Below are 284,374 nucleotides of genomic sequence, written 5' to 3' on the forward strand. Positions count from 1 at the left end.
GTTGTATACTAGCCACAGTTCAATGTGAATAGAAAGCAACTATGGGCCATTGCGCAGTCTATGAGAGCTTGCATGCATCTATGAATTTTTGATTGCAGTTGACACTTTGCCTATTATCACTCCTGCTTCACAAATCACTAATTTGTGATGATCAGTGTCATGGTCAGGATTGTTTGTGGCCATAATTTGTAATCTACATTGTTAGGCAATGAATGAGGAATGAATGAGGCAATGAATCACATGCAGAATTTTATAATTACTGATGGCTTTAATCTGGAATATCCAAACATCTGCATAATGCAATTGCGTCTTGAAGAGCCTCACATCATACAAAATATACAAAACTTACCCTGCCCTCACTGGGTGCACTGACAGCCATTTTTAATTTCATTATAATTTAGAATCAAATGGAGATGAAATGCTTTACACATTGTATTTGAGAGAGTGAGTTGTCCTCTTGGCACCTTCCGAATCTCTATATTCCTTTCTACATTGCAGTCCCTGTCAGCTCTATCAGATTTGAGCCTTCCCACATTCCCAACCAACCCTCTTCATTTAACTTTAATTTAACTTTTCATCATTCCACTTTACACTCCTGAGCTCCAGGCCTGCTGCTTAGTAATGCTTAATGTAGTCAGGCACTGTTTCACTCACCCTGGTGAAACCAGGTTGGTGGTGACAATCGATGACTACCTCTCTCATGGTACCCATGTTCTATTGTCTTACCCCAGTATGTTGAGATAACTCCCTTCACAGTGATTGTTCCCTCCTCATTCTAGCATGCTGCTCACCATCCCCACACTTGATTTCCTTAACTTCCTTAACACAACAGTGGCCCTCCTTGTGACTTTTAGTGCACAGCCTCGAGGACTGACAATGACTCAATGCTGGTTGACTTAGAATGACAAACCTGACTGATAACTGTCTAGACACCTGATTGATCTCTGTGCCTGACTTACTATTAACTCTTGGACTGATTGGACTTGACCTCCAGGACTGTAAGGAGTGACAGATCCCTGTACCCTGAGCTCACCAAGGGACCAAACTATCTGTGGCCAAATGACAGGATTGAGAATGGATGCTGCTCTGAACTGACAGTGGCAACACCATCTGACTGACCGTAGACCCCCATGACTGCACTACAGATTGTTTGCCTTTTTAGACACGGACATTTGGATGAAGATCATGCAGTGTTTTTGCTGGATAAGCTATTGACACATGCTGCAGATGTGACATTTATGTAGCACAGTGTCATACAGCAGCATATGCAGTGTCTCATCTGATCATGGCTGACAACCATATTAAATTCTAACTGGAGTAAAAGATGATGAAAAACAGGGCTATTGTGAGCCAGTATATTCTGGATAAAGAGGTAACGCAATAAAAGGCAAGGTAAGGTAAAGGTGCTGTGGTGTCTAAGTAAGTACAAAGTGAGTGAGTGCTAAGATTCACCCCAATGTTTTGAGTCCAAAGGATCAGTTCTGAAGAAAAATCATATTGGAGTGAAAACGTTAACTCAGTTCCTCTTCCCACAGATGTTGCCAGATCTGCTAAATTTCTCCAACACTTTCTATTTTAATTTCAGGTCTTCAACATCTGCAGTAATTTACTTTAGATTAGCAAAGGTTGTCCATGATATGTTCTTCAGATTATTTATGTTTCTTTTGCTAATACATATGGAATAAATCTTAATAATGAAGCTCCTTTCCAAGCTGTAGATAATTGAGGCCACTGCCAGAATGCAGTGAAATGTTCTCCAATTGATTCAGACTCCTGAAGAGTTTCAGAGAGTCACAGGAGTTTTATGGTATACAAGGTGGCTAATACAGCCCATTGTGCCTGCACCAGCCAATGCCTCCTTGAATGACTTAAGTGAACCTGCCTCTACCATTCTTCCAAGAAATGTAATCCCTGCCCTAACTACTTGCTGAATAAAAATGTTTTTCCCCACTTCACCCTGGCTTCTTTTGCAGACCACTTTAGTTAAATATGATTTCTCCTTTAGAAATTCATGTTGACTCTTTCTAATGACTCAACTTTTTCCATGTAACTAATAATTCTGTCTCAACTAACTGTGTGTCTAGAAGCTTGCCCAGCACTGAAGTTGACTGGTCTGTAATTGCTGTGCTTATCCTTACAATCATGCTTGAACAAGGCCACAATGTTTGCAATTTTTCTGACATTTCGCACTACCGCCCCCCCCACCAACCCAAGTCTGGGGAAGAACAAAATATTGTGGCTAGTGCACCTGCAATTTCCACTGTCACTTTCTGCAAAATCCTTGGATGCATTTTATCCAGTACTAGTTCTGTAAGCTTTAAGTACCAACACTTCTGTCCTATCAGTTTTGAACACTTGTATCAACTGATCCTTGTATGAACTGGCAACATATTCACTTATCCTCTGAGTCATGCCCCTTGCCTCCAGGTGTAAATCCCCTTTATGGTCTTTAATCAGAACTGCTCCCCCTTATACCACCTTTTTACTATCAACCACATGAAGATAGGAATGCCACTGACCTAAAACCTGGACCATTCTGAGTTCTTTCCCTTCATTTCCTAAGAAGACAGAGGGGAATTCCTAAAGGGACACTAATTAAGCTCTTTTACAAAAATAATGAAGGGGGGGTTAACAACAGCTCAGCCAAAGCTGCAAAAGTAGAGGAAAAAGGATGTGACAATAACCAAATGATAAAAATGATCAAACAAAACAGTCATAAAATATTTACAACGCCAGGAATTAAAGAAACATATTTAAATTTTACCTCTGGAAAAGTATATAAAAGTCATAAATATCAGTAATTTAAAGGAATTATTTTGAATGTCTTCTTCTTAGGCAGTCCCTTTAGATTGAGGATTATTTGCTTTCACTTAGTTCACGGAGTTCTGAGATGTCTGATATGCCCAACGTGCATCTCTATGTGCAGTGTATGTGATGCTTGGAGGGTGGATAGGTGAGTTGTTTGGATGTTTGTGCACTCTCTCCAACATCATCTCTTTATGTGCTCAGCACCTTCCAAAATGGACTATGCCATTTCGGCCAATCACAAACCAGGGATTTCTATAAGTTGGTGGGTCTGGTTGTTCTCTTCAAACATGCTTTGAAGACATCCTTGAAGCATTTCTGCTGTTTTCCAGCTGCATCCAAGTTGAAAACAGAGCAGTTGCTTTGGAATTCTGCTGTCAGGCAGATGAATGATATGTCCTCCCAGAGGAGCTGGTTGTGTGTGATAAGTGCCTCAATACTGGACATGTTGCCTTTGTCAAAACCGAAAGAACTGTAGATGCTGTAAATCAGAAACTAAAACAGAAGTTGCTGGAAAAGCTCAGCAGGTCTGGCAGCATCTGTGAAGAAAAATTCAGAGTTAATATTTTGGGTCCAGTGACCCTTCCTCAGAACCGCTGAGCTTTTCCACAACATTTGTTTATGTTGCCATCATCATTGTTTACCAGGCAGCAGTGATCCCCACATACCTGTGTACTGCAGAGACTTGGTCAACATACAACAGGCACTTCAAAACACTGGAGAGGTTTCACCGGTGATAACTTTGCAAGATCTCACAAATTTGGTTATAAGACACATGGTCCAACTGCAGCAAATGGAAGCAAATGAGATATGATTGATTTAAAAATGCAATATCACATGGCTCATTTTTACTTATTTATACCTCACATACATGGCTGTGCCCAAAATTGATAGGGTGTAGTTACCCACGGCTGGAAAATTAGGCACACGCAAACATCGATGTGTAAACTTGTTTTGCCACTGTCATAACTCACCTACATGTGTGTTCAGAGGAAAATCCTGTCTCCAATATGATATCATACGAAGAGCAAAAAATTTAGCGGGCCCTGTAGCAGTGGAACAGCAATTCAACAGGAAAGAAAAAAACTTGCATTTCTACAGAATTTTCTATCCTCGGCATTTGCTAAAGCATTTTGAGATCAATTAAATATTTTTGAACAGGTCAATGTTATAATGTAGACAAATACCTTCAGGAATCAACCATTTTAGAAGAGGAAACAAGTGAGAAGAATAATGGCAAATGGTCGATTAAACAATTGTTAATTGTGCTCGTTGTGAAATGCACTTTGTGAAAATAAACTCACCCCTTGGGTGACAGGATGAATTTTGTGTTTTTTTACACGGCTGTTACAAGAATTTAGCCTACCCAAAAAGACACCCACTATATTTCCATGATCTCCACAGGAAAAACTAAAGGGCTGTAGTTTGTTTATTTCTTCAGATGAACAATTCCTAAGTTTTGCTGCGAATGATCTGTAAAGATGCAATATTCAAGAATACTTTTTTTTATTCTTCACCTTTTTCTGTAGTGTCTGCTGCAAGGCTTCCCACTCAAATGATCATTCACTATTTTCACAACAATCTCATTTACTAGTTTTCTTACTGAGAATGCTGAAAGGAATTTCTAAGAAATATGGGATAATTAAAAATGTTGGAAAATTGCTCCAATATTACAAGAAAATCTGGGTGATTATTGTGACATGCTGAAATATGTAGGTACCCTGAAGAATGCTGTAAGTTGGCTTGAGGCTACAGACTATACTGACAAATGCCTGATTTGATGGAAAGGTGTGGAGTAAGGCAGGGAAAAGGATATGTGGGTTTAGGGCATCAACTACCTTACACATGTGGAACAAAACAACAAATGTAGTTAAAGTATTGGAAAAGGATGGAAAAGGGGGTCAAAGCAGTTGATAAAAATTAAGGGAAAACTAGATACAAGGGGCATTGTGACATCACAACCAAGGAAGGCAAAAAATCTGGAGAAAAATATTTGTTGAGAATAAAGTCTTGTTAGAAGAGATGGGGCTTATATCGTGAGTTCAAGGGTTTCCTACTAATAAAAGACTGCTTGATAATAAGGGGGTAGAGGTCTGAGGAGATGTTAAGGGTGTTTGAGGCTGTAAAGGTAATTCAGTACTGATGATCAAAACAGTAGTCCAAGGCAGATTAGGTGGTTGGCAATCTGAAATGATAATTGTTTTTAGGAGGCTGTGTGGGGCTTAGTTATTAGGAGGTTGGTGTAGGAAGGCAAAGGATGCCTGGATCACTCACTGTAAGCTTATTTATTTTCCTAGAATGACTGGATCAAAAAAACTTGTCTGAATGGCTTCAAAATCAAGCACTGACAGGGATTTGGGAGTGACTGAGTACACATCCTCTTTGTTAGGGAATGGTCTGGGAAGTTATCCTGGAAAAAAAGGAGAAAGCTAAGAATTAACTATAAAAATCTTCGAATTGTCGCCATATATACACATGTTCAATTGTCATATTGCGCCTGAAAAGTTACTTTACACAGGCGTAAATGTCATACTGAAGATTGCTTCATGTTGTCGTTCTGTAGATGGCACTATAGTGCTGGATAAAGAGACTAATTAGTTTTTGCCTATTAACAGGTTTATGTTTATCCTTTTTGGAATTAATCTGTTTTGTGCCTTAGACTTTTAATTCAAAAAGATATATTTTTAAAAAGCACAATCTTGACAATTATTAATAAATAGTAATAGAGAAATTAAAAACCCACTGGGGGAAAGTTTCCTCTGTGTGCAAGATGCAAGGAAAATATAAATGGGTTTGCTAATGAATGGGTTTATGCTTTTGTTATAGCTGGCATAAAGCAGAAATCTCCCACTGAGAACTAAGAAGTGTTATACTTGTTTAATGTGATGATCTTCATTGTGAGAGTAAATTTACCCTTATGTATTCTGTTTATTGATACACTATAGTACACCAAATGCACATTTTTGACCATTTATTTTAAATGTAATTTATTTTTAATTAGTCCCAGGCTTTTTCAATGGCACAGTTAATAAAATGAGTAGCTTGTCTCAGCTGTGATGCTACAATTGCCCTCAATTTCTCTTGGATGAAGATAAGAAAATCATATAATTCTGATCATCATTCCTGGTGGAAAGATCAGAGAAAGAACAGCTTCTTCCTGCTGTTCTCAGACTTATGAACCTCTCATAATATTAGAATTGCCTTTTCTCTGCATGTTCTTTGTAGCTGTAACACTACACTCTGCACTCTGTTTTATTACTCTGATGTACTTATTGTAAGGTATGATTTGTCTGGCTAGCACACAATACTTTTCACTGCATCTTGGTACATGTGACAATAATAAATCAAATCAAATTATGTATGTGGATGGTTATGTGAGGATAAGTTTGGGTTTACTTCTGATGCCTCATGATTGTTAATTCATCTGGCTTACACACAAATATGAACACTTGATTGAACTACTAGGGGTGGCCAGCATCTGTGAATCACAACCTAGCATCTTCAGATGAGAAGATGGGGAAGTTTAAAAATTGTCCGCAATGCATAATGATTTCACAGAGCATAACAACTGGGACATAACAGCATAAGGGGATATAACTTTTCATACTTAAACAAAATGTAATCAAGATAGAAACATTCTTAGTTTATAACCAGACTTCCATCTCTCAAAATGCATTTCAAAACTGATGTGTCAGTCTCTGTTTAAATGACCCTGATGAGTTTTTCTACAGGGCTGGTAAAGTTCAAACATGGTCATGTTGTCTCATCTTGATTTTAATGTCAGTTTTTCTCTGAACTCCCCCAACTCTTATCATTAACTACTAAGCTATTTTCCTGCTGATCAGCATCCTATCAATGAATTGAATATTTTACAAGTTAGGATCTATATATTCTTTTGTTGGGTAATCATACAGTTAATTGTCTATTGATAACTCGTGACATTGCTCTTTCCAAACTAAATGACAGCTTAAATACAATGTTGATCATTTGAATTTAAAAATTACTGAAAGGTTAGTCCCTGTAAAAATGTTTTGTGTAAAATAAGCAGGAGATTTTATAAGTGAATTAAATACTAATTAAACAAAATAGTATATTTTAATGCAGTATGTATTTTATATTTATACAGGAGTGATGCACCACATACCATTATGTTGTCTATTGGGCACTTGAATTGTACACTTCTGTACCAGACAGTATATTGCCATACAAAGTAGAAGTATATTGTTGTTAAGTTCTTCACCTGCGTGAACAGGGTTCAAATGATCTGGATAAATAAAGTAAAGCTGTATCTCTGAATAAAACATTTGCAACAATCTTTAACCAGAAGCGCCAAGTGGATGGTCCATCTTGGGCTCCTGCAGTGGTCCCCAGCATCACAGATGCCAGTCTTCAGCCAATTCAATTCGTTCCTCATGATATCAAAAATATAGTTGGGGGCACTGGATATTATAAATGGACTCTGACAACATTCCAGCAACAGTATTGGAGACTTGTGCTTAGAACTTGCTGCACCCCAGCCAAGCTGTTCCACTGTAGCTACAACATTGGCATCTGCCTATCAATGTGGAAAATTGCCCAGGTATATCCTATACACAAAAAACAGGACAAATCCAATGTGGCCAATTTACCACCCCATAAATCTACTTTTAATCATAAGTAATGTGATAGAAGATGTCATCAATAATGCTATCAGACATTACCTGCTTAGCACCAAATTGCTCACAGATGCACAGTTTGGATTCCACCAGGGAAGTTCCTGACCTTACAGCCCTGAAAAAGATTTGAATTCCACGGTTGAGATGAGGGTGACAACCTTTGAAATGCAAGGCTGCATTTGACTGAATGTGGCATCAAGGAGCCGTAGCATAACTGGAATCAAAGGGAATTGGGGAAAACTCTTCGTTGGTTAGAGTCATACCAAACACAGAGGAGAGTTGTTGCAGTTGTTGGAGGTCAATCATCTCAGCTTCAGGGTATTTCTGCAGGTGTTCCTTGGGGTAATGTCTTAGGTCCAAATATCTTCAGCTGCTTCAACAATGAACTTCCTCTCATGATAAAGTTAGAAGTGGGGATGCTCACTGATGATTGCAGAATGTCCAGCATCATTCACAACTCCTTCAAATACTAAAACAGTTCACATTCAAAAACAACAGGATCCACACAATATCTAGGCTTAGGCTGAAAAGTGGCAAGCAACATTCTTGCCACCCAAATGTCAAGCAATAAGAGACAATCTAACCACCGCCACTTGACATCACTGAATTCCCCCACTATCAACATCCTGGAGTTACCATTAACAAGAAACTCAACTGGACTTGCCATATTCATGCAGTGTCTGTAAGAACAGGTTAGAGGCTAGTAATACTGCAGCATGTAATTGACGTCCTGAGTTCAAAAGCTTGCCCACCATCTAGATTGTGATGGAATACTTTCCACTTGCCTAGATGAGTGTAGTTCCAACAGCATTCAAGATGTTTGGCACAATTGAGGACAAAGCAGCCCACTTGCTTGGCACCACATCCACAAACATCCTCTCTCTCCATAACTGATGTTCAGTAGCAGCAGTGTACACAATCTATGAGATGCTCTGCAGAGATTTATCAAAGATCCTTAGAAAGTACCTTCCAAACCCATGAACACTAACATCTGAATGGACAACAGCATCAGATACATGGGTACACCAATACCTGCAAGTTCCCCTCCAGGCTTCTCATCATCTTGACTTGGTAGTATTTTGCCATTCCCTCAATGTTGCTGGGATAAAGTATTGGAATTGCTGCCGTAATGGTATTGTGGGTATATCTGCTGCAAATGGACTGCAGCGGTTCAAGAGGGCAGCTCACCACCATCTTCTCAAGGACAATTAGGAACAAGCAATAAATGATGGATCAACCAGCAATGCCCATGCCCCATGAAGTTTCAAGCTGAATTCCAACTGATTGTTCTTACTTAGTGCTTCCCCTCAAATTAAAATCCTTATCCCGTCAAAGACAAAACACCCAATAATTGGTATAATATTGGTTAAAGCAAAAGAAAAAGTATTCACAACTTATCAGATGTTTTCCCTTTTTTCCCAGGTAGTGGGCACTGCTGTCTAGGTCAACATTTATTGCCCGTCTCTAACTGACTTTGAGAAGGTGCTAGTAAGCCGCCATTACAGTCGATGGAAGGGTAGGTACACTCACAGTGCTGCCAGGGAGGGAATTCCAGGATTTTAACCAAATGACAATGAAATAATACAGAATGCTCCCGAGTCAGAATGGTGTGTGCCTGGGCAGGGGGGTTGAGGGGGGGATGTGGGGTGGGGGGCGGTGGGGAGCTTCCCACACATCTGCTGCACTTGTCCTTCAATGTGGTAGAAGTGAGGTATTTATAAAGTGGTTTCAAAGGAGTTTTGATTAGTTGTTCTAGTGCATCTTGTAGATAGCCCCCACAATGCATAGTGATGGAAGGAGTGAATGTTGAAGAGGTGGATGTGATGCTAATCAAGACAACTGTTTTGTCCTGAATGTTACTGAGCTTGTTAAGTGTTGTTGGAACTGCATTCTTCTAGGCAAGAGCAGAGTATTCCGTCACACTCCTCAGCTGTACCCTATAAGTGGTGGATAAGTTCTGGGAAGTTAGGAGGTGAGTTACTCACCACGGAATTTTGAGCTTCTGACCCAATGGTGCGTAGTTACAGTATTTATATGACTGGTCCAATTCAGTTTCTGGTCAATAGCAACCCCCAGGAAGATGATAGTTAGAGAGTCAATGATGATAATAGCATTAAATGTCAAAGGGAGATTGTTTGATTCTCTCTAGTTGGATATGGCCATTGCCTGGCAGTTCAGTGTGGTTTGAATGTAATTTGCAGCTTACCAACTCAAACCTGGATGTTATCCAATTCTTGATCCATATGGACATGGGCTGTTCAGCATCTGAGGAGTCATGGACGGTATTGTGGGTATACCTGCTGCCAATGGACTGCCGTGGTTCAAAAGGGCAGCTCACCACCATCTTCTCAAGGTCAATTAGGAACAGGAAATAAATGCTGAATATTGTACAATCAACAAGAAGCATCTCTCACTCTGACTAGACATTGGAAGAAAGCGAAGTGATGAAGCAGCTGAAAATGTTTGGCCTTAGGTCACTACCCTAAGGAATTTCTTCTGATCTGTGCTGGAACTGAAATATTTAACTTCCAACAATCATAACCTCCTTACTTTTGTACTAGATGTGACTCCAAATAGTATAAAGCTTTCCTGCTGATTCCCATTGACTTCAATTTTGCTAGAGGTCCTTAATGAAATACTTGATCAAATTTTGCCTTGTTGTCGAAGGCTACCATTCTCACCTGACCAAATAGGGCAGTAATTGGCATTGCAGGTCAGTCAGCATCCAAGGAGCAGGTGAGTCAATGTTTCAGGCCAACAAAGGATTTTGGCCCGAAACATTGACTTATCTGCTCCTTTTGGATGCTGTCTGATCTGCTGTGCTTTCCAGCCTCACACCTATAGGCTCTGGCTTCAAGCATCTGCAGCCCTTATTGTCTCTCAGTAATTAGCACTGTTGGATTTGTCCTGCTTTTTGTGGGCAGGAAATGTCTGACTAATTTTCCACATTACTGGGTACATGCTAGCATTGTAGCTATATGGGAATAACTTGTAAAAAGTCATAGCTAATTCTGAACCACACCTCTTCGGTACAGGGGAAGCGATGGCCTAGTGGTGCTATCAAGAGACTGTTAATCCAGAGACCCAGATAATGTTCTGGGGACCCGGGTTCAAATCCTGCCATGGCAGATGGTGGAATTTGAATTCAATAAATATCTGGAATTAGGAGTCTAATGATGACCATGAATCCAGTGTTGATTGTTGGAAAAACCCATCTAGTTCACTAATGTCCTTTAGGGAAGGAAACTGTCATCCTTACCTCGTCTGGCCTACATGTGACTCCACAGCCACAATAATGTGGTTGACTCTTAACTGCCCTCTAGGCAATTAGGGACGGGCAATAAAGTCTGCCTAGCCAGTGACACCTTCATTCCATGAATGAATAAAGGAAAAAAACTATTGCTGGGGTATTGTCAGTGAGTTTGACCTTTTCTTGATTTCACAGACGGGATGAATCAAATTGGTTGAAGACTGTCAGCTGTGATGCTGGCGACCTCAGGAAGAATTGAGGTGGATAATTAACTAGTGCTTATGGCTGAAAATGGTTGCAAACGTTTTAGCCTTGACTTTGAATGATACCTTGTGCTTCCCCATGAATGAGAATGGGGATATTTGTGGAGCCTCCTCCTCCTCTCATTAGTTGTTTATTTGTCTAACACCATTCACGGCTTGTTATGGCAAGACTTCAAACCTTAGGTCTTAGATCTGATGGCGGTGGAGTAGCAGTGCTATATGCATGATTCTCAGCCCAAGAGCCCAAAGCTTGTGCACTCTGTTCACTTTCATTTTGTTTCTATGCTTCTTTAAGAAAGTTTCCATTTATTATTGTACCTTGTCTTCTTTTAAAACTTTGGTGGAGATGTCTTCTTCTAGCCCAGGCCCAGCAATGAGGTGGCTTTCAATGGCCTGGAATAGCAGTACAGGCCTGGCACCAGGGAGAGTGCTTTCCTGGTGTGATAATCTTCTCCAGGAACAGCAGTCTTGGCCTGATGTGGCATTCTTGTCCCGTTGTGGAGGTCTCATCCCATCCTGGAGGTATACTTTGATGGTTTCTGTGTAATCCTGCAGCCCACTGTAAATGTTCAGTCCCAGCGCGGAGGTCTTGATCTTGCTTCAGAGGTGGCTGTGGGTCTTCCAACAACCCAGCTTGGAGGTCTCATATTGGCATGGCGGGGTAGCCTTCGTCCATGCGGCGGTCTCATCCCAGCCCTGTGTAATAGTTTTGATCTGGTTTTCCAGCATACACTGAACCGAAGAGCCATTAATTCAACTGTGATAAACATTTTTTCTTCCTACTTATTACTTCTGTCATTAACTTAGGTGCCATAGTATGGCAACTTATAAAACTTATCACTATTTTTTGTAGAAATACATGCAACAATAAATTGCTATTCTAATCTATTCTATTCTATCTGATCTCTTAGTTGTGTAATTAGTTAGTTCTTCCACTTGCACACTTCTGCTGTTTGGAATATAAGTAGATCTGTGCTGCAGTTCCAAGTTGAACCCTAATTTTCATGTGTGTTTGGTACTGCTCCTGGAATGCCCTTCTGAACTCTTCATTGACCCAGGGTTGATTCTTCTACTTGTTGGTAACAGTAGAGTGGGGGATATGTTGGGCCCTGACACCTGCAAATTATATTCGAATACAATTCTATTCCTGATGGCCCCCAGAGCCTCGTGGGTGCTTAGTTTTAGAACTACTAAAACTCAGTCTAATTTAGCATGTTGACAGTGCCATAACACAATGGAAAGTATCCTCATTGTGAAGATAGGACTTCAGCTCTATGAGGACCATAGGAGTTACCACTACACTGGTACTGCATGGACTTATACATCTGTGACAATTAGATTGGTAAGGTCAAGGTCAAGTAGGTTTTTCCCTCTTGTTGATTCCCTCACTACTTGCCATATTCCAGGTCCATACTTACGTTCTTCAGAGCTTGGCCAGCTCAGTGACTCATGGAGCTATCAAGCCATTCTTGGTGATGGACATTAAATTTCCATGCACAGAGTATATTCTTGTGCTGTTGCCATTCTTCATGCGTCTTCAAATCAATGTTCAATATGGAGTAGAAATTCATTAGTTTTGCAGTGGCAGGGGAGCTAAGTGTTAATCAGCTGAACTTTTCCTTGTCAGTGTTGATCTGGTGCTATTAGACATCTTGGGGTTCAAAGTTAATACTGAGGGCTCCTTAGGAAAATAATCCCTCCTGATTATATATTACTGTGCTGCTACCTCTGGATCTGTCCAGCTAGTGAAACAGCACATAGCCAAGGATAATCGTTGTGTCTGGGACATATTCTGCTATGATTAGACTACATTAGGCTGTTACTTGACCAGCATGTGGAAAAGCTCTCCCAATTTTGGCACAAGCATGCACGTATTAGTAAGGAGGGCTTTGCAATGGCAGAACTATGGTTGCCATTGTTGTTGTCATTATCAATGCCGAGTTCAGTGTTGGGTGATCTATTTGATTTAATTTCTTCTATGCTCTAGTGGTTTGATACAATTGAGGATCTTGCTCAGCTATTTCAGAAGGTATTAAAGAGTCAACCACATTGCTACAAATCTAGAATCACACACATGCCTGACTAAGGTAGGATGGCAGAATTTCTTTCCTAAAGGTTATTAGTTAACCAGATTGTTGTAAAAAATATTCAGCAGTGGTTTTGTGGTCACTAATATTTAATTCTAGATATATTTATTGAATTAAAATTCCACTAGTTGCCTGTGCTGTGATTTAAACCAATGTCCCCAGAGCTTCCAGATTAGCAGTCCTGTGACAGCACCATCACCAACAACAACCATTCCATGCCCTTCCCCCATCATCCCCAGCTGTTCATTAGCCTGTGAGTTCTCTTATTACTTTACACTGTTCCTTATTGAAAATGAGTGAAGGTATAAAACCAGTATAAATTACAACCAGCATACCTTAAGTTATGTTGAAGAGGCCAGAGTTTATCATTCCTGAGGTCCTATGAGGAGCAAACTGTTCATTTCACTCTAATAGTCACACCACACAGTGGGTAGTCTACCAAAATGTTTCGGAAAATATGAATGAATCTGCTTGCAGTCTATTAGGTGGCATCAGCATTCTGCAGCTTTCCTGAGAGATTATGACCTCACAACTGGAATCAACATTCACAGCCTTTATAGCCTTGGTGTAAATGCTGATGTTTTGTGAATGCTCAGAAATCTGCAATATAGGCTTTGTATTCAACCTACTAAAAACAAGTATTAATATTATGGAGAATAGTGAACCAGATGAATAGAAGAATTCAAGAAGCCTCTCCCTTTCCCAATCTACTTATTCACAGATGAGTAGAACAAATAATCCCTATTCCATGGCTGTGATAGAATGTCATCACATCATCTTCAGCACCAATTTCTTAATGGCAAAAGACTAGAAACTATAGAGAAGCAAATGGATTTGGTTGTTTACGTACACAAAATTACTAGCCATGACTTTGCCAACCAGATATCCTAAACTAAGCTTTCCCACTTGCCAGCACTTCGGCCATATCCCTCTAAATGTTTCCTATTCATATACCATCCAGATGCCTTTTAAAAGTTGTTTAAATGTATCCGCCTCCAACACATTCTCCGGCAGCTCTTACAAATATCACCTTCTGTGTGAAAATGGTCCCTTTTAAATCTTTCCCCTCTCACTTTAAGCCTATGCCGTCTAGTTTTGGACTCCTCCACCCTGGGGAACAGACCTTGGCTATTCACCCTATCCATGCCCTTCATGATTTTATAAATCTCTATAAGGTCATCCCCTCAGCCTCCGGCATCATAGGGAAAATAGCTCCAGCCTATTCAGCCTCTCCTTACAGCTCAAACCCTCCAATCCTGGCAACATCCTTGTAAACTTTTTATGGACCCTTTCAAGTATCACAACATCCTTCCTATAGCAGGTGGATCAGAATTGCACACGGTATTCCAAAAGTTGCCTAACCAAAATTTTGTACAGTCGCCACACAACCTCCCAACTTCTACACTCAATGCACTGACCAATAACGGCAAGCATACCAAACACCTTCTTCGCTATCCTGTCTACCCGGGACTCCACTTCAATGGACTATGAACTTGCACTCCAAGATCTCTAGGTTTAGCAACACACCCCAGGACCATATCATTAAGTGTATATGACCTTACCTGATTTGCCTTTCCAAAATACAGCAGTTCACATTTGCCTAAATTAGAGTCCATTTGCTATTCCACAGTTCATTGGCCCATCTGATCAAGGTCCTGTTGTACTCTGAGGTTACCTTCTTCTTTGTCCACTACACCTTCAATTTTGGTGTCATCGGCAAACTTACTAACCATTCCTCCTTTATTTACATCCAAATCGTTTATATAAATGATGAAAAGCAGTGGACCCCGGGTTACAGAGAAAGGGTAGGGGGAGTGGGTCTGGGTGGGATGTCCTTCCAAGGATCAGTGTGGACTCTATGGTTCAAATAGCCTGTTCTCATGCTGTAGGAATTCTACGACTCAGCACTAATCCTTGTGGCATACTGCTTGTCACAGGCCTCCAGTATGAAAAGCAACCCTCAAGCACCACCCTCTGTCTTCTACCTTCGAGCCAGTTCTGTATCCAAATAGCTAGTTTTCCCTGTATTCCAGGTGATCTTGTTGACCAGGCTATCTTGAAGAGCCTTGTCGAATACCTTATGGAGTCCATACAGATCATATCCATCAATCTGCTTTCATCAATCCTCTTTGTGACTTAATCAAAACACACAATCAAGTTAGTGAGACACGATTTCCTATGCATAAAGCCATGCTGACTATCCCAAATCAGCCTTTGCCTTTCTAAATGCATGTACATCCTTTCCTTCAGGATCCCCTCCAACAACTTGCCTACCACTGATGCCAGCCTCACCAGTCTATAATTCCCTGGCTTTTCCTTACCACTTTTCCTAAATAGTAGCAACAGATTAACCAACCACCAGTCTTCTGGCACCTCACCTGTGGCTGTCGGTGATACAAATATCTCAGCAAGGGGTCCAGCAATCACTTCCCTAGTTTCCCAGAGTTCTGAGGTACACCTGATCAGGTCCAGGGGATGTATCCACCTTTATACATTTTAAGCACTCCTCCTCTGCAATATGGACATTTTTCAAGATGTTGCTATTTATTTCACAAAGTTCTGTGTCTTTCTCCACAGTAAATATTGATGCAAAATACTCATTTAGTATCTCCCCCATCTCCTGAGATTCTCCACATAAGGCGGTCTTGCTGATCTTTAAGGGGCCCTATTCTCTCCCTCGTTACTCTTTTGTCCTTAATGAATTTGTTGAACCTCTTTAGATTCTCCTTTACACTTTTTGCCCTCCTGATTTCCCTCTTAAGTATACTTCTACTGCCTTTATATTCTTCTAGGGATTCACTTGATTCTTGCTGTCTATACTTGATATATGCTTCCTTCTTTTTCTCTGACAGTGGAAGAATCATAATGTTAAAATTAGAGGTGGTCATTCAGGAATGAAGTGGGCAAACACTTTTTTTATATAAAAGGTAAAGGAAAATGCTGAAGAGGGAAAATTGGCAGAAACCAATTTTAATCCTTGGTTCCATCTTGCAACCATTTGGGGAAAATACTTACATACAATCCTGTGGTTATGCTGTTTGTCAAGATTTCAAAGTTTTGTCAGAGTTGTTCACACTTGCAATCTGCTCTATAACTCAGTTATACATTCCATCTATCTAAGATTGCAGCATTTTATCTAAGGTGATCATAGTCCAAGTCCAGAATGACCCTATCCAAGTAGAAGCTACATAGAAACATTAACTAGTCAAGGTAGAGAATACTAAAGAAGCAAAAACATTTCATGTGATGGCAGATATGTGTTATTTTATCCCTGTTCTTATAGAAGTCTTTGACCTCCAAGTTTAACTGCCACTCTTACTCAGATATGATTAGGACTGTGAAGCAAATATACGAAAGATACTATAAAAAAAAGTTTCTTCTTCTTGAACCAATGTGCTGAGATTCATTGTAAGTGTTCTTACTGGTGCCCTGCCTGTAATCAGCTAATGAATATAATAACGTACAAACTTCTGTTATGTGGGGCAGAATGTTTTCGCTAAAACAGGGTGAGATTCTACGATAATAATATGAAACAATTCAAAATCTCCTGATTTCCTACATGGCCAATCAGGCCTCACCATTAACTTAGAAAAATCATCCAAGGGAGCTTCAGAATAACTTAATGATGGAAGGTAAAGTCACCTTAGTCCAACTCCCTCATGAGACAGATGACTGGTGGTGGCTTAACTTGAGGTTCACCACATCTCAGGCACGAGAGAGGTTAAGAAGGAAAATCCTTCTTGGTAGCCTCAGTTGGTGTGGGAATTGAACTGACATCACAAACCAGCCATCTGACACAACTGACCCCAATTCAAGATAATGTGCAGATCAAAGAAGAAAACAAAAATAGGTGTAATGACCCAGAGTTTGACCATCAAGATTAGTTTGAAGGAGGGTCATTGAAAAATGTGGTGCAGCTTAAAACTAATAGTGTGGGTTCAATCCCCGTACTGGCTATGTAAGTTCATAGAGGCCTGGGTCCTCATCTTAATCCTTGCTTGAGCTATTGTTACCCTTAAGCTATACATAACCAATTGTTACTTCCTAATGGAGTGTTATGATCCTTTGTGGACTACACTTCCTTATTTTACCTAAGAACAGGGGCCCAGACCTTAGACCTGTGGTAGTAGAATATGCAATTAATGGTCAGCAAAGGGTGTGAATGATGTTCAAACAAAATGACCACTTTGAAAGGGAAGGTGACTGTAGAATGTTACAAAGGTAGGGAGGTATAGAGTGTAGGTTGAACTTGGAGCTTTTGTGGCACAATGGTAATATTCCTACCTCTGAGCCAGGAGACCTGCATTCAAGACCCAGCTGTTTCAGAGGCATGTAAAAACATCTGACATGTTGGTTAGAAAATAATTTGAACTTGGAACCTTTGTAATCTGTGTGCCTCAAATTTATATCATCATTGAAAGTCTGTACCAACTGAAATTATTTCACTTTTTATACAAATATAAGTTTACATTATGTCATTTTGCAGGCCAGCATGATGGCTCAGTGGTTAGCACTCTGCCTCACAGCTCAAGGTTTGATTGCACCCTTGGGCAACCGTTCTGTGTGGAGTTTGCACATTCTCCCTGTGTCTGTGTGGGTTTCCTCCTATAGTCCAAAGATGTGCAGGCCGGGTGGACTGGCTATGCTAAATTGCCTGTAGTATTCACGGATGTAGAGCTTAGGTGGGTTATAGGAAGATGGGTTGGTGTGGACTTGTTGGGCTAAAGGGCCTGTTTCCACACTGTACGGATTCTATGATGTATTAATTATTGCTGCCTGCTCTATTCCACCCTTGGAGAAAACTCAGCCAAGATCAAGAACTCTATAGATTTACTACAGATCAAACTTGTATGTGAACATTCCACTGCAGAAGTAACTCATGTAACTAACTCTACTACATAAGCATTTTCTAAAATTACATTAAGCGATTTAGTGTTGTTATAAATTCCATTGTATTGCCAGATCATTGAGCTGTAAAATTATCGTTCCCAGTCAGATATTAGGTCTCCTTTTGTCTATTTAGCTAACACATTTCATAGGCCCACGTTGCTGGAATGGCACATTTTGCAAGTTATTTTAAGTTAACCAACACAATCCTGTAATGGAAATCTTGTTATTACAGAAGCTGGCCGATTTGCGGTGCATTTCCAACATAATGTGCGTACCATTCAGTGTTTCCTATGTGTATTTTAGAATTATTGCATTTGCTAACTTTTCTTTTTTAATGTGAATGCCAATTACATCTCTTGCTCACCGAACAGAAATGACAGTTCTTCCTCAAACAACAAACATTTCTTCATGAATACAAATCCTTTTTAAAAGCTTCCTGTTTTTCATACATGTGATAATGGCAACTGCAGATGCTGGAGAATCCAAGATAGCAAGATGTGAAGCTGGATGAACACAGCAGGCCAAGCAGCATCTCAGGAGCACAAAAGCTGACGTTTCGGGCCTAGACCCTTCATCAGTTTTTCATAGGCTGATTTAGAAGTTCGTCTCATTTTACAAGCATGAGAAACAAGACATTTGCTTTAAAAATGCTGTAACTTTTTATTTCAGAAATATGCTTTATTCATAAAAATGTCTTTATAAAAAAAGTCACTAAAGCAGCTCAGTTCTGTAAAGTCACATATGCACAAACAAACATTGGAGTTTCAATGTATCCAGCAATCAAACCCAAGACATTTCTTACCTGTACAAAACTATATTTACATACGTTTGGGAAGATCTGATAACTGAATGGACCCCCATTTAACTTCAGAAGAAAGAACTTACATGGTGATCTTTTCCTAATGCACCTTGGTGGCAATTCAGCCAGCTTCTGTAATGGCAAGATTCACAATTTGGGATGGACATGGTCATTCCCCACTGCGCCTTGGTGGCAGCTGCCTTAGAGTTTAGTGCATGCTTCAGCACATCGTCCTGGACCTTGGAATGTGCTAGTCTGTAACAATCAGTCAAGGTCAACTTCTTCCTCTGGAAAACCAATAAGTTTCAGGCAAACCGAAGAGCATTTGGGCGGCACGGTGGCTCAGTGGTTAGCACTGCAGCCTCGACCAGGGACCCAGGTTCAATCCCAGCGTCAGGAACTGTCCGTGTGAAGTTTGCACGTTCTCCCCGTGTCTGCGTGGGTTTCCTCTGGTTTCCTCCCACAGTCCAAAGATGTTCAGGTTAGATGGATGGCCATGCTAAATTGCCTGTAACGTTCAGGGGTGTGTGGGTTATAGGGGAATAGGGTCTGGCTGGGATGCTTCAAGGGGAAGTGTGGACTTGTTGGGCCAAAGGGCCTGTTTCCACACTGTAGGGAATCTATTAAAAAAAATCTTTCACCAAGTTGATGGTCCCCCAGGTGCAGTCATTTGCATCCTGAGGAACAGATGGTAGAGCACAGAGTCTAACATCACGGAGCTTCTCGGGACGAACATCAATTAAAAACCACTGCATCTCTCTTCAGACTTACTTTGCAAAGGCACATTCCAGAAGGAGCTGTGTGTCACTCTGTATCTCCCCACAGCTGGTTTGAGTACAAAAACGATCTAACAGGTGCCCTTCTCACCACCAGCCAAACGATATCTTGGTGCTTGTTAGAAAGTTCTGGTGACGAGGCATTCTGCCAAATGACTTTGACAGTCCGCTCAAGGAACCACCCAACAGTAAACATCCTCTCCTGGTGTTATGGTCAAAGGTGTTTTTCTTCACAAATTTCTCTGTGAAAGACAGGAAATACAGAACAGTCTAACTACTTGAAGCTTTCCATGGCAACAAGGTCAGTCCCATCCTTTGCAACACCCTGAACAGGTAGAACCTCAGTATGTAGTGAAATATTTGTGTTTGTGAGTGGAGGGCTATGCACAGCTTGTCACAGCCACACACAAAAGTGGCCTCAGGACGAGTGTGGCATTATGTAAGTTGTTCGCCCCTTTTAATCAAGAGTTTTATACAGTGTCCCTTGGGACACAGTCGACTGTAGACCTCCAGATGAAGTGGAAGATGGCTCAGGTGATTGCAAAGGCACAGTTTGGAGTACAGGCCAGACTTGCACCACATACAACACAGGCAGTACCCCATTGATGACGAGGTTTTTACCGCAATGGAGAAGGAGCAGTGCTCCCAAAAGTCCAGTTTGTGTCTCACCGTGGCGGCCATGCCTTTATTTTAAATTTCAAAATTTATACTTTATTCACAAAAAACTTTTTATAAACATAGTCACAAACGCAGTTTGGTTATGTACAGTAGCACATTAACACTCCCACAACTTTATTTTAGTACACACATATACCTCCCAAAATGAAAGTTTATGGCTGAATTGGCGGTGGAATCTGGTGTAATCATTAGTACACTTGTTTTGGCTACCAGACTATTTGTTATGCAAAAGTCATCAGATAAATCTCGTTCCACCTACGTTAGCTACTTTTGCAAAATGAATAAAAGTAAACTTGTTTCGTTTGTCGAACTTAACTTGCACAAGTCAAAAAAATGCAAATTGATGAGTTAACGAGTGGGTGGAAGTCGCGAAAGTTCAGCTCTGCAAAAGTCCAAACGTCTGCTTTTTCATTAGGTTCAACAGTTGAGAGGCGTGTCCGTGTTGAAGAGTAGCCTCGAGGCTACGAGAAATATTTGGTTTCTTCTCCACGCCGACTCGATAATTGGGAGGGATGTTCCGTCGGATGCAGTCACTTCCCACATCTCCCCAAAGTATCATAGGACATTTTAGGAACACAAGTATTCATGGAAAACAAAATGACGCTGGACGGATATTGTCTCCTAAATGAGCCAATTTAGAGATCGGTTTATTTGGCAACATTCTCTTAAGCTTCTTATTCTAATTATTAGCTCAGTTTAAATGTTTTCCTACTTTTAAACAAGAAAGCATTGGAAAAAGATAGTTTTGTTTCCTGTGCCTGCCTACTTCTTTTTATTTATTTAAGAATAAGACCGCTAAAGCTAAACTCTTAAAAGTGTTTCAAAACTTTTAAAAAGTGAAAAGATAAACAAAAAGTGTTCGCAATAGCCTCACGATGTCTCAGTGAAAGAGTTTAACATTTGCAGAACACCTATTGAAATAAATAGAGCTTAAATTCAATTACGCGTGTGTAACAACAGAATTAGTAGTACTTTGCTAAAGGAAGACTGCTCAAAATGTTCTGAGGAAGGGCCACCGGACCCGAAACGTTAACTCTGTTTTTACCTTCACAGATGCTGCCAGACCTGCTGAGCTTCTCCAGCAACTTTGTTTTTGTGCCCAAAATGTAGCGTGGCACGCAGCCAAAATGAGTTTAGAAAAACCAACTAACGTTCAATATCTGTTCTTTGCTGAGCTAGCTAATCTCAGCAAGAGCAGTAATAACATATTACAATAATTTGCATTTATATGAAATGTTTAACACTGCAAAACACTCGTTACTTTGTGCAAGGTTAGGAAAAATGATCGACAGTTCAATTGACGTTGATTTTGACAAAGTTTCTGAAATTTTGGGTGAGTTGTCACATGACAAAGGTCTTCAGACTGGACTTCCATTTCTCAGTTGTGATGCAAAAGCGGAAGGAAGCAAGATTGCAGTGCTAAGGTGAGGCAATGGCCTATAAAGGTTCTGTAACAAATAATTTGAAGTCAATCTGTTAAGAGTATGAGGAGCCAGTGAATATCAGTGAGGGTAATACATGAACCGGTATTTAACGCAAGTTACAATGTAGCTAGTGGAATTCAGGATGAATTGAGTTTGTTTAGGGTAGAGCTTTGATAGGTCAGCAAATAGCATTTAGAAGGCATTTTTATTTTCAACATCTACAGGAAATGGAGAATACAGCCTCCAGAATTCCCATTCTTCCTCAGTATTCATTAACCCTGTGGAAATGCATGAGGTGGGATAAGTCCACAGAACATTGTCCAGACGTACACATGAATTGCAAAAGTGTTTCCTCAGTAAATTTGAAGGTTACTGCCTTCAAGAGAAGCAATGTAAAATATTGTTTTAAATTCCTTCTTCCAAACAGAGGCCAAGCACAACAAAACACCATTGGCAAACATTGTTTTTTGCATTTGATATTTTTCAAATGAACACATTTTGTTATTGTATTTCTAATGAACTGAAGCAAAATTATTTTATATTAACAGAGCTAAGAATTACACAAATTTAAAGCACAGAAGAGGACAATTCAGGTCATTGTGCATATGTTTTGAAAGCACAGATGTGTTTAGTCTCATATTCCAATTTTTTGCCTCAACCCTGTAAACATTTCATCAACAACTTGTCAAACTGCCTTATTAAAATTATTTATGGATTCAGCTTCCACCACTTTTACAGTTAGCTTTCTAGATCTTGACCTCCAAGTGTATGGATGATGTCTAAGGTGTGGGTGATGTCTTAAAAAAAAACACCCTCTCAACTCAAACCAATACTTTTAAAACTATGTCCTCTAGTTAAAGAACCCTCTTTCTCAATCTCCTCTTTCAAAGTCTCTAATTGTGAAAATGTCATAACATTTTCTGTTCCATGGAGAACTGTACTAATGTTTAACTCCTCTCCTTAACTGAAATCCCTTATTCTTGGTTAAATCCTGCTGAAACTCCTCTGTATACTTTAGAACATGGAGATTTCAGAGCATAAAGCCTTTACACTTCCTCATCATATAAAGCAACATCTAGACTTGTACAAAATATTGTAGTTGAGGCTTTGCCAGTGATTTCTAACATTTTAGCATGATAATAGGAACAAGAGTACAGTATTTGCCTCCTTGATCCTATTTCACCAGTGAGATCACGGTTGATCTGGATCTTTTGCCCCACATGTTCTCTTCAGATAATATAAAAGCAGCACCTTAAGCAACCCATACATTTTAAACATCATAGCAACTTATTCCACTACCTGAAAATTATGTGTATGTCCCTTTATACCTTTCAAAATTATCATTCTGCATTTGACATCCTGAAGTGCAGCACTGCATATTTCTCCACAATGAAGTCAATTTCTGAGTTTCTGCCCAAAAGTCTACAGCTCATCTACAATCTCCTACATTGCAATTGACTTTTTGTAAACCAATTTTTGTTTGCTGTTTTTCCTGCAAAATTTATCAGATGTTTGTATTTCTGTTCACAAAATGGGACTATCTTTAAAAAAAAGGGGCAAAAACAGGAAATAAAGAGTGATCACATTAAAATTGGAAACATGAATGATGATTGTCTTTTCCTTACTTCAGAACAATACAAATGTTTCTATGCTTATTACCCTCTGTTTTTCCTTTGTTTCCTAGGCCACACAGGATCTATTCCAAGTGGGCACCAGCAAGGCCCGCCTCCCATAGGGCTTGATACCAGTCCAACTCCCAGAGTGAACCAGAATGCTGGCACTCCTATTTATATCTGTAAAGTCAGGGCTCCCTGATTAGACCGAGTTAACAGGCCCAATCAAGGAGCTCTTTTTTTTATGAGGTCCACCTGGCTGACCTCATTACAATCACTGCAATTGGGAAGCAGGAGCAGGGACTGTTCTTGGGTCAGAAACCTGCCTTCAGTGGGGAATTGATGGAAGTTCATATTTTCACAGCGATTAACCTTTAATTGATATGCAGTCAGGATTTCTGTCCATTTAGAATTAGTAGCAATAGGTCAGATAAAGTCTGAGATTGATTCCAACACCTTGCATCACCCAGGAGTGAGGCTGCTGGTTGTTCGGAGTGTGAGGAATACAAACATATGCTGACTGTTTCAAAGCCTGCCACTACACCAGACAGAAGCAAGATATCACAAAAGAGACAAAGATCTTGTTCTCCAAACAGAGTAGATTTGTTATGTTGATACTACCTTGGATCTAATGCTGGAGGCCAGGAATAAGACAAAAGTGGTGCTGTTCCTCATTGTGTAATCTAGGCTCCTCTTTATTCAGCAACATCTTTTTCTACCTTCTCTTCCTCCTCCTCTTTTACCTCCTCCATCCAATAAACTATCTCCTTCTGAGATCGCAACATTCTTAAGACCCACATCTCTGTGGAGGGCCATGTTCTGGACAATGCAGCAAGCTACTCCAGTGAGATGGAACTTGGCACATCTTAAAATGGTGGCAAATGCTTGAGCTTTGTCTTTTACACCAAATCACTGGCCTGGCCCCTTATTGCAGTTGTGCAAGATATTTGTGGCCCGTCATTTTCCTGGTGATTGCTTAGTTATCCACCATCATGATGGAATGGCTCTTCTTATCATGGATTTGAAACACCAACTCTGTTTTTCTGTCTACAGATATTTCCAGATCTGCTGAATTTCTTCTATACTTTCTGTTTTTATTTCAGATTTCCAGGAGCTGCATTATTTTGCTTTTATTTCCTTGCCTATTTTGGCTGAATACCATAAGACTTCATGGGGTTGAAAACAATATTGAAGACTCCCAGGACAATTAGTCATGGTCTTCTCGATTCTTAAATTTTAAAACTGTGATGGTAAAATAAATATATTGAAGACTCCCAGGACAATTATTCATGGTCTTCTCTATTCTTAAATTTTAAAATTGTGATGGTAAAATATATAAAAGACAACATAAGTGAACAGTATTAGAAAATTAAAACTAATTAAGAAAGCAGGTATGCCAAAACTACACCATAGGAAAGCTTATGGATGCCATTGTGATCCAGATGAAACACATTTGCATTAGGTGTTTGAAATTCAAACAGCTTCAGATCAGAGTTTATGAACTGAAGATTGAACTACAGACACTGTAACACATCATAAAGTGGGTTGGCTATCTAGATTTCTTGTTCTAGGAGGCAGTCACACTGTGTAGGACAGGATATTCTGATTTGGAAAGTGGTCAGGGACAGGAGAGTATCACTGTAAGTGAGGCAGGTAAGGGAAGCCATAGATCAGGAGTATCAGCCTCTGCATTAAAATTTATATGAGATTCTTTCAGCCTGTTTAGATGACAGCGAGGCTGCAGGGTGATCGTGCAATGGATCAAGGCATTATGGTGCAAGAAGCCATTCAAATGGGGTGAGCAACAAGGAATATCATAGTAGTAGTAGTTATAGGTGATAGTATCATGAGGAGGATTCGAACTGTTCTCTACAGCAAAGAATGAGAGTTCAGGTAGTTGAATTGCCTACATAGTCCCAGGGTTTGGGACATTGGCTGAAGGCTAACAGAGGAAAGGAGAGGATAGAGTGGTTGTGGTCCCAGATAAATGTTTTGGATAGAACTAGGAAGAAGGTTCTGCATAGAGAGATGAGAAGCTAGACAATCAATTAAAATGCAAAACCTCAAAGGTTATCTCTGAATTATCATCTAAGTCATGTGCAAATTGGAATAAGATTTGTAAAATTAGAGAGATGAATATGTGGCTTAAATACTTGTGAAGAGAAGTGGGTTCCTGTTTGTGGGCCACTGGAACCAGTGTCAGGGATGGTGAGGGCTCAAATAGTGTGAGCTGTGCCATTGGGATGACCTGTACCTGAACCATGCTGGGGCCAGGGTTCTTACAAACTGCAGAATGAGAGAAATAGAGTGAGTTTTAAGTCAAGTAGTGGGGGCAAGGGATCAAATGTAGGAAGATATTGTATAGGATGCCATCCTTTACTGTGAGATAAATTCAATGTAAAAGCTAAATTGCCTATAGTGATCAAGGTTGTGTGGGTTATAGGGGGATGAGTCTGGGTGGGATGCTTTAAGGGGCGGTGTGGACTTGTTGGGCCAAAGGGCCTGTTTCCACACTGTAGGGAATCTGATCTAATCTAAGGATAAATACTGCCACATCTGTAGGAATCCTCGGCCCAACCATCTTCAGTTAACATTTTGGGTCCAGTGACCCTTCCTCAGAATGAGGTGTTCTGGGAAAGGGTCATTGGACCCGAAACATTAACAGATTTTTTTTTCACAGATGCTGCCAGACCTGCAGAGCTTTTCCAGCAACTTCTGTTTTTGATACTGGGAGATATCAGTGACCAGAACCTCAACTGGACTCACCACATAAACATAGTCACTACAAGAGCAGGTCAGAAGCTAGGAATAGGTGAGTAACTCACCTCCCGACTCCTCAAAGCCCATCCACCATCTACAAGGCACAAGTCAGGATGGAATACTCCCCACTTGCCTGGATGAGTGCAACCCCAACAACACTCAAGAAGCTCGACACCGTCCAAGTCAAAGCAGCCCTCTTCATTGGCACTATATTCACAAGCATCCACTCCCTTCACCACTGACGCTCGGTAGCAGCAGTGTGTGATTCTACACATTGCACTGCAGAAATTCACCAATGATCCTCAGACAGCACCTTCCAAACCCATGACCACTTCCATCTAGAAGGACAAGGGCAGCAGATATATGGGAACAACACCACCTTCAAGTTCCCCTCCAAGCCACTCACCATCCTGACTTGGAAATATATCACAGTTACTTCACTGTTACTGGGTCAAAATCCTGGAATTACCTCCGTAATAGCATTGTGGGTCAACCCACAGCAGGTGAACTGTAGCAGTTCAAGAAGGCTGCTCACCACCACCTTCTCAAGGACAACTAGGGATGGGCAAGAAATGCTGGCCAGCCAGCAATGCTTACATCCCACAAATGAATGAAAAAAACCCACCCCAAATTTTCAGTTGCTTGCTATTTCAATAAACTCCCTTCAATAAATTCTCAAGCTAACATATCCGACCTAGCCCTGTTACAATGTTTCAGTGAAGTGCTGCACAAGCTTGAGGAACAACACCTTATTTTCCGCTTAGACACTTTATTCCACAACCTCAAGCCAGATCACATGATCTCTGTCATTTTTTTCTAACCTACTTCTACCCTTACTCCCACAGGTTTGTCTAATTTGTGTTTTGTTTACTTTGGTCTCAGCTGAAAGGACCTATTTTCACCTTTACACACCTTAATTTACATCCATTTTACATCTCTATTTCTCTTTCTCTCCGATTAGCAATCCCTTCATCTTTTGCACTGGGTCTCCACACCATCTGTGTCCTATCTCCTCGAAATGTCGGAAGTACAAAATTACCATCTTCCAACTCCTTTCGGCTCTGAAGAAGTCACATTTTCCTTGAAACATTAACTCTGTTCCTCACTACACAGATGCTGCCAGACTGCTAATTTTTTCCAGCATTTTCTGTGCATGTTATAAAAGTAAGGATGTTATGTTTTAGTTATGCAGGATATTAGTGAGATCACGTTTTAAAAATTGTGTGCAGTTTTGATCTCCCCAGTGATTAATAATAGTTTCACAGTCACCATTATTGAGAGACTACTTTCAATTCCATATATTTTATTAATTTAATATTTAAATGTCACCAAATAGTATGGTTGGATTTGAACATAGGCATTAGCTTGTTGATTACTAGTCGAGTGACATTACAAACACACCACCATGTTCCCTTATCTGTGTTTATGATTCATGGGGTTTATCTGGATTTGCTCTATTTCTGGCGACCTCTAAATATACCGGACTTAAATTAAATATCTCGAAATTAGGAAATTTCAAATTTGGCATAATTTTCAATCTTTGTAGAACTTCTTTAATTTTTATCATTTGGTTATCATGCTGACATCCGCAACCCAAGGATACTGTCCTTAGTTCAATATTTATCTGATAATATTCCTCCTCCACGCAGCCACTTCCACTACATTATAATAGGACAAGATCACTTGAATTGTATAACAATCTTCTAAGATTATGCTTTCACAGAATCTCCTGCCATCAACATCATGGGGGAAATCACCACTAATCAGACACACAAGATGGAATTTTAATAGCAAGGGAGTGTGGAGAATTAAACTGTGGGAGTTAAACATCATCCTGTCAAGTTTCATGTTTCATTGGGTGGATTTGAAGGTGAGAGGGGAGCTCTTGTTCAGTTATCTATTAAGTCATTGGGCAAGGGAGGTGGACACAAATATCCAGCTCCAAATAGTCAAGAGTCAGTGCGAATGTTAGCTTTGTGTATGTAGATGTGAGGTGCCTGGACAATGTGATGAGGGCATTTTCCAGTTGTTGTTTTGAGTCTTTTGTGGGAAAATGCTGGGAGACTCCATTCAAGGCTTAGTACATTTAATTGTTTTGCTTCTCCACTTTTCAATTCGGTGGAGGTCCAGTGTACTTTGTACTGTACTTACGTTGAAGGATCACACCTTTACTGGTTTTCATTGTCACTTCCACCACTTCAGGTTGGTTGGAAAATTGATCTTCTTCTGCATGTGCTTTAGAAAGATCAGCTCACTGATCTCCCAGCAAACATCTAATTAAGAGTGAGAGACCCAGCATTAAGGTCACCAAGTCTCCCTTTTATTATTGAGGTTATTACAGCTCAGAACCTCATGTGCAAATGAGCCATTGTAGCCTCTGCATTCATAGCTTTGATTAGAAATCCCTCTTTTGACAGATTTGGCACAATCCCACCCATTCTATCCTGACTGATTGGAACATTTGAAAATGGGATATTAATAACCCAGGTGAGTTGCTAATACAAAGAACAAAGAAAATTACAGCACAGGAACAGGCCCTTCAGCCCTCCGAGCCTGTGCCGATCCAGACCCTCTATCTAAACCTGTTGCCTATTTTCCAAGGATCTGTATCTCTCTGCTCCTTGCCCATTCATGTATCTGTCCAGATGCATGTTAAATGACGCTATCGTGCCCGCCTCTACCACCTCCGCTGGCAACGTGTTCCAGGCACCCACCACCCTCTGCGTAAAGAACTTTACATGCATATCTCCCTTAAAGTTTTCCTCTCTCACCTTGAAATCGTAACCCCTAGTAATTGAATCCCCCACTCTGGGAAAAAAAACTTCATGCTAACCACCCTGTCTATACCTCTCATGATTTTGTAGACCTCAATCTCCGTCTTTCTAATGTAAATAATCCTAATCTACGGAACCTCTCTTCATAGCTAGCACCCTCCATACCAAGCAACATCCTGGTGAACCGCCTGTGCACCCTCTCCAAATCATCCACATCCTTTTGGTAATGTGGCGACCAGAACTCTACACAGTCTTCCAAATGTGGTGGAACCAATGTCCTCTACAACTGTAACATGACCTGCCAATTATTGTACTCAATACCCCGTCCGCTGAATGAAAGCATGCCGTATGCCTTCTTGACCACTCTATCCTGAGCACCCTGACCTGAACACCCAGATCTCTCTGTGCATCAATTTTTCCCAGGGTTTTTCCATTTACTGTATAGTTTGCTATTGAATTGGATCTTCCAAAATGCATCACCTCGCATTTGCCTGGATTGAAATCCATCTGCCATTTCTCCGTCCAACTCTCCAATCTATCAATATTCTGCTACATTCTCCGACAGTCCTCTTCAATATCTGCTACTCCACCAATCTTAGTGTCATTTTGGGCCTGCATTTTGGCAGGAAGTAAGTTGACAAAAATTCCACCTCTAAATAATTTGGTTAGAAAAGCAGATTAGAGTCTGGGTACTCTGTGGCAAGTGTTGTTAACTAACTTCCTGCATTTTAGCATGTGTACTGTTGCAGTGACACTTCTGCAGGTCCATAAACTTGATGAAAGATGCTCTTTGATCTGTTCAAAAACTTTTGGTCTTCCAGAGCAAGGAGTTGACCTTGATCAAGTATTGCAGACTGGTACATTCCAAGTCCAGGACTACATGCTGAGGGATGCAGGAAAGTTTGGGAGAGCTGCCACCAAGGTGCAGTGAAAAAGACCACCATCCAGAGTCTTTCTGCTGAAGTTAACTGGGGGTTCAGTTATTGAATCCCCTGTTGCTTCAAATATATGTAAACGTAGTCGTATACAAGTAAGAAATGCCTTTCAGTTGTTTGCTGGATAGAGACAAACTCCAACATTTGTTTGCTTTTTCATATGCTACTCTGCAGAACCAAACTACTTTAGGGACTATGTATGTACATAAAAGATAACAAAGTGTGGGGTTGGATGAACACAGCAGGCCAAGCAGCATCTTAGGAGCACAAAAGCTGATGTTTCGGGCCTAGACCCATTTCTGATGAAGGGTCTAAGCCCAAAACATCAGCTTTTGTGCTCCTAAGATGCTGCTTGGCCTGCTGTTTTCATCCAGCCCCACACTTTGTTATCTTGGATTCTCCAGCATCTGCAGTTCCCATTATCTCTGATCACAATATATGTACATAAAGGTATTTTTATGAATAAAGTATATTTTTGAAATTTAAAAAAATTGTTGGATACAAAGGTTGTGGAATTCAGCAGGAAATGCAAGATTATGCACCATAATCCCTACAGCCATTTTTTGGAGCTGTCAAATTTAGTCCTCAGTGTGTGCTAATGAGTAGCTCACATTTCCCATGCTCTTCACAAGAGGATGATGCAAGTAGCATTAGTAGAGTAACAGTAAGGATTTTTTAAAAACTGAATTAATCTTTTAAAGTTCTGGAGCTCTACAATGAAGTGTTTCTGAGATCTTGGCCTCGATTTTCCTGCAGACATCAGGGTCTTGTTATCTGAACCAAATATGGATTCTAACCACACAATTAACAGCAATATGAACATTAGAGCAGTCTTCTGACCTCCTAATTGGCCTTTTTTGCATTTTCCAGCATCATAAGGATGATGGGCGAGTTCCCAATTGAATAAATTCAATTAGATTCGTAGTCAACAGACCCTTCAGTCCAACATACCCATGCTAACCAGATATCCTAAATAGATCTAGTCCCATTTGCTAGCATTTGGCTTATATCCCTGTAAACCTTTCCCATCTAGAAGCCTTTTAAATGTGCTAATTGTACCAGCCTCCACCTCCTCTTGCAACGCATTCCATAGATGCACCGCTCTCTGCGTGAAAAAGTTGCCCCTTGGATCCCTTTTAAATCTTTCCCCTCTCACTTTAAACCTATGCCCTCTAGTTTCGGACTCCCCCAACCTGGGGAAAAGACCTTGCCTGTTTACCCTATCCATGCCTCTCATGATTTTATAAAACTTTACAAGGTCACCCTCAGTCTCTGACACTCCAGAGAAAATATCCCCGGCCGAGTCAGTCTATAGCTCAAATCCTCCAACCTTGGCAACATCCTTGTAAATCTTTTCTGAACCCTTTTAAGTTTCAAACATCCTTCCAATTGCAAGGAGACCAGAATTAAGTGCAGTGTTCCAAATGTGGCTGAAATAATGCCCTGCACAGTTGCAGCTTGACCTCCCAACATCTACACTCAATGCACTGAACAACAAAGGCAAGTAAACCAAATGCCATTTTCACTATCCTGTCTACCCAGGAATCCACTTTCAAGGAACTATGAACCTGCATTAGAAGGTCCAGCTCACCTAGAACCCCACAATTAATTGCATAAGGTCTGACTGATTTGCCTTTCCAGAATGTAGCACCTCACATTTATCTAAATGAAACTCCATCTGCCACTCCTAGGTCCATTGACCCAATGATCAAGGACCTGTTGTACTCTGAGATAACCTTCTTTGCTGTCCACTACACCACCAATTTTGGTGTCATCTGCAAACTTACTAACCATATATCGTATGTTCACATCCAAATCATTGATTAAAAGCAGTGGATGCAGCACTGATCCTTGTGGCATATTGCTGGTCACAGGCTCAAATCTGAAAAAGCAATCATCCATCACTACTCCCTGTCTTCTACCTTTGAGTCAGTTCTGTATCCAAATGGCTAGTTCTTCCTGTATTTCGTATGATCTAACCTTGCTACCCAGTCCACCACGAGGAATTATATCACACGCTTTACTGAAGACTACATACATTACATCCACCAGTCTGCCCTCTTCAATCCTTTGTTACTTCTTCAAACAATGCAATTAAGTTAGTGAGACATGATTTCTCATGCACTAAGCCATATTAACTAGTCCTGATCAGTCCTTGTCTTTCAAAGTACTCTTAAATCCTGTCTCTCAGGATTTCCTCCAACAACTTGCCCACTACTGATGTCAGATTCATCAGTCAATAATTCCCTGGCTTTTCCTTACCACCTTTCTTACATAGTGGCACCCTATTTATCAACTTCCAGTCTTCTGGCCCATCATCTGTAGTTATCGATGATACAAATATCTCAACAAAGGTTGAAAAATTGGTAGCTCAGGACACTATAATGCAACAGGAGAGCTAGGCATAGCTTTGGCAGGTTGAGGTCTTCAAGGGGATTTCAACAGGGTGGCACCTTTGTTGGCAAAGGAAAAGGGCTGCACTGAGTACTGCTGAAGATTGTAGGGACATTGGGTAAAGGAAAAACCTCTTTTCAGTCTTATTCAGATGGCTATAGACCCTTTATCTCCAGTGATGGAGATAATTGGCCTCCTAATTGGCCTTTTTTGCATTTTCCAGCATCGTAAGGATGATGGGCGAGTTCCCAATTGAATAAATTCAATTAGATTCGTAGTCAACAGACCCTTCAGTCCAACTTACCCATGCTAACCAGATATCCTAAATAGATCTAGATCTTGCCTTTGTTGTTCAGTGCATTGAGTGTCGATGTTGGGAGGTCAAGCTGCACCTGTGCAGGACATTATTTCAGCCACATTTGGAACACTGCACTTAATTCTGGTCTCCTTGCAATTGGAAGGATGTTTGAAACTTAAAAGGGTTCAGAAAAGATTTACAAGATTGACCTCCATGAAGGTCCAAAGTTGCAAGGAAGCAACCCACCACCATCTACACATGTGTGCACAAACACACACAAACAAACAAACAATCAATGGGACCAGGAAGAGTCATTATATTTTTTGTTTCAAAAGGATGTTGAATTATTTGTGTTTGCCAGGTTTTTAAGAGACAGTAACTTATTATTACACTATTAAGCTTTATCAGAGTACCTAGTAGCTAAAGTTAAAACATCCACTAAAATATCTAAATATGAAGTCACATTGACATAATGCAAGAGTGGAAAGCAAAATGAAAAGTAAAATTTGCTCAAGGTAGAATAACTTCCTATGTCTGTTTATCCTTTGCTTTTCTCGAGTTATTTGAAATATATAAGATTGTATCCATGAAAGCTGAAGAAGAAATACTTTGAAGGAAACACAACAATCCCTCTAATGTCATCTGTGTTCAAATGAAATTTACTAAAGTAAGCAATGACAGCTCCTTTCTGGTCAAAATGTGGTACTGACCATGTCCATTTAGATGTCTGAAGAGTGACGATCCTTCTGGATGTAAGAAATTTCCACAAAGAACTGAGTATGGACAATAATTTTTTTAAAAAAATAGCCTCAGTAAAACTGATGAATCCCTTTTTCTTTTGTGTTAGACTTCAGACAGTCCTTTTTTGCATTATAGAATTTCTCCATAAAATGGAAGATGACAATTACAATAAAAACATTTATGATCAACATTTGGTAGTCAAGTTGTGTTTGTGTGAACAACTGGTCTGAGTCAGAAAAGAAACAGAAATTTTAGTGACCTCAAGGTCAATTTTATCATAAACACACCTCAATTGTAAAGACAAAATGAAAATTTGGCAAGTGAGATGAGTCATAAAGTAAAAAACTGCTTACTAAAGATGAAAACTAATCCTCCCACAAAGGTCTATTTAACAGGATATATAATTCATTACTTATGTATATAAATTGGTGATTTGATCAGCTTGTACTATCTTTATACAAGTAAATGAGTTACAATCAGGTCATAGAGGAATTTAGCTATTGTCTTTAGGCAAGAAATTCTTGTTAAAAATATATTCTCTCACAAATGCATTTTTTTGAATTTAAGTTTTACCTCATTATTTGTGAACTACAGGCATTAGGTTTTACTGTGTGTTTCCATGTGCTTTAGTTACTTCCTGAGTGGCCATTGCTCATTGTAAGCTGAGACAATGAATGTTGCAGACTATTTGACACTGGGGGAATTATAGCTCAGCGAAGTCCAATTCTCATTGCTTCATCAGCACTCTGATGAAGGGTCTAGGCCCGAAACGTCAGTTTTTGTGCTCCTGAGATGCTGCTTGGCCAGCCGTGTTCATCCAGCTTCACACTTTGTTATCTTATCTTCAATTCTCATTTGATAGGTACACACCTAGTCTTTACAATATAGGTTGTTAGTCAGTCAGTATCCAAGACTGCAATGACTAACTGTGTCATTTAAACCAATACTTTGACTTTGCAGTGACCAAGGGACCTCTGTGATTTATATCATGCACTGCATTTACCTTCTGGGTCATCAAAGAAACAATTATAGTATTTGATGGCTTTAACCTGAAACAGGAAGGGGCAGAATATTGGGATACTCCCATCAAGATTGTTTGATCAACTCATAGGTGAGGTTACATGATGTCCATTACAATGTTTAAGTAGGGTCACGTCCTGGGGTGTTATTTATATTGATATTATATGAAGGTCAGATCAGGGTCAGTTGTAATGCCCCCATACGTTTAAATAAACTAGTGTCACTCATCATCAACTCTTGAATGAGTACTTAGGTGAAATACTGCAGAATAACAGATGGCTGTGGAAAGCATGATCAAGCAAGTAACCTGTGTCCACTAGAGGAGGCCCAGACAATTAGGCAGAGAAGAAGTAATTATATATGGTCATCAAAACAATCAGATGCAAATATAAATCTGCGGACTAACTACCCTGTATTGTTGTTTACATGGTGAAAGGAGATTTTCTGCAGTTCTGCTATTTCTGACATTAACTTGATGTGTCTATATCATCAGCTGGAGATGTGGAAAGTCACCCAAAAGAGGAGAAATCGGAAGGAGTTACATCAGGCTATTTTGGCTTACCTCCTATTGATCAACTGAAAAGTGATCATGATAAAGACATGCATCCTGGTAATCAGCTCAAGTCCTCAATCTGGGGAGTGAGGGGTAATTGACTTAATGTGACAGATAATTTTTAAAATATTTATTTTAAAATATTCTGAATTAATATTGACATGAGGTATATGCAGAAAATAGTTTATTTTATGCTGGGACTAACTTGGATTCTGAATTTGGCTGGGTTTGCTCTAAGAATGGAGGCTAGTACTAGGCAGATGTCCATCCTCTTTAAGCTTTGAGTGCCAAAGCAAACAATTTATAATTCTTCCCTTGTTCCAAAGTTGCATCCGTTTTAAATCAGTTGTAACCTGGGAATGGACATTCATAAGTTTTCCCTGCAGTGACATCATTAAGTTCCACACCAATGATATCATGAATGGGGTAATTCTTCATAAATTGTCTGTTGCAATGAAGTCTCTGACCAGTAATTTTGAAATACAGGACTAAGTGGCACCAGTGGGTTTAGAGATATTTTTATCCAAAATATTTAAGACTGGGGGGCAATTTGGGTGAGTACACTTCCCTTTTTAACACTTTATTACACCATAAAACAAAACTGAATATCAGTGATCAATTAGAGGTGGATAACATCTAAAACTGACATGTTTAATGATAGATTACATGATGAGCACATACACTTCCAAAGACAGGCATCCTTTTAAACTGTCTTTCCTCACATCAACATTTTATACCAGTTATTACTACCGCATTTTTACTTCGGTGCTCATTTTTGACAATATAATTTGTATGCTATTTTTGATACTTCCTTTATCTGTACACCAGCCAGCCTGTTCTTCCAGATTGGAATTAACAACTACTATGTAACTACATCAATAGACAGCAAATTCAACAGCAATTAACTGAGCGGCCTTCCATAATAATATCTCAATATAACACTTCATATAGTTTTAATGTTGTTCTTCCTATGATTTCTTCCTCTACTTCTTTCTTCCTGAGCTGTATTGAGAAAGAGTTCTAGCATTAAGAAGATAAGAAATAGGAGCCATTTGATGCCTCAAGTCTCCCACATTATTCAACTAGAACATGATTGATCTGTCTCAGGTCTTAACTCCTCTTTTAGGCCAAATCCTCGGAGTTCTAAACTCTCCAATTTTTCAAAGAACTATATACTCCTCTCCAAATATTTTCAATGATCTGGCCTCCACAAGTCTCTGGAGTAGAGAATTCTGTGCATTACCCTCAACAAGACGAAATTCCTTCACATCTCCATTTTAAATGAGTGTCCCATAATTCTGCAACTAGGTCCACTCATTCAAAAATCCCTACCAATGGAAACATTTTATCAACATCTACATTGTCAAGGTCCCTCAGAATATTGTATGTTTCAATAAGATCATCTCTCACACTTCTAAACTTTAATGAATTATCCATTCCTGATAAGTCAAACCCTCATCAGGAAATAGTCTAGTGAATCTCTTTTCAACTGTTTCTTGTACCAGTACAAGATTTCTTAGATATGGACACAAAGAATGTACTCAGTACTCCAGGTTTGGCCTTAACAACATGCGGTGCAGTTGTAACAAGAATTCTCTATTTTCAACTCCAATCCCTGAGCAATAAAGACCAAAATTCCGTATGTCTTCTTAACTATCTGATGCACCAGCACACTTTTTTATGTTTCATGCACAAGAGGATCTCTCTCCATTTAAGTATTAGGCTGCCTTTTGATTCTTCCTACTAACGTGCATGACCTCACACTCTCCTATATTAAGCTCCACCTGCCATGTGTTTGCCTACTCTCTCTTCTTCTCATTCAGCCGTTGTAATTTATTGATGGTTATTGTTCTTTCACATTTGAGACCAAACAATGTTTGGGAAAATAGTAAACATACGATTAGCAGAAGAAGCCAGGAGGAAGAATTCATGGAGGGTGTTCAGGACAGTTTCCCAGAACAATATGTTGTGGATCCAAACAGGGATAAGGCTACTTTGCATCTAATGATGTGTAATGAGGCAAGTTTAATAAATGATATCAGAGTAAAAGATCCCCTTTGAAACTGTGACCATAGAATTTAAATACCTCAAATATAAATATCTCAACAAGGGGCCCAGCTTCCACCTCCTAGCTTCCCACAGAGTTCTCGGGTACACATGATCAGGTCCCGGAGATTTACTCACCTTTATGCATTTTAAGCTGTCAAGCACCTCCTCCTCTGTAATACAGGCATTGGCTCCATCTCACTGACTGGCTCACAGGTAGCAATGGATACCCACAGATGGCTGATGAAACATTAGTATGGAACCTGCAAAATATTGCCGAGGAGAACTGCAATGCTTTACATGTCTCAAAAAGGTCAATTATACAGCAAATGACATGATCGTTAAAAATTTATTCTGCTACACTTAGGGTGGAGAGCACTTCAATACTTGTCGGAGTGTCCAGCATAGTTGTAGTTTTCTGCATCCCGCACAACCGTACTCAGGAAATGGGAGGTGATTTTGCAGAGGAGAATGGTAGTGCCAGCTGTCAACTCCAGCCAGGTTAAATTGGAAGATTATGTTGCCGTGGATGATACAGATGCAGCAGTAGAGGCGAGAGCAATGGTACTTCACCACAAATGGATCCATTATGATGGCTGTATTAATGTTTGGAATTTCACAGTGAAACTGCTGGTTTTGTGAACTTTTGTATGGGCAGAATTGAAATTAACCACAAACCCCTTGCAAAAACATGCTGATCATTGTGGCATCAGCAGAAATGCTACACAACTTGCATCACACTATATCCTGTGGACCTTTGGCATTTTTAAGGAAAAGTGCTACAGGCTCTTAGTACAAGAAAGCTCATGTGCTGTCAACATTGGAAGCATTGTGTACTCTTAATGTGGTGGTATTGTACTCATGTCTCACTGATACATTCTCCAAATAGAGGTAGTGCCGTGCATAGAGCTCTGCTTACAAATACCAGCAAGGCATGCAATGATTCAGTTGCAGACACTGCTCAGACACCAACATCAAAGGGATGATTATCGGAGACCACTACCTGATGAGTTGCCATTTGCAATCCCAGGCTATAACTTCACAACTGATTCTCAAGGCTCAATCATACATGCTGATATACTCAGAGATACCACTACTGACAATGTGACAAAATAAACGGTATATCCTTCAGCCTACATCATTTAAGATTGGTCAGGAATAAAGTGCAACATCCTTAAATTAATACAACCACTGAAATAAAAGGTAAACAAAAAATTGAAATTAAATGTAGATACAATAATTAGACACCATTGTACCTTAATAATTTTTAAATTTATTTTTGTCAATACAATAACATTTGTGTTATCTGGCATGGTAAATTGCAGTTTGTGGAGATAGTGGAAACTAAATGAAAGCATGCATTTATGTATGCTGCAACTTGCAGAGGCTAAGAGCTTTTCCATCATTGGCTCTTTTTATTGTAAACTGTGAAGGGCAAAATATTTCAACTCTCAGCTTGTTCTTTTATGGTCACTTCACAAAGACAGTGTCAATATATTATACCTGTGATGGTTGGGGAAAGCAGAGATTCTGGTTGATGAGGTGCTGAATGATAGGTGCTATGCTTAGGTGAAGCCCTGACAAGCACAGCTGAGATGGAGGCAACACTTACTCATGCTCAGTTGCTTGAGATGGCCATTGTGGTTGTCCTCTGGTGGTCTGAGGTCTAGAGGCCTCCAGCTTGCTAAGGATCTCCTGCACAGATGCAGATGCATCCTCCTGGAATTGACCTGCTGGAGGTGATGAGGAAACTGAGAGGGAAGATAGAGTGGCAGGCACCCTTGGAGTTTTGTGGGGTGAAGTCTGCCTTGCTGGTGTTCCTCATTCAATTTGGTCTACAATGCCATTTCACTGACTCTGAGGCAGACAGGGACCTGGATAGAGGTCATTGTATGTGTTTTGTACTTTTCATGGGCTCAGAGTGAGGACCCATGCTTTTCCTGATAGAGCTGTTCTCAGGTTGCAAATGGGTTCCATTCTGCAGCCTGTTCATTAGTCGATTTGTATGCATGCCAGAGCACAATGCAAGACAATATAAAAGATTCATTTGTAAGTACAGGAAATATTCGTCGGCTGGGTTTTTAAAATTACATCCCTATATGAGATTGTGCTTGCAAGTATGAACATTCGTAAATCAGAGACCCCTTTACATATAAGTGATCTAAATATTGGTGTACAGGTGACAATTCCTACGTTTGCAGATGTTCCAAAACTTGGAAGCCTTATAAACTGAGGGGGATAGCATTTAAGTTTAAAAAGAAATCAACTATTTGGTAGAATGGGCAGATAAATTTCAATGTGGATACATATGAGGTGATAAATTTTAGTAAAAAGATCAAGGAGATACAGAATAAAACAAAGGATGTACAGGATTGAAGCACCTACATATGTATATGCATAAGTGGCTAAAATTGGCAAGTATGATGTAAGGTACCTGGTTTATACATATTTTAATATAATTTAGTTTTGTATTTTTTAATTTTGAATTTGTGATACATGGGTTTTAAATTCTGTAGGGATTTATTCATAAATTTGTATGTATTTCTTTAGCCATGGTGACTCATTTTTATAAACTATCAGAGAGAGAAACTCCCTAGAGAATAATAGAAATTTGTTTACATTCACTAGAGTTCACGAGTGAGAAAAATCAATAGTATATTGCGTTAGGCTTTCAGATAGAAGATTCTGGAGTTTTGAGGGGCTTGAGGAAAACCTGTAGCTTGGAAAATAATGTTTTTAAATTTCAGTTTGGGGCAGTATTTCAGATGTCTTGGTTGAAGCTGGATAATAAAACAGTTACTCCTCAAGAAGAGAGATAGTTTAAAACAGTTATAAAATAGATTGCCTCAGTGTAACAAATATTGTTTAAAAATTCTAGACCAGAAATGTTTGGCTACAATCCTGAAAGAGTTATTTTAAGCTGAGAAAGTCTAAACTCTGTTACATGCAGTCACCAGGTAGAGGCGAGCAGGTTCTCAATTGTATTGATTTGAAGCCATGGTTAAATTAAGCTCTTTAAATGTGAATACTGTAAAGGAATGTTTTTTGGATTAATGAGATTATATTTTATGTATGTTTTCTTTAATCTTTAAATTTGTGTTATATGTAAATAGTTCTGTTTATTCTATTTGATTTTTTTTTCCTTTACTCATTCATGGAATGAGGTTGTTGCTACCTGGGCCAGAATTTATTGCCCATTCCTAATTGCCCACCGTGCAGTCATGAGTCAAACACATTGCTGTGGGTCTGGAATCACATGTAAGCCAGACCAGGTGAGAATGACAGTTTCCTTCCTAGGGGACATTAATGAACAAGATGGGTTTTCCCCCAAACAATCAGCAGTGGATTCATGGTCAATATTAGACTCCTAATTACAGAGATATCACTTGAATTCAGACTCCACCAGCTGCCTTGAACGGATTTGGACCCAGGTCCCCAGAACATTACCTGCCTCTCTGGGTTAACAATCCAGCGATAATACCATTAAGCCGTCGCTTCCTCTTTTATTGCTTTATTGTTAAACCAGAAACAGCAGCACTACGTGTTTATGTTTTGGTGAAAGACTACCTCATTAAACCAAAAAAAACCTATCAACCCAGATTTCAGTCTGGGATCTGACTTTTCCATTAATAACATCAGCTAGCATCAAACGGAGGACAGCACAGCATGTAGCAAATAAAGCATGCTGTGCATCTTTAATACTGGCTTTATTAATAAGACTACAGGAGCAACATGAGCGTGCTGAACTTGGTTAAGACACTCTTTGAACTCAGCTCGCATATTTTTTAAAGTTCTGGGTGCTGCACTTAAGGAAAGATGAGAATGTATTGGAGACAGATTCACGAGAATGGTCCCAGGGATAAGAATCTTCAGTTACAAAAGGAGAAGCTGGGACTGTTTTCCTTGGAGAGAAGAACATAAGAAGAGATTTGATGGAAGTATTCAAAATCATGAAGGGGCTGGCCAGACAGGATAGATTGAAACTGTTTCCTCTTATAATAGGTTCAAGAACAAAAGTCCACAATAATAATGTGATTTGCAAAAGGATTAAATGTGAAATGAGATTTCTTTTCACATGGTGCCTTTCTGTGTGTTGGCGGTGGTTCAAATGAGGCATTCAAAAAGACATTAGATGATTATTTAAATAGAAACAAGTTCAAAATTATGGGGAAAAGACAAGAGGATGGCACTAAGTTCTAATGTTCATACAGAGAGCCAGTGATCCTCCTGGCCTCTTTCTGCACAGTAAGAATTCTGGGGATCTATACTCATGTTCCAACTGCTACAGGCAGAAATCAGAAGGCTGGAAAGCGAAGGAATCATCAAACCAGGACAGTTTGTGGAAAGGGCAGCACTAGTCATGCCCATTGTGAAGCCCCATGGCTCACATTTGTGTGGATCTTAAACAAATGGTAAATTACTACTCACGACTAGATAAATACCCAATCCCTCCTGTAGAGGACTTACATGCAAAACTGGCAGAGGTGGCTGTCCTTCACAAAGCCAGACATGAGCCATGTCTACCCACAATTATGATTAGATGAGGATTCCTAGAAGAATGGTACAATTAACACCCATAAGAGTTTGTACCAATATATGAGACTGCCGTTTGCAGTATCATGCAGAACTTAGACAAGTAGGTCACAACCTGTGGGCTACAGAATCAACAAGACCGGGTTAAACCCATTGGAAGATAAAGTGAGTTGCCCTGGCTCACGTGTCTGTACCAGAACTTAGGTCTTTCCTTGGACTGGTGAATTAGTACAGAAAGTTCATACATAACTGCCCCCCACCCTAGGACCCTTACATCTGCTATTGAAAAAGGGTCAACCTTGGAAATGGTCTTGTAGCCAAGACATAGCATGTGGGAAGTGAAGATGCAGCTATCATTGTCTAGGGTGCTGGCACATTATGATCCCAAACAAGATCTGTTGCTGATATGCAATGCCTCCCCTTATAATATTGAGGTAGTGTTGATTCACAAATGGCCCTGTGGAGAGAAGTGCCCGATAATGTATGATTCTGGGACCTTGGCTGATGCAAATACGCCCAGATAGAGAAGGAAGGTTTGGCAGTCATCTTTGGTGTGAAAAAGTTCCACTAATACTTTTATGGATGTAAATTTGTAATAATAACAGACCACAAACCCCTGATAGGGCTATTCAAAGAGGACAAACCTGACGAACCCATAGCTTCAGGCCAAATTCAATGGTGGGCTAAGGCAAACAATTGCAAATTGGAACACAGTCCAGGAAGCCAAGTAGCAAATACAGATGCCTTGAGCTGCCTCCCACTGGCAGATACACTACTGGTGGTGCCACCACTGGAAGAATCATTCTGGTTTTAAACTTTCTGGTCACCATCCAGGTCACCACTGACAATATCAGACTGTGATATCTGAGTTTCAAACTCTGCGGCACATCTGGGAGGGGTAGAGTTACCTGGACACTTTGTTTCAGGAGGTAGTCACACCCGGTAGATTAAATAACTCAAATTCAGAAAGTGTTCAGGGACAAGGTGTGACTGTAGATGAGGCAGGTAGGGGGATTCAGAGTTTAGGAGTGCAGGATCCTCAGCCCTTGACCTTGACCAACAGGTATGAGAATCTTGCTCCCTGTACGGATGAGGAAAAGGACTGTGGACAGGATGAGCCAGCTGACCACGGCACCGTGGTGCAGAAGGCCATTCAAGAGGGGTGAGCAAAAAGACAGGTAGTTGTTATAGGGGATTCTATTATTAGGGGGACAGATAGTATCCTATGCAAGCCGGATCAGGAGTCCTGCATGATGTGTTGCCTGCCCCGGTGCCAGGGTGCGGGACAGCTCCGACCGGGTTGAAAGGATATTGGAGCGGGAGGGGGAGGATCCAGTTGTTGTGGTCCACATTGGGACTAACAACATCGGCAAAGCTCGGGTAGAGGACCTGCTCAGGGATTATCAAGCACTAGGAAAGAAATTGAAGTACAGGTCCTCAAGGGTCATAATCTCCAGATTACTGCCTGAGCCACGTGCTAATTGGTATAGGGAAGAGAAAGTTAGCACAAGGGATTGGTGTGGGAAAGAGGGATTCCATTTCATGGGGCATTGGCATCAGTTTTGGAACTGGGGGGACCTGTACCGTTGGGACAGTCTCCATCTGAACCGATATGGAACTAGTGTTCTAGCGAAAAGGATAAATAGGGTGGTCAGTAGGACTTTAAACTTCTGAGTCGGGGGGGGGAGGGAAAGTGAAAGAGATAGAGAGTATGGAGTTAAATGGTAAGATAAGCAACAGGATAGCATGTGTACAGGTGGATTTAAGCTCGAGGCAGACTAGGAATACAGCAAAAAGGAAGGATAGCTTAAGACATCTTGGGATTTCCAACCTCTCTAATAATGATAAGAAAGTTAGCATTAAGGCACCTTGAGGTGTACAAGGTAATGAGAGGCAAGGATAGAGTTGATAGCCAGAGACTTTTCCCCAGGGCAGGATTGACTGCCACGAGGGGTCATAGTTTTAAGGTGTTAGGAGGAAGGAATAGAGGAGACATCAGAGGGAGGTTCTTCACGCAGAGAGTTGTGAGCACATGGAATAGTTTACCAGTGGTAGTCGTGGAAGCGGAGTCACTAGTGACATTTAAGCGACTGCTGGACATGCACATGGACAGCAGTGAATTGAGGGGAATGTAGGTTAGGTTATTTTATTTTTGGATTAGGATTATTCCACGGCACAACATCGTGGGCCGAAGGGCCTGTACTGTGCTGTACTTTTCTATGTTCTATGTTCTAAGGCACTTTATCTAAATGCTCGTAGTATTCGCAACAAAGTAGATGAATTAACAGCACAAATCCTCTTGAATGATTATGATGTGGTAGGCATCACAGAGACATGGTTGCAGGGAGTTCAGGACTGGCAGTTAAACATCCAAGGATTCACAACATATCGAAAAGACAGGGAGGTGGGCAGAAGGGGTGGGGTTGCCTTGTTAGTTAAGAATGGAATTAAATCTACGGCACTGAATGACATAGGGTCAGAAGATATGCAGTCTGTGTGGGTGGAATTGAGGAACCACAAAGGCAAAAAAACTATAATGGGAGTTATGTACAGACCTCCTAACAGTGATCAGGGCCAGGGGCGCAAGATGCACCGAGAAATAGATAGGGCATGTCAGAAAGGCAAGGTCACGGTGATCATGGGGGACTTCAGTATGCAGGTGGATTGGGTGAATACTGTTGCCGGTGGATCCAAAGAAAGGGAATTCATGAAATGTTTGCAGGATGGCTTTTTGGAACAACTTGTGATGGAGCCCACAAGGGAGCAGGCTATTCTGGACTTACTGCTATGTAATGAGCCAGACTTTATAAAAGACCTTAAAGTAAGGGAACACCTAGGAGGCAGCGATCATAATATGGTAGAGTTCAGTCTGCAGTTTGAAAGAGAGAAGGCAAAATCAGATGTAATGGTGCAATGGTGCTACAGTTAAAGGTAATTACAGGGGCATGAGAGAGGAATTGACGAAAATCGACTGGAAGCAGAGCCTAGTGGGGAAGACAATAGACCAACAATGGCAGGAGTTTCTGGGTGTAATTGAGGACACAGTACAGAAGTTCATCCCAAAGAAAAGAAAGATTATCTGGGGTGGGATTAGACAACCAGGTCTGACAAAGGAAGTCAGGAAATATTTCAAGGAATAAGGAACAGCGTATAAAGTGGCCAAGAACACTGGGAAATCAGAAGATTGGGAAGGCTACAAAAACAAACAGAGGATAACAAAGAGAGCAATAAGGAAGGAGAGGATCAAATATGAAGGTAGGCTAGCTAGTAATATTAGAAATGATAGTAAAAGTTTCTTTCAATACATAAGAAACAAATGAGAGGCAAAAGTAGATATTGGGCCGCTCCAAATTGATGCTGGAAGACTAGTGATGGAGATAAGGAAATAGCTGAAGAACTTAATAAGTACTTTGCGTCAGTCTTCACAGTGGAAGACATGAGTAGTATGCCAACAATTAGGGAGACCCAGGGGGCAGAGTTGAGTATGGTAGGCATTACAAAAGAGAAAGTGCTAGAAAAGCTAAAAGGTCTAAAAAGTGATAAATCTCCTGGCCCTGATGGGCTATATCCTAGAGTTCTGAGGGAGGTGGCTGAGGAAATAGCGGAGACATTGGTTGTGATCTTTCAAAAGTCACTGGAGTCAGGGAAAGTCCCAGATGATTGGAAAATTGCTGTTGTAACCCCCTTGTTTAAGAAAGGATCAAGGCAAAAGATGGAAAATTATAGGCCGATTAGCCTAACCTCGGTAGTTGGTAAAATTCTAGAATCCATTGTCAAGGATGAGATTTCTAAATTCCTGGAAGTGCAGGGTCAGATTAGAACAAGTCAGCATGGATTTAGTAAGGGGAGGTTGTGCCTGACAAACCTGTTGGAATTCTTTGAAGAGGTAACCAGTATATTAGACTAGGGAAACCCAGTAGATGTTATCTATCTAGACTTCCAAAAGGCCTTTGATACGGTGCCTCACGGGAGGCTGCTGAGCAAGATGAGGGCCCATGGTGTTCGAGGTGAGCTACTGGCTTGGATTGAGGATTGGCTGTCTGACAGAAGGCAGAGAGTTGGGATAAAAGGCTCTTTTTCGGAATGGCAACCAGTGACGAGTGGTGTCCCGCAGGATTCAGTGTTGGGGCCGCAGCTGTTCACCTTATATATTAATGATCTGGATGAAGGGACTGGGGGCATTCTGGTGAAGTTTGCCGATGATACCAAGATAGGTGGACAGGCAGGTAGTACTGAGGAGGTGAGGAAGCTGCATAAAGATTTAGACAGATTAGGAGAGTGGTCCAGGAAATGGCTGATGAAATTCAATGTGAGTAAATGTGAGGTTTTGCACTTTGGAAAAAAGAATATAGGATGGACTATTTTCTAAATGGTGAGAAAATTCGCAACGTAGAAGTACAAAGGGATCTGGGAGTGTTGGTCCAGGATTCTCTAAAGGTTAACTTGCAGGTAGAGTCTGTAATTAAGAAAGAGAATGTAATGTTGTCGTTTATCTCAAGAGAGTAGGAATATAAAAGCAGCGATGTGCTTCTGAGGCTTTATAAAGCTCTAGTTAGGCCCCATTTAGAATACTGTGTCCAATTTTGGGCCCCACACCTCAGAAAGGACATACTAGCCCTGGAGCGTGTCCAGCGGAGATTCACATGGATGATCCCTGGAATGGTAGGTTTAACGTATAATGAATGGCCAAGGATCCTGGGATTGTACTCATTCGAGTTTAGAAAGTTGAGGGAAGATCTAATAGAAACTTACAAGATAATGTATGGTTTAGAAGGAGTGGGTGCTAGGAAGTTGTTTCCATTAGGCGGGGAGACTAGGACCCGTGGGCACAGACTTAAAATTAGAGGGAGTAAATTTAAAACTGAAATGAGACGACATTTCTTCAGCCAGAGAGTGGTGGGCTTGTGGAATTCATTGCCACAGAGTGCAGGGGAGGCCGGGACGTTGGATACCTCCAAGGCAGAGATCGACAAATTCTTGATCTCAGAAGGAATCAAGGGCTATGGGGAGAGTGCAGGGAAGTGGAGTCGAAATGCCCATCAGCCATGATTTAAATGGCAGAGTGGACTTGATGGGCCGAATGGCCTTACTCACACTCCTATGTCTTATGGTCTTATAGTCATATGGACACAAAAAGAGGACAGCACAGTGGCTCAGTAGTTAGCATGGCAGCCTCACGGCACCAGGGATTCAAGTTCAATTCCAGCCTCATGTGGCTATCTGTGTGGAGTTTGCATATTCTCCCTGTGTCCACATGGGTTTACTCCAGGTGCTCTGGTTTCCTCCCACAGTCCAAAGATGTGCATGTTAGGTAGATTGGCCATGATAAACTGCTCTTTGCGTCCAGGGATGTGCTGGCTAGGTAATTAGCCATGAGAAATGCAGGGCTAACGGGATAGGGTGGGCCTTGAGTCTGGGTGGAATGCTCTTTGGAGGTGCAGTGTGGATTCGATCAGTCGAATGGCCTGCTTCCACACTGTAGGGATTTTATGACGATCTGGTCCTGGCAAAATTAAAACAGCTGGTAGTGATGGGTGAAAGACGAGGGCCATCATAACCGGAATTGAAATCTTCCTGGTCCTGGTGAAATCAGATCACCATACAGAATGACGTTTTACCATGAGGAGCAAGAGTGATAATTCTGAGCAAACCAGATAGTAGCTGAACTCCACCAGGGTCATCCAGGGGTGTCCAAAATGAAGATGTTTGTGAGAAGCTATGCCTGGTAGCCAGGATTGGACTGCAGGCAGATTGGATGTGGGCAAGGCCCAGAGTACCAAGGACAGAAATGTTCTCCAGCAGCTCTTTTACATTCATGGACATCGCAGTGTAAACCATGGATTCGGTTACACATCAGCTATGCAGATCCTTTCATGGCCTCAATATTCTTAGTCATTGTGGATGCCTGCTCAAAATAATTGGAGGTGCATAGAGTTCATTCATCAGACATGGGGACAATAATGGAAAAGCTGCGAGCATTTTTCATTATATTTGAGCTCCCAGAGATGTTGGTCACTGTGAATGGGCTATCATTAACCAGGAGGGAATTCAAGTATTTCCTAAAGTCAGATGGTATTCAGCATATAAGGACAGCTCCATACTACCAATTGTCCAATGTTTTAGCGGAAAAAGCAGTCCAAAGTTTGAAGACAGGCTTAAAGAAACAGCCTACAGTTTCACTTGATACCAAACAATCCTGGTTCCTGTTTGATTATTGGGCCATCTCTCATGCAACTACAAAGATAACTCCAGCAATGTTGCGAATGGGGAGAAGGCTCTGTGGCAGGTTAAATCTGATCTTCCTGGACCTCAGTGGTGATGGTGGTGGTAGTGTTGGTGGTGTTGGGGTGGGGGGATGCGGGGTAGGGGTGTAGTGGGGCTGGAAGGTGGTGATGAAACAGCATCAGGATACCAAGACACAAGACTCCTCTAAGCAAGAGAAAAGTTTACTTCAGGGGATGAAGTTTGGTGCTGAAACCACAGAAATGGCCCTCCATGGGTAAGAGGCATGGTCAATGCAAAGTCATGTCCTGTGATATACAAAGTTTGGGTAGGGAAGGCAGTCCTGAACAAGTACGTGGACGCCATGAAAGCTGCAAACTTGCAAATGGAGCAGGAGCAGAACATATCTGGCCCTTCAGAGTGCTGGAAAGTCTATTGGAACCCATGGCTTCTCCCCTTCCATTTAGCATCAAAGAAACGTTGGAGACTGAGATGGACATGGCAGACGTTGCAGCTCGATGCCTTTACTGCCTGAAACAGAGATGCTCCAGGCAGAAGAGGTGGGCTTCAGTCTAGGACACGCTGCCTGTATCGAGGCACAGTATAAGGAACCAGAATCAATGCAAAAACTCCCCAAGAGAAGCTACAAGAAAAAGAACAGGTCCTTGTCCCTGGACTGAGAGGGGGAGGGATTATAATGAGGTCAGCCAAGTGGGCCTCATAGAATAGAGGTTCCCTGATTGGGGCTGTTAACTTGGTCCTTGGTTGACAGATATAAACAGGAGTATCAGAGGTTCTGTTCACTCTAAGAGCTAGTTATGAGGAAGCTGGGTCAGTGTTAAGTATTAGACACATGTAAATAAAGTGTGAATGATGATGGGATACCAGCCCCTGTGGAGCTTTTTCATAAATGTCTTCCAGTTCTGATGAAAATCATTGATCTGACATTGGCACTGAAATTTCTGGGAAGGTGGAGACGTTGTGGCAGAAGTTTGAATCAGCCAAAGAAAAGCATAGGGCCATGTAGTGAAAGTGTGAAAACCTTGAAGAACAACATCAGAAATTGATTATCAGTATTTTCTTGTCTCCTGTATGGTCAATGACCAAGAGAGAACAGACAGACTTCAGGAAACTGTACTTTGTTAACTTTCCCAGGCAATCAGTAGTAACTCTGCTTTCTTCCCACAGATGTTGCCAGACATGCTGAGTTTCTCCAGCAATTTCTGTTTTTGTTTCAGATATCCAGGATCTGCAGTTCTTTATTTTATTAAATCAGTAGTGGGGACAGTCAGCATTTGGGGTTTGGAAGGAAAATGTTGGCTGCAAGTTGCCACTGGGAATTTATCAACGGGAATTTCATGCAGACCTTTGGGAACAGCTGTGATGGGTTGGCGTGAGATGGGATATCATGAGTAGAGAGGAGTTTTCTTTCAATTTATTCAGTTATTGTGTTACAATTAAGTTAGGAGGGGGTGAAAAATTCCTTTCCTTCTCCTGCTCCTCCACTAGATACCATCTAATTAAATTTGAAAAGGGGTGATATTGTTCTTTATATATTTAGCACACAGCATATAGTTCAGTAACAGGAGCAACTCACCCAGGTTTCTTAAGTAAATAAAAAATGAGTTTATTGCAAACAAACTAACTAAAGAAAAGTTGCAAAGATTACAAACAAAACATATAAACTGCAAATATATTCAACTGCCCTTCTCGAGAAATGATACACATAACTCCACATATACGAAAAAAAGCTGGAGAGTGTTATGTTAAAGGTACTTTGGCCAAGTAACAAATAAATTTAAAAAAAAAGTTGTCCCAACTGTTCATCCATAGCCAAAGTCACTTTGAACACAATGTGTTGGCACTACGATGTCTTCCTGGATTAGTTAAGGTTGACTGAACTCACTTTTCTATAAACAGTGGTAAATTCCAAATGCTTCATTGTGGTGATGACAGCTTCTAACAGGTTCACAACTGGAACATTTTCAGAGAAAAGAGATTTTAAAAAGAGTGGTAGCATTAAGGTTAAAAGGAACAGTGAGTGTGGAGGGGTCCTAGAAGCACACAGACCAGTGATGGACCTGGTCTGTTTTAGGAGGAGCAGCAGTGAGGTTAAAAGGTGCAGCAAGAGTGGAGAGAAGCAGACAGACCTGCAGTGGAACTGCTTCAACAAACTCAAAGTGTGAAATCATAGGAGAGTAGGCAGGTAACTGGTGGGTACTTCTCTCTTGTCTCTTGTGCCTGCATATGGTTTTAAGTTAAAAGCACAGGTTTGGCTTAATTCATATCTTAGAACTACAAAACTAATTTTCTTCACTTGATAGAGTTAAGGTTCTGTAGAAGTTCTGGTTGTCCGACATAAACATAAACAGGATTTTTCTGGCCTATACTTAAGTAGGAGTAAAGGTGAAATAAAATCAAAGATCCATATTCTATTTAGTTAAGCTACATCTGGGGAGCTCAGACCCATGATTTTCTCATCCTGCACTGTAGAGGAAATTCTTGACAATCCTGGCAGACAGGGTGACCGTGCGTGCAGGCATTGCCTCTGGTGGAAGCAGGCAAGCTGCAAGTTTTCAAATTGTTGTCAGCCTAACAGTGTGAGGAAGAGCAAGCAGAGAGGGAAAGGGGAGGCAGCCAGACAGAAGGGACCAGCAGACAGTGAGGGAAACCCCTGAGTCAGCTCTTTGCTAATATTTTTTTCAGCCTCAGAAAACAATAAGAGATGTGGAGGCCAGACAGAGCTAAGGCCATGGCACTTTGTGTGCTCCAGCTGCTCAGAAGCAGCAGAAAGCCAATAGTGCTAGGGGAGTCATTGTTTGGAGGAATAGTCACTTCCTTCTGTGGCCTTTGATATGGCTCCAGGTTGGTATGTACCAGGGTCAAGGAGTCATGAAACAGCTGCAAGATATTCTGAAGGAGAGTCAGAGGTTGTGTACATTGCTGGGACCAATGACATCAGAAGGAGAAATTAGATCTTGAAAGCTGAATTTAGGCAGTTAGGTAAGAGATTCAAAAGCAGAACTTAATATAGTATTTTCTGAATTACTCCCAGTACATCACGCAGCAGTGAGCGTAGAAATGAAAGGATAGAGCAAATGAACGCATGTCTGGAGAGTTAATGCAGGAGGGACAGATTTAAATTCCGAAGGGTTGGGATCATTTCTGGTGCAGGTGGAACCTTACAAATTGGATGGGCAATATCTGAACGGGAATCAGGACCATTATCCGCGTGAGGAGGTTTGCCGATTCTGTTGGGGCAAAATTAACTCAATTGGCAGGAGAATGGGATCCTGAAAAGTAGTTCAAAGAGGAGAGAAGCTGAGATGAAATAAATAGGTTTACATGCTGAATCATATAGACTTAAAAGGTCTCTGATTCAATTGATATTCTGTATTAAATTGTTCATAACATGGGCAACAATGGAAGTATACAATTCACATTAATATTTTGGGGCTATGAACTGTTAAATAAGTGAAGCAAGCTTCCTCTTCCTAATAACTCTTCAGTGTTGTCTAAACGCATGTAAGAATTAACTGGGAAGATGGGGGCGGGGAGCAGAAATTATGATGTATCCTTGCTTATATGTACTATTTAGATTCACGAATGTCCAACATCAACTTCAACAAACCACCAAGAATGCCGTTTGCACTCCAGCAGGAGTCACTGTTTACAAGAAAAATGTTCAGAGAATTTGAAAAAAAGGAAAACAAAGAGAAAAAGCATCTTGTTGATGGTTTACGTGCAAAATATATCTCGGTTTTTTTCTCTTCAGAGATTCTGATGGGGTTTCTGCATACTTCAACATGTTTTGTTTTAGTATTTGTGCATACTGCATGGTAACATTTAACTAGTAAAGACACATAGCATTGTATTGGTTTCATTGGCACTAAGCATTAGAATTACTTTACTAAGGCTTATGTCATGTAATAGTGCAAATCTCCAGTATTAATCAAGCCATCAGAAAACTCAAAACACATTTCAGGTGTGCTGGTGCTTATCTTGGTTTTCTACTCTGTGCACCAATAGTGCACAGGAGGAGAATTTCAACCCTTTATAAAGAATGCTGATTTCCTATCTAAGATCTCCAGGGTCTAACACCTGTTTAAACATTAATGCAGTCATTGATAGAAGCTGAATATTCCATTATTTAGGGGTCATGATTATTCACATACAAATACATTCATAAGAATTACAAAGGTAATTCATTTTTAAACCTATTTCTAAAAAGGTATGTTTGTACACCAAAATGAAGTCAACAAAAATTAGCGAATGTATTTTAATCTTGGAAACAATATATCACATTAATATGATCAACTACAAGGTAAAAATGCTACACATGAATTTACTGGTAAATTGATGTTGTAAAATTCACTGATAATATCTGCATAGCCAGTTCAGATTCTAGGAGATAGCTTCGTCCTCTATTATTAAAAATGAGGTTGCTTATTCAACATCCAGTTCTAGATGAGCAGAAATTTTCTCCAATTAAATGTTGTGAAAAATGAAGCCATTGTTTCAGAACATTCCAAACTCCTTTCCCTAGCTACTGATTGCATCTTTCTCTCTGGCAACAGTCTGAGATTAAGTCAATCTGTTTGCAACTTTGATGCCACATTTGATCCTATGATGAGTTTCTGAGCTTGTATTTGAATTATCTCTAAGAACGCCTATTTCCAACACCACACATTGCTTAACTTCACTCCTGTCTCAGTTCATCTGTTGCTGAGACCCTCATTAATGCCTTCGTAATCACTAGACTCGACTATTCCAATGTATTCTTGGTTGATCTCTAACATTTTACACTCTGCTAACTTGAGATCATCCAATCTCTGCTGGTGTTGTTAACTCACAACAAATCCCACTCCCCTTTCATCTTTGTGCTCGCTGACATATCTTGGCTCCATTAGGCATTGTTTTGATTTTAGAATTCTCATCCTTCTTTCAAATCCCTTCATTGCCTTGCCATTCCTATCTGCAATAATCTCCCCAATCTTCAAATCCTCGAAGATATCTGTATCCCTCTAATTCTAGGCTTTTGTCAATACAAATCTTAATTGCTCCGTTATTGGTAGCTATGCTTTCAGTTAGATATGCTCCAACTTCTGGAATTCCTTCCTGACAGCTCATTGGCTTTCTTCCTTTAAGATGCTTCTTGAAAGATACCTCTTTGACCAAGCTGATGGTCATTTTACATGGTATGGTAATTAGGACTGCTGTCTCATAGTGACAGGGATCCAGGTTCCATTCTAACTGGGTGAGCGATTGTGTGGAGTTTGCACATTCTCCCATGTCTGTGAGAATTTTCACTCAGTGTACTGGTTTCCTCTGACAATTCAAAGATTAAGTGGATTGGCCATCATAAATTGCCCTGTATGTACAAGCAAGTATTTAGCCGTTGAAAATGTGGGGTTTCAGGGATAGTGGGATGTGGGTCTGGGTGGGATGCTCTTCAGAGGGTCGGCGGAGACGCAATGGGCCAAATGGCATCTATCTGCACTGTAGGGATTCTATGATTTTCCTAATTAGTTCATAAGTGGCTTGGTGTCATATTTTGTTTTATAATGTGCTGTGATGCAGCTTGGAATGTTTCATTACATTAAAGACGCCACATAAATACTAGCTACTGTTGGAATGAGTAATAAGATCAAAACTCGGAGAAGGATTAAGATACATTGAAAACTTTAAGAGTACTTTTCAATAGAATATATGTCACAATTGCAGTGCTGATGACATTCATTGTCTTTAGTAGAATTTGTAGCATGTGCTGAAGTTCCCTTCTGTATAAAGTTGTAGCCTCCAACTCATGATGCTACACAACTGTGCTGCAAATAAAAACACAGGAATTATTTGCAGTTTTAATTTTTAATGAGACCCCCCTTCCTTCTTTTGTGATTTCAAGTTTTTTACATTCCTTCCCCACGACCCCACATAAAGCAGATAGGGGAAACCATTAAGAAATGCAACTAAGAATATCTTCAAATTGCTAAGAAACAATGCACATCCAAAATTTGGCTTTGGGCCTAAGTTCTTTTGTCTGCAATTATTGTTTTAAAGAACATTATGACACCTGTTTTAATGCCAGTGTCTATGTAATTGATTGGGAAAAAAGCTATGTTGATCACTTATAATGAAAACACGTTTCAGCTTGAAAGGCAGCATGCAGACGAAGTATTCAAATTAAATACACCAAATTGAATACACAATACATCTTGAGTTAGTTAATCTTCATCAGATGGCAGCATCCCTGAATTAGGAAAGTGAATATCAGATCGGTTCTCACTTCTGGTTGCTATTCAATGAGCCTCCTGAATAGTCGATGTATGGATGTGAGCAAGGAATAAGAATTGACTTGCTTATGGTGTGCTCCCATGACTAAATAGTCTACTTATTCTGACTGTGTAAACTCAGAGTATGAATTAATTAGGTGATAAGGGAATTAAATCTGTATCCAATGGGAGTCAATGCTTCTGACAGTGGAAGAAAGTAAATTGATTTTAAAAAAGTAATTAAAATGTTTTTAAAAATGCTTGTACAATTTCGTTATACAAAGGCTCAATATACTTACTCGGCAACAATCTCCAGGACCTCACCATTCAGTATATAAGTCCTGCCCCGATTTGCCTTTCCAAAATGCAACACCTCGCATTTGTCTAAATTAAACTCCAACTGCCACTCCTCGGCTCATCAGCCTATCTGATCAAGGCCCATTGTACTTTGAGGTAAACTTCTTAGCTTTCCATTACACCACTAATTTTGGTGTCACCTGCAAACTTCCTAACCATACCTCCTACGTTCACATCCAAATTATTTACATGAATGACAAAAAGCCATGAACACAGCACTGATCCTTCTGGCACACTGCTGGTCATAGACCTCCGGTCTGAAAAGCAACCTTCTACCACCATTCTTTGTCTCCTACATTTGAGCCAGTTCTGTATCCAAATGGCAAGATCTCCCTGTAATCCACGTGGATTCATCCTTCTACAATGTGAAACCTTGTTGAATACCTTATTGAACACATCAACAAAACTGTTCCTATTCAGGAATTTCACTGAGAAACTACAGCGTGAAAGTACAAAAAGGGTAATTGAGAAAAGGTTGCACTCTATAGAAGTGGAGGTTGGGGTGCAGAGCAGAAGAAACTTTATTATGCTTTAAAATATACTGCAGCTTGTCAATTTGAATGATGGAAAGTGGAACAGCTACTGCACTGAACAGAATGACAAGTCCCAAGAGCAGGGGAAGAGATTATAGCATTTTGAAAGAGTTTTGATAGGCAGGGTGTTGTATTGCTCCTCCTGGACCCACAATTTTTTTTAAGAAACAAGAAACTTGCAACTTCAGTCACATCTTGCAGTGATCCCCTCAAGAATAACTGATTATAGCATTCAATGCCTGGTGCAACTGGGACTAGCATGCATGATAAGCTCTTTCCAATTTTTGATTAAAAATATATATGGTGACCTACAATTGTTGGAGCTACCTAACTACGACAGGAGTGCTGCATGCTCATCTCAAAGTCTACTTGGAGAGAGGCAACAGGATTCTGCAAAGCACAGGGAGCTGGGTCTCCTTGCACATGAATCACAAAAACATCAGCATGCAGGTATGGTAAGTAATTGGGAAGGTAAACAAATGCTGGCATTTAATGCAAGGAGGCTGGTGTACAAATGTAGGGATGTCTTGATACAACTGCTGAAGTCATTGATGGGGACACATTTAGAATACTGTGTACAGTTCTGGTCACCTGAGTTAAGAAGGGACACATTTGCATTGAAATCTGTTTAGAGGTGGTTCAGTTGACTAATTCCTAGGATGAAGGATTTGTTTTAAAAGAGCAAGTCTACCAAGTTATGTTAATTCCCATGGCAATTAGGAGAATGAGAATAGATTTTATCAAAAAACATAAGATTCTGAGACAGTTTATCAGGGTGGATTCTGGGAGAATGCTTCCTCCACTGGTGGAAGCTAGAATGAGGATTTGATTTAACTTGATTTATTATTGTCACATGTACCTAGATACAGTGAAAAGTTTTGTTTTGAGTGCAGTCTAATAACAGTGAGGAAGAAGTTGTTCTTGAATCTTGTGGTACATGTTTAAGCTTTTGTATCTTCTGCCTGATGGAAGAGGTTGGAAGAGATTATAACCGGGGTGGGAGGTCCTTGATTATGTTGGCTGTCTTTCCGAGGCAGTGAGAGGTATGGGTGGAGTCAATAAATGGAAGGTTTGCTTGCATGATGGACTGGGCTGTGTTCACAACTCTCTGTAGTTTCTTGGAGTCCTAGGCGGAGAAGTTGCCATATACCAAGCCATGATTCATCTGGTTAGAATGCTTTCTATGGTGCATCTATAAAAACTGATAAGAGTTTTTACAGACATGCTGAATTTCCTGAGCCTCCTGAGGAAGTTGAGGCGTTTTTGTGCTTTCTTGACGGTTGTATCAACATGGGTGGACAAGGTCAGATGTTGATGATCATCACTTCTCGGAACTTGATGCTCTTGAGCATGTCCAAAACACAGTTTAATTATAAGAGGCATCCCACTTAAGACAGGGATGTGATTCTTTTCTCTCAGAGAATGGGGTTTTGTTTATGGAATTTTTTTCTCCGTTAACTGATAAAGCTGGCTAATTTAATAATGTTCAAAATTGAGTTAGACAGATTTTGGACAGACAAGGGAGTTAAAGGTTATGGGAGTCAGCCAAGTGAGTGGAGTTAAGGGCAGATTAAATCGGCCATGATCTTATTAAGCAGTGAAGCAGGCTCAAAAGTCTGAATGACCTAGATCTAATGCTATTTCTCAAGTTATTATTTAGCTAGTTGAATTCTAATATGCTGTTCACAGATGGAAATTTCTAAGCACTTGTCATAATGATCTAAACTTTCTGGTCTTGGCTAAGTCAGGCATATCTATTCAAGTAAGAGTGCGTACTCTAAATTGAGTAAACAGAGAGCAGTATCTTGTTGATTTTTCATTGACTTCTGATCCTGAAGTACTGTGATTGGATTCTGCTTGTATTAGACACCCAGATGACCGAAAAGGAATTAAGGAGTAAGGCTTTGGTTGATTGTGGAATGAGGATTTTACTGTGCTGGATGAATTTCACTAATTCAGCAAAGACTGAAAATTGCACCTATCGCTTCCTGCATTATTGCCTGATAACATAAAGATTGGTACAGTCACTATAATTAAGAAAATATATTCAAAGATGGCAAATTGCAGCAATTTATTCAAACTTTAATTACATTAGAGTTAAATTTCACTACACCTATACAACATGTGTACATTATACATTGACTGTGGCACTGTCATTTGTCTAGTATAATTCTGGGAAGTGATAAATGACAATACTCAAGAGATAGTAAGAAGGGTCTCGGCCCAAAACGTCAACATTCCTGCTCCTCTGATGCTGCTTGGCCTGCTGTGTTCATCCAGCTCTACACCTTGTTATCTTAATGACAACACTCAATTGGAGTTTGTCCCAACATTACACAACTGTTAGATGAGAAGATTTACATTTATATAGCACCTTCACAATACCAGATAAGTTAAAGTCTTTTACAGCCAATGAACTACCTGTATTTTGAATGATAATGACCAGAATAATACATTTTGTGCCAAAAACAGAAATTGCTGGAGAAACTCAGCAGGTCTGGCAGCATCTGTAGGATGACAGCAGAATTAACACTTCAAATCTGGCGATTCTTCATCAAATGTGATGTTAATTGAGACATAATATGGGCCAGGAATAAGTTTCCTGCTTTTCATATAATGCAAAGCGATCTTTTACCACCACTGAAAGGACAGGTGGGGGCTCATTCCAGCATCTCATCCAAAAGTCAGCACCTATGACAGCACATCAAGCTTCAGCATTGAAGAAGCGTGTCGAGCTTTTGTGTTGAAATTCTGGAAAGTTGAACCCACATTTATCTGAGATAACAAGGTGTAGAGCTGGATGAACACAGCAGGCCAGGCAGCATCAGAGGAGCAGGAAAGCTGATGTTTCGGGTCTGGACCCTTCCTCAGAAAAAATTTTTATCTGACTTGGAACTCAGATTGCTATTAAATATCACTAAACCAAAAGTTTACCAAGACAGTTGGTACATGCAAGGTTTATAATGTAAAAAGAACAAAAGTTTATAATGTTAAAAACAAAACAAATGGAGTTCTGTGTATTGCATTTCTTAAAATTATTCATTAACGCAAGGTTACAGTAATACTTATTGTAGAATTGTCCAGCTTACGACAAAAAACCCCTCCCGCTTACGTTATACTAGATCAAACTGACGATCTGTAAACCACAGAACGTGTTTTGTAGAAGAAGCTGCCAGCGACCAATCCCGGTTATTAATGGTTTCTAGTGAACTTTGGAAAAAAATCTCTCCCTTCCGCGTGGCAGTTTGAAAAGCTATTGGTTTGTGAAACCAATTGTTGCATGTTTGTAGCCTGCTGTTGAAATCGGTGGGCAGTGTGCTGGTTCCTGGAAGAGCCCTGGGGGAGTCAGACGCATTCTTGGCTGAGATTCAATGCCTGACCTAGACGCCGACAAACAGAGGGGAGAAGACAGTCTGAGCTGCAAGGTCGTATTGTGTGGATGTGCCGCGTCTTTACGCTTGTAGATCGTAAAAGAGGATTGAAAAGAAGAAAAAAGAAACAAAGTACAGTCTAAAACCAATTGGGGACTGGATTTCGAAGGACTGGTTTAACCAGCATTTGCTTGAAGATCTTTTTAAGGGCACGATTGTGGATATGTTTGAACGTAAGAGTGCTGCAGAAACACAACACGCTTAGAGACTGGATTTCATGAGCTACTTTAATATTGTACGCGGTGGTGGGATAAACTTGGACGCCGTGGCTTTTTAAAGGATTCAGTTGATTTTATACAAAACGGGTGTGCTTTTTAGGGCCAAAAATCATGGAGACTGTACCAAGATCTAGTTTTCAGCCTCACCCAGGACTCCAACAAACCTTAAAGCAGTTTCATCTCAGCAGTATGAGTTCGCTTGGAGGACCCGCAGCTTTCTCTGCTCGATGGGCTCACGAGATGATGTACAAAAAGGAAACTGGGAAGGAAACAGATCAGATTATTCACCTACCCATACAGCCCCCTCCTGTCATGCCAGGACCCCTTTTCATCCCATCGGACCGATCAACGGAGAGATGTGAGACTATTCTGGAGGGGGAAACCATTTCTTGTTTCGTGGTTGGTGGGGAGAAGAGGCTTTGCTTGCCTCAAATTCTGAACTCCGTCCTTAGAGATTTTTCCCTTCAACAGATCAATTCGGTATGCGATGAATTACATATTTACTGCTCTCGATGCACGGCAGACCAGCTGGAGATTTTGAAAGTCATGGGGATCTTGCCCTTCTCTGCCCCATCTTGTGGCTTAATTACTAAGACAGACGCAGAGAGGCTTTGCAATGCCTTACTCTATGGAGGAACTTACCCACCCCATTGCAAAAAAGAATACTCAAGCACCATTGAGTTAGAGATCACAGAGAAAAGCTTCAAAGTATACCATGAGTGTTTTGGAAAGTGCAAGGGACTCTTTGTGCCTGAATTGTACGGTAATCCTCATGCTGCATGTATCCAATGCATGGACTGTAGGCTGATGTATCCTCCTCACAAATTCGTAGTACACTCGCACAAATCATTGGAAAACAGAACCTGCCATTGGGGTTTCGATTCGGCCAACTGGAGAGCCTATGTCCTTTTGAGTCAGGATTACACGGCAAAAGAGGAGAAGGCACGATTGGAACAATTACTGGATGAAATGAAAGAAAGATTTGACTACAGCAACAAATACAAAAGAAAAGCACCGAGGGTGAGCGTTTTTAGAACTTAAGACGCATAGTTTTTTTATAGATTATAAGTTAACTGTTTACGGTACAGAGCTTTTAATACATTAAGGTTAATATTTTAACTTGTTTCTCAATGTCAATAATAGGCACTACAAACATGACTCAGAACTGAACGCAATAAACTCAATTCTTTAATAAAGGTTAAATCATTAATTCTCGGTTTCATAGGTATCGATACTGTATATGCCGGTGTAATGGTACTATAAACAGTTTCTGGAAGTTTGTTTCTCTTTAAATTTGTGGAAATTATGTGTTTGAACCTCTTTCTCAACGTACTTTCCCTTCACTTGGCGGAGAGGTTTTAAAATCATGTATGATACATTAAATACTTGAAGGTGTATGTATTTTAATCGTTTCCCATTATAAATAATGACGTGCTAAGTTGAAGCATTAAGTTGACTGGGCTGTTCAATGTGATAGTTTCAGACAAGGGTGTGTGCTTCGTTGCTCACTAATATGTGGGAGTGGTTTTGTGAGATGTGCATTTGTATGGAGAGAGCTGACTCTGTGAACAACTGCCAAGGCATGGCCTGTGTAGGGCAGTGTTTTATCCAATCCACATCAATTTAGCAGATCTTGAGGAGATTTAATGCCGAAAGGCAAACTGGGGAAGCTGTTTAATCCGTTCTATACTCAAACTAGATTTCAACATGATCATAGCTGTACTTAGGTTTGCTAACGTTTCAATTGGAAACATAGACGCGATTTAAGAATAAAAACTGAATCTGTCCAGACAATCTATTCCAAATTATAAAACTAAACTGTTCAAGAAGCTACGCTACCATAATGTTGCGCTTCAAAAGCCGGGAAAGATCACAAACTTTCCTACCTCAAAGTGCGTTATTTACCTATCAATTCGGATTTCATTCCATAGTTCATCCAAAAATGAAACAAGTTTGTATTTTTATATTTTTCTCCTCTAACAGCACCCATCCCACCCCATTTCATTCTGATTTCCAAAGAGAAGATAGCAGACAGTGCATTGATTGTTCTTTGTGCGTGGGTAAAGGTTACGGCCGTGAACCTTGGCTACCTCTTGACTGAATTGAAAAGGAAACGCTCAACAGTTCATTTGCATCAATTGTTGCGAATTTTAAAAAGCCGATGAGGCATACTCGGCACATTGAAAGTCAAACAGCAAAATCGTCAATGTACCTATTCAATCCCTCGCGCTTTTGGATTTTTTTGTTCCTATTGTAATACTGTACATATTACCTGGGCAATTACAGACAGTTTAGTAAGCAGAAAAAAAGACCTGTGCCAAGGAATATCGGATTGCATTGCTTAAGTCGTTGTAGGAGATATGCTTCCGAAAGAACAGTTCAGTTTAAAAAAAGTTGTTGCAGTGTTTTTGGTAATAAAAACTAATTTCTGTGTAAAAATTGATTTAAAGATCTGATTGAAGGTTTGAGAACTAAGCTCATACATTACGAAGGATGGTTTTATATGCATCTGCAAAAACGAACATGATTAAGTAATGCAAGAAAATAGACATTTAAGAGAAAATAAAGTACCATTAGTGCCATATGAGCAAAACCATATTTTCTACAAGTTTTAAAGGGGCAATTCCAGAAGCTGTTCTGTTGGAGATCAATCCATGAAGATTCTGGATTCTTAATATTACTTGGATATCCATCAGAGTTTTGCTAAAGCGATTCCTTTGATAGCTTGGAAGTCCATGAACAACACATTTCGCCGTGCAAACGGGAAGGTCCCGCCAAAAAGTATAGATCGCGTGCAGTAAAGGCAGGAAGTTGTGGTTAATGAGACTTGTGTGGATATTGTGAAACGACGGAGAACTTAATGCGTAGGAGTGATGAGAAATCAGGAATGTCAGACTTCTGTCAAGAATAGACTTGAATTTTGCCTGAGTTCACACGCACCTGTTGATGTAACTCGAGATTGACCGGGATAAATGCCTTCAGAAATTAGTTTCCTTCCATAAACGTAAAGGTTTATGGCGGGTATGTGCAAAATAATATTCAATCTTGACACACCAAATTATATGTTTTTGTGGCAGTTTTAACTTAAATATACATCTATTCAACCTCTCCTTTCACAACCAATAATTTTAGGTGGGTGTGGGAAAGGGAAAAAGTCCGAAGAGGCTTTAGCGCCACATGTGCAATGATTAATTTCTGAAGAACAGTGGCTTAAATACATCTGTACCATCCATTTTACGCTTATTTACACATTTTACAATGTTCAGATGTTACGGTTGCACAAAGGACTGTCCATGTCCAATTCATTCTCCCACCAATACCAAAAGTCAGGTGACCCTTTCGAAATACAAGCGCAAGCAGTGAGATTTTTTCACAGTCAGGTGATCCGGGGCTTCTGACGTCACAAATCCAGCCATGTGTTCGCCATCTTGACTGGAATGGCGCATGGTCAGTGCGAGAGCTGATTCGCGCCCCCCCCATTTACAAACGCCTTCACACTTTAACAATTTAGGACGAAAACATCTCCGTTCAATACACGGTGAGTGGTCCAAAATGAGGCGCTTTGGAGCCTGTGTATATCGTTTAATGCCATCGTCATCTTACCCTTTTTTTTGCAATCAGATGTCCTGACCTTTTTTTTCTTTTTCAACGGAGTCAGTTACCTGCTGACCAGTTGAGAGACAAATCGTCGAGATTGTCGGCAAGATACCTCCTCCTAATGCCCTCGCACCGAAAGGAAGCTAATCGACAAATTCCGTGCAGTGGGAAACGAACAGACGATTGTAAATTCGCCTTCAGCCGCTGGGGCGAGTGGCGAGGTGGGGCTCTCTGTTTTGGCCGTGTACCGGGCGTTCGTGGCACGCCGACTGTTATCTACACTTGGAGCAGGCGGGGCCTCGAGCTCAGCCCGGTCCGTGCTCAAACCGCACGCGCTGCTTTGGAATGTTTCCCGCCAATTTTCTTGGACGTGATCGATTTAAAAAGAAGTGCTTCTCCTGCAAACTTTCAGGAGTCCTTTTTTATGAGTTCGTAATAATTAATAGGCACCCATTAAATGAAACGTAATTTTCCGTATTCTTAAAATTGCACTGATTATTAGAGAACGCTGTGTTAGGATAAATATGCATGGTGTGTAACCTTGCATACAGAAGCTTGTGGATTTGTAATACGGCCATAGATTAGTAAAAGTAAAACAAAAGGTAGGTTTCTGATTATCATGGTCCAGGAAGTCACTGAAAGTTATTTTGCTATCTCCTGGTAGCTTATACTCCAAGCAGCAGGATGTTGTCATATATCTAGATATAAATCAATTCACAGTGAGTCTGAAGTTTGAATGGAGAGTAAACATTTTGATAATTTGGCTAGTTATATGCCAAATTTTAAGTTACGATTTTAGAGTTGAATGATCCAACTGTAACATTTTGAACTACCTTAGTTCATAAGGTAGGTTTGTATTGGATAGTTCAAATGTTTTAAATTGTATTGTGTGTTGAAATAAAAATGTCTTAAGATTTGTGTTATGGGTGATAGTTTTTTTACCTGTTTAGCAGGCCATCAATGTTTTATTGAAAGGTATGGCACAGTTTAGTGTGCAGTTTGAAATTTTCTTAAGCTTTATACAATCAAGAGTAAGTTTGAAAACAAATTGAAAGCTTCATAACAAGATACATTAATGTTTAGTTAATTCTAAATGTATGTGCCCTTTTCAATGCATTTTTAAGATATTCTGATGTATAATACTTGCTCTATCTTGGTTGAAGATTTTTGTATTTAAATCGAGTACAAAGAAAAATTTATTCTGGTGGTATGTTCCTCGGAACATATACTGTACAGATGTATTTAAAGAATTTGTAATTGTTGTGAAGCTTCAATGATATGTAAATGAAGTCAATTATATGTAGGGTTTTAATTAGCTAGGTTCATGTGTGAAGTACATCAGATTAATTATGTGGCACATCTGCTGATAATTTACTACTTTTCTGCAGACCCATCAAAACTGTGAAATTTGCATCCTTAGGTAGTTTGACAAGAAACAGAAGAATTTGCCAACAAATAAATCATGTTATGCTCCTGTCTGTGTTATGTTTGAAACTGTTTTGACTTTTTAACAGGTTAAATGAATTGCTTCATTAAATTGTATGTTCTTAATTTTAGTAGTAATTTCTTGTACTGTTTGTTTGGGACATGTACTGAAACACAGTAATTTCAATTTTCTCAAAAAATGATGCCCTTTAGTATTTTTAGTATCATGAATACAGCTAACAGTTTATTGTCCCTAAAAAAAACTGACATTTTTAAATCATGAATTTGTTCTTTTAGGTTTTTCATATATTGATTAAGCTTGTCTGCATGATGGGATGATAAGAATATTTTTAACTGTCTCTGCAATTTTGCTGTCAGTGAGAGGCATACGTGAGGATTATTAGTCGTCAAGCACACTGGAGTCATACTGATCTAAAGGGACTACATTTTAAACCAAAATACATGCTGAAATTTTCTTTTAAAGGAGAACATTGATGGTTTAATATGGATTCTCAAAATTAGAGGAAAAAACATGTTTTTCTTTGGCCATCAAAAAAAAATCTATTCTCCATCATCCTTTATGGCATCTTGTGACTGGAAGTACTGTACATTCCTATTCAGTAATATTTGTAATAAAATGCCTTTTGGAAATTAATGTCAATATGTCAACTTTATTTAATCTCTTGAGGAGGACTGTCATTTGATAGCCCAATGTGATAGCTCCAAGGGAATTTGGAAGTTTATTGTGGACAGTATACATTAGATTGTTAACTTGCCTGAAGTCTTTCAGAATCACACTGTTCTATCCCCAAGAACCTGAGATCTAATCTTTTTTAAAAATAAATTCATCAATTGATGGTGACTCTGTGTGAGTTTTACTTGTGATCAGAGGTACATGCTACGAACAAATTCAAGTTTAGTTAAGATCCTTATTAATACAAGATCTTGTTATTGTATTTGAATGACATGGATAGTATTGTAAGTTTTGTTTGTTACTTATTAATGCAACTTTAGAAAATACCAACCTCTAGCACATAGTTAAAGTGACGTGCCAGGATTCCAGCTTCTGCTGACTGTTCTGCTAGTATTGTATGTCAAATAAGAACAGAACTGGGTAATGAATAATGTTCACTTGGTGAAGATTCAGAAGATGCTTCTTGTCAGTGTAACTCTATTCAGCTTACAGAAGAGTACTGGAAAGCTAGTTGGTTCTTCCCATTGTGTCTTGTCCTTTTTGCAATTGGTGCATTTTGGTGAGGTACAACCACATGGGTATTAAAAGCCCACAGGTGTAGGAGTGGACATTCCTCATTTTTGAGATGAGACAACTAGTGTTTGTGGACCAATTGGTCTAGGACATCAGCAGTCAGTTTTCATCCTCTCCTCACCTGATATCTATGCAAACACATTTTGCAGTGGAGATCAGAAGCTAAATATCAGTACCTCGATTTGTGACTGGGTTTTCCTTGTCCTGTTATGTAGGACATCGAGGTGATATGCAATGGTTAACTAAGATAATGTAACTAAACCTAGACTGGACAATCTAACCTGTCATCTCCTGGCCTTTATGATTCAGTTTTGCATCATACTTTATTCAGTAGTGTCTTCTAACAGACATTGTGTAAGGATATACTGGTTTCTGTGTCATATATTTGATAAATTTTTTTAATCCATAAAAGTTGTGGAATGGAACGAGTAACTATATATTATGTTCCTCTAATGATGGACACCTAAACACATCTATGGATGAAATAATTACATTTAATCACACTGGGGTACAGTACATGTTTAATTTTTTATTTAAATGACATTTATATGTTTACATCCTGCGGTTTAATGACAAAAGGACCATCACAGAAATCCTATTGTTTTATTTCATCCATTCCATCCTTAATTTCGTACTATGTCCATATAAATTTGACTGGAGTTTTTGTGTTGAGGGAAATTTGCTGGTCTAGGAATGAAGTACTTAGGAGCAGTAGCAGGCCATTCATTAAGATCATGGCTGATAAAGTCTGATTTCTGTTTGCCCCTGTAAACCTTGTCTATCAGAATTCTTAAGCTATCTCTGACTCGAATAAATTCAGTGACCACAGCCTTCACAGCTTTGTGAGGAAGAGAATTCCACAGACTGTTGATACTCTTCAGGGAAAAAGCATTCACTTGATATTTACCTTAAAAGTTGTCCACTAGGTTTCATCTCCCCTATAAGAGGAAAGCCCCCCGATATGCACGCTGTAGTTTTCCCTCCCTTGGTACTTAAGTGGAATTATTTTCTAAATGGATTGGGAAGAATTATTTGCTGTAAACACAATTAGTTTTCTTCAAAATGTGCAACATATTTTTAATTTATTTGTAAAATGTGCTATGTATAACAATATTTATGGTCATGTTTTCTTTGGTAAAAGACAAAGCTCTTTGAACATGGGATAGATAAAAGTAATTAAGTATTTTCAAACATTTGATCATTAATATTTTTGAAAAGTGTGATATGCTTTAGCATTTGCTACATGTATTTTATTTGTATAACTTCACAAGCTTTAGCACTCGAAAATAGTAGAAAATGAATGGACTTCCCAACAGTGGTCTCATTGTAGCTTTTTTTATTTATTACCTTGTCCAAAATTGTAGCATGTAGTGCAATGATCATACAGAAAACATTGTGCATTAGTTACTGTGACGCTGTTTTTATGACTTCGTACTTTCAGCAGGTTGTGGTTAAAGATTGATTTGAATTAGTTATGCAATGGTGTCTGCCAGGGACGATATTACGAACCCTCATCAGTAGCCAGCCTGTCTAGCTTGCTGAGGATATTCAATAAGCTTATAAGTCACATGTTAGTTTATGGCGCTAGTTGGTAACATTCTCTTAACTGCAGCAGCATGCTGACAGTACTTTCCAGACATTCTGTCACACTTTTGCTGCTTCAGCCACGGTGGTCTTTGTGTGGCAATGTCAGTTTTCATTCCAGTGTTGCTAGGGGTATTAACATACAACCCAGGTGATGCTGTTTTCCCCATTCCAAGGTGTCTGACAATCCCAGATGGCAATGTGAGATCTGAGTGTGGGATGGGAAAAGTTGTTGATATAATGTAGCAGTGTTTTTATTTTAAATGTAATTGCTTCAGTTTCAACAAACTATTATGGAGTTTTTTATTCTATAGGTTGCCTTGCTTTGTATTTGCATTGTGCTAAAATGCTGTATAATTTTCCCCTTTTGTAACTCTTTAACAACTCAAGATGAATTACAACAGATTTTCTCTTATTTACCTTATTATCGTATCTATTTATAATTCATCAGTACTTTGAAAGAAGCAAGTGGCATTGCTGCATTGATTTATTTCTCATTACTAAGTCAACACAACCACTTTGTAAGTTGGCAAGATAAATATGGATGAGGACATCAATTGTATCATTTGTAGGGTTTTCCTGTCTACTCATACTATTTATGTGATGAACTTCATGATTTTATTCTTATTTATGTAGATTGATCTTCTCTTTGCAACTTTTATGTTTTCTACCTTTTGCATTCCCTTTATTATTCTGTCATCTCTCAGTATACCTTGTGAATAACTCTGTTCTGCGGAAGGGTCACCGGATCTGAAACGTTAATTCTGATTTCTCTTTACAAATTCTGCCACACCTATTGAGCTTTTCCAGCCATTTCTGTTTTTACTTCTGAATTACAGCATCTTCAGTTCTTTCAATTTTGTTAATAATTCTCCTTTAATGTCGGACCCTAGGTCTAATTTGATGTTCAGGGGATTAAATTTTATCACCAAACATAGGAACCATACCTAATATACAACAAACGAGCACTACAACATATGAACTTTATATCACGCAAATAGAATCCATCATAGGGATTTTTTTAAAATCGCGTAGCATGTTAATTACATGAACGAACTCTACTTAAGTAGACTCAGTAGTAAGCTTCCAAAGGCAATTGGATATACACTAAAAAGAGGAAAATTTTATAAGGCTTTGGGGAAGGTGCAAGGGAGAATGACCAATTGAAATGCTTGTTGGAAACACTGTTAAGGTACTATGGATCAAATGAGCTCTTTCTCTGCTGTATGGTACTGTACTTTTAGCAGCTCTTATTCAAATCAGGATGTTAAGGATGAAACGTACAGTTGCTCTGAAACTATCCGAGTTAATTTTTGCCTAGAAGTCCAGACTTAATTAATTCTAATTAGAGCAGTAAAATAGAATTGCCTTATCTTGTAATTTGATATTGTGGAAACCATTTCTATAGAACTTCATGCAGTCAGTTCTGCATAGGCCTGTAATTTGTGTTCTGTGTAGTTTTGAAGTGCTCAGATGTAGGATCTAAGTTACTGTCGTTGAGTGTTGAATTATCAGAAACCTAAAATGTAAAATTCTGTTCAATTCAGAAATTATTTTTAACAACTTTACCCCATGAATTTTGGGAGTACCCACTGATTTTACTCATTATATTGTTGGTCATGGTTTTTGGATAGTTTAACGACATAGTCTTTTGTTATTACAATTGGCATGTATTACTTTTAGACCATTTCTACAGTTTAAATTCACATTTTTGGTCATGTTCCTTAGAAGTATTTGGACAAGACAAAATTAAAACATGATCTTTGACTCCATATTGCACATTTTCAACATAAAAATTGTAACTAATTTGAAACGTTACTTTCTCTCGACCTGCTCCCCTCCACATAATTTGAAAAGTTTTCTGTCATTGTTGGAAATTATTGTAATAACTAAGATATTGAGAGATTTACTGAATTTCCAAGGTATCTCAATCTCCTATTCTTTCTTTGTGTGATTGTTTGAATATTAAAGAAGTGAAGAGGAGGGTAACATTTCACATGCAGCTCATGAAAGGTTCCCCATTCAAAGCATTGTGTTTAAACTGTGCTGTTGCCAGGATTCTGCAAGCGTTTCCAGATCAATGTCTTAAGAGACTCCAGTTCAGAGCCTGGCTAGATTTAACCATTTCCTGACTACTAATGTGAAATATTGTGCTTAGCAAACAGATTATGTGTTCTTGAAGCTCAAATCACTATTTCTGATGAGGAAGTTTTAAGTTAGCTTGTAATTATTTTACCATAGATAGTTATCGTAACTAATGTTCAACAAACGTGCACTGTTTATGAACTTGCTTTGTAGACGAGGTTATAGAAATTCTGTACATTCATTCATGAAAGATATCTGAAATGTTTGTGGTTGCTTTAGTTTTTATATGGTGAAAGTAATCTCCACTTGTTATGCAATTGTAAGTTCTACGAGGAAGGTGGAATGTAAATTGTAGTGCATTCCAAAACACGTTGAGAAAATATTGGTGCAGTTTTAACATAAGAATAACCTGACAGCTGATTTGGACAAGTGCAAATTTCTTATAATGAAATTTGTAATGAAATAAAGATTGAAAGTCTTTTTAAAATTATACATTGGATGCAATGAAACTAATCTGTTCACAATTACAGTTGTGTAAAATACCAATTCACAGAGCAGAGACAAATAGATACTTGTTCTCATCTGTCTTGATCCATGATCGAAATTGCATTGAGTGAGGCTGTCATGCCTCTCCAGCAGAGGAGAGAGTCATGCTTGGGTAGTCCAGTCTAGTTTTGGCTGACAACAGGAGATAAAGCTCATTTTCAGAAATAATTCCTAGTGACACAGTCAATTACAAATATATTAACTTGAACTATATTTGTGAAAAAAAATTGCTGAGAAAGCTAATTTAAGGGTCCTTTCCCTAAGAATAATTATAGGTGTCTAGTATCACAATATTTTGATCTGGCTAGGTGACTGGGCTCCAAAGGGTTGACTTTTGAAAATCACATCCATCCTATCCTCCTTTGCATGCATGTACTCACACCCATGTTGGTAGTTGGAGGGACGGTAGTGAATGGGAAAAGTCTTTCTTGTGATTAGATAAAACACCAATTTCTGTTGCTCTTTATCAAGTGAGACCCAGCCAGATATTCTGCAACAATTGTGCAAAACTATCAATTCTTGAGAATCGAGCAGAATAAAATGATTGAGAAGTCTGTTTCAGATGTGGGTGGATTTATGTTTTGATCAGTGAGTCATTGATTTGGAATCGGGAGTAACGGTAAATTTTAAAAGATTTGTGTGAAATTTTAATTGACTATTAGAATTCGTTGTCTTGCTTTTACTACACACTGTAGTGCATTATGCTTTCCGCCTTGTACTCAGACCATTAAAACAGAAAAAATTGTGCAAAGTGGCAGTTGAAACATTCTTTTGCCATGTTTATAAATATTAGGTGGGAGGCTTGTAGAAAGAAACCTGTATTTCATTTGCGTGCATATTTACTTTTTATATCAAATGTGTCTATATTTTCTTATGCTTTGTATCAGTCCCTGTTTTTGTGAGTTGATCCCTCTGCCAGTAACACTGCTGATTCAGGCACTTCACTACTAAATGCACCAAAGCATTCCACTTTGTCTGTCCTGTTCAAACTGTTCTCCACTTTCCCTCTCAGTAATGAACTGCCTAAACTATACTTGGAATCTAACCCAAAGTCGTAGTTAAATTTAGAGTGGAAGGGATTGTTGAACATTCCTATTGTAAGATACTATAAAGATTTTGTGTCTTTTTGGATGCTTAAAATGTAACTTATTCCTGTTGTTGTAAGGATTATTAGGTCACTAGGTATATAATTGACTGAACAAGGTACACTGATATTTCATATTGAATGCAATAATTGGAAGTAGTAATTAAGTTTTTTTGTTTTAGTGGTGTAATGAGATAAAGTACTATTCAGCCTGGGACATGTCCCTGACAACCTTTCTTATTGATGGGGCTCACATGATGTATAGGATATAGAATGAAGAACACAAGTAGGAATTATTTTATGTTTGCATTAGTTTTTAAAAATGACATTTTATGTCGGAACATTTTGTGAATAATAAAGAAAAAGAAAATACTGTATGAAGAAAGAAAACGAAAGTATTGGCAGGTGTAAAGAAATAAATGAGGCACAGACTTTCACAAAGGAGTAGTAGACAGATGGGAGAGGAATAAGAATGTCAGCTGGGGGAGGTCAGAGGATAAACCGTATCCCAGGAACAGAGCCTGAAACGTAGGCAGAAAACAAAAGCTGACAGGCAGCCTTCAGACTCACTCTAACAAGAGTGTGCATGCATGGAAGATCAAGCCTATTCATAGCTTTGAAGGGAAATCTCTGGAGGACCACCTGAAAGATTTCGAGAGGAAGTTCACTGTAGCCTGTATTTGGATGTCTTAAAAACCTGTTTAGACACAACTGACTAACTTAGGAGTCAGAACAAAAGGGTTGCAAAAATTGACACACATCTATCTATGGGGTGTGGTTGCATTTACCAGAAGTGACACTGCTGAAGCAAACCTAGTCTAAGTGTCTAACAAAAATGAACCTCAAGTTTTCTGACTCATCTATACATGCCTAGTATGTACTTTGAACAACAGAATGTTAGTTATTCTTGATACTACATTATTTGAATTTTTAAGAAGGCCCTTGCAGTAGCATTGAAAATAGACCACTACTGAAGACTGATAGTAAGCATATTTGCTACTTTGCAAATGAAGAAAAAGATGTTAACTTACTGAGGACAGGATCAAAATCTTGTTTGGGTTAAAATGTCCAATTTTTACATATTTTCAAAATTTTGAAATTTGTCAGTAAGCCCCTACTGAGATGTGTATTTAAACACACCCCCCCCCCCGCCAAAAAGCTATAAAACCTAATTCAGGTTTTAATTTTATTGCGGGTGCTCATGTTTTACAGTTACTAAGTATTAAGTTGATTTCCCAGTTGTAACGAATGATATTAGTGGAACCTGATTTAATCAGATTCTTAGTACAGTATTCCAGACAGTAGATTGTGCAAATTTGTTCAGAAAGTGTCTATGATATTTCCTGTTAGTCAATAAGAGTTGTCCAAGGAATGTCCTTTCTAGAAGAAACAATATGCACAATGAGAAAGAGGATAGTTCAGTAATGTTTTCCGGCCTGTTGTATTTACAAAGGCGGAAACAAAATATCAAACCTTTTCCAGCTCAATTCTGAATGGATTAGCTAAAATTACATGGTGTGATTGGAATTTTACTCATGTACAAACTAAGGCGAACTTTCTGGTAAATTTTTATTGCCTCCTATAAATTAATTTTCCTCTTAAGAAAACTGGTGACTGGCACCATCTTTCTGAAAGAGGTGCAAAATCATTACTAATCTATTCTACACTGAATTATATACTTGAAGATTTCAAAATGCACATTTTTTTTGTCAAACATGTTTAGAAACATTATTAATCATCTCCAATCGTGAATAATCTAAAGTAAAATGTTGTATATGCATTAGGATATTAGTTAAGTGAATATGCCCTTTTTTGTTTGGCTTCACTTTTCGTAATATAAACCATACGTATACAACAATTTACATTAGACAATACGGCATTCATAAAGTTACTGGATGTGAAATTCAGATCAGTTTAAGCTGTATACCATCTTGGTTTACATTTGCTGCCAGCCACCTTCAGCATTCCCTATGTGGTGCACCATCTTGGAAAAGGCACTTGCATTTCCATCCCCTGCAAGAACCAGAAGGAATCAAAGTGGCCAAGTCTTCTTACTGGCTGACGTGATGCCCATTTGCACATATGGGCTGCATAAGCTCTTTCAGTGCCACTCACAGCTAATCACTTGATTTCTGTTAAGAGAGACTCAAAACAAAATAGTTTTATTTAAAAGTCCAGATTGTTGTTCTAGTTTGTGGGGTTTGGCAGGGAACATTACTGCATTCTCATGGAGAGCGCAGAGGAGTAGGTGACTTGTCCATAGAAAAAAAGGGACTAATGTTAACAGTGTCTCTTGATCTGCAGCATGACTTGGGGGTTTGGGGCAGAGGCTCTGGAGAAGGAAAGTTCTGCACAGCAACATACCCTAACCAGGAGCCTGACTCCTCGTCCTACTTATCTATTATGGGAAATAAGTCAGACAGTGCAGTCAGTATTTTGATGTATACACCCTCCATCAGTATCCTTGTCCATGATACCCCATCAAAATTCTCATCTTGTGTCTGCCACACCACCCTCCAGGAAGCAGATACGCAAACCATTTTTACTCCCATCATGGCTGCAGCCCACTCATGCCTGGTGATTCACCAGTTGCAGATCCCAACTTTATACTTGCCTAAAAGTACATATTTGAGCTGATGACTGCTCAGACCTGATGAAGAAGCACCTTCATTTTGATCCAATCAAGTGATGTTGCCTGTTGATTAGTGCTGAGTTGGTGCTGCCACTTTCTCCTCCACCAGCTATTGTGATTGGGCAGATGAAAATTGATATGTGTATTAAAGCTAAAAATCAGAATGGCATAGTTGGAGTGAGGGAGGAGGGATCGGTAGAAAGCAAAGACCCATGGCAACATCATCTGCAGCTTACTCATTATGCTAGCTATCAGGATGGGTGGGTGATCTATTAGCTGAGACTGGGCACTAGGCATGAATGTATCATTACCCTCAATATTATCAACACATTAGGTTGCCATGGACTGTGTCACGCCCAGCCATGATGCAGGAAACCAGAAGGTCAGGAGAAGCAGGCGCCTTGTCCTCTTTATTGTTCAGCTGCTCCCTTCTAATGTTTATCACCTCATCCTATAAGACGGAAGACTGTTAATGATGGTATTTTGTAGAATGAGGAATTGTCTCCTGTCTGGAGGTAGGCAAACGCTGTATTGGTAGCTGCTTGAAGGTGAAGTACCTGAAGTCCTGGGTTCCAGGGACCGGTGCTGGATGAATATTGGGAGGGGATGTAGTGCAAAGAACAGCATAAGAAGTCGGTGAAGTGATGAGTCAGATGTGACATGATGCATTCATTCGTCTTGACCATCCGTGCGAGATCCTTAGCATCTAGGCTCCAGGATTTGACCTCACTTCTTCACCCAATTGTTTCTGAAGATAGTGTCTTCGTGTTCCAATTTCATTATTTAGATCTGCAGCAGTATTCTTCCATTAGCTCCTATAATTCAGTGATGTATCTTTGTATGGACTGCTTTTGTGCAGCCAGCTGCACCAATTTCTATCAGTGAATGCTGCCTGACTCCCTGCTGAGTAAGGAGCTAGCAGCAGAGAATTGACATCCTGCTGTAAACTACAATGATTGAAATGAGGTGGCAGCACCAAATTTACGTGGGTTGTCATCAGAATTGGCAGAGTTAGGTCACAACTTGCAAACTCATGCCCAAATAAGAACACCATCCAATTTTAGCTGGATCTTAAATATGGGCAGGATTTTGTATTTCTCAGCAGGTGAAAGGTGAGGAGTGGATACTGAGGGGTCTACTTACTCCATCATCTCAGTGCATCCAATTGGTTAGTCAATTAGTAGCTGGACCAAGAGAAGGAGTTCAATTAGAGTATAAAATCAGCACTGTAGGCTGGGATGTCATGTGACAGAGTGTAATGTCCTGGGCAGAAGTCGATAATGAATAGATTTCCTTGATTTCAGAATCAGCATTTTGCTTTTTATTCAAGGTGAAAAAAGATCGGAAAAAAAGACACCACCATCCCCAGCAGAATGTACAGGTTTATTCAGTGAATCTCTACCATATGGAACCAGGCCATTTCAAGTCAAACTGACCCTCTGAAGAGCATCCCATCCACATGCCCACTCTGTGCTTGTAACCCTGCATTTCCCATTACTAATCCATCTAGCCAGCACATCCATGGACACTATTGACAATTTAGCATGGCCTGCTCACCTAACTTACACATCTTTGGATTATGGGAAGAAACCAGAGCACCAAGAGGAAGCCCATGTAGGGAGAAAATGTAAATGCCACAGAGACTGTTGTCTGAGGATGAATCAAACCCTGGTCCCTAGCACTGTGAGGCAGCAGTGCTAACCACTGAGCCACCATGCCACCCCATTTGATTATGATTCCCCCAGCAGGTCTTTTCTATTGCCTTGTACTATCATACTGGTTTAAAAGGTTCTCAAATCTTTTCTCATTTGACACTGAAAATTGTAGGCATTTGGGTTCTTAACATCTTTGTAGTTTGTCGGTCAGTGTTTTCAAAAAGGTAGGTAGCCTGCTGATTCCTGCACCACCTCGCCTGCTGTAATTTGAGAAAGTATGGGGTTTGGGAGGGATACCACATCTGATTAGATATGTAAAATTGAGCTCAATGAAAAATATCCAATAACATTACATAAAAACTGAACATTAGTATTGAAATGTTTCTCTCTGACATAATATTTACTGTTATTCATCCTATACTGGAAAATGTTCAAAGCAAGTTGCAACTTCTGTACATCTTGGAGGAATATGTAAGATCATTTTGTTATATGACAAGAATTGAAATTGTATAGATTTGCGAATGGATTGAAGATGATCTTTTTGATGTTTTAAGCAGTGCTTAAGATAAATTTTAAAATTGTGAAATTGTAAATGTCTTTATGTTCACAGTTTCTTTTGATTACGGTATTAAATGTGCTTTACACATTTCCTGTGAAAAGTGTAATAAGTACTGAGCATGAATGGACAATGTATCAATGAGACAACTACTAATAACCTTGCCTATTTTAAACATGTAGGGATGTTGTTGTGGCTGGAACAAGATATTAACAGTTTCTATTTTCATTTGCTTCATAATAATTTTTTGCTTTATGCTGTTGAAGCTATGACCAGCTTTCTTTTTCTGTAAATTCTACTTAGGATTTTTGTTGCCAGTAAGTAAGGTAATTGATAAACTGGAAACATTGTACTGCATGTACTAATGAGTACCAAACCATAAAGGCAACTTATAGATTTTTATTACAGATATAAGCAAACAACAGTAAAAGTAAATACGCATGGATGGATTTAAACAAAATCAAATAAAGCAAACTAAAAATGTTTTTGTAGTACCTTGATGAAAACTATATTACTTTATCAATACGTTACATGTAACTATATTACATAAGGAGCAATCTTCACATTTAAAGAAAAGATGATGGAGTGTTTTGACAGATGCAGAGTTAAGTTTTTTGAAACATTTTATCCAGAGTTCATTGATGTGGTTGGATAAAACATGAGGAGAGATTGATTATTGCCCTTTCCCTTCAGTGCAAATGGCGCAAAGTCTGTTTGCACTATTCATTATATTGAAATGTACACATCTTTGGCATCTCCTCTTCCTCTGTCTCCCCAGTCTCACAGTCTGTGCTAAATGACATTGGTCTAATCAAGCTATGGTGATCAGGCTAGACATGTGCAACATGACGCTGGGGTTATATTAAGATTTGTTTCTAGTAATCTAGGCGCAGACTATTAAACGAACACAGACAGCATTTGTCTTTTACTTAAAAATAACAGCATTACAACGTTATGTATTAAGTAGACATGGACACTTTAATAAAAACAAGTTTAATACTTAAAAGTGATTTTGTAAACTTCAAATCCTGTGTAGGAAAACAGCCTGATGAATATCCAGCATATCCGGGAGTGCTAGTGAGAGGCCCGCTGCTTCTGATGGCCAGTTCTCATTAACATGCCACTGATTGAGTAGAATGGGAAGTTGGCAGAAATCAGAAGCCCAGAGGCTGCCCTCCAGGTCTTGGATAAATACAGAGATAGGATTTGGTGCAGTCAGCAATTCAGTATGAGTTAGGAAGCCTATATTTCCCTTGTGGTGCTCAGAGGAGCATTCTATTCTTTTTAGTCATCTAAAAGAAAGTTTTAATTTGCCGAATAGAATCTATTGTTTGAGTGGCATGAGGGTTTCAAGTTGACACAATGGTATTTCCTGTTGCTCTTATATATAGTGTTGCTGCGCTCAGGTAAGCACTTCATACTGCAGAAAAATCAGGCAATTTAAAATTATACATATCAATCATTCTTTCACTCAATTTTAGCTATTCCTCAACAGGTTTTTAACAAAGTGGGAGATTTAAAATTCCACAGGCCTTAGCCTATAGATTTTAGGCAGTGAGTTGAAGATTGGCTGCTTGAAGAAAGAATGCAGCATTAGCCACTTAGAAATGGGTAGACACAAAACTGGTCAAAGAAAATACATTTATTTCGAACATAAATATTTTGCATTCTTCATGGAACGGAGATGTTTGTGATTGTAATGAACAAGTGATTGGACAGGAGTAAAATTGGCAATTCAGCTATTCGTGCACTTCCAGTTCATACTGGTATTTGCATGATATACTATTAGCAAATAATTATTTTCCAAAAAGTATAAAATTCAGAAAGTTTTCATTTTAATAACATGCAAAGTTAAAAATTCTTACATGCCTGTTCACTTTCTGCAAGTTAGATTTTTAAAATTTGTTTGTCGGATGAGGGCATCACTGGCAGGGCCAGCATTTGTTACTCTCTCCTAATTACTTTTAATTGAGTGGTTTGCTGTGGTCATTTCAGGAGCTAGGTAAGAATCAACCATATTGCAGTGGGTTTGGAGTCACATGTAGGCTAAGGCATGTAAAGAAGATGGATTTCCTTCCCTGAAGGATATTGATGGATTAAACAATTGGCAATACTTACATGGTCACCAATAGGCTAGCTTGTAATTCCATATTTTAGTTAAATTTAAATTTCGTTATCTGCCATAGTAGCATTTGCTTGGGTCTCTAATTTACTAGTCCAGTGACATTAGCATTGCATCACTACTTCCACTATTGCAATTTAAATTGATGTCCATTCTCATTGTGTAATGTTAAATATTAATAAAATACAGATGTTCACCTTTGTATACTGTTAATAGAATATAATGAAATATGAAATACTATTTATCTCCGTCATAGTTGTTATATTGTTGCATGTTATTTTTTACCTTTTGAAAGATGTGTATTTAAAAAAAGCTTGTTTTAAAGATTACATCAATCTTTCGGAGATAAAAGACATCTGAATGGGTATATGAAAAGGAAGCGTTTGGGGGATATGGGCCAAATGTTGGCTAATGGGACTAGATAGATTGGGATTGGCACAGACATTATGGACTGAAGGGTCTGTTTCCATGCTGTAATACTCTGTTATCCGATGACGTTATGACTCCCCTAATCTTTAATTGGCATGAGGTAATATTGTAGACTAATGCAGCAGAGAATCCAGTATCTGGACTCATTTAAGATGAGTAACTGCTTAGCATTTAACTTTGTTTTCTGAGCTTTCACTAAATCTTGCAAAGTTCAAAGTTAAAATAAAGATTAATCAATGGGGAAGAAAGGTGGTCATGATTGTCAACCTAAGCAAAGAAAGAGGGAGGACGAAATTATGAAAACGCTCTGATGAGTGGGTACCTTGTTCTGTTTCAAAACAGTTTTCAAGACATGTGGAAATGTCTAATTGGTGGAGACCAGTTCAGCAGTGAGGCAGCTGTCTGCTCAGGGTAAAAGTAATCCTGTTGTCAGCACAACCCCTGGCTGTACTCCAGGATCGGTTCTGGCCTTGGAAATGGGAGCACATTTTATCGCTTGGTTTTCTGCTGCATCGTAGGTATTTGAGCCTTGCGAATAGCTTGTGATTATTCCTCAATGCCAAGTGGCTCCTAAAGTTCAAGTATAGAACAGAATGTACAAAGCAACAATCAATATACTTGGTAATCACCCAAAGCTGGGGGGGGGAAGGGGTGGTTGAGCTTTTGTAGGTTGTAGTGAACTTTGTAACATGAGCCTGCTGTTTATTTGTAATGTACTTCTAAACATTCCGCAAATATGACAGGAACATACAGAGAATTTTTTTTGATGCTGGCTAGAATGCAGTGTGAAAATCTAATTAGAAACCCATTTTGATTTTTCAGTGAGGTTTAGAGAAGGGTTTTTTTTAAATCTTTTATTGCTGGTAAATGTGTTACTTGCATCATTTTATGATTATATTACATGCCTGGCACTTACTTTGGCCAAGTCTCATCACATCATCATCGCAGTCCACATGTCTAAATCATTTTGGTTTTGACTGTTAAAGTATAAAGTACAAATGAGTGGGTGTTCTGCAGGGGACTTGACTGATAACCACCATTTTAAAAACATCCGTACTTTTTTCAGAGATGAGGTTTGTAAAACTTAATATTGTGATTTATTTACAAGCATATTTCGTAATAGTGGCTTGAAATAATGGCTGTTTTATTGAAATGTTTCATCTGGAGTAATAGCAGTCACTGAGTAGCTGTTTAACATGTTACGTTTTTTATTCTTACATGTATTTTCCGTTATTTAAAGTTTATGTTAACCAATGGGTGCCAGAGGAAAAAACACCCTGTGTATATTAGAAATATTCTAATGCTGTTGCATTTTTGCATTATGTTTTAGCTTTATTACTTCCCCTGACAGGAGTTTTCCCTCGTTTTTCAAATACACAAACTAGATAAATGCAGATGAGGAAGTTAAGAGAAGGATAGTCCCGAGATTGTGGAATGCCCAAAGCCTCCAAACAATATGAGATTTAAAGCCTTAAAAAGAAATTATTTTAAATTCAAATTTCTACTATATTCTGAAATGTCAATATGTAAAATTTTTCTCTTCTTGAAAATGGTTTTTACAATCCAAGTCTTAGGTGTGAATGATCAATCTTCATAGGTACAGTAATTATGTACCTTTATACTGTACACCATGTATAAGAAATCATGGGTGATGACAAACCAATCAGGCTTCTCTCCCATGGGAACTAAGAGGTCAACTGTCCATTAGCTTTCACAGGAGATTAAAGTCTTCAGAGATCAAAGATGTGGGTCAGGGTTGGATACCCAAGTCTTTAATTAAATTACTTTACAGTGCCAAAAACAAAACTCCTAAAGGACTTGAAGAATGATGTCATTCCATCTGTGATCTTTTTTTCCTTTCAAGATTCTAATAACCAAAATGTGGAGGACAGTAATGTATTAAGTTGACTTGCCAGTGAAGTTCCCTATCCTATCTCATGTTTTAAAGACTGTCTCAGTTTTCTTCCTGTGATCCCAAGTAAGTGTGTTGCGCAGAATTATTGTCTTGAATTTTTTAAAGCTGTGCAAATGCAAAGAGGCACAAATCAGTGTTAATGGCCTCAAAATACAGTTAATAGACTCACTGCCAATTTGACACCAATTCTTTGGCTGAGTCATTTTCATAGAGACTTACCACTGAGTGGTTGTCTGTTTCAGTCTTAAGTCTCTTTTAATGTGTAGCTAAGTGAATTCTGTGATGTGCGTAAGGACCCAATTGCCATTTAAGGACAATGCATGCCTTACTGTTTTACTGTTGGTAAGTTGACAAAGCCGAAAAATGTTATATTTTAAATTATTTATACCACAAAGTAGTTGCCCAATGAAAGTTATCTGGATTGCTACTCCATTGCATTTCTCCTCAATCGCAAGTGCAACAAGTGCTTTGCATATTTGTGTAATTCATCACTGCAAAAATAGATCCAGTTTCTGTTTCAGTTTTTTTTGCATGCATTTGTTGCCGTGGATATAGTGAATGGAGAGGGTCGTGATGTACCTAAATTGCAACACTAGCATGTGACAGTCTCAATAGTTTAGCTGGTCCGCTATTAATTTTCGTGTGTGTGTGTGTGTGTGTGTGTGTGTGTGTGTGTATTGATATTTGCTGTTTAAATTTACCAGGACACTGACTACATGGAGAGCTGTTTCTAGACCCTCTAAAGTAGCAGAAGTCAATATCATCAGGAAATAATAAGTGAGAAGATTGTCAAAGAAGAACTTTCAATTTAGACAGGACTCTCCTTCACACCTATAAAATGCTTTAATGTTAGCATCCTTGAACCTAAAAATAAGATTTAGCTTTAAGAATCTACTGAATGCAAGTAAAGAAGCACAATTAATGGAAAGTTGTAGTAGTGATTAATTTTGTCTAAAGGTCTTAGCCAGTTCTGAGTAGGTTCAGTTGTTTGTGCACAATCTAAACTAATACAAAAAAATCAGAAGCACTGTTTATGTTTGAAATTTAGTGATTGTTTGCCCTGATTTGTGGTGAAATATGCTGTGTCAGATAGCTCTTGTCAGCAAATCAACATGGGTTAATATATTTTCAGAAGCTTGTGTTAGGAAGATTGCTAAGATAAATAATTTTGCAGGTCTGAATCTCATTAGATCATTTTAATGCAGCTGTATCGTAGTAAAACAGTTTTGTGGTTGTAGTTTGTCACCGTGTGGTTGTTTGTGGTCCAGTGATAGTGTCCCTACTTCTGAGCCAGGAAGGCTGTGTTCAAATACCACTTGCTCCATAGCTGTGCAATACTCTGAATATATTGATTACCAGATATATAAATCACCATCATGATTTGGTAGAATTTACACTGTGACATTATTTTTAACATACATGAAGTGAGGTAATTTTTCATCAGTGATATTGATGTGTTTCCAGAAAGTACCTGGAATTCTCAATAATATTCATGTTTACTGTAAATGTTTTAGAATCATATGGTAAATTTAATTGTGGACACTTTCACTTTTTTAACCTTGAAACATTGAGAACAACCCAGTAATTAAACTCCAGCACAAACATTTTTAATAACTTTCTTTTGGTCTTTTGTTTAACCTTTCTTTCTGTCTATAATCTCCAGAGAGAAGGTATTTGGTTACACCCTTCATTCTGTTTTCTGCTGGCCCTTTCCATTCTAATATAATTTTTCCTGTTCAGTGATTCTCTTAGAGGAGAAAGTCTGAATTTTTTGATTCAGTTCCAAGTTCAAATGAACTGCTAATTCATCTGATAAAATATACATGATACAAAAACATTTCCCCCATCTCCAACTTCAGATCATTGATTTTCAGTTTCTCTGTCTCCTTGAGACCAGGATAGTGTATATCACAAGCATATGAATCTTCTTGGTACTTTGTCCAAATACCCATTCCTTGTGTGACCCCCTAGAGCCTGGAAAGAGACTGCACATGACAGACATAAGATTTACATTGTAATCTGACTCCTAGCTGAATGACCTAACTGCATTCTGCCTGTCTGTGTCATTCTCATTTATGTTCGGATAGTGCACTTATTTTGGTAAAATTACTACATTGTAGGTTGTTTTATTCTCTGCATGCACAAACTCAGTGAGACCATTTGGTCAGTCAACATGTATGAATTGCTGAAGAAATTATAATACTTCATAATCTATTTATCTGTCAGCAGGTGGGAGGTCCTGACTCCTCTAGTGTGTCAGTCTTAAAAAAAACACGAGCACAGTTTCCCCATTTTCTGTTCAAGTTTTTTGTCACGGTACGGTACCCCAGTCTACCACTGCTCAGATTGATTTTGCTCATGAACTTAGTGGCCTTTGCTCTGCTGATTACATATTTAAAGCCCAGCTGCATTCCACTTCAGTTGTGGCAAGCCAGGAATTGCCTCTCACACTGTATTGTTGGACATAATCACAGGAGACTTGGCCCAGTAAGGAAAACATCTTACTTTGCAAAGGGGAGTCTGGGAGTGCTGGTAACTGGACAGTGGAGACAAGACCAGACAAAAACCGAAAGAACTGCGGATGCTGTAAATCAGACTCACAAATAGAAATTGCTGGAAAAGCTCAGCAAGTCTGGCAGCATCTGCAGGTAATCAGAATTAATGTTTTGGGTCAAGTAACCCTTGCTCAGAAATATTAACTCTGATTCTGTCCACATATGCTGCCACACCTGCTGAGTTTTTCCAGCAATTTCTATTTGTGTTTTCCAGCAATATCCATTTGTGTTGGAGAGGAGACTGGTCCTCCTTCGTACAGACCTGTGCAGAAGGTCATACCACCAGACATAACCAGCCTGTATCTAGCCAATGGCCAAAGTTAGTGCTGTGCCCAGGGTTAAAAAGATGCCAAGCGATGTGGAAGAAGGTTAATGGATCTTCTGCACTCTGCAAGAGTAGGTAGACACCATGTTTTCTCTGCTACCTTACCTCACAGGGTTGCCACTATCTCTAATTTTGTTTCTGCAAACACATTTTACCAAGGCTGTTGTGCTAAAATTTGCTACTGTATGTAGTGTGTTCATGCACTGGCTCTCACCCAACTCATCCTTCCAGACTATTAACAGTCCTGCCCTCTGCACTTCTGATTTGCTCGCTGGAGTATATCTCAGCACGCCTCTTGCTCCTGTGATGTTAACTGATCTTCCATCCAGTTCCATTGTGTTCAACCTCTCATTGTGGCCTCATTGCAGGAAAATTTGTCCACTGTCCTCTACTGATGTCTCCACAGCACCCTGACTGCCCACATATAATGCTCACATTAGTTACACATGATCTGCAACACTGACTGTGGTCAACCTCTTGGACTGGAATTGAAGGGAATTTGTGCTGTCTAGGTTCTCTGGGAAGGTGATGCAAGTTAGGCTATTAATGAGATTCAAATATTGGAATTAAGGTAGTTGCCATCGACATTCCCTGTAATTTTTTTTGCTGCTGCATGGACATCTGAGATCCGTATTTGCTGGTGATATTCAGAAATGGAAGCAGCGCATTGGCATGCTGATTGACGTGGACCATGCCATCGGCAGTGTGGTTGCGTGGTGTCACAGCTGAAAAGGAACACGGATTACCACTTGGTATGTGATTCTGAAGTTCCATTAAGCTTAAGCTTAAAATTGGAAAAGATTTTCTAGACATTGTGATTCTGATTTTCTTTTCATTTTGGACATATACCTCAGGAACTGGTAGAATAGGAGAAATATAAAAGCAGCTCTAACAAGCCTGTGGAGCAGGATGAACACAGCAGGCCAGGCAGCATCAGAGGAGCAGGAAAGCTGACGTTTCAGATCTGGACCCTTTTCCACCTGGTTTCAGATCTGGACCCTGGACCCACACCTTGGTATGTCAGACTCCAGCATTGACAGTTCCTAGTATGTCTAACAAGCCTCATCCATCCTCATCTACCATCTGCACCAATTCACTTTTCAACAGGTGTGGTGTTATCAACAGGATTCATTGCTGATGTTTATTCTTCAACTTGTGTACAAGAGTTGTGATGGCAATGACATCCTGGATGGAACTGCTAAAATTGAGAGTCTGACTTTGGTTTTTTTGTGTGAATGGTGCAGAACACTGCCAGAAGATACACTTATTCCTTTACTCGTCAAATGACCTCTTTTTCCCTGGATTTATTTTTGCTAGACTGTCGTCCAATTGTATAGTTCTTGATGGCCTTTCATAATTTCTAATATTGCTTTGAAATCTCCATAATGTGACAGTTTGCTTTATTTATGGTCTACTTGAATTGCTGATTTAAGCCATTTACTCTGTATTTCAATTACCTTCTTAGAAGAACTTTGGCTTGACTATAGAAATGGTACAGACGTCATAAGGATTGATTTGTATTATCTTAGCCCCATATGTCATTTTCTGGTTAAAACCCAAGTAAACTTGTTCTTGTGTTAATCTGATTCTAATCAGGAGCTATAAAGTTATGGCCTTTCCAGATAAATCAAAATAGAAGTGTTTATATCCTTGCCTTTCCTGATATTTCCTGCCAGTATAATATGCCTTATTGCATCAATACATTAAATGTTCAAAATTAAAGCTTTGGAAAAGATATCCATTGCTGATTCTCCTGATCCTGGTTCTGGATTACTGAGTTTATTTGCCCCATTATAGGTGAATATTGATTGCTTATTTCATAATTATCTTAATGCATTTACTCTCTCCTATAATTCAAGGTTTCACATATCGAGGTATGATTGAGTAAACACCAAATATTCATGTCATGTAACTTCTAACACAAAAGGTAACTATTCAGATATGACAAATCAAGTGAAAGACTTATATATTTTAAAGTGTACAGATTACAAAAATAAAAATTAAAGTAATAAAATGAAAGTAATTATGCAAGCATTTCTGAAACTAGCATTTGTTTTGTTTTCCTGTCTGAGGCTGCATTTGCAACAGGATGTGGGCATTTGAAGGCCTCGTGGGGGTCAGAGGAACAAGGTTATTACACTGGATGTAAGAGAGGAACCTGTTGGTACTGTTTTGATTAGTTCAGGAATGCAGCCAGGATTGTGCCCTATTTCAGGAAAAGTATTAGGCAATTTCTCATAACATACAGAAACATTTAAAGACTACTTCTAGATTTTAGCTGGTATACTATCAGCAATTACATTTAAATGAAATGTTAGGTTGTGACCCGGATTTGTAACTGCTCTTGGCTGTTCAATTCATGATTGTTTCATACAGTGATTAGGGTATAGCTTACACTAAGTGCATACTTGGAATAAATAGAAACAAAATTTAAAATATAAACATAAGAATGATGTTAAATCATACGAACAAGAAAATAAGGAATCTTTTTCTTTTTTGTCAATGGTTGATGAGAAAATATTAACCATTACGAATGAACAAGGATGAACATCATGCAGAATGGATAAAATGGGATTTTTAAAAAAAATGTTGATCTGCTGTTCAAGATTTTGTTTTCGTATCACACTGGTATTTTCCTTATTGATGAAGTGTGGAGCTCCTAACTTGTTGGGAATGTGACAGTTTTACAGCTTTTCATGTTTGCTTATTTGAATTATTGTGCTTTTGTGGTGTGACGCTATATTGTGCGATCAGATATGTTTTTCTTAAGTTTCTTTAAAAATATACACTGGCTTATTTCAGGTTGAGTTCGAAACTTGAGATTCAAATCTATTATGCTTCTTATTGGAAATAAGCAGCTAATTTATTATTTCAAAAAATGAAGCATTCTGCATGCAACTGATGTGATTTAAACCAGTGTGAACATTCCCCTAAACAAAGATGGCAGTATGAATCTCCTGAATTGGAATGAAGCCATGCCTTTGCCCAGAGTTTCATATTGATATAATGGAAGTATTGTGCAAGGTGCACAGTCGGACAACATTCTTTTTAATCCAGACTTGTTGAGATGGTGGTGTAGTGCTATGTTGCTTGGCTAGTAATCAAGAATCGTAGGTTAATGTTGTAGGGACACGTGTACAAATTTAACCTCAGCAAATGGTGAAATTAGAATTCAACAAAAAAAATCTAAAATAAAACGTTAGCTCAATGTCAATGATGTAAACACTATCGATTGTTATAAAAACCCATCTGGTTCATTAATTTCCTTTCAGGAAGGAAATGTGCCATCCTTACCTGGTTTGGTTTACATATGACTCCAGACATTTAATTGCCAAAGATGGGGCTTGAATGCTGGCCTAGTCAACATTGCCTGTGTCCTGTAAATAAATGAAATACTTTCAATTTGCTTATATTTTAAAGATGGGATGTTGGTGAGCTATGCTAAACATGTCTGTTCAGCTTCTAGTTTGGCTCAGTTGGAAAATCTTCTTGCTGTGGTACTTGAAAATGTAGAACAGGAACATTTTATGATTTGTGCTGTGTTAGCTTATTTCAGCCAACTGGGCTCATCATGTTGAGAGAAAACCTAGGGTTTTGTTCTTGAACAATATCTAGAGACTAGTTGGATAGTTAACATGTATGCGCATTTAAGTGAGGACAAGATTGAGGCCAAGTATGGTATTTCCTCCCCTCCCCCACCCCTTTTACTTAATAGCTTGCTGACTCACATGTTTTAAACTCACATGATAATTGGTGAACTTGAATGGGTACAGGAATAATTTTCAGTTTGAGTGCAAGATGTCAAAAGCGAAGGGGTGAATGGGCAACATGTGTGAGGTTTGGCAGTTGGATCTTTAAATCTTTAGTCTGCTAAACCACTATTCAAACTTATGCTGTTTATTCAAAAGACCACAGCATCCTTTTGTGTTAAATGAAGACTGGGCATCCATGAGGCGTTATGGGCCATCAGCAGCAGCAGAATTGTACTCCAGCAAAATCTGTAAACTCGTGGTCTGGCATATCCCTCACTCAATATTGCCATTAAGCCAGGGGATGAACCCTTATTGAGAGTGCAGGAGGGCATGCCAGGAGTCGCACCAGGCATACCTGAAGATGAGGTGTCAACCTGGTGAAGCCACCAAACAGGACTATTTGCATGCCGGACAGCATAAACAGCATGATAGAGCTAAGCAATCCCACAGCAAATATATCAGATCTAAACAGTATAGTCCTGTCTCATTCAGTCATGAATGGCGTTGGACAATTAAACAACTCACTGGAGGAGGAGGCTGTACAAATATCCTTATCCTCAATGATGGAAAAGCCCAGCATATCAGTGCAAAAGATAAGGCTGAAACTTTCACAGCAATCTTCAGCCAGAAGTGCCGAGTGGATGATCCAGTGGATCCTCCTCCTCTGGACCCCAGCATTACAGATACCTGTCTTAAGCCAATTTGGTTTACTTCACATGATATCAAGAAATGGTTGGAGATACGGGATACTGCAGAACTTGCTGCTTCCTTAGCCAAGCAGTTCCAGTACAGGTACAACACTGGTATCTGTCCGACAATGTAGAAAATTGCCCAAATATGTCCACCTTAGCCCCTTACCACCTCATCAGTCTACTTTCAGTCATCACATTGAGAGAAAACCCAGGGTTTTGTTTCCGTAAAATGATGGAAGGTGTCATCAACAGCACTATCAAGCAGCACCTGCTCAGTAACACCCAGTTTGGGTTCCGCTAGGGCCACTCAGCTCCTGATCTCATCACAGCCTTGGTTCAAAACTGGATAAAAGAGCTGAATTCCAGAGCTGAGTTGAGAGTGACAGCCTTTGACATCAAGGCTACATTTGACTGAGTGTGGCATGAAGGATCATTAGCAAAACTGGAGTCAGTGGGTATCGGGGCAAACTCTCCAGTGATTGGAATCATACCTAACACGTAGGAACATGGTCATGGTTATTGAATGTCAGTCATCTCAGCACCAAGACCCCATCTTCAGCTGGTCTATCAATGACTTTCCCTCCATCACAAGGTCAGAAGTGGGGATGTTCATCGATGATTGCACTGTGTTCAGGACCATTCGCAACTCCTCAGATGCTGAAGTATTCCATATTCAAATGCAACAAGATCTGGACAATATCCAGGCTTGGACTGACAAGTGACAAGTAACATTCATGCTGCACATTTGCCACTCTATAATCACACTAATAAGAGACAATCTAACCACTGCCCTTGATGATATTCATTGGTGAATACCAGTGAATCCCCCACTGTCAGCATCCTGGAATTATCATTGACCAGAAACTCAACTGGACTCACCACATAAGCAGAGTGGCTCCAAAAACAGGTCCGAAACTGTGGCGAATAACTCACTTCCTGACTCCTCAAAGCTTGTCCACCATCTACAAGGCAGAACTCAGAAAAGTATGATATAATACTCCTCACTTGCTTGCATGAGTGCAGCTCCAGCAACACTCAAGAACCTCGACACTATCCAGGACAAAGCAGCCTGCTTGACTGGCACTACATCCAGATGTACCCACTCCCTCCACCACTGATGCTCAATAGCAGCAGTGTGTACTATCTACAAAATGCACTGCAGAAATTCACCAAAGACCTTCGGATAGCACCTTCTAAACCGATGCTATGTTCATGTAGAAGGACAAGGGCATCAGGTAACTGGGAATACTACCACATTCAAGTTCCCCTCCAAGTCACTCACTATCCTGACATGGAAATATATTGTCATTCCTCCATTGTCACTGGGTCACAATTCTGGAGTTCCTTCTCTAATGACATTTTGGGTCAACCCACAGTGGGTGGACTGCAGTGGTTCAAGAAGCCAGCACACTACCACCTCCTCAAGGGCAACCAGAGATGGGCAAAAAATGCTGGTCATCTCACATCCCACAAATGAATTTTTAAAATGTTGGCTTTTAAAAGCTTACAAAAATCAGGTCAATGTAGTTTCCTGTTGTATTGAATTTATGGCTTATTAGATAATCAACAGACTTTAAACTGCAGTTGAATTTTGGTTGGGAAAATGGCTCAACAGCTGCATTTTATAATCAGACTATTAAAAGTTCTTTTTTTATGTCAGAATCTAGTTTTTTTTGGAACAATACCATGTTGAATAACTTCTGTCATTTTAAAAGTGGGGAATATTTTCTCTGTTTAGTAATGCAGCAAAAAAGATAGTTGTATATGGCCAGAAAACATTTGTCAACAATCTGTCTGTATAGATTTTTATTTTGCACTAAACTGTTTAGTCAAGTTTTACAGCATATTGTAGGTTAGCAAGTTAAAATCTATGATGTATGTATAATTGGGGAGTCAAAATACTTGTACTGTAAAAAGCTTTTTCAGTATTTTAAGATAAAACCGTACCATTTACAACTTAGTAAATATGAAATTTTGGATTTTGTGCTGAGCTGAAGTTTGGGCTTGTATTTAGGTCGTCTGCAGTTTCAAAGGATTGAAAAGCTATGCAGTATTTTTAAAGTAAGCCATAATTGTAAAATACAGTTGTTACATGGTATGATTTCAACAGGTTTTCAATAAAAGACACAATTTAATAGTTGGAAATTGTCGATGAACATATTTTAATGTTCAAATTGAGTAAAGCAGCTCTGACTATTTTCTTTAACAAAAGCAAAGTGTGCTGGAAGTCTGAAATCAAAATGGAAAATGTTGGAGACAATAAGCAGATCAAGTAAGAAATTTGACAAGATCTCAGTAGAGATGATTTACCTGCTGAGTGTTCACTGCATTTTTTGTTATTAATTCTGCTTATTTGCCTTCTTTATTGTGGGCGGTTTTTCAACAATCCTCAGGTTCATTCCTGTGTTAGCTGCTACTATATGTATTTAATTTGTTTCAAGAATTTGATTCAATCTAAAATAATAATGCTGAATCGGACATAGAGCACAAAATAGGACAAATTGAAAAGTTAGAGGTAGTTCTGATCATAAGTCAATCTTAATTGAATCATTGTTTTAGAATTATCTCTGTTAACAAAAAAAATTCAATAAGGAACCTATCTTTAATGAGTTGATTCGCAAATTTAATTAATGGCATTGAATGTACATACTGAAAGCTGAATTGAACTGCATTAAATTTCCTGATGCTTTCCACCTCAGTCTTACAGCCAGATAACAAATGCCTACTTGGATTCCGCCATCAACAAAGTACTTTGGAACATGTATAACTTTCTACATTGATCTTATTGATATCAGTATGTCATTATCTAATTGCTGCAGATGATTTTGAGATAATTTTGGCTGCAGAAATGTCTCTTGCAGATTCATCATCTGAATTAAGTAAGACATACATTTTAACAGACGTGTTCAAAACTAGTTTTGCATTAGGAGAAGAGTTTAGATACAAAGACATGGAATATTTTAGGTATTGCCCATAATAACACCATAAAGACCACAAGATATAGGAGCAGAATTAGGCCATTTGGCCCAACAAATCTGCTTTGCCATCTGATCATGGCTGACATGTTTCTCAACCCCATTCTCTTGCCTTCTCCATGTAATCCTTGATCCCCCTTCAGAATCAAAAGCCTATCTATCTCTGTGTTAAATTTACTCAATGACTTGGCCTTCACAGCCCTCTGCACCAATGAATTCCTCAAATTAACCACCTTCTGGCTGAAGAAATTCCTTCTCATCTCTGGTCTAAGGGGTCGTCTCTTCACTCTGAGGCTGTGCTGTATTATCAAGAGATGTTTAGAGACCTAGTGAGGATCACTGAGAGAGGAGATTGTGATGGAGTATACAAACTTCCAAGCACCTAATTTTCCCAACCCTTCAAGCTTGCCCATCTTTTGGCACAGTCTGTAGATTGCACGTTGAATTTATTGTTCAGTATCAGACTGGAGTGCATGCATGTTGTCTTTGATCTCAAGGGACTGCTTAAGGAAAATATTGATTAACTTATACACCCTATTTCAAAGTTTAGAATTATGTACCGGTTGAACTTTTGCAAGTAAACGTGTTGTTGGTTGGAACTTATTGTTATAAATAATTCAATGAAGATCGGAAATGTACTAAATGGGATTTAGAAAAATCTTCAAAATTCCGATCTCCTCCATCCTGGTCCACTATCTAGACCTGGGTAACGCAGATTTGACCCCTGGCCCAAGATGAATTTTTGGATCTCAGTTGATAGTTAAGTATGCAACAGGAAGTTAACACCGCTGCGAGCCTTGGGGTCGGCAGTCTGCGTATGCCAATCGCTTCATTATATCATATGGTTATCCACCAACTGTAGTTGTTGAATAAAGATAGGTTTGTCTTGAATATAAAGTACCTTACTTTCCAGTATCTCATCAATGGTCACCTTTTGGAAGCATGTTCGAAAAAATATCACTCGACAAAGTATTAGGGAGTTTTCAACATGGAATTCTAACTCAGCTTCAGTCAGCACCTTCAGCAAAAACTGCGGTAGGAATGTGTTTGTAAATAAAAGTACTTTATTTCATAGTAAATAATTATTCTTGTATTATTTTTTAACTCTGAATTCAAATGTTTGTTTCAATGTGGAGAGTGGTTTGTTCATATTTTGTTTTAATTATAGGATATAAATTATGTCAGTAAGATAAACAACAGGACATAGAAACTGTTCTGTTTGCCAGATGTGAAGAGCAAAATGGCAGAAAACCATTTGTGCAAAGAATTTACTGCTTGGCTTAAAATGGATTTATTGTGACCCTGGTAGGCTTTGTAGTGAGGGTGGAACAAAGTGGGGGATGGACTTCATAAAGAATAAAAGATATCACATTTAAATTTTGGCTCTTCATGGAAAACTAAATTGTGGACCTTTTTGATTTTGTAGTCATGCTAGAGGGTACTAGCCAGATCAAAATCTTCTACTGGTTGACTGTGTTGTGTTTCCATTAAGAAAAATATTCAGTAGGAATGTTAATTGATCAGAGACAGATCTGACAGAATATCTCACAAGTTTGTATTTGTTTTGTCACATACAAACATAAGCGAATGATCAGGAATATAATTGTTAAATAGAAAGGGAATGGCTGGAAGATCTTGATACTGAATGTAGAAGAAAGGAAAAAAACCTGGCGTATGCATTTACAAGTTCAAGTTTAATACTTTCCTATTAAATATATTACAAAACAACATTCTTTGAAATATGAAAAGTTTGTGTGTTTGTTTGTAGCTATACTATTGTTTATAACTTCATGTAAATTGATTTGTGAGAAGATATGATTGAAAAGAAGCAGAAAGTAAAGTAATTAAAACTAACAACCGGAAAGAGTTTGACTATTTCATAGCATTGAAATTTGCAGAAATAATTTTAAATATGGTATTTTAGTATAAAAGCATTCCTAGCTATTGCTTTTGCAGTAAGAGCAACTATTGATTTTAGTTTCAGCAGTTCAATGACTCTACATTTGGCATTGTTGGAGAGTTTTGGACCATGCATTCGTTTTTTTCTCTTTCTCTGTCACTCACTTTCTTTCTCCTACCCCTTTACTCTGTCTCTCTCACTCCCTCTTTCTCTTCTGTCCTACACACGCGCACACACACACACACACAGACACACACACACACACACACACACTGGCCACCCTGTCATGATTGTGTTACATTCTCTTCTTTCTGATCAGCACAAGACATTATGATTGTAATCTGAAGAGCATTGAAAGAAATTAAAGTTAAGCATCCCTGATGATCACTTTTCAAGATGGCATTTAAAGCTTGAACAAATTATAGAAAGGGGCCAGACCGCAGTTTTACAGCTGCATGGTGACTCTCTTTAATTCCTTCTCCCTTCACAGCTGGGAGCCAAATATTTGGATTATTTGTGTCTCTTTTGGGGTTGGATGGCAAAGCTATAACATTGCCAGTAAAATTTTAAAAGATAGGTTCAGCATTATTTCTGCTTTAGCTCAAACATTGAATCCCTACATTAATGAGCTTCACTACTTCAGTTTTGGCATGAATAGTCTTTGTGTCACTCTCCCTTTAATTGCACGGAAAATGCCACTCATTTATAGTGGTCTCTAACTTGATACCTTTAATTGATTTTTGTAAACTGTCATGATTTAATGGCAGTAAATGGTTGAAAGATCTTTATTTAGTGAAGGAAATTGAGAGTTTCAATGTATTTGCAGCAATAACCAAAATTACTTGTGACTCAGAATTGAACATGGGAAATGTTGTGCCCTTAAAGCAGATAAGCTTTGTAGACATGAGAGTGTTAGGTTTGTTTTTCCCATCTAGGTCTTGATAGTGCACTGCTAGTTGCCTTATGGGTTCATGAGGTCACATTCAGAAGTTAGAAAGTCCACAGTCACTAGGGACTTTACCATCTGGTGGTCATAAAACTGGTAATGGTCAAAGTTTCTTTTTTTTGGAGGGGGAAGGAGGCGGGGAAGGAAGACATGGTCCAGACTGTTGAAGAGAGGCCGTGCCCTGAAGCAGACAGTGTTATGGTCATACTTTTTCTGCTTGTGTGTCTGCTGAAAGGTCAAGAGTTCAGGCCGTCCAATTTGGAGATAGAGGCAGGCAGGAGGGCTGGAATGCAAAGCTGTAAAACTGCTTCTGCCTGCCACTCCCTCTTTCCCTTACTTCCCGCCTCTCTGCCTCCACATGCTGTGAAGGGGATCAGCTGTATTCCAAGTTATCTGCAGAGGAGCTGTCATTGTCTTTTACCCTGCCAGTATTGCTTATTTGTTCCATTGAGAAGTTTCAATTCCTAGTGGGAACTTTTAAATCTGTAACTGACAGTAAAAATGAAATGGTTCCTACCCCTGAATTTAAGTAATTCTGTTTTTAAATAATAATCAGTCAATTATTTATATTAAAATTTACAAAATAGTAAACAAAATTGCAATTACCTGCATTGAATTTCCACTGAAAAATAAAGATGCACTCATACTAAGACCAATATAGAAAATTTATGATATGACAAGGTTTGTTATGCTGCTTTTAATTTGAATCATTAGAGATTTATTTATTCTATTGTAATTAGTCTATATTTATAGTTATTACACTGTTCATTGGTAAATGTTCATGTGGAGTGTTGCATATTATGAAAAGAACAGTGTTGAGTCATCAAATGAGATTCCATTATTGGTAAGTTGCTGATGAGGAAGCAGACACTAGGTTTTCCCTTATAATAAAAAAGCAAAATCTAGGGTTACCGCAATGCCTTAAAGAAAATAAATACTTTATTGAAGTGTCACAAAGCCATAAATGTAACCAATGTGATCAGTCAGTTCTCTTTACCCTTGTAATTGTTTTAGAGCTGCGGGCTGGAGGTAGCCTAGGGATAGCCAAACTATGTCTATGTAGGATTCTGAAATCCTACTATAGTGATATTGTTAATGGAATCTTTGGGAGTTGTGACTTCCATTTTTTTATCATGTTTGTCAGAAGTGCAACTTAAAGTGTCATCTGAGGGGTACCCCTGCACAAAATGTTGCTTTAAGGTCTTTTTTGCACTGGCAACACTTAAATGTGAAATAGTAATTGGGCAACTATTGTTCCTCCCAGCTGAGGAATCTAGATCACAGGGGCAGTGTATTAAGATGAGAGACCAGCCATTTAGGACTGGGATGAGGAGAAATTGCCTCACTCAAAGGTTGTAGTTTTTCATCATTAAATGTGTTTAATGTTGATATGGCCTGATTTTTAGTCTCTGGGTGTTAAGGAATATGGGGAAGTGGATGGGAAGTTGGAGTTGAGACTTAGGAACAATCATAAATAAAAACTGAAAGAACTGTGGATGTTGTAAATCAGGAACAAAAACAACGTTGCTGGAAAAGCTCAGCAGATCTGGCAGCATCTGTGAAGGCAAAAACAGAGTTAATGTTTCGAGTCCGGTGACCCTTCCTCACAACTGCTCAGTTTGAGGAAGGGTCACCGGACTCAAAACGTTAACTCTGTTTTTGCCTTCACAGATGCTGCCAGACCTGCTGAGCTTTTCCAGCAACTTTGTTTTTGTTAAGAACAGCCATGATCATCTTGAATGAAAGAGCGGCCTCAAGGTCCCCTTGTACTATACTCCTGCATCTATTTTTCATTCTTCCATTTCTCATGTTATTCCCCATGTTAGGAAGGTGATACATTTTACTGAGGTTATGTTGATGTGCCAGTCTTTCAGCTAAATTTATATTTGTCATGTGTGAGCCTCAACTATGGTTTCAGCATTACTGAGTGAGTTAATGAACTATTCAATCATTGGTTCCATCAATTCTATCACCTCCATCATGGGTGACTTAACAATGATCAGAAGACACCCAACTCTATTTTTCTTTTACATTCTTAACTTGGAACCACAGCATCCTGGTGTCTCTGACTTAGATGATTTACTCAGCATAGACAAGTTATAAAGCTGTGGACATTTCTGTGACAAAATTCTGTAGGCAAATTGGTGCATTTTCTGGGATTTTCTTAGGTCTTCCTGCAGAATTGAGGACTCTAACAAGTGAAATTTTCATCCCTCCACAGTTGTGCTAATTTGTCTCCAATATCCAGGTTGTTAAATACAAAGGCAAAAGTTACAGGAATTTGAATGAGAAATCTATCTCTCTTGACCTGTTTGCTTCTGACAATGGGTGGAATTGCTGCTTGCTTCAGAATTTAGTGTAAATTCAACTCATCTGCAATTCTGGAAGATGGAGCTGGCATTGCTGGATGTCACCTTTATTTGATCTCCTGAACCTCTTCCAATCACATTACATAATTTCCCATTGCACTTACACCCTGAAGAAATTTTAACCTTTGACTTCCATATCCCTTTAAATTTGCTGCATGTTGTTTCTCCAATCAATCATACAGATCTCTCCACAGATATTAATTTACAAAACATCGGAATTTAGATAAAATAATCGAAAATGGTATCACCTGGATAGCGTAAAATGCATGAATGGAAGAATGTGGTTGGTGCAAAAGGTTAGGAATGTGTTTAAATAATGCTATTTGGAAAATTCTCTTCAGTCATTAGAAGATGTATTAGAGTAAAATTGAAATGGATTTAGCAGATTTCACTAGTTTCCTTGTAGATTTTGCAAATCTATTTGAAACATATTGTGTCCTTAAATTATGAATTTTCAACTTTTAATATGCACCCTTCGTAAAACACTGAACTGTTTAATGTAACTTGAGTTTTGAAGCTAGTTGGTTGGCATAGCACATTCAAATAGTTTGATAATCCAGTAAATTATTCAATTTATGATTGATGGTAAGAGAAATACACAAGTTGTTATCTGTTACCGTGAAATGAAACAGAGTCCATTAGTTCAAAAGGTCATAACCTTTTCTTTAGTCACTATAGTTTCTTAGAACTCAGATGTGAGGGTGGGGGTGGAACCGTATCACCAACAATTGAGCTGTATATCAGTTTTGAAGTGGCAATAACTGTATAGGCTGTATGTCTCTTTTGCCGACTGTACTTATAGCTGTATTTAAGTATTGGGCATTACAAAGCTTTTGGAACTGTCGAAGCACATAAGAATGAATGCACATTTGTTTAGATTTTCCTCAGGAATCTTTAATACTATCCAGATTCCAATTTAGTCTGTGCTGATCATCCTTTGCGTAGTGCTTACAGTGCGCTGCTGCAAAATTCTAAATTGTCAAAGCATATGGGTGACAGATAGCAAAAAGGTGCAAAAGCAAAAAGTATGGGATTCATTATATACCTAATTAGGTTTGGGGTGGGGTGAAATTTCCAGGGCCAATTTTCAGAGATGTGGTTGCAAGCTATTCTGTGGTATAACCACTGTGTGTTAATGGTAACTTGGCATTGTAGATTGCATACATATTTTTGTGAATTTATAAATTTTAAGTACCTTCAACTTTTTATTCATCTCTATATTCTCTTAATGATTGATGTACATGCTGATTGTGAGCAAAAAATCAATTAGTGGTAGGATTATTTGCTTTTGCCCTTTAGTTCAAATAGATCATTCGTTTTGTACAATTATTTTAAACTCATTTACTTGCAGTATACTGTATACTTCGTAAAAAGGCAGGATTATGAAATGATATACTAGAATGATTATAGCCTGGCCAGGCTTTGCCGTTTGCAACAAATATACTGTACATTTTCTGCATTCTTCGATGAAAGTTGAAGTGACCAAACAGAGTAAGGTAGATTGAGACAACAAAACTGTAGACGCTGGAATCCAGGTAAACAATCAGGAGGCTGGAAGAGCCCAGCAAGCTATGCAGCTTCTGGAGGAAAGGAGCAGTCAGCATTTCATGTATTACACTTCTTTAGCTCTTCAGTCTCACTACCACGATGCTGTGACCTCTTAAGCCCTTCAGCCTGAAGAAGGGTAATACCCGAAACCTTGACAGATCATTTCCACCAGATGCTGCTTGGCTTGTTCTTCCAGCCTCCTGTTTGTCTACCAGAGTAAGGTGGATGTTAACCAAGTAATTTGGTTGATATATGCTAAGCAGAAACCTACATAGAGAGTGAAGAAAAAATACTATAGGAAGGGGCAGCATGGTGGCACAATGGTTAGCACTGCTACCTCACAGCACCAGGGACCCAGGTTCGATGCCATACTCGGGCAACTATCTGTGCGTAGTTTGCACTTCCTCCCCGTCTCTGAATGGGTTTCCTCCAGGTACTCCAGTTTCCTCCCACAGTCCAAAGATGTGCAGGTTAACTGGATTGGCCATGCCAAATTGCCATTGTGTCTAAAGATGTGTGAATCAGGTGGATTAGACATGGGAAATGCCAGGTTACAGGGAAGGGTTAGGGGCATGGGTCTCAGTGGGATGCTGTTTGGAAGGGCGGTATGGACTTTTTGGGCTGAATGCCCTGTTTCCACACTAGGTATTCTTTGATAACTTCTTTGATGATAACAATGCATTGTATTACTCTAATATTTAATGCCACCACACATTTTGAAATCTCCTGACGCCTTCTGCCAAATGAATTTATTATCTTAAGTTTTTTGAATACTTGAATTTATTGTAGAAAGTATTAAATCAGAGTCTTAAGATAACTTAAATCCAAACTATGGTAATATGATCTGGCAAAGTCAAGTATATCTCAGTCATGCAGCTCCATAAGGCTTGATTTGACTGCTACAGTATAATCTTAAGTAGAATATTTGACCATTGGTCAGCAATACAATTTCCCTATCAATTGAAAGTTAATACTTGGAAGATAGTATTCTTTACTTCTCCATCCAGTAACAATATTAATAGATTGCCATTGTTGACGATATTGAAATGCTGTACTGCATACATTATTTTCAATATCTTAATTTTCTCTGTTAAAAGTAAAAAACATAATCAATATTCAAGGGCCACATTTTCACATAGACTGTGATGTGGAAGTCAAACCGTTATTTACAACAGATTCAGTTTTTTATCAGCAAGCAGCCAGGGTGGGGCATCAATTAGAATGAGAGCGCAGATTTCCCTGATGTGTTTGAATTTAAGTGTTGAGTGCAGGAAGGGCCTTAACGTGCAGTATGGGAATCATAAATTGAAGGAGTAAAGGTAGATGTTAATAAAGGGAGATAAGATCTATCTGTTTTATGATCGCAACTTTTTAAAATTTCTTGCTCCTTAAACTGTAAAAGAGCACCCTGAAGCTGTTGTTGACTAAAATCCCCTGCTAGACAGCTTTGATTGGCAGGCCATCATTTCGTCATGTAGCTTCCAGAACATTTTTTGTTGACATTTCTCCAGGGCTATTATTGAATTAAGAATGCTTGGATGAGTTTCAAAATCTAACGTTACCTGGGAGTGTTGGGCTAGGGGGTATTTAAATTAATAGCCTGATTTGGCAGTTTAAAGAGATGAACTGTCCTTGTGGTGTGGTCTGAATACATGTCTGTTTGCTTTTGTAATATATTAACCATAAAGAGATTTAAAACTTTTACTTGCTTTTCTTGAATGCAATTTTTTTTCACAGTCAAGTGCCTAAGAGTGAGAGTTATGTTAGATTGTTAGGTGCCTATTTTGTTTCATCCCTATGAGGTCTGCCCATGGTTGATACTGGTTGAGTAGGTATGGAGGTGGCTTGGGGATATTACTACACTAATGGGAAATAATGCTAATCAGATTCTAATTTCTGTCATTTGATTGTTGTACCTGAGACCTTTTGTGAAACTAAAATGGTTTTTAAATAAACAAAAATAACAATGGCTTCTGTAGCTATTGTGATTTTTGAACCACAGGTTGAGGCTAGTCCAAGATTACTATTGTAGAATAAACAAAACTGTTTGTCTTGAAATTTGCCATTTTATCGAAAGACATGGAAACAAAGCAACTAAGTCTGCATCAAGAAATTTGTATCTCCTGTTTTAGTTCATAGTTGCATTATAAGTGCACATATTTGACATTCAAGGGTACCTGCAGTTGTTCAGCTTGTAAAGAAAATTGGGGCCAGACTTGGGATTATATAAATGGCTCATATTTCAGTAGCTGTTTTGGAACAGGAGGGCAGAGAGAATGAAGAATGGATTTGTAACAGCAAGAGATGGTAGTCTGTCAATGTTTCAGTAATTCTGGGGCTTTTAAACTGCATAGCCTCCTCAGTCTGTACCAGACTTCTCTCTCTTTTAAACTTGTTAACTGTGTTTGTGCAAGTGTTTTGCTCTTTGCATTTCTTACTTTTGTTTTTCAGGGTTAAGAAAATAAAATTCATGTTTTAGACTCAGTTAAGTGAACTCTGAAATAAAGCTGTTTTCACAATTGCAGTGTTATAGCTATATTCCAATGCTTTGGACTTATGCTGTGCCCTAACTCAACAATATGAAAGCAAGTATCATGTCCTTTTCAGTTGGTCTTAAACTAATATCCCACCACCAAGAAAGTATTGCTTGCTTTATTGTAAACTGTTACAAAAATTATATAATTAATTGATGGTACTGTGTTCCTGAAAACAAAAATTAATGCTGTATTTTCCTTCTCTTCCATGTGCTGTCAATGTTTGCTTTGATGCCTGTAATCAGGTAAGCATTTCATTTTGTTGTTACTCCAGATGTTATCTTACTTGAGTGAGCTTCTGTAGTTTTCCACATACAGAATTTGTACAATATCAATTGTTTAATAAGTAGTATGTGTAGAGCTCAGCAACTCCCAAAATTACAACATTTTAACATTTTATCTAACTCTGCCAGCTGTAAAATGTTGCATCAAGTTGCACAGTTTTGATCTGGCTTCAGTATAGAGTGATGTGTTTACTTACAGAAAGAGTTTACTTCCACACTCCTGTCAATATTCCCACTTTAAATTTGACTGACTAGATTTTGGTCATATTCTATGCTTAAAATTTATGTATTTACTTATTTACAACTTCATACATATATTTCCAAATTGCTTTTTTTAATCCTTCGATATGGAAAAGAAATTCATAGCTGCAATAGGAAGATCAAGTTGTATATGTCCAATTATCTGTTATGTATATACACGACTGGTGGCAACCTGTCTTCAGCACTTTGCTTCTTGTTCCATGTATCAGTTAAGCATCATGTTTCTTTTGGGAGAGGGATTGAGGGAATCATTTGCAAAGCAGAAAGCAAACCAAAAAAGTCCTGCTGTCTTTAAGTTATTCACTTCCAGAGTTTCATTTGGTGCCCTTCCCTGTACACTGAATACCAGATGGTGTCTTTATTGCAGCTGTGCAAAGTGTGCTGTCTCATGGTAATATATTGTGAGTGATCTGAAGGGGGTAAAACAAAAAAAAGTTTGAAAGTCTTGCGCTATCTGTGGTGAAGAATGGGCCCCTGAATGGTCACTAAATTAATGTGTTTTGGAATTCAAACTATAGCCTGTGTTAAAGTTATTGTGAAAACGTTTAAAGTGCTGGACCCCCTAAACTAAGCTTCTAAAAATGATATGATGTTTATATAAATGGTATGGAAACCTTTTGATAGTTAATTAATTGTACAGGGAAACATAGTGATTACGTAGGTGGATTCACTTCCATTCTGCTGCTCCATATTGTACAAATTTCAAAAAGTAGATTTTTGGGGGAACATGTGTGCCTGTTTCTGGTGGCTTTCTGAAAGCCAGAGGTGACAGACATGGTTTTAGTCATTGTGTTTCCTCAGTGTAAATAACGTGAGAAACAGTCTTAGTGGTTTTGTTGATGACCCATCTGACTACCGCACGCTCATCCTGCTCATCCAGTGTTTCTTGGCGTGGTGCGTTGTGTACAGTTTTGTGTGTATGTACTGAGGTGTTGGGAACAGAAGAATTATTAGGATTTTACCATATTTTCCTCTGCTTATGTAAATGGGAACATGCTTCTCAACACAAGTGTGGAACAGCACAAAGATTTTGTTAAAATCACTGCATTGTAAATGGGAGAACCATACCTGAAGGAAGGTGAAACCCCAAACGCATTGAGTTGCTTTCATTTTATGTTTGTACTGTGAATTGAGCAGTAGAGAAAAACTAATGCAGACCGTGGTCTGTGGTCTCTGGTTTTGGCTGAAACCATTGCTGGTTGTGTCTGGTTTTAATATGGTTGACTGTCTCCCACAATGTTGCAGTAACTCTTTTTGGGTTTACCACTGGGTTACTTTCTGTTCTTCTCCTCCACCTCTGCCATATGCACTCAAACACACCTTATAATATAATTTCGAGATCACTCAAGGCTTAAAATAAATTAGTTAATTCAAGCGAAGTTGTGGCTTAATTTACATCTGTAGATAGAAAAAGAGCCATTACATATTTTGCATTCGCTTTAATTGTTTGGTTCTAAGCAGATATTTCTGTATTCTTGTGTGTTTTGGAACATTGTGGCAAAAGTTGACAAAATCTACAACATAAAGGTTTCTCTCAGTTCATTTAACTGCGCTACATTTTGTTGTGTTCATTTATAAGATGCAGGCCAGAATTTACTGTTGACCACTGATGGCACTTGAGAACCTAGTGGTCAACTACTTTGCCTGAATTACAGCTGTTCCTTTGGTGTCAGAACGCTCACTGTGCCCTCAGGTACAGTGAGTTAAGATTTTGGTCAAGAAACCAAAAAAGCTGTTGCGCTTGTAACTTTTTCATTGGCTCCAAATGTTGGCAGGAAGCATTTGGAAGGATTGACTTCACTGGGTGTCCTTTAGTCTTGACTCGTGCCTAGTCAGTGCCAAGTGACCTGTCTTCTTTCGATTCTTATTAGGTTATTTTTGAAGTACTTATATATAATTAAGTGACTTGCTAGACTATTTCAGGGCCATGATGTGCTGTAGGTGGTCTGAATTGATGCAGAGACGTTCACCCCTTACTGGAAGAGCTCCCTTTTACTGGAGCTGCCAGTTAATCCAATTGGCCGGCAGCATCACAACATGGCAGTGGGAATTTCGCGACTGCAACCCATCCAAAAGAAAAGGCCCAATGGATCCTTGGGCCAAGGGCATTGGTCACGGAGAGTTGTCCACCTCATGGAGGGCTGCGTTTTAAAGTCTAGGCAAGGAGAAATGAAGTGGTGGTGCTGTTTTGTGGGTGAATGTCCCTGATATGCAGGGGGAACCCTTGAAGGTACATTTTCCTGCACCTTTAATTTCCAAACTTCTATACATTTTTAAAATAGCCTTCCTCGTCTGTGCCCATGCCAACCATAATTAACCATTGATCATTTTAACAAGCTGAATTGACTCATTATTTACTTAAATAAGGTTGGCAAACTGCCTGCCCAAGCCCTGGTATTATAGGGGTAGGAAGGTAGTGGGCTGCCCTATTTCACATTTGCTTCCTCTCCCAGGCATGTTAAATCCAGCCCTTACTTTCGGGTGAAATCCTTTTTGTTTGATTGCTGACTACAGTTGTATATGATCAGGGTTATCTGGATGGTTACCAGTTATTTTCATGGACTTTTTAAAATACATCATTTCTGAAAAATTCTTTTTTTTTGAGAAAAATAAATAACCAAATTTAACTGATACTCCTGAGGCCTTGCTTCGTAGAGAAAGCAGGAAGTAATTCATCCTCCCGCCAAGGGCCATAAATAAGGGTGGCATTTGAGAGCCCTCAGCAAAGCAATGCTGAAGACATTGTCACCAATGCTAGCAAGAAGCCTCCATGAGTGGCTCAGTTTGGCCCATGAAGGGTATGCTGCCATCTTTTTTCACTGATGGCAAAATATTAGGGTGACTGGATGATGTTGGCCAGGCCACTCACCAGGCTGTTTTCCCAGCTTTCCAACTCATCATTCAAGGGGTATTAAAAATTCTCTCCAAAATCCCCTTTCTAAAATCTACATCTTGTTGTAAAGACCTCTTCCCACAACATCAGCAGTTAGATTTCAAAGAAAGACAAAATAATATAGTTTTCAATTCTGGAAGACTAGATTTAATTAGTGAACTTCTGTTATTGTCAATTAGTAAAGTCATGATGTGTTCTTCGGGCTGTTGACAGTTCACTTCTATTTACATGTTCACTCAACAGTAACTTCAATTTCTGAGCCTTTCTGACAAGCTAAATTGTTTCAAATAGGGCAGCTAAAAGCTGTCTGAACTTTTTATGAAGATTTCGGAAAAAAAAAACCACTCACCAAGAGAGTTACTACAGCTTTAGGCAATTAAATGACTAACTGGAGCCCATGATGCAAATATGGAATTTAAATATTTCCTGCTTCTGTAAACAGATAGCCAGATATGCAGAAAACTCAACTGTCATTCCAAATCTAATACATCTAGTGCCATCTTTCAGATTTCTGTGGCTCTCACAATAATGAAGGTTTGCTAATAGAGGATTTAGTTTTCATTAATGCTTTTATTCCAATTAAAAATACACATTTTTGCGTGTAATTGTAATTCACTTATTTTTAATCAGTGTTTTAGATTGCATTGGATGTGGTTCAGAGAAGCCTCGGTCTGAATGAGAAATGATCCTACTCGAACATAAGGGCTTGACAGGTTAGATGTCGCAGGTTGTTTTCCCTTGTGGGAAAATCAAGAACTAAGGCATGCAGTTTCGCAATAAGGGGTCTCCCATTTAGGATAGCAGTGAGGAGGTTTTCTTTCCTTTCGGAGTGTTAGTGCTTGGAATTTTCTCCTCCAGCTGACAATGAAGGCTGGGATCATTCATATATTCATAATTGGGTTAGGTAGATTCTTGATTGACAGTGGAGTCAGCGATCATGAAGGGTGCAGAAAATAGAGTAAAACTGGAAAACAGATCAGTTGTGAATGACAGCAGGCTTAAGGGCAGTATGGTCTACTGTTGCTTCTATTTCTTAATGTTCTTATGATCCCTCAGTTTTAATACAGTTCTTGTGGCCTGAACATTTCTAAAACAAATACCAGCAATCAGTACTAAATTAAAATTTATTATTATCCTTCCTCAATGTCATGAACTATGGGTATTTTATTGCTGAATGTCATATTTTAGGAAGTATATATTATTAGTTTGCAGGCTAAAATTCTTCAATATCTGAATGGACAGAACATTAAAGAATTTATTATTAATAAATTAGACACTGGGAAGTGAATTTGGGCTATAAGTTAATTTTGAAATTTTGTGACAAATTTTCCCTTCCCTGTTGAGTGTAAACAATATTAAGAAAGTTAGAAAAACATGGTGAGGATGGGAGGGGAGAAAAAGCAATCCCGGCATCAAGAATCTTTTTTCTATTTCCCCCCAAGCCTTAAATAGCAATCACAGAATTTCGCTATTGAGGAGTGGTTATCTTATTTCCTTGCATTTGCCTCTCATTAACACTCAAATATTCCTTATTTATAGATATCTTTCAATTCTCCTCTCCTTCTTCAAGAGACCAAATGGCTCAAATTCAGCATGTAAGTTAGAGCAGGTACCTGGCCATTGCAGCTTGCCAGTTGCTTGTCCCGTCTGTCATTCAGCAGTCTTCAGTTCACCTTGTGCTGTGTGCTCCAAAGGGAACCGCAGTCAGTCAAAGGGTGCAGTCACAGTCAGTCAAGAAGCTTTCAAAAGTTATTTTTCTCCCGACATGCTGAATGCGTCCAGCACTTTCTATATTTATTTCAATCAAGGGGCTTGTCTGTTACATTGCAGAAGTTGGCCGCAAACACTTGGTCCCACGAGAATCGGGGGATCCATGTCACTACCTTCGGCAGATTGGCTTGTAGTTGTTCCTGCAGATTGAGTGTAACTACTGTGGGTATTATGGGGGAGGTCGGTTGGGATGCTGTGGAGATATCAGTGCAGATGTGGACCATGCTCAGTCAACTCTGGCCTGCGAAGTAAATCAGAGGAGGGAGTGAGCCACAGTGAGTCCTGGGGGTTTGTTCACTATGTTCAAGGGTTTATCATGTGGCAGTCCATGGAGATATCTGGAAATGGGCGGTTTGAGTCTGGAGAGGGGGTTCATTGCACTGGATCACTGCGGGAATGACTGTTCCAGCTGGAGCAGTGGGATTGCATAGACAATAGGAGGGGTGTGGAAGTTTCAGAAAGGGAGATCCTTACAGATCATGGTTTGTATTTGGAGATAGTGTAGAACAGTCAAAGGCATTGGAATTCACAAATGTTGGCCTCTGGGGATAAAGTAGGGATGTTAATATTTATAGTTATATTAAAGGACTCAGCGAAAAACGGGGAAAGTTGAAAAGTCAAAAGAAATTACACAAAAGGGACCACAAAGGATGGGAGGAGAATCTTGTGTCTTGAGGTAGAACCTGCAACTCACTCACAAGAACATTAAGTTGGTACCTTGCTATGCCTGGTCACTAGACAGCTGTGCAATTGCACGAAATGGCTAACAGACATGCGAATTGGTTGGAAAAGGTTTTCCTTTGGGGCTGGAGTAAAAGTCTTGGAATTGAAGAAAAACTGAAAGAACTGCGGATTCTGTAAATCAGGAACAAAAACAAAGTTGCTGGAAAAGCTCAGCAGGTCTGGCGGCATCTGTGAAGGAGAAAACAGAGTTAATGTTTCGGGTCTGGTGACCGTTTTGGAACAGCTCTGAGGAAGGGTCACCGGACCCAAAACGTTAACTCTGTTTTCTCCTTTACACATGCTGCCAGACCTGCCGAGCTTTTCCAACAATGTTGTTTTTGTTCTTGGAATTAAAGGTCCATTTGAAAGCAGTTGCAGTAATCATGCCTTGACTGATTCAATAATGCCACCCATCTGGCTTCAGTTGAACTTCATTAGCAAGAACTTCATTGTCCAAAAAATGCACATTCCAAATCTTAGCTTCAAGCAATCAGGGGTGTCACATTCCATGCACTAATACCATCCTTGTCATTGTCAGCGAAGCAACTATAATCAGACAAAGGCACTTCAAAGTGGAACCTGAAGTTTCCATTTCCCAAACACATTTCACAGTTAGCACTAGGAGACAATGTTTCACAGCTGCTACATTTCCACACTAAAATATAAGTGTGCAAGGACATGGTTTGTGATGTGGAAGGGAGCTTTCTCTTTGGCGAGAGTATGGATGGGGTTCATGGTGGCTTAATGACAGATTTCTAATCCCAGTGATATTAAAACTTGTGGTAGTCCGAAGTACAGTTGGATAATGCCTTATACCTCAGTGCTCCTTGCTTAGGTAGGTGTGATAGTAATCTCCGTGGGAAGCCTTCAAGGCACATTGTGTGAGGCCGTAACATGAGGTTTCATTGTGATAGATATGAGGGCTGAAAAGCTCCTTCAATGAACTTGTGTTATCATTCTGATGTTTCCATAGATTATCTGCTCACAGATCTAACATGACGATCACTGTGGTTGTGGTCCTGAACATCACAGTTCATTGATACATGACGTCTGAGGCTTTCTGCAGCCAAAGGAGTCAGTAGTTTGTGAGAGATGAGTAAGAATTGGGCATTACAACTTTTTTCAAACTTGGGATGTCTAAAGAGACTGCTGTCTTTCGTGGTGCAATTTAACCAGACCTGATGGCAAAAATAAAATGCTAGAGCAGACAGTTTAAAAGTACAGTTCAAAATACATTTCCAAAAGTGCAGGGTTATTTACAATGATGACACCGTGCTACCTATGTGCCCTCAGTAAATCTTTTTCTTTCTCTTATTGCATCTGATTCCAGTCCCGACTTCTGCAGCTGAGTGAAGGAATCTTGTTCTGTCATTCACCCTGTTGGTCTGGAAGACTTAAGCAGTCATCCCCCTAGACATAGAGGGCCCAGGCCTGCTTGAAGTGTCCGACGCAGATGCAAGCTCGCCCTCCATAGTTTAAACATTTGTGAGTTTTGGCATCATAGACAGGGGTTATATGGCTGACAACTCTTGAGTGTCCTGGGAAGAAACTTCTGGGAAGAAACTATGTATATAGCTTCTCCTCCCTTTAGATGCCCTGCTGACACTACTGTGTCTCCTTGAGGGCCCCTGGAATAACGTTTGGGTCCCTCATCCCCCTGTTGTCCTGTCATTCCTGTTGAGCACCTATATCTAGAGCAGTGGAGAGCAAGCCCTTGCACGTATCTGACTGACACAGAGTGTGCTGAACCTGGGTTGCCATGGTGGTCGCTAGCCTGTTCACAGAGACAGCCAGACTGCATGCTAGATTTTGGTTGGTTGTGGTATGGTTTCCTTATATTCATTTGTGGGATGTTGGTGTCGCTGGCTGGCCAGCATTTATTGCCTGTCCCTAGATGCCCATGAAAAGGTGGTGGTGAGTTGCACCCCTGAACCACCGTAGTCGACCTGCTGTGATTTGACCCACAATGGCATTTGGGGATCGCTCCATTGTGCGCTTGCCGACTTGCTTGTTCACTCACTCACTCACAATCTGGGTGGAGAAAGATCATTAAATTCTGCCTTGTATGATGTCGTGCACTAATAAATTAATCAACCAAGCTATAAATTTAAATCTCATTGCAAGTACTGTTATAACAGAGGGAATACTACCTTGTTTGGACTACTGGTTTTGGATAGTAAAGTCAGTTCTGCTCCAATGCGTGTTTCTTCAACCTGAATTGGCTTTAACACGAGTTTATAAAGCTCTAGTTAGGCCCCATTTAGAATATTGTGTCCAATTTTGGGCCCCACACCTCAGGAAGGACATACTGGCGCTGGAGCATGTCCAGCAGAGATTCACACGGATGATCCCTGAAATGGTAGGTTTAACGTATGATGAACGGCTGGGATTGTATTCATTAGAGTTTAGAAGGTTGAGGGGAGCTCTAATAGAAACTTGAAAGATAATGTATGGCTTAGAAAGGGTGAACGCTGGGAAGTTGTTTCCGTTAGGTGGGGAGACTAGCACCTGTGGGCGCAGCCTTAGAATTAGAGGGGGTAAATTTAAAACGGAAATGAGGAGACATTTCTTCAACCAGAGAGTGGTGGGCCTCTGGAATTCACTGCCACGGAGCGCAGTGGAGGCCGGGATGTTAAATATCTTCAAGGCAGAGATTGATAAATTCTTAATGTCACAAGGAATCAAGGGCTACGGGGAGAGTGTGGGTAAGTGGAGTTGAAATGTCCATCAGCCATGATTAAATGGTGGAGTGGACCCGATGGGCTGAATGGCTTTACTTCCACTCCTATGTCTTATAGTCTTATGGTCTTAAAGAATTTAGACTGCTATTTGTCGAATGTGAACTTTCCTTACCTCTATTGGCTATAACGGAATTCTGGCCCCATTAGTTTAAATGGCACAGCTATTGCGTGATTTTCTTATTACATGAGATCACACGAGAATGGAACTATTGTGTTATATCAGAACCGACCGTAAGTAAAATCTAGCTCTTGAAGGGAACTTGAAAAGATCCCATAACACTACTCCGCGTTGAATTTTTGTTCTTATATTTCTAATCGAAACAATCATCATTTCAGGCTTTCAGTGAGCTGGGAGCTTTCATCCAGACCAGAAATCTGTGATTGACTTAGTTTATTTTGGATATTCTTAAAGATTTACAGGAAATGACAGCAAAGTTGTGCCAATTAGGAGGACTGGCCATGCTAAATTGCCCATAGTGTTCAGAGGTGTGTAGGTCAGGTGTGTTAGCCATTGGGAATGCACCGTTACAGCGATAGGGTAGGGAAGGTATGTTTGGGTGGGATGCTTCTTGGATGGTCAGTGTGAACTTGTTGGGCCAAATGGCCTGTTTCCATACTGTAGGGATTCTATGAAATGAAGTAACAGAATTCAATTCTTTTAAGCAATGACTGTGAACAAGTACAATTGTATCTTGAATCATTATGAAGTAGGTATTTATATTTTAAATATAAATATAATGAAAACTATAAAGTAATGAAAAGAAATATTGTTCCTTTGGTTCTCAAAGATATGTTGTAGTTTCATTTTTGAACAATTATTAAACTCTATAATGATAGACTTCTTTCACACAGTGAGGTATCAAAGTATTTTTCAGAAGAAGGCTAGACATGAGAAAAGGGCCAGTGTAAGCCGCTCGGAACCCTGAAACTTCTGGGTAGGAGGCACAGGCCATGACCTTCACCAGACATAACAGAAATTCTGATGGCATTAGAGCAGTGGACGTGACTGCCATATTACTTCAAGTGTCAACAAGTTTTAAATTAAGGCTAGGCACTTCAGAAATACTGCCTTTGAAATTTGATCACTGTTTGAAAACAACACTGGCTGACTATTGAGTATTGACACTCATCTGAGGACAGCCAGGCTTTCAGATGCTCAAACCCTGTGAGTCTCAAACAATTGCCCCACTCAAGAAATCAACTTCAGTGCACAGATTTCTGGGTCTACTTTTTTTTATTGAATGGAAGAGTTGCAAAAACTCCCACACCCTAAACAACAAAAGCCAACAGGAGCAGAAGCTATGATGGAACAATAATAGATTTGTCTGCTTTGTACCTGAGATTGAAGCTGCCAGAGTGAAGTATTTTCTACTTAGTGGTTTTCTAGAAAACTGGAACTTATCCTTTTCAATCTGTTGGACAAGACAAAGGAAGATTGGAGTCCAGAGCCAGATTGTATAGCGAAGGAGGGTGACTAGAAAGGACAGAAATGCGTACATAAACAAATAGGCTAAGAGTAGGAAAAAAATTGCTCAAAATCCAAAATTTAAAGGCTGTTTCTTTAACCGTATCTGTCTGAAATCCATTAAATAGAAACAAAATCAGAAAGTGCTAGAGAAACTCAACAGGTCTGACAGTATCTATGGAGAGAAAGTTAATATTTCAAGTTGAATTACACTACTTAAGGACTGCAATTAGCTCGGAAAAAGTGATATTTATATGCTGATAACAGGTGAGTGTGAGCTTTAGGGGTATGGATAAGGAGTGAGATGGATAGGTAGAGACCGCAGAGAGAGAGAGAGAAATAAGGGAAGCAGGGAAACAATATCTGCTTCTCTCTCTCTCTGTCTCTCTGTGTCTCTCTCTCTCTCTCTCTCTCTCTCTCTCTCTCTCTCTCTCTCTCTCTCTCTCCCCCGCCCCCCCTCCCCCTCCCTGTGGCACCATACCTATCTACACATCTCACACCTCCTCAAACCACCCCTACAACTCATAAATATCACTTTTTCCCAGCTTAATTCTGACAAAGGGTCACTGGACTGGAAATGTTAACTATGTTTTACTATTCCCAATCTTACTCCATTAAGTAGATTTGGTTGCAGGGTGACCAAGGCTGTGAACTGAATATTTGGCGGTACTTGACATTTCTGAAAGTCTGGATGGAAAAGAAAATGTGGGGATTAGATGATCTTGGCTGGGCAGATTAAGAATTAATTGGGTGAAAATAAATAAAACAAAGAAATAACTCGTTAGTGGAAGTGGTGTATAGATTTCTAACTGTATGGTGTATAGAAAATTTAACTGCAGGACATTGTATAAATCAAGAATTAATGGCTCTTTTAAAAAGAAATATATCACAATTCGGGATAACTTTGATTTTAGATTGTACAATTCAAATTAACAAAAGTATCCTTGGGATGGGTTCAAAGAGTGTATTCATGACAGTTTCTTAGAACAGTGCTTTGTAGAGCAAACAAGAAAACAAACTATTTTATGCCTGGTAATATGTCTTCAGACAGTATTCATTAATTTATTTATGCCACGGAAAAACTTCTCTAGGGAAGATTGGTTATGAAATGATAAAACTTCAGTTTCATTTTGAGGGGGAGGAACCTGGATCTGAAACTAGTATCTTAGATTTAAATAAAAACAACTGTAAAGATATGAGGGTAATGCTGACTTAAGTGGATAGGAAAGTAGATTAAAAGGCGAGATGTCAAATAAACAGGGCAGAAATTCAATAAGGTATTACATCATTCTCAGCAGATGATCAAAACGTTACTCCATGAGTAACCAAGAAAATTAAGGATGGTATCATAGTTCTTTCAAAATATTGTGGATTGGGAGAAAACTAGATTGAGAGTAGACAACGACAAAGCAAGCATTATAAAAACCAATGTTAACCTTTTCTGCAAATATGTAAAAGGGAAGAGACTAACTACAGTCCCTTGGAGGATGAACTGGGAAATAATCTTTAGCAAGAAAATAGTAGTAACTTTGAGCATTTTGTACTGCATTAGCTTTTTTGAGGACATAATAGCAAGGTGCATGAAAGGGAAATAGTAAACGTAATTAATTTGTCTTTCCAAAAGACAAACAATAAATATAAAATGTTACTGCAGAAGCTAAAATCCCATGGTATTGGGAGTAATTGTCAGTTTAACTTAAGAAGTGGGAAATTTTCTAGGGACTATTATTTGGGACAGAATTAATAGTTTTATTGGAAAAGGTGGTTTGATTAGAAAGAGCATAAGTTTTACTGTTCCTGCAGAGGTTTCTAAAGGGGAAATCATGTTTAACGAACCTGTTAGACCTATTTTGAAGAGATAACAGGCTCAGGGTGGTGTACATGAACTTTAAGAAGGCATCTGATACAGTGCCATATGACAGGCTTGTGAGGAAAGTTATAGGTCATGGAATAAAAGAGGCAGTAGCAACATGGATAATAGAGAGTCTTAGTCAATGGTTTCAGACTGGAGTAAAGTTTGTAGTGGATTTCCCCGTGGGTTGGCATTGAGACCCTTGCCTTTCCTGATTTATATCAATGATTTAGTTCTTGGTGTGCTAGAAGAAATTTCAAGGTTTGCAGATGACATCAAACTTCGAAGAACTATAAACTGTGAGGAGGACAGTGTAGAACTCAACAAGGACAGGTTGGCAGACAGGTGACACGAGATGTTTAATGCAAAGAAGTGTGAGGTGAGGCATTTCAGGATTCAGAAGCGGTTTATGAGAATGGTTTAGGGATGAGTTGAGAATAGGTCGAAGAAGTTGGGACTCTTCTTCTTTGAGAAAGGAAGTCTTAGAGGAGACCTGATCAAGGTTTTCAAAATCATGAGCAGGACGGTTAAAGCAGATAGGAAGAACTGTTCCCACTTATAAAATGAACAAGAACAAGAGGGCACAGGTTTGAAGCGATCGGCAAAAGAAGCAAGGGGAAGGAAGGAGTAGTTTGGGCACATGTTATATGGAGCTCTGCTGGAGACAGGTTCACATGAAGCATTCAGAGAGCTTTGGATGAATATTTGGATAAAAATAATGTGCAAGGTTATGGGGAAAAAGCAAGCAATTGGCAATAGGTAATAGAACATGGAATAGTAATGATGCTAATTTAACGTGCTGGTGCAGACACAGTGAGCTGAATGGCTTTCTCTTGCACCATTATACCTCTCTGATTTTGTCGTATGTTGAAGTGGATAGAAGTTTTGCTGATGCACAGAAAACCGTTGGAATAAGTGGATCATTTTCAAATTGGGAAATTGCAACAATTGGGATCAGCGCTGGGGCTCCAAGTGTTTATAACATATGTTAATGACTTAAATGAATGATTTTGTGTAATTTCATTATCACATTGCTGATAAAATAGGGAACATGTATCCTTTTAATAATTATGACAATTCCTCTAACACTATTTGCCAAAAATTTCTTCTTCTGTGTCCGGCACATTCCAGGCTGAAGCTCTCTGATATCCCTTGTCTGGTAATATCACAATGCACCCAAACGTGGCAGCTGAATTTTTCTGCTTTTGACTAGTCTCACTCAGTTGATTCATAACCATCTCAAACAGTGCTCCAGAGTTCACATGGATTTGTTCATGAGTACTTGATTGCCCGTTAGCTCAGCTGTTGCCAGTCGCTACACAGATTTATCAGTTGGAAGGTGGTTTCCACTTTCTCTGCTGCCCCTTGGCCTGGCCAAGTTGCAACCAGTACTCATATAGCAATCTGCAGTTCGCAGAGACCTTTCACCTGCTGTTAATATGGGGAATGTATGTTCCCAAGGCAGCATTACAAGATTGCCTAATGCCTGTGACAGTTTCTTAATTTTTCTTTAATCTTTTGCCGTTACTGCAACTGTCTGGTACATGGTAATGTCACTGCTTTCCAACAAGCCATTTCCTTTGGCTGTCCAGTGAGGAACTGAGGAGATATAAACCACGTGTCTCCCTTCCAAAACATAACAGAAGGTTAAATAGAAATTCTTTTACCAATTCAGTAACACTTCTTACCCGTACACCAATTTCCCCATGTACTTCATTCCCTTTGTCTGCCTACCCCTCAAGCACCTGTGCCAATCATCGACAACTTGGCGGTACAGCTTGTAGCATGCTTCTGTACCTTGGCCAGTCTGCTCATCCATGCTCTTCAGAACACTTATCTCCATTAGTTGCCAGGAGTAGAGGCTGAGATGTTTTCATTTCTGTTGCAATCAAGAACTATGGCATATGGCTTTCGAATAAAGATTAGCACTCTTTAGATGGAAATGAGGAGGAATTTCTTCTCCTGGACAGTCAATAGTCTAGCGAGTTTTGAGAAGATTTGTAGCTCAGGTTGAGGTTCTGGATGTGAGTTTGCTCGCTGAGCTGGAAGGTTAGTTTTCAGACGTTTCATCACCATTCTAGGTAACATCATCAGTGAGCCTACGACGAAGCGCTGGTGTTATGTCCCGCTTTCTATTTATCTGGTTAGGTTTCCTTGGGTTGGTGATGTCATTTCCTGTTCTTTTTCTCAGGGGATGGTAGATTGGCTCCAAGTCAATGTGTTTGTTGATGGAATTCCGGTTGGAATGCCATGCTTCTAGAAATTCTCGTGCATGTCTCTGTTTGGCTTGTCCTAGGATGGATGTGTTGCCCCAATCAAAGTGGTGTCCTTCCTTATCTGTATGTAAGGATACGAGTGATAGTGGGTCATGTCGTTTTGTGGCTAGTTGATGTTCATGTATCCTGGTGGCTAGCTTCCTGCCAGTTTGTCCAGTGTAGTGTTTGTCACAGTTCTTGCAAGGTATTTTGTAGATGACGTTCGTTTTATTTGTTGTCTGTATAGGGTCTTTTAAGTTCATTAGCTGCTGTTTTAGTGTGTTGGTGGGTTTTTAGTTTTAGAAAGTCGTTAGTCTTTCGTGTACTCCACCACACAGATATTATTCAGTGTATACAAGGCCGAGAGACGCAGAATCTTAAACTGTAAGGGGATTTAGATTAAGGGAAACCGAGTGGAAAGTGGAGTTGAGACCGAGATCAGATTAACCATGAACGTATTAAAAAGCTGAGCAGGATCAAAGATAATGGACCTTCTTCAATTCCTTAATTATTTCTTCTTATTCAAAATTGGCACCCCAAATCCTGTAAGCAAGTTGGTTGCTCGTCTGCGTCTAGTTTCCGCTAAAATTAAAAGTGAGCAGATTGGGGATGGGTTTGGATCGGGATTTAGATTTTGAACATTTTAATATCCCCCAGGCTAAGCTCCCATTTTCTCACGTGTTGCTAATGTGTTAAAATTAAGCTGGTGTGCAAATAAAAAAAACTTCTGTTCGAGATTTTGAAATAGTTGATATTTTGGATGGTTTTTGGAAGCTGTCTATATAATTTTGAAGTTTGATTTAAATGTTATTGGTTATATTTGTGAGTCTGATCTTGATAAGTTTCATCAAACACATCTTGATTTGGATCTGTTTGGATCAAATATGGATTTGGCGATGACAAGTGAAGCATAGTTACTATGGCAGTGAATTAGTAAATGTTCTGAAAAATTAATAGTTAATTTCCCACCTTTATTGAAAATGATCAATTGATGCTTCATGGGTATAAATTACTGCATTAGCATTTGATGTGAATTCAGAGAATCATGATCATAATATGAAACTACTGTTAAGTAGGCTGGCCAGAGCCAGAGACCATGAAAATCATACATTTTCATGTTGTTCATCAGGTGACATCATGTTTGATGGTGACAATATCATATTTGAAGATTTTGTGCCATTGGAATAACAATGTTGAAGAATGGGGGTGGGAAGATAATATTAAAAGGAAGTTGGCCATTGCATTCATTGAAGCTGTTGCAGATGGAGATTGGAATGAGCATAAGCTTGACTGACGTCAAGGGTCAGAATATCAGATGTGACGACATCTGGTACTGGACATCCAGAATTGGCCAAAGCGTCAGTATCCTGTACAAGACCAAATGTCTGGCCATCTGATAGTTATGTGCTTACAAGATATCACCACATAGAGTGAGGTCCATCCTGTGGATAATGCATTTCTATGTGGACAAATTTAAAAAAAAGTACTATTTCTCAAACATAATGAACAAAAGTTTACTTACAGGAATTGCCAACTGAATTGTTGGTTCAGTGAAAACCCCAAATTCACTATTTTGGGGCAGCTGTTGTGTCCGACTGATAAGCGAGGCTGTGGCAAAGATTAAATTAATTTATATTTCAATTTGTAACATGTTGTTATCACTGCTTGTCTTTTTCCACCCTTATTTTAATTATGCCTGTTGAATTGCTCAGGGTGATATATTGTTTTATCTCAGGTGAAATTGAAATGTCGCCATTCGCTGTACACTGCAAACTTATCGTAAAAGTTAATGTATAGTTGCATTCTATGTCAACTTGAAATGAACACTGTAACTTTTAAAAGCTTTTGCAAGATCTTCATTTTCTGTTCAAAAATTTAAAATATATCAATTGCATTAACAATGACCTACAATAACAAAGGCAACCATTGTTTTTTGAAAGATTTTGGATTAAAAGGAGCCCAGTGGTGCAGTGAAAATATATCGATATGTTTGGCAAAAACTTTCCCTAATGTCAACTTCACTGCTAGAAAAATTGCTCATTTGGACCTACAGAGGAAATCTGTATCATTCCTGTTTTGAATTGAAACAATTGCATGACATCTGTAAAGTGACAATTACTGTACATTCAAATTACATTACTAGAACCAGTAAGTGAATGGAAATTTTATAAAGAAAATATCAAATCAGTTTCTGTAGTATTTTAAACACCAGAAACCAATTTCTCTGAAGAAAATGCAAAATTGATATAATTTTTCCACCATGGTTCAAAAACAAAAATGATCATTTAGGGCATACTGTTGGGTAGAATAAAGGAAGATTGGAGTCCAGACCCAGGGAAATATAATGAAGAAGGGTGATAAGAAAGGACAGAAAGGATGTGTACCTTGATAACAAAGTGTGGAGGCTGGATGAACACAGCAGGCGCAGCAGCATCTCAGGAGCACAAAAGCTGACGTTTCGGGCCTAGACCCTTCATCCAAAGGATGTGTACCTTGTTTTGATTTACTTGAGTCAATATTCTGTTCTCCCTTCCTCTTTCAGATAATCCAGCTAAGATCCGTGTAGGTATTTTGGGATACAGTCCAAGGGCATGATTAACTTGTGACCCTGTGGACTTCTGAACCCACTGTGAGGCTGCAGTGAGAGTCAGAATCCTGAACCGTGGTACACATTGACTTCCTCCAGTCAGTAACTTTAACAACTTCTGTTGGCTAACTGCATTTTGCAGATGATGGCCATGCTGTCTCAAAATAACCTGGAAGCAAGATGGAGTGCCAGACTCTCAAGCCAATTCACAAAATCTAGTCTCTTCTCATTTCTGTATCGACTCTAGGAACAGTTTGAAATGTTGTCAGACTCTCAACAGGCAGAATTGCAATGCATACTAACACAAAATTTGACAAAATAAATTAACAGTATTATCATAAGAGGTTACTGGAAGATGTAGATTTTACAAATCACATTGGGTCCTTTTACCATTTTCTGTGACCTAATTGGAGATGGGTACTGACAACATAAAGTGGCTTTGTAATATACAATCTAGATAAAGGTAGTTGCATAGTTGTCATTCAGATACTGTCACCATGATAACACCCTGCTTGTTCCTAAGCTTTATTGTAAATTACATTCATTCTGTGATCAGCCTGTGCCACGAGAATCTTCTTGGTCTGTTTAAAAGCCACTTAGAGTACAAAGAACTCTTGGTTGACTGTGTAGAGCCCAGCAAATTCTACGTCAGCTTAAAATGAAAATGGTAACTCTGAAAAGCTAAAGCAGGATATTCATTTTCTGTTCCAGAATTTAAAATATATCAATTGTGTTAACAATGACCAACAAATGACAAGGGCAGAGTCCCAGCAACCCATTGGATCAATGAAAGGATTTTGATATGTTTGGCAAAAACTGTCACTAATGTCAACTTCACTGCTAGTAGAATTGCTCATTTGGGCCTACAGAAGAAACTTGTGTCATTCCTGTTTTGAATTGAAACATTGGCAACATTTTTGAAAGATGAGGGAAAAGTTGCTGATAGCAGGCTTGAACACCTACCTCATTGCAGAAAGTGCAAAGCACTTGGCAAAGAATCTGTGTTTGCTCATTTCAGGTGGAAAATTGGAAGGTATCCCCAGTGAGTTGCTTCCATTTATCTCCCTCTTGTTCCTTATTCTCAGAAGCAGGTTGCCTGTGGCAGATCTTTGATAGGAGAGAACAGAAAATAATGGGGTGCCTTTTGCCTAGAGGGTAGCAGAATCCCAAATTAAGAGTGGACTTTTTTTAATATATTAAATGTGCTAATCATAACATATTGATAGAATAGGAATTATAATAAGTTCTGAAGCTTTGGAGAGGGTGCAGAAAAGGTTTACTAGGATGCTGTCTGGATTAGAAGGGATGAGTTATAAGGAGAGGCTACAAAAACTCAGGTTGTTGTCTCTGGAGAGGCAAAAGCTCAGGGGAGATTTGATAAAAGTCTATAAAATTATGAGACGTATAGATAGGGTTGATAGTCAGAATCTCTTTCCCAGAAATGACATGTCTTAAACTAGGGGGCATACATTTAAGGTGAGAAGGGGAAAGTTCAAAGGAAATGTGAGTGGCACGGTTTTTACACAGAGTTGAAGGAATCTGGAATGCACTGCGATGGATGGTGGTGGAGGCAGATATGCATTTAAGAGACTTTTAGAAAGGTACCTGAATACGCAGGAACGAAGGGATATAGACCAAGGGCAGGCAGAAGGGATTAGTTTAATTTCCATGATGTTCAGCACAACATCATGGGCTGAAGGGCTGGTTCTTGTGCTGTATTGTTCTGTGTTTTATTAACATACGTGCTGAATGCAAAGAAGAACAAAGGGAAAACAGAAATGCTAAAAATGCAGTGAGACCTGTAATCTTCTTGAAAGATTATATTTGTTTTGTTAATCTGTCAATGAATTATACAGTTTGGAAACAGACCCTTTGGTCCAACTCGTCGTGTTGACCACATATCCTTAAATGATCCAGTTCCATTTGCCAGCAAACAGTCCATATCCCTCTAAACCATTCCTATTCATCCAGGTAGCTATTAAATGATGTAATTGTACTCGCCTCCATCATCTCCTCTGGCAGCTTGTTCCATACATGTGCAACTCTCTGTGAAAATGTTGCTCCTCACCTCCCTTTTAAATATTTTTCCTCTCACCCAAACCTATGCCCTCTAGTTTCAGACTCCCCTACCCTGGGGAAAAGACTTTGGCTGTTCGCCCTATCCAGGCCCCTCGTGATTTTATAAACTTCAATAAGGTCACCCACAGCCTCTGTCATTTCAGAGGGTGAAAAAAACCGGCCTATTCAGCCCTCTCCCTATGTATTAAACCCTTAAATCCTGACAACATTTTTGTAAATCTTTTCTGAGCCCTTTCAAGTTTAACAGCATCTTTCCTATAGCAAAGAGAACAGATTTGAACATAGTATTTTAGTAGTGGCCTCACCAATGGCCTGTATAGCCACAACATGACCTCTCAACTCCTGTACTCAATGCACTGACCAATGAAGGCAAGCATTCCAAATATATTCTTCGCCACTCTGTCTATTAATGACTCTACTTTCAAGGAACTATGCATGTGCACCCTTAGGTCCCTTTATTCGGCAACACTCCAGGGCCCTGCCATTAACTGAATAAGTTTTGCCCTGATTTACCTTAACAAATTGCAATACTTCATATTTATCTAAATTAAACTTCATCTGCCACTCCTCAGTCCATTGGCCTGTCTGATAAAGGTCCCATTGTACTCTGAGATAACCTTCACTGTCAGCAAGTTTGGTGTCATCTGCAAACTTACTAACCAGAACTTCTACATTCACATCCAATTCATTTTTATAAATGATGAAAAATAATAGACCCAGCACCAATCCTTCAGCACACCACTGGTCACAGACCTCCAGCCTGAAATACAACCTTCCTGTACCACCTTCTGTCTCCTACCATCACACCAATTTTGTAGCCAGTTGGTTAGCTCCTCCTGGATTCCAAGTGATCTCTTCTATGCTAACCAGTCTACCGATTGGAACCTTGTTGAATGCCTTGGTGAAGTCCATATGAACAATGTCTACTGCTGTGCCTTCCTCAGTCTTTTTTTGGCACCTGTTCAAAAGACTGAATTGTTAATGAGACATGATTTCCCCCTCTTAAAGCCATGTTGACTTTCCCTAATCAGTCCTTGCCTTTCCAAATACATGTCATTTATTTCTTCAAATGTTAACAGACCTACGTTGCACTTCCAGCATTTTCTGTTTCATTTCACTGTACAATTTGTTGTTTTATTTTCCTAGGAGGAAGATTAGATTCTGGGTAGAGATTTTAAAAAAATGTTCATGAACTGCACATTTGAAGCACAAGTGGCTTAGTGGCATTCATTAAACCCATCAATTGTACCAGGGCCTTTAATTTCTGGAAATTTGATGTTTTGGAACGAGTGTTTTTGGTGGAAAAGTACGTTGTAATAAGTAGGGAATTCCTGTGTGCTTTGAGTTTGTTCCCAAGTGTAGTCTGTTTTAAGCATTGTACACACGTAGAAATAGAGCAACACTTGATCTTATGCCGTAGAAGTATGTTAACAGTATTTGTTTTACTTTTTACACATTATATCTGTTTAGAAGATTTTTTGTTATATGCTTCTGTGAAAAACCATGGGCGATTGTATGTTTTTTATGCTAGGTGGTAAATAATTATTGTGGAATTAATTGTATGTTGGTTACATTTACACAGAAAAGGTGAATCCAAGTTATAAAACACAGCTCATTGCACTTCTCTAAATTGTTTTTAAGTACTGCAGTTGGTGTTATCTTGCATCTTTTTCCCTTCAGATTTCCTATACAAAGCAAGAATAATCCTAGCTGTTTTAGAGGGATCACATATTTCAGAGACCAAAAGACCCCAGGCTGCAGCTGCAGCTATGCTGCTGGTTGTACTTGAAATCAGGAAGAGAGGGTGTAGTTCATAAGATAGGATTGCTGCAATCTAGGCCTCCAGCCTGCTGGCGAGACTGCTGAAACTTATTACGAGTTCCTCACGAGTGCCTCTATCTCTAAACTATTGGCTGGTTTCCATGCCCTTTCTATGTGACCTTGCCTGGAAATAGAACAGAGGAATTTTCAAACTGGATGCTTGTAGTGTAGATTCAGTACAGGGGCGCAGTTGCTTGATATTTGCATGGATGAACTGCCTTAGCCCTGGGGTAATGAAACTGGAAGGAAAAAAGGGTAGTTATGTAAAATCGCCTGTAATTAAAACATGTTTTTCCACTCCCTTGTCGTTGTTTATGTCTACTGCAGTCTGCTCCCAGAAGTTGCAGTTTCAGAAGCCTCCTTTTGCAATTAAAAGTAATTGTTCACGGAAGATTTTTATCTGAGTAGTAGTGAGGCCTAGCGCGGGGGTAGTGGTAAGTGGGAAGGGTTGGGAGAGAGTGATGTTAAATGGATAAAGCAGCAGCAGAGCTGAAATATAGTAGACTGCAGTCTGTCTAAAGATACTTAAAATACAAATGTTAGTAATTGTTGGGAAACCAAAAGATTTAAAAGCTGTTTTTAGATTGATCAGTAAAATAGATGAGTGCCACAGATTTTTGGGTGTTCTTCAATTTCAGGATAACATCTGGGAGAAAAGTATTGCACAACTGTTGCTACATTTTTCAAGTTTCATAAGTGGCCTTTCACAATTATGAAAGTAAAAAGCATATACATATGCAACTACTTAAACTGCCTCTCATTTACCATTAATGTGACCATTAATTGAACTGTGCTACAATCAAAGAATTCTAAATCTCTTCATGAACTCAATTAGGCCGTTTTCATTTCATGATATATGTTAATGTTACCACCAGTTTCCCAAATTTAAAGTACCTTCAATTAAAAATTAAAAATGTTAACTCAAGTAGTAGAGTACAACTTAGTATATTCTGTTTGTGAAAAACAGCTGCAGTAATCAGGAATTGTTTTCTGTCATGTATGTAAGATAATTGGAATATATTGACTCATCCAATGCAGCATATCAATATCTACATCTACAAAAATAAAATGACTGTGTTCACACTGAAGCCTTAGAGCAGTTTCCTTCATAGTCTAAGAAACAAGGCAAGTAATGTTGTGAAAAGCTCGCTTTGAAAATAACAGCAGCGTTTAGATGCTTTGCTGAAATTTCATTATAACCTGACAGTGTTTTAACAAAATATTCGAGCAATGACACACATTTTTAATGTGTTGTGTCGCCATGTTATGCAGTCTGCTAATTAAACAGATGGTGTGACTGCATCTGGGCCACGTTCTGAGAAAACCACCATTGGGCAGAGAAAAGCAAAGCAGGTAATGTAAAAAGAAGCAAGAAGGGTAGTCGAGTAGGAAGGTGTTGCTTCACTGCGCAGTCTCACCTGGCTGCCACCTGCTTCTTAAGCTGGAATCAATGTATGCTTTATATTTTCCTTCTGCTGCCTCCTCAGTCTCCAACAGGTACCGTATACATGCGATGTAAAGGTTTATTTGAGCATAAAGGATGTAGGAAATGGAGCATTGGCAGGTGCCTTGCAAGTTGAAGAGTTCTTGAAGTTAAAAGAAGTGAGCCCTGAAATGATTTATGTCACACTAAATATGTTGCACTTTTATTCAGGTAACTGTGTTAGATAACTCATTCTTAGAAGGGCATTTCATTCACTTCTGGATTTTATAATTCGTGATGGTATTATGTGAGTTTACATGAAACTTCAAATTGCTGTATGAAAGTTTGACTACTGATTTGAACCTGAGCCATTTTCACAAGCCAACACTCAGCATAAAACATGCACCTGTGTTAGTGAGAATTCTTTCCTTGCTTTTCCTCATTTTATTTCTTCCTCTCATTAAGACACTCATTTGTGATGGGTTATGGTTCCACAGCGTCTAGACTTTTGCCCTCATGGTTGTTCATTGTGAGCAAATGCAAGTATAATGTAACAACAGGCTATTAAATCGTGGTTGGTTGAATACCTGGAAGAGGTATTTCACAGAAGCCCAACAGTGTGGAAACAGACCCTTTGGCCCAACAAGTCCACATCAACCCTCGGAGCCACCCAGACCCATCTCCCTACAACCCACCTAATCTACACAATCCTGAACACTACGGTCAATTTAGCATGGCCAATCCATCTAGCCTGCGCATCTTTGGACAGTGGGATTCTCAGCGTAGTTCAGTGCTGCTGCAGTGTGTTGTTGCCTGTTCAAACAGTGTTTGTGTGCAGCTTCATTTGTGGGTGTTAGGATGGTTACTGTTGAAGTTTAGTACTTGGCCAGTGTGTGTGGCTTTTCTGTGGACTTTCATTTGGAATTCCCCATTTGTCTTGCACTGTATCATGACATCCAGGAATGGGAGCTGTTTGTTCTTCTCCTCCTCTCTGGTGAATTTGATTCCGGTGAGGGTGTTTATTAGTTTGCGTGTCTCCTCTAGCTTGGTCCGTTTAATGATGACAAAGGTGTCGTCCACTTAACATATCCATAGTTTTAGTTGGATTAGCGGAAGGGCTGTACTTTCCAGTCTTTGCATCACTGCCTCGGCTATTCAACCACAACGGATATCCAAAAAACTGGGTCAGAAAACGCCTGTTACACGAACAACATCAGGAAGAAACTACATGACCCAACACATTCGTCACACTACCTTACATCAGAAACACATTGAAACTAACCACAATACTCCTATGACCACTGGGCATCAGAGTTGCACACAAACCCAAATCAACCCTATGAGAACTGCTCACCGAACCAAAGACCCACTACCCACTATGGACAGGACCAATGTCATATTCAAGATTCCCTGCAGAGACTGTTATAAACACTACATTGGACAAACAGGAAGGAAATTAACACCAAGGGTACACGAACTCCAATTGGCTACAAAAAGACATGATCAATACTCACTCATCTCTATCCACATGGACAAGGAGAACTACCATTTCAATTGGGACAACACTAAGCACAGCAGAGACAAGCACGGGAGTTCCTAGAAGTCTGTTACTCTATGAAGAAAGCCATCAACAAACACATAGAACTTGAACCCATGTTTACTCCATTGCAAAGGAAAACCGGAAGTGAGGTAATCCAGCTCAATGAACTCCAGAGTTTAAAAACCTGGTGGGAAAACAACGCCGCCTCATCGGAGGCTGCACTGATGATGTTACCCAGCAGGGTAAATAAATCTCTGTGTAACAGCAACAAACCAGCTCGGCGAGCCAACCAACCACAACATCCACAACCAGAGTTTCAAGTCTACTCCAAAACCTTAGAGGCTATTAAATCATCTGTCCACAAAGTTTTTTTAAAAAATGCTCCCTGATACTTTCTTGCTGCTTGCTAAAGTAGACCTCAAATCTCCAAGCCCCTTCCAACTCCTAACTGAATTTACAATTCAGACACTTACTAAAACAGCATGTATTATCCTTGGATCATTGCCAGCTTACAGTTCCATTTTTCCTCTTTCAGACTGAAATCTGAAGCCATGCATTTTAGTGACTGAACGAATGCTCTGACTAGTTAGCTTCAGAAACTTCAATTAATTCTCCTCTATGAGTTCTGAGACATTAGGGCAGAATTCATCAGGACCTGACAGGTTTGCTTTCTGGGCTTATTGTGTCACAAGACCCTTACCCACTGCTGGGTGAATACATCAGTTTTAGGATGAAGCCCTCAAATAGGACTTAATCAGGGAAGAGACGAGAAGGTAGTGGGATTCCCCCACCTCCCACTCTCACTTGGTTATATGTTCCTCTTCCAACAAACTCTCTTTGAGGCAATGCATTAAATTCTTGCCAAGATTATACACTTCCATTGACTGATACCTGGGATGTGGGGATTATTTTACAAGAAAATGTTGAGCAGATTGGGCTTGTATCTGTTGGAGTTTAGAAGAATGATATCTTATTGAAATATACAAGATTGTGAGGTACTTGACAGAGTGAATGCTGAAAGGATATTTCCACTTTGGTGGAGATTACCATGAGGAACCAGTTTCAAAATAAGGAGTCTTCCAATTCAGGGTGAGAAGCTTTTTTTTCTCTTTCTGAGGAGCGTGAGTCTTTGGAACTCTCTTTAGACAGTGACAGAGGCAGGGCCATTGAATACTTAAAGCAGAGGTGGATACATTTCTTGACTAACAAGGGAGCCAAAGTTTATTAGGTCTAAGTGAGAATGTGGGTTTGAGGACAGAATCAGATTGTTATGGTCCTTTTGAACACTGGAACTGGCTAGAGGGACTGAATAGCCTGCTTCCTACTCATTCATATGATTGTATCTCCTATTGTTCACTCCCACCTCACTTTATCACATACGCAAACACAGTTCTGTTATGACTTAAGGATTACCAACTCTGGGTGGGGAGAAAAGGGGCACTTTGCCATGGATAGAAAGTGGGTGCTGTCGATAACAAGGTGTAAAGACAGAGGCTGGTGAGAACTTAACGGGGAATTGGTGTGGTTGGAAAGTCGGGAGTAGACTCATGCACGAGGCTGCCACCTCACCCACACTAAATGCCCCCATCCAGTGGTGAAAGTATCATGCCTCTGCTGCTGTAGGATTCATCCATTCCAGATGTATGAACTTGCTGTCATTTCCCAGGCCCTTGTCTCAGGCAGTACCATTGGGCAAACTTTGGGCTGAGTATCCTTCACTCGCTTGCAGCCAGCTGAGTCTACTTGTTGTTTTAGACAGGCAGCTGTCCTATACAATGTTACTGAGGCTCCACTGTTATTGTTGGCCAGACCTCTTAAGAAGCCTTCTGACTGGAGAGGTGATAACTTCAAAGTCCCATGTCTCATTTATGCCCATGAGATAAAACGAATTCTTGGTTTGTAATGTTGGAATTTTACAGTGTTTTCTATTCACCGTCCCAAGGTTATATAATTATTTTTGTTTATTTTGGCAAAAGCATCTAATAACATACTATCTAAGTAAGGTTTGGGAATGAGGGTTGAGCAGGAGTGTATAGTTAGATTAAGTTAATTTTGCTTTGGACTTGTGATCAGAGATAATGGGAACTGCAGATGCTGGAGAATCTGAGATAACAAAAGAGTGGAGCTGGATGAACACAGCAGGCCAAGCAGCATCTTAGGAGCACAAAAGCTGATGTTTCGGGCCTAGACCTCTTTGTTATATCTGCTGTGGACTTGCTGTTTTGAATGGCCATTTTCTATGATATGACAGTGCATAATTAATATTTATTTTATGTTACCATCTGATGCGCATCCCTTATTGACTCAGCAGGCTTATCTAAGTGAGCAGTGGAGATCAAGAAGTTTGCTGGCATTGGACAAATCAGCAGGCAACAGTCAGGCCTCAGCATTAGGAAGAGATAGAATCCATCTGAATATCTGCTACCAGTTGCTCTTCATTGACCATTAAAAGAAGTGCTTGTATCTTAATATATGTAGAGAGAGCTGTATCAAGTTTGGCTGTGTCGCTCTGCATGTTTGACTTGTTACTGAATTGACGCAGAAGGTTCAATTTAGTATAATAAACACCGCTTGTCACTGGACCGTGTCTGAGGATTGTTTTTGAAAAGTTATATTTAAAACAGACTGTACTGAACTTTCAATCTTTAGTATTGCAATCCTGTTGTAAAATGTTGAATTTGAATTTTGTACTTTTTTATAATTAGAGGTGTCGCAAAGTGTTTTTACTTGCTGAAAGCATTAAGCAGGTCGAACAACATCTGGGGATAGAGCTAATGAGTAAACATCTCAGGTGTGTCAAACTTTTTTCAAGGCCTGGCACTCTGTATGTAGCTGAAACATTATTTTGTCTGTTCGCTCCATAGATGCTGACTGGCATGCATACTACTTTGCTTTTGTTTCAGATTCCCATCATCTGTGGTGTTTTATTTTTGTTCTTTTTCATTTGTTGTCAGAATCAGTTTTTGGTTCAGTTTACATTTTCACTAACACTAGTTCTGATTTACTAGTTCAAGCAAAAGTAATTCCCAAAATGTTGGTATTTTAAATCTTGTTGGGTTGTGAGTGTGCCAAGATAACTGTGTGGAATTATTTGCTAAATTCTACTTATACAAAGTGTGTTAAGCTGTTACTAAGCACCCTGGACTGAACGCATACAACCGAATCTTTCATGACTAAAGTAGTTGAAAGATAAGGAATGATTAATACCCTCAAAGGAATTCCACGGCTGCCATTTAAGCACAATTATCACCATCAATGTGAAAATTGTTTTTCTAGAAGGCAAAGCAAACTGCAAGGAGACAATGTAACCTGCCAAAATCTTAAGGGAGATGAAATAAAAATGGTATCAAAATTCTCAAAAAAGATCTTCTTTCAGACCCTGTTAGGAAGAGATAAAATGTGTAATGACAGCTTGGTTTCAAAAAAAAGTTACTGCTATTAAAAAATGTTTAAGTGATGTAAAAGATGACTTACAGAAGGGTCGATCACCCCAAATTTGATCACCAACATTGTTTTTGTTATTTATTTTCAAATTATCTGATGGATTCAATTGTGTAAGTCATTGGCAGGATATTTATACAACACAGATTTTAAAAGTGCACTGCATGCTGACAACTTTCTTTTTTGACTGCTTTAACACAGCAGAAATCTAGTTAGGTACACAGTTGTTTACAATATGTATGTCTTAGCTGAACCCAGTGAGACATTGCAAATAAAAACTCTGATGCTTTGACCCTAGAATTATGAAAACTTCTGTTAAGTTAGCTTGCTTTGATGCATTCTGATGTCAGTGGTGCATCTAAAACCAGTGATATAAGATTGCATTACATATTGTCTCTGAAGTCTGCAGACCTTTATTCATCTAAGCAGAGCTTTGGCTGGTAGCCAAGATCTTCTTACAGTCCATCCCTTTTGCATGCCAAGAATGTATTAAAAAAATTGCCAACACAGGAAATGCTTCTTCTATTTTAACAGCTTCTCCAGCTGCATTAGGGAGGAGATACAGCAGGGATTTTTTTTTTAAAATAAAAAAACTAACTGCCAGAATAGTGATGGAATTTGATGAACATTTTCTTTGTTCCATTGTAAAATTTTCTCCGTTTCTGAAGCTGTAACTCTTTAGTTGGGCATACTGTCATGTGCAACATTTGCACTCCAGTGTCACACCCAAGTGACCTGTTCTTGATGTGTGGAACTAGACAGCGAATGCCAACATATTACTGGTGACATTATGTCCAAGTCTAATCCTGACCTAACAGTGAGGGAATCACACCTGTGACCAGTACTCTTCTTGCTACGCACACTGCCACACACACAATCAGAGTCACCACATAACATTGAGAAGTGCAAAGTATAGTTTATTCTTGCTCCCCTAGTCTCTGAACATTGGAACTAATAGTAATTCCTTCACTGTCACATTGCAATACATCAATGAATTCAGTATCTCAGCTCTCTGAATATCAGTGACCTGAGATACTGTATGTAGTTCTGGCATGAGCACTAAAGTTAAATAGCCTCCACTAGTTTGTTTCTGAAATCACTGAACAAATTTTGAAAGCTTTTGATGAGAGCTGGAACAAATGTTTTCAGAGAATTTTTGAACATACTAATACTGAAGCTTCAAGATTTTACATGTGTGTCTGATTGGAGTGGTAACAGTTATTCAGAATTTAACATATAATATTTAATTCAATTCAACATCTGATCATTCGAGCTGTGTAAAACGAGAGCTTATGATAATAACTTATTGTCATTCTGAAAAACTATAATTCCGTTTATGATTATAGCTGTCAGCCCCAACTGTGATCACCTTCTCAAAGGACATTGGTGAAATATTGCTTGATAACATTAAATAGATCAGCACATTGTTGAGTAAAGTCCGATAAAGCCATTGACTTCTTTAACAACTGTGTAAAATTGCTGCAGCTATATTGTTGTCTTTGTGATGTTAAGAAACATGTTTTCTAAAAGCTCCTTCTTAATAAGTTCTGTAAAAACAAAGAAGGGAATGTTAAATATGCTATACAGCAATTTAGTATATAGATTTAATCGCCTGCCTTTAATACCTCTAGGGATGCGATTCCTGCATCAGATATTATGGATGGTACTAAATACTGTGTACATGAATATTTTGAATGATCTATCCTTCATTAGCAATCTAAGGTCTGATATATTGTTTAATCTAGAAAGACATATCCTGAATCAAGCTTTTATTATACATCAGAAAGTGATTTGCAATATCAGGCCAAAAGCTTGATTGAAAGACATTTACAGTAGGTTAAAAGGTCGACCTCTGTTTAAAGTACATCCTGCCGTTCCAACAAAATTGATTTGATGCTGTAGGAGGTGGGGAAAGCAAAGTTGTTTAATAAGCACCTTATGAACAAATGCGAAAACTTCAACTGCTGAGATTCTGTGCTGCTTTCATCTAGAGTGGGTTCAAAGAATAGACCCTCTTTTGATTACTTTGTGCTTTACCCATAAATGTAAGAGGCTATAATTACATACTACCAGTGAACTAAATTTGTAAACAAATATTTCTAGTCAAAGTCTGGGGAATTGCCTGTAACCTATAGTTGAAACAGTCAATGGTGGTTTGAGACTGTTACGTAAGCTTAGCCCGGTTTAAATAAAAGGCTGCAATGTTCAGGAAAGCTTGCTCAATACGGAACTGTGTTCTTAGCTTGTGCAGACGTTTGTCTGTGGAGGGCTTTATTCAAATTATGTGGTGATTCATAACTGCTTTTAGTGATTAATTTGAAAATCTCTTGGAATCTATCCCATTGTAGATTTTGTTCAACTTGCATTATAAAATAGGCAACACAACAAAGTTGACCTTAGCATATGGACGTACATGGAATAGTGTAGGTTAGATGGGCTTCAGATTGGTATGACAGGTCAGCACAACATCGAGGGCCGAAGGGCCTGTACTGTAATGTTCTATGTAAACACAAAACAGACAATGTTTTGCACAGGTTTTCTCTTCCAGACTAATTAGAAACTTCCCAGTATTCCAAAACTGATAAGAAAATTGTATCCCTTTTAATGTCCTAAAATGATTGAAATTCGAAGATTAAGATTGCTAATACACTTTTCCATTCAATTAGCCAATCTGATTCAAGGCAGCATTGGAGAAGCTACTGTTGATCATAGTAGAAGATAAGATCAATTATGGTGCCAACTCCTGATTTGTATTCATAACACCTGTTCGAAATGTATGTATGTGGGAGCACAGAGTGTAGTGGTGCTTAAGTGTATCAAGGTACAAGTTTACTTTGGAAGTTTGGGTTGGTGGGAATCTCTCAAGCTGTAGTCTAGCTGCAAACTAGTTATTGAAATTTTTATGCAGTGGCAGTTGCTATCAAGCAATTGTAAGTGACTAAGTGTGAATCACGGTAATGGGAAATGGATTTTGGCAGTTGCAGTCTGAGCAGGTAGGTGATTGGTCGGTTTCAAAAATCTAATCCTTCTAATTATGGACAGACATTAAAACCAGATATAGGTGTTGTTTAAGCTTTTAGTTTAACTACTTTATATAACTACACACAACAGCTGAATGTTCATAAATTTGAAACCTAATTAATTTAGACCAAACACAATATAAATACCAGGGTAACAAGGTGTAGAGCTGGATGAACACAACAGGCCAAGCAGCATCAGAGGAGCAGGAAGGCTACTGCCCCTCTGATGCTGCTTGGCCTGCTGTGTTCATCCAGCTCTACACTTTGTTATCTCAGATTCTCTAGTATCTGCAGTTCCTACTATCTCTGAAATAAGTATCAGCATAAATGTGTTAAATGTGTAGGAACTGGTGCAGCTCGATGTAAATGTATGGTAATCGTAGCGATTGTAAGTCTGCAACTCAAGGATCTTTCTCTCAGGGTTGATAAGCTGGACATTACAATTCATCAGACAAGTGAAAGCTAGCTAGATGCTTTGCTCCAGGTAATTAGGAAAGCAAGTGAAATATTGGCAAAGGGAGGGAAACATTGCTACAACTGCATAAGGATTGCTTAGGCCACTCATGTTGTACAGTGTGCAGATTTGGCCTCCTGATTAGGAATTGATATACTTACAATGGAGGCAGTTCAGTGAAGGCTCAAGGGATTGTCTTATGAGGGTAGATTGAGCAGGTTTAGCCTATAATCATTGGAGTTTAGAAAGAATATAAGTTTAGAATTAGTTTAATGTGTAAGATCCTTGATAGCATAAAAGAATATTTCCTTTTCTGGGTAAATCTATGGGGGGATATGATTATAATAGTTTTTCCAACATATTATTTTGATCAGACCAGAAGCAGGAAACCAATTCCTACAGCAGTCACAAAAATTGGCAGATTTCCTCAGTGGAAAGGAAAAAAATGCACTAACTTTCTTAACTGAATTTCTGAAGGTATACTGTAATATAAATTATCTTCTGAATTTGGTAAATACTTTTGATTTGGATATTATTAAAAACATGTCACTTTTAAAATATGCATCTTCATTTAGTACGAAATATCTGTTCTGAGGAAGGGTCACTGGACCTGAAACATTAACTCTGTTTTTTCCTTCACTGATGCTGCCTGACTTGCTGAGCTTTTCCAGCAACTTTGTTTTTGTAAAAACCAAAAGAACTGCAGGTGCTGTAAATCAGAAACAAAAACAAAGTTGCTGGAAAAGCTCAGCAGATCTGGCAGCATCTATGACAGAGAAAACAGAGCTATCGTTTTGGGTCTGGTGACCCTTCCTTGGAACTTTGTTTTTGTTCCTGATTTACAGCATCTGCAGTTCCTTCATTTTTTTTTATATCTACTGCAACTCCTTCCTGTACTTTGTTTGCTTTTTAATTGTGGCATTACCAAGACACTACAGTGAAATGTGCAGAGGTAGGTCTTGTATTAACTACACTCATTGCATAGAGAAAATGATCATCAGGCAAGACATTGGCATTAGAGAAGTGATTGCCCTTACACTTTATTTCAAAATTCCTGTGAAGCAGATCAGTGTAGCAGTACATCAGTGGCACACTGCTGTAGAGTAAATGTGATAAAACCTGCCAACCTTGTTCACTGTCAGGTAACTACAATGATAATGAATTTCTCATTATTACATTGTGTTACCTAAAGCAGGAGAGCCGGGAAGTTTCAAAGCACTACTGCTTTTAAGGGTGTCAGATAATGTAATCAGAAGAGCAATATTTAAGCATCTAATTAAAATGTTTCATCGTATGTTACAACTGAAATACAAAGCAGAATGTAATGGCAACCTGTGTGGCAAACTTGGAGACAAAGTAGTATTTAATCAGATGGGAGGTTGGCAGTTGGGATGTTCGTACCTTCTTGCCCAATTGAGTTCCGTATGCCACTACTGAGGAGGAACCCACAAACAAATGCTAACTCCTTCCAGTAATACCCTCTTCACAACCAGCATCCTGTCCCTTTTTTTTAACCTGTAGCTTGCGTCCCTCACTGATCTTAGGCCTGTAATGTGTTCATTGCTGGCAACCATCATGTTCCTCTTTTCAAGTGCTTATGAAAGTCCAAGGTGGATGCGAGGTCCCTCATCCAGAACCTGTTACTCACAAAGGCTGAGACTTAGAGTCATAGAACTGTATAGCATGGAAACGGACCTTTCCGTTCAATTCGTCCATGCCGACAAGATATCCTAAATTAATCTAGTCCCATTTGCCACCATATGGCCCATATCCGTCTAAACCCTTCCTATTCCTGTACCCATTCAGATGTCTTTTAAATGTTATAATTGTTTGCATCTCCACATCTTCCTATGGAAACTTATTTGTACATGCACCACCTTCTGTGTAGAAGAAGTTGCTTCTTAGGTCCCTTTTAAATTTTCCCCTCTCACCTTAAACCTATGGCATCTAGCTTTGGACTCTGCTACTCTGGGAAGAAAACGTTGATAATTCACCCTGTCAAGATTTTATTAACTTCTATAAGGTCACCCCATAAACTCTGACCCCTTAGAGAAAGTAACCCCAGCCTATTCAGCTTCCCCCTATAGCTGAAACCCTTCAACCCTGGCAACATCTTTGTAAATCTTTTCTGAACCCTTTCAAGTTTCACAACATCCTTCCTATGGCAGGGAAACAAGAATTGAAAGCAGTATTCCAAAAGTGGTTGACCCAATGTCCTGTACAGCCACAACATGACCTCCCAACTCCTGTACTCAATGCACTGGCCAGTAAAGGCAAGCATACCAAATATGGCACTCGCTATCCTGTCAACCTGCGACTCTACTTTCAAGGAACTATGAACCTGCACTTCAAGGTTCCTTTGTTCAGCAACTTTCTCCAAGAACTTACCATTAAGCGTATATTGTTACGAAGTTGGGAAGAGAACTTGTGAGGTGGAATGCAGGAAGCTAAAATATGTGTTTCCTTTAAGAGCTTTGTGCTGCGTCTGACAGCAGCAACTGAGGTTGCCGGTACAAAGAGCCTCAAGAAGTGAAACAAATGTATCAAAAGATCCTTACAGGTGACAGGCAAAACAGCAGTCTTGTTTTGATGTTGTGACAACAAGTTTGAATTTGGCCAATTAATTTAAAACTAGACTCAGCGATTCAAAGCCAGTTGAATTTAAAAACTGATGGTGTTGACAACCTGAAACCAATCATATTATAATAATTTCATTGTGTCGTTATGGGTATATATGATGGGAGTATTTGGAAAATTGGGGAGCGACAACTGCCACTTGCCAGAGTTAGCACCATTCAGCTCTTGGAGAAAGCCCATCTAATTAATCAAAAGCACCATGGTATTTTAGCTCCAAGTCCTCATTGAAGAAATTATAAAGGTAAAATATTCCAGACAGCAGAATTAATGAAGGAAAGGCATCTGTGAAGAGACTGGAGCTGACAGAATATAGTCTGTGCGAACTTAGAGAGATTAAGCTAAAATTTATTGCTTCTTATTAATTGGATTTATATTAGTGGGACTTTTTAAATTTAAACTGCATTCCATTCGAATTTAGACTAGCTAGGAAGTAGTTAGTAGTCCAGATGGGAATTGTCAGTTTGTTAGTAATGTTGTTTAATTTGTTCATTATTGAATTAAATAAATAATTCATTTCTTGTTACTTGTAAAGTGGGGATCAGGCATTTTCTTTCTTTTAACCACTCGTATAATAGATTACAAGGGGAAAGGCGAGCTTCTCTGGGTGCTTGATGGGTAACTATGAAGGGGAACCCCTAATCCTGTCATTATTGTTCAGGCCTTGTGTTTTAGTTTAATTATCAAAGGGGTTCAGCCATTCCCTGTCATAACAATATGTCCTGCCCTTATTTGCCCTTCAAAAATGCAGCATCTCATATTTATCTAAATTATACTCCATATGCTATTCCTCAGCACATCTGATCAAGGTCTTGTACTCTGAATTAACCTTGGTTTTCCACTACACCACCAATTTTGGTGTCATTTGCAAGCTTACTAACCACTCTTGCTGTGTTCACATCCAAATCATTTAAATAAATGATGAAAAAGAGTGCACCCAGTACCAACCCTTGTGGCACACTGCAGTTCACAGGCCTCCAGTCTGAAAAACAGCCCTCCATCACCACCCTCTGACTCCTACCTTTGAGCCAGTTCTGTATCCAAGTAGATAGTTCTTGCATTCCATGTGATCTACCCTCGCTAATCAATCTATCATGTAGAACCTTGTTGAATACCTTACTGAAGTCCATATAGATCATGTTCACTGCTCTGTCTTCATTAATCCTCTTCATCACTCCTTCAAAAAACTTAAGTTAGTGAGACACGATTTCCCATGCACAAAGCCATGCTGACGATGTCTAATCAGTCCTTGCCATTCCAAATAGATGTAAATCCTGTCCCTCAGAATCCCTTCCAACAGCTTGCCCACGTTTGATGTCAGGTTCACTGGTCTGTAGTTCCCTAGCTTATCTGTACCAATTTCCTTAAATAGTGGCACCACATTAGCCAACACCCAGTGTTCCAACATCTCTCCTGTGGCTCAGGTGTCTCAGCAAGTGGCCCAGCAATCACCACTTGCTTCCCACAAAGTTCTAGGGCATACCTAATCAGGTCCTGACAATTTGTGTTTTTGAACCCTTTCAAGTTTCACAACATCCTTCCTATGGCAGTGAAACAAGAATTGAAAGCAGTATTCTAAAAGTCATCCAATGCCTCCTCCTCTATAATATGGACATTTTTCAAGACGTTGCTGTTTATTTCCCCAAGTTCTGTAGTTTCCATATCTTTCTCCACAGTAAACATTGATGCAAAACACTCATTTAGTATTTTCCCCCATTTCCTGCGGATCCACACGTCAATGGCCTTGCTGATCTATAAGGGACCCTGTTCGCTCCCTAGTTACCATTTTGTCCTTAATGTATTTGTTGAATCCCTTTGGAATTCTTAATCCTACTTGCCAAAGTTGTCTCATGTCCCCTTTTTGCCCCATTGATTTCCATCTTTAGTATAGTTCTACTGCCTTTATACTGTTCAAGGGATTCACTTCATCCCTACAGTCTGTACCTGACATAAGCTTCCTTTTTCTTGGCCAAAACCTCAATTTCTGTAGTCATCCAGCATTCCCTACTCCTACCAGCCTTGCCCTTCACCTGACAGGAATATACTGTCTCTAGACGCTCATAACTCTTATTTTTGAATGCTTTCCACTTCCCAGCCGATCTGCTTGGGATTGTCTCTGTATCCTTCTCCACACACACCATCTGTCGTCAGTGGCCTGGGTTGTGTAATGTTCCTGTCCTCTGTTGGGTGCAGTTCTGACTACAACCACTATCTCCTTGCTGGCATTGCCAAGCGTTGTGAAGCTACTGATCTCTGGCAGTCAGTTCTTGGGGTGAATTAACTCTTGCGACTACCAGGGTCTTTGTTGCGGGGGAGGCTTGCTCTGCGTCATTTAAGTGTTTACCTGGCATTTGATGCAGTGGACTTTTTCCCAAAGGAAATGACGCAGTGCACTACATCTCTACATTATCAATATTAAATTCTGACCACACCGTTAAATTGTTGTCATTCTCTACAGGTGATTATATTGGTGTATTAATAATTTTGAACAATCTAGAAATTATGTCTGGAATATGAATGATTTGTATAATTAGTGATTGAAACTAAAATGTTGGGTTGTGGACTTTTATTAAGGCTCCGAAATTAAATTTGAAAAGCTAGAAGGTGAGATTTCAAAAAAGCAGTAGTGTGTGGAAAGTGTACCTGAACCCATCAAGAACAATTTGTCAGCACTAGTTTATGTTGTTAAGTGGAGGCTTCGAAACAGGCAATGCAAATTTTCAGGAAATAGTAATGAGCTAAAGGAATCTAAATCGGAGAATACCCCTGACATTGAGGTCCAAGATGTGACTTTGGATTTAGGTATAATGTGCTCCATAGAGTCAAAAGCAAAAGTGGGTATCACCTATTTAGCCTCTTTTTCCTACCCACCTGAAACATATTAAACAAAAATCAAAACTTTTTACCTTGATTAATTTTGTCTCTAATTACCAAATTATCAGTTTCAGGTGATTAGAAACACGCATTTTGCAGACATTTGTATTTTTATCTTTGCCAGAAAATTTATCAGAGAAGTTTTAAAAATCTTGTTTACACTTTGTTTTATATTACAAATATGTTGTTCATACCTACCAGAAAAAAATCTCCGTTAAAGTGAATAGCATACCCTGACACATCTGTAAGGTTCTCAGCAGCATACATTTTGGGTATAAACATAAATTGTGATGAGTCACTTAATGTTTTCAGAATGGCATTGATTTTGTGCTGTAATGTCACATGAACTTTGGGCTGATGTTAAATAATGGTTGTTTTGTTGAAGCCTGCAGATTGATGTAGTTACTATGCCCATGAAGAGCTAAATTGGTCATTTAGGGATCAAGTCTGCTTGAATTCAAAATACGCCAGCAAAGTATTTTCACATCAGTTTTCATACTTCCAAATGAGTTTGCTTTGCAAGTTGTTTACCAAGTCCAGTTTTTGTGATGCTAGTGACTGCAATGTGGTGCACATCATTTAATAAGATAATAAAATGTGAGGCTGGATGAACACAGCAGGCCAAGCAGCATCTCAGGAGCACAAAAGCTGACGTTTCGGGCCTGGACCCCTCTGCAGTTCTGCAGTTCCCATTATCTCTCTCACATCATTTAATAGTTCTTCACACCAATTTTTATTCTTTCCTCTCCTGATATGTTTTATTTCCTTTCTGAGTACAGTTTCAATGTCTTTTAATAACTTATCGAGTATGCCCACATTTGATTATGTGCCTCAATTATCTGTTGGCATTCACTAGATTTGTGGATGCATCACACATGAGACCCTCACCCAGTGTCAGTGCAGATAAACTTTTGAGTATAGGTCACTAAGAAGGGAGACTATTGCAGTTCTTTGCTTGAAGGGATTGAGGAGACCCAGTAGCTAGGAGGGAGGTGAATGGCATCAAATATACATCAGGAATGCGGGGGTCTGAGCAGGAAGGTACTCCGTTTTGGTGGGAATAGTCAGCCAGCCAGGTAGCAGCAGTGAAGAGTGAATTTGATAAAAATCATAGATGATGGATGTTTGAAATATAACACTTATAATCTTGCCTGCATGTCTTGAAACTTTGTGAGCAGTGTTGTAGAAATGAGAGGGAAGAAACATTCAGAATTTAATAAAATGATTTTCACCAAATTAAGTTGTTTTGTCTGAAGAATTTTGGAAACAAATCTGAAATGGAATGAACCAGAGTATAAAGAAAAAGCTGCATCCCCTTAGAGCCCCGAAGGGACAAAATAAATACCATTTCTTGTTCTTTCAAAATTGCCTCAAAAAATAGACAAGGTAACAATCCAAGCAGACAAAACAGCCTCTGTCCTATCACAGGTGAAACGATTTATTTTAAGCTGCCTTCTTTTTATTCTGAAAGCTGCCTGAATGCCAGCTGTTCTTGGGCTGTGACTTTTGTTTTACTGGGTCATTGTTTTCATTCCATGAAAGGAAAAGTTGCATTCTAGAGCAAAAAAGGAATTGAGAATAGAGAATGATTTTAACTCCTTGACTGCTGGTTTGATGTAAGAAGTGTGAGAATACTTTATTCATGTAGAACCAGTGGTTTACATGAGCTTTGCACATTCCAACTTGGATGTAAGTGCCAAAATTAAAATCTCTAATGGCAATCCTATCAGTTAAAATAACAAGTATTCTTTAGGAAAACAAAATGTGAAGCTGGATGAACACAGCAGGCCAAGCAGCATCTCAGGAGCTTTTTGTGTGCATGTGCCATGTGAATGAAAGATTTAGTATTAACTCCATCTTTGAAAAATAATCTGATTTTACTATTGTCATGTGACTTGTGGAATTACAAGATATGGACGATTAATAATGTATGATTAAAAGATTTATTAACTTTCCACCATTTCCCAAAAGAAATGACAATTTTAGAATAATTGTAACTGTAATCTCATCACAACTATTCCAGAGGTATCACAGTAATGATTCTTTTAAAAAGAATTGCAATGTTAGATTGCTACATCTCACTCTACTTTTACTTCTATGTCTCTCAGTATTTTCATTTAAATTATGCCTTAATACAATTTCCCTGGCATGTTTTCTAATATTGTTCACCTTTGCACTTTTATATTTTGTTCCAAGTAATTTCTGCGGTAACACCATCTACACTTGCCTTTGGAACAAACTGCCCTCAAAAAATTCACCTGCCACTTAAAGATTTTTTAATGTTATGAAGTATCTCACTCTATATTTTGATTTTAAATAAAATCTTGTTGGTGAGACTAGCATCATTCCCTACAGTTAAATAATGCTGGCTGCTGACATGGAACCTCCATTTCATTAGCAGAGTACTAATGAGAGTCTTTCTCAAAATGATTCCAGTCTTACAAATTGGTGGACAGAGTAGACACTGCGCTAATTTCAGGTGCTGTTTTACAGTAAGTCCTGAGTATCATACTACTATGGAGATCATCATGACAAGCTAATCCTGCACTCACCCTATGTCCGAGTAAGTCAGTTTTCCATTTAGAATCACTGAATAACAATAAACTGTAAGAACCTGGGGCTGTGAGCACAACTACTGCTAATTCAGCACTGACCAGCATTCGGAATTAGGACCATTGAATCTGGAAGTTTCAACCACCCAGAAATGCACCAATTAATCTGATAATTTCACACAAATTCCTCTGCTCCTCCTTCCCACCACCCTTGTTTGACTTCCATACCCTCACAATAAATACTGAAACAGAAACATTTTTAAAACATTATCTTCAGCATTTTCTCCAGAGGGCTGTGCAAATTCAGTTACTAAATAAGTTCAAGACAGGGTTTGATAGATTTCTAGTGACTAATGACATCAAGAATATGGGAATAGCACAGGAATATGACATTGAGGCCGATGATTAATCACGATCTAAAAGGATGCAGTAGTGCCCAGGGACTGAATGGCCTACTCCTGCCCTTGTTTCCCTGTATTTGTTTCAGAAATCATGAATAGCTAAGATTTTTTTAAAAATCTGAGTACTTACAAATAATAGTTTAATACACTGTAGACATATGTAAGGATTACAGCTGTTACTTTTTTCCTATTGGTTCAAGTAAGATTTATCTCTTCAACTAGTATTAACCAAACAAGTTTACAAAATAAGCTTTCTTCTCTTACTGGGGTGGGCAGTGTTACCAACAGACTTTCAGTGCCTTAAACAGGCCAGCAACAGGAGAAAGACTTTTCTTAGGGGCCCAGTGTAATTCTGGGCCCATACGAATAAGCTTTCACAGGCCAGGGGAAAAAGAAACAATTCATGAATAGCCTCACATTTACATAAACCTATGAAAAGTTCTCCAGCTTTTGCATTTTAGATGGTAATACTACTTTGTAACTATTCTTAAAAATAAAATGTTTCTGTTGAATTGCATTGTAAGTTTTAGTCCAAAAATGATAGATAGGAAGGGAATATTACCCATAGCATACTATTTCCTTCCACAATATATTGCAGGAATTTATCCCAAGATGTTTCTTCTCAGGCTTTTCCTTAGAAACAAGGTAACGAAGGCCTACTGAGTTGACATCATTAAGTATTTATGTGTGACTTATTAACATACATTGTTGCAATGCACTTCTTCCTTCACTGTTGCTGCCGAGAAGATAGAGCTCATCAGAATTGGTACACAATCTGGCAATACAGACCTTAACGACACTGTTAGAAGTTCCCTGGCTCAAATGGGGTTAGGAGTTCTTTTCCAGTTTGTAACTTGACTGGAATATTGTCAATATTATCTTTTTCTCCAGCCTCCTATCATTGTGTGTGCATATTCTCTTAACTAATGCTTTTGCCATGTAATCTTGACTGCATGAGCAACATTATAACAAAACAAGGTGACACTTCTGTCACAGGTGAGGGCCAAAGCCTCAAAATGCAATAGAATGCCCTTCTGGAAGCTGCCCTGTAAATAGGCAACCATTTTCCCTCTTGCAAGGATGCTAATCACTCAGCAGGGATGAATCTGGCAGGACTGAAGTGGTCCCATAACCAGATATGTTATTTATCTTGGCTTTTAGACAATTGTGTATTGTGAAATTTGTACGTGCACAGTTTGATATCTGTTGTTTTTGACGATCTGTATTAAAAGTCTGGATTCTACTGTCCCAGGGTCCAGCATATTACAGAACCTCTTCCTGCTGAACAAGTTCTGTAATACAAATGCCTAACACCTTTGCAATTAGCCTGAAATAATGGTTTCCCATGAATTTTATATGTAGAAATATGTTAGGCAATATATAAATCCCTCTTCCACAAATGTTTGATTTAAGCCTAAGTACAGCATCAAGCAGTGAACCTTTATATTTGCCTATGATCACAACGTACTGTAACTCTTGAAATAAAATTTCTTTCTTTGTGATGAGTGTTAGTTATTTATTGACCCCAAATGTCTGTCTGCCAAAGCTATGTCATGTTTTAAAAAGAGATTGTCATAATTTGGATACAGTGGTTACTGTGGTAAGTTGCAACTATAATGGGCAAACTGTCTAAAGCCTTTTTTAAAGTGGAGTTACTTAAGCTAAGCCTCTGGGAAGCTAGCTAGTTCACAAGCTAGTTCTTGGTGGACACAAAGTTGATTTCATCCAAAGCAGATACCTGTAGATGAAGATTTTGTTGTCGGCCTCGAGCCTTCCACTAGGATAAAAAAGTAAGTGGATTTAACACGCATGATAATTAAACCAGCACACAAACAAATGCATGAATTCATTAGAAGCCATAAAGTAAATGTTCCAGTGAGGGATATATTACAAAAGGAAGTTTTTAAAACACCAGTTTCTGTACTAAGCGAGCAATCCTCTGTTGTATGGCCAAGATAATATTTTATCCATCTAATGCAGGTTAGCTTTAAGATCTCTGCTTTTCTGAGACAAGGTTACTATTTTATCCATTTGGAGTTTTACTGGGACCAACTGTTGCCCCAGTTTCTTATATCCTTATCTAACTGAGCCTTTATGGCAGGTTTTTTTTCAAAAGAGACAGTAGCTTGATCTAAATATTGAAAATGATTATAAGCATGCTCATGATCTATGTACTCATAATGAATCGCAATCTTTTCATTGACATTACATTTGAATGGTTTTGTACTGTGCAATCTATCAGAAGATCAAGCTGTGTACTCAAGACTTAAAAATTGATTCAAAAACTGGCCTAATTGAAAATATTCTGAAGAAATACCAATATGTTACCATCTTAAATAGTATGTATGGTGGTTTGTTTACCCACAGGAATGGTAGGCACGATGTATGGAAATTTCTGTTAGTAATGTCTTTATATTCAAGGAAGTGGAGAAAGAGGTTACAAAAAAAATGTGATGCTTTTGCATTGTGAGGGGGGGCTCTCTCAGAATCTAAAGAACAAAGTTCAGATTTTGTAAGTTGGCAGTCTTGGGCTAGTTCCTTTTTATATATTGCTTTAAAGAAAACGAAGTAACTGCTACCAGGAGATGAGCACTATTTGTCTAGCTACACTTTGGCCCAGACCCACTGTTATGTCGGTTGCTATGGAAGGAAACATTTTCAGTGCCAGATTAAGAAAGAAGCTGAAGTGAAATGGATAGAAATATGATCTGTGTTTAAAGGTATGAATCACTGCATGTCTTCAAGATGGAACTGGCTATATTGAATTCATTCTACCCACCCCCACCATTACTACAAAAAATGTATTGACTGAGACCTTCCAGTTCCTTTCAAGCAGATTCAGGTTTCAGACCTTTATAGGGTCTGTTTACAGATCAACCAAAAAAGCAGCTGTACATTCAAAGCAGGTTTCGTATCGGAATGTCTGCTTTCTTGCCTGCCACAGCCTCAGGCATTGCCAAGTGTTGGCTGCTAGTGATTGTGTTTGCTTATGGCATCTCAGACAGGCTGCTGATACGGATAGCCTGTCATCATGAATACATTGCACTCAGTTTGACCCAGTAAGGACCTGAAGAATTAAGAAGGCAAAAAGGCTGCTATTGGGTAGGTAATACATTTTTATATTTAAGAAGCAGTATAGAAGGAGGATAAATGTTGCCTAATTCAGATTTGATTATGAATTAAAAGCACATCCATAGTGCAGTATATAACCTGTTAAAATATTAATCAGTCCTATAACTGTATTTGCCATTAAAAGTTCAAATGCAATGCTTTAGATAATGCACAAAAACAGACTACTGTAAAAGAACTGTAATGATGTTTAAACTAAGATGAATGCTATGCTAGCCTGATAAATAATTGCACCGTATGATTCTGACTAATTTCCTGCCATATGGCTATTAGTCTAGACATGTTGGTGGAAATCTCGCTGTTGCTTTCTTACTCTGGGAGTAAATTTCTCTAAATTATTATTTTCCTGCAGAAGGAACTCCAGTGTTAATACATACTTTGGGAAGTGTTCAAAACGTTAAACATTTCAAGAGCTTGCAAAGATTCTTTCATTCAGCCTTGATCTGTTTGACTTTGACCCTCAAAAAAATTCTAACCAGAAGATGTAGTAACTTTATTGTATCTAGATCTTAGCCGAACATTTCTGTAATGGTGTAAATTGGAATTTCAAGTTATACCAATGGTACAATGCATTAAATAGTGTCAATGAAGTTTTGTTTGGGTGCAGTACAGAGTATGAATCTCTATAAAATCAGATGTAGATTTTGAAGATATTTCAAAAATATGTGCAAATGTCCAAATAATACATTTATAAATAAAGAAACAAGATTCCTAATGATAGTTATCTTGCGATTTATTAACCAACTAGATAAGAGGATGTTATTTTGAAAAGAAGTGGCAAAGTTACAAATAAACTAAAAAAAAGGACAATATGGTAAATAGGACCTGATGTCAATATTGTACAATTTTACACAGTGAATTAAAAACGAGGTACTGTACCAGTTAGACATAAGGCTGGGACATTCAATGTCTTCAAGGCAGAGATTGATAAATTCTTGATCTCACAAGGAATCAAGGGCTCTGGGGAGAGTGCAGGGAATTGAAGTTGAAATGCCCATCAGCCATGATTAAATGGTGGAGTGGACTCGATAGGCCGAATGGCCTTACTTCCACTCCTACGTCTTATGTCCGGGGCTCTTGTGGCATACTGGCAGTGTCCCTACTTCTGGGCCAGAAGGCCTACTGTTCTGCTGTCCCAGATGCTGTTGTGGAATTTGTGGGTGGCTGCCTATTTTCAGTGGAGAGGGTCTTGGAGATAGGGGGCCAAACCTAAACAGCTCTGGGCTTAGAGGATTCAGTGTATACTGTGTTATCTCAGCATTAGAGACAACAGTCTGACCTGGTTGACAACACGCAAGTGCAAGGGATTGGTGAAGTAGCATGATTGGATGGTGAATGCTGTGAGGATAACAGGTTTATACTCCGTGCAGAGTGCAGTTTCCCTCAGATCCATTTTCAGCAACCATGTAAACCACTTGGAGGTCATATTACTGGATTGCTGTGACACCCTGCAAGTTCTTTTGCACATTGTAATTGAAAGCCACGATGAGAGCATTCTGAATTTTCATGGCAACAAGCTGACATGGTGTAACATCAGTCTGAGCTAACAGTATAGCACTGAGATATTGAGTGGCTGCTGCTTCAGCTGCATGGTAAATGACAGCAAACATCAGATACTGCTTCATGGTTGCTATTCAGTTTTATAAACAGAATTTGTCCTTTTCACATTGTGCTGCTCAGTGCAAAAGGCTGTGCCGCATTGGTGCTGAATGCACTTCTGGTTAATCTTTATGCAACAGGTACATTGTTGTGCATACACAACGTCTTGCTACTGTAGATCCCTCTATCAATGCCCTCATCTGAGTCTCCTGAACTGGAGCACATAAGCAACCTCACCCTCAGAAGCTGCCACTTGAACAAAATTTGTCTTTTATCCCGAATGCAGCCCACTTGTGCTCAGTGTTTCATCACAACAGATCCAACATCTAATCAATCTTATCCAAAATGTACAATGTTGTTATCTATCCTGGCATTCTGCCTGCATTGCATCATTGTTAATTGCGGTCATGATCCTTCGAATCTTTATTGGAGACTATCTCATTTAGTCCCCTCTGTTTAGGCTTGGATTCATGAAAGAAAACTAATACAGCATAAATCAGTACATCAGCAAAGATGGGTTGAATATCTAGTTAAAATCCCTTAAAGATACAAAAACAGAAATTGCTGGCAGAAGTAGTAGATACGACAGCATTTTTGGGAAGAAAGCAGAGTTATTGTTTTGAATCCGGTGACTTCCTCAACAAAATGCTGAAATGATATTTTGCAGAATGGTCACAAAATGCAAAATAATAAAACAAAATTTGATATTGTGACGAATCAGCTCAAAACTACTGATTTTCTCGAGGAAATCCAGCAGCACAAAATTGTGTTCAACATTCCCATTGATACCATCTAGTAACACTATCATCTGGAAGAATTTCCCTCTTCAAATCTCAGAAAATTTGCAGTTTACGAGATTCAGATTGTTTCTCCGTATATGATAGTATTTTCCAATTGTACAGAAGGATGGAAACAATTTTGGAAATTCAGTAAAGCCAGTCTTAGCCTCTTTATTTTGAATGACTTCTGATCTTGACTGTGGTCTTTGTTTATAATAAGCACATTAGTTGCACTTATCCATTGGGAACACTTTTTAAAATAGTCACTGCTCACATACACCTGAGAACAGACTGTTCTACAGATAATCTATTAAGTAATCTACCCCCGTTCTGGGCTTGAAGTGCCACATTAGCTGCAGAGAACATCATTCTTAGTGATTTGATTTTGAAAGGAGTAATTTTCCTGAAAAGTGGATTCTATGAATGAAGGGTTTCTGCCATTCACAGAATTGCTGTTTTTTTTTAACTATAGAAAGACAAAGTTGCCACAATCCTTTCAAACCTTGGGCTGCTCTCTCATTAGAGTGAGAGAGAGATGATTGGTGGTGATTTTAAATGAGGGTCCTCATGTCTCAGGTGAGGGGAGAGGTTGAGAAGGAGTCTTCCACGGTAACTCAGCTTTGGAATTGAACCTTTGCTTTAGCATGACTCTGCACTACAAACCAGCCAATACAGCCAACCACCAACTACCAACCCCTTGAACTATGTTGCTGCTTTTATCTATAAAGATAGTTGATCATTTTTCAAATTAAATAAATACCCGCTCTTCTGCTAAAATACAGGGTTTGACAACATAGATTGTCTCCCTGAAAATAGAAAAAAGTAGCATTTCTTGATTGCATAAGTATCACTGAGCTTCTCCAAGCTTTTCTCATGAGCTAAATTTATCTCCACCACCTGATTCCTTGTGACCTATGTACTGGTAGGCAGAAAATCTGGTTCTTTGTTTTATTGTTTAGCCCCCTAATCTTATGTACAAATTTGAGCTACTGCTCAAATACTGCTTGTGGACCTCGGGGTGATTGTAGCTGCCTGTATGTTCCCTGAGACCAAGTAAAGATCAGTAAACTGCATACAAATTTTGTGCTTTAAGTAATGATGAAATTGTTCACTTTCTCACCTTCTTCATGAAAGCTTTTTTTACCCTAAATGAAATTATGTCAACTAAAGTGTAACTGGTATGTAATAGACACCAGGCCATATGTTGGTATGCATATATGGGGAATTTGCACATATATACACGTACGTAAGTTTAACTTATTTGGTGTTTTAGAAAAGCCTGTGGCATGCAGATAATTAACAGAACCTGTGTGAAAATGCTTTAAACACTGGTGCGGTGTTTGTGCTCCTTTCCACTGACAACAACACAAAAATTAAGGGTCTTTTACTTCCAAATGTGATTGTTAATCTGGGTAAACTTGTTTTGATGGGTGCAGCTATAACGACATAATACCATCCAGGATGGAGCACTATGTTTGGTTTTACTTCTGTGAAACTAAATACCTGTTCTTCCACCACTGTGACTGCAATCTATGGCCCATCGTGTATTCTGCATTAATTACTGAGACTAATTTGAAAGCACCTCCCTGCCCTGCAACCTCTACGACTGCAAAATACAAAGAGTAGCAGTGATCTTGGAGCACCCAAATCTCCAAGTCCCTTCAAAGGTGACAATGCAGGCTAAGATTCTAATTGGAGTGGAAGATATTTTTAGAAACTGTAGGTACTCAGACTCCTAATTGGCATTGTTTAAAAATGATTTTTTAAAATTAAGGTGCCATTAGCTAAGTTAATCTACAACTAATACTTGCTTTATCATTTAATAAATAAATGTTCATCCTCTGAGAGCTTACAGTTCCTAGAAGCAATTCTAAATTCTGAAAAATGGGATATTATTTTTGGTTCGATTTTTGGGCTTAATGCACAATTTCATGTCCATATCTGCAACAATAGGCGTGTTACTGAGATGTAGTTATATCACTTAAGGGTTTGTTACACAGGGACTTTGACATCCTTGGCCTACCAAAAGTACAAGTTACCTAGGATTCTCTCTCTTGACCAATCTCCAATCTGCATACTGAAAATGTGCAGTGTAGATAGTGAGTGAAAAGAAAAACGCATAAAGACTGATGGAAGCATGTTTAAAAAAGTCTAACAATAAAGAATGAACAGTGTAATAAATGCAAGTCCTTAATGCACTGGAACAAGGAATAGGATTGGGGCATTTGGCCTTGAGATTTTTTTGTAGCTAATTAAATTGTGACTTGTCAGTGTTCTGACTCCTTCTATTCACCTTGGTAGTCACCTCTAATACTATTTTATAAAATATTTATTTCCACTGTGTTCCTTTATGAAATTTAGTTCTATAGTTCAAAGTATTTTCTACCTTTTTTTGGGTTGACGCACTTTTTGTTTTATTCCAATATTTCGAATTATGAAAAATCTGCTAAGAATTTTTGGCACTTTAGCAACACTTTTTATAAATAAAACTTTTTGACAACTTTGAATACTCGGCATAATTTAAGAGGTACTGGTGCTTTAAGACTTTACTAGGGACAAGCTTTTTAATTTTAGTATATTACCCAAGTATTTCTGGACAGTGTGGCCCTGCAAAGGATCAGTGTCTAGCCCTACCAGTCCATGTACATCTTGAGAAGCAAATATTCCAAATAATAATGAAATACCTAGTACTCGTTCATATGTGAGAGTACCTAGTGCATGTAAATATGATAGTTTTCTCATTCTTCTGTTACCAAAAATAAACAAGCCCTCAGTCAGCTGTTGTGTGCTTGGCATCCAAGTTAAAAAAGTAATTATTACATTTTCAAACAATGTCACTAGATGCCTTTGCGACAATATTACTCGGATCCAGTTTTGTGTTTGCTGGTCATCTTCTAGTGTCCCATCCAGTTGGCACTCATTCATATGTGAGATTTTACGGTGTGTTGACAAATTAGGGAGTGCCCCAGCCAGCCATCAGACGTCTCCTCCAGTCTGCCTCGGACCGTGAACCCACCATCAAATATTAAACTATTGTCAACATAACTGGCACTAATCTCATTGCATCTGGCAATCTTCCCATCTTATAGTTGCTCACCCCGTACAGCCCATTTCTATCTTCATCCCAAAATCCACAAACAAAGCCTGCACAGACAGATCTGTTGTTTCAGCCTACTGCTGTCCCACCGAACATATTTCTTTCTACCTAGATGTGAGTTTTTCTCCCTTTATCCAGTCTAATCCCACTTGCATCCATGATTCGTTTGGTGCTTTATGCCAGTTTCAAAATTTATAGTTTGTTGGCACCACCCAACTCCTCATCACCATGAACGTGTAGTACATCTCCACCTTTATCTCCCATCAAGGTGATCTAAGGGCTCTCTGCTTGTTCCTTGGAGAAGGCCTGAACAGTGCCCATCCATTACCCTGCTCCACCGGGCTGAATGTGTCCTCACTTTTGAATACCTTTGCCTTTAATTCCTCTCACTTTCTTCAGTTCAAAGGTGTGGCCATGGGGCCTAGTTCTGTCTGTCTCTTGTCATGTTGTATGGGACATTCCTTGTTCCAGTCCTACTTGTGTCCTGCCTTGCAACTTTTTCTCTGGTACATTGATGACATAATTGGTGCTGTTTCCCATTCTCATGCAAAATTGAAAGAATTAAATTATTTTTCTTCCATTTTCCACTGTTCACCTGGCCCATCTCTGACTCTTTCCTTGCCATCCTCAACATGTCTGTTTCCTTTCCTGGGGATAAGCTGGCTACAAGTGTTCACTACAAACTCATTCACCAACTCCCACAGTTACTTTGATTATACATCCTCATACCCTGCTTCCTATGGGACTCACTTCCATTCTCCTAGTTTCTCCATCTCTGTACCTGTTCTGATGATGCCACCTTCCACAGGGAGCCTCAAATGTCCACCTTTCTCCCCAGTTGAGGATTCCCCATGATAGGGCTCTCAGCCTGTCCGACCAACCCGTTTTCTGCAGTTCCCTCACCCCTTCCCTGCTTTCTCACAAATAATGACAGGGCCCACATGGTCTTCACTTCCTGTCCCACCAGCCTCTGTATTCAAAGGGTCATAAGCCACCATTTCCACCACGTCTGGCGGGATGCCACCACTAGGTACATGGTCCGCTCCCCTCCTTTGTCAGCATTCCACAAGGACCATTCCCTCTGGGACACCCTGGTCCACTCGTTCGCTGCCAAAACTTCTCCCACACTTCCACACCATCTTCTCATGAAATCACAGAAGGTGCAACACTTGTCCATTTTTCTTCCTCCCTCTCCACTATGCAAGGACTCAGACACACCTTCCAGGTGATACAGTGATTTACCTGCATTTGTTAGTCTAGTTCACTGTATTCACTGACCACAATGTGATCTCCTGTATAGTGGATGACCACTCTGTCAAATGCCTACACTCCATCCTAAGCTCCCAGTTGCCTACCAGTACAACATACAACCATGTCCCCAAGCCAAGTTTTTTTGTCTCAGGCCTGCTGCAGTGAGGCTCAATACAAACCTAAGTAGCAACACCTCATATACCACCCAGACTCCTTAAAAACTTTATGACTTAATGTTGAGGTTAACAATTTCACAACATGATCACTGTCCTCCTTGTCAGGTACTCTTCTCCCACACTCCTAGGTCCTACATTGTAAAGTTTTCTCCCTGTACGGCAAACATAACTATTCACACCTCTTGTTAGCACCCTACCTAACATTTGTCTGTCTTTTGGCTTAGCACCAGTTCTTTGTTCACCCTTTCCTCTGTCTGCCTATCTCTCCCTGGGCTCTATCTCCATCTACTCTATTCATTCTTCTCTTGACCAATCATCAGCATAAAACCACCCTTTCCCTGCAATTGTGAGTTCTGTCGAAGGGTCACTGGATTCAAAATGTTATTTGTTGCTGTTGTCTCAGCAGATGCTACCAGACATGTTGTCTTTCTCCAGCACTCTGTTTATGATGCAAGTTGTCATTGCTCCAGCTGAGGTCACAAAATCAGTGCTGGCCAGGGATCAAATTGTAAATCTACCTGATCCTCATGGATCAGCTTAGAGCCGGACCTAACATTTAATATGAAGAAAGCTAAGACAAGGATCAAAGGCCACTGTGTAGAACACCACTCGTAGATTAAGTAGGCCTGAATAATATAAATCAAGATGTCGTGTAGGTGCCACAAAGCATTGGTTTTAAAGACATATTGTTGGTAGCAGAGATGTAAAGAGTTTTTTATTTTGTTTTCTGGGAAACGATAAGTTAGAGTAGGGAAGCATATGATGAGTCTGTCATTACAGTAAAGATACACTAGCTCCACCTTATTGAGTTATTGTGCACACATATGTTGCAAAATAGCTATTTCTAAAATTGTAAGAATTGCTCATTCTGACCTGCATTAAAACTTTTAAAATCTTTGGAACCTACAAGGTTGCATATTCATACTGTTAAATCCCCTTTCTATGATGCAGATGAGTTTTTACACCCTCAACGTGGAAGAAGCAGTATTAAAAACATGGAGGGAAGAGATCGTACATTGCATATTACAAGATTACAAGTATCTTTATGAAGCATACATTTTAAATTTCACCAACCTGTGACACAGTGGAAATTTTCCACTTGGTGTATTTCTTGATTGAACATGTCTTTGCATCATCCCCAAAGATCATATTACATGGTATAATTTGGAAGGTGGAGCTTCTGTATATGCAGAATCAATTCCCTAGAGTCTAATTTGTAAAATTACGATCAGTGACAATATGACAAGAGTACCTGTACCAGACTTGTTGGGGGCAAAAGCAGTATTGTGACATTAACAGATGTGATATACAAGACATCATTACGGTTCTAGTATGTTATACTCTTGTTCGTGTGTATTACAGAACTAATGATGATTTAACCTAAGTGCTAATGCTGTGTTATCCACCTTTTCACAGCAGTGGGCTGAGGAGTGGCACTTTTAATCTAAATCTGAAGATTTGGAGGCTGGATTTCGTTGTCAGGCGAAAGGCAGGCGACGAAAGGGACAACCTTTTTAAAAGCATAGCAATGCCCTCTTTCTATTAACAGTCCTGCAAATATTTAGATAGCTTAGAGGAGACTGAAATGAAGGTTGAAAGTGAAGTCTCACACATTATTAATTAGGCACTTTTGGGTATTAGGCAGCTCCTTAAGAGTTTGCCTTCTAAGATTTAAATTTTATGGAACCAGGCAGCCTTTGGGAGCTGTGTTAAGCCGAACAACTTCAGCCTCTGACAGGTTCAGCTGTGTAGAAAAGGAATTATGTGATTGAGAAAAGTGCAGTTTCTAAAGAAAATCTGTTCCACACAATGTAAATTTTAATAACATTAACATTCCTGTACTTGATCTCAGTTCCAACTTTCCACTTAGCACAGACAAATTGAAGATTCATATGCTTTCAATTTTTTAAAAGTCTTGCACAGATGGTTGTCATGGTACCGACTTATCAAGTCTCATAAACTTCTCCACTAAAATCAGAAGCTATGTCTGCGTCACGTCAGGGTTAGGTTCATGATCCAGAAATGAATCTACCTTGTGAATCCTGCCTCCATAGTCAAAGTCACACCCTGGGGGTTCAGGCCCTACTTGAGAGACTCAAGCACATAACTTATGCTGACTCTGGTGTTTTGGGAATGCTCCACCGTTAGGGAGCTGCCTTTCCGATGTAATGTTAAATCAGGGGCCCAGGAGAGTGCTGAAAAAGATACTGTGGCACTATTTCTAACTTGAGCAGTGGAATTTGTATGGTATCCTGGTCAGTGTTGATCTTAGTGACAAAGAAGTCTGTGAGCTCCCCATATTTATTATTGGACCAAAATGGAAAGACAATATATTATAAATTGCATTACTTCGTGAAATGTAGGTGGGGAAAGAGATCTTGTTGATTTATGAACATAAATGCTTAAATATGACAGGTTAAGTTGCTATGGTAGTTTTAAAGCAGATGGGTTACTTACATTTATAAGTAGAGGAATTGAAAATAGAGGAATAAAAGTAAAGAGATCATCGTAGAACTTTAAACTCACTGGAAAGGCTTCAGCTGAAGTATTGTGGACAATTCTGAACACAACGCGTAAGAAATAAGTCCTTAGAAAATGTTTACAATTCAACAGATTGTTAAGAGGGATATCAGTTCTTAAGAAGTTTGGAAAAGTTGAAAATGTTGTCTTTTGAACAAGGAAGGTTTAGCTTTAACAACAGGTTTCCAAGATGAGGTTTTGATTGAGCAGCAAAAATGCTACTCCCTCTGGTAAGTGGGACATTAATTGAAAATCATGGTTTGAATCATTGGCAAAACATGTGGAGATGAGGAAATATTGTTTCACACAGAGTTACTGTGATCTGTATTACTCTTCTTGAAAAGGTGTTTGAAGTCGAACCCAGCAATTTTAAAAGGAAGTTGGACAGGTATTTGAAGATGAGGAACTTGTGAAGTTGAAAACAAAAAAATTTGCAATGTGAAACTAAGAACAACTGCTATTTCAAAGAGGCAGCACAGACACCATGATCCAAATGCCCTCTTCCCGTACTATAAGATTCTATGATTCATAAATATTTCATCAGCTTTGTATTTCATTGGCTTTGAAGCACTTTCGAACACCCTGAGGCCTTGAAAATCATTATATTAATGCAACTTATTTATTTGACAATAAGATACCAGCAAATTTGGTCAAAAAAGTTAGAATTAGAAATACCACTGGTTATATTGAACGGTTCTGTTGAAGTGTATTGTTGTTATTAAAGTTCTAACAGAAGCTGTATACTGTTTTCAAAAGGGATTTTAGTCTAGTGTACTGAAGACATTACTTTTTTTGAATAACACTGAACTAAAACCAGAGTAGGTCCAAGAAAATGGAATACAGCTTTCTTGAATTTGTTTTAAGTACTTATAGTTTCCTGTGGAAAGAAAAAGATCTTGAAAGTGGATATTGTCATGCAGATTTTAATCGGCAGAACTGGTTGTAAACTGGTAAGTAATATGCATACTGAAGGCAAGAAATAAAGAAGCCTTCCAAATGTATGAAGCTCATTTTCATACTTAGATTTTCTTTCTGTTTAGTTTGACACTCCCGCTCAGTGATGTGAGTTGCAGCACATTTTTCTTCATATTTGCGTCAAATACCGCACCATTCCTCCGTTCCTACTTGTACCTTTTGCAAATGCAGGTGAATTTGCACATGTGTCAGGTTCCACTGTTTTTTACAATATCATTAGATTATAATACATAATTCATGGCATTTTGTCACACTGTAAGGCTTTTGTATATGCAGCCACAATGAATAAAAGGGTCTGGTTCAAGATGGAAACTTGGCATGGGCTTCAGTCACAAGCCCTCCCACCCAATCTGCACTGTATACCTATTGAATTCCTTTACTTTTGGAAGCAGGAGAGGAAAGCTGAAGAAACAGAACACTCAATTGAAGAAGTGGCAGTTTTTAGGTATTCCCGGGCTGTACTTAAACAGTAATATCACCCAGCATAAGATAACAAAGTGTGAAGCTGGGTGAACGCAGCAGGCCAAGCAGCATCTGAGCTGCTGCTTGGCCTGATGTGTTCATCCAGCTTCACACTTTGTTATCTTGGATTCTCCAGCATCTGCAGTTCCCATTATCTCTAATGTCACCCAGCACTTAAGTTCTTCGTCCTTCAAGTAGGTTTGCAATTAGAATCACAGAGTATTACAGCATAGAAACAGACCATTTGGTCCAATTCATCTGTGCCCATTAGACGTCACAATCTGACCTAGTTCCATTTGCCAGCATTTGGCCCAAATCCCTCTGCCCCGCTTCGATTCACATCCCCATCCAGATGCCTTTTAAATGATGTAATTGTACCAACCTCCACCACTTCCTCTGGCGGCTCGTTCCATACACACACCACCCTCTGAAAAAGTAAAAAGGTTGCCTCTTAGGTTCTTTTTTTAAATCTTTCCCCTCTCGACTTAAACCTATGCCCTCTAGCTTTGGACTGCCCAACCTGGGGATAAGACCTTGACTGTTCACCCTATCCATGCCCCTCATGATTTCATAAACCTCTCTAAGATCACCCCTCAGCCTCTGACGCTCGAAGGAAAAAAGCCACAGCCAATTTAGCCTCTCCCTATAGCTCAAACCATTATCTTTAAAACATTGATGTAATCTTTAAATTAAGCATTTTATTAAAATGTACTTTTTTTCTGAAAGATGTAAGATAGAACATGTATAATATAACAACTGTGAAATAGGCATAAATAGTATTTCTTATTTCATCACATTTGATTCCATTATCAGTGTGCTGAATAAATAATTGAGGCAATTGATGGTTCTTCTGCAGCATTTTTAATTTGTTTAAAACAAGGATTCCATTAAATAGTTTTTGACATGAGAGTCAATACTTTTGTTTTCTTTGAATATAACTCACCAAAGTTTCAGATTTCTTTGCACCTTCCTTCATGATAGCTAGCTTTGTATGCCAGCGTGAACCAGTTGTTAGGCTTTGCAAATAAACAACTCCATGTATGATATAGGGTGCAGCACCCTAAATGGGAAATTTAGGTGTCAGGTGGTGACAAGTTGTACCAGATCCTGAGTAACTTGCCCAGTTATCCTTAAAGGGACCACTGGAGTTGACTTCAAAAAAAGCCAGAAGGCAGTGGAGGCCAACTCTCTGGATACTTTGAAGAAAGAGATGGATAGAGCTCTTAAAGATAGTGGAATCAAGAGTTGTGGGGATAAGGCAGGAACAGGATACTGATTGTGGATGATCAGCCACAATCATCATGAATGGTGGTGCTGGTTCGAAGGGCCGAATGGCCTACTCCAGCACCTATTGTCTAAAAAACTAAATAAATTTTCATATTTTGATTTTTATTAGCATGGAGAAGTATTTCTCCTAAACTCTCAAAAATTGCTTCAGCTGACTGCCAGCAGCCACCAACATTCTCCTTCCAAGATCCCTGCACTGTTTCCTGTTGGTCTCTGGTAAGATCTGGCTGATTTCTTAGCACCCAAGCCTGCATTAGCACCCTATCCTTGGACCAACAAGTAAAAATGGGCTGTCAACCTTGTTGTATGTGTTGGGCGCAAGTCAATTTTGTTTGTCCCTAGTTACCTTATTGCTTTACAGGCTGGATAATATCACTGGATGTAAGTTTGCTCGCTGAGTGATAATATCACTGTTAAGACATTTCTAAAGACTACTTGGAGAAACAGAATCTTTTCCAAAAAGCTAGTGCACAGTTGTATTATTGAAAAATCCAGATTTTATAGTTCACTGAGCTTATTGTTTCACATGAGGTTGCTGTTCCTTCTTTCAACCTACTGTTCGTCTGGACCAGTTTCTGTATAAAAATTGTCTGGGGAGGATCTGGCATATTTGATTGCTATGATACAATAAAAGATACAAATTTAGGATGAGTTGCATATATAATAACTGATTGCACTTGCTAGTTTGCTTTGCACATGTTAATCTGTTTATTTTAAATTATTTCATATCTGTTTAAGAAGATCACAAAGTAGAATGTGTTGCAAGTGAATTCAGCTTTAGTCTGTGAAGCCTGCTGATTGGAATTACTGTTTTGGCAACTCGAATACTCCAATTCATTTCACAAGGACTTATTCTTGCTAAAAACTCTCCTTAGTCAGGTTGAAAGACTTGAAAATATAGATTGAATTTCCACCACCCATAAAGAAAAAATACCATATTACTTTCTTTTTTTATAAATCCTTTTTTTTGAAGTCCTAGTTGTACATACCAAATCATTGCTTGTAGCTTTTCAATATAAATTCTTGGGGCCATCAATTTTGATCCTGCCATAGTTTACAAGGTCAGGGTGCAGCCATTTAATTTATATATATAGCTGGCAGACATTCATTCCATTGTGGATTTTTAAAATGCATTTGTTCTTGGAACGTGGGCAGTGTCGCCTAGGCCAGTATTATTTGCTCATTCCGAACTGCTCTGGAGAACGTTATGGTGAGCAGTCTTCTTGAACTACTGTAGGATGAAAGACACTACAGTGTTGTAAGGAAGGGAGTTCCAGGATTTTTACCCTTGTGACAATGAAGGAATGGGGATATAGTTCCACATCAGAATGGTGTATGGCTTGGAGGGAAACCGATACTTAGTGGTGTCCCATGCATCTACTCCCTTTTCCTTGTAGCTGTAAGAGTTTGCAGATTTGGAAGGTGTGGTCACAGAAGCTCGTGTAAGTTGCTGCATTGCATCTTTTCGCTGGAACATGCTGTTTTCAATGAGGGTCGGTGCAAGGGAATGTTATAAGTGATGGATGATTTGCCACTCCAGTGGGATGCTTATACTGGATGATTTAAAGCTTTTGATTGTTGTTGGAGTGATACTCATCCAGCCAAGTGGGGAATATTGCATCACGCAACTGACTTGTGCCTTGCAGATGGTGGATAGGTTTTGGGAGAAAGGAAGTTGAGTTACTCACTGCAGGATTCCTAGTATCTGACCTGCTCTTGCAACCACACTATTTATATGGCTGTTTCAGTTCAGTTTCTAGTCAGTGATACCCACACAAGAATGATGATGGTGGGGGATTCAGAAATAGTAATGCCGTAGAAAGGGCAGTGATTAGTTGGAGATGGTCATTGCCTCACACTTGTGTAGCACAAATATTACTCGCCACTTATCGGCTCTAGCCTGGATGTTGTCCAGGTGCTGCCACATATGAATACAGACTACTTCAGTATCTGGTGCTGAACATGGTGCAATTATCAGGGAAATCTCTGCTCCCAACCTTAAGATAGACAGAGGATCGCTCATGAATTAGCTGAAGATGATTGAGCCAAGCACTGCATTTCCCCTTTCACACCCATGTACCGCAGAGGTCAATGCATCAGCGAACCAATTGGCACATATGATACCTTCAAGTGGAGGGAGGAGGGAATCGTATCCAAGATACTGAGGTGAAACAGCTGCATTGATGCCCAGGGCTAAAGATATGACTCCAGCTTTGCTAAAATTCCATGATGCCGTACTCTGTCAAATGCTGCCTTGATTTCAAGTACACTTGCTTTCAATTCAGCACATCTGTGGAATTCAAGCTCTTTTGTCCATGTTTGGATTGGGGTTTGAATGGGGCTGGTTCACCCCAAACTGAGCATCAGTAAGCAGGTTATTCTTTTGCAAGTGCTGATTATCAGTGACCCCATACATCACTGATGGTGATCAAGAGTAGGCTGATGGGGCAGTAGTTCACTGGGTTAGTTTTGTACTATTTGTGCACTGAACTTATCTGGGCAGTTTTTCATATTATTGGGTAACTGTACTGGAACAACTTGGATCGGGTCGTGGCCAGTTCTGGAGCGCAAGTCTTCAATGCTGTTGCTGGATTGTTGTTTGAACCCGTAACCGTTTGCGATATCCAGTGTTTCAGCTGTTCCTTGATATGACGTGGAATTAATTGATTTGGTTGAGGACTGTGATCTGGGGACTTAAGGAGAGAGACCAAGTTGAACCACCCACTTGGCACTTAAGGCTAAACAGGGGATGCAAGTGCTTCAGTTTGTCTTTTACACTGATGTCCTTGGCTACCCCATATTAAGGATAGGATTATCTGTGGTATCTCCACCTCCTGTTAGTTATTTAGTTGTCCACCACTATTTATGACACGATCTGGCAGGACTTAAGAGCTGAGACCAGATCTTTTGGTTGTAGGATCATTTAGCCCTGTCTGTTGCATCTTGATTGCCTGCTGACCATATGATATCATATTCGCAACGTGGTGTGCTAGATTACGTTCCCATGGTAATATAAAACTGTCACTAACTTGAGATAGCTACACACAAGGGGAATTTGAGAAACACTGGATGTTTGACCACATTTTAAAAGATTTTTCCAATTGATGGATGATTTCTGTTTTACTAGAAAAGTTGCATTGTTCCAAATTAGAGCATTATCAAAACAAAAAAGGACGTATATTGGTGTAGAGCTGGATGAACACAGCAGGCCAAGCAGCATCATAGGAGCAGGAAGGCTGATGTTTTGGGCCTAGATTCTTCTTCAGAAAGGTTCTTCATTTCTGAAGAAGGGCCTAGGCCCGAAACGTCAGCTTTCCTGCTCCTCTAATGCCGCTTGGCCTGCTGTGTTCATCCAGCTTTACACCTCGTTGTCTCAGATTCTCCAGCATCTGCAGTTCCTACTATCTCTGGATGTATATATTAATGACTTGGATGAGGAAAGTGAATATACTGCAGCAAAATTTGTGACAACACAAAAATAGGTGGAGAGGCAACTGGTGAGGGTGCACAGGCAAATAGATAGGTTAAGCAATTTGGGCATAAACCTAGCAGATGCAAGATAATGTACGAGATGTGAGGTTATGCACTTTGGAAGAAGGAATTGAAAAGTTTAATATTATCTGAATGAAGAAAGACTGCAGAAAGCTACAGCACAGAGGTATTTGGGAGGCCTTGCGTATAGAGTCATAGAGCTGTGCTGCATGGAAACAGACCCTTTGGACTAACTCGTCAATGCCGAGTGGATATCCTGTATTAATCTAGTCCCACTTCGTCAGTATTTGTCCTATATCTCTCTAAGCCCTTCCTATTCCAGTACCCATCCAGATGCCTTTTAAATATTGTAATTTTAACAGCCTCCACCACTTTGTCTGGCAGCTCATTCCATATACGCACCACCTTCTGCATGAAAAAGTTGCCTCTTAGGTCCCTTTTAAATCTTTCCCCTATCACCTTAAACCTAAACCCTCTAGTTCTGGAGTCGGTCACCTGGGGGAAAAAGGACCCTGGCTATTCACCCTATCTCTGCCCCTCATGATTTTATAAACCCCTATAAGTTCACCCCTCAGCCTTTAGGGAAAATGGTCCCAGCCTTGTCAGCCTCTCATTAGCTCAAACCCTCCACCCCTGGCAACATGCTTGTAAATCTTTTCTAAACCCTTGCAAGTTTCACTGAATTGCAGACCAGAAGTGCACACAGTACTCCAGAAGTGGCCTAACCAATGTCCTGTACAGCTTCAACAGGACCTCCCCACCTCCAACACTCAATACACTGACCAATAAAGGCAAGTATACCAAAAGGTTTCTTTACTGTCCTGTCTGTCTGTGATTCTGTTTTCAAGGAACAGTGAACCTGTCCTCCAGGGACTCTTTGTTCAGCAAAACTCCCCACGACCTTACCATTATGTGTACAGGCCCTGCCCTGATTTGCCTTTCCAAAATGCAGCACTTCACATTTATCTAAATTAAACTCCATCTGCCACTCATCAGCCCATCTGATCAAGGTCCCGTTGTACTCTGAGGTAGCTTTCTTGGCTTTCCACCACACCACCAATTTTGGTGTCTTCCACAAACTTACTAACCATTCTTCCTATGTTCACATTCAAATCATTTATATAACTGACAAAAAACACCAATCCTTATGGCACATCACTGGTCTTCGGCCTCCAGTCTGAAAAGCAGCCTTGCGCCACCATCCTGTCTTCTACATTTGAGCCAATTCTGTATCCAAGTGGCTAGTTCTCTGTGTATTCCATGTGATCTGATCTTGTTAACGAGCCTAGCATGCAGAAGAACCTTGTTGATATTGTTGCCACCACAGACATAAATTTCAAAAGGCTAGCATTCAAGACTAGCAGGTAATAAAGAAAGCAAATGGAATGTTGGTCTTTATTTCAAAGAGAATGGGGTATAAAATTCTTTAAGACACGAGTTAGATCACAACAGAAATACTGTGAACAGTTTGGGGCCCCCTTATCGAGGGAAAGATATACTGTCATTAGACGTAGTCAAGAGAAGGTTCTCTAAGCCAATCTTGGGAATGGACTGTCAAGTGAGGAGAAGTTCACTAGGCTGTGGATGTAACTATTTGAATTTTGAAGAATGAGAGGCAAGTTCATTGAAATATACAGGATACTTAGGAGACTTGATAGGGTAAACGTGGAGAAGTTGTTTCTCCTTGTGGGAGACTGAGACCAAATGGCATTATCCCAAAATAAAGGTCACCTATTTAAGACAGAGATGAAGGATGTCTTCTCTCTAAGGGTAGTAAATTTAGGGATAGTTTATTGCAGAGGGCTGTAATCAGTAAGGAATCAAAGGTTGTGGGAGAAAAGCAGGAAAACTGAGTTGAGGGTTATCAGAACAGCCATGATCTCATTGAATGGTGGAGAAAACCCAATGTGCTGAGTGGCCTATTTCTGTTCCTACGTCTTGTAGTCCAAAAGATTTTCCTCTTCCAAAATAGTAATTACTCACAGTGGCAGGTGATCTTAAAACCACAGTATTGTTTAAGACTATTCTCAGTGTTAAAATATTGTAATGCATTTTTTTAGAAAGTCCAGTTAACATAGTTCTAATTTTTTTTTTGTTTTCTTTCATGTACTATCAAATTTATCCACATGGCATACTTTCAGGTAAGCTTTTATTCATAGTTTTATTATTTCAGGTAGAAAACATTAATCTAACAAGAACTTATGTTTAATTATGTATCCACAATTGTCTTTACGCAGATGGAAACCCATACCACATACTTTTACTATAGTAAACTATGTAAGCACCTTCCAAAGATGAATTCTGGTGTAATAAGGGCACCTCTTAATTTCAAAAGTAGCAAGGAAGCATTTCGGAAGTGTTGAATTCTATTCTTGTTACAGCCAAGATATATTTTTCGTGCAAACTCTTTTGTATTGGAATATCCTTTGCTTGCCTGGATGAGTGCAGCTCCAACCACACTAGAAAAAAGCACAACACTATTCATGACAAACATGATTACCCCTCCCCCGTACATAACGTTAAAGATTCAATCCCTTCACCAACAACACGGTAGCAACAGTGTGTACCATTCACATGGTGCTGTACATCAACTCACCAAAACTCACTCCACATCAGCTTCCAAACCTATGACCTCTACCACCAAAGTACAGAGCAGCAGGTACGTGGAAACACCATCACTTGCAAGTTCCCCAGCATCATGACTTTGGACAAAATTGCTATTCGTCACTGCTGGGTCAAAATTCTGGAACTCACTTTCAACAGCAATGTGAGTGTACCTGCAAAAGATAGCTCACCACTATGTACTCGAGGGCTGTTATGGATGGATCATATGTTGGCCTACCCAGCCACATTCACATACTGTTAAAAATTTGTTTTTGAATATGATGGAGAATTTGTTTGTGGAAAATCTAACAGAATAGACTGTACTTCTGATTCTGTATTAAAACACATTATAAAAATGGCAGGCATTGAATCCGTGCAGATAAGAGTGTGTTTGGAAATCCCTACTTTTAGTTAAAGGGTTACAGAAAAGGTAGTATATGTATATAGAAGATAGGAGGTGGGAGGTGTAAAAGCGTAAGCAATAGGTGGAGATGGAGCTCAGAAGGAGAAGGTTACACTGACAAAGGAATGGAATATGGCAGGCTGAGAAAAGAAAAGCTGCTAAAGGTGACCTTAAGTAGGTGAAAATAAGTAGACTGTGCTGAAAAGCAGCCCGTGATAACTGGATTTAGGTGTGGGGTTGGGTGAAGGACATGGAAAAAATTGTTCAGGCCCTGAAGTTATTTAACTCTATTGAATCGAATCCTCAAGCAGAAAACTAAATGCTGTTCTTCCAGCTTGAGCTGAGCCTCGGTGGAGCACTGCACCGGCCCAAGATAGAAAGGTTGTCTATGGAACACAGAGCCCATATCAAATAGATCCATTGTGAACAGTGAATACAGTAGCCTTGGATAGTGAGGATTGAGAAAAAAATTGGGCAGCAGTTACACCTTATGTGATGCTGGGAAGTTGCCATGCGCATGTTGGGAGTGGAGGAGAAGTGGAACAGGGTGTTAGAGAGGGAATGGTCCCAGCAAATACTGACAAGGGAGGGGAGAACATATTTGATGGTGATCTCCTGCTCGAGGTGTCAGAAATGGTGACTTATTATGTTGCTCAGTAGAACCAAAGCAACTTGGAATTTAAAATTGAATTTGACATGCATACTACGTGTAAACGTGCACTCAAACCCATTAACCCATTTGACTTTACTTGAGGTTCCCTTAGTCTTACTCCAAAAGCCTACAGGGTAAAAAATAAATATCCAAGAGCATTTTATATCTATATATTTATATGTTTATGCTCCTCGTTTGCTACCAGCTGCTGCTTAACGTAGCCAGATTAACAAATGCTAACATTTGGCTGTCTGTCTGTTAGATTTAAATTGAAACAAAATTACCCAATTGCACAATTCTGGCTTGCTGCACCGGTAGTTGGTTTAGAATGAAATTAGTGTTTAAGGACTGATGTGTAATTCAGTAAATTATCATTCATTTCCAATATTAAAAAAATACCATTTTAAATAAAAGATGCAGGCTTTATATAGTGTGACCACAACATCCTGTTTTACAGTAAGCGCACTTTTAGTTTAGTGACATTTCCTTTATGGGTAATTATGTATATGGGAATGTTTGTATGTCTCATATTGATCTGTTTTGATGAATAACTGGTGGCAGACATCCAGCCTCTTCCCCCCGCTTCCCCCCACTTCCCTTCTCACAGCTCTAAACAAGTCATGGAATTGGAATGTCTGGTGCATGAAGGCAAAGTGTAGCTTGTCTGGGAAAGTACTGTAACTTCTCTGGGGCATTAGAAAAGTTCTCTACAGCTTCAAACTGTCCATTAAGATTCATAGCTAATGCCTAACTGTGTTATCTTGGATTTTATGTGTGCAAATTTGTATATACATTTAGGCCAGTGTAGTTTACCAAATGAAGAAATAAAGTTAAACCTGTTTCTTCTTACAAATCCTGCACCATGTGGAGTTGCAACATCACAATCAATCAGCTGTACTACAGGTACAAATGTAGTACAAAAGCATTTTTCTCTTACTAACTCAAATTATGGGAACTATTGACTTGAAGTATTTTACAGCTACAGTTGAAAATTGCATATACATACTGTTTTTGGTAAAACAGTTTTACTTTTTCGATAGGGAACTTATTAATGATGAGAAATTGCTGGAAAAACTCAGCAGGTCTGGCACCCTCTGTGGCGCCAAAGCTGTTCTTAAGAAGGGTCACTGGACCTGAAATGTGAATTCTGCTTTCTGTCTATAGAGGCTGCCAGAGCTGCCGAGTTTTCCCAGCACTTTCTGATTTTGTTTCTAATTTCCAGCATCTGCAGATTTTTTTTATTATTGATGAAGACAGTGGGAATGGGGAGTTGTACTTTCATTTGTTTTCTTAATCTTCTCCACTACTGCACTGTTTCCACCCATTGCATCCACCATGAAATCATCAAGAATTCACAGTATGTAATCAGTCGACTTGGTCCAAGCTGGTGTTTATGCTCCATCTAGGTCGCTTTCCTCCTACTTTATCTCAGCCCATCAGAAGAGCCTTGTAAACTAGCCTCTTTCAGGAGTGTAGATGAATCATGTCATACATTTTTATACGGAGATAACAAGGTGTAGAGCTGGATGAACACAGCAGGCGAAGCAGCATCAGAGGAGCAGGAAGGCTGACATTTCAGGCGTAGACCCTTCTTCAGAAAAAAGGGAACTTATTAATGATAAAATGCTGGAAAAACTCAGCAGGTCTTTTTTCTGAAGAAGGGTCTGGGCTCAGAACATCACCCTTCCTGCTCCTCTGCTGCTTGGCCTGCTGTGTTCATCCAGCTCTACACCTTGTTACCTCAGATTCTCCAGCTTCTGCAGTTCCCTCTATCTCTGAATACATTTTTATATATAAGTTTATAATTTTCTTCCTATTTTTCAAGTTTCTTTTATTGCTGGAAGAATATTCAGATTTTAAAGAAAGCAGAATCAGTGATATTAGAAGTAGACTGACAAAGTCGCTTTATTTTTTCTGTTTTTCTTTTTCTCTTGTCCATCTGTATATCGCTCCTACAATCCACTCTAGAGTACGTCATGAATTGCATTTGAACCCTGGCCTGTGATAAATTATCTCTATTATGTTTCTGTCCCAGGAATTTAGAAAGATTAAAACGCATGCTTTCAGTATCCACTCTACGATATCCTGACAGGCTCTTGTGTGTCTCAGCAACATTGCAGCATTGATGTAAAGAGGAATCTCGGGGTTCAAGTTGAAAGGAGCTGCACAAGTAGGTAGGATAGTGAAGTAGGTGTATGGCATGCTTGTATTTATTATTTGGGGATTCGAGTACAAGAGTCAAGATGCCATGTTGCTGTTTTATAAGACTTTGGTTAGGCCACACAGTACTGTGTTCAGTTCTGGATGTCACATTACAGGAAGGATGTAGAGGCTTTGGACAGGGTGCAGAAAAGGTTTACCAGGATGCTGCCTGGATTAGAAGGTATGAACTGTAAGGAGACACTAGAAAAACTCAGGTTGTTTTGTCGAGAGTGGTGGAGGCTAAGGAGAGACTTCAAAGAAGTATGTAAAATGATGAGGTGAATAGATAGGGTTGACGGTCAGAATCTTTTTCCTAGAGTTGAAATGTCTAAAACTAGGGGGCGTGCATGTAAGGTAAGAGAGGGGAAAGTTCAAAGAAGTATTTTTACGCAGGGTGGTGGGAGTGTGAAACGCACTGCCAGGGTTGGTGGTGGAGGCAGAAACGTTAGGGTTATTTAACAGACTTCTGGCTAAGTGTATGAAAATGCAAGGAATGGAGGGATATGGGCCTGGGCAGAAGGGATTAGTTTAATTTGGCGTCATGTTTGACTCAACATTGTGGGCCAAAGGGCCGTTCTTATGCTGTACAGTTCTATGTTCTATCACCTCTTATTCTTCTAAACATCAGTAGCCAATCCAACCTTTCCTCATTAGATCAATGTATCCTGTACTTGCCACCCAAACCCACTCCACCCATATCCTAGGTATCAGTCATGTGAACTGTTTCTAATACAGATATTCTTTATTATATAAAAAGACCAAGCTTCTATATAATTTACTGGATTTTTTCTTACCACTGTGCTTTACAATTGTAGCAAACTATTATTATATAAATGGAAAATGCTAGAGAAAGTCAGCAGGTTCTGTTATGACAACTTGGGATTTGATTAAGTTTGACTTAAATGAAAGGTATCTGCAAAAACAATTATCTTGGAGCAGAAAAGTTGAGTCATCTTATACAACGAACCAACTTATAGGCAGTATTTCCTCCTGCATGTACTCTGCTTCTTCAGCTTACAGCAACCTAGAAAGAACTTGTGTTGGTTGTTAGTACAAAGAAGTACAAAATTTTAGTGATAAGATGATCAACACACCAGATAAATTTGCTGCCTTTAATAAAACACTGAATTTAGGCAAAGTACCAATTGTATGTGATGTTGTCTGTTTCTTAGCTCAGCTGTGTCCCAAGACCAAGAGTATTAAAAATACATCTTTCATTGCTCAAATGGCAAACAGAATTGCTAGCTGTACAGCTCTAGTAGATACCAGGTAGTTTTTAATATTTAGAAGAGAAAGCACAATGGCTTAGAAATTGGACCTTTTATGTGCTGGAACTCTTTACAAAAAGAGCCAGCTTCAGGGCTGAATGCATGGTCCCAAAGAGCACCTGAAATTACGTAAGCCACCTTTACAGGTGACCCTGATTGTCTAAAATCTGCATTAGGCCCGTTATACTTGTAAAGGAGGGAAGTAATGACTATTTAATCTGTCACACCAATATTCTGTTGTTTTTGAAGCAGGAATCAGGCCTGCTGTACTCAATTTTCTTAAGTTGTTTTGAGGCAACAGTCACCAAGAGGGTGAATGTTATCTTAATTTTAAAAGCAATTGTTGTTGTACAAGGATTTCTTCTGGAGCACTCTTCCACTCTCCACAGTATACCAATGACTCCTGTTTCCGCCTATTTTTGACCTGAAATTAATTTCTTCAGTCGGGCAAACAGTTTGTGAGATGAAACAGTCCTCTCTGTCTGCCCTGATTTAATACTAATGAAATTGGGCTTCAAACTTCCTGGGTCATCTCTAATATTACAAGATGTGCCTTTAAGACCGTAAGACATAGGAGTAGAAGTAAGGCCATTTGGCCCATCGAGCCCATTCTGCCATTTAATCATGGCTGATGGGCATTTGAACTCCACGTACATGGAATAGTGTAGGTTAGATGGACTTCTGATCGGTATGACAGGTCGGCACAACGTCGAGGGCCAAAGGGCCTGTACTGTGCTGCAATGTTCTATGTACCCGCACTCTCCCCATAGCCCTTAATTCCTTGTGACAACAAGAATTTATCAATCTCTGCCTTGAAGATATTTAACGTCCCGGCCTCCGTGGCAATGAATTCCACAGGCCCACGACTCTCTGGCTGAAGAAATGTCTCCTCATTTCCATTCTAAATTGACCCCCTCTAATTCTAAGGCTGTGCCCACGGGTCCTAGTCTCCCCACCTAACGGAAACAACTTCCCAGCGTCCACCCTTTCTAAGCCATGCATTATCTTATAAGCTTCTATTAGACCTCCCCTCAACCTTCTAAACTTTAATGAATACAACCCCAGGGTCCTCAGCCGTTCATCGTATGTTAGGCCCACCATTCCAGGGATCGTCTGTGTGAATCTCTGCTGAACACACTCTAGTGCAGTATGTCCTTCCTGAGGTGTGGGGCCCAAAATTGGACACTGTATTCTAAATGGGACCTAACTAGACCTTTATAAAGTCTCAGAAGCACATCGCTGCTTTTATATTCCAACCCTCTTGAGATAAATGACAACATTACATTCGCTTTCTTAATCACGGACTCACCCTGCAAGTTAACCTTTAGAGAATCCTGGACTAGCACTCCCAGATCCCTTTGTACTTTGGCTTTATGAATTTTCTCACAATTTAGAAAATAGCCCATGCCTGTTATAACAAAGTGTGGAGCTGGATGAACACAGCAGGCCAAGCAGCAACTTAGGAGCACAAAAGCAGACGTCTCAGGCCTAGAAACTGCACGACCTCGCATTTGCTCACGTTGAATTTCATCAGCCATTTCCTGGGCCACTCTCCTAAACTATCTAAATCTTTCTGCAGCCTCCCCACCTCCTCAGTACTACCTGCCTGTCCTCTTAACTTTGTGTCATTGGCAAACTTCACCAGAATGCGCCCAGTCCCTTCATTAATATATAAAGTGAACAGCTGCGGCCTCAACACTGAACCCTGCGGGACACCACTTGTCACCGGTTGCCATTCCGAAAAAGAGCCTTTTATCCCAACTCTCTGCCTTCTGTCAGACAGCCAATCCTCAATCCATGCCAGTAGCTCACCTCAAACACCATGGGCCCTCACCTTACTCAGCAGCCTCCCATGAGGCTCCGTATCAAAGGCCTTTTGGAAGTTTAGATAGGTAACATCCACTGGGTTTCCCTGGTCTAACCTACTTGTTACGTCTTCAAAGAATTCAACAGGTTTGTCAGGCACGACCTCCCCTTATTAAATCCATGCTGACTTGTTCTAATCTGACTGTGCACTTCTAAGAATTTGGAAATTTCATCCTTAACGATGGATTCTAGAATTTTACCAACTACCGAGGTTAGGCTAATCGGCCTATAATTTTCCATCTTTGCCTTGATCCTTTCTTAAACAAGGGGGTTACAACAGCGATTTACCAATCAACTGGAACATTCCCTGACTCCAGTGACTTTTGAAAGATCACGACCAATGTCTCTGCTATTTCCTCAGCCACCTCCCTCAGAACTCTAGGATATAGCCCATCAGGGCCAGGAGATTTATCACTTTTTAGACCTTTTAGCTTTTCTAGCACTTTCTCTTTTGTAATGCCTACCATACTCAACTTGCCCCCTGACTCTCCTTAATTGTTGGGATACTACTCATGTCTTCCACGCTGAAGACTGACGCAAAGTACTTATTAAGTTCTTCTGATATTTCCTTATCTCCCATTACTAGCCTTCCAGCATCAATTTGGAGCGCCCAATGTCTACTTTTGCCTCTCGTTTGTTTCTTATGTATTGAAAGAAACTTTTACTATCATTTCCAATATTACTGGCTAGCCTACCTTCATATTTGATCCTCTCCTTCTTTATTTCTCCCTTTGTTATCCTCTGTTTGTTTTTGTAGCCTTCCCAATCTTCTGATTTCCCAGTGTTCTTGGCCACTTTATAGACTGTGTCTCTTTTTCTTTGATACATTTCCTGACTACCTTTGTCAGCCATGGCTGTCTAATTCCACCACCGCGCCCCCCCCCCCCCCCCCCCCCCGCCCCCGCCCCGGTACTCTTCCTTTTCTTTGAGATGAACCTCCGTACTGTGTCCTCAATAACACCCAGAAACTCCTGCCATTGTTACTCTACTGTCTTCCCGCTAGACTCTGCTTCTAGTCGATTTTCGTCAGTTCCTGTCTCATGCCCCTGTAATTACCTTTGTTTAACTGTAACACCATTACATCCGATTTTGCCTTCTCTCTTTCAAACTGCAGACTGAACTCTACCATATTATGATAGCTGCCTCCTAGGTGTTCCCTTACTTTAAGGTCTTTTATAAAGTCTGGCTCATTACATAGCAGTAAGTTCAGAATAGCCAGCTCCCTTGTGGGCTCCATCACAAGCTGTTCCAAAAAGCCATCCTGTTAACAGTTCCATCATTCAGTGCCATAGATATAATTTCATTCTTAACTAACAAGGCAACTCCACCCCCTCTGCCACCTCCCTGTCTTTTTGATAAGTTGCAAACCCTCGGATGTTTAACTGCCAGTCCAAAACCCCCTGCAACCATGTCTCTGTGATGCCTACCACATCATAATCATTCAAGGATTTGTTCATTTTTTTAAAGCAAGTGTCGTAAACTGAGACCCAAAATGGTAGCTTTGAGTACAGCTAGCTTTGTTTTCTTTTTCAAAGTTGGTTTGATGGAAGCAACATCAAGGGGTGGGGTCAAGCTCCCACAGAACCAGAATTTTAGTTTTAGTTTTCAGCAGTTGCTGGGATGTTGAGGCTGAATGTAGAAGCTGTTATTCTTCTCTCTGTTACAGATAAAAGCTTGGGTTCTCTTCCTGCTGCTAGAATTACATAAGAGACTATCTATTTTTATGAATTTGCCTTTGCCAAGGATGTGTTTATGGGATGTTACTATATTGGAACAGTCGCTGTTTTGTAATTAAATGATCTACTCTGTTAAGTTTTCCAATAGAGTTAAGCTATTTCACTTCTTCCATTGTTTGTGTTTGAACTGTAAAGTAAGAATGGAGTCAGTTTTGCTTCAAGCCTGGTAGTTTGACCAATTGAATTGGATCTGGAACACAAAGCCTTACATTTGCCTTTAAAAATAAGAAAAGGTTAGGGCCTATGCTATCTTTTTGATATATTTTGGGGGGTTTGGCCTGGTCTATAACACTAACGTCAAGTCAGAACCTTCTACCAATATTCTTGCACTCCAATGAGTATGAAATCTGTAAAGTATTTGATTTTTTTTAGAGGTGAGGAAAGGGTCAGTCCAAACTTGTTAATATGGTTTTGTTGGATGAGATGCACAGTCTGATTTTTAAGCAACTGACCAGACAGTCTCAGTAAACAGTCTGCATTCTATGGTTGGATAGCAAAGCTCATTTTTATTTCTAAAGAACTGTCTGGTTAGCAAGCATAGCTACTGCACTGAAGACTTACAGCCTTGGAGGAAGTGGTGCAGATGGGAGTCCTGATTCTGAAAAAAAGGATACTTGTGACACATTTACATAACCATGATATGTTTTTTGAACATAGGGTGCTCTCATCTCGTTCTGTACATGTGCATTAACAAGTAAGTTGACTTTCCTGTAAAAAGTGACAGTCACAAAAATATTTCTGCAACCTTATTTCCAAATATTTCTGTCATACCCTTAAAATATATGCAAATGTTTTAAATTATAAGATTTGTAATGACATGCTATTACATTTTATCTGATCACACCACTAAAAGGAATGCAGTCTTTTCAGATGTCAGGCATTACGAATGCTATCAGATTCTTTTAACATCAATAAAGTTTTATTATGTTTAATCCTTAATTAAAAGCCATTCAGTGGAAAACTTTAAAAATGAGATAAACAAAAGAAATGAAATTTTTAATGCTAAAGCTCCTGCATAAATAACATTCTTCATCAATAAATGCAAACACCGTTACAATTTCCCACTTTCTTGTCCCTGAGAAGGATCTTGAGTGAAATATAGGATGGAAACTTACCAGGTTCCAAATTGCTATGACAAGATGAGCAGTAGAATTGGGCTAGATGTCGATGTCAAGACCGTCACACCACGTCTTGTTCAAAGCTGCATCGAGGGTCGGCTCATGCCAACCAGTCTGTGCCAAAAGGTAACAAAACTCCATAAACATTCAGGTTTGGGATAACAAGTGGACAGTAGGGGTCGGCCACTCAAATGCCAGGCAATGAATATCTCCAACAAGAGAGAATCTAAACATTGCCTTTGACACTTAATAGTGTCACCATCACTAAATTCAGTTCTATCATCGTCCTGGTGATCTATAATTGATCAGAAGCTGAACTGAACTATTTACAAATGTTGTGGCTATGAGAGCAGATGAAAGGCTTGGAATCCTGCAGTGACTAACTCACCTCCTGGCTCTCAAGGCTATCCACCATTTAGAAGGCACAAGTCAGAAGAGTGACATAATACGCCTAGTTTGTCCAGATGAGTGCAGCTCCAACAACACTGAAGAACCATGGTAACATTTAGGACAAAATAACTTGTTTGATTGGCACAACATCCATAAATATTCAGTCTGTCCACCACTGATGCTTATTAGCAGTGACGTGTACTGTTTACAAGATGGACAGCAAATATTAGACACCGCCTTCCATGCCTACGACCACTACCGTCTAGGACAACGTCAACAAATACATGGGAATACCAACAACTGCATGTTCCTCTCCCAGCTATTCACCATCCAAACTTGGAAACATATTGCTATCCCTTCACTGTCACTGGGTCAAAATCTGGAATTCCCTACACATTGGCATTGGGAGTCTAACTACAGCAAATGAACAGCAGTGGTTCAAGAAGGCAGTTCAATTTGTCTAGGGTCACTAAAGACGAGCAATAAATGTTGGCCCAGCCAGCAATGCGCTCCTCCCTTGAATGAATATTTTAAAATCCCCAAAGAAGTGGTCCCTGTTTTCTTCAAGAAGAGCAAGAACTCTTTCCTAAGAGGGGTGTGTCCAGTAAATGGCACAGCTTCCAGATGTCAGCACTCCAGCAGGTGCGCAGTTGGCTGTGAAAGATGCACAGCTCCAGGGGTGCTTTTCTCTCTTGTGATGAGAATCACTTCTTGCAAATTCATTACAACTTGCAGTAATCCCAACAAGGAGAAAGTTTCAGTCCATCATTAAAATTACCAGTGAGAAAGATGTTCACTCCTATTCAACTCACTTCATTTTGTCAAGCTTTCTGTCCAGGCCCTCATTGACCATTTACAGCTTTTTTATTCTATGCCACTCTCCTCACTGTCTTTGTACCCTGACACAATCAGAAGATCCTTGTTTAATATCTTGTCCGTTGTCCAACTCTGAGGCTGATCTTGCTTGATTTATACCCATCTAATTATGGCCAGGGCATCTTAAGCAGTGGACTTTGCTTGCCGCCACCACATTACTACCTCTGAAGTACTCCAGGCATCCATTCCTAGTATCCCACTTGGTGATGTTATTTGCAGTTGCCATGTCACTTTCCTTATACATACCTGAACTCAAATTTTGGATTTTTTTGGCCCCTTACTGGGTGTGTTTGGTGGGTGCTGGTGGCACATATAATACAAGGGGTGGCCAGCCCACAGCTGACTCAGCTCTCATAATATAAGAGGGTGGGTACTGAGATTGGTAGTCTGCCTACCATTACTAAATAAATAATTGACAGGCAATTTGGATTATTACCAAGCTAATTGTTCAATATTTATCAAAAAACCGTTGGTGTAGATAGGTACAAGGAATGTTCCTTATCATCTGACCTCCCTCTCTTTGTCCAGGGTGCTCAATCCTTCCTGCCTTAAAAGCACAAGATAGTCCAGTCTGCTTACATTCCCAGAAGACCCAAGCACTTAGTATGCAGTACGATTGACCAGCAGCTCTTGAGGATGGGAATTATTCCTACGGAGGGGTCTGCTGAATGTAGGGTGGCTTTTTTTGAGTTTGTCATCTGCCAGCCGATTCTTGTAGCAGTAGGGCCATTCCTGAAATTCAGCCCTACCTCTTTAACATCCTCCATCTTGACTAATGCTTTCGCATTGTCAGACTTTTCATCAGATTGTCTGGGATGTAACATAATTTCCTCCAGTTCAAATGCTTGGGCACCAAGTGGGAAGCCACTCAGTGTTTGAAACACAAATTATTTTTGATCTTTTACTGCTTTTATATTTTACTTTATTTAGTGCAAAATAACAAGCTTGATGGGCTTGACTAAACAATGGATTTATGTTGGCTGTGTGTACTTAGCATTTTAATTATATTGTTCATTATCCCATTTTCTCTATTATCCATTTCCAGTCAAGGTCACAAAATCCCGGTTTCCCACCCACAAAACCCAGAGCATTTAATTAATGGAAGAACCAACTTTAGCCCTTAAACCAACATTTTTAAAATATCTTATAGAGTAGAACCTTAGGGATGCCAACAGCGATTTGCCATCAGAACCTCATTTTTAGTCCTTTTGTATATCCTTCAAATAGAAAAAATAAACTACTACAGGAAATGGAACTGTGCATCTTTGGAAAATTATTCAAACTGGATACACACCCAATTACAAGTGAGGATTTATTTTCTGAAATCTGTGCCTCCTTATTCTGCATCCAGTTTATGTATGCTTCCAACAGAACGCCTCCAGGAAGACATTAACCTACTTCTACATTTGCAGTGGTACTTGTCTTCTTTGTGCTGTTGATCTTATTTTTGCACCTGCATGTGATTTTTTGTTTTGAAGACAATCTTTAAAAAATTTACATGGTCAGAGCTTGCAAACATACAGTTAAACAGGGAGGGTTGCTTTCCTGTAAATGCTACAGATCTAATTTTATAAATGCTCACCACTAGTGTGGAGCTTTGCCCAGTGGGAGCATACCTCAGGAAATTGATTTGTTTTAATGGATAGAACATCATATTTAGTTCACCCATAGTTTCCCGATAATCACCCCCACCGGGAGCACATGTTCATCATGTCTACCCTTATAAACTGATGCAAATATCCACCTTGGTACTGAAAGGTTATGATTTCATGGATTACCGATTCAGCAGCTATATTTTACAAAAATGATAAGGGAAAAAATTGATGAAAAGGAAATAAATATGTTTTAGGCAAACTTAAAGACATTTACACTGCAATCTGTTAATTAGCAGATGATTAGTAAAGTATAACAGGAAAGAAAATAGCCTTATTTCAAGTCCTTCCTTCCTTTTAGGAAGGATACTCAGCAAAATTCTTCCAACATTTCAGCTTCTATTTCAGGATATGTAATTGAAAAATCTATCAGCCTGCTTACTATAATTACCAAGTTGTTTTACTACTGAATCTAATCTTTTGTAAATACTGAATCACGTGGCATTATGCACTCTGTTGCAGGTTTGCAAAGTTTAGTACTATTATTTAATGGTTCACCAAAAGCCTTTCCATTGCAGAGTAGGTTCTCTCTAATTTATCAGCACAGCTGAATTTTAGCATAAACACCTGTTGAACTGTGCTTCTGTCCATTTGAAAAAAATGGCTTTTGATTGGGTTAGACTTTATGGTTATTCTTTTTTTTAGTTTTTCTTCTCGCTCCTGTTGCCCAGATGCTGACTCATGTATATGGTTCACCCTATACAAGCAGATCTTCAATATTGTGCTTAAGTGATTGGTCTTCATGTATGAGCAGTGTCTTTGAGTGTTAAAGGGCTGCTTGATTCTGAAAGTCATCATAGCTGCAAGATCCAGTCTTCAGCATTAATATTTGCACATATACTTCAGTGCTTAGAAAACAAGAACAATTTTCTTGACTGGTGTTGCATGTCCATCCCAAACCTGAAGACACTCAGGCCAATTGCAGATTCTTAACTGCAATTGATTAATTCAGCGCAGGCCAGAGGAATCAAACCTTCTCATTACAACACTCTGGTACACTCAGCTACTGGAGGAACCTGCAGTAATAACTTTGTGTTTCACCTAAACTATTGTAGACTGCAAAATTTGCTTTGAAATCATCTGCAGTTCCTATTATCTTTGAAGTCAGAATATGTAGTTTGTTCTTTCCCATTTAATGACAATAATGCGTGCATTTGGATGTGATGAAATAAAACAAAGAATGTAATAAGGTAAAACTGCTTGGGGTAATGTTAAACCTCAAGCCCCTTTGGTTTGGAAATACCTCTTTTTTTAAATTAGCTGCGGTAACCTACAAAACAACAGAAACAGCACTTTCAAATTAATAAATTATCTGTGAAGTGCTCTGGAATGTACCAAGTATATGAAAGGTGCTGTATAAGTGGAAACTATTTCTGTACCACCTGACTGTTTAATACAAAAATGTGTAGGCCATGATTGAATTTTTCGTCTATCTACGGCCAGGTATATGATTCACTGTGTGTTTATATGTGTGTTTCATTCTTTGATCTATGTCTGCTATTGATTCTATCAGTGGACATAAGGCCAAACCACAGGGCTTACCATTTGTGACCCTTGCTCTTTTGTTACTCAGTTGCTTGAATATTGTGAAGAAGAAGAAAAGACGACATTCAGTTCAACAAAAAGGTGAAGACTAGTAAAATACAGGGAAAGCAACGTGGAAAATGGTTTGGTGTTTGGAGAGTTTATATTGAAAGATATCTCGACTCACACTAAGGGAGAAAAATATTCTGACAAATTATTTTGAAGAGTGTGGACTCATGGAGTATTTTGTATTTCCTGGCCAGCCACTAGTATCCACATCCGACTAAGTTTTGTTTTCATTGGGCAAAATTGATGAGGTTGATTGTAGTGACAATATGTTGAGATGTTGTAAACTAACCATACATATAGTAATTAATAAACAAACCTCTGTCAGTTTTGACGAGGTAAAACAGTGTACTCTACTTCCATTAGTTGATATGTCAGTAGTTAGGTGTCACAATTTCAAGGTCTGTCAGCAAAAGAGCTAGGAGCGAGATGAAGAGAAACTTCTCTACTCAGTGTTATTAGGAATGCGCTGCCTGAAAGTGGTGGAAGCAGATTCCGTATTAGGTTTCAAAAGAGAGCTGGATCTATATATATGTGTATACATATATGAAATGATGAATTTAGAGAGCTACAGAGACGGGGCTGGAGAATGAAACTAGCTGCACAGCTGTTTTGGAAGCTGATATAGACCTCTTTCTGGATTGTAAAACTATTTGATTCTATTAGCCGAATTATACAGATTGTTGAATTTAGATATGTAACAAGGGGCACTTGTACTCGAGCTAATTTAAGCCTGTACTGACTAATGTAGAAAATTTACTAATTTACAGTCACTGTGTGAATTTATCACCAGCACCATTCTTACATGGGTATTCTTTTGTTTGCATCACCATCAGAGTTGCTAAACTGGATGAATGTGATGACATGTTTGAACTAAGATGCCTGAGGCAATAGAGTATTTTGTTTTAGGAAACTTTGTAACACAATCATGTCTAATCTAGTTCTTTATGTAAATGGTGAATGGCAGATCTGTATCCTTCTCTTTAGTGTATTTGAAGGATATGCTATTCCTATTTAGTGAATAACTTGTTCCGGTCACTGTACTTGTTACATGCAATGGACAATATCATGGAAAGCAAATTTGTGTATACTGTAAGATCATCTGTATAGACACCTTGTCAGGAACAGATTATATCTTTGTAAATAACAGAATTCTGTGTTGAAGCATTTTGCTTAAATGCTTTCTTTGACTGTTTAGATTTCTGGTCATTCATTAAGGACACCGATTTGTACTCTTCTTCACAATGCATAATGGAAATTCTGACATCGACAGAAATAGATTACTGAGATAGCAAGAACTGCAGGGGACGGAGTCAGAGATAACAAAGTGTGGAGTTGAAGGAACAGAACAGGCCAGGCAGCATCAAAGGAACAGGAAAGTTGATGTTTCGGGTTGGAACCCTCCTTCAGCAGAAGGGTCCCAACTCGAAACATAAACCTTCTTGTTCCTCTGATGCTGCTTGGCCTGCTGCGTTCCTCCAGCTCACCCTTTGCATCAACAGAAATAATCTGATTTGGTTTGAATAACTAATTCCACTATCTCATCTCCAGTGTTTCTTAGTTTCCCTAGACCATACTTCTGCAGCCTTTATCCGAAAGATCCAGAGTATCTCGGTCAGCTGCAGGGTACTAATTTTTTACAGTCTGACATTGCAGACATCCCACTTGTCAGTGAATGGACATCCTGTTCTCAGTTAGCCAAAAGAACTGATAGCAACTCAAAGCTTCATAATTGTCCATTATTTGTCTGTTTCACTTTACTGAACCTTCATGACATTTCTACTTCCTGTTGTAGGCCCAGTTGCCAATTTTAATCAATTTTACCTACTTTTGTGCAATCTTTCCATATCTATTAGCAATATACTACCCAGGCCAATTTCTTTTGGGTCCTTACTGCTGGCGGACAGGAAGGACTATTATCCAATCAATCAGTGTTGAATAAAGCTTCTCCCCAGTCACTTTGCATCTTGTATTGTCAGCAAAACCTTAGTTAATATTGTAACATTTTTGTCATTTCTCCCATCAATATTTTCCCATTATAAGTTCCTTTGTGCATATCTGTAATGGAAATTGACTATGTAAACACAGCAAACTATGCTTCACCGTTTTGCCACTACTATGCTTTGATACACATCAATTTTGCATCTCCGAACTCTCTCTAGTTTATACTCTGTGTCCTTGGTAACATGCTGCTATTTTGTTATTTAACCTTAAATAACATTAAGCAAGTTGGGGTAAGAATGGATAGCTTTAAAATGGAATTTGAATTACATCTGTGTATCCTGCATCCCATTATTCCTGACCTCGAAACTGCTTTACTTAAAGGTAGTTGACTTTCAATGGGAGAAATCATTAATATGGTGCCACTTCAAGCACACTATGTAGACTTAAGTCAATTCCCTGGGGCAGCCAGCACCATGGACTTCTTCTTGCACAGGTTTAGAATGCTGCATGAACTGACCAGGCAATGGGACCGTTGTGCTGTTTGCTGGGGAGCTGATATAGTGTGCATATGACATTGTAAGTGATGTTATACAAGCACTTTTTAACCTCTGCCCCATGTGCAGTACTTGAGGAGGCCAACTAGTACTTCTAACCGCATTCCTGTCTGAACGTTAACAGTTCTTTACATGTAATTATTCTGTGAGATAGATAATTAGGAAACAATTTAATGCTGCCTACAATAGGAACATCTAGATTGCTTCAATGAAACAAATTACAGTGGGAATAAACAAATTGTTTTATATATCAACATTTCAGTGACCTGACGTAACATCAGTCCAATAGAATAGATATTAATGTCTATTTTGGGCTCAAGGGATGAAGAAGAAGAATTATTGGTCTAAATGTTCAACCTGGAGTCAGATAGCAGGAGCCTGGAAGATTCTCAGCTTCTGGTGGCTGCCTCAGGAAATACTGGCTGCAGTGGTGGGGGATCTTTATTGTTGGGGACGGATGCTAGCAGTACTTGGGACAGCTGACCCCAGAAGGAGTTCAGAGACAACCACAGTGGATGCTGGCTCTGTTGGAAGACTGTTTTGAATGCCAGCCTTGGTGATGCGGATCTTTATCTCAGTGGTAAAAGGTAGAAAGGCCCTCACCCCCACACCACCTCAGCTGCAAATGATGCTGAAAGGTTTGCTGCTTGTATGCAATGTAAAATGGACAAATGGGCATGGACATGCTATGCCAGGCATGAAGAGGCTCTTATAAACCTGCTTTTCAAAAGATTTCCTCATGCAGATAGTGGTTTACCTCTGCGCTATGACTCTTGACCCTTTAAAACCTGACCTGACTTTATTTAAATTAGAGGAATTGACAATTCCTGTCACCATAATTGAGCCAGCCAGACAGAAGTGTCGGGTGCAAGCTCTGAATCTGAACTCCTCATTCTTAAAAGCCCCTAAGTAAAATCAGAAATACATGGAATGGAATTTGGACCTGGCAGTCAACCTATAGGGTTCCTGGGACAACCCAACCGTGCAAGTGATTTAGCCCATTATGTTTGGTTACTATCAGTGTAATGGCTATTTCCTATTGTAAAGTTTGCAGAATTGGGGTCGACCAGCCATTTTGGATCTTCAGGATAACATCCAATCACAGTGTGTTGCAGGGTAAATTATGGTGTAATCTACAGCTACGTTTTATGTAGATTGGAAGTGGAAATTGATTTTGTTTTGGCTGTTGGTTGAGAAAATCTCATGTTTTGTGATTTGAAAATTATTCAACTACAGTTTTTCTAAAAAAAATTTTACTGGTTCATGTCATATGAATTGCATTACAGGCTGTCATTTAGTTAATTTTTATATTTCCATATGATTTGGCAAGCTAAATGTAAGAAAAATTCAGAGATACAATTCATTAAGAAAGCTCAGGGAATTTAGTTATACCACCCATTTCAAGTTTTTTTCACGTAAGTTAAAAGGTGTCTGACCCCAGCCTGCTAATTGTAATATCACCCCACAGTGACTATAATTCTGACTTGAGTTATGAATAAATTCATCGTGGCTGAATTACCTGAGCACCATTTGGATCTGACAATTAAGTTCAAAAATAATGCATTCAAAAGAAGCAGCAAGAAATGATGTCTGTGTTTTAAACCTACAATCAAGTTTAATGGCTGTTCTCTGTCTGTGTATCACATATAACTATGATGTATTTATTTATAAGTAAGGCCGCCTGTTTAATTTTCATTCAAAAAGCTATATTTTTGCTTTTGAAATTTTAATTTTTCTACTGAATCATTAACTCTCACAGTTAAGAGGTCAATAATTCTGTTAATTTTTTCCAGTTTAAGTATATTATCAATAGTCTAGCTGCAACTTTCTCACTAAACAAAGCCTAAGTAAAGTAATTTTGAAATGAAATGCATTGGAAGTACCAAATTACTATGTATTTTGGCTCTCTGCCTCCTTTCAAAGTGTGCATTTTTCATATTAGACACATTCCACACACACTTACAATTTGAAGACAGCTCTTTTGGAGCATCAAATCTTCCTATTTGCTTCTCACTCATTGGCAAGGCTTTTCACTGTTGTCTAGAGAAGAATTACTCAGTCACCAACTTAATGTGTTTTGATGGCCATTATCCAAAGATTAGCTGCTACATGCCTGGTGTGGAGATGCAGAAATCTATTTGAAAATAGTTCATATTTTTACCCAAAAACCTTGAATCATTTGCTGGCACTCCATAAGTATGTCAGTGTATTGTGAGACTCTTTAAGACTTTTTGCTCTGATCAAGCCCTACATAAGCACAAAATATATTGCAACAGAAACAGTTCATGAAATTTTTATTTAATAGAAGAATTAGTGGCATGCTGTACACATGGCAAGATGAGCTTATGATCTTGTTAATATAGCCTACATGGGCTGATATTTTGAAAAAAGACCACATCCAACTGCTTCTGGGAAAGTGCTTGTGCCTGACAATCCTTGTACTCCATTGACGTAATCATTGTCCTTGAAAGTATTGACAGTGTACTTAGTATTGAAGAACATACTTAACAATGTTTTCAGTGTGGCAGCAATTAGTCTGAGGTTAGGATTCTTTCACACTTTGTCCCTGGGACGTATATAGAATGTGTTGTAAGATATAATTCAACCTTGGGCCTATGAAATTCTCCAGAAGGCCTCACAACTGTCTACACACCTGGTCCTGTGTTTGGTCAATACCATGGATCATCCCTGTTGTCTTTTTTGGTGGCACAGCAGGAAATATTGATATCAGAAAAGTCTTGTTGACCCATACAATGTTTTTCATCTGCCCATATTTCTTCTAGAAGAGGGCTTCAAAGGAACTGAAACTCTCCAAACTTAGAAAAGACTTGGAAAGCCCAGGATTACCAAGGGATCCAGGTGAATCACAGCATGGTGGTGATTCAACTGTGGAGGGAGATTGGCGGCAAGAGAATGGGGGTAGCTTTTAGCATGTTTACCATCCCAATGCTGAATCTCTTCATCAGGCAATAGGCGCCTTTAAATAAAAGACATAGCCCCCAGAAGCACATAAGCAACCCAACAGAGCTTGTTTTTCAACCTTCTGGCATAGTAAGTCTGTCACTCAACTGAATAAATATGAACTGTGACTAGATGAAAGCTTAAATGATATTAATTTTCCACTTAAAGGGCTAAATTGGCAGTGGGGTAGACTGGACTTAAACAGGACATTGACAGCGGGGTCCCTACCCCATGCACCTGGTAATTAAATACCCTGTGCCAGCAGACTATCTCAGTGATGAAATAGAACTAAATTCTGCTCCATGTATCATTTTACCTCACCCAACTTACAAAATTCATGTACAAGGATCATTAATGAATTACACCTGAGACCTTTATAGCGGAATCCATTATCAAATTATATCCATATAAGAGTACTTACAATACTTGACACTGCATAGAGTTTAATTTAGATAAATGTGAGGTGCTGCATTTTGGAAAGGCAAATCAGGGCAAGACTTATACACTCAATGGTTAGGTCCTCAGGAGTGTTGCTGGGCAAAGAGACCATGGAGTGCAAATTCATAGTTCCTTGAAAGTGGAGTCACAGGTAGATAGGGTAGTGAAGAAGGCATTTGCATGCTTGCCTTTATTGGTCTTCGCACTAAGTATGGGAGTTGGGAGGTCATTTGCGGCTGTACAGGACGTTGGCTTGGCCACGTTTGGAGTATTGGATGCAGTTCTGATATCCCTCCTAAAGGAAGGATATTGTGAAACTGGAAAGGGTTCAGAAAAGATTTAAAAGGATGTTGCCAGGGTTGGAGAGTTTGAGCTGTAGAGAGAGGCTGAACAGGCTGGGGCCATTTTCCTTGGAGCATTAGAGACTGAGGGTGACCTTATAGAAGTTTATGAAATTGTGAGGGGCATGGATAGGGTAAATGGGCATGGTCTTTTTCCTGGGGTGGTGAAGTCCAAAACTAGAGGGCATTGTTTTAAGGTGAGAGGGGAAAGGTATAAAAGGGACCTAAGGGGTAATGTGGTCACCAGGCTGGTGCATGTATGGAATGAGCTGCCAGAAGAAGTGATGGAGGCTGGTACAACTTCAGCATATAAAAGTATATGAATAGGAAGGATTTAGAGAGATATGGGCCAAATGCTGGCAAATGGAACCAGATTTACATAGGATATCTGATTGTAATGGCAAGTTGGACCAAAAGGTCTGCTTCTGTTCTGTCTACCTCAATGACACTGAATTATGATCCGAATCAAAAAAAATTTCCTGCAGTTCAAGAAAGAGGTCCACTACCTTCTCTGGACGATTCCAAAAACAAGGTGGGGTAGCAGAGCAAATGAAGGAATTGTGGGCAGAAAGACCCATTGTATGTTGCCTTAACACTTGACTTCAGTTCCTGTCTCCCTCTGTGGGCTCCTCCTTATCAGATATTTTCTTTTCTGTCCAGCGCAAGGAAGTGACAGTGAAGAACTTCCATTAGCAAGTAGGCTTCTTAGTTCTTCTTGAATTCCTCCCCAAAACTTAGCCGCTAACAGTCCCAGTCTCAGTTGAGGCCTTGAGAGAATTTCTTCTAAAGCCATTCCCTAGATGTAGTGGAGAAATTGGTGGTTTCCTTGTTGGTGGCTGGGATCCCACTTTACTGCAGAAACTCTGATCCAGGGTTTGTGTGGATATGGATGAATAGATGGGCTGGGCTCTGAGATCCAGCCACTGGAACAGCCACAGGCTCAAATCTATAATAACAGTAATGCACACTTTTTTTGTCTGTCTGCAGTGTTCTCGTAAGTTGATAGTTGATTTGGTAGTCGTAACTTGGTATGCGTGGAGGACTGAAGACATGAGACATTTTCAGCTGTCACTGGCTAGGGTTGTGAGGTTGTTGGTGGAGTAAAAACGGCAGATGAACAAATTTATCCTGGCTGGAGGAATTGCAGAGAAAGAGGGGAATGACATGGGGGGGACAGTTGGTGAAAGCGGCACTAAGGTGGAGGGAGATTGGTGCGTAAAAAGAACAGCAGATAACAACCAAATGACAAAATTGCTTTGGTTTGAGAAATTGTGAAAGGGATAGGTAATAATTGTCATGCTGGGGAGATACAGTGGAAGAGAATGGCATGAAAGGAGTGAAAAGGAAAAGGGTATTGAGTTTATGACATGGAAGGGATGGTGATGACATTGGAAGGATGGAATGGGGATCACCAGGAGGATTCAGTGGACAGTTGGCATTGGAAAACTGCCATGAGGATGCTGGAATGACATGAAAGGTATGGATGACATAGGAGGAGTAATATCAGAACAGTAGATAAAATAATAGAATTAATTAAGTGTACTAATGTGATTGCTGGTGATGTACTGGGAAGGTGAAAAGACCTGGAATGAAGATATGACATCAAAATGAGTGTATAGCTTAGGAGAGGTGGCTATAATGTTGGTATTTTGTTAAGTATGCTAATTTGATTGTGCACAGTTTGTGAGTCTGTGCTCGTATTTAAATAAAAGACACATTTTCTTCTAAACTTTTCCAACAGTCATTTTTTCAACATGTATAATCAGAGGTGATTGAGAAAGCTTGTGTTACGTATAAACTGTACTCCATTTGCCATCTCAGATGAAATGCTACTATATGCCCTTTATACAATATATTTTAACAAGTTCTGGAGTCTGAAAAAGCATGAAGAACAACTAGATATGAGATCATACCTCCGTGCATCTAATAATGTGATGCTTTAATACATAACATCTCTTAGGACTGAAGAATTGGTATGTCTGTGGGCTACTCATTTAAAGACAGATAATTAGTTTTATTAGCGGGATAAAAGTGCAAGATAAAATTGTGCTGGGAATTTTAGGGCACTCTTACTTGGTACATGAACCTAGAGAGAACATAACCCAATCGCAAGATGATAAAATGTGAGGCTGGATGAACACAGCAGGCCAAGCAGCATCTCAGGAGCACAAAAGCTGACGTTTCGGGCCTAGACCCTTCATCATCAGAGATGCTGCTTGGCCTGCTGTGTTCATCCAGCCTCACATTTTATCATCTTGGAATCTCCAGCATCTGCAGTTCCCATTATCTCTGATACTATTATAACCCAATCGCATATTTGCCCATTCCTAGTGTTTGCACTTGTCTACTGTTGATGTGTTTGAACTAGTCTACTTGTTACTGAAATGTAAAATTTGATACCTATTCTTGTTAATTTCAAACAAGGGACTGCCTTTTGAAATGTAACTTGTTACCCTTGAGCAAAAGCGTTGTTAAGCAGACTTCAAGAAAGCACAGTAGGGCCTCACTCATCAATTAAAATTCTGGGTAGGGCAGACTCAGGAATATTGTGCCATGAGGCATTTGAGAGTCATAACTCACAGGCATTTGATAGACTGAGATGATGGGAACTGCAGATGCTGGAGAATTCCAAGATAATAAAATGTGAGGCTGGATGAACACAGCAGGCCAAGCAGCATCTCAGGAGCACAAAAGCTGATGTTTCGGGCCTAGACCCTTCATCAGAGAGGGGGATGGGGAGAGGGAGCTGGAATAAATAGGGAGAGAGGGGGAGGCGGACCTCCCCTGTTGCTGTTCCTGCAACCTTCGGGTGGCATCATTGTGGCAGTGCAGGAGGCCCATGATGGACATGTCATCTAGAGAATGGGATGGGGAGTGGAAATGGTTTGCGACTGGGAGGTGCAGTTGTTTGTTGCGAACTGAGCGGAGGTGTTCTGCAAAGCGGTCCCCAAGCCTCCGCTTGGTTTCCCCAATGTAGGTGTTGGTGAAGTGGATGAACGGTTCGAGCTCCTCTGGGGAGCAATATTGGGCACCCGCATGGGCCCCAGCTATGCCTGCCTCTTTGTAGGTTACGTGGAACAGTCCCTCTTCCTACACAGGCCCCAAACCCCACCTCTTCCTCCGGTACATTGATGACTGTATCGGCGCAGCCTCTTGCTCCCCAGAGGAGCTCGAACAGTTCATCCACTACACCAACACCTTCCACCCCAATCTTAAGTTCACCTGGGCCATCTCCAGCACATCCCTCACCTTCCTGGACCTCTCAGTCTCCATCTCAGGCAACCAGCTTGTAACTGATGTCCATTTCAAGCCCACCGACTCCCACAGCTGCCTAGAATACAACCCCACCACACCCGGCACCTTCCCCTGCAACCGCAGGAAATGCTACACTTGCCCCCACACCTCCTCCCTCACCCCTATCCCAGGCCCCAAGATGACATTCCACATCAAGCAGAGGTTCACCTGCACATCTGCCAATGTGGTATACTGCATCCACTGTACCCGGTGCGGCATCCTCTACACTGGGGAAACCAAGCGGAGGCTTGGGGACCGCTTTGCAGAACACCTCCGCTCAGTTCGCAACAAACAACTGCACCTCCCAGTCGCAAACCATTTCCACTCCCCCTCCCATTCTCTTGATGACATGTCCATCATGGGCCTCCTGCACTGCCACAATGATGCCACCCGAAGGTTGCAGGAACAGCAACTCATATTCCGCCTGGGAACCCTGCAGCCATATGGTATCAATGTGGACTTCACCAGTTTCAAAATCTCCCCTTCCCCTACTGCATCCCTAAACCAGCCCAGTTCGTCCCCTCCCCCCACTGCACCACACAACCAGCCCAGCTCTTCCCCCCCCACCCACTGCATCCCAAAACCAGTCCAACCTGTCTCTGCCTCCCTAACCGGTTCTTCCTCTCACCCATCCCTTCCTCCCACCCCAAGCCGCACCCCCATCTACCTACTAACCTCATCCCACCTCCTTGACCTGTCCGTCTTCCCTGGACTGACCTATCCCCTCCCTACCTCCCCACCTATACTCTCTCCACCTATCTTCTTTACTCTCCATCTTCGGTCCGCCTCCCCCTCTCTCCCTATTTATTCCAGTTCCCTCTCCCCATCCCCCTCTCTGATGAAGGGTCTAGGCCCGAAACGTCAGCTTTTGTGCTCCTGAGATGCTGCTTGGCCTGCTGTGTTCATCCAGCCTCACTTTTTATTATCTTGGCATTTGATAGACTATTAGTTTTCTGCGTAACCACATCCAAGTCATGGTGCTGGTTTGAATTGGGATCCATACATGCCTGTGCTTTGAATCAATTCATGTGTACATGTCCTGTACAAATAATCGCATGAGCTGTTGTGGCACAGTGGTAGGATCCTTACCTCTGGGCCAGAAAATCTAGGTTTAAGGTGTGTCATAACATTTTTGAACAGATTAATTAGAAAATCATGCCAGTTAGCTCAGTCAGTAGACCATCTGACTCTTAATTTAGGGATCATAGGTTTGAACCCTACTTTGAGCTCTGTTATATGTAGAGTCTTGTGGTGCTACGGTATTGTCCCTACTTTTGGAGCAGAGAAATATGTCCTAATATGTCCAAACAAATTGATGAAGAAAAAAATTGATTGTATTCTTGTGGCAGTTAATGTTCCTGCAACTGAGTCAGAAGGTCAAGATTCAAGTTCCACCTGCTATGCAAGGTGTGTCTTAAATCCCAACACAGTGTTCCCTTAAGGGCCTACTGGTGCAATGGTAATATCCCTACTTCTCGGGGAAGCAGTCTGGGTTTTAGTCACACCTCAGGATGTCATGGTAATGGAAGTGTGTCATAGCATGCCAAAACAGATTGATAAAATGCAATAAAAACTCTTTTCCCACAAATAATTAACATCATTGATTGATCACTTTCAAGACAGGGTTTTGTCCTGGAATATTATGTCAAACTCCTGTTAATGCTTACAGTAACCTTGTGGTTCTGCTGGTGAGCTAGCAATTCAAGACTGTGAGTTATTATATTGCTGAAGCAGATATTGAGGCTGAATTATTTAAGAATGATTTAAATAAAATCCAGTGGATAATATATCCTTTAGGTAGCATAATCCAATTTAATCTAACAGAACATCAATTCTACACTGTTGTTAACTGTGTCCTCAAGTCAATAAATACTGCCCTATCAGAGTTACTCATATCCCAAAAACAAATCAAAGATTACAGTGCATTTCCTGTGAACCTTGAGACACTTCTGTATAACTCTTAAATAAGTCTTGGTGTCATCAGCATATTTTGATAGTTTGTACCTGCAAATCAGATATACAATAGGCACGGCATTTGCTCCTTTTCTCAGTGGGAGCATTAGATGAAGTCATTGAAATGATGCGACAAACTTTTTGTAATGTAGAAGATGAAAATAGAACGTCACAGGATTTGTAAAGGAAATTTCAAGTGTGGGGCCAAAAGTGTTGAAGACTGCAACATTAAAGTTGGATTTGGGACAGTAAAAGAGAAGATGGGCAAACTTTACAGAGGTTTGGATTAGGCATTGAAGAGATCTTTAGATAAGAATGAGGACTTCGAATTCAGTTCAGAATCTTGAATCATGATATGCACTGAAAAGGTTCTGACAATTGTGCCTTACTGAACTGTGCAAAATACATTTGACATTTCAAGAATCATTTCAGAAATTACCAGGAATAAACTAAAAGGATTAAAAACTGAGAAACTGCCATTACGCCAGTCTGTCCTATTATCCTGTGACTTATTTCTGAATGTCACCACTCAGGAACAACTAAGTCCTCATTGGACTCTGTATTGATCAGAATTAGAAATTTGCAGCTTCATCCTTTTCACCGTCTGATCACTCTGGTAAGCCTTCATCTAATCTAACTGACTAATAATATATATATTATTTGGTGACCCTCTCATTTTACCATTGTTAATTCCTGTCATTAGCCAAAATGCTGTATTATCCAATCACAATACTAATTGACCATTAAGTCAATGACAGCATATTTTATAATTTCCCAAAATTGCAAATGAACAGAGTGAAGCAAAGAAATTTAACTTTTTTTTGCAACTTGGTATTTAACACCCACTGATCAAAAAAGGAAGAGAAAATTAAACCGCAGCCAGATCTCGTGCATCTGTTTAAACAGAGACAAAGAACTGGTGAATTATTGCAGCATTCATACATGTGATGATAAATGCATTTTAAACAATGGGGTATGCAAAACTAAGACCCAACTGCAGTTCTTAGCATAGCTGTTAAGGTACACTTTTATATATGATGTTACTGACTATAGCTTGACTCCTATGATTCAGTATATCACCGCTTTCCCAAATCTCTCATTACAAGAGCAAGTTGCAATATGTTTGGGAGGAGGATTTCTTCCCGTTGTTGTCACACCAGCTGTGTGGTTTAACAGATCCTTTACAGCTTCACAAGAACAAGATAGAATACTTTTAAACAAATTGTGAAAACAGGATCACAAGTGAAGTACCCATTTTAACCATCGATGTAAAGTAGAATTCAGTAAGTTTTTTTCAGTACTTTAATTTCTTTAACCCAATAAAGCTCAATATAGGCATAGACAAAACTAATTTTAAAGCCTTAATTTGATGCTATTAATAGCGGGTTTGTGCAGACATGACATGTGGATGTTCAGTCATGCTACAGTATGCTCAGTACACCCAAGGCAATGAATCAGTCACTTTGCATAGGAAAGGCAATCTGTCTTCCCCGGTCTCCTCCCCCATCCTTCTTTTCGCCACTGTAGTTCGCAGACAGGGAAGTCATCTTTCCTGATGGGATGCAGCAGTCAGCTTGGATTGTAAGTTAATACTGTATACGGCTAGTGCCATCTTTTCAAATAAAATTAACTGCAGTTTGCGTGAAGGTTTTTGTTTCTTGAGAAGTTCCTCCAATATGCCTCTAGTTTTCTCCCATCTCCTTACTTGTAGGATTCAGTTCTGCAGCCACTGATTTGCCGTATTATCATTCATGCGCAATCCTAAGCAATAATTGCTCTTCATCCAGAGATATCACAGCAAAGCTCAAACTTATCCATACCCAAAATCCACTCTCAAAAACGCACTAATGCATACTTATCCATCTCCAGTAGTTGTGACTGGATAGAAATCAGGATCACGGCTTAACGGTGATAATTTTTTCTCTCAAACTTTTTTACAAATAACTTTATTCATATTTCGTAGGGATTGTTCATTTAAGAGTGGTCGGTAGTCTGGTCCTTGAAATGTCTTTATAAAAGTAGTTTGTTGCTGTTATTGAAGTTTCTGTATATTTTTATATAGGTTTGAGGGATTAATGTTCTTTAGAAGGATAAATTTGAGTCTGATTTTCATGTAGCATTACTCTGGTTTGTACTAATTATCTGAGTTCTGAACAAAGCCAAAATTAAGAGGTTTTTCTTAGGTTGGCATGTATAATTTGGAAAGATTAATGTAAAATTACAAGACAACTGGTGGGTCAATGGTCAAGTGGTATGCTCGCTAGATTATTCTGTGACCCTGGTAGTAGTCTGGGGACCTGGATTTGAAATCTACCATGAAAAAAGCAGTATTTGAATTGACTGAAAATCTGGAATTAAAAGCCTAATGATGACAATTAAAAGAGAGTGAGGACTTGGTGGTGTGGTGTAAAGACAACATCACTCCCTCAACATCAGCAAAACGAAAGAGCTGATCATTGACTTCAGGAGGCAAGGTGAATGCCATGCCCTGTCCACTTCACCGGTACTGAGGTGGAGATGGTCGAGACCGTCAAGTTCCTGGGAGTAATGATCACCAAGGATCTGTCCTGGTCTACCAATATTGATGCTGTGGTCAAGAGAGTACAACAACACCTGTACTCCCTCAGAAGGCTGAGGAAATTTGGCATGTTCATAAAGACTGTTACCAGTTTTTATATGTGTCCCATGGAAAGCATTCTATTCAGATGCATCATGGCTTGGTATGGCTCCTGCTCTACCCAAGACCCTAAGAAACCACGGAGAGTTCTGAACACAGCCTAGCCCATCACGTAAGCCAACTTACATTAGTAGCTCCATCTATAATTCTCATTGCCTTGGGAACACAAGCACATAATCAAAGACCCTCTCCCACTCCAGTTATAATCTCTTCCAACCTCTTTTGTTGGTCAGAAGATACAAAAGGTTAAACACACATACCAACAGATTCAAGAACAGCTTCTTGCCTGCTGTTAGCAGACGTCTGAATGATCTTATTCTTTGTGCACCTTCTGTGGAGCCATATCATTGTATTCTTCACTCTTGTGTTCCATTGCACCAGTGCTCTGTGTATGATATGATCTGCCTGTACTGCACTCAAAACAAAACTTTTCACTGTACCTACTATTGTCAATTGTCAGGAAAACCCATCTAGTTCATTATTATCCTTTGGAAAGGAAACTGCCATCCTTACCTAGTCAGAGATAACTCTGAAAGCGCATGAGTGTGATTGACTCTCAACTGCCCTCTGAGCAATTAGGGATGGGTAAAAATGCTGGCCTAGCCAGCAATGCCCACATCCTATGAATGAACTTTAAAAAAGATATTACTTGTAACATTGGATATTAAGTAATACATAGTTTAAGTTCGCCATATCTTCCAGTAATAACGTACATTTATATAACTATCCAGGTGGAAAATATCTGTTGATATTTCTCAGAAGTATGATAAGACAAAAGAAATGACACAAAACAAAAAAGAAGCTGTTAAGAAGGGTGACTAAAATCTTACTTAAAGGTAGTTTAAGGAGGTAAATGAAGTTGAGAAGATTAGGAAGGGACCTGTCGTATTTCCAGCCCAGGCAGCTGAAAGCACAGCCATGCATTAACAGAGAGAAGTGAATGGAAGATTTGTACCACCTTTGGTGCATGTTGCCCATTTAAAAATAATTTACTACAACCCTACTTGTTAACCATGGAGGTAAAATAATCAATTTTCGTGGTCCATCTTTTTATTTGATTAGGTGCTTCCATATTGAAAGATTGGTATTAATGTGTTACTTTTGCCCAGAATTTTTTTTTGTTTAAACTCTACGGGCAGAATCTACAATTTTTGACAACCATCTCACATGTTTGAACATTGTGAGAGACACCTCAGCTGACCCTTTCAGAGCAAGACCCACTGAATCTTCCTTCATTCAGGCAGTTTAGAGGACAGCAGTGGGTCTTCCTCTGAAATGAAGTTCCTGGGCTGGCGTACACTCTGCAGCACCATCAAGGTTGTTGCAGGAAAATCAGACACATTTGAGAAGACTAAGGTGCCGAGTAAATCCCTTTGGATGGAGGGTATTAGGTGTGGCATGGTTGAGGCTAGTAATTGCAGGAAGGGGTGGGGTAACAGAAGCTAGGGCAGGGGTGAGCTCTCAGCAGGCGCACACAAACCCTGTCTATGTCCATGCCCTCAATCACCCGTAAATTTATCCTGATATATAGATACACACACACACACACACACACACAATCACCCCCACGAAACAGAGTTAACCTGCACACGCACTTGGGCAGGACGCCCTTTTATTAGCCTCCTCCCCCAACTCAAGCTGACATAATCTTAGCCCAGTGAACAGGCGAAAAGAAATGTGTTACAGCTTCACAGTATCCATGATTCTTTTGTCTGTGCAGTTTCTGACAGTAGTTCCCTCTAGCAATGCAAGATTGACGAATTGCCTTTGTGTTCCATGCTTTGTATAAACTACCTCTCTAACAATAGCTAAAATGTAAACTAGAGTGAAAATAAATATTCGCATAAGTGCATATTCTGTAGGATCACTTGACAGATGTGGTGTAATTTCCTCCGTAACATATCATCACCTTTGTCTTTGCTGCAGAAGTAGACCATTGAAAGGGAACATTCAACTGTCCAAGATAATAAAGTGTGAAGCTGGATGAACACAGCAGGCCAAGCAGCATCTCAGGAGCACAAAAGCTGACATTTCGGGCCTAGACCCTTCATCAGAGAGGGGGATGGGGTGAGGGTTCTGGAATAAATAGGGAGAGAGGGGGAGGTGGACCGAAGATGGAGAGAAAAGAAGATAGGTGGAGAGGAAGAGATTACAAGAGAGTTGCAGTGGGAGAGAGATTCCCTGAGGTTGGTCCGGAGGGAGGAGGGTAACTTTTTCAGGTTAGGCATCCCTGGAAGAGGCTTCACAGTGAGGTTAAAAAACTCTCTCCCACTGCAACTCTCTTGTAATCTCTTCCTCTCCACCTATCTTCTTTTCTCTCCATCTTCGGTCCACCTCCCCCTCTCTCCCTATTTATTCCAGAACCCTCACCCCATCCCCTCTCTGATGAAGGATCTAGGCCCGAAACGTCAGCTTTTGTGCTCCTGAGATGCTGCTGGGCCTGCTGTGTTCATCCAGCCTCACACTTTATTATCTTGGATTCTCCAGCATCTGCAGTTCCCATTATCACTCATTCAACTGTCCAAGATCAGTGAAGTGGATTAATTAAATTCATATTATAATATTATATGTGACCTTTAGAAACTGAAAGGCATGTGATTTCACATGCTACTAAGTGTTGCGGATGTAACCAAAACAGCAAATAAAGGAAATCCTGTCAGTGTGTTTATTTCACAATTTCTGAATTTGAGAAATGTTCCAGTTTCTAAAATGCTCCTTATTTTAAGTGAAATTTTGAATTTGTTTTGTTGGTTCAAACAAGATTTCCCTAGCAAGATGTCATATAGGCAGAGGACGGAAAAAAAATTGCTGTTACTTTTGTGATTGGCCTTACTTGTACTAAAGTAATGAATTTCTTAAGTGACCTTATCTCTGCTTTTGGATCAGATAAAGCCGGTTTATTATAAAAGAAACAGTCTTGATCAAGAAAGCAAAGGGTTTCTTGTAAGCTGGTAAGTAGGTTTGATGTCTTGTCCATTCTGTGTTAGACTAGCTGATCACAGCCAGGCTGATGGCAGAGGTGCAGTGATTGGTCTCAATTCAAGGTCTCAAGGGTTAAAAACTTGAAAATATCAGCTTGGGTTTTTGCTTCTAATCACTGTGTTGGAAGGGCCTGGGCATCAAGTGAAAACGGAATGCCATTTTATGTGATGCCTTGCTGTTGAGTAATTACCACTTGGGTGTGGTAGTTGATGACACATTCAAAGGGCTAAGTCACAAGCAAGGAATTAAGAGAAAAAAGGAAGAGTGGTGCCATGCCACAAATGGCCTCAAATCAACAAGAATTAATCAATCCAAGTTGTATGCCTGTAAACTTGATAAGTGGTAGAGAGAGGGAGATTTTCATTGCAAGAATAACAGACAAACTATGCTAAGTAAGTACAAGGACAACTGCAATGTTAAGAGAAACGTGATGGGCAAGGGAAAATAATAAAAAATCTTCAGCCAAGAAGGGAGAACTTGCCTTACCTGCAACCTGAATCAATGTAGATGTGAATTCCAATGTCACAAGCTAAAGTAAGTCTACAAATTGAGTTTTCTTTCCAATAAACTTGTTTTTGCTGTAATTGGTATGGTCGATGTGACCCGCACGTTATTTTGTCTGCCTTAATAAGAAAAAAAGTAACTTAGTTAAATGCGGGGTGATAATAGCATCCCTACAAAAATTTTAAAAAGTGAAAAGGAAAGAATGCTTCTGGAACAACGACAAGTATCATTTGCAACCATAATATTTTCCATAAACCTTTTGTTATTAAATTACAATTACCCTTTAATGTTGAATCCATGCTATGTGATGTTTCCATGCGTACAGTGTTTTCTTTTCAACGCATCTGTCATTAGTTTCAGGTAAAGCCAAATTGTTATGGACATTAATTTACTTCAGTGCAGATCTTAAGGTCTTGGTTTTCTTGGCCATTACTTAAATGAAGCACAAAATGGCTCTGCAAAGCAGCCTATCATTCATCTTTAATTTAACAGTTTAGTCAGGAAGTTTTGGTTTTTTTTTATTATATAATTTCTTGGACATTTAACTTGGTGTGGATAGTGGAGAGAAACAAACCGCTTTTGAGCCTGGTGTTAGAATATACAGAATGAATGAATGAATATACAGAATGGTTTCATTTACCAAAATTTACTGTTTAGTATATTTTTACATGAGGCAGATATGAGAAAGCCAAGCTTATCTGTTCTATCAGTTAAAGAGAAGTAAGCAGAGTTAAAATGCAGTGCTGCCATATCCACTTTGATTCAACTGCAAAAGCTTAAGAAATGTATTCACCACCATGGATTGACCAGTATTCGTTACTGATTTTCAGTCAAAACTTGGGATTGCCTGCATATTATAGCCACAGTTTGACATGAGCGCTATGCTAATACAGTTGAATGGAAATTATACTGTGTATAGTGATCATATTCGCGTTCCATATTGCAGTCACCTTGTTCTTATTTTTCTAGATCTTGAGATTACAGAACCTGTACAGTTTTATTCCCTAGGCAGTATATTTTTTTTGGTGAAAATTTTCTTTCATACTTGTTCTCTTCCTGCTCACAGAATCCACAAGAGAGTGGGAGTTGGTTTCTAGGCTTGGGTCCAGTTTCCTCCACTAGCAGCTGAGTTCTTTAATATGTCACCTGTGAGTTACTGCCAGTTTGGCTGGTCCCTTCTGCGAACATAATGGACATGTTCAACTAAATAAAAATCAAGAGAAATGTACTTCTAGATGAATATCTAATTTATCAAATTTACAAGCTGTTGAGTCTCACTTGTAAGAGAATGTATGTCTGGTGCTTCAGAAAGCAAATGGCTCAAGGGAACACAGCACGTGAGCTTAGAAATGATCGCATGTGGCATGCTACTACTAACAGTACAGCCTGAAGCTTTGCAGCAACCACGTGTGCTGCAAGAAAAACATGATGGTGATTTCTGAAGACAGCTAAAGAGGCTTTGAAACAATAATACAGTAATTGGTTGTCTGGCTTCATCCACAGAATCTGGAAGGTTAGTAGTAAATGTTCTTTAAAAAGCTGAGCTCTTGCAGCTTTTTTTAAGCCCATTGGGGATTTCGGTGACTATCTGTTCTCTCTCTTTTACTGTTTTGATGTTATCCTTTTAATGGGATCAGACTGGCCTACAGTTTAGTAAGACAGAGTTTGCATTTTTAGCTGTACCTTGACCTTTATTGTTAACATGTGTTCCCTTTTGTAGTATCCATGGACCTAGATTAATTGGGAGAGTTACTGGGTGAGCATGTACACTCAGAAATTTTTAACATTTAGTTCTGTGGAAATTATACCAAGGAAAATAAGATGACTCCAAAAGGCCTGTAGTTATATAATGACCTTCATGAACTCAGGAACTCCCCAAGGGTCTAGGCCCAAAACGTCAGCTTTTGTGCTCCTAAGATGCTGCTTGGCCTGCTGTGTTCATCCAGCTCCACACTTTGTTATCTCGGATTCTCCAGCATCTGCAGTTCCCATTATCTCTGATCCCAAATTACTGTTCTGTAGGTAATATACACACATCAGTATCCCACAAGCTGCAGTGAGATAAATTAATGGTGAATCTATTTTGATAATGTTTGCATAAGTACAGGCCAGAATAGTAGAGAGACTCCACTGGTTTTCTTTCAATAGGACCAGAGCTTTGTATGATTGCAGAACACCTCCTTTAGGAAAACAAACATTTTAATGGTATCTCCATTATAATGGCTTGCTTGAATATCATAATGTAACTTTCCATAGTAATTCAATGGAGTGAATTTTCCCTTCTTGTAGACCTTATACGGCCAAGGCATACTTGCCAACTGCCTGATTTTGGCAGCAGGAGACATATTGCAGTTTGGGGTCACATCTGAGTACTTGAATGGAAATACATCTTTTCAGCTGCTTTTACGGAGTCCAGGTGCTCCATCTGACTCCAGAAAATACCGTGAAACCTACCTGAGGATTCCACTTAAACTGTGCCAATAGCTGATCCTGTGGAATGTGCAGAGTCAACTTTTAATCTATACTGATCCATAAATGGTAAAGTGGGATCTTGGATGTATCAAGACATTCTTATTTGTATACTGAAAAAGTCTCCACTTGGCACAAACAAATGCTTCGGAAAGAACTCTGCAGCAACTTGCCTCAGCCAGTACCTACAATCCTGCTAAATATGACACCATTGGGGCAAGTCTTGAGTCAGTACACAGTCATACACAAAAATTGGAATAAAAGCTGAAAAAACCGGAAGCACTTTACATGAAGACCAATGAAATCTAAGGTTACGAGGCAAGAGAAAGGGACTAAGATTGATTGGATAGAGCTGCCAAAGAATCGGCACAAGTACAGTGAGCTGGATTACAGCCTCTGTGCTTTGATTCTACATCAATCAGTATTTAAAGGGCAAAGAAAAATTTGTTAGCCCCTTTTGAAAGCATTGACGCACAATTTTAGCTTGTCTTTTCCCAGATTTTGATTGCCTTGTTAACATTGTCTTATTTTCCAAATTTCCAGGATTTGCAATTTTCTTTACTCCCAGGTCATTGATAATTTTTAGAATGTTAGGGGCAAGTGTAAAATTTGCATCGAGTTGTGCTTTCAAGCTGTTATGCTTTAATTCCAGTCAATATCCAAAATGCATCGTGTATGTTTACTTTATTTACATTTTGAGATAAGAATTGGGCTTTGTGATAACCTGAGCAAACTTAATCAAAACAATTCTGTTTCCAAAGCAAGACAGCAGGCACCTAGTTGATGCTATAAATTCTGTACTCAAGGAAAGTGAGACTGTTAATCCTGTGCCGTACCAAGTCGAAAAACTCATTAGCCAGCTAGGTAAGACAATATGGTGGTGGGGTCTTTTTGACCTGGAGTTATGATTGTTTCTGTTTAATGGGGTTAGTATAGAAAATAGATAGATTTATCTAGCATACAATTATAAGTTATCTAACAAATTGCAAGGTACTTAAGGATTTTCAGTGAAAGAAATAATGCAAAATAGGAAGTCAGTTACAGGCCTACAATGGCTTTTGCTTTTACAACATTTTTATCTTTCATGTTTTAACTATCACCTTAACCCATTGTGTGTTAAACAGCTGTCAAAATACATACTGGGTTTGACAACTGTGGAAACATTACCTTGATTTCCATACTGAATCTAGGAAGTGAGGTTTCTGATTAGCAAATGCATAAAAATATTTAAACAGGAATAAAATTAAAAATTTTCAATGCTTATGTGCACCACAAGTAGCTTATTGCAAACACATATTCATACTCAGGTGGGAAAGTACCAATTAATAACTTTACCAAAAGAAAAGTGTTGCTGTTGAAATTCAAACAGTTTGTCAGCTTTTATTGAAAAATAGGCAAATGAATCCGCTTACAATTTTAACATAAATTTCCCGCTCTCACTTTGTCTTCATTCATAATATTCAGTGAGTCATATTAAAAGAAGCTTGAGACATAACAATAATACAAGTTCAAAAAATTAGGAGGTTAGTAAGAGGGAGATCAGGCACAACTTTCATTGCACATTATGTGATAAACTTGCGAAATAAGATAGCAGGGACAGCCATTTAACCCAGTTATACGATAGGTTCAGGAGGCAAACTGATATATTTCTGGAAAGAAGAGGGGTTGATGAATCAAGCCAGAACATGGGTTAATATCAATGATAAACTATGGATCTGTTAGACCTGATAAATTTTCTTCTTCCTAAAGATTGCTTACAATGTAAAACTAACAGAGAATGTTCACTGATGACATCTGTGGTGAAACTTTCCTTCAAAATCATTGACTCGGCCAAGAAACACACAAGTGATGCAATATGATAGTACTGAGATGTGCAACTACCTAAATGCTACAAAATTAGTATTGTCTCACTTAGAGATCATGCATTTCTTCAGAAGTTCATTATCGTGGTTTAAAAATACTCATTACACTAGATAGAAAATGTAATCTTTCTACGTAATGAAATATACTTATTTCACCCTGAGTTCCTTCTTCACTGTAGCTGCTTTCTCATATAGGGCTACAGTCTTGGAAGCACTGCACAGCCCTCTGATATATCATCCAGTTGGTCACTCTTCACTTATAACCAAGACGGTAAGTGTTGACAGATTAATCACGATGAACATGGCAAGCAATGTCTGATCCTGTTCTCCTGAAAGGTCCATTGTACATGTATTTGCCTCAATCCCCTACAGTTTGCCTACCGACTTAACAGTTCCACAGAGGATGCCATATCCTTAGCCCTGCACTCATCCTTGGAACATCTGGACAACAAAGATACCTATGTCAGAGCTTGTTGACTACAGCTCCACCTTCAACACCATTATCCCCTCCAGCCTGATCTCAGAACTGTGTGACCTTGGTCCCAGCTCTGCCCTCTGTAACTGAATCCTCAACTTTCTGACCCGTAGGCAACAATTAGTGAGGATAGGTAACTGCATCTCCTCCACAATAACACTCAATGTTGGAACCCCCCCCAAGGATGAATCCTCAGCCCCCTTCTGTACTGCCTGTACACCTACGACTGTGATGCCAAATTCCAAATGAATGCCATCTACACGTTTGCTACGATACCACCGTAGTGGGTCAGATATCCAACAGTGATGAGTCAAACTACAGAAGGGCGATAGAGGGCTTGGTGACGTGGTACAATGAAAACAGTCTTGTCTTTCAACATCGGCAAAACTGAACTACTGATCATCGACTTCAAAAAGAAAGAAGTATAACACTTGGGGAAACCAAGCGGAGGCTTGGGGACCGCTTTGCAGAACACCTCCGCTCAGTTCGCAACAAACAACTGCACCTCCCAGTCGCAAACCATTTCCACTCCCCCTCCCATTCTTTAGATGACATGTACATCAATAAACCAGCCCAGTTCGTCCCCTCCCCCCACTGCACCACACAACCAGCCCAGCTCTTCCCCTCCACCCACTGCATCCCAAAACCAGCCCAGCCTGTCTCTGCCTCCCTAACCTGTTTTTCCTCTCACCCATCCCTTCCTCCCACCCCAAGCCGCACCTCCAGCTACCTACTAACCTCATCCCACCTCCTTGACCTGTCCGTCTTCCCTGGACTGACCTATCCCCTCCCTACCTCCCCACCTATACTCTCTTCTCCACCTATCTTCTTTACTCTCCATCTTCGGTCCGCCTCCCCCTCTCTCCCTATTTATTCCAGAACCCTCACCCCATCCCCCTCTCTGATGAAGGGTCTAGGCCCGAAACGTCAGCTTTTGTGCTCCTGAGATGCTGCTTGGCCTGCTGTGTTCATCCAGCCTCACATTTTATTATCTTGGATTCTCCAGCATCTGCAGTTCCCATTATCTCTGAAGTATAACACTTCCCCATCTACATTGACGGAATTGAGGTTGAGAGAGTGAAGAGCATCAAGTTCCAAGGAGTGACAATAACCGACGACCTGTCCTGGACTTGCCACGTAAATGCAACAGTCAAAAAGGCTTAAGAACACCTTTCTCAAGTGGTTCAGGAAATTTGGCTTGTCCATAAGGTCCCTCACCAACTTCTACATATGCATCATTGAAAGTGTACTGTCCAGGCGCATAGCAGCCCCATATGGCAACTGCTGTTTTGCTTGCTGCGATCTGCCTGTACCACTCGTAAGCAAAGCTTTTCACTGTCTATCGGTATATGCCGCAATAAAATCAATCAATCAATCATGTATGTACTTTGCAAAGCAGCATCACTGCATTGTGATCCGAAGCAGGAATTTCAACTGATAATCCTTCCCTAACTATGAGCATATTAAATAATCTACAGAACAGAGTGTATTTTTTTAAAAAACTGTTATTACTTGGTAAGGAGTAAATTCATGTTTTATGTTTGTATTTTCCAGCATGTTTTTCAGATAAATGAACAGAATTATTTTACAGAGTAAATATTGGTTAAGACAGTTTTGAAACAGCATTATACAAAGGAGAGTGATAGACCCAAAATTAACCTAATTAATGATGAAATTTAGAGCATAGGTTTATTCGGACCCTGAGCAACATGGTCTACGGCAAGAAATCTGAGAGAACCACGTGAAGTTGAGTGCCGTTTTTCTTGAGTTAAGAAAATCTAGCGAGTTCTGAGAAGATTTGTAGCTCAGGTGGTTGATGTTCTGGTTGTGAGTTTGCTCGCTGAGCTGGAAGGTTAGTTTTCAGACGTTCCGTCACCATTCTAGGTAATATCATCAGTGAGCCTCCGACGAAGCACTGGTGTTATGTCCAGCTTTCTATTTATATGTTTATTTTTCCTTGGGTCTGTGATGTCATTTCCTACATTGGAGATGTCATTTCCTGTTCTTTTATACAGAGGATGGTAGATTGGCTCCAAATCAATGTGTTTGTTGATGGAGTTCCGGTTGGAATGCCATGCTTCTAGGAATTCTCGTGCGTGTCTCTGTTTGGCTTGTCCTAGGATGAATGTGTTGTCCCAATCAAAGTGGTGTCCTTCCTCATCTGTATGTAAGGATACGAGTGATAGTGGGTCATGTCGTTTTGTGGCTAGTTGATGTTCATGTATCCTGGTGGCTCGCTTTCTGCCTGTTTGTCCAATGTAGTGTTTGTCACAGTTCTTGCAAGGTATTTTGTAGATGACGTCCCAGTCCCAGCCAAACAGAGACACGCACGAGAATTCCTAGAAGCATGGCATTCCAGCCGGAACTCCATCAACAAACACATTGATTTGGAGCCAATCTACCATCCTCTGAGAAAAAGAACAGGAAATGACATCTCCAATGTAGGAAGTGACATCACCGACCCAAGGAAACCTAAACATCTAAATAGAAAGCGGGACATAACACCAGCGCTTCGTCGGAGGCTCACTGATGATTGTACCTAGAATGGTGACGAAACGTCTGAAAACTAACCTTCCAGCTCAGCGAGCAAACTCACATTAAGAAAAACTGGGAGGATTTTGTAACAGAATACAGACATTGTGACAAGAGGAAGGACTTTAGGAAGTGGCGAGAGGCCTATTAAAAGGGATTATTGTTTGTTATCACCCACATTAACTGTAAATCTCACCTAATTGCTGTGCAGCTTCCTGTCATACCACAGGACAGATAGAAACTAGTGGCAGAGAATTCCCAACGTGAAAGCCAGAGCAGGCATCTGGTAACTCCAACTTGCTGCTTGTCTTCCAGGCTATAATCTTGGACCCCTGGCATAAACATTTGAGAGCACTGGTCACATGCATCTCATGTCCACGCAGCCACTGGCATTCAGCACCTGTCAGCCTGTCTTCACCATGATGGCATATTTCCAATCCACTTGCAGTATTTTTATGCACTTCACTGCTGGACTTTGGAATGCACCTGCAACTACATTGGAATGCTGCTGTGAAGAAACTTTTTGCGCAAAGGGCAGCCACCCAGCTCCAGACTGAAGCAGGCAGATCTCAGGTCTGCTCAATTGCATTCTGTCTTAGCACTCACCACTTAGCTCATAACTAAATTCCCACATCATCCCTGTCATGCCTTCATTGTATTTACTTTTTTGCACTTTGTTCCCTCAGCCACAGTTTAAGGGCTCCCTAAACTACTGCATTGGCTTGCTGTTTAGTGCAGACAGAAGTCCAAGCAGTTTGTCATGTTGGTCAGCAGCCATCAGTCAAAGATGTTGACATCTTGCAGCATGGCACATTGCTGCTTCAATCTCACACCCTGCACCATGTTCCAGCAGCTCACATGGCAATCTTACTGCATGTGCTGCCAGCAAACAGCCATGTTTCAGAGTCTCAGGGGAATGGCCCTAGATGAAGTCCAAGAAGAAGACACCTGTCAGTCAGGGCCCCAGCACAGTAGATCAAGGAAAGCCCTACTACCAGACCAGGAGCCTGAACACAATGATTTGGGCACTCCAGTTGGTAAGGGTCGGATTTCTAATCTCGTATAACACTGTTCTTGGCTCTTTCTGCCCTGTTGTGGTCTGCTTCTCTCCTGGACTGACAGAAAGGGGTGATTTAATGAGGTTAAAATGGGTGGCACAGCTGTTAGTGCAGGTGGAGGAACAGTGGTGAGATGTCTCTCAAGTGAGTGAATAGACAGCGTAGAAGCCAAGCAGGATTTGAAGTCTGGGAGCAAGTGAGAGATGTTGCATACAATATTTTAAATGTTAGAGCCCTGGAGAAAGGTGGGTGCATTAGCAGAGATGGACTGAATGAGAGGTAATAGAGAGCAGGTGATAGCACTTATCATGGTATAGCAAAGGAGGTCATTCACCTTCCCTATTCTGTTAGGCATTTCTTCAGAGGACTGAGGCTGCACTGACTAAGATGGTAATTTAAGACCAGACTGATGTGGTCTGCTGTAAAATCCCAGGACTGCCAGAGGATGAGCTAACGGGGCTTCCATCTTCTACACCGTCCTCTTTACCAGGACGTCCAATTCCCTGTCCGCAAACTGGAACATTAGTCTCCCTTTATCTGCCAAGTTCACAGCAAATGTCATAAACCAAACAAGGCATTTCCAGATTGACAGTGCTTGATTGGGTACACAACAGCATTTTGAAGGTGTTGCCAGTGTCAAGGACCTCAGGGTATCCCAGCAGTGGTGAATACTTCTCCAGCAAACTGGGGTAGCAGGCAATGAGACAGGTATCATAGAGTTGTGCTAAGTAATTAGTGATGAGAATTTGATACAAAAGCGCAAGAAAATGCAACGCAAAACCTTCCACAAAATGTAATGAAAATGACACTGGCTAAGTATCATAAGATTCGGACTTTTTTTTTAAAGAAAATAACTGCTTCCAGAAGTTGGAGCATTGAGTGTGTTTATCAGAATAGAAGCTGATCAAATAGTCTCTTTAAATTTTGCTGTACTCATTCTCCTTAACTCCAATTCTTGACAAGTAACAATTATAATTTAGAAACGGAACATAATTACTTCAGTAACTCAGAGGACTGATTGTTCAAACGTGAGAGAATGTGCCACGGACATATATTCTACTTGCATGAATATGTAAAAATTTCATACACCATTCCCCATACTAAAAATGGGAATGAGACTAAGCTGTTCAGACCAATGAGCCTGTTCTGCCACTCTGTTAAATTGTGACTCATTTTCATTTTATTCATCTACCTGCTTCAGTTCTGTAACACTTTTCTGAATGGGTGAGTTCACTATAAGATGCCACTAAACCATGTGTCAAAACCATCCATGTTCAATCCCTGTCTTGTGCTGTGTTAGTCAATTCTAATTAGAGCAGCAGTTATGGTTTTATAATTGCCCTCAACATCCTTGGCCTAGGGAAAGGGAAAATCACTTAAATTTTCTGCTTTCCAGCAAAATGTCTGGCACATACCAGATAGGCATCAGGTGACATCAGCATCTAGCTTCGCTGTAATATGCATCATGGAATAATCTGCAGATATGTTCACTATGGATACTTGAGCAAATTACCAAAGATTTGCCCACAGGTGTGATATTGGATTCCAGTAAAAGTATTCCAGCAGAGGAAACGAGAAAGTGATCAAATGTGAGGGAGGGGCAGTTGAATTCAAGCTTGTGGGCCAAATTTAATTCCAGTGGCAGAGGTCCCACTAATAGACATGAAACCTTTTGATAATGTTCCTGTTAATTTAACATAATTAAATGTCCCAGGTATTTATACTAAGCTTGAGTATATCCAACTGGTTGTATCTACTGTTGTTTCAGCAAATAGCTATTGCTTTTCAAATAATTAAACAATTGTTGAGTCCCCACTTTGTCAAACTTGTGATTTCTAAGACATTTTAACTTTTGATAGTACATGTACCAGTGGTCGGTGTTTATTCCAATCCCAGTTGAGGTTTTGGCTTTGTGAGCTTTGTACTTTAATCATAGCGTAACTGGTACACAGACTTTGCAGCTGCAGCTTGGAGACTGTTCAGATTCAGTAGAGCCTTGCCAGGTTCCTTTTTATCAGCCTCAGCTTTGTAGTGTTCCCACACAAGGGTTGCCAAATAAAGCTGGAGAGAGGAAAAAGAGCTTTCTCTGTAGAATCCAAGGCCTGGTTTCGACTGGTCTCAGCCCCTGGCCACTTGCCAGAACGGCGAGGGTTATAGCATTACAATACTGATAGCACTGCTTGGCTCTTCCTTTCTGCACCAAGATGAGGGAGCTGGCACGTGATCAATTTAATCTTACTGTACTGCTGTTGCTGCCTTGAAACTTCTGGGAGTATTGTCTGTCACCCACATTGCTCCTCTGGGTCTGTAACAGACTTAGTGTAACAGAATTGCTTTCCCCAAAGTGGAAAGTGCACCGTACTTAAGAGAGCCATTATCCATTCCACTGGTCTCATTGGAATTCGGCACCATGTATTCAGATCAAACTTGTTGGAGACTGGGAATTGTAATTTACAACAATATATGCATGCTTTGCAAAGTGCAATCAGGAATTGAAATGTAGACAAGAAAAATCTGTAGAATTTTGAAAAATTTCAATAGTTGGCTTGTTTTACTATGTTCAACATTGTACAATTCAAACAAAGCATGCCCTCACTGTGCTTAACAATTTAAACCATATGTAAAATCTTTTTGTAGAGTGCTGCTGCAGATCACTTTCATTCTGTATGGAGAAACTGATTCATCCTCTGATTTGATTCCATGACTGCCTTTCAGTGACTTTCTGAAGGAGCCATGAATTGTGAGCTTGGTAGGCCAATTGATAATGAATGTTTAGCTGGGGATTGGTATCATATTGTAGCATGAACTTGAGATCACTGAATCTACAAAAGATGGCTTTAAGTGCATTGCGAACCTTAGCTTCTGAACCCACCGGGTCAGAGACTGCTTTAGTACTCCAACTAGCATCAACACAAGTGAAATCAGTTAAATGAGCATTGATTGGTAGTGAAAGTTGAAACTTGCCTGATAAATGCACAATTCAGTCACATATGCCTGCTAAGCCATGAGTGGGGCTACAGTTTCTGTCTAGTCTTTACAACTGTGAAGTACAGTACAGAAAAATAAAATGCATTTTTGCTCCATAATGGAAAAAATGTAAAATGATGATTTCAGAGACTTGAAACAAAATCCGAGCAAATATTTCACTGACAGAATGCTGCATTGTTGGAGGTGTTGTCTTTTGGATGAGATTCCTACTCTCTGGAGTACAGATAAAGATACCATTGTAATATTCCCAAACAAACAGGAGTTTCCTGCTACTGTCCTGACCTACATTTATCCTTCAACCACTGAAACACACAGATTTATCTCATTGCAGTTTGAGGGACCTTACTGTGTGCAAATTTGCTGTAATCATTCCCTACATTACAGCATTGACTTCACTTCAGAAATATACAATTGGATGCAGACTTTTGGACATCCTAAAATTGTGAAAGCAGTTACATCAGTGCAAGTCCTTCCTTTTATGGGGTGCAAATGTGATATCTGTTTTACATACATGATGGCACTGGTGGTAACATTATATTGACATGAAAGGTTCTGAAGTCAGAACTATTTTTAAAAAATTGTATTTTTACACTGTTTGCCATGCACTTTAAACATGAACTACATGATTTTTTTCTCTGGAAGAAGACTTAAATTATTCACTAAAATGGCAACTGTACATTGGAATTTTGCACTGGGATTAAAACAAGATGGCAAGACTATACAACAAAAGGTTGTGGTGAGAGCTGAAATAAAATTATATTAGTTAAAATGATTACACAGTAAATTTTCACGAAGGTTACCTACACTTAGCCTCTAAATGATGCTTGCCTATTTCACTTAACAAGGAAATAATTGTATCAAAAATGTGCAACTGTCAACAGCATGATTCAGTGATCTAGTAAGCAGTTTCTGGGATATTTACTTACAAAATAATGTATCCCTAATTCCATCCTGTACCATTGATTGGCTATCCTGATGGTTAACTCTGTTGATTTTGTCACATTGCCCCAGTACTTTAAGCCTTTGGTTGTGCCACCACTTGAATATAAAGTGATTTGGGGTACATGCTGATGTAAAAGAATTAGTACAGTTTGGATGAATGTCAGATCTTATTCACATGCCAGAGTTCTGTAAAATCAAGGTCTTGTCTGAATAGGAACCTAGCATCAGTTTGGGTTTGTATCAAACAATGCAAATTGAGCCTGGTTAAAATTGCATGTTACTAATAATGATAAGCTCAAGAGTTTGCAAGGCACCTTTAAAATTAAAAAAACACTTAGCATAGAAATTGGCCATTCTCCCCAAGAGGAAGTTTTGTTTTGCACTACACAAGTATGCCTCAACCTGACTTCAATTCATCCTCTCAGCAAGTTCATCAATTTCTTTCTCCCTCACGTGTTTGTCTTGCTTTACCTCTAAATCCATCTGCACTAGTCACTTCAATTACTCATCGTGGTAGCAAATTCACATTGTCACCATTCTCTGGTAAGAAGTTTCTCCTGAATTCTTTCTTTGATTCATGATTATCTTATTTTTGACATCTAATTTTGGACTACCCCACAAGTGGAAATATCATGTTTAACTCCCCCATCAAACAAATGCTATGTAAGAATGGACAGGGCTGGAATTACTGCAGCCTTTCACAGCGGGAAACATGGCAGCCAGGCACTTAGTTATGAAAGAGGCTCCACATGAATCTTCTGTTAGGAGCAAAATCTGTCCCAATTAAGTTGGAGGGTGGAAGAGACTGACACAGGATTACAAGATGGCAGTGGCAGCATATCAGTAGAGTTTATTAACGTTCAAGTTGTTGCTCATTTTCCTGAACCCAGAGCAATTATGTGTAGCTCAAGGATTAACTTGTGATCCCAAGCAACTGGAAAGCCACCCAGCAAATCCTCCCCATCTTAGCTACGTTTTTGGTATGGGATCCTATGACAGTTCTAGGCAACTGCTAGATGCAGCGTGATGAGAAGCAACTCTCTGCAGCCAAGACTTCCACCACGAGGGACCTCACACACACGTAAGGTTTGTTAGTGGCTGCTTAAATGTCTGGTGGGTACTTGATTCCATCACATGCCCCCCAATGAATTGACGGAGTTCCCTGCCAGTTATCAAACCCATGGGTGATATCCACGTCAGTCCAACAAAATCTCGATCATATTCTCCAAACCTTAAAATTTGCAGCTGAGGAAAGGAGTAGGGTATATATAGAGCACTTTTGTAAGCTGATCTCAATGATACCTGTGTGGGATGCTCAGCTGATGGTGTAATTTGACATCAAGTTTTCAGTAAACTTCAGAGGTACTGATTGCTGACAGTTAGCCGCTTATGACTAGTTGAAATCAACCCACAACAAAATACATTGAAATTACAGGCTACATTCTTTATCTGAAGAAGTTGCAAATGGTGCTGAACATTGTGCAATCATCAACTTTTAAGATGTAATCTTTGTCTGCTGGTGTTCCTCAATAGCTGATTTGAATCTGTCTTCTCTCAAACACTGCATTTTGACAAATGTTAAATGATTTTATTCTGCATTTTTAATACCTAGACACCGACCTTTGAAATTCCCTTGATGTTAATTTTCTCAATGTTTGTGTGATGTGCCAGATCACTCCACACCAGGAAAGATTTTGGCTAAATTTCCAGTTTGTGCTGAATCAGCTGAGTCGTAGTGGATGGATTGATGTTAATCTCAATGGCCTGGATTGTACTCGCCCCCATGTGAGAAACAGAAATGGGGAGGCCAATAAAATAGTAGGGAGCTATATATTTTAGGCCTATATAGGCCCTTTTTCTGGACTGTATCTGAGGATGTAACAGGGGGCTGTGCAGATGTGTTCCCTGTTCCACAGATATACACAGTCAAATTGCATAATTAGGAGCCCTGCTTAGGACATTTAGTTGGTGGCAGGAGCAAATGGAGTGGTCACCAATTTCATGAAGGCAACCCTCTAAAGCAGCTGGTCTAGCCCCATTCAGTTTCTGGTCAAAGACAAGTCACTGGGTATTGATTGTGCAGAATTCAGCTATGAATTGAAAATCATGAGGAGGTTGCTGATTTCACTGTTCGTGACACGGTCATTGCCTAGCACTTGTGTGACAAGAGTGTTCCTTGCTGCATATGGACACAGACTTCTTCATTACCTGAGGCAGTTGCAAATGGTGCTAAACATTGTGTAATCATCAACAAACATTCACATTTTGTCCCTTGTGTCGGAGGGGAGGTCTTCGAAGATCATTGACCCTGAGGAACTGCTATTGTCCTGGGATTGAGAGACCACCAACAACCACAGTTATCTAACTTTTTACTAGGTATGAATTCAATCACCCAGAGAGATTTTTTTCCTAATTCTTTATTATGCTCTTGCTCTCCTGGCTTGCCCTTTTGCTTTCCACATGAAAATTAATGTTGAACCCCTGGCTTAATGGTAATGGTGGAGTGGGGATGTGTCTGGCCATGAGGATACTGATTGTAGTTGAGTGCAATTCTGCCAATGCCCCACAGATATAGAAAGTAGGAGAGGAGCATGCCATTCGACCCCTCAAACAGCAGAGCAGGTTTAGTATGATTCATGGCTGATCACTCAGTTCAATATCTTAATTCTGTCCTTCCCACAAATCCCTGATCCCATTAAAGCTATACCTACCTCCTTGAAAAGACAATGTTTTGGCCCCAACTACTTTCTATGGTAGTGAATTCCATAGGATCACACTCTCTAGGTGAAGAAATTTCTCATCTTCTCAGTCCTAAAAGGTTTACCCCTTAGCTGTGATCACTGGTTCTGACTTGACCCACCATTGTGGGCAACTTTTCTGCATCTAATCTGTCTAGTCCTGTTGGAATTTTATAGATTTCACTGAGATTCCCCTTTGATTCTTCTAAGTTCTAATGAATACAGTTCTAACCAACTCAATCTCTCATTTGTCAGTTCTACCACCCCAGGCTTCAATTTGCTAACCTTCGCTGCACTCCCTCTATAGCAAGAGGATCCTTCCTGAGATATAGAGTCCAAAACTGCACAGTATTCTAGATGTGACCTCACCAAATGCATCAGTAATTGCAGCAAGACATCCTTGTTCCTGTACTTAAATCCTCCTGTTATGAAGGCCAACGTACAATTTGTCACTCTGTACTGCACTAGCACTTTTACTTCCAGCAACTGGTGCATGAGGACACCCAAGTCTCATTGCACATTACCATCTCTTAATTTACGACCATTTCAGTGATATTTTGCCTTCCTGTTTTACTATCATGGATGCCCAGTTGCTGGATTTATACTGAAAATGCCCCATTTTACATGATAGTAGTGTCATAAAATACAGTGGAGGGTGTCCTCAATGCATGTAACTGAAAGCTCAGGAATTCCATTTGGTCTGCAGTCATTGTTCCACAGCCCATGGTCCATTTCGTCCATTATTTCTAAAGAAGACTGGGAGCACGGTTTTTGGTCCTGATTTCTTGATGGAAAGTGCATGCATAATTGGAAAAGAGACAAGTAACAATAATAAATTATTTTGAGTTAAGTAAGAATTGTTATCTGAGTGGGAACCAGGATAAAATATTACCAGGTCTTGAAGGGATAGACTATGAGGAGAGATTACACGAACTAACTCATAGTACATTAGGCTAAGGAAGGTTGATGGTTGAGCCCTTTAGAAATTTGGAAGGTATTGATAAACTTCTTCCTCTGGTAAGGATTTTAGAATATCGACATTGAATTCTTTAATTAAAATCAGTCCATTTGGAAGAAATGGAATGCTTCTACATAGAGAGGATAGTAGATTTGTGGGAATCTCCATTAAAGTTAATAATTTTACATCAGAGATTCTATCAGTTAGCAGAAATATCTTTCAGGATATGGAGTCAAAGCAGATGTATGGAGTTAGGAGGCTTGCTTTCATAAAATTATAGAAATAGCTTGGTGAATTGAGTGACCTACTCCTGTTCCTGTGCTTTAATTTCAATGGAACCAAACCCTCGCCCTTTCAACAAAGGAAAGCAGAAATTTGGGTGACAAAAATTATCCTACCGGTCCCAGGAATCATCCATCCAAGAACCTTTAGTTCTTGCCATGCGCATACACTTTTACTTACTATTGTTGACATTTAATTTACTTCTGAATTTATATTCTGTCTAATTTCAGCACATTTCTTTAAATCAGATGAGTAGAGCTTTTAAGGTGTTGACTCACCCAGACTACCATTACTACTCTATAATTAGTTGCCTAATGTATGTTGGTACAAGCAGGCCTGTCAGTTTAAACAGGAATCTGCAGGAAGATTTTTTTTGCCCTGTCTTTTTTCAGTAACAATCAGTAGATTCAAGTAAACATTTCACCTTCCAATTTTGTGCAATTCTTCCTGGTACCCTTGGAGACTCAACACGTAATATGGTCTGGTCTTTATTCATCTTCCTGTGGACCGCTTGTTGTATTTCTTAGGCACCTAGATTTCTGTGAACAAATTTTAAATTAACTTTAATTTTTCAGCATGAATTCTCTTATTTGTGAAAGAAATTATCAGATTATATTTTTAGTCAAGACTGCATCAGGTTTATATATATATATATAAGGATATATACAATTATTTATTGCAAATATTTCCTCTTTATTGCAGCTGTGCATCGGCATAAGTTATTCTTTTGCTCTTGGTCTTGCTCAGCTGTACAACCACTTGCTTTTGATGTGGTGCACAAACATGAGCTCCTCAAGATTCCTTTAATGACTGAAATCATCACCAAATTTAGTATGTCTAGCAGCTTTGTGGTGTCTGGGATGGTCTGCACCATTACAGCTTTGTCTATCCGGTGCTCTCAGAACATGAAGTACTGGAATGTTATGAGCTGTTACGACATGTCTGAGAATGCGGTTAGTGGCTTTCCAGAGAGAAGAGAGGTCATGTTTGTGCTGATCCAGACTGGACCAGGAAGCCTATGTGTCAAAGAGACACCTTTCTCAGTAAAATAAGCTCTTGGGTGGGAAAAGGATATTTTAACGGAAAGCAATTCCCAAGTCTTCCACCTTCATATAATTACAGAAGAAGATGTGGTTAGAAATTTGTTGTTAACTGCATCAGGCCTTAATGCAGAGTATCTTGGTGACAGATCCCATTCAAGTCAATTTAGGAATTCAAAACAAAATGAGACAAACTGCTAAAAATAATTTGCAAAGCTCTGCAATATTGTAGTTTTGACTTCATAATTTTGTGGTAGTCATAGCCAGAATAATGTAAAAAACAATTCCCATATCCTGATTTTGAATTTAGGACAAGGACCCCTTTTTTTAACAAAATATTGTTTTCCTCAGAACCATATTGTGAGTGTATGCACATGGAAAATAGAAACATCCTTTCTTTCAACTTTCTATCAGATTTCCTCTATATTTAGGAACATAAATCGGCCATTCAGTTTCTTAAACGTATTTCTTCATTTATTTGGATCATGGCAAATGTATATCTTTACTCAATCTAGCTACCTAATTCAACTAGTCTGTTTGGATTTTTTTAATTGAACTAGCTTCAACAACCTTTTGTACCACAGAATTCTAGATTTCTACAATCTTGTAAACACAGTCATCGACTGAGTTATAGATTCCTGGAACTTACACCCTTTGGTAGTTCATACAAGTAATATGTTTTATACAATGACCTTTTTTTCATCTGTGTGTAGGTTGTGATGTCAGTGAGTTATCAGAAGTGAAGGGATTACAGCTCAGCTTGATTCTGACTTTGCCTATGTGGGGACATGTACACCTTACAGGAAAAAACTAGCCCATCAGGTATAGGAGCAGAATTAGGCCATTCAGCTCATTGGTCTGCTCCACCATGTCATGTTTGATATGTTTCTCAACTCCATTCTTCTGCCTTTTGATCCCCTTCCAAATCAAGAACCTGTCTATGTCTCAAATGTGCTCAATGACTTGGCCTCCTCAGTATTCTAATGCAGTGAATTCCACAGAGTCACCACACTCCTGCTGATGAAATTCCTTCTTGTCTCAACTCTAAAGGGTTGTGCCTTCACTCTGAGGCTGTGCGCTCAGATCCTAGTCTTTCCTACCAGTGGAAACATCTCCACATACACTGTATCTAGGTCCCTCAGTATTCTGTAAGTTTCGGTGCCATCCACCCTCATCCTTCTAAACTTCACTGAGCACAGACCCAGAGTTTTCAATCGCTCCTCATACGACAAGCCCTTCATTCCCAGGATCATTCTTCTAAACCTCCTCTGGCCCCCCTCTAAGTCCAGCGTACCCATCTTTAGATACAGGGTCCAAAACAGCCACAATATTCCAAATGCAGTGTAACGAGAGCCTTATGCAGCCTTTGCAGTACATTTCTGCCTTTGTATTCTAGCCCTCTTGAAATTAATGCTAACATTGTGTTTGCCTTCCTAACTGCCAGCTGAGCCTGCATGTTAACCTTAAGAGAATTCTGAACTAGGATTCCCAAGTCCCTTTGTGCTTCAAATTTCCTCTATGCCTTTACTCTTCCTATTGAAGTGTAAAACCTTACATTTTCCCATTTTATATTCTATCTGTCGCTTCTTTGCCCACTCTCCTAGCCTTTCCAACCCTTCTACAACCTCCCCACTTCCTCAGTACCCTCCCTCTATTTTTGTATCATCTGCAAACTTAGATGCCCTCAGACTCATCCATATCGTTAATGTGTAATATGAGCAGTCATGGTCCCAACATTGACCCTGTGTAACACCACTAGTCACTAGCTGCCATCCTGAAAAAGATCCCTCTATCTCCACTTACTGCCTTCTGCTAGATAACCAACCATCTATCCATACCACGGGTTCGTGGCTTAATTAGCATCCTTCTGTGTAGCACCTTGCCAGAGGCCTTCTAGAAATCCAAGTAGATCGTGTCTACTGCCTGTCCTACTGTCTAAGTTGTCCGTTATTCCCTCAAAGAATTCCAACAGATTTGTCAGGCATGACCTTCCCTTGGCAAAGATCTGCAGACTCAACCCTGTTTTATTATCTGCAGTCTCATCCTTAATAATGAACTGTATAAATCTTACCAGTGACCAAGTCCAGGCTAACCAGTCTATAATTTCCCACCTTCTGTCTGCCTCTTCTTAAACAGGGGTATTTCAATCACCATTTTCTAGTCCTCTGGGACCCTCCCTGACTCCCCAGTCTCCTCAGCTATGTCCTTCAGAACTCTGGGGTGTTGTCCGTCTGGTCCAGGTGATTTATCCACCTTCTGACCTTTCAGCTACCCCAGCTTCTCTTTAGTGATGATCAGTACACTAACCTTTATCCCCGACTCCTCTCGTAGTTGTGATGAAGTTCTAGTATGCTGCCAATGTCTTTCATCATGAAGACTAATGCAAAGTTCATATTCAGTTTCTCATTATTATTTCTCCAGCCTCATTTTCTAGCAGACCAGTTTCTGCTCTTGTCTCTCTTACCTGTTATGTATCTAAAAACTTCTGCAATCATCTTTTATATTAATAGCCGGCTTTTATCTTCTCATTTCATCTTCTCCCTCATTATTGCATTTTTGGTTGTCCTCTGGTTTTTAAAGACCTCCCAATCCTCTAGCTTTCCACTGATCTTTACCATATTTTATGCTTTTTATTTGCTTTAATCCCATCCCTGATTTCCATTGTCAGCTGTGATTGCCTTGTCTTCCCCTTAGTATGAATTTCTGCTGTGCCTCCCAAATTACCCCCAGAAACTTTTGCAATTGGTATTCCACCATCCTCCCTAACAATTAATGCTGACCAGCTCCTCTCTCATGTCTTTTTAGTTGCCTTTGCTCAATAGCAATACCATTGCATCTGATTCCAGCTTCTCCTCTCAAACTGCAGGGTAAGGTCTATCATTTTGGACGGCACAGTGGCTCAGTGGTTAGCACTGCAGCCTCACAGCGCCAGGGACCTGGGTTCAATTCCAGCCTCGGGCAACTGTCTTTGTGGAGTTTGCACATTCTCCCTGTGTCTGCATGAGTTTTCTCCAGGTGCTCCGGTTTCCTCCCACAGCCCAAAGACATGCAGGCTAGGTGGATTGGCCATGCTAAATTGCCCATAGTGTTTGGGGGGGTGGGTCTGGTTCGGATGCTGCAAGGTGCGGTGTGGACTTGTTGGGCCGAAGGGCCTGTTTCCACACTGTAGGGAATCTAATCTAATATTATGGTCACTGCCCCTTAGGGAGCTTAAGGTGAAGGATCCCCAGTTACATCTGCCTCATTGCACATCAACAAACCCAGAATCGCCTGTTCCCATGTGGACTCTAACACAAGTTGCTCCCAAAAAAATTCATAGACATTCATACATTCCTCTTCTTGGGATCCATGACCAACCTGATTTTTCCCTGTCCACCTGCACGTTGAAATCCCCCATGATTATTTTAATAGAAAAGCCATGTAAGAAAGACACTATCTCCCGATTTATTTTCTTCCCCACATCCTGACTACTGCTAGGGGGCCTATACTTAACTTCCAGAGAGTCTTTTGGATTACCCTTACCCCTGTCATTTCTGAGATTAACCAAATTATAGCAAGCCTAGAAGTTGAAACAAGCTCTTCACTGGTTGTGTGATCACAATCTAAAAATACCTTTCATCATTCATTGTTCTCCCTTCTAAAGGACCTACCTGCTGCTAGGCCTGTGTTACTCCTGATTGTGATTGGGCACATGGCTCACATTGCCCTTCTTATTGACATGAAGCAACTTGGCTCCACTTGGTGACTTTTCCATGATCTACCTGAATGCTATCTAACTTCTCACCTCTCCAGTTTGGGCACCCAAATTATCATTTTTTAAATTGTACTTTCAAAGCTCCATTTTAATTATTGTACAACATTTAAGAAAATGCCTGCCAAGGCAAAAGGTTTTAAGCAAACATTTGGCTGAAAATGATCAACTCCTTTCCCACCTCTATTTAATGTTTGATCAACAGGAAGTGCAAAGAAAATCTCAAGAGCATCAGTTATTCCCTAAAGTGCCACAAACTTCCCTAGTGTCCTAGCTTAAAAACTATCAGGAAAATAAGACTGCAAGCAGAAAATCGGACTTGCAGAAAAATTGTGTATGAAAGTGTTATTGCTTATAGAAATATCAATCAGACAGATAATCCCAAAGATGTTGTTAGACCAGGTAGAATCATTACTTACATTATACATTGCTTGAATAACTTTGGTATTGAGCCTTATAATACTTTGTTTGAGTATCCTGCATTTATGGTTTGGATATTTAATGTTGGATATGTGATGAACTACATCTGTCCACCACCATCTGACATCCATATTTGGATATTCAGATGTACATTTAGGCGCATCATTCAGCCTCCTTCTCAGCATTGGTAGGCATTACCAATCATTTGAATTTGTAAAGTTTGGACAAAACAATTAAACATTGGTTTTACCAAAATCATTTTTAGTGACATTCCAGGTAATTAAAATACAGAAGTAAGTCAACCCTCTGTACTAACATTGATCATCCAAATAATGAAACTTGGAGAGAGGATGTGTTGATGAAGGCTGGGATTCTTCCCAAATAGTCCGGAAACAAATCGCCTAATAGCTTTGGTGATTCTGGTTTTAGCCAGGTTAATGGCAGTAACGCCATCATGCATTGTTGGAAGATGGAAACAGTGGTCTTCTAACAGGGACTTTATCGTACTGCATGACATTCAGAGGATTAATTGTTCACATTTTTTTATGTCAGGTAGGCAAAAGCTCTACTTATGTACATTTTTCGTCTTGCTTTGGAGAATGCTGATGAGTTAAATTTCTGAAATTTTAGACATGCCAATTTACCAAACAAAACTACTCACTTGTGAAAATAGAGATAGTAGGAACTGCAGGTGCTGGAGAATCTGGGATAACAAGGTGTAGAGGTGGATGAACACAGCAGGCCAAGCAGCATCAGGGAATCAGGAAGGCTGACAGAGAAGGGTTTAGGCCTGAAACGTCAGCTTTCCTGCTCCTCTGATGCTGCTTGGCCTGCTGTGTTCACCCAGCTCTACACCTTGTTATCTCTACTTATGGAAATAGTTGACTTTGGAAAGATAAATCGTTTTTAGAAATTTCTAACCTATATGTTAGAAATGGCATGTAACAAAGACTTTACAAATCAGCAAATACTAGATACAACATTGCTGTACTGTTGGGTCTGCAACTGGGTGGATCAAACTAGTACAGTACACACTGTGTGTAACTGTGGTATACATGTCTACATATTATGGCTTATGTTCTACAGCTGATTATGAAAAAATGTTTGTAAATAGAAGAGGATTGATAGCTGTCAAAAGAAACTGTCCAATTGTTGTGAAAATCAGTAAAGTGATGAGAATAGATTCTTAATAAGGGTAACAGTTATTCATGTCTGTGCAGAAAGTCAACAGTGGTGTCAACAGTGGTTAAACCTGCAAGGTTTTTATGACCGATCACCTCTGATGTTAGAACACAACTTGCTGAGATGATTGGATGCTCAACATCCTTTTTACTGTACTTGTATTTTTTTTGTATGACTCATACTTCACTCTCACGGACTGTCTGAGCAGCTAGTCTTTGAGGTCTTAGTGATAAACAACAGCTAGTTATTGTAGCTTTCGCTTTGAATAAAAACCATTATCAAAACCTGTAGCCATTAGCTGTACTACAGAGAAATGAAGAGGAAGCACCACCCTTCCCAGACTAACCACTCGCTCTAGAATGGAAATATGAGACGTGGAGCTGTGGGTGTTAAACCCCTGCTGATATACATATGTGTATGTTATTGTATGCAAGGCAATAAGTGAAAAATATTTTGCACATTGCAGATTCTGTTTTGTGATAATTCATTTCAAAAAAGTCTTTGAAGGTGCTGCATGATGGAAAATTATTTTTAAAGAACAGAAGCTTGAAAAAAATCAGCCTTGGTTAATGAGAACATTCTAACAAATTGTAGTAATCAGCAAGAGAGGCTTTAAATAGTGGAGGATTTCACTGAATAAATTGATATATTTCTGGTGATGCTAAGTTTTAGCATTGTTTAACATGTGAAAGACCCTTTGCTCTGAAAAAGTAATAATGTAGTGATTGTTCAATAATATTCAGTCTTTCACATTTTCACTTTTGATTTCCCCTTGTAGACGGTAGTCATGTGAACTATAAAATGACCAGTCATGCCAACGGAAATATTTAATGGTATTTTATGTGGGAGATGGCAGTGTAGTGGTAATGTCACTATATTAGTAATTTAGAAGCCCAGGCTAATGATTTGGGTGTATGGGTTCAAATCCCACCACGACAGCTGGTGCAATTTAGATTCAGTAAATGAATCTGGAATTGTAAAGCTACTTTCACTATGAAAATAGCACCGATTGTTTTAAAATCGCATCTGGTTTGCTAATGTTCTTGAAGGAAATCTGCAATCCCTACTTAGTCAGGCCTTTATGTGACTCCTGACCCACAGCAATGTGGTTAACTCTTAATTGACTTGGCAAACCACTCAGTTTAGAGGCATTTGGGAAATGGCAACAGGTGTTGAACTTGTCAGCAACTTCCAAATCCCTTGAAAGAATAAAGAAAAAAACTTGCCAGTTCCTGTAAAAATGACGAGAGATAATGGGAACTGCGGATGCTGGAGAATCCAAGATAACAAAGTGTGAAGCTGGATGAACACAGCAGGCCAAGCAGCATCTCAGGAGCACAAAAGCTGACATTTCGGGCTTTCTGATGAAGGGTCTAGGCCCAAAATGTCAGCTTTTGTGCTCCAGAGATGCTGCTTGGCCTGCTGTGTTCATCCAGCTTCACACTTCGTTATCCTGTAAAAATGACTTCCTTTTTCACATTCTGTTTCTGTCAGACACTCCTTGGTGAGCTGTGTGAGTTGAAGACAATGAGCATTTCACTTCAAAGTGCATACAGAGTCCAAAGTCATCTTAGTTGATTCTGACAACCCTGAATGTACAAGGTTGAGGTGATCTAATAATAATATTTTAAAAAAAAAGAAATTGTCAGAACAACAGAAAATGCTGGAAATACTCAGTAAAACTGACAGCATTCGTGAAGAGAGGAACAGAATTGTGCTGTCAATGGGCCATTGACCTGACCTTCAAATCTGTTTTTTTTTAGCTCAACATATCTTGCCAGACCTGCTGGGTAGTTGTAGCAACTTTGGATTTTTAACGTCAATTTCTAGCATCTGTGGTGCTTTATTCTTCCATAAGTGATTCGATGTATTAGATATTGAAAAACTCATTTCCCCTGGTAGGGGAGTCAAAAACAAAATTAGAGCCAGGCCTCTTACTGCAAAATCAGGAAACACTTTCCTATAGGTAGTGGATACCTAGATCTCTCTTCTTCCCCTAACCTTAATAAAAATAGGAACATGAAATTTTCAAGAGAGACTTCAATAAATTTTGCTGGATAACGATATTAAGGCATATGGAACACAGGTGGGCAAACATAGTTAAAATGCAGACCAGTAATGGCATAAATGAATAGCTGAACAGACTCAGGGGACTGATTATGACTATATTGCTGTGTCCCCCACCTTGATGAGAATTTTCAAAAAATTAAACCTACATTGGGATTTTTGGATTTGCTATCCAATGTCACTAAAGCAATTGTGTACCTGTCTTAGAATGGTCACCCTTTGGGTGGAATCTTGTAGAGTTGGCAAAGACCAGTTGATAACTGGAGAAGCAGCAAGAGCCCATGCCACCTCTTTTAGGAAAGGTCCACTGCATGTTGCATCACTCGGGCTTGTGGCAGCCTTTTCCCAGAATCGGGGGATTTTTTTTTCCATCCACTAAATGCTGGCAGCACTTTTGTATTCTCAGTAAGATTGATGCCAGTAGTATAAGCAACTGTGGTCTTGGGTTGGGTAAGGACTCAGACAGAGTTGAGTGACAATGGGAGAGGGAACATGGAAAAATGTCTCCAATTGGGACAGAGAGTGGCTTTCAGCATGCTCCCCAGTCTTTACTGGGCTCCTCAATCAGGCCATAAATGCCTTTGAACAAGGGAATACCTAGGATGCTGTAAGTGTAAACACCAGGGATTGCCTATGGTACTTCACGTATGGTGAGCCCCCAACCTGCAACTGGGTTAATACCACTGATGGCAGGGTACACCTCTTTAATAGACAATAATTATCTTCCCACTTTGAACTTAGCTGTGGTGGAGGCAGGAAAATGTCTGGATTCCCACCCTTCACCCTCTCATCTAAAATTATAACCCTACCACCAGACTCGACATGTGAGGAGAGTCCCACCCTCTTTTTCTGAATTTGATGGCCTGGATATCTTCAGTTTGTATCTTTCATACTGGTGGAGAGAATTCTCGCAGGTGAAAAACAAAACCTATGTTAACCTTGTTTGTTAGTCGTACTTGTTGGTGTAGAATTAATTTAAGCATTAAGGAGAGACCGTAGGGATTGATTTACTCCCATGCAATAAACACATTAAACCTGAAATTCCATGGCTGTCACACAAGCTTCTTACTGTAGCTCCAATAAGACACCAGCAGATCCTTGGATAAATTTGAAGAAAATGGTAGTTTAATTGGAGATTGGAAGTCTTCCAAGGTTTCAGACCTGGTATATTTTCAGAGTTCTATTAAGAACAAATTCATAATCATGTTGGACATTATAAAGTGTAATTACTGTTTTGTAGTTAAGTATAGCGCCAAATTTTGCACTGCAAGAACCTGCATATGCAATAAATGGCTGGTATTTTGTACCAGTTAAGAGAGAACTTATTTAGCACGTGAGGAGAACTCTCCTATCTTAGGATTTTTTTCACCCAATTCCTCAGGGAGGCAGGGTCTCTTCTTAATATTTTGTTGAAGTAAAACATTATCACAATACCTAAATATTGCAATTACAAGTGAGCCATTATTATTGCTCAGAACCTGGGACGGGCTTATACCGCTTTAAATAGTGGTGATATTACTTCCAGAAAGATGTGCCTACAATCAACCAATGATATGGATGGATTTCCATTTAAAGTCATCTCATCTTTTTGATGTCAGAGGGTGATCTACAGAAACCCTGGAGAAGCAATTTAAATATTTCAAATGTTTTTGTGGAAATGCCACTGAAATTACACAAAGCCTTCAGGTCATGTGCCACAAACATTCACCCTTATATCGAGCAGGAACATGAACTTTTGAAATGTGGATTTCCATCAGGTGCTGTGGTTTCCTCCCACAGTCCAAAGATGTGCAGGCTAGGTGGATTGGCCATGCTAAATTACCCATAGTGTTCAAGGATGTGTACATTAGGTAGATTACAGGGAAATGATAGAGGGGGTGGGTCAGGATGGGATCCTGTGAGGTTCAGTGTAGAATTGTTGGGCTAAAGGGATTGCAGCAGGGATTGTAGGGATTCTACGCTTAAAAGATTGTAAGAGCATTATTAGTAACTATCCTTTTGACTGGCTTAAAATGGTGACTATTTATAGGAACCTCAATTCCAAGCTTCTGTTCTAATCATGCCAGTTCAGCTTCTGTTCTAATCATGCCAGTTCATATTTCTTCCCAAAGTGAAAGTAATTTACTTTATAATACAAGTTCACTGTCTGACAACCTTTCATGGAAGTGAACTTCCCATTTCCTTTTGATACCACATTCTGGCGTAGATCTTCTAGTCTCCACCCAAGATGCATTTAGAATCCTTCTGGAGCTGCAATGCAACAACTGTGTGAGAATGCCTGGGAAGTTTGAACTGCCAGAAGGAAGTTCCCCAGCTTCCCAGGATCCTCCAAAGAACTCTTCAATTTTTGAACAGTTCTAACTGACTTACCTATGTAGTTACCCAGACATGTTAGTAAACTAGTCTAATCTTGGTTAACTGTACAACTGACTCACCAGTCATTTACACTCACCCTGCCTGCCACCCAGCTCTCTTCCTGTCTAGCCCCAACTCCAACCCAAATCCTGCATCCTCACTCTTCATGACCGAACCGACTGCTAGCTGACCCACTTCACATAACTGCATCCTTAGCTCACCACCCTACCCCTTTGCTCTACCAACCTCTTAATACACTAACTTTGCAAACTTTGCTTTTCAAATATGTTTTGGGGCATTTAAATGGTTTACTTAACAAAGTGTGGCATGTAGTGTCATTTAAAGAGTGTGTAGATGCTCTTCTAATCTCTCCAAGGTTTATTCCATTGCATTAATTTTCAAGGAACCAGCATTGGAAGATTACTCGGAGAAAATCAGAGGAAGATAAATGTTTTTGTTTTGTCTGATCAGGATTTTCCTGTTCTAATTGGAAGATTGATATAAATAAGTACTATGCACATTATTTGCCTCCTTAGTACACAATATTCAGAGAGCTGTTGATATTCAAATAAAAATGTTTGAATTTTTTATAATTATAAATATTGACAAACATTTTCCCCTCATGGATGCATTGAATTGGAGCTCTGTGGTTAGGTTTAAGTACTTAATTGAATATTCACATTTACAGTATCAAAGCTTTGTCAGAAAGACTGAGGGTTTTAACATGCAGTACTACATAGAGTGTACTTACACTGGGGAGTAATGACACTTGCAGCCAAGGACCTTTTGAAAAGATTATGCAAAGTTTATTCCAAATTCTGAAAGTACAGTTTGAACCTTTTTAGAAGATTCAGTCGCAATTCTTGTGACATTTTGTTATATCATTAAATATTTAGGTCTTGCAAAAAAGTTATAAATAATCACATCACTTTGTAGATTTGCTCTCCTAAAGATGGCAAGTGCTGCTGGACTTCAGATGCTCACACCCTCATGAGATGCTGCCAGGCAAAATTCAGCTGAACCCTTTGGATTTGGAGTGCAGTTTTGTAGCCATATCTAATCTCACATTTCCTTCACTGAATCTGGTAGAAAGATCACTGAATACTCTTTCATCGTCTAGCCATTTTTAAAATATATTGGTGTTGGTAGCAAGGTTCAGTTAGCTCACAACCTTCCAGCTCTGCTTTCCACTGCTGCATCTGGGAACAACCAGGACTCGGGTAATGGTAATTTCTGGTGAAACAGTTGAAGGCACATTAAACTTCCATTAAAGGGAGAGAGACTATTCCTTGTCATTTCTTTATCTGTTATTTCTTGCAATGATTGATCACCATGGATTTACACCCTGTGCTTGCAAGTCTTTGTTTCTGGTAACTCAATGAAGATTGGACCAATTCACTGTGTTTATAAAAGAATCCAGTACTTGATTTTTCATTCTAATTCAAAAATGCAAATAAAGTTATTTTTGAATTCCATTCATAATGGTAAATTTTAAAGGTCATTGTTGTGATTTTGGGGATTTCAAACACACAAAATTCTTGAATCAACCAGGATTTGCAAGTATTACTGTAGTGTGACAAATGCCTTATCCATGTATTGACATCTAGTTTGCATGATTTCCCATCATGCATGTTGAGTTTCAACTGTTAGATATGGACCCACAATTATCCATAAGATCTCACATGCAACTCTTCTATTTTTCCATGTAATTTTTAAATCTTTTAAGTATTGTGTTGACATATCACAGATAATTTCGTTAGACAGTTATCTGTCTGACAGTCTTGGAAAGTGGCTTGCATGACAACCTCCCAATGACAATGGCTGTTTCTAAGCTTGAGCGGGTCAACTTTCTATTCAGCACAAACACTAGCTTGAACTTTAATCCCAGGAAAGAATGTGTGAAAAATTCTGCAGACGATCACAAAGAATTTTATATGGGAAAGAGAGGAAATATTGAGAAATGGAAAACCGAACCCATTGTTACTTGAGAAGCAGGCAGTTGGTCTTTTTTAAAACACATATTAGTTGCCTTCTGTGGGTAGAATTATTCAACTTTGAGCTGATTATTTTGGAGAAAGAAAAAGGAGGGTGAGCCACTAACCTTGCAGTGCATGGGTCACTGCTTCTGCTAGAGACCCTTAGCTGTTGTTCCTCTGCACCATAATAATGGCCTTTATGTTGGGACAGATTTGCTGAGCGCACTCACACAACAAATCCTTTCATCTGAAAGCATTTTCAGAAATGCCACTTACAAAGCAACTGTAAAACAATACATGCCAATGAACTGCAATAGCACAAAATTGTAATTCTCTGGTCTTCTGGCTTTTGAGTTGATGAAACATTCTGAGGAGTATTACCTCAAGTGGAGTATTGGTATAGAACAGTTATTTTAATTGATTGGTGCATAGTGCTTTCTCCGTCTTGTTTGCTCCTGTGCCAAAAATAAATCACATCTCAAAGATGTTTGTTATTAATTATATTCATTTTGAAGTGGAACTGTCTTTTTTCAAGGTGTTTCACCTACCTATTTGGGCCCCAATTATGCCTGTCTCTTCATGGGTACATGGCACATGCCTTGTTACAGTCCTATTCCAGCCTCCAGCCACAACTCTTACTCCGATACGTTGATAGTGTCAACGGTGCTGCTTCCCTCTCTCATCCAGAATTGGAAAAGTTCATTGATTTCACTTTCAATTTCTGCCCTGCCCTCACTTTCACATGGTCTATCTCTGACTCCTCCCTTCCTCAACATCTTCATTTCCATTTCTGGGGATAGACTGGCCACTAATATCCACTATAAACCCACTGATTCCCACAGCCACATGGACTATATATCCTCACACCTTGCTTCTTGTAAAGACTCCATCCCATTCTCTCAGTTCCCCCGTCTCCGTCGCATATGTTCAGATGAGACCAACATCGACAAGGGAGCCTCTGAAATGTCCATTTCTTCCTCAACCGGGGATTCTTCAGCACCAAAGTTTACAGGGCCCTCAATTAGGTCTGACCCATCTCCTGCACTTTTGCCCTTACCCCCTCTCTTCCCTCTCACAACATCCCACCAGCATCCAAATCCAGAAGATCATCAGATGCCATTTCTGCCACCTCCAGCTAGATGCCACCACCAGACACACATTCCCCTCCCCTCTCTTTTCTGCCTTCCACACGGACCATTCCCTCTGGAACACTCTGGTCCACTCTTCCTTCACCCCCAACACCACCCCCATAGCCCCATGGCACCTCACCTGCAAACGGCGAAGGTGCAACACCTGCCCATTTACCTCCTCCCTCCCCAGTATCCACAGGCCTAAACATACTTCGTGTGTTGCTTCACTAGTCTGCTGCATTTGCTGCTCACAATGTGGTCTCCTTTATACTGGAGAAGGGGAAGCGTAGACTGGGTGAACACTTTGCAGAACATCTATATTTTGCCTGCAGCCCTCTGGGCTCAATATTAAGTTCAATAATTTTAGGACCTGAAATCTCCCATGTCCTAGCCCCCTACCCCACATCCCAGGCCTGGTTATCACATACCCTGCCATTACACTCTACCCTTTGGTTAGTCACTAACAGTTCGTATTAACAGCTATTCACCCTCCTAGCCAGATTGTTATCAACTCTTTTGTCTATTCTTCTCGCCTTCTTTCTCTTTAGGCTGTATCCTTTATCCTGTCATTTACTCCCTAACTCCTCTCTCTCCCCACCTCACCACCACCACCACCCCCGGCCTATTTTCTGCATATAAACCAATGCTTTCCTAGCTACCATCAGTTCTGAGGAAAGGTCACCAGACCCGAAACATTAACTCTGATTTCTTCTCCAATGCTGCCAGGTCTGCTGAGCTTTCCCAGCAATTTCTGTTTTTGCTCCGGATTTACAGCATCTGCAGTTCTTTCAGTTTTTTTCTCACCTGCCTTAACTGTTTGCTTTGCAAACATAGCAACATGTTGAGATAACAAGATGTAGAGCTAGATGAACACAGCAGGCCAAGCAGCATCAGAGGAGCAGGAAAGCTGACGTTTCAGGCCTAAACCCTTCATCCAGCTCTACACCGTGTTATCTCGGATTCTTCAGCATCTGCAGTTCCTACTATCTCCATAGCAACATGCTGATGTAGTTTGCTCCAAAGTGCAAACTAGAGAGTTGTTTGACTCTGTTGTTTCTAAATATCCTGTGTAACTTCCCAGTAGGTCTTAACAATCAAAGGAATATCATGTTGAAATCCTATCAGGTCAATTTGACAATTTGAAATCATTTTTTTAAAACTCTGGAAATAAAGTGACTTATCAGATTGTAAAATACAGGCTGATTCACTAATCATTTTGAAACATTAATCTCAGGGTCACAGATTGCTAACAGATTGGCCTAACCTTAGACTGTGCCAGGGAATGGGTGAAATCAGTTGAGGGAATAGAGTGTGGTGGGAACGCAACAATGCTCCTGTTCATCCACTGGATGTCTCATCACTTCTAGGAATCGAGGGAAGGTCATCTCACTTACATGTAAATCTGATTCCAAATCCATACAGTTGACTATTATCTGTCTTCTGAAGTAAGTTAACAAATCTCACAGTTGTATCAATTTCTGAGTACATCTGGTTGGTCTTGCCAACAATGCTTCCATCTGAAGAATGTATTTAAAAAAACAGTGGTCGTGAATAAATTGTGAGTTTTTGATTATCGTGTACTCTAAACAGTAGGGTTGGTGCCTTCTCAAAAATTAGTCCTTGCAAACAGCATCCCATCATATATTTCCCTTTCCTCTCCGAAATCCTTGCAAATATTTTTGCCTGCCAACCCAGGCCCAGCATTTACATACTCCATGTTTGAGTTCCTTAAATTAGGTTTATATCCCGCCACAATACTGAAACAGCTCCTATTAAAACTTCAAATCATATCTGATGTGGCTGTGACAAAAGTAAGCTGCCTTTCCTCATCCGTCTCAATCTGTTGGCAGCCTTTGACATCTTGACTATACCATTCTGGACCACCGTCATCCAGTTGTGTACACCTACTAGTTCCTTTCTTCTCTACTTAGCTGTAGTTTAAGCATCACCTGCAATAACTTCTCTCCCCGCTTCTGCCGATTCTCTCTGGTGCTCCAATGATCTATCATTGTCACCCCGCTCATATTTCCCACTTGTACACTATTCCTCTGATTTCGTCCAAAACTATGGCATTAATTTGCACATGAAAGCTGACATTGCCTAGTTCTACTTCACTATTTTTTCCCTTGACTGCTGCAGTGTTGCTAAATTATCAAGCTGTTCATCTGACATCCAGCACTAGATAAACATGAATTTTATCCAAGTAAATATTAGGAAGAATTAAGCCATTGTTTTTGGCCTCTGTTCCACTCTCTTCCCTAGCCCTTGTCTATACCCCTGTCTATTTGCAACCTTGATATCATGCTTGATACTGAAATAAGCTTCCAACATGTTTGTGCCATTACTAAGGACACTAATTTCTACCTGGATAACATTGCCCAACTTTGTCCCACGTCACCTAATTAAATTTGTATTTATCCTTTATTATTTTGAAGTATAACTACTTTCAATTGATTCTATATTCTTAAAAAACACCATTCAAGTGTAGAGATTTGTTCCATCATCTTTCATTCAGATTTCACTATTAAATAAAGATAAAACACTTAAAGGTTTCTCATTTAAAGATTTCCTTCATTTTTTTAGAAATGTGACCAGAAATGCTACTTGGGTCCTGAAAGGGTTACTTATTGCAGAAAACTTGAGATTTTTGGCCCTCTGTGTCTGTTTCACACTTGACCCACAAAAGAGGCCGTGTTCTAGCAATTTTTCCAGCGTTGACTGTAAGCCTGAAATTGATGTCTTGTCCGAACAAAATGTTCTGTGTGCTTACAGAAAAATAACGGCCTCCCTTTGGCATTATCACCTGTTGTGGTTTTAGAGTTGGAACCCCCAACTGAGAGGTTTTCTGAAATAGAAGGGCATTTGCCAAATACCTAACTGGTGTTATCATCACTGCTGTTCCAGACAGGGTCCTGTTGTTGATCAACACTATGCAAGCTGGAGGCTCTGCATTGGATCAGGGTAATTTACATGCCATGTCATGCAGTTCACATGGTAGACAAAGCAAAATTTGGCACATCACCCAACATATACTACAGCTGCAGGCTCTGAAATCAGTTGACAAGTTGACTTTCATAGGGAGGAAACAACGCTGTGCACTGTTTCACTTCTTTGGTAGAGTGCAGAGTCACATCATTCCACTACCCAATCTCCCTCACCCTCCCATCCCGTCTGTTAGAGTATATTTGACTTAATTACACAGTTGTTTTCCAGTTTTTTTTTGTAATTGGTGAACGAATTAAAGCTACATGTTTATCATGGACTAGAAATAGAGAGAAGGAAATGTATAGTTTTATCTGAAAGACCTCTGCTTTATAAGAAGCTGTTTGTCATAAATCACGAACTTTGTTTGCATAAGGAACAACACCAGCTCAACAAAATGTCTTCTCACTGCAATACCATTTTGCCAGCAAAAGGAAAATTAGCCAATTGCCCACATACCAAAAGCCAGTTTAAGCCACAAGTGGCCAGCTAAGGGCCACTTCCCACAATAGTATTTTATCTGCATTGAGGAGTGTGGATGCTGCAGCTGCCATGAAATCTGGTGGCATTCCACTCAGTTCGCTACCTTTTGGGAGCTCCAAGGTGCCAGCGATGTTTAACAAAATTGTTATCCCAGTAAATGAAGCCTGCATATCAGTTCTTAGTGTCTCCCACCATCCTTGGCCCCTCTTCAAGCACTGCAGCCATTGAGGTGCATCTTCCCTGCAGCTGCATCCACAGCAGTGGTGACTGATAGCAGCAACTTGGTTACGCTGCCATCCCTGTGCCTGAGCTGACTGTTCTTGCGGGAAGCTGATTATTCAGCCACCCCTGTGAATATGCCACCCTATGTTCCAGCAAAAGCAGGGGCCTCCCTGCTTTCAGTTCCAGTGGCAGAATTTCTACCGCCTCTAAAATTCAGGCTTTTGTTTCAGTTTAACCCTTAAATACCAGACTGTTTGTTCAATTACTTCCACCATTTTGTAAACTCTAAATGTCATTCAAACATACAAAATTCTTACGTGGATTTACAAGCCCATACTCAGGAGTCTAGACCTGTGTGACACAGTCTCAGAATTGTGGGAAGACTATTTAGGATTGAAGTGAGGAGGAATTTTTTTCACTCAAAGGGAGGTGAATCGATGGAATTCTATGCCCAGAGGGCTGTGGAGGCTCGGTCGTGGACTTTGTTCAAGACTGGAATTGATAAGATTTATATATATTGAAAATGACAAGGGATACAGAAATAGTGCAGGAAGATTGTGTTGAAAAAAAATCAGCCATGATTTCATTGAATTATAATTCAGGCTCAAAGGAGTGATGAATATTGTTTCTGTTATGTTCTTCTGCCTATTATTTCTGATACATTTTTCCTGATGTATCGTTATAGTCATGGAGAACAGTTACCATGAAACACACTGACTAATAAGTGTCACCATGACAGATCTTGACTGATCATTGCCTTTCCTGTCATTTTCTCAAGATTTTATAACAAGTGACAGCTCCCCACCCACCACCCCCATGCTGTCCCAATCAAAATTAAATGATTTATAGTGTAATTACCAACTGGGTTATTCCTTTTCCTGATCTTACTCTCACCATTAATGATTTATCTCAAGGTTTCTACAAAGTTGAATGACAGGGGTTACATGACAGAGGCCCAAGATGATTCTGCTCCCTTTGGTGAACTTCATGGGCTTTGCTTCTGATTTCTTCATACTGCAACAGGTTAATCCTCCATTTCCTTTGCACTAGCAAGATGTCTACAAAAATAAACAAAAGCTTTTCACTTTAATATTTCCCTCAAAATATTTTTTGGTAAGATTCACATTAGTTTTGAATGTTTTTGAGAAATGCCACTAAAAATATTGAAGAATAAATTTTATTGCTTGTAAGCAATTCTTGGAGAAATACAGCATTCAAAATTTTCTCCCACATTCATCCATATATTTAGCTGTAGCAGAAATTCCACCCTCCCTACGCAAAGATGCTTAATGACCAGAGAAGTTACTGAGTTATATTTTCAGTGTTCTTGAATGATATTTTCTATTAGGTATTTTATATCTGCTTTTAAATACCATGGAAAAATCCAATTTTTTTTTCTCCCTTCTGTTTAGGTGCCTGTTGACCAAACCGTGTTTAAAAAGTTCAAGCAAGATGAAACTGCTTCAGAATCTTCAAGTGCAACTGAGAAGGAAAAACAGCCTGAATGGTGGCGATCCTTTTCCTCCCCATCTAGCACTAAGGTACATAATTCAATAAAAAGTCAAAAAAATCACTCCGTTGGGAGGGAGAAGTGACTGCTTATGTTGTTAGCCTCTGAGAGGCAAGTGGCTTTTACTAAGCTTATGGAAGAAGGATCCAGCATTAAATTTGTGCATCTTTCTGTGCTTTGACACAGCTTTAATGATTACATGAAAAATATCTCCAGTACAGATTGAGCAGTACAACTGGACCTCCCAGTCATGAACCATTTCAACACCCCCTCCCATTCCTCAGACGACATGTCCATCCTGGGCCTCCTGCAGTGCCACAGCAATGCCACCCAAAGGTATTCCGCTTGGGAACCCTACAGGCCAATGGTATCAATATGGATTTCACAAGCTTCAAAATCTTCCCTCCCCCTACCGCATCCCAAAACCAGCCCAGCTCGTCCCCACATCCCTAACCTGTTCCTCCTGTCACCTATCCCCTCCTCCCACCTGAAGCCACACCCCATTTCCGACCTACTAACCTCATCCTGCCCCCTTGACCTGTTCATCCTCTCTGGGCTGGCCTATCCCCTCCCTACCTCCCCACCTACACTCACCTTTATTGGCTCCTTATCTGCCTCTTTGACTTCTCCACCTATCTTCTCCTCTATCCATCTTCGATCCGCCTCCCCCTCTCTCCGTATTTATTTCAGAACCTCCGTTCACTCCCCCATTTCTGATTTAGGGTCTAGGCCCAAAACGTCAGCTTTTGTGCTCCTGAGATGTCGCTTGGCCTGCTGTGTTCATCTAGCTCTACACCTTGTTATCCAGTACAGATTGACATTGATCACATCTGAAGATGGAGCTGTAGCTGCTTAGCTACTTATCTAATAGGAAAAACTTAGCAACATTCTGGAGAAAGGGAGGTTTCTTAAAAGAGGAAACAATATGGGGAAAGTTTTATTTGAATAATTGGATGAAGTTCTATTATTGTGTTGACAGTGGATGTTCTAGGCATCTAATGATCAAGGTTAAGTGTTAAGACTACTTCTTCATCAGAAACATTATACAATGTAAAATTCTCTTCCCTCTGTCCCAGCGAATGATTCACTGGATAAATACACAATCCTGCATGGCACTGATCCATAATGATTAAGATTGGCTACATTCAAGTTTTGGTGTGTGCTGATTACATTGATCTCAGCCAAGGTAATGCCTAGGCCACTGCATTTGGCATCAGCACCTTTGGACTAGAGTGACAAAACTTTTTAGATTTATATGAGTGTGCAGTACATGTACTTATACGTCTGTTGTACCTGGCAGTGATGACTAGAGTAGTTATTTAGGGATGGTAAAGAGGCCTGTCAATGCCTTTAGAAGCGCCAAACCAGCTTCAGAGCGGGAGGGTCACAGAAAATAAGGAGCAAGTGAGGTAAAGCTACAAAGTGTGAAAAGAGCTATTGTATTGCAATTAGAAAGATAAATAATGTTTTTTTTTGTCTAGAATGTTCTAAGTAGCAGTTGTGCACATTCTCAACAAAGACTGTCCGCCTTCAGGCCCTGGTCACCCACCATTTCAACAAGTGAAAAAGAAACTCTGACTCACCTTCCTGCAGTGACCCGAGACAGGTACACATTCTGTTTCTGCTCCAAGTAAATTGGGATTTTATTTATATTTCTTTAAAATTCAGTGATGGCAAACTGGGATATACATTCCTAAAATCTAGAGAACTTACAACTGGAAGGTCCAGATTAAATCAAAGGGCATAAATTTCCCAGCCAGGTGGTTGTGGATTCTGGTTTGTGTGGGACGAATAGTTCCAGAAATGACTTTGGATCAAGATTCTAATTTTATTTACCTACTTCTGGTTTCCCTGGGCCTAAGTAAACCCCCATGGAACTGGCAACCCGTGATATGTCCCCAACTTGCTGCGGTCAGTGGGAAGTGAGCATGGTGTGAAAAGCATCCTCAGTGCATTTGACAAGCTATGATGAATTCAGTCAGTTATACTGAAGAACCCAAGCTTCTGTTAAAAATATTTCTTCACAGGGAATGTTTGTGCTACTTTACAAGTGAGTTCTTCAGGGCCTCCCATTGGAGCTTACGTGTAATTCCAGTGCAGTATGGAATCATAACCCATAAATTCTTCTCACAGGGGGTTGGGTGCTTGAACAAAAATTCAGCTTTTGGGTCTTAAGTTTTATTAACATCAATGACAGGAAAAACAAATTCACGCAACAGAATGAAAGATGAGAATCTTTTTTAAACTTTGGGAATGGCTATCTTTTTGCCATATGTCATTTGAGGTTTAAAAATTGAATGGGTTTGTTTGTACCTTCTCCATAGTTTCTATGCATATAAAAGTTACGAAGGTTCAGTGGCACCAAATGTAGCTTTGACAGCCCTGCCCCAGCAGAGGAATGGACGACAGTCACCATCGGCCACTGCAGTCACTCAGAACATCGCGACTCCAGTTGAAGCTAACAGATCTCGGAAAAGGAGGGCAACTGCAGAATCACAGCTAGAACAGGAAACAGCTGCTTCACTTGCTGCAGTGTTTCCTTCTGAAGACAAAGATTCAGATGCTGAAGTGGAAGTTGAGAGTAGAGAAGGATGTAAGTTTAATTCACGCAGCTATTCTAAATCTAATCCTTCCACCCCATATGATCCTCTCTTGAAAGGGCAGTTAAATGGCCTGCTTCCAAGCACCTGTCAACACAGCACTTGTGTCAAACAATAATGTGATTGGTTTACATGCTTTACTTCCAGTCTGTTCCTCTCCCAACATGCCAACTCAAAGAACCTATTTTAAGTGATTGCATAGAATACATTTCACATAAAGATGTTATTTGGCCCAACCGGTCCACCCTGATATTTATGCTGCACTTAAGCCACCTCCTGTATTTCATCGTATAAATCTAGCATCATAGTCATACATTCCTTTCTGCTGTAAACCCTTGTCCAACTTCTCTTTAAATGCATTTATATTAATTGTTTCAACCCCTCCCTATAATAGCAAGTTCCACAATCTCACCACTGTTGATGGCTAAAGAAGTTTCTTCTCACTTCCCTATTGGATTTCTTAATGACTATCTTATATTGATGGCCTTTAAATGTGCTCTTCCCCAAAAGTAGAAAGTCTCTCCTATCCACTCTATCAAAACTTTTCTGAATTTTAAAGACCTTATCTTTTTTCAAGGAGAAAGAGACCCAGCATATCAATCCTTTTCTGATATGTAAATACAAACACATTTCTGGTAAAATCCTTATATATCTTTTCTGCTGCCCCTGTAAGACCTTTTTAAAATATGATGGCCACAACTGCAGCCAGTAAAGTATAAGTGTGATCTGAACAAGATTAATGACAGATTAAGCATAACTTCCCTACTCATTAGTTCTGTCCTGGTAAAAATAAAACCTAATGCTTTTTTTATGGTCTTGTTAACATATAGCACAACTTTTAGCAGTTGGCATATTTGTACTCCAGATCCATTGTTCCTCCATTTCACATGGACCTGGATCTTCCAAATGATAGGTTACTTCCCTGTTGTCCTATTAAAATGTACTATTTTACTTTTGTCTGAGTTGAGCTTTATTTACCAATTATTTGCTAATTCTGGAAGATTATTAATGACCCTCATAATTTGTTGCAGTCCTCCCAGTATTGACTATATGCCACCTAGTTTGGTTTCATCTGCAAGTTTAGAAAATGTATTTTTGATTCCAGAGTCCAAAATAGAGCGACATATAGAAACAAATTCCTTGGATGTTAGATCATGAAACAGTAGTGAATAAGTGAATTGCTCTCTTTGCTGATTTAACATTGCGGTCATTAATTTATATTAAGCAAAGAACTTCCTGTTAAAATAGCAATTAGAGATTCCAGATGAGTATCCTACAGTTGAAGTGCAGAGGCAGTGCTTCTTAGATTGAGAAAGAAAAGTGAAATTATGGCATTTTAAAAAGCCTTTGGACAACCATTGTTGAGATAAACACCAATCATGATTGTATCTGCCATATTTAAGCTTGTTATTCAATCTCAACTGAAGCAGCCGCACTTAAGCGGGCATGTGTTTCATTGATCTAGACAGAGGAAAGTCAGATATATTTTTGCCATACGTCGTTTGAGGTTTAAAAAGTGAATGGGTTTGTTTGTACCTTCTCCATAGTAATTTAGCGACTAGGATCAGAAAATGCAAATGCATGGAAATTATACAAAGCTAAGGCTGGTCCTCAGCTGTGATCCTTCATCTGATACTTGTTTAGATACCCACATGAAGCATGGTGACATGATCAAGTACTAGAGGATGGTCAGCACTTATTGCATAGACCTGTACTTTCAGGACATGGGAAAGAAGTAGAATATGTTGGTGTCAAAAGGAACCTGTGAGAAAGGGTTAGGATTGGAGACCACACTTAAAGTCTACTTCTTGTATTTAGTATAGCTTCATTAGTAAATTCCAAATAGTCCATATTAACAATTAAACTCTCTCATTATAAGTATGTATTATAATACAAATGTATTTTCCCTCCTACAGTCACATCATCATTGTCTTCACTTTCTTCTCCCTCCTTCACTTCGTCTGGCTCATCAGCAAAAGACCTGAGCTCACCTGGGGTGCAAGTTGCATCTAGTGGTCCATTTGAGACTCCAGGCCACACAGATACACATAACAGTGGGTTAGAAGTGGAGCTAGAACACTTGAGGCAGGCCTTGGACAATGGAATCGACACCAAGGAGGCCAAGGAAAAATTCTTGCATGAAATCATCAAGATGCGAGTAAAGCAAGAGGAAAAACTGAATGCTGCGTTACAAGCCAAGCGCAGTCTACAGCAGGTAAGAGAAGGGGACACTTATAAAATAACTCTATTTTCTAAATTCCAGGTTAAATTAAAACAACAGAATAAATGTGCACGAATAGAAAGGGTAGTGAATTTTGCATTTACTATCTTCAGATAGATTAACAGCTGACGAAGGAGTGAAAAAGTACAGTGTGCTGGTGCTGTATTGATTAGTACAATTTTTTTATATTAGTGCTCTTGACAGATTTGCAACCATTATAATTGTCTGAACACAATAATCAGCAAAGTAACCAGCAACAATTAGTAAAGTTAGATCAAGTTAGGTGACCTCAAGATTTGATTACAGAATTGGCTTCATGGTAAGAGACAGAGGGTGGTGGTAGAGGGTTATTTTTTGAACTGGAGGCTTATGACCACCAGTGCTCCACAGGGATCAGTACTGGGTCCACTTTTGTTTGTCATTGATATAAATGATTTAGATGAGAATGCAGGAGGCATGATTAGTAAGTGTGCACATGACACCAAAATTGGTGCTATTGTATACAGTGAAGAAGGTTTTCTAAGAGTATGAAGAAATCTTGATCAGTTGGGTCAATGGACTGAGGAGTGGCAGATGGAGTTTAATTTGGATAAATGTGAAATATTACATTTTGACAATACAGACAAGGACAGATCTTAGATAATTAATGGTAGGACCCTGGGTAATCTTGTAGATCAGAGAAACCTAGGGGTTCAGGTACATAATTCTTCAACATTTGCATCACAACTAAACAGGGTGGTTAAGAAGGTATTTAGCCTGCTTGCCTTCATTGCTCAGACCTTTGAGTATAGGGGTTGGGATGTCATGTTGACATTAGTGAGACCTTTTCTGGACTACTGTGTGCAGTGCAGTCGCCCTGTTAGAGGAAAGATATTAAATCGGAGAGGGTTCAGAAAAGATTTACCAAGATGTTAGTGGGACTGGAGTGTTTGAGATGTCAAAATAGATTGGAAAGACTGGGACTATTTTCACCGGAGCACAGGAGGTTGAGAGGTGAACTTATTGAGGTTTATATGAGGTGAATGACAAGGGTATTTTCTTTAGGGTGGGGAAGTTCAAAACTCGGGGTATAGTTTTAAGGTGAGAGGACAAAGATTAAAAAAGGACTTGACAGGCAACATTTTTGGAGAATGGTTTGTGTGTGAAATGAACTGTCAGTAAAAGTGGTGGTTGAAGGGACAGTTACAACATTCAAAAATCATTTGGATAAGTTCATGAATAAGCAAGGTTTGGAGGGGACATGTGCTAGGCATGGACAGGTGGGACTAGTTTAGTTTGGGAACATGGTTGGACTGAAGGGTCTATTTCCATGCTGCATGACTCTATAACAAGCCAAAACAACCAAAAACAAATTGCTGGAGAAGCTCTGGCAGCATCAATGGAGAGAGAAAACCGATAATGTTTCAGATTCAGTGACCCCTCTTCAGCCAGTGACAAGCTCACACTATTACCTGAACACCACAGAAAGAATTCCAGTTTGGTTCAAATAAGGACAGCAAGAACGTATAGAACATAACCTCAGCATTTGTGACCTTAATGAATTAGCCTATAATGTCCTCGCTGCAAATACATGGTTTCAGTGCATGCAAATTCGTATCACTTAAGCTTTTTCTGTACTTTTCCACCAATCCAGTCTAGTCTTCTATACTCCCAGTTTAGGTGTCTTTAGTCAGATTTCAAGTTGACAGAGTATATGATATCACTATGATTGTGCTATACCTGAAGCACCAGTCTGATTCAGATGCAACGTTTATACTTCTGAGCAATAATTTAGATATGCTTTAAAACAGTCTCCTCCACCACCACAACTTGTCTTGTAGACCACTGATTTTGCCTAAGGGTCCCACTTTTATTGGAGAAGAAGTCCTGCATTACCTCAAGCAAAAAAAATTGAATAATTAATTGACATTTTGTTTCAAGCTGACTAACTTAACCAGTGGCTGCCGAAGTTAGCAAGTAAAACCTACTACCTGGCCTGTGGATGTGAATTGCTCATTCCAACTGCAGTCAAGAAACATAACTGTCCACATCTACAGTGATATTTATATTACTGTTGGTGCTGCACTGCCTTCCGGGGATACCCACTTGAAGCCAATAAGGACTGCAGTTGCTGGAAACCAGAGTCAATAGTCAAAGGATTTCGGCCTGAAATGTTGATTTTCCTGGTCCTCTGACACTGTCTGACCTGCTGTGCTTTTCCAGCCTCACTCCACAACATACACTGATGAATTCATTGTTCTGCATATTCTGCATTATAATATTGGCATGTTTATTTATTAGCACTATCATGGTTCATAATATTAGATAATTGTTTTGACCATGCACCCAGTTCTTTAGTCTACAGCGTCCTGTACAGGAAATGATAAACAACATGGCTTCTCATGCTGAGGGGATGAAAAGGGCCTTAGGGAAATGCCATCTTTATTATCTAATTTCTTACGTTAAGAAAACAAAGGGTTGCTTATTATACTAAATTACTCATTGTTGGGCAGCACTCAAACGATTGTCATGAGGATGCCCATTTCTGTAAGTGAAATGCAGTAACTACTGCAATTACAAGCGAAATCTCCTAATTTATTTTGGTCTTGAACACTTCAATGTAGACAACAGGTATATAAATAGCATATTCTAATGTGAAGGTAGCAAGGCCCCAGTGGCACCCAAAACCTAGTATTTCATGGATTTTTAGAACAGGATTTGTCAGGTTGGAAAATTAGTGCCTCACTATATTGATTCTCCAATGAAAAACAACCAGAAAATACAGCAGTATAAAACAGTGTTGTATCCATTTTGGTGCTACTTGGAAACTTGTCACAGAATCCCATCTTTGGCTAATTAACATAGAGCCATAGAGGCATGTAACGTGGAAACAGATCCTTCGGTCCAATTAGTCCACACCGACCATGTTCCCAAACTAAATTAGCCTCACCTGCCTGCTTTTGGCCCATATCCCTCCAAACGTTTCCAATGCACGTGCTTATCCAATTGTCTTTTAAACATTGTAACTGTACCTGTATCTGCCACTTCCTTTGGCAGTTCTTTACACAAATGAACCACTCTCTGAAAAAATATTGCCCCTCATGTCCCCTTATGTGTTGATTTCCATCCTTTTGGAAGGTGTTTTCCAACCTAGCCACTAACTTGGAAGAAATTAAAACAGAAAATGATTGTTTTGTCTGTAGCTGATGCCTAAAATGATGTGTATTTCCAGTATTTTCTGTTTTTAATTTAGGTTTTCAGCATCTGTGATATTTCACATTTGTACTCATTTGTAAGGCTAATTCTTCAGTCGAACACACTTCTTTAACTAACTGAATTCTGTACAATTCTTTGCTTTGTAGGAACTTGAATTTCTTCGTGTGGCCAAGAAAGAGAAACTACGTGAAGCAACAGAAGCAAAACGCAATTTAAGGAAAGAAATCGAGCGTCTTCGAGCAGAAAGCGAAAAGAAAATGAAGGAGGCAAACGAATCACGGATAAGGTTAAAACGAGAACTAGAACAAGCAAAACAAATCCGTGTCTGTGACAAAGGTTGTGAGGCTGGGCGACTGAGGATCAAATATTCAGCACAGGTAATTATGATATTAGAATAATAAAAGTTCATGTTTTTTTTAAACTCAAAACACACCCTTTGTGTTGTTTGTGAATATGGAGTAGATTGCAAAAGCAGTGCTTGAATGTTCTATTATATTTTGGCTGACAAACTGAAAGTTATGAGAACAGGAAAACCACTGTCTCGATACTTCTGACGAACCCTGATAAGATCAACTAAGATCTACCAAGCACAGGTTATTCTGGTTGTGAATGTGAGAACCAGTCTGTTGATTCTGAGCTTTCTGTTGATAAGATAATGAATTTTGCATCATGGTGTTGCTTTTGTGTTGGGGCTACAAAATTTGGTGTACTTATTCCAGTTCCTTTTTTCCCCTTTTATTCAATCTTCTCCTTCTTCCATATCTGCACTCCGACTCATCCAATTCCCTCAACCCCTTCAAAATTCTTTGACATCTTGCAGCGCCATTTTCAAGTAGCATTCTTCAAATCTAAGTTAAACCAGGATCTGGAGAAATTCAACCTGTATCTATCCAGTGTAAATTGGACAATGTATTCTGAACGTACATCCAAAACTAAATAGCGATAAGCCCAAACCAGACTTGGCTTTGGCCTTCTTTTACTTGCAGCAGATAAGGTATACACCTGTCATCTTGCCCACTGCAGGGCCGTTGGTCTCTTGACCAGCTTTGACAATGAGCTGTCATGATCATTAGTAGATCTGGGGAAGGGGGAGAGGAGGTAGAGGCCTTCACATTTTAGTTGCATTTTCACTTTACCAATCATGCTATGCAAGAAGCTTCATCCAGTTCCCTGCCTTCTCCATCAGAAAGGTAATCGTCTTAATTCAGCACCACCTCTGAGAGCTTTGAACCAGCACTGGATGTAACCCTGTGTTCTGTTGGACTGTTTTTGAATCACCAATTTATCTGTTTAAAAAATCTGTATTGTTTAAGTATAAATATTGTCCAATTTTTAAAATTTACATAGAGAAACAAATGGTCTTTTAATGCAAATAATGAGTAAAACATATATAGCAATTAAATGAGGGTAAGAAGGGGTTAAGATTACAAATCCATTAGACATCCCTCTGTCGACTTGCTTCCAGAAATGAACAAAAAGATTGGGAAGGGGGAAAGTAGTACAGATTCAAGACATTAGCAATGAAATGAGAAAAGGAAATGATGCAGATTTCCATTTCACCATCATGGGAAATTGCACAGGACAACTGTGCCAGACTAAACAAAACTGAGTAGGAACTTCAACATGGGTGTCACCCACAGTACATTTCTGGTTGAGGGAAATGGATGACATTCCATACAATCCAGCTGTGTTCCATACTGCAGTGTTTACAGTATCTTTCACACAACACCGAAAAAAAAGTGTATGGAAAGGATTAGCTAAAGAAACATGAACAAAGTAAATACTTATCAGTGTGGAAAATTTTCTTTCTTATATCACATTGACACAGAATTTCAGCTTGTGAAACACTGCTTTGAAATTGAATAACCTGGTGTACATCTAAGTGTATATTGCTCGCACAGAAACCACATCAAAGGCATGTGAAACTGATTAGCATAGAATCTCTGGACTAGGCCACCCTTTTTTCAGTGGAGCTGTTTTATGTTAAATTTTGCTTGCCTAAGATAATTTTCAAAGCAGTTATTATGTTACAATGGAACTGCCATCATCCTGAAATGATGAGCACTCTTTTGGTGAAAGTTGAGGTCCAAGATTATGTGCTCAATTTCTGGATCCAGTTTAAAACTCTTCTTTTGAATCTAATCTGAAACTGCTCCTGATTAAACTACACTGAGGTTTAAATTGATCTGCCCAGGCTGCGCCCTGTTCCATGCCAGCTCAGCACAGCATCAATTCCCTGATATTTCAAAAATCTATCTACCTCCTTTTTAGATATTTTCAGTGATCTAATTACTACCCACTGCTACATGCATTGCATACAAGCACTGATCCAATACTCATGAATAATCAACAATAGAATTATTTTAAGATCAAGATATTGCTGCTGCATTGTTATTTGATTGACTAAAACTCAGAAATTGGCCTCACAGACCAGAAAGGTCCCAGATTAGATCATTGATCTAGACCTGATTTATTTGATTTCATCTAAATCAGTGACTAGACTATGACAGTTGGTAGGCTTTACCCTTGAGTTCTCACCCTGAGTACTGTCCGCTGGCCCCTGCTGAAAGTACATTCACTCTGATGATGTGGATGAGAAAAGGATCAGGCTCAGCTGTGATATCCACCTATTTAAATCATTCATTTTCATGGTCTGTAGTTTCACAAGCTGAGTTAATGTCATGTTGAAAGGAAAATGTTCATCTATTGCAAGTATTTGTCTTGTTTTAGTTTATTTATGGGTCACAGATGTTATTTGTTTCTTGGATTGCAAGTTGCTGCACAGTGATTTTTTTAGTCATGGTCAGGAGGTGCTGTTGATTCCACAAGAGGAGGAGGTTGGATTGGCTACTCACTTTAGCACGCTTCCTGACAGCTGGTCATAGAGCAGTGGCAGCCTGTTGTCCTCCCTTTTGAATGGATAATGATTTGTGCTGTCAAAAGAATGGCAAAATAATAATAAAGCAAAATTAGAAGGGAGGTATGATAATGAAATAGTCCCATGACAACATCTCTGACATTAGCTACACCTGCTAGCAACACTAAGCTTTTGTGCCATCTATTCACATTGCCATTATCACCTATTTCTTCCACATGTTATATTGGTTGCCATCCCTTCTAATTAAGACTTAATTGTCAAGCTAGCCGTGCTGAAGTATTAAGGCACATACCTGACCTAGAGTTACAGCTGAGCCAAAGATTGTTTGTTGTATTGTACTAGTATCCTCAGTTGCAAGCCAATTACACTCTCCCAGATGCACCAATTATCTTGTGAGGAGAAGACCATGCTAAACGTAACAGGTGGAAGGGGGTTGGTGGTAGTTAACAAGAGTCCAAACGCTTTTGAGATCTGCATTAGCTATTGCTGATAACCAAGGCGTAACTAACTATTCTGTTATAACTCGTAGTACACCATATTTCTCAATCAGAATGTTGCAGCCTGTGTTATTTGCGTTCTTGTTCTTTGTGGGAGTCATTTAGTTTTTTTATGTAACAGGTAAGTTGCTCCCAAAGTTTTTGAACCTTTTGAAAACTAAAGATATTTTGTGGCAGAAGGTTATAATTAGAGTCCCTGGAATTTTTTTTTTCTTTTCAATAATATGGCCACAAAACTATTGCTAATTTTGAAAATCCGATGGAAAGTGAGAAAGAAAAGAGTTGGAATATTTGTGTCAAGCCGATTACTGTGGCTTGATGCACAAAAATGGATGAATGTCAAATGATTTACTGTTCACTTTTTTTTATAGGTAGGAAGGGCACATCTTGGATTCCTGTATGTTTTGATCTTTAAAAATATAATCCACATTAGATTTCAGCTCTGTGATGTAAAAACCCTTATGAACATCGAGTTCCAGGAGCTGAACACAGCACCATATTTTTGCAGCTATTCCCAAAATGCCACATACGTGATTTTCCTGATCGATAACAGTCACTTCATAGGAATGTTAAGAACTAGAGCAAGCCATTCAACTCCTTGAGCCACCAGGTATCAGACAGTATACCAGACAATCTATCTTTGCTGAGTAATTGGGTAAATTTGTTACTCTGAGATGAAATTGACAAATTAGGACAGGTGATAGATCTGTGTATTATACCACGCTCATCATCAACATGCAGACTTGATCTGTTGTCCTTTACTGAGAATTATCACTTACAACAGTGTCCATTTTCTGAAGTCAATCACATAAAATAAATAACATTATTTGTGTCTCTGTCAGTGTTTCTGCAAACATAAAATGCCCATCCATCATGCACTTCTTGCTAATGAAGTAGCCTCTTGTCTCATGGAATAGAATGTGTACAATTTACACAGAATCAGCATGGTTTATTTTGTTCAATTTCACTTTTTTTCAGATTGAAGAGTTGCAAGTTAAGTTACAACATGCTGAGGCGGATCGGGAACAGCTGCGTGCAGACCTCCTTCGGGAGCGAGAGGCACGGGAACACTTGGAAAAAATGGTGAAGGAGCTTCAGGAACAACTCTGGCTGAAACCAAGCAACTCCACTACCAGCAAGGTGGTTTCAAAAGACAGTGAAATTTAAAAGAGAATTCATAAAATTGTATATTTCTGTGTAAATGTATGTTTGCATATTCATACATACACACGGCGGATGCAAGAGTTGACTGTTTTCGGAGAAAGAATGTTACTTCAGACACGCACTGAAACTATCCTTCCCTAAGTGAGACAGCACAGCACAGAAAATGTGTGCCTGCCATCCTGCCAGACATCAAATACTCAGCCGTTCCTGAGATATTTTACTGCGGTTAGTGACAGCACCAAGGAATTCTTATTCTGAGATTTATTTTCTTTTTTTCTACAACGCATCACATGGCGTACAGGATTCCTGGACAACTATAGTACCAAATAAACTAAAAGGGAGGAAGAACAAAAAAAATTGTCGGGGAGGGACAATAGTACTTTCTCTGGTTAATTTACAGAACTCTTCAGATTCTACTTTTGTAATAAGCTATTGAAATATAGAAACAAAACAAAACTTTTGAAAATAGAAGACTTGATTTTAAACCATGTTTGAATTATGTGCAGTTGTTATGAAACTTTTATTTCTCCCTTGATATTTCACGTGCAGTTCACCCAGGACTATCTATGGTATAGACTGGTGGCTCCCCACCACTTTCCATTTTTTTCTTTATTTCGAGAACTTCACCATGAGTCAGATGAGAAGCCATGAAATAACATTACTACAGACCCCTTCCTTTAATCTAAAGAAAAATGACTCATGGAGACTCTCAATTCATTCTCCCACCCTACCTCTTGTTTAGTTGGATTATTTTCAGGTGGTTGGGGATGTTATAACTTGCTTGGCCTTACCGGTGACAGAGCATTCTATAGAAAGACTTGAAAGTTTTTTTTTGTCTCTGTTTATGTTATTGTTTGAGAGAAATTAAAAATAGATGTGTTCAGAATGTGACCCTAATTCCAGTACACTTCAATTCAAGGAAGAATATGGATGGAGGAAGAGAGTAAATATCACAAAGAAGTGGGACAGTTGTTGAGATTATATGTAATGACAGAATAACTCATTATGATTAGAACACCATTCCAAAATACACACACTTTTGCAACCAGTAAATTTAATAAAAGCAGCTTCCTGAAACTGCTACTTTTCTGTGTTCACGGTATTTACAGTGCTCATTGGTTCACTTTTTTTTTGTAGTTCAGTTTCTTATTATTATTTTTAATTTTGCTTTGTATTGTTCGGTGCTTCACTCTGTTCACTGAACTAACATTTGCAGAATACAGGATCAATTGGGTACCTTGCTTGTAAAATGTAATATTTATGGTGCTCCCCTAAAAATTATAGGACTGCTTGCTTTTTCATATAAGCAATCATTACTCTTGTCAACAAACTGCAATAGGATTAAATTCACAGTCAGAACTTCTGCACAGAACAAATTTGAATTCATAGCTAAATCCTTCTCACGGCTAAGAAGAATTTGTTTGTATTTTAATTTCACTTTCTGGGAGGGAAATGGTGACTGCAAAGGAACAAAAAAATTCTTTACACTTTGCTGCTTCTTGTTTCAGTTGAATTAACTGTTTCAATCCCAAATTTGTCTCCCAGATATCAGATATTGCATCTTAGAGGAAGCAAGATCTTTGGTTTACTTACTGCACTTTTCACGTTCCTCCATTCCTTGTTCATCTATTTATTCTAAACTCCCCCTCCTTCCCCCTGACATGCGCGCGCCCGCGCCCACACACACACACCTCACCATTCTCCCTCCCATCTCCTCACTCAGAACTGTGCTGCATCATCTGGACAACGAAACGGGAATGTAAACTGGACACAGATGTGTCACAGTCGTCAAGGCAGTTCAACATTGACTCATGCTGTGATTTTAATGGACCACCATCTCCATTCCAAGTAGCCCAACCAAAATCAGGAATCATAGCATGAAGTCAGACCTGTTTCTTACTGTTCTGTTGGACACTAAACTACTCAGCTTGATTTGCATTAGCGAGAATTTTCTTTACAACCTAAACAGTTGTGAACTGTGCAGGATGTGTGTGGGAATGGTGAAGACACCAAAAATTACAAATACTTATTCACACATGCTGCATTTTTTCCAAAGCCCATGTAGGACCCAATAAGATCTAGTAATCTGACATTAATGTAATTCTCTATAAATTACATTCATATGTTTTTCTCTCTTAATACTTAAACGACACCCGCTGCTGTGTTTCATTAATAAGGCTAAAAAATATTTATCACATGGAATGAATTTTTAAAGTTTAAAAAAATTTTAAGATATTCTGCATGAATCCAGTATAATAACCATTGTTACTGTAAGATTTAAGAGGCGGATCTTTTGAATTTAGGTTAAGTGGGAGAGTTGTCAGGGTAGCTTAAGAGTTCTGGGATGTGTCTGATGTAAATCAAAAATCTGGAGGAAATGGCAAGAATATTGCAAACTTTTTGCAGGGCGTAACCCCAGATAGTGACAATCCCAATACTTAATGAGATCCAGCTTCACTTTTTTGTGAATACAAAATTTTAACAAAAAAACACACTTCCCCCATTATGAGTGCAATGCAAATGGAGCATAATCATATTTATGCAATTATGTGGAATATTTCTGCTTTATTTCTTAATGAGAAAACTCAATATCTTTCATATGCATGGAGTTCAATATTTCTACCATACAGTACTCTTTAACGGGCATTAAAACTTGTATATTAAGGGTTTTATGTTTATATAATATGCAAAAAAAATCAGCCTTATATGTCATTATCTCTTCTTTCCTGGTGTCTCAAGCAGTCTGTTTTATTGACTTTTTCTTGTTTGATACGGTAATGCAAAAAAGGAGAAGCAGTACATGACCAGTTACTGACTCTCCTAGCAGACAAAATGTCTTTTATGTTGTGTTCTTTTGTAAGCCGCTAATTGTTCCGTCAGTTGTGACGATTCACATTACTTTAGAGTTTCAAATAAATTGTGGGGGGGGGGAAAAGCAAAAAAAAAGTCAGAAAAAAAGTTTTTAAAATGAAAACATTCTTCAGCAATAATGCTTTATACCCAAGGGGCAGCTAACTACAGCTGGGTTTTTGCACCAATAATGTCCAGAGTTACTTGATGGAAACTAGTTCTGTTCATATAGTTTTTTGTTGAATCCTGTAGAGTTTTGCATGCAAAGGAGAGAAAAGTGCAGAGAGAGGTTGATTACAACAATAATAACAGCAAAGTATAGTGTTTTTCATATTTTTATGTTAAGGTAGTTTTTTATTATTTTTATACTGGGTAGTTCTTTGTGTGTGACATGCGTGGATTGTCATTTTTTTAAAGTAATGTATACCTAACACGTAAAGCAGTATTTTAATCCTTAACACACATTAATACAATATCTATTATTATGGTGCAGTCTCCATTTTAACTTTACTATTTCCATTGGCTATTGTTTGGTCAACTGATGCCAGTTATTTCCAATTAGTAACAAGGGATTTTTTTTATATGGACATAAAATCTAAACTCATGCTTTGAATAAAAGCTATGAGCCTTTATTCAAGGGGACCTATTGGCATAAAAACCCAGTAATCATTTTAAACTGCTTCACTACAAGCTAGCCAATGTACAAATAAAACCTGTAAATACTTGGTTTCATTTTATGCTCTGTATTATAAGTGTATATTGTGCTCACCCACATTTTTTTCTCTCTGAACTTTAATACATCATAGTTGTCTTGTTAATTGATTGTGTTATTGCCTGAATTACTGCAGTCAGTAATTGTTCATTAGGAATCTCATTGAAATGATTCCTCCTCACCCCCACACCTTCCGCAACCCCCACCCCCACGACCACCCCACTAAGCACCCTTAAACCATGCCTTTTTATTGGTGTATAAGCAATCTCTCTTTAATAATTCCCCCCCTGCACCTTAAAGGCTTGTCTTTTTAAAAAGCACATCAGATTTTTACCCTTGGAATAATTTTCAAATCCATGAATAATTATTATATGATCTTGAATGACACTATAATTGGGGCTTTTTACTGCTTTCTCCTTTCACATCAACCAGCAGGACTCAGTCGTGTTACCTATGCATTTCAGCATATTTATATTTTTGTTTCATATATAAGCTGCTGCTAAAACAAGCAACTTAATTTCCGTTCTTTAGCACTATTTTTATGTCATAATAAATGTATGCTTTCTTGTTTATAAATGCCTAAACAAAGAACTTGTTCAGCCTATTTATCTATTGTGCTGTGTTCCTATGTCTTTCTTTTTCCCCCTTGCCCCTTTCTCACCGTTCCACTCCCTGCCTTTTCCACCAGTAATATTGTAAAATAAAGGACTTGATGAGATATGTATGAAATAGCAATGCAAAACCACAGTTTGCAATGGACACAGTGACTGAATGTACAGTGTATAGATGGCATTACCATAAATAAAAAAAATTTTGCCCAGATCATGTTCTTTTTATCTTTGAGATCCAAATGTAAAAATGATGTTCTTTCCCAACGTTTGTTTAGGTCAGTAATAGACAGCAGTGACAACTAGGTTCGAGTCAACTTTATTAATAAATTTCTTGTTCCTGTTACATGGTGGCAATACTGATGCAATGAGTTCATCACCTGCATTTGACATTTGCTGTACTTGAGAAACAAATGTGTACAATGAGAAGGCACAGAAGAAAGCAGTAAGTTCCCGACTTCCAGTTTCTCCCCCACTCAAGGTTCTTGCCAAAGTACAGTCACATGGATACCAGAAGTTCTTTGATGCATTGGCTGGGTGATCATTCTTAAATGTATTAGCTGACTAGCTGATCAATAGAGGCTATTCAGGTGAGCGTAATCTAATTTCTATCCTATTTCCAAACATCCTGTTTTTAACCACAAACTCTGTAGAATTTCTGGTTGATTTTCCTCTACCTTGCCCAGATGTTCATTAAAAACTATTAGTGTGCAACTGCTAGCCAAATTGAAATACAGCAACTCAGGTCAGATTGAACTTGGGTCCTTTGTCAGTTTGTTAGTCTGGCCAGTAAATTCTACTGTCACCAATTAGATTGTTAGAGATGCAGTTGATTGCAGCTTGGAATCATGACAATTGGGGTGACCTTACAGTCATACTATTTTCTGTGACCACAGACTGCTTGTGAATACTGTAACCATTGTGGTATGAGTGACTGAGCATAACAGAGATCATCTCTTATCATTTACACATTGTTTACTTGGACTTAAGTAAAGCCTTTAACAGGGTTCCACATGGTAGTTTAATTAGTAAAGTTAGATCGCATGGTGTTCAGAGTGAGTTTGCCATTTGGATACAAAATTGGCTTAATGGCGGAGGGTTGCTTTTTGGACTGGAAGCAGTGTTCTGCACAGATCACTGCTAGGTCTGCTTTTGTTTGTCATTTATATAAATGATTTAAATGAGAATATAGAAAACATGATTAGTAAGTTTGCAGATGGCACCAAAATTGGTGCTCTAGGGGACAGTGAAGAAGGTTATCTGAGATCATAAAGAGCTCTTGGATCAATTAGGTCAATGGGCTGAGGAGTGACAGATGGAGTTTAATTAGAATGAATGCAAGGTACTGCATTTTGGTAAAACAAACAAGATTTATACATTAAAAGTAGGGCTTTGGGTGGTGTTGTAGAACAGAGAGACTTAAGGTTTCAAGTACATAATTGTTTGAAGTTTGCAACACATGTAAATAGGGTGGTTAAGAAGGCATCGAGCATGCATGCCTTCGTCACTTAGACATTTTGAGTACAGAAGTTGGGACATTGAGATTGTAGAGAACATTGGTGCAGCCAATTCTGGAGTTCTGTGTCCAATTCTTGTCTCCCTGTTACAGAAAGGATATTCTAATGCTGGAGAGGGTTCAGAAATTTACTAGGACGTAGCTGGGAATGGACCATTTGAGTTATACGGATAGGCTGGGACTACTTTTACTGGACTATGGGAAGTCAAAAGGTGACCTCATTGAGGTCTATAAAATAACGAGGGGTATAGATAAGGTGAATGGCAGATGTATTTTCCCTAGGATAGGAGATTTCAAGACTAAGGGGCATATGTTAAAGTGTGAGCAGGAAGATTTTGAAAAGACATGAGGGGCATTTTTTTTATAGAGTTGTTCGTGTGCGGCTTGAACTTCCAGAGGAAGTGGTGGATACGAGTACAGTTAAACATTTAAAAGATATTTGCATTAGTACATGAATAAGAAATGTTAAGAGTCAAATGGGCGAAGCGCAGGCAGCTAGTACTAGTTTCGTTTGGAATTATGGTCGGCACAGACTGATTGGATTGGAGTATCTGTGTTCGTGATGCATGACTCAAATTATTGAGGAACGACCTCTATTACAAACAAACCAGTGTCTGGAAAACAAATCCTGATTGAGGAGCGAGGCCAGTACTGAAAGAATGCTGTACTGTCAGAGATGCCAGCCTTCAGATAAAATATGTATGTCAGGTGGTCACAAAACACTCAACACCACTATTTCAAAGAAGAATGGGGGAATTTTCCTGGTGCACTGAGTCAACGTCCTTTACCTTTATCGCCAAAGAGCAATTATGGTCATTATAACATTGCTGTTTGTGGGCTCTTGCTGTGTTCCAGTTGGCTGAGGTGAACGATACTGAAAAAGGGACTTCACCAGTTTTACAGCACTTACATACATCCTGAGGTCATAAATGGTGGTATTGAAATGCAAATTTATTTTTTAAATGGTGCAGATTGCACGAGGCTGTGCAAAACTACTTATATCTTTGTACATAATTGTTGATGCAGTTAACCTTTAACCTTCACTCTGATTCTGTGAAACTACTGGAGGTCACTGAATTGTCAAACTAATCAAAGACAGAGATAATTTCTTCCTGTCTACCGAGAATAGCAAGAGATTTAGATTGAACCGTGGTATCAACATGAGGTGAATCTCCTGATGAACATTAACTCTTAAAAACACAATGAACTTAATGTTTATACTTAGCGCCTGTTATTTTGTCAATGCCCAATAATACAGACAGCTAAATAGTTCCCAGCTCTCCAGACCGCTGCATGTAGTTTGGATATCAGGAAAGTACACTGATCCAGCTTATGTTAACTGCACCCCCATCTATTCCTTTGGTGGATTTGCAGACCTTAACAACATCTCTAGAAACCATATTTTTTAACAAAATGCTTGCCTGCAATATCAAATAACCTTCATTTAGACAAGTACATGTGGAGGACAAAATGGTATGCATTGAATCAAAGGTCTAGAAAAAGCCATCAAGACGGAAAGGGAAAAAATCTCTGTGAAAACACCGAGTAAACAGCATCACTGTGAATCAACTGTGTTATATACAAAATTGTAGTAGGAATGGACCATTCAGGCTCTCGAACCCTCACCATTCAACAAGCTCATGGCCAATCCGATTATGACATTAAATCCACATTCCTACATAACCTTGATAACTTTTCAACCCCTTGCTTAGTATGAATCAGTCTATCTCTTTCTTAAAAAATTCAAGGACTGTGCTTCCACTACTTTGCACAAAGAGAATTCCAATGACTCTCAAACCTGTGAAAGGAAATGTTTCACCTCATCTCTGTCTTTTATTGATAAGCCCTGATTTTTAAATAATTCTAGATTCTCCCATTAGACAAGAAAATATATTCTCCACAATCCCCCCAGGGTCTTTGGTTTCAATTAAGGCACTTTACTTTTCTAACCTCCAGCAGAAAAAGCCTTTAGAAACTTTCCTCAGAAGATTACCTACCCATTCCAGGTATTAGTCTGATAAATCTTCTCGAAACCAACTGTGTATTTATACCTTCCTTTAATAAGGTAACCAAAACTGTGAGCAGTACTCTGACAGCAGTCACACCAGTGCTTGAATCATTGAAGTATACTCTCCCTACATTACTGTTCAGTTTTCCCGGCAATGTGAAAATGTTCTATTAGGTTTCCTCATTTCTTGTCCCTCCACACTAACCTTTTGCAGTTCACACATAAGGATCCCTCTGATTTTTGGAGCTCTGCAATCTGTCACCAGTTAGATAATATGTTTTTTTCATTCTTCCTGCCAAAAAGGGCATTTTCAGTTTTCCCACATTAAACTCAATTTGTCATATTCATTTCACTTATCAATATTTTGTAACCTCTTTAAGTCCTCTTCACATCTTAAATTCCTACTTATCTTTGAGTCATCATCAAATTCAGCAACTGTACGTTCCATCTCTTCATTGAAGTCATTTATATAATTTGTAAACAGACTTCAGTACTAACAGAGGTTCCCAGCTGTACTCTAAACAGGGCTAAAGATTTTGACCCTTCCCCCACCTGTCATCCCTCCTCAGGTCACCAGGCCGCTTTGTCTCAGGCACTGTGCTCTATTTGATGGTGATAGTAAGCAATGGGAGCTTCAGTTCAATGTTCAGTGACCTGCAAGCTGTTCTGCAGACATGGGTTCCCCTGAGTGTTGGCTGAGATTGAATATTCACGCATAAGGCCCAATCCCCCAACAGCAATGATTGATATGTTTTATATTAATCAGAGGGATGCGGTTCTATTAATGTGCAAATTATATGCGACTGTTCCATGAGGATCAAAAAGATGATTGCTCTGTGGGTTCACTGAAGACATTAAAGTGAGAGTATTGCTGACGACCCACGATTGCCTGCAGCACAAAATATCAACACCTTAAAATTGCTTCATTTGGTTTTAATGTTACAGTCAATTTTCATTAAGTGAATAACTTACACATCACATAAAAATTGTTGTTTACTTATGACATTCAAAGCACCAGGGCCATACTAACTGGGTAGCATAATTACCCTACTCAATAGGCTTTAGTTACAACCCCTGCCCCCACCCCACAATCATTTAGTGGGCAAATGACTGCCCAGCATTGAGCCATGCAGGGAAGGATCAATTTGACCCCTGCCCTCTGTTGAATTAGCTGATCATACTTGATACAGTACAACAACAAAAAAGATAACCTTGCATTTGTGTGGTACCTGAACCAAACTGAAAGCCAGTGCAGCTACTGAAGTGCTTTTTGAAGTGAAGACACTAGTGTGATCAAGGAAACACAGCAGCCAAATTGTGCATTACGTTCCCACAAACAGTAATGTGATAATGGCCAGATAAATTTTGGGCAGCACAGTAGCCCAGTGGTTAGCACTGCAGCTCGCGGCACCAGGGACCCAGATTCAATTCCAGCCTCGGGCAACTGTCTGTGTGGAGTTGCACATTCTCCCCATGTCTGTGTGGGTTTCCTCCAGGTTCTCTGGTTTCCTCCCACAGACCAAAGATGTGCAGGCTACATGGATCGTCCATGCTAAATTGCCCGTAGTGTTCAGGGGTGTGGGGGTTATGGGGGATGGGTCTGGGTGGGATGCTTCAAGGGGCGGTGTGGACTTGTTGGGCCAAAGGGCCTGTTTCCACACTGTAAGGAATCTAATCTAATCTAAATTGTTTAAGTGATGTTAGCAAAGTGTAAATGTTGTCCCAGACCACCAGGGAGAACTTTCTTGCATAGTGATCCATGTGATCTTTTTGCAATCACCCAAGAGAACAGTCAGGGCTTCAGTTTAGCATCTTCCTCTGAGTTCCTCTGAAAGATGGCAGCACTGCAACGCTTCATCAGTACTGAGTAGGAGTATCAACCTAGACTGGTTCTCAAGTCCTTGCAGTGAGACTTGAACCCACTTCTTCTAATTTGGGCTGAAAATGCTACCAGTGAATATGGCTGCAATCTTCAATGGAAGAGAGCAACTGAGTAGAAAAATTAAATTGCAAAACAAATTAGATGTTTGCTTTTCAATTATCTAGAATCCCTGAAGTGCAGAAAGACGCCACTCAGCCTGTCACATCCACAATGACCCTCAGAAGATTATCCCACCCAGGTTGTAACCCTACATTTCCCATGGCTAATCCCTCTAGCCTACACATCCCTTGACACTACAGCACAATTTAGCCAATCCACCTAACCTGCATATCCCAGGACTGTGGGAGAAAATCACAGCCCCGGTGGAAACTCACACAGACACGGAGAGAACATGCAAACTTCACACAGACAGTCACCCGAGGCTTGACTTGGATCTGGGTACCTGGAGCGGTGAGGCAGCAGTGCTAATCACTGAGCCGCCATCCATGAACATTTTAATTTATAATTGAATTAGAGAGAGCATACAAATAGACCTTTCAGCCCAATAGGCCCGTTCCAATGTTTATGGTAGACAAAATTCTCCTTACATCTGTCATCTCACCTCATTATCACTTCCATCTAACCTATTTTCCTCATGTGTTTATTGCTTCCCCTTAAATACGCCTATATTTATGGCCCCTCGTTTTGAACTCCCCCCACAAATGACAACACCATCTCTATATTACCCATGCATAGACTTTTAAACTGATTCTTGGTGCTGGACTGTTCTATGTTCTATATAATATTGGGTATGGAGAAAGACTGTTTTGTTTGAGTGGGACAACTAGTGATGGGAGGTCATTGAAAAAGCCTACAGGTGTTCTAGCTATTCTGAAATGGCTGCAACCCAACCATTGGGTCAGGGACTATTCTGGTCCAACACTCATGGTTGTTGCTCTGAAGCCTCAAAGATTCTTTTGATTTGCTGTGCTTGGTATCCCTTTGCACTCTGCCCCCATCTGGGATGGTAGTTATACACAGTTAAACTTTCACCGTGTTTGTTATCGCCTTAACTTGTAACTGAGTAATTTGTTTCTGAGGAAGAACAGGATAGACTCCTCTGTACATGGCAGTTCCCTCAAAAAAACTTCTGTTATGTTAACTAATGTCCTCGGGCTTTCGATAAGATGTTTTAGGCGCTGTATGGGTTTCAGTGATGTAGACAGTTATTCTGATGGTAGTTAATGCGTCGTTTTATTACAAGTTCTCTGGAAAATGAACGAGCTGACCATCCTCTTGCCAGTTTAGCTCTGTAAGTCTGTCTCTTGTCCTTGAATCAGAAGGGTTAGGGAATTGGTACAAAAACTGACACTGCAGTGGAGTACGGAGGGAGATGTGCGCTGTCTTTAGGATGAGATAAAGAAACAAAGAAACCTACAGTATAATAAAATGTGAGGCTGGATGAACACAGCAGGCCAAGCAGCATCTCAGGAGCACAAAAGCTGACATTTCGGGCCTAGACCCTTCATCAGAGAGGGGGATGGGGGGAGGGAACTGGAATAAATAGGGAGAGAGGGGGAGGCGGACCGAAGATGGAGAGTAAAGAAGATAGGTGGAGAGGGTGTAGGTGGGGAGGTAGGGAGGGGATAGGTCAGTCCAGGGAAGACGGACAGGTCAAGGAGGTGGGATGAGGTTAGTAGGTAGCTGGGGGTGCGGCTTGGGGTGGGAGGAAGGGATGGGTGAGAGGAAGAACCGGTTAGGGAGGCAGAGACAGGTTGGACTGGTTTTGGGATGCAGTGGGTGGGGGGGAAGAGCTGGGCTGGTTGTGTGGTGCAGTGGGGGGAGGGGATGAACTGGGCTGGTTTAGGGATGCAGTGGGGGAAGGGGAGATTTTGAAACTGGTGAAGTCCACATTGATACCATATGGCTGCAGGGTTCCCAGGCGGAATATGAGTTGCTGTTCCTGCAACCTTCGGGTGGCATCATTGTGGCAGTGCAGGAGGCCCATGATGGACATGTCATCAAGAGAATGGGAGGGGGAGTGGAAATGGTTTGCGACTGGGAGGTGCAGTTGTTTGTTGCGAACTGAGCGGAGGTGTTCTGCAAAGCGGTCCCCAAGCCTCCGCTTGGTTTCCCCAATGTAGAGGAAGCCGCACCGGGTACAGTGGATGCAGTATACCACATTGGCAGATGTGCAGGTGAACCTCTGCTTAATGTGGAATGTCATCTTGGGGCCTGGGATGGGGGTGAGGGAGGAGGTGTGGGGACAAGTGTAGCATTTCCTGCGGTTGCAGGGGAAGGTGCCGGGTGTGGTGGGGTTGGAGGGCAGTGTGGAGCGAACAAGGGAGTCACGGAGAGAGTGGTCTCTCCGGAAAGCAGACAGGGGAGGGGATGGAAAAATGTCTTGGGTGGTGGGGTCGGATTGTAAATGGCGGAAGTGTCGGAGGATAATGCGTTGTATCCGGAGGTTGGTAGGGTGGTGTGTGAGAACGAGGGGGATCCTCTTGGGGCGGTTGTGGCGGGGGCGGGGTGTGAGGGATGTGTCGCGGGAAATGCGGGAGACGCGGTCAAGGGCGTTCTTGATCACCGTGGGGGGAAAGTTGCGGTCCTTAAAGAACTTGGACATCTGGGATGTGCGGGAGTGGAATGTCTTATCGTGGGAGCAGATGCGGCGGAGGCGGAGGAATTGGGAATAGGGGATGGAATTTTTGCAGGAGGGTGGGTGGGAGGAGGTGTATTCTAGGTAGCTGTGGGAGTCGGTGGGCTTGAAATGGACATCAGTTACAAGCTGGTTGCCTGAGATGGAGACTGAGAGGTCCAGGAAGGTGAGGGATGTGCTGGAGATGGCCCAGGTGAACTGAAGGTTGGGGTGGAAGGTGTTGGTGAAGTGGATGAACTGTTCGAGCTCCTCTGGGGAGCAAGAGGCGGCGCCGATACAGTCATCAATGTACCGGAGGAAGAGGTGGGGTTTGGGGCCTGTGTAGGTGCGGAAGATGGACTGTTCCACGTAACCTACAAAGAGGCAGGCATAGCTGGGGCCCATGCGGGTGCCCATGGCCACCCCCTTAGTCTGTAGGAAGTGGGAGGAGTCAAAAGAGAAGTTGTTGAGTGTGAGGACGAGTTCCGCTAGGCGGATGAGAGTGTCGGTGGAGGGGGCCTGGTCGGGCCTGCGGGACAGGAAGAAGCGGAGGGCCTTGAGGCCATCTCCATGCGGAATGCAGGTGTACAGGGACTGGACGTCCATGGTGAATATGAGGTGTTGGGGGCCAGGGAATTGGAAGTCCTGGAGGAGGTGGAGGGCGTGGGTGGTGTCACGGACATAGGTGGGGAGTTCCTGGACCAAAGGGGAGAAAATGGAGTCCAGATAGGTGGAGATGAGTTCGGTGGGGCAGGAGCAGGCTGAGACGATGGGTCGACCAGGGCAGGCAGGTTTGTGGATTTTGGGAAGGAGATAGAAACGGGCCGTGCGGGGTTGGGGAACAATGAGGTTAGAGGCTGTGGGTGGGAGGTCCCCTGAGGTGATGAGCTGTGGGTGGGAGGTCAAGAAACCTACAGCACAGGAACAGGCCCTTCGGCCCTCCAAGCCTGCACTGATCAAGATCCTTAAACTGAGGCCTGTCTATCTCTTCAGGTCAATGTAATAGACCCATTTGGAAGAGTAGGGATTTCTTCCTGATGTACTCATCAATAATTAATCCTCAAACAATATCATTGATAATAATTAAAGTTAGAAATATGAAATAAAATTGAATATGGGTGGAAATACACGTCTGACAGTATCTATGAAGAGCTTTTAGGTGATCATATTCGATGCTTAGCGGCTCGTTGCAAATTGGACACGACTCCTTTCTGTAATCTCTTGCATCGCCTATTTGACATTCTTGATGCAGTGTATTTTCGGCAGTTCCTATTTCTGCCAAACAATTCATCTGATCAGCCAGCATGTTGTCTGTGGGATCTTGCTGTGCGTGAGTTGAAACCTGGGATTCCCTACATAATACCAGTTTAATTCAGCAATGAAATATTCAGGTCCTAATTAGATGGAATGTTCTATATCTATGACAGGAGATGAGGAGTAAAGGGAAATTGAAACGGACTTTTGGAGATATCAGAAATATTCACCAGGAACTATATTCCGATGGACCCTGACTGCATTCCAGGACCGATTTTCAGTGCCAGATCCTAACACCTGGACTCCGGCGATGCTGAACGTGTCAGAAGTAACTAGATTGGTAAACTGTCTATGGGGTTGTTTTCTTCATTAGACTCCCCTCCGAAACTGCTGTTTTTTTCATCCAGCTTCACACTTTGTTATCTTACACAGGGAAGGAGATGTAGGTGTTTAATCAATATCACCAATAGAATGGGCATACACATAGCACTCAGGAGGTGATCGATATACCGGGACTATAGAGGGGAGATGTTCAGTCACATGGAGGCGACAGCACTTGGCGAGACTCGAAGGTATTCGGGATCCCCATGGGCGAGACTGATGTTGCCCGGGCTGGAGTAACAAACTGTCTTCCACGTTGCAATTTCTGCTTCGAGTTCATGAGACTCTGTGATTAAAACACCGTGGAGACAAGTGACTGAAGCACGAAACTGACTCGCACAACTACAGTTGGCAGATTTGTGCTTGTTTGCCAAACACCCGTGGTACAGGATCCATTGAACTTCTTGCCTCCTGTACAGCTTGACTAATGTTTACGAGTTTATACTTTGTTCTAGCTGTCACTCGCTGACACTGTGATGCAATTGCAGATCCTGGGTATTTAAAGGCAACGTATGATATTTCATCAATATGTCACAGTGATTGTGTTTGTGTGCCTGTTTCATTTCTGTCTTTGCTAATATTCTTCTAATATTTAGCCATTATTTCCTCACAGGGAGTCAGTCCCAAGTCAATAGTTACACCGCGAGGGGTCTAAACCCCTTGTACAATACTTGAGCATTTGCGCAGAAGCGCCCTCACAAATGCTCTCATTTTTATTTACACAAACACACAGGATCACACAAATTCACATAAACGCACAACACAGATGCACACATGGGCATACGCATACAGACGGATGTTGGGTATAGTTTGGATTGAGAGCGTCTGGCGCATCCGAGTCGCTCTACATTTCATACAGTGAGCTCTAACTCCCTCATCACCTACTCGCTGAGGCTGCACATCATGTTTATTAATTATTCCAGCAGTCTGACTCTGCTAAAACAATCTAGATGTTCAGGAAGCAGGATTTGACGCAGAGTTTGGGGACAGATTGGTTCCACTCTGTGCGCTGTTAAATTGATCTGTGAAATATGATTTTGAGCTCCACGTTTAGGGGCCACCAGACTTAAGTTATGAATTGCCCGGATCCCTGTACTTCCGGAGCTAGTACAATGCAGAGGATAATACTATGTCTTTTGCAGGGACTCACATTCTAATTGTGGGTGGAGCTGCGGTTCCCAGTTAGGTTCAAGGGGCAAACATAATCGCTTCAGGTTGCCATGGAAACCACAGTCAGCCTTGAGTTTAGCCAAAAATGATCAAGATTTAGTCTCCATCTTAAAAGTCTCTCCTTTTTATTTGTTTTGCATTTTTTCCATCAAAACCTTTCCTGGCTCTCTCCAAACTCTCTGCTCCTTTGCTGTCTCCCCTTCTGTCGCTCAATCTCAATTCCACCATTCCCTTACCACATTTCTCATTGTTAAGTGTGTGTTTGTGTGGGTGTCGCTCTTACTCTGTCTCTGTGTGTATGTCAATAAGTGTAGGCCTGTGTACGTACATGTGGTGTGACTCTGTGTGTGTATCTGAGTTGTGTGCCTGTACGTGTACATGTATGGTGTGTGTGTGTGTGCGGCTCTGGGTAGGGGTCAGGCTGTGACGCCCTCCATTATTAAAGAGAGGACCAGAGGCGTTGCCTCCTCCCCCCACCCTCCCAGCTTTCCTGCTTTGAATCTCTTATTGCTCTCGGGATTAATTACAATGAGAAATGTAAAGAACAGCTGTTGCCATCAAGAACCAAAGCTGGGAGAAGTGAAGAATTTGTGAGGCTGAAGATTGCAAGATGTTTGAGTAGGGATTAGAGCCTCTGAAAACAGGGTTCTGGAGCAATATCTCTTGTTGAGAATAGATGTCTTACACTCTCTCATGAATCGTGAATTGTTTTTCATTGGGTCATAATGTTGGAGTAAAGGAAATCAAGGTACAGAACGGCCATGATCTAACTGAATGGCAGATCAGACTGGAGGGGCTGAATGGCCTCTCCTGAGCTTGGTTTTAATATCTCAAGGGCGCATGAGATAACGAAAATATTTTGCTACACCCCCTCCCCCATCCCTACACATGGTGAGGTTTTTCATTGTCTGGAAAGTGATCAGGATTCACACATACTGTGTTGACAAACAGCTTTGCACCTGAAGCACTCTCTTTCGTCTGCATTTATCAAGTTGTTTTGTTTAACATGTATTTCTTGGTGAGCAGCCTTTTCCTCCCGTTCCACATCAGGCACACTGATCCCTGACATAAATTCTATCCCTGTCCTTGACTTTCCCCAACTCCAACCACTGCCCTTATAGCAAGCCAAACTGATGATATTTTTTAGTATCTCAAATCAACTCGACATCCTATCACAAAGACCATCTCCCTCCAATTCAACAGCTTTAACTTGAAGTAGAGCTAAAGCTTTCTTGCTGGTATGTTGGCCACATTTAGCTCCAACTAATGGCAATAGAAGGAGGTGGTGATGGTGTCACGGTCAGGACACTGACTAGTGAACCAGGGGATCAGGCAAATGTTTTGAGAACATGGGTTCAACTCTGACCACAGAAGCTGGTGGAATTGAAATTTGATTAGTAAACATCTGGAACTTAAAACCCATCTCACAAATGGTGACCACAAAGCTGTTGATTATAGATTATTGCAAAAAAGTCATCTGGTTCATCATTGCCTTTTTAGGCAAGAAAATCTGGCCTACATGTGACTCCAAACCCACAGCAATGTGAATGACCCTTAAATGGCCTAACAAGCAATGCAGTCATAAACTACTGTGAAGATTGAAGAAAGGGAAGATAAGCCATCTAGCAATAAACTAGGCACTGGTCATGACAGTGGAAAACTCAACCCTGCAAACTCCTCCTTACAAACATCTGGGGGCTGGTGCCAAAATTGGGAAGACTGTCCCACGAACTAATCAAGCAACTGGCGGTACTTAGTAAATGATAGCTTACCAATGTCCCGGATATCACTATCGTCAAGCACAGATTGTCTCCTCCCACCAGCAGCACACAGCCACCAGCTGTGAGACAGTGGCACAGTGATATATAATCAAAAAGGAGTTGACTATGGAGTCCTCAACATTGAATCTGGACACTATGGATTATCGTGGTATCATGGGTGAGGAAGCCTGCTCCCTCAGCTGGTGAATTGGTACTTATTCATTTTAACAACACATGGAGGGAAGGACTGAGGCTGGCAAAGGGCACTGAATATATTGTGGGTGAGGTACTTTAACACCTACCACTGCACCCACTATCTCTGTTGCTACTTCCTTTAATAGTCTAGGATACATCCCATCAAGTCCAAAGGACTTTTGGGGTCTTTAGCTCTATTAGTCTCCCTGCTACTTCTTCTGTAGTGATAGTGAATTTATTTCTTGCTGCCTTTTGACTTTTGATTATTTAATATTTGTAATGGCATTGAGGTACGTAATCAGCCACGGTGGTAATTCGTGTCAAATAAATCCCCAGCAAAATCAGCCAACTTCAGGAGAAAGTGGCAACAGATAAAATATTAACTAACATCCCACACATGAAAGAAACTGAATCCCTGAGGTTTTGCAACTTCTCTTTGTATGTGCTGACCTCTGCATCAACTTTTTTTTAAAACTATTGCTTTCCGTTTCTGCACAGGAAATCCTCCCAAAGAGAAAAGGGAACTAAGTGTCCCTTTCTATAAAGTTATTCTTCACAAAAATGACCTTTAAAAACTGCCAATTTAATGCTGTCTATAGGCCTAGGCCAAGCCTTACCAACTGTGGTTGGGCATATTCCCACAAGATTTCATTACAAGATCTGACCTCCCAGTACCAACAGCCCTGCTCCCTATCCTTTCAGGCATTTGTAATTTGACATAAACAAGCGATGATCTGCGCTGAACTCTCTGTTACCCACCCAGCGCCGGCTGAGCCACCACCGCCCCCACCCCTCTCCGCCATTCGAGGTGCATCTTGATATTAAGATTGTCCTCAGTGTCAAATCCCTCCAAGAGGCTCGGCGCCTTCTAACTTTGTAACATCTTCCCGTTGTACAACCCTCAGAAACCTCTGTTCTCCTCCAATCCAAGCTTCTTGTGCTTCCCCAGTTTAAACTGCTCCACCCATTCTTTCCGGGGGTTGCTGCCGCCTGGGCCTTGAGCTCGGAAACTCCGCTACCTCCTTAAAACCGAGCTCTTTGGCCAAGCTCCTGCTCACTGGCCTAGCTATCCCATTATTGGAGCTTTCCTGGGGTTTTGTTTTAATGCTCCCGTGAAATGACACGAAAGGCGCAATATAAATATAAGTTGTTGTTGACTGGATGATTCTTGGCCATTCATCGAACTGCCTTTTCTCCCCGATTCCTAACTTTCCATAACTCATAAGTAAAAGGCTTCAAGCAGTCTTTCTTTTAATAGAAAAGCGCTATTTGTTTAACGCCCCTTTGATTTTTTTTCACTCTGTTCGCAGCAGATGTTCTGGAGATTAACCTTTAATGTCTGGAGACTCCAGGGCAGTCCTGAAGGGGTTGGCAACCCCTAACCGAGTCCGGTTGCCTGTGAATTATATCAGTTGCTGCGATGTGTTAGGACACGCAGTGAATCACCGGGTGGATTGTCCCGGGAGCCCCTGTCAGAATGCAGCCAGCTCCAGGGGCACATTACAGAAAGGAGCAGTGTGTGAGACTGCAGGCAGGATAAGTGGCACCGAGTCAGCGAGTTGCTAGATGTTATGACTCCCGCAGGCACCAGCTGAAATTAAATTTTCGAAGGCCGCTTATTGAATTTTTTGCACCTTCTTTCTGGAAACCAGACTTCTGCCGGTCCTGCGAGGGTTTGCAAATCTTTTCATCTCACAGTCCTTAAACGTCTGAGAAAGTACTTCACACAGAGGAAATGAAACTGTCATGTTTCATTTAAATGCTCTTTTTTTGTAACACTTGCTCTTCACAAGCTGCCCTGGGGTTTTCAGACTTGTCATTGTGAGAGCAGCAAACAGCTTCCTTGGGAGGGGGAAGACGGACTGTCGCCCCCTCCCACAATATGCCACCCCCTCAGTTACATGCCCCACCCCGGGCTGCGGAGTTGGTTGCTGCGGAGTCGTTTGACTCCGGCAGATAATTCTGTGAGTAAATGCAGTCACTGGAGGTGACACGAGCAACAGACTACACTAGGCCCGTCGTCACACTGAGCATGTCAGAGGGGAAAGACAGACTTGCGTTTATGTTGCATCTTTCATGACTTCCAGATACAATAATTTACAGCCTTGGAGTGGCACGGTGGCTCAGTGGTTAGCGCTGCTGCTTCACAGCGATATTGACCCAGATTTGATTCCACCCTTGGATGACTGCATGGGTTTCTGTCAGGTGCTCAGGTTCCCTCCCACAGCCCAAAGATGTGCGGGTTGGGTGGACTGGCCATGTTAAATTGCCCCATATTGTCCATGGACGTGTAGGCTAATTGCATTAGCAGGGTTACAGGGATGAGGAGTGGGTCTGGACAGGTTTGCGTGGACATGACGGACTGAATGGCCTGCTTCCACACTGTAGGGATTCGATAATGTATTTGTTGAAACGTAATGTTGGTTGCAATGCAAGAATTTCAGCACCTAATTTGCGCACAGCAAGTTCCTACTAACAGCAATGTGATAACAAACAAGTTTAAAACTGTTTTAGTTGTTTATCTGGGAGGATAAATGTGGGCCAAGGCAATGAGGGAGCTCCCCTGCTGCTCTCTAAATAATAGCACGTTCTGCCTGAGAAAGAAAACTGGGGCTCCATTTTAAAAGCAGCAGTTCTGACACAGCAGACCTCCCTCTGTACTGAAGAAGAGTTTGACATTTCTGTAAAATGCCCTAAAGTGTGAGCTGTTTGAATTCATAAGTGGACAGTGTTATCACTAAGCCATAAGGGCTGTTTTCATTGGCCTTAGTGCCCCTGGATTAAACAGTGAGAAAACAGGCAGCATCCCACTCCTGATTCTAACTCTGATTAACATTTTAAGATCAAAACATCTGCATATCGTAGTCATCGTAGTCAAATATGATGTGGAATGATCAATGTGTAAAGAGCTGAGGTAGCTGCCACCATGTAGCTGCACTCCTGCAAATACCGTGTCTTCTGGATACAAATGGATGGATAGAAATTCCAAGCTAATTAAACAAATCCCCAAGCCTCTGAGTGGTTATCCAAGAACCAAGTAAAAATGGCCTGCTCTAATGCCAAAGGAAGAGCAGCACCCTGGTCTGAGACAATTAGATCTACTTTCTATCCAGAAACAGAGAATGTCCCCAACTCAGGGATCACACAATCTACATCCTTCTGGTGTCTGGAATCAGAGGGTCGAGGGATTGGATCCATGCTTAGGTTTCATTGTGTAATCCAGGTTGGTAATGCAGTCTTGCAGTGAGGAAGTCTAGTCCTGAGGAGTTCAACCATCATTATTCTAAAAAAATTGTTACCTGATGAATATTAAGTTGCTGTTTGTGGGGCTTCTTTTTATTCATTCATGGGACATGGCCATTGCTACCTTTGCTAATTGCTCTGTAAAAGATGATGTTGAGCTGCCCTCTTGAACTGCCGAAGTCTTTAATGTGTAGGTGTACCCACCGTGCTGTTGGGAGGAAGCTCCAGGATCTAGACCTAGTGATTCTGAAAGAATGGCAGTATATTTCCAAATCAGGCTGGTGAGCAGCCTGAAGAGGAACTTGCTGTAGGTGGTGCTCCCATATAACTGCTGCCCTTGTCCTTCAAATAGTAGCGGTCATGGGTTTGGAAGGTGCTGCTAGAGGAGCCTTAGTGATTCACGGCATTTTGCAGCTGGTGTGCACAACTGCAACTGAGTCATGATGGTTGAAGGAGTGATGTTTGTGGATGTGGTGCCAATCAAGTAGTCTGCTTTGTTCTGGGTAGTGTCAAACCTTTCATGTATTGTTAGATCTTCACTCATTCAGACAAGGGATAGACATTCCATCACAGTCTTGATTCATGTTTTTGACAGATTCCAGAGAGGCAAACAGTGAGTTAATCACCATAGAATTTCTTGCCACTGACTTGCTCTTGTAGCTGCAGTACTTATATAACTGACCCAGTACAGTTGCAGGACATCGGCAGTCATGGATTCAGCTCATAATGCTGGTGAACATGATGGGTTAATGGTTGGATTCTCTCCTGTTGGAGATGGTCATTGCCTGTCACTTGGCTCACTGGCATGAATGTTACTTGTTTCTTACCAGCCTAAGGCTGGATGTGCTGGATGTTCTCCAGCTCCTGCTCCACAGACTGCCTCAGTACCTAAGTACCTTGCTGTTCACAAAGTGGTTGAATGTCTCCCATGTTGCAACAATTTCATTTCAAACATACTCTTGACTGATGGGGAATATAATCTCCAATATACACCAATTGGGACATGCTGCTTGTTTCTGTGTGGTGCGCTTTGGGGCGAATTTTAACATTCAAAAACTTGACGATTTTGGGTTGTGTCAAATGTTAAAATGTTAAGAATCAGAAATACAAACACATCTTGATGACCTCCTAGGTTTAACAGAAATGTGACAAAGAGCAGGCTTGCTTACAGGTGGCAGGTTAGTAATGTAAAATATGTTAATGGGATTGCAGGCTCCAATTTAACTACACGTGTGGCCACTCACATTTCTCAAGAAATACTCAAGCTGAAAGGAGAAGGTGAATGACTTTTCAGCACTGCTTGTTTCCCTCTCCCCAGGCCTCCTAAATGTCCCTGACCCTATATCAGACAACCACTCTAACACACCAAGGTTGAGGATCAGACCATTCCACACCCCAAACTCAGGATCCGACTATTATTCCTGTGAGAGATAATGGGAACTGCAGATGCTGGAGATTCCAAGATAATAAAATGTGAGGCTGGATGAACACAGCAGGCCAAACAGCATCTCAGGAGCACAAAAGCTGACGTTTCGGGCCTAGACCCTTCATCAGAGAGGGGGATGGGGGGAGGGAACTGGAATAAATAGGGAGAGAGGGGGAGGCGGACCGAAGATGGAGAGTAAAGAAGATAGGTGGAGAGGGTGTAGGTGGGGAGGTAGGGAGGGGATAGGTCAGTCCAGGGAAGACGGACAGGTCAAGGAGGTGGGATGAGGTTAGTAGGTAGCTGGGGGTGCGGCTTGGGGTGGGAGGAAGGGATGGGTGAGAGGAAGAACCGGTTAGGGAGGCAGAGACAGGTTGGACTGGTTTTGGGATGCAGTGGGTGGGGGGGAAGAGCTGGGCTGGTTGTGTGGTGCAGTGGGGGGAGGGGATGAACTGGGCTGGTTTAGGGATGCAGTGGGGGAAGGGGAGATTTTGAAACTGGTGAAGTCCACATTGATACCATATGGCTGCAGGATTCCCAGGCGGAATATGAGTTGCTGTTCCTGCAACCTTCGGGTGGCATCATTGTGGCAGTGCAGGAGGCCCATGATGGACATGTCATCAAGAGAATGGGAGGGGGAGTGGAAATGGTTTGCGACTGGGAGGTGCAGTTGTTTGTTGCGAACTGAGCGGAGGTGTTCTGCAAAGCGGTCCCCAAGCCTCCGCTTGGTTTCCCCAATGTAGAGAAAGCCGCACCGGGTACAGTGGATACAGTATACCACATTGGCAGATGTGCAGGTGAACCTCTGCTTAATGTGGAATGTCATCTTGGGGCCTGGGATGGGGGTGAGGGAGGAGGTGTGGGGACAAGTGTAGCATTTCCTGCGGTTGCAGGGGAAGGTGCCGGGTGTGGTGGGGTTGGAGGGCAGTGTGGAGCGAACAAGGGAGTCACGGAGAGAGTGGTCTCTCCGGAAAGCAGACAGGGGTGGGGATGGAAAAATGTCTTGGGTGGTGGGGTCGGATTGTAAATGGCGGAAGTGTCGGAGGATAATGCGTTGTATCCGGAGGTTGGTAGGGTGGTGTGTGAGAACGAGGGGGATCCTCTTGGGGCGGTTGTGGCGGGGGCGGGGTGTGAGGGATGTGTCGCGGGAAATGCGGGAGACGCATTTTCCCGCGACACATCCCTCACACCCCGCCCCCGCCACAACCGCCCCAAGAGGATCCCCCTCGTTCTCACACACCACCCTACCAACCTCCGGATACAACGCATTATCCTCCGACACTTCCGCCATTTACAATCCGACCCCACCACCCAAGACATTTTTCCATCCCCACCCCTGTCTGCTTTCCGGAGAGACCACTCTCTCCGTGACTCCCTTGTTCGCTCCACACTGCCCTCCAACCCCACCACACCCGGCACCTTCCCCTGCAACCGCAGGAAATGCTACACTTGTCCCCACACCTCCTCCCTCACCCCCATCCCAGGCCCCAAGATGACATTCCACATTAAGCAGAGGTTCACCTGCACATCTGCCAATGTGGTATACTGTATCCACTGTACCCGGTGCGGCTTTCTCTACATTGGGGAAACCAAGCGGAGGCTTGGGGACCGCTTTGCAGAACACCTCCGCTCAGTTCGCAACAAACAACTGCACCTCCCAGTCGCAAACCATTTCCACTCCCCCTCCCATTCTCTTGATGACATGTCCATCATGGGCCTCCTGCACTGCCACAATGATGCCACCCGAAGGTTGCAGGAACAGCAACTCATATTCCGCCTGGGAACCCTGCAGCCATATGGTATCAATGTGGACTTCACCAGTTTCAAAATCTCCCCTTCCCCCACTGCATCCCTAAACCAGCCCAGTTCATCCCCTCCCCCCACTGCACCACACAACCAGCCCAGCTCTTCCCCCCCACCCACTGCATCCCAAAACCAGTCCAACCTGTCTCTGCCTCCCTAACCGGTTCTTCCTCTCACCCATCCCTTCCTCCCACCCCAAGCCGCACCCCCAGCTACCTACTAACCTCATCCCACCTCCTTGACCTGTCCGTCTTCCCTGGACTGACCTATCCACTCCCTACCTCCCCACCTACACCCTCTCCACCTATCTTCTTTACTCTCCATCTTCGGTCCGCCTCCCCCTCTCTCCCTATTTATTCCAGTTCCCTCCCCCCATCCCCCTCTCTGATGAAGGGTCTAGGCCCGAAACGTCAGCTTTTGTGCTCCTGAGATGCTGTTTGGCCTGCTGTGTTCATCCAGCCTCACATTTTATTATCTATTATTCCTGTGAGCTGTTTTGGAGTATTCCTGCCTGAGCGGAAGGTAAACCTGACAATCAGACAGCCATCCAGACAGTCGATCAGTTAAGACAATAGATGCAGTCAGAACATCTGGACTTCCTGCCCAAAATTTCACAAACTCTGCATCTGCCTTTATTAAAATTCATAACACGAATTCTGCACTTGGTTGTCTGTAAAGCACTTTGGGATGTTCTATGGTCATGATTCTATTTACTGAATGGAAAGAACATCAGAAAAGGACATTAAACCGAATCCCCTCCTGCTTATGTCAATTCCAGGTTCCAAGTAACATTAGTCAGTAAAGTGCTGTGCGATGCTCTGAGCTTCTGAAAGATATAAATTCCAAAAACGTTCTACCAAAAAGAACAATGTGCTGTGTTGTGGATTCATCTGTCAGAAAAATAGTCGTCCCATCTCTTCCCATGGATAGAGCTGGCTCAGTGATTAGCACTGCTGCCTCACAGTGCAAGGGACCCAAGTTTGATTCCAACTTTGGGAGACTGTATGTGGAGTTTGTACATTCTCCCTGTGTCTGCATGGGTTTTCTCCGGGTGCTCTGGTTTCCTCCCACAGCTGAAAGATTTTCAGATTAGGTGGATTGGCCATGCTAAATGCAGGGTTATGGGGGTGGCGTGAGGATCTGGCTCCACGTGGGATACTTCAGAGGGTCACTGCAGACATGATGGGCCAAATGGCCTTTTTCTTCGCTGTGGGGATTCCATGAAATACAATGGACATTCAAGTGGCTTAACTGTGTGTAAATCTCTTCGCAAGATGTGTCAGAATTGCTAGTACAAGTGTGAAGATTTATTTATAGGGAGTAATTCCTATTCTGGGAGGAAGGTCCATGTGTAGAGAGTAGATATCGTTGGACGGACGTAACTAGAGCTATTTTGAGCTTGGGTTAAGTAATATTGTTAGGAAGTAAAGAGGGAATGCACATGCACAGCCATGTGTCAAACTGTGTGAGGTGGACATGTAGCATTTGAAGTTAACACTGGGAGGCTAGATTGGAAAAGAAACACAGAAGGTGCTTCAGTCAGCACAAAAAAGTTGAACCAAATTAAAACTGCAACTTTCATTAAAACCGAACAAACAGGGAAGACTTGAATTTATATCTTTCAGAAGCTCAGAGAGTTGCACAGCACTTTACTAACTCATGAAACATTCCAAGGGATAGTCGCTGTTGCACTGTGGCAGTTAATTTATGCATGGCTAGCTCCCACAAACAGTAGCTATATTGACAAGATAATTTGTTTTGGTGATTGAGGGATAAATATTGGACAAGTTCCCTGTTCTCATTCAACATAGGGTCATGACATTTTTCAGATTAAATTACGCAGGTAGATGAGGTCTTGCTTTAACATCTCAGTCAAAAGATGGTACTTCTGACAGTGCAGGCTTCCCTCAGTATTGAACTGAAAAGAGAGTTTTGACTTTTATGTTGAAGTCCAGGAGTGAACTTGATATGTGGGACACACAGCAAGGGGAACTATCAACTGAGTCGCCACCAGTAATGACCAGAGCATTTGTTTTATTGGCGTGGTTGAGGGTTAAATGTTGAAGAAGACATTGGGGAGAATCAATATTCTGATCTTCATCCAACTTCATTCTTGGATTCTACAGTGTTGTGTCTGCACCTCATCCTCATTATTGGGCTCCGATGTTTTGTCCTTGAAATCTCTGTTGGAGTTGCCTGCCTGAGTGCTGTCCCTTGTCCAGGTCCAAAGTTTACATTAAAGTCTAAACGGTGAGAATGATGAGCAATGCCTCCATGAGATCATCACAGCAAATCTTGAATTCATGCAACAGAAATGCAGGTCTGGATGAACAGAGGTAGAAAATCCCACTGGAATGCCTTGTGCTCAAATTTCCACCCCATTGCACCATGGCTTGACTCCAAACTGGATCTGCAACTTTCTCTCTACTGCTATAGTCCAGTACTTTGATCCACATGCATAGCCTCCTGAAAGGAGATTGAGGAGTGACCTTACAAATGTTTATAAAATCATGAGGGGTACAGAAAGGGTGAATAGAAGGTATCTTTTTCCTTAGGCTGGGGGATTTCAAGACTCAGAAGCATTTTTTTAAGGTGAGAGGAGAAAGATTTTAAAAAGACACGATTGGCAGTTTTTTGCACGGAGTGGTTCATGTGTGGACCGAACTTCTGGAGGAAGTGATGGATGCGGGAACAGCTACAGTGTTTAAAAGACACTAGGTAAGTCCATAAACAAGAAGTGTTTGAAGGAGTATGGGCCAGGAGCAGGCAGTTGGGACTAGTTTAGTTTGGGAACATGGTCAGCATGGACTGTTTGGTCCAAAGGGTCTGTTTCAATGCTGTATGAGTCTATGACTCCCGGCTACTGAGACCGGGTACAGTTGCTAATAGGATGCAGTAGAGTAGACACAGAGAAATTTGATAGAACAAGGGGGCAATGAAATTAAAATTAGAACCAAGTCATTCAGGAGTCAAATTAGGAAAGACTTCTTCACTTTTTCTTTTGTGAATAGGCAATTGTGTTTGACTAATTTGTTACAATTCGTTGTGTGGTAACAAGTTACACAGAGAAAATGGAGCCTGTTGATGTGGTGTACTTTGAATTCCAGAAGACATTTGACAAGGTTTCAAGGCAGCACAGTGGCTCAGTGGTTAGCACTGCAGCCTCACAGCACCGGGGACCCGGGATTGATTCCAGCCTCGGGCAACTGTCTATGTGGAGTTTGCACATTCTCCCCGTGTCTACGTGGGTTTCCTCTGGGTGCTCCAGTTTCCTCACACAGTCCAAAGGTGTGCAGGTTAGGTGGATTGGTGATTGTAAATTGCCTGTAGTGTTCAGCGATGTTTAGATTAGATGGGTTTAAGGGGATGGGTCTGGGTGGGGTGTTCTGAGGGTTGGTGTGGATGCCAAAGTGCCTGTTTCTACACTGCAGGGATTCTATGATATTAAATAAAATAAGAACCCATGGTTGGGCGGTAATATATTAACATGAATAGATAGAGGATGGGCTAACTAACAGGAAACACAGACAGCAGGCATTAATAGATGGTTTTTGGAATTTGCAAGTTGCAATGAGCAGAGTGCCACTGGCATCACTCCTAGAGCCTCAGATATTTGCAGTCTGTATCAATGGCCTGGAAGAAGGGACTGAATGTACAGCTGCTAAATTTGTCAATGGCCAAACTTGGAGCCAATCTACCATCCTCTGAGAAAAAGAACAGGAAATGACATCACCAATGCAGGAAATGACATCACCAAACCCAAGGAAACCTAAACAGATAAATAAAAAGCAGGACATAACACCAGTGCTTCATCGGAGGCTCACTGTTGATGTTACCTAGAATGGTGACAAAACATCTGGGAACAAACCTTCCAGCTCAGTGAACCAGCTTACATCTGGAACAAAATAAAGACCCACTCTCTTGTGGACCGAGAAGAGGAGAGCGCTGTGTTGGAGGTGAAAGGAAGACGTCGGGTTGGCTGTGCACCCTTGCAACTGGTGGATCTTAATGCTGGCTTCGGCCTAACGCTGGTTCAGGGGAGCAGCCAACCTGCAACGATGGCTGCGGCAAGTGCTCGTGCCCCAGGTCAGGGGATCGGGAACACCATCTGTGTTTCCGTGATGTTCTATGGTCATGATTCTATTTACTGAATGGAAAGAACATCAGAAAAGGACATTAAACCGAATCCCCTCCTGCTTATCTCAATTCCAGGTTCCAAGTAACATTAGTCAGTAAAGTGGATGAAGGTGCACCTGTGGACCGCACCTTCTTCGTGAAGAGGGTCCTGTTGGACTGTTGTGGGTTCGCTGCTGTGGACATTTACTGCCTGCAGGATTTCCCCAGAAGAGGTTTTTACAATGTGACCTTCAGGAGTGCCAAGCTTTGTGAGCGCTTCCTGGAGGTTTTCAAGGAGAAAGGAGGTGAGGGCCCCCTCTCTGTATTGACCGCTGTCCCGCTGTTCGTGATGCCAGCGCAGAGGAGCCGTATGGTGACTGTACATATGTACAACCCGCATGTGCCAGCAGTTGATGTCCTGACCTTCCTCGGAAGGTACGTGAAGGTGGAAGGGGACCTAACCGACATCATGGACCCCTTTGGCATCTGGACCAGTAAGAGGCAGGTCAAGGTGACGCTGAGGATGGGCATGGACAGGAACATCGCGCACCCACCGTCCAGCTTCACGATCGGCGGGAGTAAGGGCTACCTGACCTATGCAGGGCAACCTAAAGTCTGCCATGCCTGTGGTAGGTCAGGTCACGTGGCAGCTGACTGCAAAGTCACCATCTGCAGGAACTGCAGGGAGGAGGGACACCTTGCAAAGGATTGCCCACAAGAGAAAAGCTGCAACCTTTGCGGGGAAGCGGGCCACCTCTATCGGGCATGCCCGCGATGGGGGACCACCTATGCCCAGGTCGCCGGCAGGGGCAATGCAGGGCCAGCCCCCCCCCCCGGAGGAGGGGAAGGCACCAGGGCCCAGCAAGGACCCCACTAATGAGCAGGAGGGCCAGGCCGCGCAGGAGGGCCCAGCCGCACAGGATGGGCCCGAGGCCAGCAAAGCGCCCCTGCAGGCTCCGCTCCCCCCCGACAACCCGGAGTCGATGGAGGCGGCGACAGGCGACCCAGGGGAGTGGATGACGGACCGGAAAGCGAGGAGGAAGGTGCGTCGGTGGGCCCAGGAACCGCAACCGTCAGGCGGGAAGAGGCAGCTACAGGGGGGCTATAAGAGCTCCTCTGATGAGGGAGATTCGGAGAGGGCCTGCCCAAAGCAGAAGCTACAGATCTCAAGGGAGAAGGGAAGCAGCACCCCGGTTCCAGGTGACGGGAGGCGTCCTGAGGCTCCCTCCGACACCCAGTCACGTGCTGCTGGGGCACTAGAGGGCCCCCCGGAACTTCCAGGCGGGAAGGAGGATACAGCACATCCCCAGCCTGACCCAGAGCCAGACTCTCCTGCCTCCGTACCCCTGACGGGGGGATGCCACCCAAAAGGCAGCACGGACAGTTTCCTGATCCCGGAGAGCACCCAGCAGTTAGCCTGGGCAATGGGCATGAAAGGACAGATGGAGGGGCTGGACCTTGGACTTGGGGAGGGTACTGCGGTCACTGCCCACAATGGGGGTACGAGTTGTGAGCATTAATGTGCGCAGCGTCAAGACCACCGCAAGATGTGTACCCACGTTGGCCTACCTGACCAGCGTCAAGGCGGACCTCCTGTTTCTGCAGGAGTGCGGGATACCACACCTCAGCACGTTCCGGGAAATGGTCCGGCGCCTGGACCTGTGGGCCTTCGATCTGGTCGGGGGGTAATGACTGTCGGTCCTCGAGCCTGGCTATTCTGCTGTGGGGGCGCAACTTCACCATCTCTCAAGTTCAGGAGGTGGTGGGGGGGCGCCTCCTAGTGGCTGACGTCACCTACAGGAACATTCCCCTGCGGCTGATCAACGTGTACGCCCCAGCGGTACAGAGTGAGCGGTTGGCCGTCCTGCAGCGGCTTCCACCCCTGCTGGCTACGTCCAGACCGGTCATCCTCGGCGGAGACTTCAACTGCATCATCGATGCAGATGGAAGATCCGGCGTGGGGACAGCAGGTGGAGGGAGTCAACTGGACGTCACGTTCAGATTCCTGATGGGCATGGTGAAGGACACCAAGCTACTCAACATCTTCAGCACCCCTGCTGACGGAGCGCAGCGGAGGTACACCTGGTCGCGGCCAGACAGGTCTATTCGCTCAAGGATAGACTTCATGTTTGTATCACGGGCATTCTCGGTCTGGTCCACTGGCGTCAAGCTGGTGTTCTTCTCTGACCACTGCCTCCTGCTGGCCGACTGTCACTTACAGGATGACCAGCCGGCCAGCAAGGGGACGTGGAAGCTCAACGCGACTCTGTTGAGCCCAGAGAACATCGAGGACTTTAAGAGGGGGTACGCCGGTTGGAGAACAGTGAAACCCCTCTTTGAGTCTCCGGGCGACTGGTGGGAGACGGTGAAGGAGAACATCAAGAGGTTCTTTGTCCTTAAGGGTGTTCAGAAGGCGAGAGAGAGGCGGGGAAAGCTGTCGCGACTCCAGAAAAGGGTGCAGAACCTGCTCCTTCTGCAGTTGATGGGGCCGATGTCACGGAGGACCTCCGCGAGGTGAGGGGCCAGCAAGCCTCGCTCTTCACCGTGGAGGCCTCCAGGGTAATCTTCCGGTCCGGGGTCCGCTCCGTGGAGCAGGACGAGACGTGCTCGCGTTTCTTCTTTCAGAAGGTGCACAAAGAGAACTCTGTGCTTAGCCGGCTGAAGGAGGACGACGGCTCGGTGACGTCGTCTCGGCCCGACATTTGAGGATCAGCAGATCCTTCTATGCCGGACTGTACGACACGAAGCCCACGGACAGCACGGCCTCCAAGTCGTTCCTGTCGTCTATCACGGAGGTCTTAGACGACCGCACGAGGGAGTGGCTGGACCAGCCAATATCCCTGGACAAGCTGACCAGAGCCCTCAAGTCCTTGGAGAGGAATAAGACTCCCGGGAGCGACGGCTTACTGGTCGAGCTGTATTCCGCTCTGTGGGACCTGGTCGGCCAGGACCTGCTGGAGGTGTACGATAGTGCGCTTCGGGCAGGGGAAATTTGCAGGTCCATGAGGGAGGGCATCATCACCCTCATTTACAAGAGGAAGGGGGAGAGGGAAGAAATTAAGAATTGGCGTCCCGTTTCACTATTGAACGTGGACTACAAAATCCTGGCCAAGGTCATAGCCAACCGGGTCTGGTCTGTCCTGGAGTCAGTGATTCACCCTGACCAAACCTGTGCTGTGCTGGGCGGGAAGATCGCTGAGAGCCTCGCGCTCATCAGGGATACGATCGCCTACGTACAGGACAGGCGGGTGGACACCTGCCTCGTCAGCCTGGACCAGGAGAAGGCCTTCGACAGGGTCTCTCATGCTTACATGAGGGACGTCCTCTCCAAATTGGGGTTCGGGGAGGGCATCCGCAATTGGATCCGGCTGTTCTACACCAAATCGTTAGCGCAGTCTCGATCAACGGGTAGGAAAAGGACAGTTTTCCCATCAGATCTGGAGTCAGGCAGGGCTGCCCGCTTTCTCCTGCCTTGTTCGTGTGCTGTGTGGAGCCCTTCGCCGCATTCATCAGGAAGGACGTGTGCCTGAAGGGCATGACTATCCCAGGCAGCGGAGGCCCTCAGGTCAAGACCTCCCTGTACATGGACGACGTTGCCGTCTTCTGCACCGAGCATCGGTCGGTGAGTAGGCTGTTGGACATCTGCGGTCAGTTTGAACTGGCCTCGGGTGCCAAAGTCAATAGGGGTAAGAGCGAGGCCATGTTCTTCGGGAACTGGGACGACCGCTCCTTCATCCCCTTCACCATCAGGACAGACTACCTGAAGGTGCTGGGTGTTTGGTTTGGTGGAGCTGGAGCATGCACTAAGACTTGGGAGGAGCGTATCACCAAACTGAAGCAGAAGCTGGGCAGGTGGACGCTCCGGTCCCTCTCCATCGCGGGTAAGAACCTGGTTGTCAGGTGCGAGGGGCTTTCGGTACTGTTGTATGTGGCGCAGGCCTGGCCTATTCTCTGGACCTGTGCCGCTGTGGTCACCCGGGCCATCTTCCACTTCATTTGGGGGTCGAGGATGGACCGGGTCCGCAGGGACACCATGTACAAAGACCTGGAAAATGGGGGAAAGGGCGTACCGAACGCCACCCTCGCCCTGACGGCTACCTTTGTGTGCGGCTGCATCAAGCTGTGCGTAGATCCTCCGTACGCAAACACCAAGTGTCACTACTTACTGAGGTTCTACCTGTCCCTGGTGTTGCGAAGGATGGGCCTGGCCTCGTTGCCGCGGAACGCTCCGAGTAGTTGGTCCGTCCTGTACCACCTGTCCTTCGTGGAGAAATTTTTGAAAGGAAACACCTTTGACCACAAGGCCGTCAGGCAGTGGTCAGCAAGTAGTATCCTTGGGACCCTTCGGGAAAAGGAGAGGGTGGATCCCGTCGTGTGGTTCCCCACGCAGACTGCCAAAGTCGTTTGGCAGAATGCCTCATCGCCAGAACTTTCAAACAAGCACAAGGACATTGCTTGGCTGGCGGTGAGAGGGGCTCTGCCAGTGAGATCCTTTATGCATGCCCGGAATCTCTGCACCACCGCACGCTGCCCTCGAGGTGGCTGCGGGGGGGACGAGACTGTTGATCACCTCCTTCTGGAATGTGCCTATGCGCAGGAGGTCTGGAGGGGGATGCAGTGGTATTTGTCGAGGTTCGTCCCGAGCAGTTCCGTGACACGGGACTCCATGCGGACGCACACCGAGACCAACATCAACTGCGCCTGGAGGACCATCAATGCAGTGAAAGACGCTCTTTGGTCTGCCCCGCAACTTGCTGGTCTGCCAGCGGCAAGAACTGACCCCGACCGAATGTTGCAGACTGGCGCACTCCAAGGTCCAGGACTACGTGCTGAGGGACGCGCTAAAGCTTGGGGCAGCTGCCGCCAAGGCGCGGTGGGGAAAGACCACAGTATGAAACCCCTCGTCCAGAATAGAAAAAAGGGCCCTATCTGGTAACTGGGCCCAGCTGGCGCCTTCCCCAACTGGTCAGGGGGCCAACTGGGACTGTGCGGGGTGACGACTGCCGGGGTGTTTTCTTTGCTTTATTTTTCTTCTTTGTTTGTTTTTTTCCTTTAGTTGGTGTACGTACCCCCTGGGTAACCCGGAGCGGCTTGCATGACTGGGTAGGTGTATAAATATGTTTTATTTTTTGTACATCTTATGAATAAAGTATATTTTTTCAAATAAAATAAAAGGTGACGAAATGTCTGAAAACTAACCTTCCAGCTCAGCGAGCAATCTCACATCCATATCAAAGGACATGGAGCTGAGGCAAGGACTTGAGCTGGGTGCAAATCAGTCATGAGCTAATTAAGTGGCAAAGCACAGCAGGTCTGAGGGGGTCACTGCCCCCTTCAAAGTTCCCTGTGTCCCTTTGCAACTCAATCTTGGTGAGCTGGATTATCAGGGGCCCTGCCATCAGCAGGAGATATTATTCTGAAATGCCCCATGTTACAACATCAGGTTCAGAGCTTCCATGTGTCTCAGCGATAGGACCCCAATACATTCACTTAGTTATTTGCTGAATCTTGCTGTGTGAGAAATGGCTGGCTAGTTTGTGAATTTGGAACTTCCTCCTTGTTTCGATGCCCACTAGTCTAATTCACCAAGGCCCTGACAAAGTCAGGATACAATAACACCAGTTTCCTGCCCTACCCACAGAGCTGGCAATGTTTCAGGATTTGATGACTGACCTCCAGGATGTCAGAGTGGAAAGGGAAGCATTTACAAAATAGGGTTCAAAACTCTTATTCATTTGTTCTGCACGTGGTGCCAACAAACCAATTGATCTTGGGGAAGTGGGCACCAGCTGGAGGGGCTGAAGGGCAGTTGGATGATGAGAATTCCACATGATAAAACCTGGTATATGTACAATGTGAGTTGGCAACTCCTCCCAGGGCATCACACGACACCCATTTGTCACCTTTATCCAATCAGGGTACAGACACTCCTAAGCAGTATTCAGCAAAATACATTTCTTTCTAAAAGTACAAACATTGGAGTCCAGTGTATGTGCCACTTTGAATTTGTAGCTAGCGTCACAATATACTGAGGTTCTACCTGTCCCCTGTATTGTGAAGAATAGCACTCATTTCGTTATCACAGAATGCTCCACATAGTTGGATGTTCAATATCACCTGTTCTTTGTGGAGAAATTTACAAAGAGAAACACCATTAACCACAAGTCCATCAGGAAGTGATCAGCCAGTTGCATCCTCAAGACCAGGAAAAGGAGAAGATGGATCCTGTTGCGTGGTTCCCTGAGCAGACTGCCAAAGTCATTTGGCAAGCACCAAGACATCACTTAGCTGTTGCTGAGAAGGGCACTACCTTCTTGTACGCCCGGACTCTGAATGCCACCGCACGATGCCCTTGAAGCAGCTGTGGAGAGGTACAGATTGTCACACATCAGGCTTTGCTGAGGAGGTCTGAAGAGAAATGCCGTGATTTTTGTCCAGGTTTGTCCTGAGCATCTCCGTGACACAGAACTCTGTGCTCTATGGTCTGTTCTCTGGGATGTACACCCAGACAAACACCAAATGCTCCTGGAGGAGAATCAACTTGGTGAAAGACGCTCTATGGTCTGCCTGAAACTTGTTGGTCTTCCAGAACAAGGAGTTGACCCTGACCAAGTGTTGCAGACTGGCATATTCTGAGGTCCAGGACTATGTGCTGACAGACACACTAAAACTGGTCTATCTTTCTGACAAAATTAAATGGGGGTCCGTTCAGTTATCAGACCCTCCCAGTGTTTCAGATATGTGTAAGTATAGTCTTGTCCAATTAAGAAATGCCTAGGGTATGTTCACTGGATAGAGTCAAACTCCAATGTTTGTTTGTTTCTGCATATGCTACTGTACGGAGTCAAACTGCTTTAGTGACTAAGTATGTATATAAAGATATTTAATGAATAAAATATATTTTTAAATTTGAAGCTTGGGAAGTTCTCCCAGTGTTTTTGAGCCTGGAACATGGGTTCAGTGGGGAGGGCAGTGGAGGTCAAGACACAAGAGACAGGTGGATGCCAAGCTGAGAGGTTTCTGAGTATCAGTGATCCTGATCAAACAGCCTCTATTGTATGGATTTGTAAATGAGAACTAGCATTTTTCTAGTTCACCCACTGGGATAAAGGAGAGTGTGACTTGGTGAGTGACAGGGTCACTTGACTCTGGGGAGTGGGAGATCAGTTGATGAAGAAAACTCAAACTGAAATAAAAATGGGTTTCTTTTAGGATCAAGGGGAACCCTTCCCATTGATTGGAACCTCTGTTTTGCTCAATTAACAATTTAACCAGCAAAAAGCCTCAGCTATTTGACAAGTTGCCTTTGGTGACAGCCTTAATATTGAAATGAGTGAGCACATTTACTTTCTAATTGGAAAAGTCAGAATTGCTCCTGAGGCTTTGGGCCTTCAATCTGCCATTAGTTGTCCTGATCTGGTGGAAGGTGGGCTAAGTGATCTTTATCCAATAATAGAAGTAATTCTATTTTTCTTAATTGCATCTAAGCCCAACTAAAGATTGGCCGCTGGCATCCATTCCTTAGCTAGATACCTGGTAATATTAGTTCTTAAGTTAGGCTCTAGAAATTCCTAGCAATTTAACATGATCATTGCTGAAATAAAAACAAAAACTGCTGGAATCACTAGGTAGGTTAGGCAGCATCTGCGGGGAGAGAGAGAGAGCACCAACGTTCCGCTGACCTTCCATCAGAACAGCCCTGTTACTGAGTGACCCTGATGTAAAGGGCTGGTGAATGAACACCAAGATGAGAATGTACTGCAGTGTTTCCATTGATATTAGTGACACGGACCACGTATAAAGAGTGAAGCTGCCAGGCAGGTAATGTACACAGGACAGGAAGATAAATAAGGGAGAGAGAAACTTATGGAACTACTGGTTACATCTCACGGAATGAAATGACTTGGCTCTCCCCAACATCTTGGCACCAACCTATTTCCACGCGGTTTGCTCTTCTCGGTAGGATGACCTCACTGGGGTTTGTGCTGTGAATAACTTTCCATACAAGCTGTGAATCCTACGGGGGAAAAACAAATGACAAATATTTGTTCTGTGTCTTACCAAGATTCTTGGTGGAAAATTACACAACGTTTCCAGGAAGCGAGCTTCCCAGCAGCCCATGCTGTACCTGCCCGCAACCTCAGGAGCTCAGTGGCTGTGTCATGGGCCTGTTCGCTTCTCCCAATTCCTCCTTTACCTTTGGCTCCTGAAGGCAGCAACTCCTGCTCCACAGGCACTGGCAGGAGTTCTCCAGGTGGCTAGTGTCCACATGTTGAACCACATGTTGCCCTGTGTATGGAGATGCAATCTACTGTTCACCTCATAAACAATCCCTAACAAAGCCAGCAGGGTGGCCTTTCTCCACCTCGCTGCCTGTCAGTTTCACTATGTCCAGGAACACTGAGGTTAATTACACTTGTAATTTCTCCTGCCAGGAGAATGTGAGCTCTAACCAATACTTATCACTCAGCCATTCTCACCATTGTCAACTGGCTGTTATCAATTGTCAGGATGCTATGTGTGGGATCTTGCTGTGTGCAAATTGCCCACTAGTTTAACTGCAGAACTTATTGACTAGACCTCCAAAAGTCTATCACTGGCTGTAAAGTGCCTTGGAATGTTCTGAGATAGTGAAAGGAACTATATAAATGGAAGATTTTGTTTGCTGGAATGATATTCTATCTCAGAAATGCACTATGGCTGTCCATGGGATCTTGTGGGCACTGAATTAGAATGTTAACATCAGACTCCAACTATTGAAGAGGCTTCCATCCGAAATGATCATAAGGCGAAGAGACTGGAGCAGATATGAGAGACTGGGTTTGGGGAACACCAGATAGCTTGTGGCCATGTGTAAACGTTCTGCGTGTGAAGTCTTGCCACAGTAGGCTGGGTGTAAAACAGCCTCCAGCTTCACAATGTCATGTGACTGACCTAGACTGATCTCACTGCCAACAATGTGTGGTGTTATACTGCAATAAAACCAAAGGACCTTAAGATGTTTATCAAGCGTTACATTACTATCAGACATCACAAAGCACGCTACAGACAACAGAGTTGGTTTTGAAGTGTAATCATTGGTGCACTACAGGAAACTTACAATCAATATGCCCACAGCAAATTCTGACAAACTGTAATGTGATAATGATAAGGTAGCTGTTTCTTATGATGGTGGTTGAGGGCCAGACACTGGCCAGGACATTGGGGATAAACCCCTTGCTCTTCAAAATATTGCAATGGGATCTTTTGCAACCGTCAAGCATAAAAGATGACCTCAGTTCAATGACTCATTCAGAAGACAGGACATCCAGCAGTGCAGCACCTCCTCCAGATCACATTTGGAGCAACAGCCTTTATTTTCCGAGATAACAAAGTGTGGAGCTGGATGAACACAGCAGGCCAAGCAGCATCTCAGGAGCGCAAAAGCTGACGTTCGGGCCTAGACCCTTCATCAGAGAGGGGGATTGGGAAACGGTTCTGAAATAAATAGGGAGAGAGGGGGAGGCGGACTGAAGATGGATAGAGGGGAAGATAGGTGGAGAGGAAAGTATAGGCGGGGAGGTAGGGAGGGGATAGGTCAGTCCAGGGAGGATGGACAGGTCAAGGAGGCGGGATGAGGTTAGTAGGTGGGAAATGGAGGTGCGGCTTGAGGTGGGAGGAAGGGATAGGTGAGAGGAAGAACAGGTTAGGGAGGCGGGGACGAGCTGGGCTGGTTTTGGGATGCAGTGGGGGGAGGGGATGATCCTGTTCAGATCTTTGAGTGGGACTTAAAACTGGGGTCACCGTAATCCTGAGGTAGGGGCGTGTAACCACAGAGCCAAACGCTGACACTTCGCTGCACTCACTGTAATGTGGCTCATGATGTAGTGTGTTGGAGGAACCGACACCAGATGAATCACATTCTGTGGGAGTAATGTGGGAAAGGAATCGGGAATTGTTGGCTTATGTGGCCAACAGTGGAACAACCTCCCCCCTGTTTGATGGGTTGGTGCGTCCCTGTGCAGACACTAGTTCCTTGCTGCAGACAGCACCACATTGAGCTGCTGCCTTCCTTAATGTGAGACGATGGAAGCAGCTTTCTTGTCTGGCTTTGATGTTTAGAATGGCTTGTCTGATCTGGCCTTCCTGCCAGAACTCTGAAATGACTGGATCAATCTCTCAGAGTAGATTGGTGTGAAAAAGAATCTACCTTCAAGGAAGGATCCCTTCCTGGCAGCAACCTTTAACAGTGAGGGGCAATGGCAAGTCAAAAGCAAGAAACCACAGTAGCCAAACAAGAAGCACAGAGAGCTGGCAGCCAGGCTGACAATGCTCAGTGACTCCTGCAGCTCTGTCACCAACAAAGTGAGAGCATGTTGGACTAAAAGGAGAGGAGTGAGGGGGGTGCTGGATTTGGCGGGAGAAGGGAAAAATGAGACAGGGAAAGAAATACAAACCTCTGTTTGGACCAGAGACAAAGCAACCAGACAGGCAGGGAGAGAGATAACAGAGAGAGAGTCTGACAGAAAAGGACAGTAAGAAAAAGTACTAACATCAACTGATGGACAGTGGGCACTAAGAGAGACAGAGGACCTAGACAGAAAGACAGACAGAAAGTGTGGGACAGAGGACGAGAGAGAGAAAACACACAGGGAGTGCATGAGAACAGGGGAGATATGACAGAGCAGAAAGGCAGAGAAAAGAGACAGAACGCAGATGGAAGGAGCAGACGACATTGAAGGAGAAATAATCAAGGGAAAGATTTCTGACTTTTTAAAAAAGAATTAAAATTATTTATTAAAGGATTTCATGTAATTTTGACCTTGTAATTGCAGAATGATTTAAAATCTGGTTAACACAGTGCCATCCTTTCAGCTGTAATTTGAATCTGTGTTAATTTTACGAGCGGACTAGCACTCTGAGATGTAATAGGTTTTCAGTTGGATAATTTAAGATTGAATTTTTTTTAATGCTGACTGATATGTGGATTATTTTAATATTGGTGAATTGCAAGTCGATTAGCTTCAGCTGCACTCTTTAATTAAGTTCTTCAAGGTTGTGATAGATAGCTGAAAGCACCTCAAGAAATAGTGCATTGAGTATAGAAGTTGGGACATCAGTTTGCAGCTTTACAGGACACTTTTGGATTATTGCATTCAGTTCTGGTCTCCTTCCCATAGGAAAGATGTTGTTAAACTTGAAAGGGTGCAGAAAAGATTTACAAGGATATTGCTGGGGCTCGAGAGTTTGAGCTATAAGGAAAGACTGAATGCACTGGGGCTATTTTCCATGCAGTGTTGGATGCTGAGGGGTAATCTTATAGAAGTTTATTAAATTATGAGGGTCATGGATAGGGTGAATAACCAGGGTATTTTTCCCAGGCTAGGGGAGTCCAAAACTAGACATCACAGGTTTAAGATGAGAGGGGAAAGACATAAAAGGGAACTAAGTGGAAACTTTTTCATTGAAAGGGTGGTGTATGTATAGAATAAGCTGCGAGAGGAAGTGGTAGAGGCTGGTGCAATTACAAAGTTTAAAAGGCATCTAGATGGGTCCATGAATAGGAAGGTTCTAGACAGATATGGGCCAAATACTGGCAAATTGGACTAGATCAATTTAGGATATCTGGTCAGCAAGGATGAGTTGGACCAAAGGGTGTGTTTTCTTGCTGTACACCTCTATGACTCTAAATAAGTGAGGATATTGATCACATTTCTTCCTCCCTTAGTAGCACTGGGATATTGCTTTTTGCTGTCATTCATGAGATTGTAAGACTTCAAGGTTATATGTGTATGTGTGTGTGTTTTTGTGCCTGTTTGTATATATGTGTCTTTGTTTGTATATGTGTCTATGTGTGTATCAGTGTGTGTATCAGCATATGTATTTCTGTGTGTGTTTCTGTGTGTGTATGTGTCTGTGTCTGTGTGTTTCTCTGTGTGTGTGTGTGTGTGTGTGTGTGTGTGTGTGTGTGTGTGTGTGTTTCTGTGTGGGTGTGTGTGTGTCTGTCTGTGTGTGTGTCTGTGTGTTTCTGTCTCTGTGTGTGTGTGTGTGTGTGTGTGTGTGTGTGTGTGTGTGTGTGTGTGTGTGTGTGTGTTGAGGGTGTGCTGTGGTAGGATGTGCTTGGTGTCAATGCTCTGACCACCATGGTGTGTCGGGAGGGATTAATAGCCCACCCAGTCTTGTGAAATCCCATCCCCATCTTTTCCATGGCCTGGTACTGGGTAAAATTTACTTCTGTTCTACTAAAGAACTTTGTTCCGTCTTCAGGAGCAATGAATCCCTGACACAATAAGTGAAGGTGCATATTGTTGGCAAAATTGGAACAGAAATCAAAAAGATTTTCAGCATACATACATGCACAAACTCAGACACCCTCTGTCACACAGATATACACGTAGACAGACTATCGTACACACTGACACAGTCCCACCTTCTTAAACACACAGATATACACTCACACACTCTTTCACACCTCACAGAGACACACACATTCTCTGTCTTTCTCACACACACACATAATGGGTGATCATTTACTGAAGGTTTAGGTTTGAAGAATAAATAATCATTCCAGTACAATCAGGGTACAGAGGGAAATATGAGGAAGTGCTCACCGCAACATGACTTTATCTCTAGGGGGAGGATGTCTCCCAAATAGCTGTAAGGTTCTGCATAGCAGCAAGCTGTACATGTGTCCTGCCAGTGACGTTGAAATAGTGAAGGGGAAAGTTGCAAAAGTTCCAGAGTCCAAGGAGTCTTCAATGACTCAATCTGAACACGTCCATACTGTGCAACAAAGGCATCATTCTGGGACAGCCGCACGTATTGGCATTAGCTCACTGAGTAACGCATCGACGACTGCCTCAAATCGCACCCCATGGCTTTATGTTAACCCACACTGTGCAGTACTAACAGAGTGCTGCATTGTCAAAGGCACTGTCTTTGGGAAGAGATCAAAAACTGAGTGCAATGTCATCACTACACCCTCCCACTTCACTGTATTTACATAACACCTGTTACAACCTTGGGAAGTACCATAGTGCTTCATAGCTAGCTTATGTCGCTGCTGTGATACAGGAAATACAACAGCCAAGTTGTGCACAGCAAGGTCCAAACTGCCATGAAATTATTGATCTGAGAGTCTAATTGACCAATAAGACAACACTGGGGAGGTCTCATCTGCTCCTGCCTGAAATGGTGCTTTGGGCATTTTACGTCCACTCAAGAGGGCAGGTAGGACCTAGCCCTGAGAAACAGCTTCTCCTACAGTACAGCATCCTTCACTGTCAGCCTGGAATTTGTGTTCAAATTGCTGGAGTGGGACATAAGCCAACAATCAGTACATTGCTCTCTGAGCCACTATTGACACCAGAGACTGGGACAGTGTAATTCCTTGGGATAGGAGGAAATAAATGGAAAGAAATCCACTGGTTGGACCCAGGTCCCTTTTCTCTTGGGCCTGTCATTTGAGGCCATTCAGTCAGCAGCAGTTGGCCTGACCTCCAGCCGAGAGATAGTAGGAACATGCTGATGCTGGAGGATCTGAGATAACGAGGTGTGGAGCTGGATGAACACAGCAGGCCAAGCAGCATCAGAGGAGGAGGAAGGCTGATGTTTCAGGCCCAGACCCTTTAGGCCCAAAACGTCAGCCTTCCTGCTCCTCTGTTGCTGCTTGGCCTGCTGTGTTCATCCAGCTCCACACCTCGTTATCTCCAGCCTGGAGGCCTAGTTGAGCCTGGTAAAGGTCAGTAAACTATCTGCACGAGCAGTGATGTGTGTACAGTAAGTAGAGGGATAAGTTCAACATTTAGCTAGTGGTGCAGCACACTTTCAGGTCAAATCCTGCCATACTCACAACCTGTGAGTTTGGATTCAGCTTCTAAAAAAGTTGGCATTGGGAAAAATGACAATAACCCTTTCCGATTGCTGTAGAAGCACACTGGCTTCCTTCTTTCTTTTCACGTAATATACCATTCTTAGCTATCTTTGTGCTGCAGGCATACCAATACCATCATTTTAAAAGTATCATCGTTCTTTCCAAATCCTTCTATGGCCTCGGGTTCTCACTTTTCTGTAACTTCCCTCAGTCTTACAACCCCGTGTTCCTCCAATTGTGGTCTCAATCCTCCACTCACCATGCTTTCATGGGTGTTGTCTGAGAGATCAGAGCCAATGATTGTAGCCAAGTGGCTATAACACTTTTTTTTTAGTGATAGTTGATTTGGAACCATTTGAACTAAAAAAAAACTCAGTGTTTTAACAACCTCTGCTGAACACGCCAAGCTTTCTCCTTTGGTTACTACAGTACTCAGTCGGTCTCCTACAGCAATCATTCTCCAGAGGCTGCTCTGCTTATTGTAAACCTTTCCCCAAACCCTTTCATTTGTCCACATTCCTTCCTTTCCTTCCTGAAAGCATGAACTCAGACTAGGGTATGCTTTCAAGGTGATTAAACACATCAAGGCTGGGTGAGAGCTCTGGGGCAGAGCCCAGTATCGAAACGTGGAGGAAATTCTGGCGGATGAGGAAGTCTGGTAGGTTAAAAGCCCTTTTCCGTGGTGATTATGGGGTTGAGGGGTGTGGGTGGCACTGTGGAGTGTCTGAGATGCTGACAAAGGAAGTCAATCATTCCCAATGATCAAATGTTACCCCCACCAGTCCCCCGCTCCCACAGCCCCCTATCTCATCTTTGCCTGTTCCCTGCAGTGGCTGAACTTGCCCACTTCTCCCAAGCACAGCATTCCCACTGCAGCTGGGCTCAATGAAGCTGGAGACATTCCTGGTTATTGTAAAATATTTACAGGGCCAGCTAATGCAGAACAGCTCAAAGAGCAGACATCAAAGAGATGACAGATTGGAGTGCAGCGTTGACTGGGCCGTGTCAGAACTCAACCCGCTCATTTCCATCGATAAAAAAGGAATCTCAGCGTGGCCCTTCTGATTGGCTGGATGGCGGTAAAATTTCAAACATTGCATTGGCTGAATAGATGGCTCAGGAGCAAAGTCGTTTGAAATAAATCATCAGAAAGAAACATTCCTCTGATATGCGGAAATCAGGAGCAGTGTACAAGTTGGGGAGCACTGGGTGGGGAAGGTGGAGGCTGGGTGGGGGTGCACAGGGTGGGGAAGGTGGAGGCTGGGTGGGGGTGCACAGGGTGGGGGAGTGGGGTCTGGGTGAGGGTGCACAGGGAGGGGAAGGTGGGGCTGGGTGGGGGTACACAGGGTGGAGAAAGTGTGGTTTGGGTGAGGGTGCACAGGGTGGGAAGGTGGGGCTGGGGGTGGGTACACAGGGTGGGGAAGGTGTGGTTTGGGTGAGGATGCACAGGGTAGGAAGTGTGGGTGAGGGTGCACAGTGTGGGAAGGTGGGGCTGGAGGTGGGGGTACACAGGGTGGGGAAGGTAGGGTTTGGGTGAGGGTGCACAGGGTGGGGGGAGATGGGGGCTGGGTGAGGGAGCACAGGCTGGGGAAGGTGGGGCTGGGTGGGGGTACACAGGGTGGGGAAGGGGAGTCTGGGTGAGGGTGCACAGGGTGGGGAAGGTGGTGCTGGGTGAGGGTGAGGAAGGTGGAGTGTGGGTGAGGGTGCACAGGATGGGGAAGGTGGGGCTGGGTGAGGGTGCACAGGGTGGGGAAGGTGGGGGTGCACAGGGTGAGGAAGGTGGGACTGGGTGAGGGTGCACAGGGTGGGGGAAGGTGGGACTGGGTGAGAGTGCACAGGGTGGGGAAGATGGGGGCTGGGTGAGGGTGCACAGGGTGGGGAAGGTGGGGCTGGGTGAGGGTGCACAGGGTGGGGAAGGTGGGGCTGGGTGGGGGTGCACAGGGTGAGGAAGGTGGGACTGGGTGAGGGTGCACAGGGTGGGGAAGATGGGGGCTGGGTGAGGGTGCACAGGGTGGGGAAGGTGGGGCTGGGTGAGGGTGCACAGGGTGGGGAAGGTGGGGCTGGGTGGGGGTGCACAGGGTGAGGAAGGTGGGACTGGGTGAGGGTGCACAGGGTGGGGGAAGGTGGGACTTGGTGAGGGTGCACAAGGTGGGGGGAAGATGGGGGCTGGGAGAGGGTGCACAGGGTGGGGAAGATGGGGGCTGGGTGAGGGTGCACAGGGTGGGGAAGGTGGGGCTGGGTGAGGGTGCACAGGGTGGGGAAGGTGGGTCTATGTCGGGGTGCACAGGGTGGGGAAGGTAGGGTCTGGGTGGCGGTGCACAGGGTGGGGAAGGTAGGGTCTGGGCGGGGGTGCACAGGGTGGGGAAGGTAGGGTCTGGTTGGGAGTGCACAGAGCAAGAAGGGAAACAGTCTGTTTTGAAGGTCGAGCCTTGGAATTGTAAACTGTCTTTTCACATTATCACTTCCCAAGATTCTCCCCCTCGGTCCATCCTGAGGGTATTCGGCTGTGGGAGGAATCCAGCATGGAAGGCAGAAAGTCATGGCTTCCAGAGATTTAGGATTGGACCCTCCTGACCCTGTGTGTATTTGGGGAATTAGGGATACTGTGAATGGTTGGGGGCAGTGTGTGTGGAAAAGGCCTCAAATGGTATTGGGGTGCCATATAGGGATGTTCCCCTGTACCATTCCTGCTCAAAGATTTTCCCAGGAGAAGGTTGGGAACAGGGTCAGCTGCCTAGTCTGTGAAGGTGGCCTTCCAGCAGATCAATGCCCCAATGGCTGGATGTAGGGGCTGAAGGGCCACAGCTCTGGTTCTGGTTAGGCCTGTGAAGGCTTTCCCCCTCTGCCTGCCTGTTCACCGTATCCCTTGGTAACATTACTGCTCTCTGCTGGTGTCACATCACTGGAGACACTCTAACTGGGTCTCCAGTCTCAGTAACCACCCATGACTATTATGGGATAGTGAGCACAGAGACACCGGCTATTAGCGTCACACAATCATAGAGCTGTAAAGCATGGAAACAGACCCTTCAGTCCAATTTGTCCATGCCGACCAAATATCCTAAATGAACCTAGTCCCATTTGCCAGCATTTGGCCCATATCCCTCAAAACCCTTCCTATTCATGTCGCCATCCTGACGCCTTTTAAATGTTGTAATTGTAACAGCCTCCACCACTTCCTCTGGCAGCTCATACTTTACACGTGCCACCCTCTGTGTGAAAAAATTGCCCCTCAGTTCCCTTCTTAAATCCTTCCCGTCTCACCATAAACCTATGCCCTCTAGTTTTGGACTCCCCTAAGACCTTGACTATTCACCCTTTCCATGCCCCTCATGATTTTATAAACCTCTTCAAGGTCACCCCTCAGCCTCCGATGCTCCAGGGAAAGTAACCCCAGACTATCCAACTTCTCCCTAAAGCTTCCGACGCTGGCAACATCCTCGTAAATCTTTTCTGTACCTTTTCAAGTTTCACAACACCTTTCCGAGAGCAGGGGGGCCAGAATTGAACACGGTTTTCCAAGAGTGACCTAACTGATGTTCTGTACAACTGCAACATGACTCCCAACTTCAATACTCATTATGGGATAGTGAGCACAGAGGCAGCCAATTGAGAGAAATTAGCAGGTTGGGCCAGAGAGACCACTGGCAGAAGACAAGAGTAGACTCAAGAACCAGCATATAGAAAATACAGGCCATGAACACCAATTCTATGCAGACACCAGTGCAGGACTGAGGGAGTACCACAATTTGCATCACATTAAAACCATCGCATGGGATTGGGCCCAATATTTGGGACTCCTTGGAATTTGCTAGTTGTATGTGAGATAAATTTGCTTTGCAATGTGGGGTGAAGAGACAGGAAATGTGGGAATAAATACTGGAAAGCTGAACCCTGATTTCAGCTTTTGAAAATCACAGTTCTAAACTTGGAATGAAAAGAAAGATGCAAGACTGTTTTTGAGGTTGAACAGTACAAAATGTTAGTGGGTGTGTTGAAATTGACAGTGAGAGATGATTAATCTCAGTGCTGCTGCAGCTCACTGTATATCACACTGTGACTTTGTCACCCTTCAAATCTTCCCCTGTCTCACTTGTGGAGATATTAATCAAATTTCAGTGACACATGGCACTCAGTCTCTATTTATATCCACCTATCAAACTTGGATACAAACTGCAAATACAGAAATTTGAGGGGTTTTCCCTGCTCAATGGGCAAATACACAGCCCAGGGTGACACTTGGCCCTGTAATGGTTCAGTGCCCATCCCCATCCTTATTCACTGCTGCCTTACTGTCTACACCTGAAGCTGTTCACTTGTGCTGGAGAGTTTGAGAATGGGTGATGGT

General features: G+C 40.6%; 1 protein-coding gene across 1 annotated transcript; it reads left to right on the top strand.

The window, feature by feature from the left end:
- Positions 1-58,003: 58,003 nt before the first annotated feature.
- Positions 58,004-243,020, top strand: skia (v-ski avian sarcoma viral oncogene homolog a). The gene is made up of 7 exons (XM_048561479.2): positions 58,004-59,344; positions 225,984-226,112; positions 227,563-227,687; positions 228,406-228,674; positions 230,598-230,896; positions 234,244-234,474; positions 238,451-243,020. Exons 1-7 carry the CDS (start codon positions 58,436-58,438, stop codon positions 238,637-238,639), a joined length of 2,151 nt encoding a protein of 716 aa, XP_048417436.1. The 5' UTR covers positions 58,004-58,435; the 3' UTR covers positions 238,640-243,020.
- Positions 243,021-284,374: the final 41,354 nt, after the last annotated feature.

Source organism: Stegostoma tigrinum, chromosome 28, assembly GCF_030684315.1.
Source record: "Stegostoma tigrinum isolate sSteTig4 chromosome 28, sSteTig4.hap1, whole genome shotgun sequence".
Lineage (NCBI taxonomy): Eukaryota > Metazoa > Chordata > Chondrichthyes > Orectolobiformes > Stegostomatidae > Stegostoma > Stegostoma tigrinum.

What these genes read in the sequence shown, in the direction of transcription:
- skia (XM_048561479.2), top strand. Translation starts at nt 58,436, where the DNA reads ATGGAGACTGTACCAAGATCTAGTTTTCAGCCTCACCCAGGACTCCAA. An exon ending in ACAAAAGAAAAGCACCGAGG is followed by an intron (nt 59,345 to 225,983) that starts GTGAGCGTTTTT and finishes CCTTCTGTTTAG; the next exon opens with GTGCCTGTTGACCAAACCGT. An exon ending in CCAAGCGCAGTCTACAGCAG is followed by an intron (nt 230,897 to 234,243) that starts GTAAGAGAAGGG and finishes TTTGCTTTGTAG; the next exon opens with GAACTTGAATTTCTTCGTGT.